At 37.5% G+C, this 237,136-nt stretch overlaps 5 protein-coding genes across 6 annotated transcripts; 3 read left to right on the plus strand and 2 right to left on the minus strand.

Moving 5' to 3' along the window:
- The first annotated feature begins 9,643 nt into the window (after positions 1-9,643).
- LOC108676699 (18S rRNA aminocarboxypropyltransferase) lies at positions 9,644-15,598 on the plus strand. The gene is made up of 6 exons (XM_018164826.2): positions 9,644-9,954; positions 10,522-10,556; positions 10,989-11,393; positions 11,772-11,985; positions 13,832-14,005; positions 15,406-15,598. The coding sequence occupies exons 1-6, from the start codon at positions 9,792-9,794 to the stop codon at positions 15,543-15,545; spliced, it is 1,131 nt and encodes a 376-aa protein (XP_018020315.1). The 5' UTR covers positions 9,644-9,791; the 3' UTR covers positions 15,546-15,598.
- Positions 15,599-22,475: 6,877 nt separating this feature from the next.
- Positions 22,476-26,913, plus strand: LOC108676704 (sodium/calcium exchanger regulatory protein 1). The gene is made up of 4 exons (XM_018164832.2): positions 22,476-22,629; positions 24,873-25,045; positions 26,518-26,622; positions 26,787-26,913. The coding sequence occupies exons 1-4, from the start codon at positions 22,557-22,559 to the stop codon at positions 26,835-26,837; spliced, it is 402 nt and encodes a 133-aa protein (XP_018020321.1). The 5' UTR covers positions 22,476-22,556; the 3' UTR covers positions 26,838-26,913.
- Positions 26,914-27,096: 183 nt separating this feature from the next.
- On the minus strand, positions 27,097-44,525 carry LOC108676703. Of its 2 annotated transcripts, none has more exons than XM_018164831.2 (16): positions 43,882-44,525; positions 39,622-39,676; positions 38,837-38,917; positions 38,146-38,268; positions 37,491-37,727; positions 36,601-37,161; positions 36,100-36,221; positions 35,346-35,506; positions 34,376-34,544; positions 33,805-33,925; positions 33,261-33,449; positions 31,587-31,711; positions 30,951-31,058; positions 29,537-29,721; positions 28,933-29,040; positions 27,097-27,971 (listed from the first exon to the last, which is right to left on the minus strand). In XM_018164831.2, the coding sequence occupies exons 1-16, from the start codon at positions 44,443-44,445 to the stop codon at positions 27,662-27,664; spliced, it is 3,219 nt and encodes a 1,072-aa protein (XP_018020320.1). In that variant the 5' UTR covers positions 44,446-44,525; the 3' UTR covers positions 27,097-27,661. The 2 variants fall into 2 exon arrangements, with proteins under 2 accessions (XP_018020320.1, XP_018020319.1); XM_018164830.2 differs by having other exon boundaries at positions 38,804-38,917.
- A 9,281-nt stretch (positions 44,526-53,806) lies between these two features.
- On the minus strand, positions 53,807-65,978 carry LOC108676675 (leucine-rich repeat-containing G-protein coupled receptor 4). Its single transcript, XM_018164793.2, has 6 exons — positions 65,786-65,978; positions 64,467-64,637; positions 63,346-63,547; positions 59,032-59,186; positions 56,406-56,516; positions 53,807-54,279 (listed from the first exon to the last, which is right to left on the minus strand). Exons 1-6 carry the CDS (start codon positions 65,789-65,791, stop codon positions 54,133-54,135), a joined length of 792 nt encoding a protein of 263 aa, XP_018020282.1. The 5' UTR covers positions 65,792-65,978; the 3' UTR covers positions 53,807-54,132.
- Positions 65,979-77,948: 11,970 nt separating this feature from the next.
- Positions 77,949-190,854, plus strand: LOC108676665. Its single transcript, XM_018164781.2, has 13 exons — positions 77,949-80,012; positions 142,185-142,368; positions 149,820-149,943; positions 157,979-158,122; positions 159,947-160,147; positions 170,456-170,524; positions 172,500-172,609; positions 175,747-175,882; positions 177,533-177,611; positions 180,646-180,784; positions 181,524-181,629; positions 186,271-186,420; positions 186,818-190,854. Exons 1-13 carry the CDS (start codon positions 78,140-78,142, stop codon positions 187,982-187,984), a joined length of 4,482 nt encoding a protein of 1,493 aa, XP_018020270.1. The 5' UTR covers positions 77,949-78,139; the 3' UTR covers positions 187,985-190,854.
- The last annotated feature ends 46,282 nt before the right edge of the window (positions 190,855-237,136 follow it).

A 237,136-nucleotide genomic window follows, 5' to 3' on the forward strand; every position in this document is an offset into this window, starting at 1 on the left:
TTGTATTGATGAAGTCCAGGACGAGAGAATATTTTGTTCAAAACAATTTGAGAAGAAGGAATTGCATCATTTATAAGTCATACTAATAATAAAAGAGTCTTGTTTTTCTAATTTTGCATAATTTTTTACGTCGTATTGTAGCTTCTTCCATATGCAACAACCTGACTCATTGAACATCGAAAACGAAGAAGCATAATAAAAGATAACTCGTGCTAATGAGTTTAAGGAATGATATGTCGGAAAATTTTGGTGCAAATAAATTATGGAAATGAATGAATAAAACACTAAAACTACTAAAATTGGCTACGCAATTAATTATGTTATAATAATATTGGAATACGAAGCATTGGCTATCTATTATTTTAGGTACAACTTTCTTACGAGAAGCTGTCCACATGAAAGATCCTGAAATAAAACCTGATTAAAATGTAACAAGGGAAGTTGAGTGATGGTTGAACCGTAGTTATATAAATCATCAGATCAACGTGCTACTTGTTGTAGAACTAAACAAATCATGCAATTCTATAGGACTTTTAATTGAAAAAGCTTGCAATATTTCAGAGCAAGTGAGGTTCATCTGTTATGAAAATTGCTCATCGATAGCTGTTGCGCGTAGGAACCTGAGCTATGCCGTCTTAATACTGAAATATGAAGTGAATGCGTTGTTGCGGGTCTATGATGAAGCTGAAGGTCGTAAAGCTAATGCAACTACTATGCATACTTATTAATTCTGCAGTGTGCCAGAGTATAATTTATTGCTTCATCATCCAAAAATTTTGTAAGAATATATAAGCGTGCTTTTCAAACAAGAAGCACGGTTGTTGATTTCACTGCGCTGGTAAATTTATCCAAGCTTAAATTTAGTTTTCGTTGAATTTTGAATTGACCGCGAAAATGTTGTAGACAATTTTTAATATTTCGCATACGAATTTTTTGGCTTGTAGCTTCATTTCTTAGCTAATTAGGCCATTTTATATTAGGACAAACACTTTTTAGATGCACTCAGATTAGGTTAATAAACACTTGTTTTCATTAAATTGTACTCGAGTATCGTCGTAAATGCCACAATATTAAATTCTATTGAATTTTCAGATCTTTTCATGGCCTGGCAGTCACGTAAATTTCAAAAATTAGCTCCGAGTGTCATATGACTGTAAATGAATTTTTAAGCAGGCATTCTTTTGCGGGATTCGACATCGTTGATATGAAGAATTTTCGAAGTATTCTTGACTCAAAAGAATTATTATTCTACAAAGCTCTTCCAATATTTGAAACATGACATTGAATATTTGTCAATCCCTAATACAAGGATTAAGTGCAAAGTGATAAAAAAAGCTTAATCAATAGTGATGAAATATACATGCTACTATTTATTGACTTGCCGTTGACTCGATGAGTTCGTCTACAGAACTCCGCCATACGAAGGTGGAAGTCGCGACTCACGTGTTGCAAAAAGGGGGCCGTTGCCCTTCGAGTTCTATCAGTACTCATAGAACTTCCAGTGCGCTTAAGGAATCTGATGGACTGGAACATTCAGGATCGTCGTTTAGAAGTGTTCGAAGTGCTTATTTTAGAGAAGTTGAACTGACTAGGAGTGTCTCAGACGAGGAAATCGACATGAAACAGAAAATAATTCCAGCTGACACTTTAGAGATGACGAAACGAGAAGAATCTTACGATAATCCGAACCTCGATCTAACTGATGAACAAACAAACCGGAAAGACAGCTCAACCAAGGAGTCGGTATCTTCCACAGCTAGTGCCGGCTTGGTGATGGAGGGCAGTCGTTCTCTTCGGCAAAACGCTAATGATAATTCGAATAATGAAAACTGTTTACGTGTGCCAGCCGAAGCAAAAAAATATGCTGTATCGGATACGAGTGACACTCTCTCTATACGTGTTAGAGAAGCTGACACTGCGTCTGTCGTCGGCGAATCTTTTTCCAAACCTGATATCTATATGCATAACTCAGTTTCAAATGATGAAAATGCTACCTCAGAAGCTAAAGACTGTGACAGGAGAATAAAAAACGAAGCTTCTGATTGTACACAACATCTCGATAATGAACAATTCAGAGAAAAACTACCAACATTAAAACGTTCAAAGACTCAAGAAACTAACGGTTCAGTTCCTTCTACGTCATATACTTATGATTCATCGCAGGTGCCTTCCACATCAAACAACGGTGACTCCATGAAAGACGAGACTTTGAGAATCGGCGGTGAAAGCAGTCATTATGGCAGCTCCACGATCAGCCAGAGCAGTTTGAAAAAGAATCGTCCAGCAAAAGATTTTGACGTCCCAGAAGGAATCTCAGAAACGTCTTTGAAGACTTACCGAAACATTAAAAAACAAGGGGTCAAATTGGGGCGATGCATCCTATTTGGTACAGTAGCTCTGACATTTTTATTCACCATGCTATTGGCGATCCTGTTGCTATTGATGCCCACTTCAGCCCCAAATAAAAGCCCAGGTGGTTCGGGCAGTTCGACGCGAGGTGTCACTCCGCTGCCACACTTACAATCGATGCAAGACGGTCGATCGTTTGTGAAGAACGTAGAACACCTGCATAAAGTGCCCACCCTGAACCTAACCTTGCCCCCGCACAACGCGCCACTATGATTATAGCCACATTCGCGTTATTAAAACTTGCTGTACATATTGATCTTCTGGTGGCTGCATTTGGGCAGCAAGGCAACTGACTCAAAATAAACAACGTTTTAATATAATTTGAGCTAGAAACTGGAACACATGTGTTTTAATTTATGTCTTGTAATTTATTGCTCCTGTTAATTTATGAATAATATCTTTTATACTGAAATAAATCGCACTGAGCATAATATTTTTCATTCCCCGAAGCGGACTTTTATTTGTGGGTTGCATAATGCAAGAAGATCGATCAAGGGACAAAACAGCTTACCGTCACATCTTTTATGTACCGAGTCATTCACGAGCCTCTTTATAATGAATGATATGGAAAGGTCTCATCGCCGAAAAAAGAAGAGTTTATGAATGATAATATTAGTTCTATTTAATTAGAATAGTGACTTTTTATGAGTAATGTGTTTCACACTTGTGTACCGTCGCGATGATTTTATAATGAAGCTGCCCATGCAGTAATCCAAACATCGTTAAGCAGTACGGAACAAATTACCTTGAAAGGTCAATGAGTGCACTTGTACTAAATAGCGCTGTTTCTTTGGATGACACCTAAATGCGACCATTTTGTTTGCCAACACCTGGTTTACTCGTAAATGGATTTTGTATTGAGCATTCCTGGAAAACTCTCTTCAATCGTGAATTCACCTGTGCATTTAGAATAATGCAATATTAATCAGTCAATCATTTTCTAAATTATTAAACGATCAAAACTGTTTAATTTTCGAAACAAATGCACACTAGTGCTTTTTCTGGACTAGGGCAAACATATATGATTTGCCAAGCTTGAGAGGAAATGAAAGAACTGCTTTGTATATACAGCTCCATGAACGGCTGCTCTGGCCCAGGTCAGTGACCGCTTCAGGTTATAAACGCTCCGGCAAGAAGCGCCACGAAGTATTGCTTGCACAATCAATGTCAAATTAACCAAAATGCTTATTATGAATTGTCAAACTTCTTTCTTTTTGATGGCTCAATCATATATATCGATGTCGGTTTCCTTTAACTTTAAATTGGTGCTAGTTTGCGCTCGGTGCATTAGAACATAATATTATCGATAATTTCTGTAAATGAGTTCTTTCTGTGGCGTAAAAATTCCTAGCCCGATGAAAAATAAATAAAATAATTTGCACATCAGAGGAAATGTCTAAAATTGTAGGTCGGAAAGATTTAAAAATTTATCAGTCTTTCACACGGTTAGTGCGTTTCAATTTTAGCATTCATTTTTCAATCGGTCAAGATATTCGACTCATTTAACTTTTTCATCCGATTGAAAATGAAATAAATAACATTTAATTAGTTTCTAAATATCCCTTTAACCTAACATCTAGATATTAAATGTTTGTTCATTTTCATTATTGCTTCAACATTACTTTTTGAGTCACCAATGCCAGGTGCCGGGGAGGGGCCGGTCGCGGCCACCTCGACCGATGCCGAGACGAATGCGCGGTGCGACATAGAGTCAGCCGCACCTTTTTTCCTGCGTACCTCGTACCTCTGCCTGCAGCTCGGCCGTTGAGTTACTTCAGCCGTTTTCTTCCCATTTGAAGCTAACAAAATATTTATTTAATCAAATGATGCCGATAATTGAATAATCGAATAATTTTAAACTTCAGAGTATTGCGACTTTAGGGAAGTGGATTCAACATTCATTCATATATACGTGAGACAACTAGGAATGCGGTTAAAGTGGGTTGTTACGAATTAGCCATAGTTTAATTAATTTTACGGGATATCTGCCATATTCGAAAAGATAATTTTATATTGTGTCATATTGCCAATAACGATTCTCCATGATGTTCATAGTTTATTTGCACAAATTTTATCTAAATCTCCAATACTCGTACATACTTGCACTTCAGTAAAAAGTTCGCTCAATTCTGCGCTCATCTTCTCCCATAGAAAAAATATTCATTATTAGTTCGCCGCTGAGGGTAATCTTGGAGTGGCCGAGTGATTAAAATCAGCGAAATTGGAGCAGCGAGTTGGGGGATCAAAACTCTTAACACGTGTAAACATTCTAGTCGAAATCGGCAATAAGGCCAGGTGGATAAATATTGGCATCTGCATGACCAACGCGGTGTGATCAAAGCTAACACTTCTATATTCTATTGCTAAAAACACTAACCCTTAGCAGTAATGGAGGGATTTTCTTCAAAATAAACAATGGTGCACTTCATAGACAAATGAATTGAATTGCACCACTGTATTTAAAATTACCAAGATGTACTCCGTAGAAATCAGTGTTCAGAACTATTTAATTAAAGCGCCTAAACAATGCGATCACGAGTGCTAGCCGAATATGCTAATAGAAATTCTCTTGTCTTTCACACGGTTATATAGTTATACTATGTTATATAGTTATAGTATGTTTTGATATTTTATGTGGCTTTTCAAATATTTACTCATAGGCTTATACCATTCTTTGACGCTTTGGAAAATTTAGCTACCCAAGAACTGTTGAATCTGCTTTCAAGTATGGGGAAGTTAAATTTCGAATCGGTTTGGGATATTTTCAGGGATTTTTACTTATGTGTCGGGATTCTATGAAAATCATAATTACGAGAGTAGTCAGAGCTGACCAAGATATAACTGCTTTTTGATGCCTTTAACCTTGAAGTAAAATCGGTTTGTTTTTGCGTATGAAAAATGTTGATACCAGCTCATCCATGTTGAAACATTATATAATTGTATGTCTAGATGTTTATTAAGTTAGAAATTCAATTCTTTTGTTAAATTCCATCGTTAAAAGGCACTTCCATTTAATGATCAAAATAGTTAATAAAAGGTTCATGATAAAAGGCACTTCCTTTTTTAACTGTACTAGAAAGAAGTTTACATTGCGAAACGGTATTTTAATATACTGTGGACTCCATTATGGTCAGTACAAACTGAACCAACTCAAAAGATTTTTCTCCGGCATAATCAGCGGCAGGTTGAGTGCACCACGAACACCTACTTGCTATGAGAAGAAAAATAACCTCGCCTATAAAATAGATCGTACGAAACTTCTTAAGGCCATCCTCGCCAGTAATAAGAATACTAATATTTAAGAAAGAAATAAATTAATATCAAACGATAAACCTCAATCTGGTCCGCATCTAATGATTTCCTGAAAATTCGTTGTACTTTTTGTCGTTCAGGGAACATAATCCTTTAATAATCAGTTCCCAGGTAAAATAATGTTTACTTTCTGGTCAGACAAAAAGGAGCTACACAAAATATTTACCCATTAGTAAATATCAACACACGATGAACAGCCGCACAGAGACTAAAATAATCGCATTACGCAGAACAAACATCATGATCTACAAACTGCGAGATAAAATGAAGACAAAATAGAACTCATTTTATTTAATGAGCCAAGTTTAGTTGGTGCCCGAAAAATCCAAATTACACTCATCGATGGAGGTATAGGGGTATTACAGGCAGCGTGCCTCGTTTTTTTACAGCAATTACAGGCTACATTATTTTGTTGACAGGAAGAATTTTTCTCATGAGCATAAGACGTACATCTCTACAGGACATATAGATAATATTGGACTGCATCAAGTTTTGGGTTAACTCTAGGTATGTCATGGTTGTGATAACATATAAATATATATTTCGTTATAATATGACAGCATTTTCCTAGAAAATAATATTTATGAATTGTGAAATAAATTCAAATACTTGACCAAAATTTGTAAGAAATAATAATTAAATGCACCGAAGATAAGACCGGCTTTAAATTTGAGGGGCCCAAAAAAGGTAAAAGAAAGTTTATGAGAAAGTCGTACAGCAAGTAAAAGGTTGAAGCAACTAAAACATTTGATTTCAGTTCAAAATTTAATTACTTAGTATGCAGCGAAAGAGCGAATTAATGATAGTCATATCGGATAGGGCATCTTATAACTAGCACATAATTACTTTCCTGATTATTATTACATAAAATTTTAGCTCAAAATAAGTTTTTTTATCATGCCCACAATAAAAATCGACTACTCTGTGACGAATAAACTAGCGACAGGAACAATAAATTTTCCCGTGTAATACCTTGATCGATTGGTTGACTCTGAGCAGCAAAGCAATCTGTTTCACGCAACTCTATAAAAAACTGTTCTCTTTTACACGTTTCCGCTGTCCTGATAATTCATTTATATCAAATAAAGTTTCGTAAAATTTTTGTTTCAATAGCCTCAAGGACATTTAATTTTATCTTCTGTACTGTACTTTAAGCGGATACCTAGATTAATTGGAACCTACTACAAATATAAACAAGCGTTCATTATGATTAATTTCTAAAATTATTTCATATTTTCGAGAAGTATCACAGCGAGCAGCTCATCTACCGGTAGACGTATCGCTTAAATGATATTTTTACTAATAATACGCACAATATAGAGATGTTTTTCAGCTAACAGAGGCAGTTCTATCTAAAGCAAAACTTACCTGGAGTGGCTGACGCAAATTATAATTTGGTGAACAAAATATACACCAACTTCCCTATGAAGATGATGAAAGACCAACGCTTGGCGGGTTCGTGATGCCGCGAGCAATAAACGCACGCAATGCACAACTAAATGATGACTGGATGAGTTTTCCCGCGCTTCTTGAAATTTACTATTCACGATCAATCATATCAAAACTGACCAACTGTTGGAACATTGATGTCTTTGAAAAATGATCTAACTCTTCGAAAAAATTTCGTTGAAGTCTATTGGAAATAATTTTTTAAACTCGAACAATTTTTTATTTAAGATTCAGCTGCTTATAAAATGTCCCAGCGGTTGGTTGAAAACTTCGGTAAGAGATAGCTTGTATCTAATATGAATTAAAACTACCCACCATGGGAGCGCAGCCGTGCACCACCAATTTTGTGCACCAATAAGCCCTGAATCGAACGCCTTGGATCTATCCGCACATCCACCAATCAGCCGCGAACCGCTCGGCTTTGTCCTCCTTCGGCCTTGCATAAAACCTGCCGTGCACCACCAGGCCGCGGACCGAATATAACTTCCGGGCATTGTTAAATTACGTAATTTTACGTTCGCTGCATCTGAGGTTAGGTTTCAGATAGCATAGTTCCGTTCCAAAATTTATCGTCCTTCGACGAGTGGCCGTTCGACCGAGGGCTGCTTCGACGCACGGCATAGATACGGTTGTCCAGAAGTGTTGAAGGCTACGTTCCGGAAGGCAGGAATCATGATGGTCCATTACATCCAGGGCAGTGGAGGTCTTCGGCAGGCAGCCCCGTATCATTAGGTAAGGCTGTGCAAGTTTTGAAAAGAAAGGAATGAAATATTTTGAGTATTTTTGAGTGATGCTGTTATAAATGTAGATGATCTTCCTGTTATGCATTTTTTTTATTTTGCAAACCACTGCCAAATAGAATTTAGCTTGGTTTACCTGAATTAATGTATTTGATTATTAAATATCACTCAAACCCGATTGTCATATGTTACGATTCCATCTTTCTTCCAGCTTAGGCTTCTTCAGTTCTTTTAATCTTGTTTACAGATAAAATCTGTATCCCAAGCAATCAGCTAAAAAAGTTTTAATTTCCTATTTTTAGCACTAATTTGTAGAGCTATAGATTAATTTTTTAATTTTCATCCGGCTCATGTGAATTTGCTTCAAAATTACGAAAAATTTATTAGAATAGGGTCCTCTTTTTCCGTAATTAAATTTTCTCGCCTTAATTAATAAACAAGAAAATCTCCACGGTAGCATGAGTAAAAATTACATTTTCCGAGACCTAAATTTGTCTGCAATTATAAAACCTGACAAAATGTTCCTAGGAAATTATTTCGTAAATCTGTTATTGACAATTTCAAGTTCATTTGACGCTTAAAATTTAAAATGATTGACACCTTTCATTTCTCAAGTTCATGGACATTTGGTGCACCGGATGGCGGGGGCGGACCCGGCCAGGCCCACAGGCCACAGGCCCTGACTCCTGAGTACGGACGGTACGGTTACTTTTTCTTCCACACAAAAACCCCTTTGTGAGAGCATGAGGAAAGATTCAAAGTAAAGAGGCAGTTGAGTTGGAGTTTTCAAGAAAAATAAAGTTGTGCTCAGGCTGGGAGGTGTGACTGTTTCACACCCGAAGTCTTAAAATTAAAAAAAAAAGGTACGGTTACTGAGTAAAAATGGGAGCGCAGCTGTGCACCGCCAATTTTGTGCACCAATAAGCCCTGAATCGAACGCCTTGGATCTCTCCGGACCTACACCAATCAGCCGAGCACCACTCGGCTGTGTCCTCTTCCGGCCTTGACAACCACCTGCCGTGCATCATCAGCAGTCCAGCACCACACCTGGGCCCTGCTTGGATTGAACTGGCATCTCTCTGTGATAATTGTGTGACTCTGAAGTTCTGAACCACTGACCAGTGACCACTGTGCCAGTGGTCGTGACTACTGACTATGAGCTTGCATAATTTTAGTTTGATTTGTAGCAGAGTTAAGCTCATCTAATTTTATGTGACATTCAAAACATGAAGACTCTAACAAATAATTAAAAAGAATGATTGGTATTAAATTTGGTATTAAATTTACTATTTGGTATAAAAGGGAAGATCTACAAACGTCACTCTGTCGTTTTTCCAATTTCGTTTTAGTTCGGATTTTATTTTGCAAAAAGTGGGGAGGGTGGGGGTAAAATAGAAAAATTTCAAAAAATATCTGAAAAAATGCTGCCACACCCACAAAATTTAGAAATCCAAAAAAAACCGCTAAGTGACGTTTTTAGATATGGTCTTTACGCATTGAATGATATGTGTCTCGATGTTGTACCTTGAAAATCCTAGGAGGAGATAGATTTCTACGGTACCCCCTTTTTTGGCCATTTTCTATGAATTTCACGTTTTCTTTCATTTTTTTGAAAAATTCACACGAACAAAAAAGTCTTGATTTCAGTTTTACATATGTGTAGTACCAAGTTTCAGAGTGATCCGTCTGTAAATAGCTGAGATAATTTTTAGGGTAGACTCTCCCCTTAATCTAGCAGTTGGCCAGTTGCCAAGTGAGGAGATATTTTTCACTGGTCATAGTTATAGAACATCATTACTTATATAATTTATGTTCAGTGTGTGTGTGGTCTGAATTTTTGTACAGGTTAGTGAAGTTCTCTTTAGGAATAATATAACCAAAATGGGGCGTAACCGTGGTGGTCGTGGTAGTGGACAAAGAGGTTCATCATCAACAGCTGCCAGAACACAGACTCGCCAAAGTAGAGGAAGACGTCAAACTACTAACCGAAGGGAACATGATGGTGATTTGGAGGAACGCTTCTACTCACAAATGAATTTGTCTGGTAATTTATTTGCTGGATAATCTATTACTTTTTCTTAATTGCATATGTATATATCTCTTTGATTCAGTTTGCAAAAATAAGTCATCTCAGTTTTTGAACTTACAGGGATCACTTGTGATGTAAAAATATAAATAAATAAATGAAATATAATGAATTAATGAGCAGTGTTTTTTCATAAGAAATATGTTTTATATTTTTATTGTAGTTCTACTGTAAACATGGGCTGATGCCTGATTGTAGGAATTGTATGTATATAATGAAAAACATCAAATTTAAGCAAGATTTAACAACTTTTTAATCATGTGCATATCAACTGCAGTTATTCTCTACTTGGCTGTGGTACTATTGAAAATAGTTTCTCTGATAATATTGTGTTGCATTACTGGAGTATTTTTTTAACATTTAAAATATTGCCTTTGTCATATCTAATTACATATAATCTATCATCCAACTTTTCACTTTACATCATGAATAAATATTGTGCCTCTACATAGATACTCAAATATAATAATAATAATCACAATTTTGTAATTGAGTTTTTTATTTTTGAAGTACATTTTTTTTCAGAGGAGAAGGCTGAGGGCTGTTTTGAAAAAACAAAGGTAATTTACTGTTATCTTAACTGTGCTTGATATACAGTGATACCATGTGTTAGAAATACATCGATATTCTCTCAATATATGAGTTGAAATGATTTATTGTCATTTCTAGACTTGAGGCATTACCATATCTATTCAATAAGAAGTAAAAAACACGTTTGTGTAATGATCACCAATTTTTGGCCATGTATATGTAGTATGTATATTATGTATAAATTAGTTTAATAAAATTATAAAACTAAAAGTGAAGAATTTAATGAATAATTCTGCTCTCTTCAATGTATTAGTTGGCTATTTCAAAATTTTACCATCTGTTTTTCACTAAATGCTACTCAACTGTTATGACCCTTTATTTAAATTTGTATAAGGTTGAGGCATTTTCTATCTTTCCATGCAACAAAAACAATTAACTATATTTCATGATGCCACTCACAGAAATCCAAAAAGAAACATGAGGTTGTATCCTCAGATACAGAAGCCACAGATACAGCCAGTGAGACTGAAGAAAACCGACTTGATGAAATTAGTGAGCACACTGAAAGAACAGCTTCTGCTAGTTACGTTCCTGAATCAACTGCTGTTACACAGTCTTGTAAGTCTGAACAGCGTGAAAGTGATCAATCTGAAGAGGAAAGTGACTCCAATGAGTCGGAAGGAGAAACTGACTCCAGTGAAGAAGAGGAAGAATTTAGCATATCATATAAAGTAGCTATGTGGGATCTAGGCCACTGTGATCCTAAGAAATGCTCCGGGAGGAAACTTACTAGAATGAATCTTGTTAAACTTTTAAAACTAGGGCAAATGTTTCCTGGGATTGTTTTAACCCCTGTTGGGTCCAGAGTGAGTAACTGAAAAGTGTGCTGAATGCATTTAATATTTTGCTATAGTTTAATTGTATAATTCAGAACTATCATTATGTGTCAGTTGCATGAAATGCTGTTCATCAAAAAAGAGATACTTGATATGCTTATACAGTACTTCAAGTATTTTCTTTAAATCAAAGTTGCCAATTCAATTTTCTGTCCAATCACAAGACATTTTTATTTTTACTTATTGATATTGACATGAACTAAATGCAGTAAATTACATTAATAGCATTGGTTTTCTGAATATTTGGGTAAAACAAAACATGTTTTGTAGTCAATTGGTTGAACCTTATTTCTAGCATGTTACTTCTTATTTCTTTCGTCATCCAAGTTAAATTGCACATTACTGCAGGTGGTGTCGCCTACTGACCGGAAGGAGCTCCTGCAACACGGTGCTGCCGTCGTGGACTGCTCCTGGGCACGTCTTGCAGACACACCCTTCAAGAGGATGAAGGCTGGGCACCCTCGTCTGTTGCCTTTTCTTGTGGCCGCCAACCCCATAAACTACGGACGGCCTTGCAAACTCTCCTGTGTTGAGGCACTTGCGGCTACCATGTACATTTGTGGTACGAGTTCAATTGTGTCAAAACTTATATGCTATTAGGTTCTTGCTGCTACCATCGTCAAACGGGGTAATAAGGGACGGGCGGGGTAGATCGGGACAGCCGTCCCACATTTCGTAGAAATGTTGTAGCAGCTATACTAATCGAAATATTGCAAAACTAAAAACAGTGGCGTAAAGTTCAACTTTTTTACTATCTGTAGCAAAAAGCAAGTTAGGAAATCATACGTTTACTACCTTTAAAAAATCCCTGAAAAAAGTGTGAAAAAGTGCGATTTTTGAAAAGTACCTCTGCTAAGGTCTGTAGCGAAAGAAAAATATTCGCCGTATCAAAACATCTTACTTACATAAAAGTTGCACACAGGAGTTGGCTTGAAAACGCGATTGACGGAATTTGCCTATGATGCAGCCTATCTCATTAAAAAAATGGCGGCCATTTCCGCACGACGCGGTAATAAGTGACACCCCCCCTACCCGATTTAATTAGGGACACCTCTAAAAATGTATTTACAGTAGAACATCAGCAAAGGCTCCAGTTAACCAAAAAATCAGTTAACAACAAAGAATTTTGATTAAATTTACCTTGCTCACCGAAAAAATTTCACTGGACGAAAAATTAATGCATCATGGTCATCACAAAATTGTGCATAGAATGTCATAGATAGAAGTGTGCACCGGGCAACATAGAAAGAAAATCAATTAACCTAAACTGTGATTTATTTCTTCAAAAAATATGATGGTTTTCACTAAAATATTCCTTTCCGTTTCAGGCACGTTTTTATGATCGTTTTAGCGCATTTTCTCATTTATGGAAAAATGCACTATTGTGCTCGCCATGTTCGTCTGTCCGTCCGTCTGTCCGTCAGTGACTTCACGTTTTCGTCGACGAGAAAATGCGCTCTCTGTCACTCACTGCAGTGAGTACTGAGTTATATTTTTTTGTTATAGTGAATTCACTTGACCCAATTAAAATGGTGTGAAATTACAAGCCGTCCTGTAAGCTTACAGGTACAGAAGAAATGCTATATGGCAGCTTATATGGAGCTTGCAGTGGACAGGGTCGTTTTAAATGTATGGAATGTCCATGGATACGGTAGTATAACATCAATAATACGATACCGTAATGTATGGATGTGGTAATATCATATCAATAAAGGAAAAACAGGTAAAAATCACAGAAATGTCATTTATTCTACATCTATATAGGAAGAGGAGGATTTCAGAGTACTGTTAGTAATGGATGAGTACACTTTGCATGCTTCAAACGTTTTAAAATTTAGTTTTTTTTCAAGTGTCCCGGATAACCCCGTTCCCAGAGCTAATTCAGGACGCTTTTCTTCTGTGTCTGGCGCCTTACGAATAGCATATGAATTTTTTTTGAGAGGCTATTCCACAGCCCTCGCAAACAGCTTTGAAATGAGTCCAAATTTATTTATGAAATGTTCATAGTAAGAAGTTATTAACGAAAAACGCTCAAAACCGTCCCTTGTTACCCCGTTTGACGGCATGTACATTTGTGGTACGAGATTATTTATGATGAAACAGTCTCTTCAGTTTTGCTCTATGCTATGCCTAACTATTTCCTAAGTTATTGAAAGATATTTTTAACCAAAAAATTATAGCACTGGTCAAAGGTGGTTACCACAGATTCACCACAAATTAAATTTATACTCTGCCAATTCATTCCAAAGTCTTTGAGATCTGACCGCCATAGAGGACCAGTATTTTTGTATATACCAGTACATTTTTGAGTATTTGACCATCATTGAGGACCATGTGTTTCTTCTTTATTTGACCAGCCGAATCAATTTCGGAGCAGAGCGACCAGAGCAGTTGTCATTCTGTTACAGGAGACCAGAGTGCAGCCGAGTATTACTTAGGAAAATTCAGCTGGGGCCACTCATTCATTTCGCTGAACAAGGAGCTGCTTGATCGCTACGCTGCGTGCAAAGACAGCGCTGAAGTCATAGCAGCTCAGAGCGCCTACCTCGAGCAAGCTGAGCATGAAGCCACAGCAAGACGTCGTAAGTAAACAAGCTTAACAGCAAGACGTCATAAGTAAACAAATCCAGTAGCAAGGCGTCATAAGTAAACAAATCCAGTAGCAAGGCGTCGTAAGTAAACAAATCCAACATCAAAGCGTCGTAAGTAAACAAATCCAACAGCAAGACGTAAGTAAACAATCTTAACAGCAAGACGTCATAAGTAAACAAATCCAGTAGCAAGGCGTCGTAAGTAAACAAATCCAACAGCAAGACGTCATAAGTAAACAAATCCAACAGCAAGACGTCGTAAGTAAACAAATCCAATAGCAAGGCGTCGTAAGTAAACAAATTTAACAGCAAGACGTCATAAGTAAACAAATCCAACAGCAAGACGTCGTAAGTAAATAAATCCAACAGCAAGACGTCGTAAGTAAACAAATCCAACAGCAAGACGTCGTAAGTAAACAAATCCAATAGCAAGGTGTCGTAAGTAAACACAGCAAGACATTGTAAGTAAACAAGCCCAACAGCAAGACATTGTAAGTAAACAAACCCAACAGCAAGACATTGTAAGTAAACAAACCCAACAGCAATACATTGTTAGTAGACAAACCCAACAGCAAGACATTGTAAGTAAACAAACTCAACCATGACGTTATAAGTAAACAAACCCAACAGCATGACGTTGTAAGTAAACAAACCCAACAGCAAGACGTCGTAAGTAAACAAACCCTACAGCAAGATGTCGTAAGTAAACAAATCCAACAGCAAGACGTCGTAAGTAAACAAACCCAACTGCAAGACGTTGTAAATTAAATAAACCCAACAGCAAGACGTCGTAAGCAAACAAACATAACAGGAAGACGTCTTGCGTTGATTAAGGCCAAAAGCCACCCATCGATATACGCGTCGTATGTTAAATATATACTACGTTAAAACGTCGCGAGTTGGATGTTAGACGTGGTGAGCTAAATACATGTGACGTCGTAAGTCGACAAATTTTACAGCCCGACATTGTATTGTGAGTTACACAATCCTTACTGCTGAACGCCACGAGTTTACAAACTGTATTGTGTCGTAAGTTGAATAAATTTGAAGTTAAAGAAAACTGACTGCTAGACGTCGTGTGCACCGAGATTGATGTACGCATGATTGTATTTATTATTTTTGAAATGCCAATTGCTTACACAAAAGACGAGTCGCTGATGTACGTATATTCTTTGATGCAAGTCAATTTTCAGTGGTATTTTGTTGAATTTATGGTTTCTATAAATTCTAAAAAGTAGCAATATATATCATTATTGTTGTCATTTTCATTCTTATTTTGTTGCTAATTTTTTTGTTTTTCTTCACTGCTGAATTTATTGTTACTTCACTGGTTCCAATTTCAATTCTTTCACGTACATGCATTTATAAATGAAACTCTAAAATATTTTCAGGTTGCGTCGACATGCCTCCAAAAATAGACTCTGAAGAAGAAGAAGACGAGCAAGAAGTTTCCAAAGAATCTTTAACCTCCATAAATAAATCTAATATTGACGAACGTTCAACCGCTGCGTGCGGATCATCGGCAGTTTGAGGGAGAAGTTCATAAGTAGCGAATCGTCCGTTTTGAAATAAACGTGTTTAAAGCATGTCCGTGTACTCCTAGCCTTCAAATCCGAGGAGGAAAACTTGTTTTGAGGAAGACAATTTGTGAGGGAGAATTTCTGCGAACGTCGTTCTGACTTCATGCCTGAAAGTCTATAAGTTTTTCAAAGAATCAAATTTGTTATTTTTTGAGATAGTTAACAAGAAAACTTACAACCGCTCAAAGGCTTAGAAATGTCGTAATATAGCTTTTGGTCCATTGAAACCGTAAGATAGATATGCGGAAAATTAAATGAAGTTCATATCAGAAGAACTTAGTCATTTTCACGCATCGAAAGTTAGTATGGAGATAAACTTTCGCTTTAGATACATGTGAATTTACAAAACTCGACATTGGTTATTGTTTCAACTGCTATATAATTATTACCTCATTGCTGGTTATAAAAACTTGGAGCAATCATCTAAATTGAGTTGATTCATACCTGCGATGTGACCCCATTCCCGGTTGTTTCAAATGTAAATCAGAAGGAAATTCCATCACTCTAAAAAAATCGAAAACTCTTGCTTTTGGAATCTATTGATGACAGGCTTGTTGAAATGAGTCTCCTAAATAATACCTATCCTAATGTGGACCTCGTTATCATTGAGCAGGGTTCCAAGTTAAATAAATATTACCTAACGTTTGCATTATCGTCTGTGAACACATGTTCACCGTTCTGCCAAGTTTAACTCATTGGTCGTGTAAATTGTACTCACTTCAGCTAGTGTGCCTTCAAAGTTCATTGCCCCTTAGGAGAGAGCTCGCCTAATGAACGCGTCCTATGGACCCTTGTCCGTTTTGTTATTGCTACGTAGATTATCGGATGACAGATCCAAGTCTGTCATCATCACAGTCGTTGACAGACCCGTCTCAGTTCCTAACGCGGCATAGCTACTCTTGAAGCAGCAAATAGAGCTGCAGGGGACTGCAGTCATATCAAAGAAAAAAAAATGTATACAAGTTTCATGGTTTCGATAATGACACTCTCTTATGATTATTTCGTCATTATGATTTGAGCAGGAGTTGGTGTGTTCTAGACGTACAGCTAAGAAGCAAGTACGAGTGATTTTTCAAACGCAATGGCCAATGTCCACCATAGGCATGAACCGGAAAACCCGTTGGGAGATTCGATAAAGAAATGATTAGATAAGAGCGTTGTCTAAGAGTAAGTAACTAATCGACAGAGTTGGGCAGCGCTACTTCGAAATGTAGCGGCCGCTACCGCTACATGCTCTAAATGTAGCGGGCGCTACCGCTGCCGCTACACCCACCAGATTGTAGCGAGCGCTACCGCTACAGTAAAATGTAGCGCCGCTACAATGGCAAAAATTATTGGAAATCTCTAAATATTTATTGTTCTGCTATTGGGATTTACTCATAAACATTTAATACTAATAAAACATTTTCGAAACATATCAATGCAACTTTAATGCAAATAACCTAACCGAACTAGTACGGGTTAGATACAGCAAATAAAAATAACTGTGTAAAAATAACTGTAAGAAAACTGAAACATGAAAAAATATCTGTAAGTGGTAACTGGTAACAACTTAACTAACAAGTAACAACTAACATGTTGACATTAGAAACAGGCTGAGGTTGACAACATTACACCGCAGCTTTTTGCACAGTTTAAACTGTAATTTATATTACGTATGTATCATGTGGTTTTTAAATAATATTTAATACTAATAAGTAAAATCTAAAGGCTTTATCTATAAATGTAGCGGTAGCGCTGTAGCGGTAAAACCTCGTATCGCCACTTAAATATGTAGCGGGCGCTACCGCTACCGCTATCGCTACATTGTCTTAAATGTAGCGCCGCTACCGCTACTGAAAATGTAGCGGCCGCGACATGTAGCGCGCTACTGCCCACCTCTGCTAAAATAATCGATTGTGACTTTTGAAATTAACATTCATATGCAAACATTACAAAGGAAGGTTTTCTGCAACTTCTTCGGATTTTTTTGTATTGTTTACTCCCTTATCCTTCTTGAATCTATTTTTGAAGTTTCACGTTGCATCATTGTCATGTCCAGCAAGGCTATGCCGACGCAGCTGAGTTGACCATAACGCCAATGAGTCGCTGAGAGAGGGCAAAGTACATTGCAATTAAAATTGATTCAGATGCAGTTGCTAAAGCTCTAGATTTTGATTGGATCTTTCAATCAGATAAGGATGTTTGAGCATGAGATTATGAAACATGTTCCCATGTCGAAGACCGAAAGTACGTAGACTTTTCAACGTTTATGAATTGGTCCAGCGACAGCAAACATCGCATTCGCCAAGCATTCTTTAAAACATGATTCTTTAAATCAATTCTGGTCTAATACCAAGAGCAATTGGAAGAATATGTGTTACAGTTTTAGCGCATTTTCTCATTTATGGAAAAAAGGCCCTTTTGTGCTCGTCATGTCCGTCCGGGACGGACGTAAGAAAATGCGCTCTATGTCACTCACTGCAGTGAGTAATGATCTAATTTTTTAACATAGTTGGCATATTGCTCATTAATATATGGTTCTATTCAAATCGTAAATCTTTTAATTCTAATTCCATCTGGAAAAATGAGAGTTGCTTCACATTGAATTGGTGTGTAAAAATATCATCCATTCTAAGTTCTAAGAGAAATTAATGTTAGCTAACATTGATCGATAATGATTTTAACGCGTACTGTTATTGTTAATTATTCACAATTTTTTCCAGTGACGCAAAATAAACTAATACAGTAAAAAATATAACTCAGTACTCACTGCAGTGAGTGAAAGAAAGCTCATTTTCTCGTCGACGAAGTCACGGACGGACAGACGGACATGGCGAGCACAATAGTGCATTTTTTTCATAAATGAGAAAATGCGCTAAAAAGCATAAGTGAATGAAAGAGTGACTTTTTAGCATGAATGTTTTTACTGATCACAGGTTTCGGTACCTGTCAGTTCGTCCAAAGTCCGTTCAGAAGATGATGCAATGCTTACGTTAAAAAGTCAACATGCATTGTAATCGATAGACGCGGCAACGTAAACCCGTATCCTGTGGACTCTGATAAAAAACAGTCAACCGAGTACGTTCAAGACGCTTGATGTTGTTTTTTAAAAAATACATTTGTTTGAAGTTTATTCCTAGAAGATCCATCTTCATTTATTAGAATTTTTCCATAAATGAATCGCTATTATTGAACCATGGGAACTAATATTCAAATCTATGTTAGTGTTCATGCCATATCAGACTCAGCTTATCTCTGGTTTAAGGACCTTAGATATAATTCGTGGGACCGACACTCATGAGATATATCACAGGGACTGACTCTCTTAGCTAAACAAATTTCCTTAGCAGCAATGTTGTGTACTCGCGACAGGAATGATAAGCACAATCTTATCACTGTAGATGAGTTTGGTGAACCGTGCTTACTGAGTACAACATATATCGGATGATGGAGTGGAATGACAGGTCGAGCGCTTTAAATTTGTTGGTTGCTGGCCTAATTTCAACGGGAAAACTCAATATGCAGTTACTTCAGCACCACGCGTCATTCACATAGTAGACATTTACCAAGCAATACTTTTATGCATCTTCTTAATAATTTACCACAAAATTCGGATCGTGCGGAACTTCCTCGAATAATTAACTACACTTGTTTCTATATTCTCCGCTGATAGGTGGGATTAAGTTATAAGGGTCATATATTAATTTCTTTTACATGAGTAATCGGGTTACAAAACAACCTTCTTCAGTGCTCAATTAAGCGTTTTAGTTAATATCGCAAGATTCAAGACGAGAGTGCTAAAACAATGAGTACGTATTTAAAGTTTAACGCGAGTTTCGTGCATGGGTTTTAAATAAGTTCCGGCTTTATTTGGTCTTCATAGCAAATTCAGAATCAGGCGACAACAAATCCCATTGCAATGCAATGAAAGCTAAATTGCGAGTTCTCGCTTCCAATTTTTCCAAAATAGAAAATTTTTTATTAACATCGAATTCGAATATTGATGAATGTCGTGACACTGCATGCAAATGCGTAAAAAAGTACCTATTTTCACAAAATCGCAATTTTTCTTTAACTCCAGCTCGAGTTACATATTACTCTGAAGAATAAGACGAACGACAATGCAATATTAAAATATAAACGCTTATTGATACTAGATTTTGTGGCGTTACTTCACGTGAAGGAAGGCAATTTATCGGCCGATTGGCGACTGCTGATAATCAGCTGATAGCGATTGGCGACTTATTAATAATTTTTAAATAATATTCACATTTGATCTTGGCAATAAATTATATATGCACAAAGAGTGCATAATTACGTTACTATGCAAGTTTCATTGAAGACCAGAGAGTATTTCTTATTGACAATTTTCTTATTGTTTTTCTCTATTCGGCGAATTAGGCTCTTGATAGGAACTGAAAAGTCATATATCAGGTTTCTAAGGGACATTTTATTAATTACGTTACTAATGAATGTTACGTGACTGTGGGAAACCTAGTAATATCTGTTAATTAAAAACTGCCTGGCATCGCTAATTGTTACTTGTATTTCCATGTGGACACGCAGCATACTGTAGTTGTTCGTTGTAGTTGAATGGTTCTTTCTGAAAAATTTTCACGGAGACTTGTCATGTATGTAATTTAAGAAAACACTCGAAGACAAACGTCTCGGACGTCAAATCCTGCTTGGCATAGGAATAATTAATCGGCACACAAACCATTTTGTTCTAAGCGTATTTTTTAATAGTTCTAAGAGAAATGGAGAATTTTTTCAGTTATTGATGTTACTTAAATGTACTGGTAAGATGTCTAAAATTTAAAAAAAAATTCAAGTACTACCAGTTGACATATATTTGTGTATATGCGATAACAGGAACTTTAAAACAGAATGACAATGATTTGTAAACAGACATCTGTAAAACGAAGAATGAAGCTGTGAAACCAATTATGAAGACTCCATTTCTTGCCTGAGGGTGTGAACAGAGGTGGGCAGTAGCGCGCTACATGTAGCGGCCGCTACTAGCGGTCGCTACATCTTCAGTAGCGGTAGCGGTAGCGGCGCTACATTTAAGCAATTCTAGCGGTAGCGGTAGCGCCCGCTACATATTCAAGTAGCGATACGAGGTTTTGCCGCTACAGCGCTTACATTCAGAGATAAAGCCTTTAGATTTTTCTCAATAGTATTAAATATTATTTGAAAACCAGCATGATACCTCCATAATATAAATTACAGAATAAAACTGTATGAAAGATTTCGGTGTAATGTTGTCAACCTCAGCCTGTTACTAGTGTCAACATGTTAGTTGTTACTTGTTAAGGGGAGCGTCTGGCCACTTTTTTCGGCTGTTTACAGATGGATTACTTTGAAACTTGGTACACCATTGTGCAACCGAAAATTAGACAGCTTTTAATCATGTCAATTTTCGAAAAAAATGAAAGAAAACGTGAAATTCGTAGAAAACGACCAAAAAGGGGGGTACTGCAGAAATCTATCTCCTCCTAGGATTTTCAAGCTACAACATTGAGACACATATCATTCGATGCGTAAAGACCATATCTATCGATTTATCTTTGCGTTTTTCGAAATTCGAATTTTGGTGGATGGGGGAGCATTTTTTGCAAAATTTTCGAAGTTTTTTAGATTTTCTCCCATTTCTCCCCCTTTTTTCAAAATATTTTCAAAACTATAACGAAATTGAAAAAATGCCAAGATAAATCGATGGATATTTTAATTGCGAATCGAATGGTATATATCTCATTGCTGTAGCTTCAAAACTGTAGGAGGAGATTGGTTTGCCGTAGCAATAACTGTGAATGTGCAGGAGAGCCCGACAAAGTCCCGCGCGCATTGCAATAGGCACTCAATGTAGCAAGGATACGAAACTAAACGTTACTGGAGCTCGATTCAACTCAAGGATGGTGGGAGCGACTGCATGCACACCTCAATACCCACTGCAGTGAGTGACAGAGAGCGCATTTTCTCGTCGACGAAAACTTGAGGTCACGGACAGACGGACGGACAGACAGACAGACGGACATGGCGAGCACTATAGTGCATTTTCTCTATAAATGAGAAAATGCGCTAAAAAGTGTACCGCTTCCGTGAACAACATGTTATTCATATTCTTATGGCTAACATTTTCCTTGGCGGTTTGTTACCTGTAGCGGAAGTAGAAAATACTTTTCTTGTTTTTGATACCATGTTTTGAATTTTCTTTTCTGTTTTTTTTTTCTAGAGTCACTTTGAATTCTTCTGCAAGAACTTACCATGATTATCTCTTTTGTTCGATGTCTTTGGGAAGCGTGGACTTTGAATATATGATGGGAAAGGTGCGCAAACGCATTGCGAATTTCAGCTCTCCATCACAATTGTCACTAGTACCATTACCATCACAATTAGACATTTTACATCAATCTTCTGCAAATAATGAGAATTACTTAGGGAAAAATTAATTATTCGAGCACTTAACTACCATTCTTCAATATACTCATAGCGTAGTGCGGCAATATAAAGTACTCTGACAGCGAAGTAGTACTTCAAAGTCTTTCTGCATACGAATCAGTAGTGCGACACTAAACATTGTAGAGCTACCTACTTCGAAGTGCTTAGTGTCTGTGACGTATTTAGGAGTGCATAGTGCTACTTCGTAGTGCTAGTGCCCTATTTAGCATACGGGCCCGAATCGTACGACTATCTTTCAGATGCAGCGGAATCACTCAAACAATGCATATTATACTGATCCATATTATACCCAGATTACTTCTAGAAACTTTCATGTGCGTGTTACTCACTGCTTGCATTGTTACAGTTAAACAACATTCTGGATGTCTGCAGTTTGATACCGGCTTCCAAACTAGCTGCGGCACACAACCTAGGCTATATAAACCTACGTGTGCTGCCGCTGCTCACTTTACCAGTGGCCGTGCTAGTGAGAGTAAGGTAGCTTTTCTTTCTTCTTGTGTCACCAAGTTTCTGCAAAAATGGCTTCGCTTATTATTGGAAGCTTTACTCTTGTGAAATCCGAAAATTTCGACGAGTTCATGAAGGCACTGGGTGAGTCTTAATTGAATTTTCCCTTTACAAAGTTGCAAGAGAAAAAATTTCATCGGTAGGTACACTGAACTCTCAACTCTGTACAGTCTCACAGATTGTTTCGTAGCGTCCGCTTGAAATACTCTATAACGAAGTAGGTATTCTTCACTTACATACTTAGTAAGGATGTTGTTGCTGTTGTTTCTTTGCTTTGACGATTCACAGTTGTCAGATGGCTACCATTGGTATTTATATATCTAGGTATTATAGTACAGAGTGTACGTTTGCATTCAGAATGCTATTTACCTACCGTCTCCCTGACCCTGGTCTTCTCTCATGTTATTCACCGAATTGGCTTTGCCCATATATGAACTAAGTGCTTAATAAGGGTTTCTCGTTAAAACTTTCACAAATAAAATGTGTAGAAGATTTCATCAAACTCGGTCAAAGCTTTGTTTATTACAAGTCGAGATTGTTACTGATTAGCCACGCTCGTCGATCTTCTTGTCCGCATTACAATTTTCATGTCCATTTACATCAGCCACAGCCAGGGATTTTCCTTTGAAAACAGGTAACGAAAAGTTTAGTTTAGTTAGAGTTAAATATCATTTTATTCATCTAGAGAGCTTGTAACATTCATGAGAACTAATCGTGAGCTACATCATCATTTTTTCTTCTAAGACATAATGAAGCATCAGCCGCGTGCTGTTCCGTTCCTTTCACCTGTGCTGTCACCTCTTACCTTACTGTCTGAAGTTCAATAAGAGACTTTGTTGGGGTCGATTCGATTCAGAAATGCGTTTAACGAGCTCTAATACCATTGTTTTTTGGCAGTTCTCACACATTGAGAATTTGACTTAGCATGAGAAGTTTTAGTTACACTGATATCTTAAGTTTCATTGAATCGTGGCCTCTGTTGAAGAAAACAATCGGGAGTGTCATTCATTTATACCTCGAAGTGTCAGATGAACCTATGCTTTTGTATCATGTATGACATAGGTACCTTCACTACCTTGTGTCGATATTATATTCACTTGGCAGTGAATACGGTATACGAGTTGTAGTAGCAAGATTCATGCTACTTTGTACGGTTTGGCATTCACAATTTGTATTATGAATAGGATGAGAATTTTTAAAAATATTTATCAAAAAAATTACTAAGAATTAACTAGCACCGTACCTCGCACAAGACAGGATGAGCGAAGGTTTTAAGACTCGTGATTGAAAGATGTGCTGTTAGTGTTATATCGACGAATTAGTGGCTGAAATTAAGATCGTCTGACATTAATGTATGATGATGTCAATAAAACGAAGAATTCAATTTTTTTCGGATGTCGTGTAGTCGCTGCAACACTTCATCGATTGAGTATTATCTAACAGTTGGACCTATTTAAAACTTGAATGAAGATCTATTTCCCACCGGTCGTTCATTTTTTTTTGTTTGATCCACCAAGAAACATGCCTTCCGAGAGCGGCAGAACGTAAGCAAAGCTTTGATTTGTGCCGTCTTGAAGCTGTATATAGCAAACTGCTCATGCTTTGTCTGGTATCAACAAACTGATGTGAGGTGTTGTAGTAGTATTATTTTAGACGCGCAGACTGCTCCTCAAAAGACATAAAACATAAGACTGTAAAGTTTTTTTTTTGTAGCAGCAGCAATTTTCCTTTGTAGACGTTCGTTTAGTTTTTTTTTCTAATTATTATTAATCGTTTATTAATATTGCTGTTCAAACATTTTAGTTAATTTGTTAGCGTAGTATGTATATAGGTATGTGATTTTAGTAGCATTACAGATTGATTCTTTTCCACTTAGAAACGTTTCACTGAGAATTAAACCCACTTACTTAAATATCTGTCATAGGAGTTTAGGGTGAACATGATGCTAGGAGCATTTCGTGAAATTATTGCGTTTGTAGAATTCTCAATTTTGTGTCTAATTTTAGAAGCATTTACATAAAAAATTTCAAAATAAATGAGAAATATGTATAGGTAGCATTTAAAACCCCGTTCATTATTTTTAGGAACATATGGGATAACTGCAGAATGAACTCACAATAATCGATTTCTATTTGCATTTTAACATATTATGAATTGCAAGTTATTCATATATAACATAGATTAGCGGTTACCTAGCTGGTCCCATACATAGAATTTCTAATGCACGTGGGCGTGTCAATTTCTCGAGTACTTTACTTTGTCTCTCGAGTTCACATTTTTTGTTGCCTGTAAACGTTTGAAAACCACTACCGGTATTTACCATCCAGGCGTTGGTATGGTGATGAGAAAGATGGGGAACTCGGCGACTCCAACCGTCACCTTCACTGAAGCAGCGGGCGAGTACACCATGAAGACGGTCACTACTTTCAAAACAAGCGAGGTCAAGTTTAAGCTCAACACCCCCTTCAAGGAGACCACCATGGACGGCCGTGAAGCTGAAGTGAGTTGCATTAACAATTTTTCAACAGTATTTCCATTTTACGAACTTGTCTTTCTTGTTTCAAATGAGGAATTAGTACCTGGTTACAATTTATTATTTACCAGTCACATCATATTTTATGTATGCTTGAATACTCATGTGAAGTAATGTACTTTGTTATCTTTATCTCTGTTATCGCGAGAGATAGGCGACAAGTGCCTATTTTATGGTCGAAGACAGACTTAATATACAGCGGGATGCAATTTTTCGCTGAAAAATGTTCATCTTATAATAACTGCTTACTACAAGTTTTGTTTTTCGAACTAAGTTTTTAGACTTTTACGAGAAAATTTTTGTTTTAAAGTTCAAGTTCTACTTGCCGAACACACCTAACTACGCGGTGCGCACGCGTTGAAACGAAGGCTGATGCATTGGTGTGTTACGACTGCGTTTATTAAAAAAAAAAAAACGCGCGCTTGTTATTAAGGGCGCAATGATGGACCTGATGCATTGCAGTATTTCGTAATCGCAATTTATAAATCAATTAGATTTATCTCCTCATTTCATTTTCATGAAACAAATCGGTGAGGTATCTTTATGAACAGAATGACCGAGAGCAAACGTAGCAGCGCTCAGTTCGTCTGCACAAAAACTACCAGAAGGCAGAAACCCAGTTTTTTACCGACCAGTGCGGTCACTGCTTCGGTTGATCAGACGAAAAAGAAGATTGCCTAACTCACATTCTTGCTTGACATTTGGGCCAAAGTTGTTTCGAGAAAATGTAGAGGTTATAGGTATGTATGTAGAGGTATAACTTGCGCTCTGAAATGTGGCATCAATTAATGTTATATTACTACTTCCTTGGTTTACGATGCATTCATTTTCAGAGAATAAAATTAGTGGAAAATGTAACAACTCCTGAGCATAATATACCGTTTCTACATTTCGCAATGCCTCAACAGTACATTAATTAAAGTTTGGGCTATTCATATGTTTTCACTTTTTAAAGGCAATGTTCTCGATTCTGTCATGGTAAATGTATTGATTGAGCGTGTTTTCCTTCTTCAGTAAGTAAAGTTTTTGCGTTTAGTCAGGTCATTGTGCACCGTTGTTTTCCTGAACAAGTTATACACCGAGTTTGCTTAGTTATTTCAATATTTTCTAGATTTTTTTATTTCTGACTTATGTATTTAGATCTGCTGAAAACTTGTAAGCTTGATAAGTCTTAGCTGAAATTGATTTATGTTATTTTAAGACACGATTGCCCAAAAATTGTTGCGTGAATTTAATTTCGGATTAACTTATCTAGCGTGTAGATTATTGAACTTACACAAGCTACAGCATGACGATGCGATGAGAAGACATGGTAATAAACGATTACCACAGCATGACCTGTAATATTTACTGCAGAGAACCACATGGAGCCAGACATTTGTGTATAGAATAGGGGTTATTAACATATACCTAACTACGCATAATTTTTTCGTTTGCAGTCCACCTTCACTCTGGACGGGTCCATCCTTACCCAAATCCAGAAGGCGAGCAAGGGCCCCGATGTGAAATACATCCGCGAATTTACAGCAAACGAACTGATCACAGTAAGTCAGGGCCATGAAAAAGAATGTGTGACAATAACAACCGTCAGTACTAGTAACTTATTGACATTGCAGGGTAAGCTGGCTAATTTTGATGAGATATTTCGCAAAAACAAGTCGAAAAATCTATTGCCTATTGGATGTTTTAATCTAGTTTTTTTTTTCAGACGTGTGAAGTGGGTGAAGTCAAGTCGATCCGAACCTACAAGAGAAACTGAGCCCCCTTCCCTACTCCCCACGTATTTTCAGCCGATCCGCTGATGAATTTTTTTGTGAGAAATCATCGATGTAATACACGCCTGCAGTTTCCTTAACATAATTGGTAGCGATAAGGAAAGAAGCTTGGAAGTGGCGGGATTAGTTGAATAATTACTGTACGCACCAGCCGCACGATGGCTTTCGGAAGATCTTATCGAGCGGCAGTGACTGTCCAAGCGTTGGTGTAGCATCAGGAGGGAAATGAGTAAGCGACCGCAATGGGAAATTTTCGCCAAATAATTTAATCAACTTGAACTTATTCTTACATCGCTTGCTTGATGCCAAAATCAAAGCAATGCGTTTTTACTTAACTTAATAATTGTACAAAAAATACGAAAACACTCAACATTTGCCACTCCAATTGGCGAGACAAAGATTATAATTGGTCACGTAATAGGATCGATATTCGAGAATTTTAAGAATGAAGGAAACTAGCAAGGACTTGTTTACACTTAGGGCGCGTGATGTACTCAGTTATGTACTTATTCTTTCATATTCGTCGGCCATATCTACGTTAAAAATGATACTCGAGATATCGATTGAAATATCTCTATCTTTCTCAAAACGTTGCATTGAAAACAATCTCGTTTATAAGTATGTCGCAATATGATTTTAATATGTACATGTATGATACAAAAATCTCCAGAATACACTTAAGTCAAAACGGCAACATAAATAACTGCCCTATAGTACTGTACAAATGACTGGACTGGACAATCATGCTGTCAACGATCCGCGTTCATTGACACGCTGCGAAGTGTCGCTTAATTTTTCTAGTATCTTATCAACCGTTAGGGAGCGTTTTGTCGCAGTTGGCTGACGAAAGAATCTCTGTATCATTTGACGGAACGGGAACCTGGTTAGGTAACAAAGTAGAAGCTTCCTGGGAACTGTAAAGCGCCGAGTTGAGATCAGATTTTGAGGAGCATGACTTTGGAGGAATAATTGAAGTTTTTAAGTAGGTACTATCAGGTACGGTTAGCCGTGAAGTGTCGTGTTCTCGCAGGCGTTGCAAAGATGCTCTGAATTCTTGTAAAAGTGAAGTAGGGTAGTCGACAGCGTCGGAGGTCTCATCGTTTAGCATCGCAGGAATTCTAGAAAAGTGTGATAGACAAAAATACGACGGTTAGTTGGATGGCGCATTGCGATTAATGATGAATCAAATGAAATATAAGGATGACAAACAATTCAGAACTGCAATGCTAAAAAATAGTTCTTACATTTTTTTTAAGCCAACATCACAAACGACACGAGTCTCGTGCCAAATACGGCGAGTCAACTCTTGAAATTCAAGTCGAAAGTTCTCACGAATCTAGAAATTTATTCACTTTAAAGCAATAAAAAGTGTGTTAAAATTTCCCGACTATCAGTTCTGCCGTTTCTAAAATAGAATTAGTATTCAGAACTCCTGAAAATCAACTCAACCCATTTGGAAAATAGTAACATCTTTTCACTAATTCGTGTCATAGTGTTTTTCTAAAGAGAACTATAATAAAAGGAAAAACTAGGTTAACAAGTATAATCCACAGCGGTGCATATGCGTACCATAAATGTATTTCTCCAGGACGTAGTGGTACATAATTGAGGGTTGCCAGAAAAAAAAACACGAAAAAAATCACCGACAACAGTCCGCAAACAAAAAAATGTAACTCAGTACTCACTGCAGTGAGTGACAGAGAGCGCATTTTCTCGTCGACGAAAACTTGAGGTCACGGACAGACGGACGGACGGACATGGCGAGCACAATACCGTAGTGCATTTTTTCCATAAATGAGAAAATGCGCTAAAAAGACTTATAATTCAACATATGCTAGTATATTTGTAGGTTCCGGTGTAAAAATTTCATTTCTTTTTCATCATTTCTTTTTTTTATGAGTTTTTAGAATTTAATTAGGAAGTAAATTTTATCGGGCCAACGCAATTTAAACAACTAAATCGCGGAATTATTCCGGAAAAAAATAGACCGTCTGGCAACCATGTTTCATAATAGTACAAGATGAAGCAATCGGAGTCAACGTGTTAATGGGTTATTCCTCAATAGCTAACGAGATTCACCCGAGCATCGCACGCGTGAGGAGCATGAGGTGGTCAGGCAGTCGGTAGCGCAGACCGTGCACCAGGCCACTTAGGGACTCGCCACCGTCACTGTCGTCGTCCTCGAAACTGAAAATTTGATTTGATATGAAAGACACAAGGTAAACCAAACTATCAGAAACTGAAATTATGAAGTGCGAAATTAGTAATTTAGGAATTACATAGTTTCGACTGAAATAAAGTGGGTAATATATCTATATCTAATAAAAGGAAAGACATCATTCAAGCACAGTATATATAGAAAAACCGTTTGAAACTGAACTAACTTATGAAAAATAACACTAACCTAAATCAGATTTTGAATCGGATCAGAGTACTAGCTCAACTTATTGGAATGATTATGATTCACCAAATGATGAAAGAACGCTTACGAAAAAAAGCTGCTCGCACATTATAACCGTATTATCCCGTGCGCATAACAAAAAATTCTAAAGCGATTATTTCAGCATGGTACCCTTTAATGCATACAACTTGAATTCATAAAAGATGTGGTACGACTAAAAGACCTTTGTGTTGAATTACTCTAGCGAAGTCAACGAAACTATACCAGAAGATTAACAATTACCTGGCAACAAATACTTTAGAGTAATCTGCCATTAGGGAAGGGTCGTGAAGTAGCAGCTGCAGTAAGTATGAAAACAACTGTGCGTCGAGAGGAGAAGCTGCATCCTGAAGAGTTGCATTTGTACTGTCACCTCTCTGAACAGCCTCCTGCCACAGCTCTGCACCTTTACTGCTCACTATCAATACCTGTCATGCAGTGAACTCGTTAATTTTCAAGTAGTAGATAACAATCACATGTAGCAATTATTTTCATGCGTAGACCAGAGTAAGCCAAGTTGAACATTTAGACAAAAGACACGCCATAATGTGATATCCATCATACAACAGTGATCTGAACTTGTGCATGTGGTGGTCAACATGTATAATATAAGCTCCTTGACAATGGCTTTTACGAGGGGAATCCGGAAAGTAGTACCCATTTGGAAATTGAAGAAAAGGAAGTAAATATTAACAAATGTAAACATGTTTATTGAAAAGAACATGTATTACACTACTTCTCTACATAATCTCCGGACAAATATGAGCAGTTTATACCAGTGTCATATGCCATATGCTCCGCCGCCAGTGTTTATGTGATCGGCAAGGTGTACTGCTCATCGATTTCAGTACCCGTGGAGACACAATCAAAGCCAATGCATATTGTGCAACATTAAAAAATTACGGCAGGCAATTCAAAATCGACGGCGAGGTCTGTTGTCTACTGGAGTCATTCTCCTGCACGATAATGCCAGGCCGCATGCGGCTCTTATAACACAACTTCTCCAAAAATTCAAGTGGGAAATTTTCGACCATCCACACCACAGTCTGGACTTGGCTCCTTCAAATTTTCATCTGTTTTCGAAACTCAGGGACTTCGTGGCAGGGACAAAGTTTCAAAATGACAAAGAACTGAAAGAACACGTGACTGCGTATCTCAATACACCGGCGACGGAGGAATATGACACTGGTATACAAAAACTCGTGACACGAAACGACAAATGCTTAAATTTGTCCGGAGATTATGTAGAGAAGTAGTTTAATATATTTTCTTTTCAATAAACATGTTTACATTTGTTAATATTTACTTCATTTTGCTCAATTCCCAAACGGGTACTACTTTCCGGATGCTCCTCGTACATCGAGTCCATGAACGACGATTAAACGCAATCCAACACAGAAATTTAAGATCAATCATACTTGTTGAAAAAGTTTTGAAAAAGTACAAATTTTGAAAAAATTACGTCCGTTATCATGAGAGAGATAACAGCCGACTAAGTCGAATGAATTATTATCCTCAATAACAGCAAAAAGTGACGCTCCAGCTCTGCGTAGCACCGAGCACCTTAATACTCGGGCTGTGCAGAAGTAAGTACTCGAGTCCTGTGTTAGAAGCAGTAGTACTTCAATGCAAGAACAAGCTGAGTACAAAAAATTACCTTGATATTTGGGTTGTGAACGGCGGTGTAGAGCCAGCCTGCAGGGTTCTCGAGGATTCCCTCTCTCTCTAAAGGTGGTAACGATAGCAGGTCTAAGTAGTCCCATACCTGGCGAGTGTGTCAAGGTATGGTGTGAAAAATGAAAAGCCTTTATGCATGTAGTACGAAATATGTAGTATGCCTTCCATTATGAGAAGCCTTCAAGGAGGCTGGCTAATTCCAATCTCGTTACACGCTGGGAAGAAATATGAATTTAATAATGTAATATTTCCGAAAAAAAATGAAATAAAATTGGGAAATTTGAAATTACGGCAATAGGATTCGACCACGCCCGTCATCATCCATTCATATCGAGTCAATAATGAATAAAAACAGTAAGGGGATTTTGAATGCGAATTGTTGAACGAATTCAGCCGGTTATTTGTTACGTCCTCGTGCACAACCAGCAAATATATCAAAATGGATAGTAATAAGAAAAAAAACACACGGATAACGACAAGCGCTAATAATTAAAGGTAGAAAATATTATATTATTTACGAATCCTTTCGAATATACATTATATTCTGTTCACTGTAGTTTTCAGAGTACTTTTGGTGTGATCTAAATCAGTACATTTGTTTGCACGGTAGACTTACAGCAAAGCGTGAGGAAAGGAGCCGTTTGAACGTCGCGACGGCCGCTCCATGCAGAGCTCTTGTGTCGCCGCGCCGCGTCCACACCAGCAGCACGCACGGCCGGTCTTCAGGCGGTGACAGAGACACTGAAATGTAATACTAATATTCAATTTTAGAAGCTGTGCCTTGAATTTCGCTATTAATATAAGAATATTTGCGGGGATATGTTTAGAATAGGTAAATAGATGTTGGTATCGTTCGGCAAAAGCCTGTCTTTTATGCAAGTTTGATTGAATAGGAGAGTATGACTTTTATTAATAATTTTCTCATTTGTCTGCTCAACGAGTCGAACGAGATTTTTTGCTGGCGTAATCAGATCGAAAAGGAGGTCACCACTCACCAAAAGACATTTTCAATAGAAAGCGACGTTTCTAATATTCAATATTTATTATCAAGCAGGTGTAGGGTTTTGCAACACATAAAATCGGAATTTAGAAATGACAGTAGTACAAATAAAGGGTACTGTGGTTTCAGTTCGAAATCAAAATGTAAAACTACTCTGTAAATTATTTCAGCGTCCGGATGAATCCTGTAGTTTGCAAATTGATAGCTAGAGACTCGCTCTTGATTGTGAGGGCCTCGACTATCGCCAGTTTTGCAGCGTCGGGGCACCGCATAACAATCGGTGCTGGCACAGGTTTCACAGAAGCATGTCGCAGCATAGTAAAATACCATTTACTTATAATACTGTCGTCTCTAAATACCTAATTCAAGTGATGCAAAACCCTTCATCTGCTTGATAATGAATATTGTTTATTCGAAATGTCACATTCTATTTAAAATGTCTTCTGGTAACCTGCTTTTCGATCTGACTACGCCAGTAAGAACTCTCGTTTGACTCGTTGAGAATTTTAAATAAGAAAATTTTTAATAAAAAACATTATCTGGTATTCAATCAAATTCGCGTGAATAGATGTGCAAATTACTGTCGTGTCGACAAAAAAGTTATGCTGAAACCTGTGCTGGTGTGAAAGTCAGGCGAGCGAGCATAGAATATTTTCCGGAAAGCTTTCAGTAAAATTAAGGGACTTGATAGGATCACGTGGGAGTCGTACAATGACTTTAGTCAACTATTACATGTTCCTGAAACTATTGGTTTGAAGCCTAGAACTTGAAATAAATAGAGGCTGATCGAGAGTGTATCCACAAATTTCCTGTGAATAATATTTATAACAAGCTGTTGAATCACTGAATAAATTCAGATACTGAATTAAATCAGTGAATTAATTAATTATGATTACTTTATTACTTCATTAATTATGATTAATTATGATTATGATTACTGAATTAATCATAAAATCACGAGACACTGAAAAATTAATTGGAGAGTGAAAATTAAAAAATTGATAAGTAACTTTTACTATGGCAAGTGCGAATTTTATTCAGAAACAGTTCACTTTTATTTGAATTTCAAATTTGGAATCGATCGGGAGTTGGGAGGGTTGAACGGGTCTTTCTTTAAGTGGGTTAAGTAGAGTTATTTCGTTTCAGAATTATTTACTGGATTGGGAATGGCGGGATAATCATTCCGAGCAACCTGCTAAACTGATATTAGTCTTCTATTACTAAGCGACAATTTTAATCCACTATATTGATGCCTAAGGCACTCGTTTGGCTTGAGTAATATAATCATACCCTTATGATAATGCCGCCCGCGTGAGGTTGGCATGTTCTTGAAGCGCAGCTTCGCCCTCATCACGACGGCAAAGACGATAAGCAACAGCAACAGGAGGATTGCAGCAACTGCAGCGAAGGCTGCAATTGAGGCAGGCATCGTAGTGTTGACATCAGAACCAGCGTTGGTCGACAACAGTGCTGAGGGAGCTATAAAAGAGGTACATTTCTTTTAAAAACATCACTTCAGACGTAGCGTAAACATTTAGAACTTGACTCCATGGCTTTCATTAGGAATACAACGAGAGTTGAGCCGAGCAGTGCATTACAGATGAGACAGCTTACAATATTCAACAGCTCGATAAAAAAAATTAATTTGCTTATTCTTTCCATACTCTTTATTCATATCTATACTTGACATAAAATAGGATTTTATGACATATACAAATCTGAAATTTGTCGCAAGTGAAGACAAATATTGTTGTAGGACTGCGGAGCAATCTTATGATTTTAGTACTCATGTGGCAGCCTGAAAGTGACAAGTTTACGATATATTTTGACTTGCCATCGAGATGGACGGCGTGCGAGGCCCTGACGGCACAACCGTCTCTGGGACAGCGCGCGTCCATAGGCGTGACGCGCGCGCAGTACCACCCTGGCAGGAGGTCCTGGAACACGCCTACTGGCTGAGGAGGGAAGATGTCAATGGGTATGTGTTGTCCAAGATGATGTGATGTCAACATGTAATTTACAATTTGTAATAATAAATTAGGGTTCTTTATTGTTTTCATTTGGTAGGAATTGAAAATTTGTTCGGGTATAAATTGAGTGGTTCATTTTACTAGTGAATAGCGCTGAAACATTGGATCAAGAGTCTACAAGCTTAAATCTTTCATACTACAGGCATTGAAAGGACAGAACGAAGCTAGCTACTAACATTGTGAACTGGGAAATAAAATCCTATGCAACTCTAATATACCACATGGATTGGATTTTTATTGAAAAATTCCTGCATAAAACTTTGTACTTGCTGGATCTTTTCCCAGCATAAACCACGTAAAGACCCCAGCAAGCTATGAATACTGAAGACAATAACAAAGTAGCAGCTCTCATGGATGAAGCAGAAAAGTGTTCACCTCGTCGAGAGGAAGGCTGGGCGTGGGATGGACCTGAAGTAAGTCGCCGGTGTCAGTGTGGTAGCCGCTGCAGTTGAGGGGGCGGTCGGCCTGGTACCATAATTGCAGCGAGTACCGTGAGAAGTTCTGAGGGTATCGCGGCTGTGTCCACCGTACTTCCACCTCACTTCTGTAATCATTTAGTGAATAATAGAATAATAAGTGCGATATATTTACATCTCTTCCTCCAACAGAAGTTGTTATATTGCTATGGCATCACTAAGCTTGTCACAGGCTTGCATCTTACACCACTGCATATTAGAGACGATACCAGAATTACTGAGGCTGGCTGTAATAAAAATATAGCTTATAAGAAAGACTGTGATGACTAATATTTTCAGAACCACCCCTACCGCATGTCTGGGGAACTTTAATACGAAACTCTCAGAACTCGTCTACTAGGATCTAGATTGGCAGAGCCAGCTAGGTATTTCCTGAGCGCTGCAGTGTGAGCACATTTATAGAATGAGAGCTAAAAAATTGTTACAAGCAAAGCTATGAGCGTCATCTAGTGCTGTAGGTGTGAATTTTGGTTACTTACGTTGAAATAAGTTAGTATTATGAGTGAGCGTACTTACCACACCTTCGAAACGACAATTCAGAGCTCAATGAAACTTTGAGCAATGAAAAATAGGATTCAAGAGGTGCCAGATCTCAAGATGTACAAAACACAAGCACAAGATGCAGTAAAACCTAATTTTCACTTTCGCGTTTTCACCTTCTTTGGATTGTGAAATAGGGTCAGCCTAATGCATAAGGATTGAATGAATACAACAGATAGATCATCCTCCGGAACATGGCCCAATCTGCATCTGACTAAACCTCCCGAATAAATCTTGCCCAGCCTTGAGGCACAAGCGCTGAATGATACTTATTCACTGCCAAAAATATTCTTCTGCAATGAGAGGAAGAAAAAGGTTTAGTTGCTCACAAGTGTGGTTTTGGCTGTAAAAAGAAGGTAGTATTCCAAGCATTGAGGTCAGGAGGCTCGGTGTCGGGCTGAAACCAGGAGAAGCCGAGCATGGCCTTCTCGCCAAGATCGAGCGTGGCGAGGTAGCAGCCCGTCGAGAGCTTCAGTGAGTACGGCGAGTCCTGTCCACAACAGAGAAATTGTTGAAGCTTTCTACAAAATAACTGACATTGCTGCAGTTATATGAAATTCAAAATCCTTACACGTGAAATTAACTCTGGTACAGTAATGTACTACAATGAATCTCGTTTAATTAACGAGTTAATTTTGATTGAACGAAATGAATGTAGGGTTCAGCAACGAATTAAAAATGAATGACGATCTTTGAATGATTCCGACTTGAAGGGATGATATGCTGTTTCAAACCGTATAAATCAGCAAAGTAAAGCGGAGATGACGTTTTTTGGAAGGAACGTTACAATTTTTCATTGAGATTACTCATTACTTACTATGGTTACTACAACATTCATGTTCACGAATCTCGCGTTCATTGATTTCAAAAACAAAAAGTAAGAATGGAAATTTTAATAAGGTCTCCAGGCAGAAAAATAAGATATTCGGTCGTTATAGCACAATGGAAACTGTGCTGCTAGATTTTCGTCGTGATATTCACACATAGACATTTGAATGAGGTATTACTTCGCACGCCTAGAGGCCAGAGTAGATACCGAGTCACTGAGCCAGCGTTGGGGGCAGGAGCGTCGGCAAGACTTACAGCGCTGATGTAGCCGGCATTCGCGACAGGGTAGAGGTTGCTGAGTGTCTGCATGTTGATGGCCAGCGCCTCACAGCTCTCAGCATCAATGCTCTCTTGGTAGAGCTGCATGATCACCGAGCCTGGTGACAGTAAGGCATGCTTGAGCAGCCAAGGTTGTCATACTTCTACACATAGACGAGTGCACAACAGCCGTATGTTAGTGGGGAAATCTGCATTTGATACTTGCAAACTGGGATAGTGTAAATGTTTTTACTTATTTTACTCATTTAGAGAGCGAAACATATTTAACGAGGTCCGAAATATTTTACGGGTCCTTTAATTATAGAAACCAATTCTAGCATATAAATTTTAAAGCAAAACAAATAAAGTTTGAAAATATCTTTTTGAAAAATATGGAGGAACGCAAATAGCAGTTTAAAATAAACATGCAGATACAGGACGCAAATTATTGGCCTAACAAATAAAATACAAGCGTATTTAAGTGTAATATTTGCCAACCCGAGCAACCGCGACAGCAGTTAGCAGAAGTGCAGTTGAAGCTCATCTTTAGGAGGAATATTGCGGTGCTGGTGTCATAGTCGTGATCCAGCTTCATATACCTCACGCATTCCCGACAGATGGTGGATCTTTTGGCCCGACTCAACTTTTTTTGGGGTTTTGTCCAGATTGATGATCCATTATTATTTTGGCCGGAAAACAGCAACCAACTTTCAGGTTTTGCAGACTGAATCGGATTTTTTGAAATCAAATTTTCTTGCTGGAAATTTTTTGCGTAACCAGATTGACTTTCTATTAGCGAGGCTATCCGAGGGGGTCTCATTACCGAAGAACTGGAGCTCAGCATACCGAAAGGAGTGAGTTTCGACACTCGTGGTCTCTCAACAACGGGCGGCTCCCAAGGATCCGAAGTCGTCGAGGCATCGCTATCTCCGTCGGGCCAGAAGTGGAAGAATTCAACTTTTCTATCACGCAAGTAGCTAGATTGTCTAACGCTATCGTCCAAACGCGGAAGATCAATTTCTTCATCGCTCAATAACCGTACCTCCATCGCCTTCTGTTCTGCAACAGAAGGTAAGACAAATATTTCAATAGGTTTTGATCAACTCCTTCAATTTATTATAAACGGACGTGGAATGCTCAACTTTTTTTAGAATACAACAGAATTACGGAGATCATAGCAGCAGAAATAGAAGGTTGTCGGACGCACCTGCCGCTCAGGTTAGATATTTGCTGACCAAATATTAGTCATGTCCAGCCATGTTGAGTACCAACAACTTACAAAGATCAATGGCAAAAAGACCTAAAAGTTACTCAACAAAATGACAGAATGTTTTTTTACATCTATTTCTGCATAGAAAACACATAATAATGCGAACTCAAACACTCACGCCCAGCCAGAGACACGACATCGACGGATTGTCGCGCGAGTACTGCCTTCTGGTCCATTGTGCTGGTGACGCTAGCCGTGTACCGGCCCTCGCATACGGGAAAACCTTGAACTCTGATCACAGACTCAGGCCATCCCGGGGTGGGATTAAAAAGAACTCGCCAGCACATAGAACTGTTCTGTGTAGGGTTCTCGGAGCGCGGCGTCAACGAGATCCAGAGGACAAGAGCAGCGTTTGCTGTTGAATTACCGTATATGAGCATTGATGCAAGGAACATAAGTGGAATAAGCTAAACATTGATAAATAAATAAACATTGAAAAATACGGCACGATTATTTCGAGGATGGTCGAAAAACCATAGTTGGAGGAAATTTGTGCGTCAATCTTATTCAATAATTCAAGTTAATGGCCTAGAACCATCAAGACAAAGTAATTGCCAACCGTCTGCCTTCATGACACAGAAACTGGAATCAAAAATGAAACTACGCAAAACTACTTGTATTAATTAAAAATAAAACTCAAATTTAAATCACATTCTGCTTGTTGTTTTTCCTAGCATAATATTACTCTACATACAAAAATTTACTGTCTTAATATTGTAGGGACAACCAGAGGCCTTCAACTCGTATGGCTATGTTTTAACTAGTTAACTTACTATTCCAAACCGAATGGAGAGTCAGAGCGCCACTCTGCGTTTGTCCAACTGAGTGGTTGTTACTCAGATCAAGCTCAGCCGGCTGATGAGTAACACCAGATTTCTCATTGAGTGATTCCGGATCTGAAACCCCGACAAGACGCACAACATAAATACTAAGTAACGTCAACAAAGGTTACGAGATAACGTAAAATATCCTACTCGAAGACTAATTATGGTGGCTAAAATACGTAAAATTTATTTCCTGAGAGTAAGCAAAAAATTAGATAACTTTAATTCTTCCTTCTCCTTATGACTAATACTTTAAATTTAAGTCTAATAAAATGTTACGAAGAGGCTATTATTTCCAAATAAAATAACTATGACCAAATGAGGATGACGAATGATAGTGAAGTTCCTTTCGTTTCGTGGTAGTCTATTGTTTTTTTTTTCAGATATTTGAGTTTCTGAAAACATACATATAATTCTTATACAATATTGCAACTATAACATATTTCGATTGCAGATATCATAGTCGCAGATAACGTTGAAAATACGAGTACGGTATATTATGGATTAAAAAAAATTATTTTTGGTTATTTTCTCCGAATTTTAAATATGAAACTCGAAGCCTAACTTTTAAAATTAAAAAGAATTTGCACCACAGTATAAGACTAACTGTCAACTAAAACGGGTGATAGAGGTTGGGGACTTTCAGGAGATGTGAAGCTGAAGTGCAGCGACCGCAGCCATGTAGCGCTGGAGACTCGGGCATCGTCAAACTGTCGGCACTCTGGGAAAGATACTTTAATTTATATCATATCACTGCAACCCCAATAAAATGCATTCGTATCTGGGTTAATCATTTCGTATTTAGGCCCACATGATCATCAGTCTGATTGTTAAACAAAATTAGATCAGTACCGGTACTCACTGCAGTGAGTGACAGAGAGCGCATTTTCTCACGTCCGTTCGTCCGTCACGGACGGACGGACATGACGAGCACAATAGCGCCTTTTTTCCATAAATGAAAAAATGCGCTAAAAACAGCCTCTGAGTCAGACGTGATGGGTGAAATAGCCGGATCTCGACTGCTTTAAATATTTTATTATAAACTAGTAAGCCATTATTAATTCTGATCTCAAAGTAAACTTTGGGAATTCTGAGGGTCACTTAGGAGTTTTTGAATCGAAATCAGAACCAGGCCACGATGGCCTTACAGCATCAGAATGGCGATATGTCGTTCCTATCACTCTCAAGCAACTTACCAGGTAATAAACTTGGCCCAATGAATGAGTCATCTGTCATGCACACCTCTTTAAAATTTGCATAAATCAATAGGTACGGAATATTTTGTCCTTAAATATTTTACACACTCAAGCTTAAATAATATGCGTTTAAAATTTAATTTTTAAGCACAACACTTCTAAGGAATACAGTGTCTCCAATGTTACACATCTACAATGAAAACCGTAGATTAATAAGTGGTAAGCTCACCATTTGACGTCGTAACAGAGCATGCAGCGCCATGTAGTATCACTCCCATCTCGCTCTGAAACACATGAATAATATTACAAATTTATTAATAATTAAAATAGCTACCGAATATCATTTTTCATTACTTAGTACTCTTCAACTCTAGCGTTGAAGAGTAGCAGAAATGAAACAAATAAGGAGCAGATGTTCTGACATTTTCTGTTCACCGAGATGCTTGGATGCGTCACCAAAACAGGAGCGACTACAGGAATAAAAATGTTTGGGATGGTGCACAGGGTTTAATTTGTCTAAATTATAATTAAGAATATCAGATTGTTTTTCGAGTTTTTGTTTGAAATCCCTTAAGTATTATGTTTATCATCGTCGTACTCCATCTGCAACTTTTAAGAGCTTAAATTTATACGGAACTAAGCGATATAAGAAATATTAACATTTTCAATTATTTTGCAATACCGTTCTAATAAACTTTCACTCATTCCTTGAAGATCTTTTACGCGATTGTAGTCAATTTTTCAATACATTCTAATTCGATATTCGAAGGATATGCGACCGATCTGATTAACTTTCTTGCATTTTTTTTTTGTAAATGGGGGCTCAGGTCTGTGGCGGCGCAGACGAGTTGCGTCTCTCCCAAATTAGCCCTCAAGCAGCTATGAGGGGTTGCGTGAAAAAAAGAAATTCGTGCGAGTGAAAGTGACGGAGTCAACAACATTAATGAGCGTATTGAAGAAATAGCTCAGTATGGTCACGCAACGCGTCGCAAGTTCATTGACTGAGTTATGAACTCCCATTAAGGATTAGCTTTTAAACAATAACTTCGGGAATTAAGTTTCTTAAACGGTCACTCATTGTTGTTGAAGGTTATAGCTTGACCGTCATGATATTAAATATCAACAATGCACAGAGCTATTATGACAAGTCTTCGTTGAGAAGTTAATGATCATGTCGTAGAATCTTTCATACAAATAGGAATGGCGGAGCATGAATAATTTGAAGATGTTTTAGGGCTTCGCATCACCAAGCTCGCAGTAATTTTTTAATTTTTAGCTCAAGCAAAAATAGTTCGACAGCGAGTTCTTTAAAGCAGACTGCATGTGCGCTTAGCCAACGCAATGACAATTAACACGGCTCAAGGTAGCAGGAATACACCTTGAAAGTCCCTCTTTTTCTCATTGATAACAAATAGACGTTTTTCTCATTGTCAACAACAGAGTCGTTGGCACTGGAATTATCTTTAATAATGGTACCAATAGGGACAACAAAAAAGTGTGCATGCATACAAATAATACGAATCGAATTTCTTAGGAATCAACAATATAAATATGCCAGTTTATTAAAAACCCTTTTAACTTCATTTTAAAGTGAATAGAAATACTGAACACCTTTTGGCGGTATAACTGACAATGCTATCAGTGAGATGCATGCAAGATGTAGGACCGTGAGACTAGAGGGTTCCTAGCATTAGTGTGTTTGCTTCTTAGGTAAAGTTTGTTTCTGCGGTGCATTAATCTCCTCAAGCATTTACCGTTCTTCGTAAAGATTTCATCTCTACGCAAAGTTGTGCTATAACTGAGGTGTAAGATTTCATTAAGTTCAGCATGAAACGTGCGTGAGTGGTAGATGATGAAGAGCAAAAGTAGGTGCAATCCAACGAGACCAATGAGAGAGTGAGGGAGTGAGATCAGATCATTGCAACTCATCTGATCAGGTTTGAGAATAAAGTTATTTTGCATAAGGTCATTACGTTACATCTGCGGCATGACACGCTTTTTGCGATCTGAGTACTTTTAATTGAAATTTATATTTTATCGGGTGTTGAGATTTTGGTACAATGATGCGCTTCCATTCAAAATTTATCCCGCTCTAGTGCTTTAAGTTATCGATGGGTCATCTAACTTTTAGAAAGCATACGGCAACGCCCGGTAACCATTCTCAACTGCCTCTCTCTTTCAACTACGCACATATAAGATGCTGATTGCTATGGTAACTGACAATTAACTCATGATCACCTAGCCCAAGCGACGCTTCTTCTTTACTTGATTTACACTTACTCTGCTCTTTAATAAAGCTCAAGGCCACGTATATCGCACGACGCCTTGTTACTCTGCTAGGTCTTACAGATTTTTTAGAACATCTCAATCAATGGGACGAAACCTGGCATACAGATAGTCAAGATACAGAATTCATTAATTTACTCGCATTTCAAATTTGGTCGACGTCAATATTTTCGAGTGGAACGATTCGCTCAAAAACATGCAAAAAAAACTTTGCGGTATTATACAGCTCCAGGAATAAATTTCTTCAGCATGCTTTTAAACTGACATTTTAGTCTTCAATAATTCTCAATCGTTTTCACAGGACAACGCAAAGAAATTTTATTTATCGAATGAATTCAGCAAGACATTTTAATGTGACATATAAATTACGGATTCGCGTTTTAACAAGAAAGTAGTAGATGCAAAGCAATACAGATATTGAACTTAAGACTGACAATGATACATCACAAATTTAATGCCAGATAAATATATGTGTGCGAAAATAAACATTTCAACGGAGGATGCGATACAATATTGCGGGGTAAAAATTATACGTGCATTCAAACATTAAAATAGAAGATAAAAATGAGGAATAAATATCATAGTTCTCGAAAGTACGAACAACATAAATTACGTCCTGCACAAGATTACGCAATATTTCATGCATCCAAACTAACGACAAGAAACAGGGGTCAGGAAGAAAATACCATGAAAATTTTTAAATAAGATTAAGCCGTTTTTCATTTATATTTCCAGGTGTGAAATAGCATCAAAGAACGCAGATTTTGAATAAATAGGCCGGAGAGCATGAGTTCCTGATTTCAATTATATATTCATAAGGTAAATTAATATCTAATTACACAATGAATAATTGGAAAGGTAATGAAATGAAATTAACACTGTCATTAAAAACATTAGTCACAGAGCTATGAGATTGATATTAATTAAATGGTCAAACATTACGTGAATAACAGGCTAATGTAGCAGCACGACAATACAGCTCTAGCTCTGCTGGAGTGCAGAGAAGCTATATCTTTGGAACACATAACAGGTGTGCGATTGATAGCTTTGAACATCACTCAACGCGATTATTCAACAAATTTTGTGGATCCGGCCAGACTTTGTACTCTTTTTGATTGTCTACTGAAGAAATAATAACGAGTGCAGGAAATATTCGACCAAGGAGTTTTAGAGGAATGATTCATTCAAATATGAAAATGACCATTCAAATAAAAATTAAAAATGTAAAAAACAACGTAACTATTCGTTCAAAATAAAAATAAGGCGTAATTCAACAACCCCTATGATGAAAACAACACCTCACTGTTGCTGAATTGCTAATGTCTCCTTGTCTGCACTTCTAATAAATTTTGTATGGAAAAGCCCAAAATTGCAGATGTGTTGCAGAAATATGTTTTTTATATCCACTGTTCAATACTTGAACCAAATTTCTATTGTAAGGATTATTCGGAAACCACAATTAAGAATCCATTCGCACGTCGCCGACGATAATCTTGCCAGACTTGGCAAGAAAATGATCTTAAATAAAAAGAAGACTGCACCATTACCGACTGGAGCGCTGACTTCTTCATGAGACACGAAGCGCAGTCAAGGACGGTGTTTTTTTTTTATGATTGCAAGTCGCATTACAGCCTTAAAAAGACCTCATTATTTGAAACCTAGGGTCTCTATAGTGATCTAAAAAATTAAATAAATTTATAATGGACAAAATGATTTGGAATCTAATTTAATCGGTAATTTCGAATCTAATTCGAGCACTTATAAGGTGACGCACATGCAGACAAAGTGGTTGTCATTCAACGAAGATGGCGGAAATTTGCACCACCTACAAATTACTCTTTCTGAAAGACACATTACAATTTATCAAAAAAGTACCAAAGATATACATGGCAAAACAAAAATGTACCTATTCTACTTAATTAGTTTGTCCCGTTTGTCCCGTCTTAACACGTATTTTGTTACCGGTTCCCACTCACGAGTCACGGCTGCAGAAAAATCAATGTAGAACATAATATTGCTTCGTAAAAATTTTGAAATAATTTTTTAAACGCCAAAAAAGAAGTACTGAATTTTTAAACCCCAAGAAAGAGAAGTACCTTGAAAAGAGACATCGAACTTATTGAGGCATGATTATATAAATAAAGAAATTTATAAAATACATTAAACGGATGTGTACAAAAAATTGGTATATGAACAGGCTCACCTCGATGGAACATTGCAGTTCAGTTGTTGCACCAGAGGCATCGTCCACCGCAGGCGCCGCTCGCAAGTCATCGACTTGCACGTGTCTTGCCGGCATGGTAATATGCGTTTCCTGTCGCGAAGATTCTTCCAACAATTTCTGTTTCTGACCAACATGCGATACGCTGTTCACGCTGCGGACTGGTTTTGGAGAAACGTGATCCCGAGGTCTTGTTTTTGATCTCGTCTCTTTTATGCTATTTTTGGGAGCTGACTCGTAAAAAATATCTCCTTTCTTCCCTTCAAGGTCCACAAACGTGCTATTTCCATCATCAGAACCAGAAAATGAGTTGCCACGCAATCGCACACCAGGGCCAGCATTAGCTTTATAATTGCTTCTTGATATCAAACTCATCTTTAATAAATGGGCATCTGTCTGTCGGCCGCCGCTAAAATTCCTGTGTTCTAATGCACGCAAGTTCGATTGAAGGTTGACGATGCGGATAGTGTTTTTTAGAGGACCAGCTGAAGCTTGGATACGGCAAATCGTTAGAAAAACAAGCAATGCTAGTATGTACTGTGCCATTGCGTGAATATTCAAACGTCATCTTCTAAGGCAGGCAATACCCTTGCTTATGGTCATTACTGAAGCAATGCGAATGTCATTTACTGCATGAACAATGATTCAAGAACGAAGAAAAAATTTAAATTGTAAGGAATAAAAATGTAATTACATTAAAAAATATATAAATATGTAGTATATTATTGGTCAATCCTAGTGAACACACACTAACAAAAAATTAATTTATGATCGACGAGGATACACGCATTAACTCGTGGAAATAGGAAGCTAACCAGTGTACCTATCAGTAATATTGGTAGGTGAGCAGCACTTCGTTTATAAACCGGATTTCTCCCATACTCCTATATTTGTGAAAAGGGAGCGGCGCGAGTCACAGCTCAAGTTCCAACCAAAAACACGAGGTCGGTTTTTGCGAGGGCTCGCCTTTGCCGAGCCATAGGCTGGTCTTCAATCCGCCCTCATTGGAGAACATAGAAAACTTAACTGCTTATATTTTTTAATGAATACTCAATGGACACAAATATCAAATCTTGGTTAGTCTGTGAGCATAGAATAAAACACCTAGCATTGGCTCGAGTCATCGATCACGTGCACGGTGGAGGGTTTATAAGGCATCGCCCCTAAAGTTAACATTAGAAAAATATAACTCAGTACTCACTGCAGTGAGTGACAGAGAGCGCATTTTCTCGTCGACGAAAACTTGAGGTCACGGACGGACGGACGGACGAACGGACGGACAGACAGACAGACCGACGGACATGGCGAGCACAATAGTGCATTTTTTCCATAAATGAGAAAATGCACTAAAAAAGGACATAACGATTCAGAAATATTTCGTGGAGTTAATAAGTTTGATGTTAGCTCAGTCCAAAATACCGGTGTGTAAACTAAAACGTAAAGTAGCGAGTATATGCAGCTGTGCCAGGCAAGAGTGACGACACTTGCGTTTCCCCGGCGCAACGATGCTCGAGAAAATATTCAATTAACTGTCGATATACTTCACTACTTCGGGGATCATCACATTAAAAACTGGAAGATCGAAATTTGGCTAACTCGCATCTAGATATGTATATGCCGTGCCGAAATAGCGGAATTAAATAAAATGGACAGCCAGTTTGCCGAATTTGTAGAATCAGAATTTCATTGCCGATTAAAAAATCGGACGTTAGAGTTAGAACGTAAATCGACAGTTAGAGTTAAAAAAGGTTAGTTCCGAAATTTATCCTATAAAATCGATCAAGTATATAAAACTTGTGTACTCAATTTCAAAACATTTATATTTTATAGGTACGGTACTACAGAAATCAAGCATATAAATGTTTCCGAATTATATTCAAGTCCTGGGGAGGAAACCATACATACTATATAAATACCATCGTTGTTGACGTTCCCTGACAAAGAAAACTTCAATTTTTTGGCAGCTGAATAAAATATGAAGTGGCGTAACAACTTGAAAACGATATTTGTACAGATGAATAACACAGCTGACGATTCACAGGTATCTAGAAATGTATTGATTTATTTCTAGGTGGAAGTTGGTAGTACTTGGAACAAAACTCATTCCATTTGCAGTTAGGTTCATTATGCATAAGTCATTTTCACTCAACATCTTCAAAAACCATAGGAGGCACAGGACTTACCAAGGCACAGGACTTACCAAGGCACAGGACTTACCAAGGCACAGGACAAGCGGTAGCGCTGTAGCGGCAAAACCTCGTATCGCTACTTAAATATGTAGCGGGCGCTACCGCTACAATTGCTTAAATGTAGCGCCGCTACCGCTACTGAAAATGTAGCGGCCGCTAGTAGAGCGCTACTGCCCACCTCTGCCAACAAAGTAACAAATCATTCTCGCACTCTTAATTATTACGGGAACGAAATTATACAGCTGATAAACGAACAAATCGATTGGCAATTTTGGAACACTTGCCAGCGATTCAGAAGGCTGACAAGACGCATAATTGAGAGGGAGCTGAGGGAGTGGGAGAATTGACCATCAAACGTCAAAATTATTTACTTTACTCGCTTGACTTTACTTGACTCCGCGAATATGATTTCAAATCATATTCGTATTATGGCTTTACGCGAATAAACGTTCCGAAACCTTGCAACATTCAGTATGAAGCACAGAAGTAGCACAACTAGCTATTGAAAGCGTACTAAATGAAGTTGTATACTTACAACACGCCACACAGGCAAAAAAGTGGCAGGCGAGATTATTCACCTTGAAGCTTCCAAGGCTCATCCTGTTCTATAAATACACTCGCAAACCAGATGTTGCATCATAGGAAAATTGGTGTAATTCGACACGAGCCTTCCTTTTATGCAAGTTTTATTGGAGACAAGAGCATGTTTTTATTAACAATTTTCTTATATGTTTTTTCAATGTGTCGAACAAAATATCTTGCTGGCGCCGGGAGATCAAAAAGTAGGTAACTAAGTGACATCTTAATGGAATGCGACGTTTCGAATATACAATTTTCATTATCAAGCAGTGAAGGGGTTTGCAACATCTGAGATTAAATAAACTTTGGAAATGACAGTACCTAGTACAAATCAAGGGAAGTGTGGATACATTTTGAAATCGAAGCTTGAAATTACTGCGAAAATAACAAATAAGATTGTTAATAAGTATCATGCTCTGGTGTTCAGTCAAACTTTCACAGGAAAATGTGCAATTCTACAGTTTAGCATGTACCGAAAAAAATGTTGGCTGACAGTCTCTTGACGCGAAAGACCCCGAAAACCAGCTTATGGAGAATCTTTGGCTACTTCAAGATGACCAAGTTCCTTTTTTTACAGAAAAAATAATGTCACAAATAATAATAGTTAATTTTTAGCGAATTTTCCCATTTATGGAAATAATATGCGTTTAAAAATTACTTTTTAAAGACAACAATTCTAAAGAATATATATACAGTGTCTCCGATGTTACACATCTACAATGAATTTCTAATTTTATTTCCATATATTAATAAAAACTAATTTTTACATTTTTTAATATAAATATATGAAATTTTTTTAAATTTTCAAAATTATTTATTCTGTCAATTGATTCATGCATTGTCTTCGAATTTGCGCAAGTGTGCAAAATTTCAGATTCATTGGACAGGTAGAAGTGTATTAAATATCAATAATAAGATATGTAGAAGAAAAATTATTCTTTAATTAAAATTTTTTCTATTTTAAAATTATATATTCTGTTAATTGATTCATGCATTGTCTCCAGCTTTGCGCAAGTATGCAAAATTTTAGATCAACTAAACTGGTAGAAGTGTGTTAAATATTGATTATAAGATTTGTAGCAGACAGACAAACAAACAAACAAACAAACAAACAAACAAGAAGTGACGTTAAAGAGAAGTGTTGTAATAATAATAATAATAATAATAATAATAACAATAGAAAGGCGCTATTGTGCTCGTCATGTCCATCCGTCCGTCTGTTTGTCCGTCCGTGACTTCACGTTTTCGTCGAGGAGAAATTCCGCAGTCACTCACTGCAGTGAGTGTACTGAGTTACATTTTTTTAGAATTTTTTCTTCTACCATATTTCACACTTCGACGTTATTTTCGAAAAAAAACAGACCCACATTGACGTAACCCCAGATTCATGAATAGCTGATTTGTTTGGTATTTTTCACGCCAAAAAACAGGAAGCCGAGTTTTTTAGGTGACTGCCAAACTGCAGAAGTATACCGGAAATGTTTCATTGCAATCGATGTCAACATGGATCGTAATTACAGCTAGGAATTTAAATGAGTTATCTACATCAGTTATCAAAAGGACATTTAGGTTATATTTTCGTGTTTCATAATTACTCTCTTTTAACAAGGGTCATAAGTTGTTATCATTATACGTACTACAGTGGCATCGGCATGAAATAGATCACTGCTTGCCCGTTGCGTTTAAATCTTATTCATATTATAATAAGCCTTAAAATATGCTAAGTGTTCAGGTGGAGTGTGCAGAGACCATTGTATTTCATTTGAAATGAAAAAATAGGTTATATTAGGTCCTATCACCTGGCGTGCATGGCACAGGCGCTCACGCCAGGTGTCCCCAAGACTCCTCATGCTCTTACCTGCATCTAAAGCAGGGGTCTCTAAACTTTTTTCTCACCAAGGGCCAAGAGCAAGCTTTCTCAAACCTTCGCGGGCCGGAGAAGTTCGTGGGCGGAGGGGGAAAGGGGAGTTGCACAAATTACGAAGCAAATGCGAGAGTCAAAATCAGCGCACGAATAACTATTTCATTCTGCACTTACGTCTTTTAGATCAGGGGTCTCCAAACTACGGCCCGCGGCTAGGTTCCATCCGGCCCGCCGAGGATATCTCGTAGTTCAACATAATGTGTACAAAAATCGAGCGTGGCATTTATTTCTGGTTACGCATGAACTAAAAACAGTGAATGGGCGTGACTGGTGTCTGTTGCACGGTGTTGTCACGATTCTTTGAACTCCGAGCAGATATTGAAGTTTTCCTGAATGAAAAGAATTGACCCCAGCCGCTACTCACACACGACGAATGGCTTTGAAAATTATATTTTCCTGTGGATCTGACCACAAAATGAGTTTAATATTTGATTGCAAGGCAAAACATCGCCCCTTTAGGCAAAACATCGCCCCTTTGCGACATGTATACCCAAGTGAATGCGTTTCGACACAAGCTATTTTTGTTTGAAACCCTGTTGATGAGAAACTGTTTCACGCACTTTCCATATTGTGAAAAGTTAGAGCGAGAAACTCAAGCTTCATTCCCAAGAAGATTTGCACAAGGCTGAATGCACAATTTGCATAATTATAGGCATAATTATTACGTCCCCTCTTTATATAAGAGCCACAATAAATGTTTAAGCTTTAAGATTAAGCAAAGACTAAGCGACGAAAGATGGTGTACAGTTGCTCTGTAAAATGAGCTATGCGATGCGAGCTAGGCTAAGTTTCGATTTTTGAAAATATTTAGTTGTTTAGTATGAATTCACGTTGCAAGTCCTTTTCGAGTAGCTTGTTCAACTAACTCTAGGTCTACGTATGCATTCACCGTCATTGTAATTCCTATATAAGGCCAGGTAAAAATAGGTATCGACGGTATCATAGATAAACAAAGAGTTGAACAGTGATGAACACATACCCTACATCCCCTCGCAATCGTCTTCAGGGCTGAAGTGCAACCTATTTTTTTTGGGAACTACAAACAATACAACTAAATCCGGCGATCCCTACCTTCCTAATAGTTTGATCTTTCTGTGACCGTATAAATATAGTAAAACTTGACATTCTTTCAGTTTTGTGCAGTTCATATCCTGCTAATAGATTAAATGTAAAATTTAAAAATGTAAATGATTAAATGTAAATGAGTGCCTTATTGTCATTTGTAAATACATGTAAATGAATATTTCGTCGCGGTAAAGATTCTATTCATTTACTGTCACCGTAATCTTTTGAACGTAACAAAACATGTCAATCAATAATGACAAAAAAATAAGTTGAAGGCTTTAATGATAAAAAGAAACATTTATTTTAATCCGAAAATTTGCACCCGCACGGGTCGCGCTCAAAGCATTCGAGAGTGGAAGCCAGTAGTTTAAACGCAGAAATACCATAAACATATAAATAAATCGTGCAAATAAATAAATAAAGCTGGAATTCTAAGCAGAAGGAGGCTCCTTTATTAGTTTAGTCGGAAGGCTATAGTTCCGCCGCTGCCAGAGGCACTACGTACTCTAAACTGTCTGTGACACAGTGACACCTGTGGCAATGCACGAGGAGAGGGTTGATTTTGGGGTTTTCAACATGCTAAATGACACATTTTCAATTAATTAATACTGATAATGCTACGCAAATAAACTTTATGATTCAAGCTTTCGAGTTTTTCATTCTTTTAAAAATCCTTCTCAAAAAGATGTACATTCTACAATTAACATGTTTGGATAAATTCTTTTGAAAATTAGATAAGAGGATAATTCTTGTACGTACGGTAGTCAGTATCTCCAGCTTCGTAAATGGCAGAAAAGCTCTCTGCTGACTGCTCTGGCATTGTCTCAAAATGTAGGTAGCCTAGATAGTTTACAGAAATGGTTGGGCGGCCGGGTAATTAAAAATTACAATCCTCTAAACCCAGCTTTTTAAATTTATTGCAGAATGTCACCATTGTCACAATAAAAAGATATATTTTCAAAGAATAGATGGTAATTTGACGCGTCAAAAAAGATTTGTAACTGTTGCAATTCAACTAAAAGCATTACGTACGCGTTTACGGTAACAATAGAATCTTTGCATTTGGGCTTCGTTATCTTGCCAGTTTTGATCTTAAACAAACCACAACTTAGCCGATAGCGCGCCATTCCCAAGGTTTGCTAGCAACTACGTATAGAGTTCAGTATGGAAACAGGTTGATGTTCGGCCACACTATTATTACATGGTAACAGTCACAGAAACGCGTATTCAAGAATCCAGCAATGCTGCGTGCAACATCACATGCGAACACCACTTGCACACTAGCAACAATATCCAAGTGAAGTCGGTACACACACAGTCTCACAGACAGATTTCTTTAACTGCCAACTAACGCCAGAACTAAACTTAACTCACGACCATATTATATTGAATTTATTCTGTTTTACCTGTATTTCACTATGCGAAACTGATTTTTTTATGAGTTATTATGACCAAAAAAAATTTTTTATCATTTTAATCATTCATCATTTTGAACAAGAGCCTTCATGACGCTAAGGTTCACGTTAACATTCACTTGGGAAATTCCTAAATTACATCAACTTATAGATATGAGAATAGGTAATTATATGACTACAGCCTAAACCGTATTTATAAAATATAAATGTATATGAAAATTAAACTATCATTGGTTATATTTGAAATTTCTTACGCGAGTTTCTCAAGTCTTTTGTCTACTACATTTGGGAAAAGAGAGAAATTTCAAGGTGAGGATCTCCACTCGTGTGTTTTTCGACTCGTATAAGTTAATTAATACGACATAATCGCCGGGATAAAAAGTGAAAAACAACTAATTATTGAATACAGATTTAACAATTCTACTGTTCATCGGCACGAAAAGAAGTGGGGAACATTTTGAGAGATTAGTACCTAACAGTGTCCATTGTCTTAAAATGTTGGAATCCTGCTAATTCGCAAGTTAGTCCAAAAAAGAATATATGAGAAAACGATTGTTGTTTATAGGGTATACTGCAATTCAATTTCCTAATTTTATCTTTACAACGGTAATTCCTTAAAATAAATCTTAAATTTAGAATATGGACCAATCAGTGTCGTTTATGTAACTGAAGACTAGAAATTGAAGTAAATTTTGGTAGTATTTTACCATACCAGTTCTATTTTTCAAAATTTACTTATATATATATACCTATCATCTCTGTCACTTTTTTTCTGCACTTCGAATTTATTAAGCATTACCCAGGAAGACATAGGTTTCAAAATAATTACTTGACTTACTCGCACGCTCAGTTTTTTCTTACAGTAGGTTTCAAAAATTTAAGCAATATTCAATACGAATATGTAGCCTGATATATGGATATTATTCTGTTCTTCACGACATCACGTATATATTTGACTTCCACCTTACGCCTGTGCTATATTGGGAAAATCTGTGTAATATTTTCTAGGGGTGAAAATGATTCAATTGTACTTGAGAAAAATTGTAACTGATTATTTAATTACCACAGGATAGTTATCGATCAAGAGCATAGACGGCGATTATAAAAAGCGTATCACTCATCACTAGCAGGCCAACCCCAAAATTACATCATAAAGAATTTAAGTGAATATTCCAGACTTTGGCCGGGTACGACATTTATTTATCACGAAACGTGCATATGAGTCTGATTCGGTCTACGATGATTGGTTGGCGGTGGTGTTTGCATCGTAGCCTTAGTAATTAGTAATGTGATAAGTTGATAACAATGCTGGTAATGTTGGAGGTTGAGGATCGACGGCGATGACATGTCTCGGCAGCTGATGTGCATCTTTTTCCTCCTCAGGCACACAACAATTTTCCAAATATCATATTCGTGGAATGTTTATTTATTTATTTCGAAGATTTCATGTCTCTTGCGATTATAAATAATTCGGTTTTAAATTCATGCAGATTTTAGCTTCTTTTGAAACGGGAACGAATAACAAAAAGACAACTCTGTATGGACCTGACTGGTTGACCAGACAATTTGGGATGCGGTATGTCAAGCACGTTTACGTTTTTTAATTCTCTTTATAACACGCAATGCCTCCAACTGCCCAGAGTCGTTCAGGAAACGATATAAATGAGACCAAAGATATCCCCAACAGAGGCAGACAACGCACATCAGTTTATGGGGAAAACATTGACGCCGTTCGTGATTTCATTGAAAAAGATAAGCGTATAACCACCAAATCAGTATAAGATACCCTCGATATCTCCGTGGGTTCCGCACACACAGTTCTGGTGGTCAGTTTGGTACTGAGCACGCTCTCCGCTCGATGGGTTCCAAGTCGTTGCTCCCAGATAAGCAGGAATCAAAGGCAGAGGCGATGTTCAAGTGAATTAAAAAAAATCCTATGGAAATTCTGAACAAGTGGGTTGAGAACCCTGAAATTTTCTTACGTGGAGTGTGACCGGGACTAAAACATAGCTCTATCAGTACAATTGCGAAGACAAAACCCAATCGAAGCAGGATTTGTTCTGGGGTGAAAGGTGGCCCGTCAACGAAAAAGCTGAGCGTTTAAGAGGGCAGGTTTACTGGGATGCAGAGGGGTTCTTGTTATTTGATTTGTTCGAAAACAAGAAAAATATCACAGCTGTTTATTATAAAGAGATTTAATAAAAAATTTCAATTTAATTGCTGAGAAACCCCTCGGGAAGCAGCATATGGGCACGCAGTCTTTCACAGCGACAATGCACTCGCGCATGGCACTCAGCAGGCAGGAGCTTGCTTCGCGAATTTCCATAGGAAATCATTGGGCATCTACCTCGTGGGACCGACTTAGCCTCCTCCGACTTTTTTATTAAAAAAACTTAAAAATAATTGAGAAGTGCCCACTACCCAGTTTCCATCAATCGTAGCAGCGTAAAGAGCTGTCAAAACCTAGTTCAAATTTTCAAATGGCATGACTCTCAATTTTACGCAAATGTACTTGATGGTTGGTTTCACCGTTCACGGAAGTGTAGCGACTTAGATAAAGCACATTTTTGAAAGTAAACCTTATGACTCTGATCGTTTTTAAAAACTGTTGTTTTACGACGAACTTCTTGAAGCCCCTCGTAAAATAGTTTCAACATAGACGCGCCGAATTCAGTGCAGTGACCACTCAGGTGTCAAGTCTGAAAAATTATTGTTTTTGAAAATAAAACGTTACCGATTCAAACTCTTTTTATTCTCTGTTGTTAATCTATGAATTCCAAATACAATAGCAAAAAAGGACTGAGTGAAAGACTGTGTGTGCATGTTGAACCAACTGTTGACCAAGACAAAAGAAGTATTTAGTATCATATTAATTCAAGTGCGCGTTTTATACAGAAAGTATGAAGAATAAATTGCAACATTGAAGCGTACGGATGAACGAACTATCAACTGTAATATTATTCGCATCAATGAGATTAGATTTCGATGTCACTAGAAATGCTTCATTCACGTTCCCCGACCATGAATAAGGGTTACAATGTTTGAGTTATTCAATAAACTTTCATCCATAACAAATGGTGAGGTCGCCAGGTAGCCCGTCCACGTCACACATGACAGTGCTGCCCGGCAAGTCGAAGTTGACTCGCCACGGCTTAGCGATGAAGGCATCTCGCTCTGTGACGTTGTGCGCCCAGAACATGAGTTGCGGCTACGGAGGAAAAAATTTTAGTTAATTGAAATGGAGATAACTGAGTTAAAAAAATATATGCAACTTTGAGTTGAAACAGAATGCCCTGAAATCGCACCCTATTGAAATTAATTAACGAATATATAAGAATTTTTAGTGTTGTATAATTTGTTTAGCAGTGAACATTCATATGTTAACAATCTTTTTACTTACATCAAATTGTAGGTCGTGATGCAAGCATTAAAGCGTGTGATGGATTGTTAGAAATAATATGAACTCATGAAAAATAATTTCAGTTCATCAATAATTTTAAATATTTTCGAATATTTTCCAATTATAATACTTATGCACAAATTTGACCAGTTTTGTTTGCAAATATCTAACATTTTAGAATCAACCGTAAATAGATTTTTCTCAAATCCGCATTCATCGTGAAAATTCAATTACGTTTTAAAATTTATTAACTAAAAAATTCAATTACGTTTTACTTTATTAGTAAAATTAACAATGTTGTCTAAAATAAATAGATCATAGAACCTGTTGAAATATCAGAAATGAGAATTTTGTTTCTTTAGCACAAAGACAGCTAATAAAACTTTAAAATTCAAAGCGAAATGTTTTTGGAATTTTTGTAAAACCTTAATCCGTCTCGAGCTCTGATCTTTTCTTAACTTCATACATGATTTCAAAGGCTTTGACAAAACTGGCGGCTGCTGAATAATTTTTCGTTCCTTTGGCCTACGGATTTTAATTTAAGGAACTTTCCGGTGTGTTTGTGACTAATTATTTATTTATTTTAGTTCAGAAACGAAATGTCAAGCGGCGCCCAAAGCTTTTGCTTAATCGAACAGTCACTATTTATTATTTGAACTTTTCACTACAGCGCGCGCTTGTAAGATTCAAAGCGACATGCATTCTGGATGAGCAATCGACGGCCCTTGAGTGGCAGTGTTAGAGTTAAGAATGTCGCCGTTGTTCAGCGCTTGAAAGAGTCTTGGGCTCATCTAATTTACCCTGAGATAAAAGTGAAGCTTTTGTGACACGTGCGAGACAACAATATTCTGACACGTGCACCATCAAGAATATTTTGATTTTCAGTTTCCAGCTTCACAAATTTAATTTTATGATGCGTTACGGTGGGGCGGTGCCATTTTCATTTGATTTTTGTTCAAGGAGTGTAGACATAAATTCCATCAAATTTTCAGTGTATTTTACTGCTTTTATCTTACCTTCATTTCTTTGTCGTTATTTTAGGCTGGCTAGAATATTCTTTCTGCAACGTAGTAAAGATTTTCAACTGGTGGTAACATTAATTTTTTTTCGTACCCGTTAGCTCGTTATATGAATGGTACCTCGAAGTAATGACGGCAAATATTTTTAAATTTTATGCAACGAGATTTGTCTTTTTTCTCAAAAAATACTGTCAATTATTTAACTACTAATCATTTGAAAAAAGGTACCTGATAAAATGGATTTTTTTTTTACTTTCGGTCTCGATTTCAACATTGATTGACGCAGTTAATGAGTCGCAGGTCTTTGTATCGAGCTTGGTCGGACGGCGCGAGATCATTTGCGCAAGTTAATAATCCTTATAACTAACGTCAAACATAAATGACAGACCGTATATTCGGGTGTATATGAGTTCGATCGCAATTTGACTGATTAAAGTTGGAATTTTTCACAGGATGACAGTGGTTCTTATTTCTTACGTGGTCCCACATGAAAGTATAGTCCAATAAATTGGGGAACTGGGAACTATGTAAAATTCCAGGCACTACGCTGTCAATTTTTGCAAAATATTGTGGCAAGTAAGATGCCGATGCAATGTTCATCTAACGATATTAAATTAATAAATTTTCCGATTGAATATGAACTTCCTTAAACTTTTAGGTAACATTGAAATTTGATGTAGACAAATTGAACATATGAACTCCTATTTGACAACTGAATTGTCATTATCTACTACTCTAGCTCGGAGAAAAAGAACATTGATACAGAAAAAAACGTAATGTTGAATTGACTAACCCGGAGCCCCCGTGTCCGAATGTTTGTTTTTATTTCCAAACTTGTCTCGGACTGACTTGACCTCATGCGATCGACGGCTGGAATTATAATAACAAATGTGCTCTGATGCGGGCAGACCTCACCTCAGTGTCAACGTAGAAGATTGTGTCGTCGGGCAAGCCGAGGAAGGAGTTTACCGCGGCATCAGGAATTTTGTTTCCTTGAATACTGACGTACATACTGGGGGCCGCTAGCTGCAAGGAAATATTTGATTATTATTCGAAATGTGGAAAATATTTGATTATTACGAACAATTATGTTACACAGGAAAAATTCGCGGTAGGAGCTTGCATTTCATTAAACCTCTGATCTTATATTCATATCAATGAGTAAAAATCACGAAGTAGTTTCTTTATTTTAACTGATTTATATATCTTCATGCTTTACATGAACATTAGGCTGCGTTCAGGGTAGATTTCCCTTGTTCAGTAACAGGGATGGAATTTTTCGTTTGAATGCATCGTTTTATGCATTCATTTTACATTCAAAGAAATATTGATCAATTAAAGACATCGGCATAGCGTTGGATTAACTGAATTTGACATCACGCAGCTGCTGTTCTATTAATCACGCAGCTGTTATTCTGTTTCCGTCTTTGCGCGATTGAAACATTAAAATTCTACGCGAAATTTGGGAAGAAATTGATATATTTGTGGAAGTGACTGCAAACAGCTAGTGACAGTGAACCATGGACAGTGGAACCATATACGCATAACTTTATTGAATACAATGTAAGTTCGCCTGTAAAATTTCGGTACACAAGTTGTTAATTTAGTACAAGACAATTCGGGAGAAATTTTGTTGTTCAAAGAGACATGCTTGTAAAAGTTCATTTTGCAGCTTTCAGTAATCTGAGTAAATTCAAGAATATTTGCATCAGTCATGATTCTGGAATCTCCCCCCCCCCAAAAAAAAAAGAGTCTGAAAGTAGTCAATCATTCTCGTTAAGTACAATTGTAATCATATAGGCAATAATAAATTGATTATAAATTGAGACCCATTAAAAATCAATCATCAATCAATCAATGCTAGTAGTCCATTAATCGTTTATCAGAGGCCAACACAAGTTACGAAGCAAACGCGCACAAGACAGACCTTAGCGATTCGTGAATACCAAATCCAAACAGTGTTCTTCACATACGATTTGACATTCAACCCCAAGCAATATCCCTTACATGCCATTTGATATTCAATTTCAAGCTACCTATGTCTCTTACACGATTTTCTTTAATCAATTTCAAGCTTCGTCTGGCACACGATATTTATTGTTTAAATCAAATCCAAGTCGCTAACACGATGTTAATTCTTCAATTGAAAGCTGTATTCGTAAGACGATATTCGTCATTCAATTTAAAGTTCGAGCCCTCAAAAGCAATGCGTTATTTAATCGTACATGGTTTCGCGAAGAATTAAAAAAGTTCTATATGATGTAATATAAGTATATTTTCAGACTGAATGAATGAGATTCAAGTTTGTTTATGTGTTTAGAACGCCATGAAAAAAAGCCTGTTGCTTCTGTGAGTTGTAGTTACGTGCTAATTACGTCTTTGTTATTAATGACTGAGTTGGGTAATGATTTATTGAGTGAATTCAAATAAGAGAAGAAATGCACAATTCCAGTCATGGTATATTCATTCACAGACACGATTTCATTCACAGACATATAAACGTATTTCAAGCATTCATTAGCGTAATTTCTTACCAACTCCGAGATCATTTGATTAATTATCTAAGTTTAGATTCATCAAAGTTTACATAATTTAAAAATGCTTTTATAATTAATCCGCACATACCTTTATGGTTCAATATGTGCGCAAATTTTAAGCTTACATACTGAAGTGCTACGTTTGTGTCATGAATAAATGATAAGCTCTGAGCTTGCCCTTTTGATGACTAAGATCGGATTCCAATCTCGTGATTTGCAACTATGTAGATGCAATGACTGTATGCATTCTGATACTGATGGATGTTATGCAATAACTCACGCATGATCATTTGCATTCAGCGGACTCGAGGCATGCGTGCAATGTATATTGCTTGTCAACGGAAAATCATTGAAGCTGCTGGAAACCAGTCGAAATATTCTTGCTGATGACTGAATTGACAGCTAATCCAGTAACTATTGGTACGAATTGTTAACATATATTATTATGACGTCACACTAAATAGAGTTTCAGTACTCATGAGGTAACAATGAAATAAAGTGGTACCTGCTATTTTCCGAGTTTTGCTGATAGGAAATTCGTGTGATCGTCGTACACTTTCTTAACTGAGTGCAATAAAGAGTGGCTGCAATGCGAATGTAAGAGAAATGTAAGCTAATTTAGTTACTTTTACTCCGATTCACAATAAAAAGCTCTACTTCATTCGAGTGCGAATAGGCACGGATTGAAGTAATGATTCTATAAATTAATAATTTTATCATTCAATCCATAGTTTGATGTTGTTATAACTGCCGAGCTTCACCCTAGATCAATAAACTTACAACAAGATTAGCTTTTATTCTATTTTTTAACTAACTTAGCTAAGTTCTGTCAAATTTGTTAATCAAAGATTTATTCAAGTATTTGTAGGCGTAATAAAGTTAAAATTTTCTACAAAATTACAATTGAATTATTTGAACAAGAAAAGCATCAGTAACGTGGGGTATAGACTTCTACCCAGTGTAGAACGCCTTTAAACGAATCCATGATTTGAACACAGTTGTACCTGGTCGTTGAACATATGCACGGGGAGCGTGACGAGGTTGCTGCTTCGCACGTCCAGTTTCTTGAGGTGGGCGAGGTTTGTGATGTCTGGCAGGTACCGTAGGTTTGTGCCTATAGTCGTCAGCTCCTCGAGGCTCACAAGGTAAGAGAATACAGCTGATGGAGGAATAAATATCTTTGTTATTTATTAATATTAACATTATTATAATAATATTTTTTGTTGCGCACAAGGAAAAGATAATTCGGGCTGTATGAGCTGTAGCACCATCCTGCTGGAACCACACGTCTCCCAATGCTTCATTTTCAACAATGCTCTCCATCCTGGGCTGCAAGAAATTTTGCAACATTGCAGCATAGCGTTCGGAATTCACTGTCACGGTTACTCCCTCCTCCTCAAAGAAGTATGGGCCTATTACACCAAATTGCGAGAGGGCACACCAGACCTCTAGTTTGGGAGAATGTAGTGGTCTTTGATGGATAATTTGTGGGTTATCTTCAGCCCAGTAACGAAAATTTTGCTTATTTACAGTCCCACAGAGGTGAAAATGCTCCTCGTCACTGCTGAAGAACGCTGCGTCGGGAGCAATCTGTTCAAGCATGTTTTCGCACAGATTTTGGCGGCTGGCAAAGTCTGCTTCGTTCAATTGTTGGGCCATCATCGTTTCGAAGATATGGAAATGAACGGAAATGAACGCCATGACGTTCGTGCAGAACGTCATGGCGAGTGGATGACTGCTGCTCTCACCCTCTCGACATTTTCTGGTGTTCTGATGGACATGCGTCGGCCATGTGTATCTCTTCTTAGTGTGCTAAGAGTTGCCTCCAACTGCTTAACCCAGGACCGAATTGTGTTCGCCTGAGGAAGAGCATCATCGAGTGGAATATTGAACCGCTGCCGAAAAGCGTTGCAATCACGGACTGATTGTTTTCGAAATATGCGCGAACAGCAAAACCACGCTGTTCTCTTGACCACACCATGTTTGCTACTGAAATGGGAATAAGAGAGGGGCTGGAAAAAAGCACCCGCACACACATCCCCTTCTTTCCCTGCGAGCACTGACTGCTCTAAACTGCTCAATTGGTTCTGCCCCACCCTGTATATTGAGATTTTTTATGTGAAATTTTGATATGTTTGTGCTTAAGTGAATCGTCTTTCAAAAATCAATTAATCCAAATGCCAAAAAATTAATTCAAATTTATAGGAATAATTGTTCGTATAACGACCCAAAATTTATCTACAAATAAAATGCTCCATCAGGACGATAACTCACACTAATTAACTTTTAATAAAACCAATCTCATGCATAAGTTTAGAAAAAAAAAGTCAAAATGAAGATACCGGACAATCGAAACTTTTCACGTTGATGACGATACAAAAGCAATTTATTCAAATTAAATGCAAGATTTCAGAGAAGATTAATTTCTGATAAACAAGGTTCATTGTTTTCGCAGTGGTAAAATCAAAATAACTTGATGCTATATTTTTTCAAATCCGGTGCAATCAGATGAAATTAAATGTAATGGTAAAAAGAGTTCCAATATGACACAGTAAAAACCAATTAGATTTTTTATGCCAACTGCGTAAAGATGTTCAGAGAGCATCCGTGTTCGTCGGCTAGTGATCACCTTTGTTTTTTTAAGTGCAGGATACCAACCCATGTCGTGTTGCGGGTTTGGCGCTCTTGAACGTTCGGCCTTTACGATCACGTAAAGGCTCACTTACAGAACACTACTAGCGTTAACGTTGGTTACAGTGTTTGCTGTAAAACGGCACACATGCAGTGTATACTGATAAAGCATACAGTGAATGATGTATAGAGCATACATGCAAACAGGGCTGTTCCGACTTGAATTTAACTTTCTTTTTATGGTAAAAAATCGACGAAAACTTTTTTTTATAAGCTCACATAGGAGAAATATCTTTAGTTGGACAGTGACCAAACAATTTAGTTTTTCTTCCGGAATATCTGCAGCATAGGAAGTCTGTTTCAGGACTTTGTTTTTTTAAGTGCAGGATACCAACCCATGTCGTGTTGCGGGTTTGGCGCTCATGAACGTTCGGCCTTTACGATCACGTAAAGGCTCACTTACAGAACACTACTAGCGTTAACGTTGGTTACAGTGTTTGCTGTAAAACGGCACACATGCAGTGTATACTGATAAAGCATACAGTGAATGATGTATAGAGCATACATGCAAACAGGGCTGTTCCGACTTGAATTTAACTTTCTTTTTATGGTAAAAAATCGACGAAAACTTTTTTTTATAAGCTCACATAGGAGAAATATCTTTAGTTGGACAGTGACCAAACAATTTAGTTTTTCTTCCGGAATATCTGCAGCATAGGAAGTCTGTTTCAGGAAATCTCTTGCTATTCTCGCATCAATTGTCGCCGAACGCAGACGAGAATAAGAAATTAACTGTAATTGGCGAGCAATAAGGCGATGTTTAACTTAGGAAGGCGCGAGCAAAGGAAGATTACAACAAATATTTTGTGCTGTAATTTGCTAAGAAACTAAATAATACCTAAAGATCTGCTGAATGGAAACTTGTTATTAATTCATAATACTGATAGACAGTATATACTGAACTTTTCATTATTTTCTGAAGATTTCCGTAGAAAAATTTAAGTTTTTTGTTTCGAAAGGTGTCGACACTATGAAAACGAGTATTCCTTAGTTCCAGTACAATATCTCTGTCCAAACATGAGCAAACGTATAAGAGAATAATATTGACGATACAGATGTCACAGTACAAAGCATTAAAATTTCAACGCCGAGGAGATGAGTGATAACAGATTAATTTCCTTTAAAACTACAAGATATATTAGCAGGAGGCTCAATGAATAATGCCGATTAGTAAGAGAAATCATTTTACAACAGAATCACTCATAACATAATGAACAGAAATGCAATACGAGATCAGAAAAATCGTCTTCGTCACTGAAAATTAAAAACACATAGCGTAAGTACGGGGGATAAAAATAGACGAATGGATTAAATTACAGCTCAAAATTCTGCCTTCATCATGTATCTAAGGCTCTAATTCGCTCTAGTGCGCCGCTAGCAGGCATATGCGATATATGTTGATGAAGAATCATTACGGATCGGAGAGACATAAAATAGTGATGGTTTTTATCCCGCCATTTTCTTGTGGATCAAGTGAGTGATTTAATGGAGATTTTAGATGGTCTTATCGTTGCAATGATTTATTGCTAATATTTATAAAAATCCATTACCATCTACCGTTAGATATTATGTGGATATTTAAAGCTAATTTTCCAAGAAGAAAATTTTTCTAAACAGCTAGTGTTTACATAAAGCGACTGAACCAGCATGAAAGTACTCAGAAATTCGATTTCTGGCACAATAAATTAGACGCTAATGAAAGATAGAAACAGAAGACATGTATGTAGATCTATCTTCTTATCTATCTATAGAGATAAAGATAGGTAGCTGATTCATCTAAATAAGATTCATCTAAATTGTGAACATGGAATGAGTAAATTGAAGGTGATGCATTTGCAAAACATGGTCATAACGCTCAGAAAACTTATTGTATAAAAATATTGTATTATATAAATTAAGTGTTGTATAAAATTTCAGGCTTATTTTAAAGGGAATAAATCTAGCTAAAAATGGCAAATATCATACACTGATATTGACTGAACAGATAATATGTTTTTTTAAAAAAGCGAGAATATCGTAAAATTTTGTGTCAGGTTCATAATATTTTCTTAAAATGCTCACGTATTAATTATTGTGCATGCCAGAGGGTTGGTGATAAGTCATTGAAATATGCTTGATAAAGAAGCCTCGAAAACAAAGTGGGATGTTTTTTGGGTCTATTTGGGCGGAGATATGGAGTTTTCATATATTATAACTATCACGTCTGAAGATAATGAAATAGTGGCAATCATTAGTACTCACCTCCATTATTGTGTTAAATTAATCAAACCTGAATTCCTACAAACCAAAGATTAATAAAGCCGCTTCCTAAAAGTGTTAAAAAAGAATAACGAAAGTGCTTGTCAAAAGTGTTAAAAGTACAATCTGAAAAGGTTATTATTTGTGGAACCAGGTATAGAAAAAATAAAAAATGTAATATAGATGTAACATTAATATATATGTAATATAGATGTAACATTTTAACATTAATGAGGAGAGGCACATATCCAAAAATCCTAAATAAGAGGCTCATTTAAAACAATTATCAGCCTTTCATACTTTGTTGTTTGATCTAATTGGACGGTTCTACGAAGTTATTATTATTATTATTGATGAATTAAAGACTCCATAAGTCAAGTTGCGCTCACCAGATTCCAGGGCCAGATTGAGATTGTGGTCCAGAGCGAGCACCTTAAGTTCGGTCATGAACTCAAACGCAGTCACGTCGATGAAAGAAAGTTGGTTGTTGTCCAGCCGCAGCTCACGCAGCTCAGTCAGCTCAGCCAGGGTGGTGGAGCGAATGTCAGTCAAGCCGTTGTGGCTCAACAACAGTTCCGAAATGTTCAAGCTCTATTCAAAATGTAAGAATTAATTTTGCTGTAACGCGCTTAGAAACTCCTGAAATGCGTTAGACTTCTCCTCATTTCAAACAACATGATTAATTGATTATTCATCATATATATTTGAAGTAAGATTTCTAACAATGCTCACAGAACAAGAAGTAAGGAAATAATATTTTACTAAATTACTATGTACTGAATAGCAGAAGGCAAAACTATTTTGTTAATAATACATTGAGAAACAAATCCTGATTGAAAGGCAAATACGATTTTTACGGGCTTGATTTGTTCTGAATCCGAAAATATTCCCGGAGAAAAGGGCACTAACCACGTTAATCAGCTTGATCAGACAATAACATAGGTGAAAATAAAGAATTCATCTTAGTGAATGCTAAGGTAGATTTTTAGCATGAGCGTAGCTCCTTAATCATCGGATTACATCCGAATATTGTGATATTTCGAATTATCCACAGTAATTTACATTTCGGCCGTTTAACAACCCTATTATGGCTATATCATGCAAGGTCTCTACAGCAGCAAAGGGAAACTCTACAACTTCTGAAAATTTAAGATTTTAACATAATTTAAACTATTACTGCCATGACCAATAGTCTTAGAAATGGTTATAAATTTCTTAGGAACATTGCTCCTATCGTCTTCAGGGGCAGGATTTCGACACCATAATGTTGGAAGCAGGCTTCTATTTTCCACCTGGTATACAGTCTGCAGCATTCATCGTCACTTAATCATATGGAGAGCAACATTAGCCTTATCATATTTAAATAGATCGTACAATTATATACATACGTTGGTCAAGCAGTCTGCCGGGAGTAGGTATACAGTCTGCGGCATTCATTGGTATTTGATCATATTAAGGGCAACATATTAGCCTTATCATATTTAAATAGATCGTACAACTACATACATACGTTGGTCAAGCAGTCTGCCGGGACCTGGACGAGTGACAAGAAGCTGCAGTCGATGCGCTGCATGCCAGGGTAAGCGACCGATGCGGAGACATCGCACAAGCAGTCACCCGCTACAGGCACGGCAACGTACGCTGCTAGCAGCAGCACTGCCATCGTCTGCCACGGCTCTACCTGCCACCATAGCAAAAACACACTGAAATAACAACTACAACCTGTGCAATTACTAATTAGCTTTTTTAAAATTATCATACAAAAGAAAATGCTTTATTCTTACATAAATTTATAGTTTTCCCGATATCGATATGTTAAAAATTTAATTTCATCATCTCAGTCAAATTGGAAAATATTCAGTCGTAAAATATTCTCAGTCAATAATGCACGACAAAAATATTCTGAAGAATCTCGAATAATTCAATGTATACATTGTTAAATGAAAAATTAATAATTTATGGTGACGATTCTCATTAATTATTCCATAAATAAGACGAATATATCGATTGAAATGCGTTCAGAAGTGAATGAAGATTATTAGAGGGAATCTAAACCAGTGTAGAATTTAAAATTCTACCAAGGCTATTCAGAGAACTTGGCCATGAATTTAACAAATTCAAACAGCGAGCTTTGACAGTAGTTTAACTTTTTCGGACAGCATTTTATTTTAGCCAACTATAAGTCACATGAAGGAGAGTTGTAAGATCAAAGACTTTGATCTGTCGAGTGTGAATACAACCAAAGGCGGGTGATGAAAGCGCAATTATAGAACGTCATGAGATACATGGCAAGCAGGCTCGACAGCTTGACTTCTCGCTTCAGCATTTGCGTAAAAATGCAAGCTACGTCGCTACATTATCTAAGCTGCCCAAGCAGACAAAAAGATATCGGGTTTGACCGACAACGCGTAATGTTTCAACTCTTTCTTTTATGTAACAAACAATCGTCGAAATTTTTTATGCGGATAATTTATATTTTCTTGTTCATTATGAACATACGTATACGTTTTCTTGTTCATTATGAACATATACGTATGCGTTTTCTTGTTCATTATGAACATACGTTTAAGTATTCTTGTTCATTGTAAACATAGGTTTACGTTTTCATGTTCATATTGAACATACTTTTACGTTTTCCTGTTCATATTGAACATACTTTAACGTTTTCTTGTTCATTATGAACATAGGTTTACGTTTTCTTGTTCTTAATGAACATACGTTTACGTTTTCTTGTTCTCTCAAATGAACGCAAAGACTGATGAGCAAAATTTTAAACTTTGCTTTCCATTAACCCTTAAAATTATCTGAGCATATTTTCCCGTTTAATACCTTCATTTTTGGAATGATTCTAATGGTCTTAATGAAGTTAAACCCTCCTTTGAGGTTGAATGACAAATTGATTTTGAATGTTCTTGATAGATTTCACACACAAGAAAATTTAATATTTATAGAGTTAAAGTGAAATCGTTCGATATGTTTTCACTGGCACGAGGAATTCTGTACACAAACTTCTGCTGTTCTGGGCCCAATACACGAGTAAGAATAAGTGTAGCTTTTTATCACTAGAATGATGACCAAATGTTCGGTTCTCAAGATTGGTGCGTGGAACCCTATCAGATAAGATACTTCTTATATGAGCTCATAGACAAGAATATAACGTTAGTTTTGAACAGCTTTTCGCAATTGTCTTTTACAATAGTTAATAAATCTGAGATCATATGACATTCAAGGGTTATTGACTACAAATTGTACATTGTGTTGATTAAAATACCTACCGTTAATTACACATTATATAGTTACCATTAAGCAGATACAGCACAAAGCTCGCCGTCTAAAAACAGCAACCGGTCGCGGTCAGAATAAAGTTTTGTAGGGTTTGAAAACAACGTGATTAGTACGAAGCTGTTTAATTGCGCTAGAAACAAATGTGTGGTTCAGTTTCATTTGTAAAATAGATCATTTCTATTGAAGGCCGGCAACTTAAGTGCTGCATGTGGCGGCGTTATCGGCATTGACGGTTCTTAAATCAGCGAAAAAAGTATCAACATATCGACGGCACTGTAATCACTGTAAACTTTTAAGACAACGTCTTAGATAGCAGAATAATACGTATATGTAGCATTTTGCCTTTTATTATATTCTGTTAATGCTGTATTCAAGCATCACCAGGCGATAATAGGTTGAGGCAAACTTTGGTTTATTGAATTGGCAAAAATGTACGATTTTTGCAAGCAAAAATGCAATAACAAAGAATATACCCATTCACAATAATAATAGCATGAATAACGTCACAAACGATTTTCGCAACAATGCTACGTAATAAATAGTCAAAATATATAAAAGAATACGCTTATGAGAATAAAATTGAGCGTGTGTAATGCATTTAAGACTCATGAATCACCAATGACTTTGTCCCAAATAGACAAACTTTGGTCAGCACAAGTTTCATGGTCATGAAATATCAACATTGCAGTCATGACACGCTTCCTCATTCGACAATACTGCTCGTGCGAAATCTAACTATAAATTATTATTCTGCATTATTATTATAAATTTAAATTATTATTTAGAATAACAGCATCAATAACAACCGTTATATGTTAGGCTCAAAATGAGTATAGGTGCGATAGTGGAAAAAAATATACATTAAACACTTCCCCTTCGCAGTAGTCTGTTAAAATTTGTTAATATATCATTTGTTAAAGCATCTCTAACATGCTCAGGAATTAAAGTCAGAGAACTGCAATGAAACTCATCAGATCTCTGTAGAAAACGCTCCCCAGCGATCAGCGTACGATGGAAATTTATGAATTCCTAAAATAAATTAGCACTTCAGCACACAGCTGAAATTAAAAATAAATTGAATTTTAACGCCTTAGCCACTAGAAATAATCATGATTAGACAAAACTATTTATTAACAATTTTTAAGAGATGAGAACTAAAACTGGCATTCAAACTTCTGCGTTAAAAATGCGCATGGATTCTAAAATGAGCAAGACGGGATCAGTGCAAGTGGAAGCTAAAATATTAAATCACTATAGGATATACTGTATAAGTTGCACTACTCGCCATGCAATTGCAAAGCGCAATTGCAAGATGATATTGACTGTTTAGTTAACTGGGCTGATACGTGGCAGCTGCGGTTTAATGCTGACAGGTGTAAAGTACTTCACCTCGGGAAGAACAATGAACAGCAAGATTACAGAGTGAGAAGACATGGTTGCAACGAGAGAATAATGAATGAAAAGTCTAGTGTGGAAAAACGTCTCGGAGTTTATGTCGACAAGGAGCTGAAATTTGTCTAAGCATGTTGAAACGCAAGCTAACACATCCAACAAACTTCTTGGACTAATCAGACGCTCATATACGAGTTCCTAGTTGCAGAAGCAATGAAGCAGTTGTTTGTTGCTGTCGTGCGCCCGAATCTAGAGTTTGGAAACGTTGTGTGGTCACCGAGATTTGAAAAGAACAAAAATTTAATAGAGAATGTTCAAAGACGTGCATCAATGATAATTCCAGGCTTGAAGGGCAAGTCCTTTGAAGAAAAATTAAAGATTATGAAGCTTCCAAGTCTCAGATATCGACGTCTGCGTGGGGACCTTATTGGAGTATACAAGTACATATACTCATGCTTTATTCAAGGTCCCAGAAGGATTACTAGAATCTGAAACAAGAACCAACCAACACCAGGGGTCACGGCTATAAACTAAAGAAACTGCTCTGCAACTTATCCACGCGACAACATTTCTTCTCGCTTCGTATCACCGACATGTGGAACAGCCTCCCTTCTTACATCGTTGGCGCTCCGAGTATGAACGCGTTCATGAACAGGCTAGAATAGATGAAGCTATGGATTATGTGGAGCTATATCTTCAGACTTGAAATGCCTATAGCCCCATATCGAACCCGGTGTAAGTCTAGTAGCTATTAAACACATCCAACAAACTTCTTGGACTAATCAGACGCTCTTACGAGTTCCTAGATGCAGAAGCGATGAAGCAGTTGTTTGTTGCTGTCGTGCGCCCGAATCTAGAGTTTGGAAACGTTGTGTGGTTACTAAGATTTGAAAAGAACAAAAATTTAATGGAAAATGTTCAATGACGTGCATCAATGATAATCAAAGGCTTGAAGGGCAAGTCCTATGAAGAAAGCTTAAAGATTATGAAGCTTCCAAGTCCCAGATATCGACGTCTGCGTGGGGACCTTATTGAAGTATACAAGTACATATACTCATGCTTTATTCAAGGTCCCAGAAGGATTACTAGAATCTGAAACAAGAACCAACCAACAACAGGGGCCACGGCTATAAGCTAAAGAAACTGCGCTGCAACTTATCCACGCGACAACATTTCTTCTCGCTTCGTATCACCGACTTGTGGAACAGCCTCCCTACTTACATCGTTGGCGCTCCGAGTATGAACGCGTTCATGAACAGGCTAGATGAAGCTATGGATTATGTGGAGCTATATCTTCAGACTTGAGATGACTATAGCACCATATCGAACCCGGTGAAAGTCTAGTAACTATTTCAAACTATCGTCAGTCTTGAGATGATCCGGTCAAATGATACGATTTTCGATTTTCTGTGAACAAGGCAAGAAAAGTTCAGGAATCGGCGACAGGCGACATCAGGCCTACTCTTCAGCTCCGAGATCACTATGTTATGTTATGTTATGAATGCGTAAAACTGAATGAGGAGAGTGCGTTAGTATATTTTCATTTTGATAAGTCCTCCATTTATGCCACGCCCGTCTAGTATACTATTTCGTGCTTCATGCCGACCACTCGTCAAAGTAATTATTCAATAACAATGCGTAAAAAGGGAACAATGCGTAAATGTTTTCATTCGGAAGATATTTAATAAACAAAACTTCCAATTCCTTTGACATAGTCTCAGATTTTGCGTATAGGGAGCTTAGCAGGAAAAAATATTCGTATAAACGCACTAGCAAACAATTTCATGATATAACTTTAACTAACTGAATTTATTGATTGGAGTAAATACCAGGTGGGGCGGAAACCCATTTAGCGAAAACGAATTCCGCGAAAATTCAAATTCAGAGTGCATTGCATGGGAAGACTTCTATTTACCAGTTTGAGCATGAGTTTTGCTTCAACGATCTGAATGAACAAACGTTTAAATTTAAATGAGATTGAAATATTAACCTACCACGGCTTTTGGATTTGTTCTAACATCCATGCAATTCATTTCAAATTTGAATTTTTGTCCAATATCTTCTCGCTCATTGAGTTATCGTCACATCTGGTGTTCACTGCAGAAACTCACGTCTCACAGATAACCTGAAGACTATCCCGAGCGTAATAATGAGAACCTCGTCCATTGTTCCTTTCCATACTTTGGTCCCTCACGGATATCTAGATGCCGATTTATTTCGTTGTCAATTCCTGTATCAAATGAATTGAAAGTTTTACTCACTAAATGCCCGCCTTCTTGCATATCTTCATGTCCTATTAATGAAGAATTTCAGAGATTGGTTCATACATCAGTTATACGTTTTTTACGTTATTTTTTTCATGTTGGGTATGGAATCACCCAACTTATTTTCCAGATTGGCTGAGCACAAGTGAGGAGTTATCGAAATTAATGTTAAATAACACAACCTTCTAATTATTTTATACGCATTCTCACCGAGCAGTGCCGCGACTCGGCTGCTATAGATAGGGACTTTAAAATGTTTGCTTCCACTTTCGGTGGCACTGCATATCAAACGAATTTAGACCCCCTGTATTTCCTTTAGCAGAAGCCTTGACTGAATGCCTCCTTCATATCTTATACTAATGGAATTTTGAATATCTAGGTTTATCTGCTTTCGATCTTTTTTCATTTATATTCTTTGTGATCATTTTCGGTTAATTTTAGTGTTTCTAAGTTACTCATGAAATAGATTTTCGACTTTACAATGGAGCGGAACTCCACTTGATGTTTCCGATGAAAGTAAAGTGAATTTTTGCGACAATTTCTTTATATTTCTAATGTCTTTATTTCTCTCTTTATATTTCTTTTGCGACAATTTCAGAATACTTTAATAACTTTGTATTTCGATTAATAGAAAAATTTTTATTTTTAATATGACAAGATTTAGAAAAAATCCTGCAGCCGAGCTCAGAATAATTGATGCAGAAAAATTCTAATTTTGCTTTGTCTTTTGAACTTTTCAGTTAGCATATGGTAATTAGAAATTATTATGATATGTCACTTATGTCGCAAAATTTACTGAATGAAAACCAAAAATTTAGTTGTAGTTAGTACTACAGGAAGAATATTTACATGTGAATCGTTATGAAAAGCCAAACGAACATTAAACTGAAATTTCTTCATAACCGTTCAACACAGCGCTCCTTGTATAGAATCCCTAAGCTATCTTGAAATATCCTGCAGGATCAAATGCATGACCAAATGAGCAGTTTAGAATATTAAAGCAGCGTTGCCATAAGCTTACTGAGAGTGCTAAACTATGAACGTTTATCAGAGGGTGCTTAGCTGAGGGCTATGATCCGTAGCTTAATTAGAGTGCTTCAGTAATGGATGAAGCGAAGGAATAAATTTGCTGGAACGCAGCTCTTAAAAGCCAACGATCTATATGCTTAATCCCAGTACATAATGTGATATGTGCATGATGACAGAAAAGAGTAGAGAAACTGACGTGCCAGTACAGTAATGTTATATTATAATGCAAATTATATTGATTCATTCACATGAATAAACGTTTGAGATCTGTCATCAACTTGGATAAAAAACGATAAATGTGAAAAGTACAAATAAATTCATAATAATAAACGATAAACGAAATAAATAAATTACGAAATAAATAAAAAATAATAAACGATAAATAGTTTAGATAGTGGTAACGTGATATATCCTTTCTCCTGCACACTTTAAATTTCCAAATAAATTTTTATTTCGCTAAAGCAAATAAATGCCGCATCTGAAATAAGTTTTATAGATGAATTTATTACAGTTGAAGATTATAATCGAAATGACATATAGATAATAGAATATGTAGATTGGAAAATTTTTCAATATTTAATTAATTCATTTGAATTCGTTTTTCGACGTGTTGATTTCAGGTTCTAGTTAGGGAGTAGGAATTACCCCTAACCAGACTTCATTTCTGCCTCGACGTCCTGACCCTCGCGAGCGTCTCGATCAGAAATCCCACTACATCACGTATAGCTTTTATAACGCCTGGATGACGTCTATCCATTCAGACGAAATTACAAAAGATTTTACTTGAACAGGAAGATTCCTACGTTTAATTGAACTGGAAGATTTCGTCAGTTAGTGTTCAAAAATTGATTTACATTCGGAAAATTTCTCTTTAAAAATATATTTTTTTGCCTTTTCTTAGTCATTTATGATTATATATCTGACGATTTAAATGACAAAGGCACGATTCGCTAGCGCAAAAATTGAGTAAGCAGGCAAAACAAACGACGAACCAAATTTGATCGGTCCGAATTTAAACATGCATATTTTTATTTCCAAGGTCCAATAGCCTGCTGGCAAACATGTCGACTGAGACATCTCCATGCAGATGAACTAGCATATTGGTCGTCAGCCACGGTCTCCACCACAACTGCTTCGGGAAAACTGTCAACTCGTCTGCCAGCGTTCAATGTGTTACAATTGGTAATGTCTCACGGAAATTACTTCTATCGCATAACGACATATTTCACAACTCTCTTGTTTTCACGCAGGTCTTGCTGAGTTTGATAGAACTTGTGCGATATCGTGCACTCATGGCATTCGATAATAACATTCTTGCCGTAACTTTGCCATACCTCTGTGTCTGTTGATGCCACATACCGGATCAGCGTACCGGCAGGAGTTGAGTATCAAGGTTAAAGCTCATGAGTAACACAATAAAACATTGTCGCCGCAATACCCGGTGTGGAAAAGCCAATATAATCTTCACATATCACACCAGAAGCACAGACATATACGATACCACTAACGTCAATCTCAACCATGGCTGGATTTACTTTTACTTGGCCCGACCTAATAGCACCAAATAAATAATTGCGCTCATCTACGCAATCTTAATCAACACAACCACATTGTAGAACGTCTTTCTTGACACCACTGGTTTTAAAACATGGCGACCAACTCTTCATGCGTTCACGTAATCAAAAGTTACCTCGCCGGTTAGTACGAGCGCCGGGTAGAGTGTAGACAATGCAAATGGCCTAAATTCGGTTTGAACATATCCGCACAACTGGGGAACTTTGTCTTGAAAATTTTAGGGCGTCATTTCATGTACGGTACTCTCAGAAATTTCAGTTAAATAGTTTACAAAGTTTGAAACATGCTGTCAGACTCGTGTATTTAATGATGCAGCGCGTGTTGCAAAGCAATTTCTCCTTTGTTGCTTTCCGTCCATGCTTCAAGTGACGGATGAGATAGGGACCATAGATTGGGAGTCCAAATTGGCCACGAAGCTTTGTCGCAGCTGATTTATCGTCCGGTTCAGCTGCGGTCGATCTCATAAACGATTTTTTCTTGCATTTCTAGAACAAGAACTCACAGATCCGACTTACTTCATGACTTATTTTCAAATTTACTTGACCGCTTCGAAAGTGCTGCGATAACATTGAGCTAAGATTTGAAAAGCCTGAAAATTTTTCAGCGAATTTTCTGCGAAATTTTGGTGTCTGCCTGATAGCAATTCGCAAAAGTGCCCTGCATGACTGACAGACTTCTCAGACTTTCTATTTACTCAAGCAACTTAGATTTTGATGTGGTAGATGTGATGGTGATTCGATCTGAATATTTAGCGCGGCTGCTGGCTTTAATCTTTGAGATATCCTCGATTTTTTTTTATATTTGGGTTATTTTCAGACGTTCTCATTTATTGGAACGTTCTTTAATGAATAAGTAAATTTCGACATGATTTTCATGAGGTATTGAAACGAGACACATATGGTTGTGTATTGCCTACGAGTGATCGAAAAACTATCTATCTTTCAATTGTCTATCAACTCGATACTAGATCAAGTTCCTGTTATCCAATTTGCACGAAATTTCAATTTTTCAATCAAACTGCATGAAACGAATTTTTTTTCTAATATGAATAAAGTTTGAATTGCCTATTAGTTGTATATTGATATTGGTATAACAGTGTATAAATAAATATAAATGAGTGAAAAGCGAAAAATTGATAAAATGAAAAAGAAGTGTAAAATGTTTTGAACGTGCAATAAAAATGGACGGAAAATTTCCGAAAACTGAAATGGAAATGTTTGAAAAATATTCAGAAAATTTTTGGAAGATATGTGGAAAATACTTCATGTATAAAATGAATTAGGTGAAATGTACCGAAAATGCATGAAAAATCCATTTAAAGGATGAGAATATTATAAAAGTTAGAATGATGCCTGATCATTTGTTTATAAATTTATTAGAAATTTATGGTTGATAAATTAACAAAGCAAAAAAAACTGATATAAATTGTTAGATGAATGAGTGGAGAATTTTTCAAATAATTTAGGAAAAATGTGTGTATCTAGTTCATGAGCTTAATATATATTTCAAATTTTTAAAGCCAGTAAAAAAATATTATTATTATTCACAAAGAGGAGTGAGGCTGCGAATAAAAAAAGGCACTCGTACACACTAGAGCCCGAGCCGGCATGCATCGAAATACTGGAAAAAGGATGAAGAATTTTTAGCATTGCCACTTAAATGGAATTTTCAGCAGTACGTATTACTGAACTTTGGCCTTTGTTGCAGCATTACATATGCATTAGGTATTTCTCTTGATTCTTCCTCTCGAAAGGTAACTTTTCGTGCATTACAACTCTAGTGGCAACACACGAGGGTTGTGGGCAGAGTAGAATACGAATGAAAGCACCTCGCCAGGCCGAATGGATTCACAGATTACACGGCACAATTTCCTTTAATGTGTATATCTAAACAATAGCGCGACGTGAGAGAACTTCAAGCACGTTACTTGGAAGGTTATCTGAGCTTATCGGTGTTTTAGTTTGCCAAGCGTTCACTTATATAGTACAGGCTCTCGAGAAGAAATGCTCATGAAGAATACATATTTTTGAATGAATGCAAATTGGACTGAATAATACTTATTTAAAACATTGCAAACAGAGAACATGCCCAGCATCATGCGCTTAATTTCAGCTTTTCCAAATCTCCTTATCGAAATTATCCCTCTCGTTCACGGCTCTGTGCAATTAACTACAGCGGGAAGTTGTAGGCATCTCATCAAATGAGAAACGCTCAATTCGAGCAATGGAACGTGTAATTGCAGCAGCTGCAGCACTTCAGAAGGAGCTTTCAAAGTTTGATTCTGCTATGTAGTTGCCCTGAGAGCTGGGCTGATCCTGTTGGTCGTGTTCACGTTCACCTTGGCCCGTTGCTTGCGTATCTGATTACGGATTTGACGGCCTGATGAACTGTACATGGACTTACGAGGAATATAGAGTTTCTGTTCTTGGATATTTTCCAAGATTTTATGATAAATATTTTATAAAAATATGTTACTACTGGCAATATTGATGCGATCTAATTAAAAATTAGCTACCATTTCATACATTTGCAATAAACGACAGATTATTTCGTCAAATTTTTAAACCAAAACAAAATTTTTGTCATATTTAAAAAAAAAATTTTGGTCTAAAAATTTATTTATTTCTCACAACACAAGATATTCGCTCTAAATCATCGAGCTCTTAGTTGTTCCTAAAGTTTCTTTCTGCTAATTCTTGACAATACAATCTTTAGACGCACAAAATACCGAACACAGAGTGGGAAATTTACTCAGGAATTAATGCAGTGAACAGAAATACACTCTGAATTTTCAATCATCTCTATTGTCATATAAGCAAGTAAGATGTCCATCGAATGACTTGATCATATATTTAAGCGATAAGTTAACCGATTTGGTTAATATATATTTTTCTAATTCTGCTTCTTATTGTACAGGGAGCGAATAATTTGTTCTGCCAATGTTTATATCTGACAGAGATAAGATTTATTCATTTATTGTTTCATTTATAGTTATCATGTACATTGCAAATATGCAGCAGCACATGCACCGATTTCATGTATATCAATTTCTTTTCAAATACAAAAAATAAATTATTATATTTGCTATTTACTTCTTTTTACATATATTCCACGTGAGTTTAGAGCCTGTTTAATTAAGGCTAAAGCAGGAACTGATAAATGTGTGGGGAATATATATCAGATGTTTATTTATGGAGTGCGTGCAGCAGCGTAGCTCTAATGTAATTATTCCCAAATATTAACCTGTACATTGATCTTCAGAATAGAAATTGAGTGAAATGCAATTGAATAAAAAATAATATCAACTACATTATAAAGCATATTTTAGGGTTATTAAAGAATAATTATATATGTTATCATAAGAATATAAATTTAGAACAATGCACTTGAGTGAACAAGTAGCATCTTCTACAGTACATTATTTAATATTAAACGTTTATTTTAATATCAGAAGTTGGTGCTCCTTGCACAAAGATTACCGCCTGACATCAGCGCCGGACGCGAATGAAATTATTTCCATCGCATTTTACTTGGAATCTTTTCCTCGTGATGCGTCAACGTATTACCTTGTACCGTTTCAAGAACGATTCATAGTTGCACAGTTGCATGTACATTTAAGAGCATCTTTGCTCAGTTTATATTATTAGATTTATTATCTTAGCTGGTCACTTCAAAATATTCCATAACGTGGAGGCAATTATCACTAAGATATATAATATAAATATCTCGTAGCACTCAGCGTCTGACAACTGATCTACTGATATCTGATAATTATAATTGGCTTCTTGGTATTCAAGCTTAAATTATTAAGCCATAAGCTAATCTCAGGATTCAAATTTCGGCAAAGAGATCCGCCATCTGTGAAAGACTGTGTCGGCAATGCCGGGTAGTAAATTAAACGTGGATGTCAGGCACCGTGGAGTTATGGCCGAGGTCCCGCGAATTTAACGTTAATTCCTTCGCAGAAATTTTATGATTCTAGTGGAGATAAAATAATATAATAAAATATTTAGATGATAATTCTGAATAAAAATTTCAGATTAAATTAATTGTATTTTGCACTCATTATTTTTATATGCCTGAATCGTTAAATGTTGTTAGCCACTTTAAATTTTAATAAAAAACTTTAATTATAGTTTGTATTGCATAGCTTTAATTATAGTTAGTCGAAGACAAAATTTGAAATTAAAAATTGCCTAATTTTTTATGCACGGTTGTTAAGGAAGAATAACATCCATTAAAAATTGTGAGCTTAAGCGAACATATCATGCCCGTTGTTGTACTTTGGCTTACCTGTACAGGACAACAACGTAGCGAGGCGTCTGGCAGTCGCTCTCATACAGACCTCAATGAGACAGAGCGCCCGCAGTCTGCGCTGCGCCACGAAGCTAGAAGCAGTTCGTGAGGCAGCCTCTGGTGGAGGCTGTCAGTGAGGCAGGAGTATCGGCGCACACTGATAGCGAGGCATGCAACGCTGATGGCATTTCTTCGTGAGAAGTTCCCGTTGCATTTTTCAGTGGCTTTTTGGTTCTAGTGTCGAATTTCGACAGAATTAAGAGTTCAGTTCAAGTGGTGAACATGTGAAGAAGTTGTCTCATGTAATTATGAACATGAAATTTGTCAATAGATCATTAGACATAAAACGGCACCGATTAAATATTTTTAATAGTGTACAATGGAAAGGCAAATTCTGTCGTCAGGGCAGAACGTCTCTGATAAGTAAGAAAAGTTATATGGTGCTGCATCGAAGATGGCTTCATGACTTCTAATGTTAATAAATATAACACGAGGGTATCCCGTGGTACAACCTGTAAAGATTAAATAAAAAATGAGTTGAATACATTTCTTCATATATAGAGAAGGCAAAAAGTCAACCCAGCACAGATTTTAATGTTTACCAATATACCGTCGAACAATATCCTTCAGTTACGACCTGCATTAGTAATTTTATATGCCAGCCGAGTGCTACATTATTTTGGATCTCCTTTATAAATTTCATTTGCCAGTAGAGTGCTGTATAATTCTGGACCTTTTTCCAGTAGATTCAGTAGATTGCTGTATAATTTGGGGACTCAACTATCAAGTTATATACTTTAGAGTTCTGTATAATTCTGAGTCTCTTTTATTAAGTTAATAAGACAGGCAGGAAACTTCCTAATTTCTGTCCAGCACCTTTACTTGTGTTAAAGATTGCATGCACGGTTATTTTTTAGTATATTTTTAATCAATTGTAAATAATTGGTTACAATGCGACCAAATTAATGATTAGCTCATAAAATTTATCAAAATTCTGTAGAAAATTACCTAATTGACGGCAGTTAAAATTATCACTAATTACATGCTGATTAATGATATAAGTTTAATATTACTGATAAATTTATCGATTGTTCACAGAAAGTTCGATGATGGTGAGGAGTAAATTTGTTATCCTCCATATTAGTCTTACTTACGTTTGAAATCGCAATTCTTTCATCACAGTGAACATATTAAAAAGATGTGTCAATCTGAATCTACATTTGAATTTCGGAAATTAAACTTTAATGCTGTCGTCTGTTCAAAGTTTGAAGTTAAGATACCTTGAGAGGAACGGTACGCCGTTATGAATGCCTATGGATAATATATTAATTTCGTTGACGCGATGCTCACTTGGTGGATCCTTTTTCTGCTCACAACCAAGCCACGTTGTTCTGCATGGAGGACACTGAGCCCCGACCTCCATCACCCTGTCCTGCCCAACACTGGGGACACGGGTGATTTTACTGAGAACCTAGAAATTGTGGAGTCAGGAAACCCGCGGGCAAGTGACATGATTCAATTCCAGGAAATTGGTCAACAAGAAAATCTTGAGTCAAGAGGCGCCACGGAGGTTACCTCAGATGTTAGGCTGCCTATACTTGAAAAATTGAATCCACTCTCTGCGAAAGGTCATGATAAGGTTCGCGACAACACACATGCGCCATGGCAAAATGCGAAAGAAATGTCAGTGGGACAGTGGCAGGTGAAGGCGAGGAGTAGTCCGGTAGAAGAGGTTCACCATACTGAAGAAAGACCTTTTTCAGATGAGCGAAATCGGAATGAAGTGAAAAAGTCGGCAGGCGAACGAGCAGGCAATGAAGCTTGGCAACATTTGTCATCGAAAACTCACAGCACGAAAATTAAAACAGTGAGAAGTGACCATAGAAATTCAAGAGAATTATCAGTCGAATATCTCCTTTCTTCTTTCAGAAAACAGCATAATTTAGCCAAGGAGTCACTCACATCCCTACCAAGCCCTAAAGAAGACAACCATCCTACGTTAGATTTACCAGCTCGAAAACTGTTCATGCCGCTGAAGAATACTCTTGAATCAGACAGAACATTGATTGGACGTGATGTAGAAATCAATGCACGACCTCCTATTAAAGCGCACTCAGTTCACAAAGAGACTATGGGCTTTACATTCAGTCAAAAATATCCAAACAGATCTACTTCTCTGTCAGTTTCTGGCGAACTGTTTGATGGCTCAACCGGGAAAATTCCTAAATGGATTGGTCGTCGGCAATCGAGACTTGAGGATGCACCCAAATCACTAGATTTTCCTAAGGTATCTTCTATTGATGAACTGGAGGAAGACAATAATATATTAGCAAATGAGGGGTCCAGGATGTCTTCCATCAGGCATCGAAAGTCTAGAAAAACTTTTGTGCGAACGAGGAAATCTCCTGTAACTCGACCGCATCCTCATGTTTATGGCGGCAATTTTTCTTCGTTAATGCATCCTGAGCATTCCGTCATGAAAGTTCTGTCTTCAACTTTTCAGGAGCATGATGACTTTGAGAGATTTTCTGCACCTAATCCATCATCTTTGGCAACGGCCGTCGACAACGGAATTTTGTTAATAACTCCTGAGAAACTTTTGCTTGAGGCGCAAAGTTGGGATCGTGAAAATGACACTGCCGGAGATTCTACGATCGGTCTTGCATCTCTCGAAGATGATGACTCTGAGAAAATGCTTTCCTTTGAAATTGAGAATCCAGACCTGGTGGATGATGACGAAAATGATTCCGTGGATGTCGTCACGAAGTTTCTGCGCATGATTGAATCCCAGTCAATGAATACGAATTGTTCAAAAGGAACCCAGGCAAAACTTGGTGAAGGAGTGGTCGACCGATACGCCCAAGAGCGCTTCCGACTCGAAGCTGAGGTGACAGTTAACCGAGCAAACCTGTATACTAGACTATGGAAGTATTCACGAGACCAAGTTTTGGCTTCAAAGTACTTGCTGCAAGCTGAAGTTCTGACTTTAACTGAGTTCGATGAGGATATTTTTGCCGCCGGTAACTGTTACGACCTTTACGAGTATCCAGGCTATGAATTGTACTGTCCTTTTGCCCATCGACTTCCAGACGGCCATATATTGGTTAAAGATTTAGCTGTGCAATATTTTTACCTAGCCAACGGCTCTGATTTCTTCTTGGACGCCAAGAGATCTGCCGAACGAGTCATCGAGAACTACTCGCAGATAACGAAGGGTGAGTGCTCCTATACTTATAGTGAAATCCTCTTCCATGCGTAATTTTTTATCACAAAGAAAATTTCTATTCAAATAATTTGTGATTGTGCCTTGCGACACGTTAACATTGCTTGTGAATTCTACTCGGTTATTTGGTAAGCTTAAAGCTCCATAGATTTGACTCAAGTGTTAACTCATAAAGTTTGACTCATAAAATTATCAAATTGGTTTTAATCCGCTGTCCCCATAATAGAAAAAAGTTAGCGTTTCTTCCTCAGAGAAATATTACCCACTTGAATTTAAATCTTAATCACTCTGCGTCTGCAAATAATCACATTTGGCGATAAATATTACCCCGAAATTGAACTAAATTCGCATGTTTCAACATTTATTTGATTGGTCACAGTGTAATTCGAATAGTGATGATGACGATGGTGCTAAAGACAGGCTTCTGAAATACAAATATTAGCTGAATAATTTTCACCTGAATTAAACCTTTTCTATTTTATAGAATAGTAAAAATCCGTATAGTTCACCACAAACTACCTAACAACGGAAATTTTGTCCTAAATAATGATTTTTTTCTTGTGAAAATCTTCTCACGAAAGCTTTTTGATTTGATGAAAAAATTAAGCTAGAATTTGTACAAAAAAAATCCCAAAATTAAATTTGGCTAACATTATAATACAAATAATTCTCTTTTGAAACTTTTGCAAAGCCACACCAAGTTTTCGTTCGTTGTGTGTTCAGGGAGTCCGGCGAGCCATGGTCCCGCAAATGTCTGAATCCCTTAACGCGCTGTCATGTCCCTCAGGACAAACAAGAAGCTCTCTCTCGTGCAAACAACCTTCACGTTTCTCTGTCCAAGTTGTTTCAGTCCCCACCGCGTTGCTAAGTGTTGTCATTCTCTGTACCTTGGCCATTGCGACAGTTTGCTCCGAGTTCATAAGTGGCTTCATGCTGGCCATTGTTGGATTTGTAGTATTTGAAGTTTACAGGGCTGCTCTACCCGGAAGTAGAGCTAAGAATAGTTTATATAAACTTTATTATGCTGCTTAATTATAATTTGATCTGTTGTAGTATTTTAAGTTATCACATTCAACTCACCTGTTCACGATAATACGCTAGCTGTAAGCATTAATAACTGTTCTCTCCAGCATCCATTTGATTACTGGAAAAATTAGATTTTAATAGTGCCTAACAATGTTCTTGGTTGGCTTGAGACTGCCTTAGATCAACAATTTTTTCAACAATAGATGTACTTTTATTTTACAACAATGATGCCGGATGATTTATATTGTATATGGCGATGAATGTTTTGCGATGAATGTTTAAATAATCTCAGCTTCAAACACCTAAGATGGTAAAAACCTTAAAAGCAAAATAATGGAAAAAAGTACAATACCGGGCACCATAAAACAAAGGCTCAATGGTTTTCTAACTTGAAACAGGGCCGCCATGTGACCGGAAATTCCCCCGCATATACCGCGACTCCTTAACATTGCCCATGCATTAAATTAATTTATCCCCTCGAGAAACATCATTTTGCCATTGGCCTTGGAAGAATCGTGCGCTTCTTATAGTTGTATTGCGATATTTTATTGCGATTTATGTCACTGATGACGGCGATATTTCAAGTTGGTAAATTTCAATAAAATTCTTTCGATCCATCTCAGAAAGTGTGGAGGTCGGCCATTAAAATTCTCTTTAAAAAACAACCTAAGAGGAGACAGAGAGTTTTTGGAAGCGTAACCAAGACTAAGTTAATTCAGAAAAAATCACAGAAGATATAAGTTGAAGGCTTGACGCGAACAATGAATGTAATCAGCAATTATTATCTGCACACTTGAACAATAGACTATTTCTCCAATCTCAGTCACGACGGCATCTCATAACTAAACTGAAATCATATATTTATTTACCTGTAAAAATTGTCAGTATTCGGAAAGTCCTGAAAATGTAGAGGGTAATTTATTTTCTATTCGAACTTTACTCAACTAAAAGTTGGAGTGCAAGTCCATTTGATAATTTGGCGAAAAGTGAGTAATTGAACCAAATTGCTGCGTTTCAAGGAATAATTGTTTATCAGGCACTAGAACTGTAGCGTGGCTACGTCCCCTACAAAGCCTGAACATATTCCGGCCTTGGCACCGCAGTTCAGGTTGCGCCCTCACATCCGTGCGGGGCGGCCCTCTGCCCTGCGCTACATCCGCTCCTCTTTGAAGTGCCGAGTGCGGCAAGCGACGCGCATTCTTGCGCCTCTATTGCTCGCCGCCCGATAATGAGAGGTCGCCGATTTCATGTTTTATTTTATTTAGAAATGTTGATGTTTGATGAAGATATAAATGACATTTTAGATGCAACTTGTTTCAGGACGGCAAGGTTTTGCAAATCAAACTGTCTTCGATTTTCTACTCTAACACTAACAACTCGCAGGTTTAGTGGAACATAGAAGTACGGTAATCTGCTGGTCCTCGGCGACTGTTACTCAACACACTTACTTTTTAAGGTGCATCCTTACCTTTACTTTTAGCCGTTTATGTTGTCATCAGGGACAAACCTAGCTGAGATGCCGTGGGTGGCATCTAACTTCCGTCATTAATTAAAGCGTTTCTATTAGGCAACAGAGCAGCGTTCTTATAATTCCAGAGCTACCGCCGTTATCTGACCTCAATTGGGTAATGTGGCTAATTGTCTCGATTTTACATTACGATTATACTACTTAGCACTATTAGGACATCCCTCTTTTCCCGTGTATTACCGCTCCATGCCCAAAAGGCTGCCTGCTTTCAGTGGCTCTCTGTAAAATCTGCAACGCTTGTGTTATTTATTGTGAATATTCGTGTAATGTGATCTTAGTGTTACGTGTTTCGTTAACAAAGTAGAGCTAAGAATAGTTTATATAAACTTTATTATGCTGCTTAATTATAATTTGATCTGTTGTAGTATTTTAAGTTATCACATTCAACTCACCTGTTCATGATAATACGCTAGCTATAAGCATTAATAACTGTTATCTCCAGCATCCATTTGATTACTGGAAAAATTAGATTTTAATAGTGCCCAACAATGTTTTTGGTTGGCTTGAGACTGCCTTAGATCAACAATTTTTTCAACAATAGATGTACTTTTATTTTACAACAATGATGCCGGATGATTTATGTTGTATATGGTGGTTTTGCGATGAATGTTTAAATAATCTCAGCTTCAAACACCTAAGATGGTAAAAACCTTAAAAGCAAAATAATGGAAAAAAGTACAATACCGGGCACCATAAAACAAAGGCTCAATGGTTTTCTAACTTGAAACAGGGCCGCCATGTGACCGGAAATTCCCCCGCATATACCGCGACTCCTTAACATTGCCCATGCATTAAATTAATTTATCCCCTCGAGAAACATCATTTTGCCATTGGCCTTGGAAGAATCGTGCGCTTCTTATAGTTGTATTGCGATATTTTATTGCGATTTATGTCACTGGTGACGACGATATTTCAAGTTTATAAATTTCAATAAAATTCTTTCGATCCATCTCAGAAAGTGTGGAGGTCGGCCATTAAAATTCTCTTTAAAAAACAACCTAAGAGGAGACAGAGAGTTTTTGGAAGCGTAACCAAGACTAAGTTAATTCAGAAAAAATCACAGAAGATATAAGTTGAAGGCTTGACGCGAACAATGAATGTAATCAGCAATTATTATCTGCACACTTGAACAATAGACTATTTCTCCAATCTCAGTCACGACGGCATCTCATAACTAAACTGAAATCATATATTTATTTACCTGTAAAAATTGTCAGTATTCGGAAAGTCCTGAAAATGTAGAGGGTAATTTATTTTCTATTCGAACTTTACTCAACTAAAAGTTGGAGTGCAAGTCCATTTGATAATTTGGCGAAAAGTGAGTAATTGAACCAAATTGCTGCGTTTCAAGGAATAATTGTTTATCAGGCACTAGAACTGTAGCGTGGCTACGTCCCCTATAAAGCCTGAATATATTCCGGCCTTGGCACCGCAGTTCAGGTTGCGCCCTCACATCCGTGCGGGGCGGCCCTCTGCCCTGCGCTACATCCGCTCCTCTTTGAAGTGCCGAGTGCGGCAAGCGACGCGCATTCTTGCGCCTCTATTGCTCGCCGCCCGATAATGAGAGGTCGCCGATTTCATGTTTTATTTTATTTAGAAATGTTGATGTTTGATGAAGATATAAATGACACCTTAGATGCAACTTGTTTCAGGACGGCAAGGTTTTGCAAATCAAACTGTCTTCGATTTTCTACTCTAACACTAACTCGCCGGTTTAGTGGAACATAGAACTACGGTAATCTGCTGGTCCTCGGCGACTGTTACTCAACACACTTACTTTTTAAGGTGCATCCTTACCTTTACTTTTAGCCGTTTATGTTGTCATCAGGGACAAACCTAGCTGAGATGCCGTGGGTGGCATCTAACTTCCGTCATTAATCGGAAGGTTTCTATTAGGCAACAGAGCAGCGTTCTTATAATTCCAGAGCTACCGCCGTTATCTGACCTCAATTGGGTAATGTGGCTAATTGTCTCGATTTTACATTACGATTATACTACTTAGCACTATTAGGACATCCCTCTTTTCCCGTGTATTACCGCTCCATGCCCAAAAGGCTGCCTGCTTTCAGTGGCTCTCTGTAAAATCTGCAACGCTTGTGTTATTTATTGTGAATATTCGTGTAATGTGATCTTAGTGTTACGTGTTTCGTTAACCTGGTCATGTTTACGCCTGCCTCATTTGACGTCTTTTTCTTGTCTGGTCTGCGCTAGGTGTGAGTAAAGATTTACTGCTCTTATCTTTGCATAACGCTAGGTCTATTAAGGTTTCTTTTTATATATTGTAATTATTATTTCGCGCTTTAATTGAAGATTTTTCTTAGAGAGACGCATTACCTTCGCTTATTGCTATATAAGAACAGGTATGGTATCCATCTCTCTCTCTTGCAAAATTTTGAAAAGATAAAAAATGATTGTGAAATAAATATTGTAGTTTAAATGAGTAAGCTTTGGTTTTGGCCCCATTTTTCCCAGTGTAAATCCCGACCTCTCAGTATAACAAAATTTGAACGAAAAATATTGCGAAGTGAATGATTATTAGCGGTATATTATAGAGCTGCTATGAATATATGCAATACAATACTCATATATTGCTCATCACATAAAATATATCTCTGGGCTTTTAAGTAACATATCACTCTGCAATATATTCATATCACCATTATAAATATAAGAAGATAAATGAACTTCCTACCAAAATGAAAACAAACCTCGTATCTGAAGTTTTTTTCTCATAATTAAGTTCCTTCAGCTCAGTACAGTGTATATACATTTGAATATTTGATTTTTGCTATAACTGCCATGATTAGCAGGCTACTATAACTAAATTATTCAAATTTTAATAATTATGCAAATTTCATAGAAGAACATGTGTACGGCTTTTTTATATTTGTTCCTTTAATTTAATTTCTCTGCTATGTCCTTGACGAACTAAAAGCAACTCGCACAAAAATATTGTCTCAGAAATTTTTCGGGGGCTCTTTTGCGCTCCATTCACACCAAGTTAAAATATTTGTTGACAGAACTTTTCTAGTCTTTGACATAAGTCGTTTGCGGACTTATTTGAAATTCAAACACCGGCTTTACTCTGCTATATTTGCCTTCTCTTACCATCCCAGTTTCTTCAATTAGGTGCTTTATAACGAGCTTCATTGTTAGGCTGTCGACTCGAAAACATTTTTTGTTCATTAAAATGTAGGAGCCATGATAATGAAAAAATATTATCTTGACAGGAAACTGATAGTTAAAAATGTAAGTAAGCATAAAAATATATGACATGCCCTAATAAATTACACACATAATTACACATCATCGACTCGAATATATACAGTATATGAGCGCTGTATTTTGTTTGACTAAAGATTATTTTATTTTTTAGCATTCAAGGCGTTGGCTCTAAAATCAATTGAATATTCATCAAAATTTATTCGGTTGCCCGTGCGTTTGTGCATAAAAAGCAACCGTAAAAATTGTCAATGATGTTGAAGTTGAACCATGTACAGTATAGGCTATTTTTGATCTCAGTGAAGACGCTATATGTAGGACTTCAACGTTGTACTATTTATATCGTAGCTGAAAAAGAGTTCATAACATTTCAAATTACGCACGGATGGAATTTTCCCTGTGAGCAGCTGAAGAAAATATATACCTTGGTTAAATATTTGTAATTATTGACTAAAGCTCAATCATGCCTTGCCTGTATAAATTTTTGTTACGTTTCTGCGGACTGTTTGAATTGACTAGCTCACTTTTCAGTTTGAAATATTGAATTAGACACATTAAGTCTTGAGACGTCGTTTGTTCTTGAAGTAAGATGGAACTAAAAAGTGACGTTTGAGAAGCTGGAGAAGCAGTTTGGTCTTGGCACGCAAATGACGTGTGGGGTGAAATTTAGAATCTTCAATCTTTCCCGCTGAAGTAAGATGTCAATATGTTCTACCTTTGAACTCAATTAAGAAAAAATTATTTAACATGAGCTTCCTTTATCAGACTTTTTTTCATGCAGCTAGACAGGGCGCTCGGTCATTGACTGCAAACATCATTCGAAATTCCAGAGTTTCAGCAAATATTTTACATTCTCTGACAAAAACTCACGTTTTATTGCTTATTTTCAGACACAAAGCGCTGAAAAATCCCGACCCTTAGTTGATGGTCAGGTTAACAAGCATTTATACAACTGTTCTGAATTTTTCAAATTCAGAATCGTATTTTACAAATGTAATTTGTAAAATACAGTTCAAAATTTGTTTACAAATGTAATGAGAGAAACTCTTCATCGAAAGTATCACCTGAAGAAGAGCAGCATGAAGACATGCCTAGNCGTGTAGAATGATAGTCGTTTGGAATGATAGCAGTCGCGTGGAATGATAGTCGTGTAGAATGATAGTCGCGTGGAATGATAGCAGTCGTGTGGAATGATAGCAGTCGCGTGGAATGATAGCAGTCGCGTGGAATGATAGTCGTGTAGAATGATAGTCGTTTGGAATGATTGCAGTCGTGTGGAATGATTGCAGTCGTGTGGAATGATAGCAGTCGTAAGGAATGATAGCAGTCGTGTGAAAGAAATTTATATTTAAGCAACTGGTGCAGCATTATTCTGTACATCAGAGTTATCGACTCTGTTTCATTAAAAGAGAAAACTGTCATCAAGAATAAGAGGTCAAGATATTTGGGCAAAATGTTACCCTTAGAATACACGAACGTGGCTTTTACTAAGTTCAATAAACACCGTTAAAATTAGAGGCATTTTTGCATATAAACTTCTTATATATTTTTGCATATATATACTTCTTAATCTTGATAAATTTATTTAGGCTAGCAGAATCAAGTGTCAGAATTAACTTTACATGACTGTTTGAAAAGTACCACTTCAGATCTAAAACTCTCGTTGGTATAAATAACTATTATAATTCTTGCTAAGTTCATTAAGCTTCTCCGAGTTTTTGATTCAGACTCAATGCATGTTCAATCAATCGACGACATTGCTGACACAAGTCCATACTCAATCAATACGTGCTATCGGCATAGCACTCAAAGTTCAAAATTTCGAGGGTCTCATAAAAAGGCTTGCTCCAAATTCTGACAAGTGCAATTCCTCGCTCCTATCTAACTCGAACGAAATGCTAGGCCTCACTTCGATGTGGAACCTGGGCCCGATTGAACAACCGCACCCGGCCACCAACCACTTTGGCTTGATGGAGATTTTGCAGCGGCAGCCAAAAATAAAATTCAAACTTGAAAGAATGCCGAAACGACATTTCAATGCAAAAATTTCTTCTTACCATACGAATTTATTTCTCGGGGTTGGACATTTTAATTTAATGTTCGTGCCGCCAGTAACCTTTATTGGAGAAATTATTTTTTTCCGATATTTTTCCAAGACGATATTGGAGATCCGAAATGTTAGCGAACAGTTTTCCTAATGCGGACAATTTCGGGAGCGAATTTTTAATTGTACAGATGAGAACTTTTCAGTGAACTTTCGGAGCTCATTCACTTTATGTGAATGATGTCTGACGAAAATCAAGGCAATTACCAGTTCATCTTGAATAAAATCCGTTAACATTAACCTCAAGAATCTTTGAAGACGAAGATATTCGTACGATCTCTGAATACTCGGTTACTGCGTGCGCTAATAAAAATTCAAATGGCTCAAGTACTTTTTTTAAATGATTTCAACAGAATTTGCGTTTTGCAACTGTTCTGTTCAGCAGTAATTACTGAATTACCTTCATTGCTTCCTTGCCGAGGATTGATGATGAAAAATCGCTATCTGCAGCTCAAGGCATCTCTGAAATCTGACATTTTTAGGTTTCTGTTGCTCTGGATTACTATCTATTCGTTGCAATTGACCCAATAGTCCCAAACTTTGCTGTTTCAATCCCGAAATTTTCCCGCTCCTAGGCATTTTAGATAGGCATTCCAGCCTCATGCCAGGAGCGCCCAGGCGACGGTTGCGATGCTATCAAATCTCACGGCCGGTTGAGGTCCATGCATGCCAAGCTCTCCAGCGCATTGCTTCTATAAAGACTTTGTTGCTGGATTTTATCGCCAACGCTGCGCCGTAGGCTTGCATGTATTGCTCGGCACCAGCCCACTCTATAGCGCTGACCGATCGAGCCTATCTTTGCTTATCAGTATTATTTGGAGAGTCAAACTCAGTTTGTCGAATGATCAGAGATGATTTGATGGCTGTAATAGCATGTATATAAGAGTTACCATATCTCAGTGAGTATAGCTCAGCAATTTTTTTTGTCGAGTTCCGACATGCTTCGAGTCACTGACATGTGGAACAGCCTCCCTGATAGCGTCGTTGACGCTCCTAGTATGAACGCCTTCAAGAACATACTAGGCGATGCTATGTAGGAGCGTATGTTCAGTCTTGAAATGCCTAGCACTTTACGGACCAGGCAATACGTCCAGCAGCTATCTCAATCAATCGTCAGTTATGGAAAGATCGGGTTCAAAAGGACGGATCCCTTGTGAATCAAGTCACAAAAAGCACCAGAATCGGCAACAGGCCATGGGCCTATTTCTTCAGTGTCGACACTTCTATTCTATTCTAATACCGTGGTTGCAACCTCCTTTAATCTTTCTCAGTCGTCGTCTGATGAATGGTAAACTCTAACATGGTAAATGATTAAAAACATTTTCGTAGGTACACAAATCTTTAATGAAGTTCAACCGATTGCACTGAGGTCACAAAACTGCATGAATTATGAATTTATCATCATTATTAATTCTTGTTTTGTTTCGCCGAGGAACCTAAAACTTCATTTTGGTTAAAAATACCGAATCTAACAGCTTTCCGAATGTGAGACGAAATCATGCTCTGTTACGCTGGCCTCTCTCCGTGGTCTCTAGACTTGTCTATTGCAAGTCTTCCTGAAGAGTTGTGATGACTCTAACTGCGAGCAAACTTTGTGCTTGAATGACGATAATTTTGCAGCAAGTGACATGCGGAAACACAAACATAAATCTGTCTCCTAAAACCCTTAGTTTGAGGCGAGCAAGCTCAGTGGTAGCATATCTTTCCTAATGCCCAACTTACTGTCAGATTGTACATCATTTGCAGACAGATGGTGAAAAGGCTTGCGTGTTGTGCTTTCAATTCAGAACTCCATGCATAAGCAGTCACATTTATGGCTGCAGTTGATATTTAAAAGTGGTCAAATCAAGGATATTTTTTTTTGCTGTTTTTTGAATACACAGCATTGTGAGATAAAATACTCACAATTATTTACCATGCACTCTATAAATGAAGGTAAATCCTATGCCCGAATCTGAATACAAAATATTTAATTATAAAAAGTTTCCTCCCGATATGCTTGCAAACAAATTTAGACTACATACAGGATTTTGTAGCGCAATCTTTTTTGATACACACAACTGACGTGAGTTCGATTTCCTTGCACTCGGTAATTAAAAAGCATTGGAAGTTCTTCCGAGTAGTAAAAAAGTCTCTGAAATTTGTTGAGCTGAGATTGCTAATAAAAAATTCCTGTAAATAGTGGATAGCTGAACGAAATTTGGAAAGTTTTATGAGGCAGGAACTCTGCGTTATTGATGAGAGGAGTGGTCGAAAGATCAATTTGGAGAAGTTTTTGTGAAGAAAGTTTATTCCGTTATAGAATTGCATGAGATGAGGTGATATTCGTGTTCTAAACAAAACTTATCTCAATTAAAAGAAAATGTTGGTCTAAGTTTTAAAGAATTTACATAAAATCCAAATAATTAATTACAGAATAAAAATAGATTGCTAATTTTCAGCATTTATGAAGCTGCAAAGAGTTATTTAGATATGAATATATATAATCTTATAAATCACCAAACAAGTTTTCCAATACAAATGTCACTTTTACGTATGAAAATACGAGTACTTTATTGTCCACAATGTACGCGCAGCCTTTCGATCAATCTCCACTACATTGTCATTTGAATATTTGTTTCTCGGTGATGAATAGAAACAATTTAAATACAGCTGTAAAAATACAATAAAGCCTTAAAACAATGATATCAGCAAAGTCAACAGCATTGCGTTCTACTTTTCTGATATCAAGTTTGATTCTTGTATAACTGCACCAGTATATCTATTCGTTCAATAAGTACGATTTTCCTTCTGCTAAGTTTGTGCCTCAATTTCAGAATTTGGTAAATTTTCCTAAACTTTCCAGATGTATGTAGACGAGCCGATGGATTTATGGAACATATTCTACTTTTACGTGCAAAAAAATAAAACGAAAATTTGTCTGCATCCAGCAGCTATTCATAAAAACCAGGAATTGTAGTGGAGAACTCCTCGCTAAACGGCATCATTGCCCGTCCATACTACCGAGTTAGTCCTTTGATGACGCGAGGGAAAGTCCACATTAAGCGCTTAATCTTTGATCTTGCAGGAGACCCTCTGTACCCTATCGAAAATTATAAGCAAATGACAAGAGGCCGCACAATTGTCGAAAATCGTCCGTCCCTGACACTGCTTCTATTTCCGACGTGCCAATCTGAACTTGTCTCCTCTATAAACGCTCGACAAGAGCCGCGCCGGCGCCTATAATGGCAGGCTGGAAGTGCCCAATAAACGATTTGGCGATGACGATAGGAGTGCGATTACACCAACTGCTTGCACGAGATGAAAAATAACCCAACACTAAGTCAATAGAAGTGTGGGAGTTGCGTCAAGTCAGGGAAAATAAGTATTTTCGTCGGTCGCTCATCCAACAATTTCCTGAAATTCTGGTCTGATGGACCGAATACAAGGAGACAACTTTTACAGTCGTAATCTATGACAAGCGAATGGTGCGACATTTTTCCTGCCAAAACCCGAACATTACATTAAATTATCTAAATTTTTGTTACATTACATTTATAAAAGAATCATAGAAATTTTTTCCTGCCGATTTATGTCCATGATCCATGTCACCCTCCTTGATTAAATCCAAGGAGTTCTGCGATTAATATCAATAACCCTGAAAGAATAACTTAAAGCTTCTTAAATATTGTACGGTGTTCAATAATACGGTGAAATTTAAGAATATTTATTAATATACAATAATATAATCTACAATTGCAAGATGATTGTTAAATTTGCGGATTAATGACTTAGTCCGTTCAGATAGAATACAAATGTCACTTTTACGTATGAAAATACGAGTACTTTATTGTCCACAATGTACGCGCAGCCTTTCGATCAATCTCCACTACATTGTCATTTGAATATTTGTTTCTCGGTGATGAATAGAAACAATTTAAATACAGCTGTAAAAATACAATACAGCCTTAAAACAATAATATCAGCAAAGTCAACAGCATTGCGTTCTACTTTTCTGATATCAAGTTTGATTCTTGTATAACTGCACCAGTATATCTATTCGTTCAATAAGTACGATTTTCCTTCTGCTAAGTTTGTGCCTCAATTTCAGAATTTGGTAAATTTTCCTAAACTTTCCAGATGTATGTAGACGAGCCGATGGATTTATGGAACATATTCTACTTTTACGTGCAAAAAAATAAAACGAAAATTTGTCTGCATCCAGCAGCTATTCATAAAGACCAGGAATTGTAGTGGAGAACTCCTCGCTAAACGGCATCATTGCCCGTCCATACTACCGAGTTAGTCCTTTGATGACGCGAGGGAAAGTCCACATTAAGCGCTTAATCTTTGATCTTGCAGGAGACCCTCTGTACCCTATCGAAAATTATAAGCAAATGATAAGAGGCCGCACAATTGCCGAAAATCGTCCGTCCCTGACACTGCTTCTATTTCCGACGTGCCAATCTGAACTTGTCTCCTCTATAAACGCTCGACAAGAGCCGCGCCGGCGCCTATAATGGCAGGCTGGAAGTGCCCAATAAACGATTTGGCGATGACGATAGGAGTGCGATTACACCAACTGCTTGCACGAGATGAAAAATAACCCAACACTAAGTCAATAGAAGTGTGGGAGTTGCGTCAAGTCAGGGAAAATAAGTATTTTCGTCGGTCGCTCATCCAACAATTTCCTGAAATTCTGGTCTGATAGACCGAATCCAAGGAGACAACTTTTATAGTCGTAATCTATGACAAGCGAATGGTGCGACATTTTTCCTGCCAAAACCCGAACATTACATTAAATTATCTAAATTTTTGTTACATTACATTTATAAAAGAATCATAGAAATTTTTTCCTGCCGATTTATGTCCATGATCCATGTCACCCTCCTTGATTAAATCCAAGGAGTTCTGCGATTAATATCAATAACCCTGAAAGAATAACTTAAAGCTTCTTAAATATTGTACGGTGTTCAATAATACGGTGAAATTTAAGAATATTCATTAATATACAATAATATAATCTACAATTGCAAGATGATTGTTAAATTTGCGGATTAATGACTTAGTCCGTTCAGATAGTGTTACGGTTTTGTTTGTAATAATAAGTATAACGTTAATGCAAAGATGCATAATATGAATAATTAAAATCCATAACCTAAATCGTGTTATCCAATTAAATTCCGGTAAATGACACAAATTATTAAAATACAATATCTTGTTGAAATTAATTGATCATCGAGGATCTCCTGTTGTTTTCCCCTTTTAATTTCGTACGTCAGGTTTTTCAATTAGTTGCATGTTCCGTACATTTTAAGGCACTCGTCGTAACTTCTAGTAAAATTATTTTTTCACCTACTGGTGATAAAAACGTTCACTTTACTGCATGCATTAGGAGCGCTAACTTACCTCGCCAACTTTTTTATTAAGGCAACCTGAGCTGCATCGCCAATTTCCGCCGTGGTGCATGGCAAGCCTTGTTGCAATTCGTGTATGTTTTATTATATTATTGTTGATTATTTTACAGCAATTATGGAATTAAAATTCATGTTTTATTGTTAGCGTTGCGAGTTATTCAATGCCATCGAAAGGATAATTCTTGTTTTGTTGTGCATATATTCTATTCATAAAGGAATATGAAGCTGGTCATGACAAAGTTGATCAACGTTTTCTCATCCTTAAGTAAATGCATAATTCCTTCTGATACCCAGAGGGTAACGTAAGCAAGTTGCTACTCGTCCCAGGCTAATTGGATTTTTTAATTGTGCGACTATTTACTTTATTGAGCACATTTTATTTATTTATGCGCTTTAGACTTGAACCAATAGGGCACATAATTCAAATTTTAATGCAACAAATTGCACCATTCGAAGTTCACTTACCCCTCACATCATTAGCTAAAATGTTTTGGACATATGGGTGAACTCAAAATTAGGGAACCAGAATATTCACTAGAATCTTCACTTTAAAAAATGAATACATATAAGTGGCGAAGTTTAAAAAGGTGCTTTTAAATTATTTTTTTGGAGCATTTTTTGTACGTACTCTCGCACATATCCTGACGACGCCTGGAGACCGGCGCTCGTTCGTCAAGGCCAGTCTTCCTGCACAGGCTCCACGTATTCGAAAAATGAAACCCCCCGAAAATCCCACAGCCCATCACCATGCAGGTTTTAAGCCTAAACAGCAAGTGAAGCGCAAGGCAGAAAATTTACGATTATCGTAGCAATTCGTAAGAAGGCAGCCTCTCGATAATTGAGACAGACGGGACTTTCCCGAAGCCGTTGTTGAAACCGTTGCACATTAGGTGATGAAACAGGCTCATATTATTCTTTTTAATGTACCAAGGACCATAACTTATTGCACTACGCAGGGAATGAACTTTGTAAAACTTAGTTATTTTTAACCTGTCAATTTTTCCACGTAACTGGGCCAGCCCCACCTGCTCAATAAACAGCTGGGTCTCACTAGCCTAACATTATGTTTACTCACTAACCCACCCTGTGTCTCAACAGCTCAATACTATTACGTCTCACTTGCCCATGCTGCGTCTCACCATCCCATCACTGTAACGTCTTATGCTCCGGCAGTAAATGCCCGCTCCTGATTGTAACAAACTGCCAGTTTAATTGGAGATAATAGAGGTTGTATCAAATGGTCGACTGAGGCTCAAGCATTGGTGACAAACGAGGCTTTCGTGACGTCGGCCTAAACCAGAATTAAGCGGGATTGCGTAGGCATCAGAGATGACAGGACTTGACGCAATATCCAAGGAATTTGAAATGTTATAAACTTCGTTGTATAAGTATAACTATGTTTAGATTGTTTAGGATTTGTTTAATTAATTATTTCAATTTTAATTTGAAGATGATACTTAATACTAATGAAAAGTATTGAGTCTTAATTCATTTCAGTGTAAATTGCAGCTCTTAAATTACATGTACGAGTAATTAGGAAGCCTTAATATTTTTCTTCCTTTTTGTCGTTTATAAGGCAGCTAGGTTGTATTGAACGTTTTCCTTGATTTTATGGTACCAAAAAATAAATGAATGCTTGTAATGACGTTAATTTTGAATGATGTTAGCAAACCAAGTTAATTCGATAATACAAGTACAGAGTAATCATTTTTAGAACCTTATTTTTAAATCAGGAATGACGCGTAGACAAAACATTCTGGTAACGATTTATCCTAAAACTGATTGATAACATAATAACTTACACCATAAACATTAAAACAACATATCGTATGATAATCAGCATCTAAAAAATTGCTCAGCTCTGACTAATTGCAAGTCATTGCAAGGCATCTTCTTGGTTTTCACGCTACTGTAAAAAAAAATCTTTATGACATTATCACGACACTTTGAAATCTAGCAGATTCGCCATCAATTGAAAGTGAAATAAATGAAAGTTGCGTCATTAATGCTAGATCAATTTAATCTATTTTCTACACTGACGCATAAGAAACACTGCGAAAGCTCTTGCTCTTTAAGAGAAAATGTATACGCATTCTATCGGTTACGAAAACCTATGGATGGCTCAATGACTGGCGGAAACGTACAGTATTTCGGAGGTTGAAGATCCGAAGCATGAAACTCGACTTCACAAATTTAGTTTAAAATAAAGCACTTGTTCAGTAATTACAATGACATACCAAAGAATGTATTATATTATGTGATTTGACTAGATCACGAATGTGTGAATTAGAAATGGTGCATTAGATGCATGATATTACCCAGTGATACAAAGACTTGTATACTTGGCTCATAGATGAAAAGTTGTGCTTTTTATTTTAATTTTTATCTTACAAAATTGCTCAGAGAAATAACATATATTTCATTGTGTGATTGATAGAACACTATAGGACGTTAACATGTTATCATTAGTTTATTTGTATTTCGTTGTGATTTATATGGTAAGCCGTAAGCACAAGCCGAAATAAACGAATGTTTCAAACGATTTGTAATTAATGGAATACATTACAAATGATATTCGGAGCATAAAATTTTTGTTCCCGGTTGCCACAAACATGCGATTAATGCCGGCCCTGGCACACCGTGTAGACGTCGATAAATCATGCGTAGCAGAGCTAATATTTACGAGTCCAGAGACGCGTCATTAGGGCGATCTGCTCTGCACTGAGGGAGACAGATGACCACGCCGACCTGAAATAAAGGCAAGTCTGTACCATGCAGTCTCTTTACGACACTTCAGTGACACTAATCACTCGAATGCTGCGCCATAATCACACGGTGGCACTACCTTTAAGTCAATCTTAGATTTATTGCTCACTGGGGCACATTCAATCTATTAGCTTAAGTGATGCCATCTCTGCATAGTGAATTAATCACTTGGATGCGCATACCAATGAACCTCGAAACATAAAAAGAATCCGTTTTATTCCTTCTGTGAGCTCGGAGATTCGTAAGGATATCAGTCAAGTAATTACGGTGAGCATTTGATTTATTGTTACTAAATATGATTAACTAAGTCAGAATCTATGTTATGTTTATGAGATCTGCGGCAGAGTTCCACTTTCTATGGATTTCAGGCTTTATTCTTGGAATTTCTTTCCTTTGTGGCGAGTTAAAGAAATAATTTTTGAATTGTTATTCTAGAAAAAGTTTAAATAATTACAAATTGGATCAAAAATTGAAACGAATTCGATGATTAGTAAATTAAAAACTAGTTGTTAGTTCTGATCCAGTGTTCTCTCTATGTAAGGCACAGAACTCAATCTCAACCCCGAATAGTTCTCGCTACGCAATCGTACACGATTTGTTACGCAACACCACAAGCATTGCTGCGGTCCGGGCGAGTGTTCAGTGACTGAAGCGACAATGACATATTCATGATGAAGCAACACCTTTCTTATCTCATGGCGTTGATTCGATAAATATACTGGTTTTAACCCAGACACAATTTACCATAGATCCTTAGGGAGATATTGCTTACAACAACAATAAAATATTGTTGGTTTATAATTTTCTCCTTTTAACGAAATTATTCACGGTTTCAATAAAACTGATAAAATAATTAACTGTTCGTTGATGGTATATAGTTTTTTACGTCGTCTTTAGAAATCGTAGACAGAAACTGCTCTAAAAATTTCAGATAAATGAGCTCCCAGTGTGCCAGTCGATCAAGAGCGAAATATTAAAAAATAATTAAATTTTAATATGATTAAGTGTGAATTCCATTGAAAAGAAAACTTGGTCAACGGTTACGGTTAGGGGTAAAAATTTATCGGCATGATGAGGACCACTGTTGATGATCAGTGAGAAGGTGATAAAAATAATGCAGAATTGGGTATTAGCTAACGACCCTGACGCCACTTCACATGTGAGAACTTATTTCCTGATCTTGTAGGTTTCTTGCCTTGACATGTCAAGGCAAGTTGTCAGCTACCGTTGTCAGCTACCGTTGTCAGCTTTGACCGGTGCAGCTGTCCTTAGCTATTTATCTGATACCCATATACCGTTCATCAACGGTTGAATATAGTTAGTCAACAACATACTGCCTCGACTCAGCAGTTGTTTGCATGACTCAGTAGCCACCATAATCGACTAGACAGCAACCTGCATCGACTGCTGAAGCTACCCATTGACAGTAGCTTGCTACATCTATTCAGCAGCTGCTGGCATCTATTAAGCAGCTACTGGCATCTATTCAGCAGCTGCCGGTCACTGCTGGATGTAGTTTTGTGTTGCAGCAACCACAATACAGGGACCACATTCCATCGGCACTGACGAGCATCACAGCCACGCCGCTAGCCCACAACACAATTCTTATAGTTCACCTTACCGCGCGCAACAAATTACATTGTATCTTCTATACAAGCCTTGAGCACCTTCAGGATATATCCTTGCAATAATAATTTGACATAAATTAATTAACAAAAGACGGTCACACGTAAATTGTTAACTATATGTAAATCAGATTACATTTAAGTATTGAAGTCGCTCTCTCTGAAATGAAAAAAGAACATTAATACAATTTTGATACAGTAAATAATTATTGGGATTAATTCAGCGCAAACTTGGCAACACAAACGTCATGGCGAACATCAAATTTACGCCGAGTTTCATTATCTGGCAATCCAATTTCATTTTCAACTCATCATTGCGAGCTTCATTAGGATTTCGATAGAAAATTAGTTATTAATTGCTAAGTTCGGCGTTAATTTCACCAGTCCGCTGATTGCTGACTTGCCTGCACGAGCGAAGCGATGTAGATTAATGAATATTGGACTGTGCCGCATTGATGCGTAAAAGTTAATGTGATGTGAAATTCTGGGGCGTCTAGTTTTAAAATATAAGTTGATAATATTCAGAATATTGTAGATTTTATTCAGTATTACTTAACTCAGGAGTCTGCGCTGCTTTAATCAAGTGTTTGAGTCTCATTTGCGGGGCCGCGTCTGAAACAATCTCTCGAGGCCTTTATTAGACCGGAGCTGGATTACCCTCTATTAGTGCACGGCGGTAAACCCCTTTGAAAGGAATAAACACAACGAACGATGAGTTCAAAATAAGCCGGGAGGGAGGGGAATTTTCTGTAGTACAAAAATTATCTTGTGTTAAGCAAATGGCAGGTTTGATATCCGCACAATATTATTGTTAGGGAGACTATGTTGTTTGCGATTTAGAGTATAGTCTAATTATATGGAATAGATTGTACGCCAAATCTTTGATGGCGATTGCGATATGTGCAAATATTATTATGGAGAGAATACGAGAATGTTGAGGAGAATTGAAGTGCTTGAGTCAAGAAATCTATAATAGTTTGACGGGAGCCATTGAACTTATATCTAAAATTATTTTCCCTGTAAAGATTAAATTACCTGTTAAGGGATTTCAAATGACGACGAAAATTCCCAGTTTAGCTTCCTTGTCAGGATTCATTCAGCAATAAAAATTCCAAATTATACGAGACATTAAGTGCTTTATAATTTCTAATTTGTTCTTCTGTAATATGAGAAGGATAACTGACTGCAGGAAAGTACTCACGACTAATTGATATTGATATTGGATGATGTGCACCTCCTCATCGTACGAGCAGGATGATTTGCACCATCTAAACGAATGAGCAGGAGGATTTGCACCACCTAAATGGATGAGAAGGATAATTTGCACCACCTGAATGGATGAGAAGGATAATTTGCACCACCTGAATGGATGAGCAGGATAATTTGCATCACCTGGGTGGATGAACAGGATGATTTGCATCACCTGAATGGATGAACAGGATGAATTTTACTACTTGAATGCATGAGCTTCGTAAACATGACTTTACTGAATCAAGCTTCGGTCGCAATTTCCGGCAGTTGTAGCATTAATATTTTATTACCGGACTGCAATTATTTTGTTATGGTGGCTGTTAGCCGGTAAATTGTGGCTTTATAGATGCAATAACCTCTGCCTAAAGTCCCTGCCATGCAGAGGGCCGTGTTTTGCATAAAGTTTGTGCGCCCCAATTTGTTATGAACTCCTCCGTGTAGTCAGAAAGGGTTAATTAATCCATCAAATTATAATCACTCATCATTACTCAAGCAGCAATAGTAAATCTCAATCGTTTCTGTAATTGAATTTTTTGCGCAACCGCATTTTTTCGTAACGGAATTTCATCAAAAGGCCGGCGGAATTGAATCAAAAAGGAATTCAGACTAAAATATAAGTTATTTGACATGAAGTTCCTGGAAAAATCATCAAATTACTTTAAAAATGTTGAAATTTTAATTCTGTTAAAGTATAAATAAAGTTTGATGTACACAAACTTTTTTATGGCAGTTTACAACCTTTCACAATGTCACTGCAAAACTTTTATCGCTTCTTTTCAATTCATTTTGACTAAATAGTCGCAAATTAAAAATGAATATAAAAGCTCATGAAATGATGAAATGGTAATAAATGTAAGCATATTTTAATTGGTAACCTTCTAAGTTCAAGCTAGAATCCAGATCCTAGGAAAACTAAATTAAACAAATTCCTCCGATTTGCTGCTACCTTGAATCCGCCAACGCAGTTCGACTGACACTTTGCTTTTCAATGGGAGCTTTCAGGCGCGATATTTACGCGCTCAATACGAGTTTGTTTTCAGCTTTGAGGCAGTTCGACTTCAGATACTTTTGTTCATCCATAGAATTAGAAAAAAATTCTGGGTCTCACATTCGGGTGAAACTTTTTGAACGTAGGATAGGGCGTCACGTTTGCAGAATTTAGCCCTTAGCCTAAATATTTTTCTGACAATCTTCAAGTCACAAGATATCACAAATAATTTATAATCCTAAAGGGCTTGGTGAAATTTAATTTCGCATAGATACCCTTTTAGCCAATAAAATTTGTCCAGAATATTTTCCGTATTAAGTCAAAGAAGACTTTAATTTATGTGTTGTAAAGGACTTTCTTGTTGGCTAGTCCTTTGGGAACGTTTACCGAACTATTCAAAGACGCGCCTTCATAGCATGATAAAAAACGAGTGTTCCATGATGTACGGTTTCTAGAAAGAAAATGACAAATATACATAAGATAAATAAACAAGAAAAAGGATACGCTAATTACATGAACTAATAATATATAAACCAAGATAAGACAACAATTAAACAGGATAATCAATAATACACGAAAATAAACGATAAATCGAAGGAACTGAATAGCCTGGTTCCTCTGGTAGTGCAGGCAACCGTATATCAAGGGCTAACAATGAATGCTGTGACGCTTGTGAAATCAACTGCGTCGAGTAGGCTAATTCTATTGCTACAAGTTTCAGAAAAAGGGAAAATGGCGGCTACATGTGCTACTAAAATGCTGATGAGTAAACTGTTCATAAGTAGCAGGTAAGAGTAAATTTGTTACTTTTTGGGTTAATTAAACTGTAAAGCATGGGTGAAAATAAGTGAAATGAAATCCAGGCTATGCGCTATACTACAACCTCATGATAGCTCAGCCGAAATTAAGTGGCTGACAGCAAATAAATTATTGTGTAAAACAAGCATGCGCTCTAAGAAAAACTACTAGGGAAAATTTACCTGCTGGAAGCAACTTGAATCTACTCAAATTAACTGGCCCGAATTAATTTTAATATGTGGGATTAGGGCAGTTATTTTAATAGTGAATGATAACTGCTACAGGAGCTGCGCTGCACCATTCTGGAAGGGACTTAAATTAGTTTCGTGCTGAGCTGTAAAGTTTAGCAGGGCATGATCTCTCTCTTATTGTGTGCTAAGTGTAGCGTCCGCTAGTGCATCACAAGTTTGTATAATTTGTTTGGGCAATACTGGGCAGAAACCGGCAGCGGAAATCTTGTAAGTTACGAGCTTCCACGAAACTCGAGTGAACTTTACGATGAAGGACAAGAGTGTCACGAGGGACCGATAAACTTTAGTAAACTCGTCTGAAATTGAGAGAAATTGCGACGCTGTTGCGTCGCGGACTTGGGGCATTGGCATGCAAATTGGAACTCCCGGCTGATAATAATTCGTCGAGGATGAGGTGTCATATAAGGGATTTGAGTTCCTGGCGGGCTCAAGTTGAGGGATGTTGAACGGAGACCGAAGTTAAATGTTCAATATATAATCTATCCCGAAGTGAGCGAGCTCACTGTCTAATGAGAGCCTTTAGATAAGCAGGAAATTATATGGAAGGAAATCATGCCTAACAAAAAATGGCAATCGTGCTGATTTTCTTTGCCGTTAATTGCGTAGGATTCTTGGTTGAATGAATAATTAGTATTGAATTCGATGGTGAACTTATAAATTCTAAAATAACAAAAAATATTCTTTCTCTGTGAATTCAAAAAGAAAGAAAGTTATTGTTATTGACAAAAATCAATGCTGATTGAAAAGTGAACTAGGGAGTGAAGCCCCGCCCTCTAAAAAGGGAATTTATAGTATTGGTGTTAGTGTTTGGTTACAGTGAATTGAGAATCTTCATTGTGGAGTTCGTCGTACGAAGTCGTACTGCGTTACGCACATCGCGACGAGTAGCAGCATTCGATCAAAGCTACAGAAGCATGGCCCAGAACAGACGTCCTTATCATTCTGGACTCGTTCCCGAATTGATACGCTTCGCAATTCTAGCAATTTTGGATTTGTATTCCTAGTTTAAAATATCCTTTCCTATCAGACATCTTTGATAATTATTTTAGAAAAGATTCTGAGATGGTCTTAAAAGTTTGTAGATTTTGTTGATATTATTAATATTAAGGGTTATACTCACCGCTGTGAGATACAGTAGGGCAATGTAAGTAATGAATTACCTGCATAAAATGGTAAAAGGAAGCGTTGAAACAGCGTAATATGAACCAGGAAAACGAACTGTTATCAAAGGAATACAGAACAAATTTAACGTTTAAAGAGCTTTAATAATATTTCAATTTTCTCGTGACCGAGGAGAATTTTCAATCATCACATAAAACATATTCCATTGGGAACCGCTTTCATTTTTTCGTCGTTTATTAACTTAAAAAAATGCTGTCGAAAAAGTATTGTTTAAAAAGCAGTCGAGGGGATAGTTATTGGGAAAATTCAAAGTCACAAAAATTAAATTCATAAATTAACCTCAACCTATCATATTAAGATAAATTTGTTAGCATTCACATAGAGAGCAAAATAATTAGCTCCGAGCTCTCCCATCCTAACAAATGAGAGAAACATCCATCACTTGATTAAAAATTTCCCAGAACAAAACAAAATGCAATCAATTGAATAATAAGAAGGAATTAAGATGGTATGCCGATTTGAATCTTGTAAGGAACATCTTATCCTTCTCTCGCCCTCTTTATTTACGCCTCTCGGCGTATCCTTATTCTAGGAGGACAAGGACCCAGGCATTTTTATGTGGCCGAGTTTTAACAAGAATGTAGAAATTTTTTCTTTATAGCCATAGAATTTCGAAGCGCTAGTTGGTCGCAATATATTGCAGTCATAAGGCTCATCACACTAATTTATTTGAATTTTTCATGCACTTTTCACCTCTGTTTACCAATGCAGGGTACAGGTTCGCTAACCGCGTTCTTCGACTTCGATGGTCGATTGGAGTTCAGCCTCCCAGTTCTACAGTTTAGCAATCAAGGCTGAAATTTGCGGTTGTGTCAAGAATTTTCTCAGCCTCGGTTCAGTCAAGAATTGCAAGTAGTATTATTTCTAGCGGCATATTTCGACCGCCTTCAGCGGTTTTGGTGAGGTTAAGTCTTATTCCTCAGGCCGGGATTCAGAGCATCTTCCTGAGCCTCAGCTCGTATTTCAATTCATCGGTAGTTCAAGTGATTATTTAACTGCACCGCAGGCTTGCCCATCTTGTCTACGAAAGACGCTGATTGCTCCAGCTGGTCTATGTAGGAATATTGTTGCGTCATGCCATGGCCGCACCGACTTGAAACACGTATTTTCTTTATCTATTCGCTGTCTTTACAATTATAATCCAGCTTCTCTGATTTTGAAAGGGCGTAAGTTGTGAAGAAATATTTTTAAGATCTTGTGGGCAAAGTAAGCGATTATTATGACCTCATCATTAATTTTGTTTTTGGCTTAACTCGGTCGATCACGGTATTGCATGCTATTTTGAATTAAGTTGGATTTATGTGATGTTTTATGTCCTCATTCATTTTTTTGTGCCGTGATTCCAAGTTTTTGATGTTCGAAATTCTACATAATTGCATACCTCTAAACAAAGTGACGTCATTTAGTCTAGGAACTCTTTTGATCAGAGACTCCTTGGAAAACTCGTTAGCTTCGAAAAAGCGTTCATTTCAAGGCAATTAGCAACCAGTTTATTAGAAGGAAGATTTGCGTAAAAAATTCTCGAGTTTAAAAAAAACAATCTTAATAACAGACATCTGCCTGAATCCGCTGAGAGAACTCTTTTCCTAGTGTAACTTCGAATCATTTCTTAACTACGCATTTTCCAAACTCCGAAGGAAATCCGGTCGGTTTTGCAGACCGGAAATGGTTGTTAGCTACTGAAACGAGGAACTTCCACAGACGCAGAGAGCAATAAATCGTCTACCTGAAAATTCTGCGTCCTTAGTTCCATATTTAAGCCGACTGGATAACCCGAAGCGTTTTGGGTCGAAATTAGCGCGGTAAAAATATTTAATTTTCCTGGCTGCAATCGCGGTGGAAGATACAGGCCGGTCTCTTGTCTGTGGATGATGTCATCCCCACTGTTTGCTTTGTCAAATCAACACTAGTTTTAATTGTTGAAATCATAGATATTTTGCTTCAACTGCTGAAGATACAATTTATCCAAATCAACATATGCTTACTGTCATTTGCTGCTCATATAAGGTTTCTGCATTCATTGTGAGGCTAATACTGATTAATCCACAAATTAACCTAGCGAGTTCGGTCAGAGTTCGGTAGCACACAGAACTTGGATGTCCTCAAACTTAAGACGGTATTTGAGTTAACTCAGGTAAACCTAAGAAGTTTTATCTCGTTCATTTGCCTCGTTTGTTTCCCGCCATGGGTCTCGATGGAGTCTCCGTGATGAGTCGATTGCAGTTCAGGCAAACGTTCTATGGCGACCAATATTGCTATGTCAGCGCCCAGCGTTCATTCTTGCAAAGGAATTTTCTTTTTAAATCTTCACCGATATTTTGCTGTCATTTCTCCAGTGCATATATGAATTTATTGTGATTAAAATGCACGCTTAAAGCTATGTCAAACAAGAACAATTGTTTACAATGCCCAGAAAAAATTCAATAACCGAAATCTCTACCACCTTTGATTTTAATTATTTAATTTACTATATTTTTTAATTTTAATTAATTTAATTTAATTCTCCTCAAATTATTGTTCTATTGATAGGCTCTTAACGCAGCAGGAGCGCATTAGTGAAAAGATAACGCAAATAATGTAGACCGCATATTTCTATCAGAATGCGCCATATAGGAAAGTGACCACCAAACGATTTATAACATTTCCGATGGCGCTCAAAACTGAGAAATAAATTGAATACAATTCGATGAAGTTAAATTATTTTAATTTTATTTTAACTCATTTTACTCGCGTCATTTAAAACACGAGAGGGTGTAATAATTCATTAAAACATTAACCGCATGCATAATTGATTGTCTCACATATTCACACCCTTGATGTTGTCTGACAATATCAGATTTTTCGATCTGTATAAAGAATACTTTATTAAATTTACAGATATTTATATTATACCTGGACGAATATATTTTTCACATTTTCTCATTTATGGAAAAAACGCTATTGTGCTCGTCATGTCCATCCGTCTGTCTGTCTGTCCGTCTGTCCGTCTGTCCGTCTATCCGTGACCACGTTTTCGTCGACGAGAAAATGCGCTCTCTGTCACTCGCTGCAGTATATAAGTACTGAATTATTTTTTTAATAACTTTTGTGAACGATAATATGAGTATAGTTTGTAAGCCTTGCCACACAAGGGTGCGGCAGCAATTAAGCTGCCAAGAGCGCACTTCTCTTCAACTCACGATAGCCATTAAAAAGGAATTGGATTGCACATTACAACCGGCGGAGCTTTCATGAGCTAAGAAAAGTCGTGACTAATTACGCCGTTTTAAAATTTTATCTCCATACTTATACGGCAACTTAATGTGATTTCATCTTCCATGGCGATTTTTAATCGAACGTAGCCATATTAATTTGCAATTAATCAATTTTATTCCCTTGACATAATTTTAATTCTTTATTGAATTTCAATTTCCTGAGATTTTTCGGTTGCGTGCATTTTTTAATTTGTGATATGATCAAAATTTGTTAGCCTGATATCCGCCACTGATGTAGAAGATTTGTGACCGTAATTCTCAGGGTCTCCAGCTACTAATTGTGATTTCAAACGTGAAAATCCTTCATCAAGTAAACGCAACTATCGATGCATTGCAGATAAGAGTACATTAGAAGGAGGCATCCGAACACGGAACAAAGATTTTTATTCTCATAGAATAAGGTCAGACTTTAAGATTTACAGTTGAATATTAATAATGAAAGAAACTCAATATAGTTTACTTCAATATAACGCATTTTCGGTTTGATTAAATGTAGCCTGTTCACGTTTTACCTCCTAGAATGCACAAAAATATTTACGAAGATGTTCACAGTAAAAAATCCACGGTTATAGCAACAAGGATTAAAGTATCTCGGTATACATGAATGAACAAATTTTGCGAATACCAGACGTTACGAGGAAATAGATAAGTAAGATTTTAGGCATGAATAATTATTTAAGAATGTATTGCTTCAATATCCAGACATGCTTCTGGCGAATGGGCAGGAGAGAAATGAACTGGGAATGCAGCCATTCATTTAATTTTTTTTTGTTTATATATAATGTACGTTTAGGAATGTATTTTTTATGTCAGTGAAAAAGAGGAAAACATGTGGTCAGAGAGGTTCCTGGATGGGCTCTAACTTCTATATAGAGCATTAAAAATATCAAGACTTTACTGCGCGTTGAAATATTTCAAAAAATGACGAAACTTCTAAAGCCATCATATTTCTCAGATAAATATAAGTAAACTTTAGAAACTGATGAAATCAAAAATTCCCAAGGGGATTATTTTTTACAAAAACTGATGGAAGAGACAAGGAAAATTAGTATTATCACTCTGTCTGTAGAGCTTAAAAAACAGAGGAGGAAGAGAGATTTAAATCAACCCCACGGGAACAACGGAGGCACTCTGGAGCTAAAAACTACTTAAGACAACTAATGGCTATAAAATTGAGATCGAACGAGATCGAGATGCATAAACTTTATGCTGAAAGCTCAGAGCTCGTCTAGAAATAGAAAGTAATTTAGTTCGCTTTTTTCGAATCTTCGTTAACTGAGATCAAGAGACTACGAGAAGATAAATGTGTAGTGGATAAATGATTCACCAAAAAGGACTAATAAATGAACCTGAAAATTGATGGTAAAATCACTGTAGTCAATTTATTCACAAATATAATTCAACCCAAAAAAATAAACAACTAATATGAATAACCAGACAGCAGAACAGCAGTTTGGCGTGGCCTTAAAACACCTAATAGTATACAATATCACGACGTATCTGGAAGCCATTGAGGGCCTGTGTGGAGATAATACGCCTAAGCAGCGACGCTCTCGACGGTTTCGAGGACCAAGCGGACGCCGCGGCAGCACGTCCGCGCCTCTCGAAAAAGCAGACGCTGAAGCTGGCGTGGGACGCCCCGGCTTTTAAGCCCTAATGCAACTTTGGACTTTTTCTGACGTTTGACCCCGCTTTTTTGTCTTATATTTAAAATAATGCGTGGGCAGGCTTTGAAGATTTAAAGGCTTCTTCTGGAGAAAGGAATTTTCTGTGCAAGCATAATTTATCATAATCTCCAAGTTAGCCGATCAGGGCTTTCTTTTAGGGAAGGTGGGAAAAATCAAAAGTCGTCTTTGTGTTTCTCTTTGTAATATTTTCCTATTAGACGTACAACTCGTTCAGCATTTATCATGTAATAATTTAACACGCGACAAATAATTCATTTGATTATCAGTTTAAATAGGAATTAATACAAAATAATGCGCTAGAAACAGTTTTAGTGCACATATTATTTAGCTGAGTAAATATTTTGATAAAAATCGAATTAAAGAACGAATGGCTGTAAAAAAATGCAGTCATGTGTGTGTTCTGCTCTTCGTTGTGATGCTTCGCAGATATCTTAACGACCAATTAAATTAACTCCTCTAAGCAGTATTTTCCACAAAATATCGACCACGAGAAGATGAATGTGAGTGCGCGGCCCTTCGCTATTGAGAAGCATGAACGCTTCCTCTGCCACGATCGATGCTGCACAGTAGCAGCTCTGAAGAATGTAAGCGCCAGGGACCACTTTTTGGATGTTGTGTTGGCAGATTATCGGAGGCCGCTTATAAATCATTCAGTGACCGCTGGTGTGTGCACCATGAATTTTATCCGAGATTAAAAGCGGTGGTCGAACACTGTGTCCGTACTCTGCTCGATCGCCGCGTCGGTTCTTGTGCATCAGAAAGCAAACTGATAAAAGAGTGTTTTTTTTCTGTGCATATTTTTCGACAATAACGAACTTTACTGAGTTCGAGGGCACCTCATTGACTCATATTTGGCTCAATATAAACAGAATAAATAAACACTGGAGTCCATCAAGCTTCTATACAACAAAAACTCATCGGAGTCATGGAATATATGCTCGAAGTCAAGCCTTGTCTCTACGTGGGAGCTTTAAAAGAGAGCATTTACGCTACAATTACTATTAATACCTTGCATGAAAAACCTTGAAACTATCAGAGCACAATCACACGATCAAATTAAAGGTCGTGACATTGACCAATAATAATTAGACTGCTATTAATCATTACACCGATATTAAACCCACATTAAAACCTCAAATTTATAACAACGTTCTAAACATTCTAATACTTCCATCATTGTCATTAGTTACCTGAAAAAGTTCACCTGATAACTCACTGCAACACATTGCACTTGTGAGATGACGCTGTGAGGAACTCTTCTCTGCCCGTTACTTTACTGTAAGTGATATGTATGTTATAATTGGTCAATCAATCTCATTCACGCTGGACAGGTGAGCCTGATGACACGCTATACGAGCGACTTGTATTATTACTTTCCACACTACTGTCATATGCTAACATATCCATATTAATTATTCGATGTTAAATTCTGGTTGTGTGTTTCACACATGCCAGACTGATATTAATGAAGATTAGTAGTCAAATCTTCATCGTCTCAGTTCCAGTACTACGGGCGTATATATCCTACCCTAGTGTCTCAGTTGTATATAATAAATGTTTTGATTTATCAAATATTGATTATATGTTAAAATCATGCTTGCTTTGAATACGTTTAATTACTCATTTAAGTTACTAATATGTAAGTAATAAAATGTTATGTTTACCGAATCGCTTACAGTGAAATTTTATATATAGGAGTATAATGGTTGGAATGGATGTTACTAAGCAAGTCTAGCGAGGGAACTAAATTGCGAAGACTTGTAATAATTTATAAAATATTCTAATTGTGATCTAGTTTATTTCTAGGAATTTAAGTTTGAGGAGCATCATTAAAATCAGAGTTTAATCTTATTTCATTTAGGGAATCGCTCCGTCCTTCCTGCTCCAATGCCTGAAATTATTCAGAAGTCGGACGGATAAATAAATGTGCATTAAAACAACGCAGGTGTAGCGAGGCTAATAACGCATCAAGAGTTTGTTTATGAGGGTTAAATTTAGGTAATTGTAAAATACAAACACATGGAATTACTAATTCGTCACTATTTTCGGAATTTTCTAATTCATCACTATTTTATTCAACATTAAAGTATTTTTTAACGAATGAGAGTTGAATTTGCTTTGACTGTTATCATCAGAAACGGAAGTTTAGTGGCATTATTTGTCACACGAATACATTATTAAGTGCAACAGAACACTGATATTCAGGGAAAAGAATTCGCTTCACGATTTATTCCATGAGTGAAGTTTACATTTCCATTTTTTAATTGAGGACCAAAAAATATTTTTTTATGCAGCTATAAAACTTTAACGGCATCCATCCTCTGCGATAAGAATTTCGAGTTCCTAAAAACTTGATTTTAGGGCCGTCAAATCCCACCCAACGGAACCATCAGCCACATTTTGGGAGCTAAGTACGAAAAATCTACTGATACGTTTTTTATTTAAAAAAATGTCCCCTGAAAGTCGGCAAGATTAGAAAGTCTTTCCGGTCGTCGGGTCTCTTTTTATCGCGAGTTTCTTGTGTCGCGTTGCATTCTTGTATTACAGACACAACTCCGGCCCAGAATTATGCACCAAGAAAAAGATGGCGCGATTTGACGCAACTGTTGACTCTTTCAGACCAAGCTGTGCTACTGACGCCAAGTTCTTTGTAAAGCCGGGGATATTTCTGTCTCGAGAATTTGGCATTTGTAGTGGAATTTACATGAGCAGTATTTTTTTCACTTTAATAAGAACTCGATCGCCTGTTCTTGCCTATAGTGATCAAAAGATATCACACTTTATTAATATAGTTGACTTCGATCAGGCGGGTTGACTTCGATATTTCTTCGATATATATAGTTGACTTCGATATTTCTTCAAGATATCATGAAAAAATAATAACTCACATTCTCGCAAAGAATATTTATCCAATAATTGTTGCGGTCTGTCCCGGTCTAGCGATTTAGTAATTAGAATTTTAAATCGAAGTATCAGGCTTGCAAAGAATTCTGAATCAATTTATCCCGGAAAATTATTACAATTCAATTATTTCGATTAAAAAGAGAATTCTCGTTCTGAAAATATTATAACCATTATAGATTAATTCACTAGATTTAAACAGAAGTATTAGGCTTGGATAAATCCGCTAGTTAATGGATTTAATGAGTAACATATGTTTCCTACTATTTAAGAAGTGTTGTTCGTTGCGAAAACAAATAATATGCTTGGTTTCATGTAACGAAATAGTATTATATTCGCTAACAATTCACGTGAAGGAAGCGTCCCTTAACAAACTCTAGGTGACCTTCAATCTCTGAATTTGCATGGGAACTCGCACTTTTTAAACAATTTTTTTGGCGATCTAGCGACCCAAGTTCCGGGTTCGGTGAGGTTGCCGTGACGGGTCGAGTGCTACAAGGGACCAGAGCCTTGCAAACTGCATGCGTTTGACTTCTCAATGTCATCTTTTTTACAAGAATAGCTAAATTTGCGTGAGGCAAGAACGTCAGCTCCAGATGGCATGCGAAAGAAGTCTTAATTCTTCACTATGAGTGCTTAGAATGAAAAGCGTGGGCTCTAAATTTTTATTGACAATATCTGAGACATATTCCTGGGATTCCCGAAATATCTAATCATATCATGCAGATTTTTACTCGTAGACCGCTGTTCTCCTTTGAAAAATTAGTATTTTTAAGTAATAATTATAGATTTTACGAATTTAATTGCATTTGAGCAGTGTGATGGAGTATGAGCGAGTATCTAGAATTTTATATTCTCCGTTATATATTAAACCAAACCAATATTTTATGATAGCATCGAAATAATGCTCTAAGCGACTAAATCTAGATTAAACGAGCTATAGTTTCAAACATCTCTATCATTTCCAGCGATGATTCTACAGCAAATTTAATTAAAAGAACCTAACAAGGTAAGAGTTAGGAACTGAACATCATTTAAAGTATAAAAGATTGTCGGTTCACAACGTCAGTTGGGCGGGCAGTCGTTCAAGTCTGATGTGGATGAAGTGCTGGGCTTGATTGCCATTGATTTCTCGTGGAGCGAGCTATTGTTTCCATTCTTTTTTAATGACTTCCTTGACCTGACAGAACAAAAAGCATTCAGGTTCGAGACGCGTCTACGTCGATCTGATTCGCAGAAATTCTAAAAAAATTAGATCAGAACCCACTGCAGTGAGTGACAGAAAGCGCATTTTCTTGCCCGTCCGTGACGTGAAGTGACGGACGGACGGACGGACATGACGAGCACAATAGCGCATTTTTTTCCATAAATGAGAGAATGCGCTAAAAAGGTCCACTCGCTCATACTCCGTGTGATAGAAAGATCATTAAGAATTATGGAGAAGAGAAATTATCGTGGCCATCATATCAATAGTGCGGAGTCGAAACTCATGACTTCGGTAAAATTTTAGCGACACAAGCCCACATTACAACTACGATGCAAAGTAAAGTTTGTTAACTATTTTCCAGGTTGATTATTATACAAATTTGAAATTCATTAAAAACTTTGAATTGGATCCTTATCATTACGTATTTGTGCACATTTTTTCCACACGATTTATTCATTTTATTTTGCTGGACAATAATAGTCACATTTGTGATGATATACATTCAAATTGAAGTGGAGGTAGAACAATAGGTATAACAGAAAATGTCTTAGTGTAAGTGATATGTATTACGATCATGTATCACTACTGATAGCATGACTCATTCCAAATGCACAGACTCAAGTACATCACTCAATTATTTACGACGCATTCATCAGTAACCTGATGAATTAGAGCTCTATCTCCAGAGACAAGAGGCTATTCATATTTAAGCTTAGCTGGCCTGCATAAATTAATGAGATGATGGTAAATAGCATGACTCATTCCAAATGCACAGACTCAAGTACATCACTCAATTATTTACGACGCATTTATCAGTAACCTGATGAATTAGAGCTCTATCTCCAGAGACAAGAGGCTATTAATATTTAAGCTTAGCTTGCCTGCATAAATTAATGAGATGATGGTACTGTGCTGGTGTGTCACGGCCATAAATTTGAACATTCTAGGCTAAATGATGCACGATTTGATCGCACACTGCGCGTTTTATTCACGATCCGAGAATATCCAAATAAATTAGCAGTGCAACAAATACTGAGTGAAGAAATTTCATATGCAAGCGGCATTTGACTCAACCAAGAAATTCAGACTTCTGATACTCAAGAAGAATAATTCGTGAATTTTATTGAAGTTTGCGAAAATGACAAGGTAGTTCATCATATTTTCCCAGGAAAATATTCAGAGACCAATTCACTGTTATAGAAAAAAACAATTAATACATCGATCAATTATTCGCCAGCTAGGCTGGAATGTCTATTCATTTTCGGCATAGATTGGCCTAGCATGAGGCGAATATATAATTTAGGAGATAATCGTGATGAAGATGACTGACCCTCAAGCTACAATGAACAGCCAGAAAAATGAGTGCGAGAACAATTTGGGATTTCCTATACACAAATTAAAATAAATTGGTAATGCTCTCTATACGACAAACTATTTTAATTGTATCTGAATTTTTCTCCACAGAGTATTACACGATTTTTAGCGTATTTTCTCATTTATGAAAAAAATGCACTATTGTGCTTGTCATTTCCGTCCGTCTGTCTGTCCGTCTGTCAGTCCGTCCGTCCGTGACTTCACGTTTTCGTCGACGAGAAAATGCGCTCTCTGTCACGCACTACAGTGAGTACTGAGTTATATTTTTTTATATATTACCTACTACTGGCACCAAGTTCATACTCCATTCCTCCAATATTTCTTCCCCAACTGGAAACAAACTTTCAATACGTTTAAAAAATTAACAAAATAATATAAGCTACAATTCTATCAAGCATTTGTCATTAAAAAGTTCTAAACTTTGTGAAAGTATCTCCATTGAGATAAAAACAAATTGAACCTGCTACTAATATGATAAAATATGCCATGTAGGAGACAATGCTTAAATGCATTTTGCCAATTTTTATTGAGATTAAATTTATAATACAAATTAAACTAATTTGTTCTTGTACATTAGATTTAGCTATAGGTTATTTGCCATTATTACGTATTAGTAGCATATTTTTCATCGTTTCCAGCAGTTCACAACACGGCACTCGAGCCTCATGTCAATCAAACTGATGAGGGCGCCATTTTCGGGATGAATGACTGGAAACCTCGTAAAAATTGTGTGCTCCATTTAGCCAATGCAATATATCTCCTCTCTACGGGCAGCGATGCGCGATCAATTAATTCAGAAATCGAGCAACCCATTATTTAGCTATCCGTAAATTTCGGATCATCGCATTTGCGATATACACTATAGCGTATCGGAAATATTTGAGTTTTTAGGTCTTTTTTGCTATTCGAAACAAAATTCCTCCAGCTTCAAATCAATAATTTTTTATTTACTGACTTTCAAGTTTAGTTCAGATAGTAATAACGTCTCCTTATTAATATTAATAAAACTTGTTCGGACTTTTAACTGAGGACTTGCGTTCTCGAGGTTCTACATAAATGGATCCCAATTACAAATCACACAAACAACATCGAGAGTTTTCTCTAGTAGCTCATGCAGTGCTCTGCTTTCTTGCCTGAATCTGTTTCCACCGTGTCTACAATGCTCTCAGAACAGCCGGGACGGGATTCTGTTATGGATGCTTTTGTAGTCCAGTCTCCAGGCTGTGGACTGGAGTCCTGAGGAGCTACAAAAGCTACATGTTTTTTAAGACAAACTGGGTCAGGATGACACACATAAACACATGAAGTTCATGCAGTTTTCGATGAAATGAAAGAACACCCGTATATTTATTGGTGCATGATTCACGCAACTCCTGAGCCACGATTGGGTCCTCGGCCATCATTTGCCAGGGGCATCAGCTCTCGCCTCTATACCGAAGCGTCGACACCCGCGCCATCTTCAGCCAAATTTTTTAAATAATTGTTTAGGAACTTGAATTTGTTTCATTGCACCATGCTCATAGTTAACGCTTTTCGTTAGCGTGTTAGAGTGTATTGGCCAGCAGGAATCAAATGCATATGCATAACTATTTTTCTTCCTAACGTCGGAAAGTTCGTAAAAAAAGTTCCCAGAGTCCCATATTTTCTATTCATTATATTATGAACGTGAGATAAATTTTGGTACTTCTTACAGTATTAATTAGGAATTTAGGCGTTCAAAATTCTTGAGCTGTCATGAACTTCTGAAATATGCTCCTCATAGGTCATTATGAAAAACGTTTTAATAGAAGGCTCATTCCTCGACCACTTGTATCTGACGTAAAAGGTTCAGTTCACGCAACTCATGGCCGTATTTTCGGTATTCGAAGTCCTATCCTGTAAACACGTCACGTTTCTCGCGCCTGTTTAGGGGAGCGAATGTTCCTCAGAACTCAGATTCCAGTGAGTCCGCATCCGAGTACAGGTGCAGGTTTTCAAAGACTCTTGACGCAAGACTCTAACACAACAAAATTTTTCAGGAGCTCCACAAATTGCTTTTTTTAAGTTCACAACGCAGTTTCAATGGTGGCTGACTCAGTCTTGTGGGCAACAATTTACTGCTTTTACACAGTCTGATCGCGCTGTTTGAGGCAAACATGAGACATAAGACTACATTGAAACACAGGAAATCCTCACACTTTGTTTCTGATTTTTTTTCTATGTATTCTACCGTGATTTGTCTCATTAGAAATTTGTTCGCACAGGCTCCATCCCGACTTCAATAAATGTATCACATTGAATCGACTGAACCGTGATAGGGTTTGAAAGGCGGGTATTTTTCAAATTGTTTGGTAAGTCACTGAGAGGTGACGTTTGAATTTGAATGCATGCTGTGGTACTTATGAAACTAAATATTGAATTAATCCGATTGTTTTTTTTTTCAGATATCTAGTGATTTCATGACACCTACTGCGATTGATTTATTTCGACCAGTAAATTTTGGATAAGGCAAACTTAAATAGAAAACTATCACGGTGAGAAATCTTGTGTTAATTATAGCTCTCTTAAATCCATTGAAACGCATTTAGTAGGTGCCATGATTGTGCTGCACCTGACAGCTGCAAGACAACGTGGCCGGGAATTAGACGAGGATGAATGGAACATTTCTACGACTTATTGGGTAACTCATTAGCCGACGTCTGCGGCAGAACCAATATTGTGTTAGCACCAAATTGCACGTCACGCTGTACAAGCCTACCCTGTTGAAAACGTGTGTCATCTTTACGGGGAGCACAGAATGGTTGGTACACTCAAAGAACCGGATGAAATTTGGTCCAAATAGAGATGCATTTTTGCTCAGGCATGGCTCATCCTGACCCAAATTGGCTAGGCCAAAGTGCTTGCCAGTGCTACATAAAGGAAATGCGTCACTATTTGGACAATATGACCGATTTTTTCTGAGTGTAGTAGGCCACCGATCACGCACTCATAATTTTCAACCAAAATTTGGCGCAAGATTTCTGCCATCTGCTACGGAAATAAATAATTGTTCACAGCTTGTGGTTCCATCACCGCGTTTGCGAGATTTTCAAAGTGCTTTTGCAGTTCTGTTAATTAGTACGTGATTATTACACCGCATTAACGAAATGTTTTACTGAACGCTTCAGTCCCGTAAATTATTGGCTTCACAACGCTAACAGTAAATCTTGTTTTGCTAAATGTCACCAAATAGTTATTCTAAAATGCTCCACGTTTGTCCAGATGATTTTATTATTACTATAAATTGCTCGTTTAATAGTTTTATGACCTTATATTCGGCGAGGGATATTTAAGATACGTTAATCCTGTAAATGATCAATTAATTATTACATTAATTTAAAGCTGAGTGCTGACCATCATTATTTTAACTTTATTCAAATAACTTCAATATGTATTTTTCTTTGGCCAGTTTCGTGCCGATGAATTTCTAGACTGATAGCTTTATCGATCAAGTTTCGCGATTATTTTTATTGCCTGCACGGTATGCCCCGGCACCGGCAATCACTGTTGAGCGGCATCAATGATTCAAGCGAGAGTGTCGCACACGCAGGCCAAATTCGATGTCAGGGTCGCCGGTGTCGCAGAAAAAAACCCAAACGCGGTCTTCATTGCGACTTAGATATTGCACATGAAATATTTCTTGCCATCGCCTCAAAAGATTTGGCTCGTTTTAAAAGTCAGACGGCCACCATTGACAACTCGGTTTAATAAAAAAGTTTCAGTCAACCACAGATGACGAAACGCCTTATGAAAATACTGTCGCTGGACTTCTCTATTACAATTTTTTTTCGAGATTCCAGTTCAGCTAAAATTTTATATCTGTTGCAAATCTCAGGTGACTCATTTTCACAAAAATCAGACAGTATCGCAGAAGTGAAAAATATTTGAGGAAAAATCTTGAACAATCAATACCGATGTGCCGACATGAGCGTGCGAGTTGTGGCTGGAGGCGTGTGTGCTTCATATGTCTCTGAATGCCTGAGGGTAAGGCTACTGGTGACTTTTACTTCAATGTGTTGGTTGTGATACATTTACTTGCGGCACTCATAAAAACAATTTAGAGGCACAAATGTTGCAACACCAGCTCGAGTTTATCATAAGGCAAATATACATAAAGTTAGCTCAGTTTCAGCAGCGGAATTTCCACGTGTTGCGGTCATTGAAACGTGCAAGCTGCCAACAACAAATCACTAAGACAAGGAGCAAGCAAATCACTGGCATGTTCGTCTAGATGAGAATATATATATAGTCACAAGAACAAGCTATATATTCACCAGCTCCAGTAATTTCGAGCAGATTGTCCAGGCTGGACGAAACATGCCACGGTGTTTGGTTCAATCGCCCAATGCCAACCTCGTGGAGAAGTGACGCAAAATGTTTATAATACAATCGAAAAAACAATGCGTGTTCAATTTAATTTATTATTCAATGAAATCAAGGTGTAGTCCAACATTTTCACTTTCAGCGACAATATTGGATTAATTTTTTTAGTCAACTCTGATTACAGTTTTTTTACTGGATTTTCTCGCCTTTATTCGCCGGCCCTTGTTGTGTTTTCTAGCTAAGAAAAAAAATATTTCATAATTTATACGAGGACTCCGTACATACTGTACAAGGACTTCGTCCCAAATTGGATCTTATTAGTGGTAAATTATGAAGGTTAAATTACTTTAGTTAATTCAGCTACAATTTATTTGTTTATTTTGTTGCTAAGCAATTCTTATTACAATTCAAAAGCAACATGAAAACAGCGCGGTTATTTTGTTCATTCATCGCTGCTGAGCATTTGGGAACGGTTAACAAATTCACCCAAGTTTATTTCAGTACACATTGCGCTGATGACACACATATATGGTGACCAATTTAATTCTCACTGAATTAGCTTGCTCTTCGTCGATGAAGTCTACCAGATCCATTTATTAATGTTAATTATTGTCTTTATAATTAATTTTGTACAGAAGCATCAAATTCCATTTAGGTGCAGCCGAGCTAAATTGAACCCGTTCAATTGATGCAATTAAATTTCAAAGTATCTCTGTAAGAAGGAACCATTTAACCGTCTAGTACAAGATGATTTTTCTTCCATTTCTGACATTTTTTGATTTAACTTGACAGGACTTGATGAGAGGATCCATAAAGTGGAAAAGTCCATTTCAGACTTTTTTTTATGATTTATATCACAGGATTTTATGAGAAAGTCCTCCAACTGGAAAAGCAATCACTTTGATAATCTCGTTGTCAAATTCAAGGACCGGGAAGACCGAGGTAAGTAAAAGTTACTTTCACTGCTTCGCTGAACAAACTCGAGAGATTCGGCAGCTTTGAGCCTCACAACCAATGTCAACAGCAAAAGCGGCAAATTTTGTAGGCGAAACTTTTTTCCGACAAATTTTTTTTAATGTGTCCAAAATTGCATCATTATTAAAGCCATGTTTCCAATTTTTGAGTTATGCTGACTAGCGATTTGAAAATAATGAGAAGTAAGCAGCTGTGCATATTTAAAGTAAATTTAACTTTTTATGATGAATAATAGCTTCTACGTTTAAAATTTATCGAATTATATTATAGGCTTTGTTTTTTGTGCTATATTTAATACTGAGTGTCTCAACTGATTAAAATGAAAAATTTCAAGCGGTTAGGTTTTAATTAAATATAATTTGAATTAAGTAAAAATTGTTTAGAACGACTAATCGTTAGAGAAATAGATTTCTTGTATAAGGAATGTGTATAAGAAACGAATTTGATATTTTGTTGGTAAAAATGCGTGTATATGAAGGAAGTGCAAATTTTCTACTTTTTTAAGAGTTTTTTTCGCATAACGATTGAATAAATGGGTGGCGTATAATGAAAAAATATACCTCCACATTTTCACTTGAACTGTGCGTGAAAATCTAGTGCTTTATTTAGTATTCGTGGTGATTGGCGATCGCTAACATGATCGGTGTGGCTCTTCTATATGTTGAGCGAGGCATGAGCCTCGATGTTTTTCTCTATTTCAATCTTTGTGAAAACATTAGTAGCTTTTACTTCAAAATAATAGTTTGATAAATCAAGTAAAATTTTCGAATCGTACTAAATTGGCATTTATTGACCAAAATTTATTTTAGTTCTCTTCTTCGCGTTAGTATTTCAGGATAATTTGGTATTAAAATCTGATCATTCTAATCATTTTTCCTGATTACACTTTACTTTATTATCTCTTTATGATAAGAGAGCAATCTAATTCAATGGAATACTGCGATGCAGTAAAACTTCATTTTACTGTTCCTAATTTAATTGTTTATGCCATATGGATAATGAGTGCTTTTAATTTTGTAATGAAAGTTGTGGAGTCTTTGTAGATTTTTTCAAAATAACGAGATAATATATGCATGGCGGGGCGCAAACGCATTATTTAATTAATGTATCCTACTTGAAGTAAAATTTCATTCCATTAATCTGAAATAAGAAATAACGGTAATATTAAGGTCAGCTTCCCTACTACAGAAACTAGGTGATTCACCTCAATTAAAAATTTTTACACCTGAACGTTGACTATAGTACTATTAACCGTCATACTTGATCCCTGTCGGATACCACTGACATATTATTAATCAACAGAAATTATGACAACGTTGAAACATTTTAGCTTTTATTAAACTAGTGAAAAACATTTTTAGTTTTATATAATTGTTGTGGTTTGTGTTTAATAGAAAACTCGAACTTTTCATCACGTGACGTCGAAGATCATCGAATAAACTTTAAATTCATCGAATTTCGATTTAATTAAGATCACGTTTCGAACCTGAGATTGTCAGCGACGGTTTAAAAGATGTTCGCTTTTAAATCTTTAATTTAATTAAAATCTATAATTTGAATCTATAATCTATATAAAAAATTTTTTTATCAAGAACACGCAAACCTGAACCTCGAGACAACTTTAGTCGCCATCAGGCAAACTTTCCAATGCTGAAGGTATGAAAAAAATATTATAAAGTGAACTTTCATAAAGCGATTTAGGTGGTCAGAAAGCTTGGAAAAATTTTCAATTTGCAGAACTCGAATAAATTACGATTCTTTTCAAGGTAGCTAATAAGCTTTAACTTTTTCCATTGAAACCGTAGAAATTGTTGTAATTGCCTTGAAGCCTCGAGGCCAAAATGTTTTGCATTGCTAATATGTCGCGCTAGCTAACTTATTTCTCTTATAGAATTATTGTTTAATTATTAATAATTGCTAAAATTATCCATTAAATATTAATGAATATAAAGTGAAATGATTCATTGCTGTTGAAAATTTTCTATTTGCTTTGAGTTCCGCATAATAATTCTTTTTTCTTATGAAAATTGTCAATGAGATGTTGAGTAAACTTTCTTAACTACAGCATTTTTTTTGGAACTGTACAGCATTGGAACGAACTGTAAACATTCCGTTACATTTTTACCAATTAAAATATTGTTCGATTATATTGACTCGAAGATCTCTTTATGCTCATAACTTTGTATGAAGACACAAGTTATAAAGATTCTTTTTTTGTTGTAATATACGAAAACGTTCGTTACTCAGCAAAACTTATATCAGCTTTCCCTCAAAAAAAAAAAAAAAACTCCGTTATCAGTAAATTTGTCAACCCCCTTCCCTGCCTCATGTATAAAGTTTCCATGGTTTATTATAACTTTTTCACTCTACCTCATCCACGATCGACCTCACAATATCTCCATAAGCTAAGTGCATATGCCGACCACACGCTAGCTCTTTTGTGGGATCGTCCCCGGGCGCCTTTTCTAGAGATTTAATACAGTATAGCCGAGCGGTTCCGGCAAGATAAGGTTTTCACTGCTTGATCTACGGCAGCTCTATTGTTCGGAAGCCTGCGAAGATCCTGGCTTCAGGGATCTGCTTTGAATCTGCATCTAATATCTGTCCCGGCGTTGGCTTAAATTGAAACTACGGCGCTCGTGTTTCACGTTCCGTGACAACGTTAAGTCTACGGAAGGTTTAAGATAATATGTTTTGGATGTGGTTATTTATCATGTTTTATATAAACTACAGAATTTTTTTAATTTCTTAATGAGAACTAGTTTTTAAGTTTTTTATACAAGTTATGAAAATGAATTAAGTTGATAAACTTATAAAGTTTATCTAATGACCTCTTTGACGGGCATCTTGCATATTAGCTCTTCTAAGATCTGCTGTTCACCAACCGAAGCTAGGGGACTCAAATTGCAGTGCATAACTGCAGCAAAAAATTGTGAACTTTGTTCGGGTGCACAGTTGACATGGAACGGGCAACTGGTGCTGGTTCCAGTGCACGCTTATTCAACAAGGGTCCTGAATTTAATGCACACAATCGCAATTGATAGAATTAACTCTGGTATTTTATATTTCATAAACCATATCTTCTAAACATTTTCTGGGATCAAATTACATTAAACAACTTTCACCGAGCTAATCGTTGTAATTTTCATTCCATTTTGTACATGTATGAATTTTATAGGAAGAAAAGTTGATTTCAAATGTTGATTATATATAATTATCGCATCACAGATGAAAGTTATAGGAATCACTATTGAGAAGGTCGAAAAATATTTAAATTTATGCTAAAATAAGTAATATTGCTAATCAATTCATATTGTTTGACGCATATTTTACACTTCCATATATATTAATTGTGTGGTGTGATTTAGGGTTGTACTTTAATTGCAAAAGCAATCAGCTTAGTTTCACGATCAACAACCCCAATAAAGGTCTTAAACTCGGCGGTGCTGCAATGCTTTGATCCCAGCACGGCGCATTAGCCACTAAATTTTGTCCGTTGCAGGCGCGGTGGCTTGTGCATCTAATCGCCCTAATGAAGGTAGCGCCGCTATAGTGAAGAGCTTCTGCTGAGCCCCGTAGTGTGGTCTGCAATTAAATGGACTGCACTGTACCGAATGAATAAATAACATATATTTCTTTTCCATAAATACACATAGCAGTTCTGGATTAAAATATATCTAGTTGATCAGAGAATATTGTATTGGAAATCAGTTGAAAGCGCATACTTTATCATTTTGTTATTAACATACAAAATTCACTGAGATTTTTGTGCTTATCCATTATTGTAAGTTACGCATTTGCAGCAAATGACCAAATGCAATTGATTAAGGTGACATTTTCTTATGGGGAAAAAATTATCTATAATTATTTAAAAAGTGCATTATCTGATTTTATTAGCGAAACCGACATGTGAAAACCATTTTTTATTTTGCCCTCGCGCGGTGGTGGGGGCAAAAAATACAGTGGGCAGAAGCGTAAAATTCAAAATGAAGGTACGTCAGGCAAAAAATTCAAAATGAAGGCACGTACCCAAAAAATTCATCAAAATCAGCGAACGAACTCAATTTAAGAGGTCCCGAAATTTTGTCGCCCCGTGGAAACATTTGGCTTTGCTACCAGCAATAGTTCACCATTCCTCCAAGTGAAGATCCAATATTGGAATTTTGAACAGGCAAAATCCACACAACGTATCGGCGATGCTCGGGGAAGCTCCCATACTCTTTTGGCGCTAAATTGCACTCAAACATTCCATGGGCTGAAGCCAGCAAATGCGACGGTAAGTGAACGAGAGTCTATAAACATAACGGATACCTTTAGTGAACAATTAATATTACATAATTACTGAAAAATATCATAAGTACTTTTATGTACTCATGATCGTGGCTCGTTATGCGAAAAAGTACACGACAAGCAAACAACAACGAAACTTCAATGACGGTAAATATTCGTTCATCAAACATAAAGAAAATTGTTTCACATAATCCAGACTTAAAATAGAGTGAAAGCTATTGAAGAAAAGTTGAGAAATAAATACCATTTGTCATCGAAGCGAAATTAGAAAAAAAAAACAGATTACTCCTATTTAAAGGATTTGATTTCGAGTAGAAATAGAATATGTTGCTCAAGTAGAATATGGTTTCCTTCCTCTACTTTAACAAATACTTCAACATTTAAAGTTAAACTTTTAATATGCTATCTAGCAGTCTAGAGAATTTTATACATTACTTTTTTCAATGCCTTCAATGGGAAGGACAATACAAAAATACATTGTATTCATTGCGAAATATTTACTGATAGAAGTTTATGCAACTTGAACGTTCATCACCTATGGGTGGTTTTACGGGAATTTAATCATAAAGTTAACACGCATAATTTCAAATCTCTACTTCCCTAATTACCTTCCATGTTCTAATTACTTATCACCTATGAGGCTGGAAAAGTTATCAATAGAAATGAAGTGCCTCCTTTGATTTCATTGTATGATGGAAAACGTTCAACAAAAGACTACCTCCGCCAGTCTACTCTCAGCCAAACCATTCAGCTCGGTTCAGGTGCAAACCATTCAATTCGGATTGGGAAATGAACATTCACTCTCAGTAATTAATTGGCATCGAAGCTGCTGACTTTTTTGGCTCTTCAAAAACTAGAACAAATTGAAGCTCAAGACTCTAGGAGGTCGTGGCTGGAAAATCGTCTGCTCAAGATTGATGAGCTTGCATCCAAATATTGAAAGTCCCTGGAATTAATTCACTAGGGAGCTTCGTTAGGACACAGCGGAAAAAAACATAGATTCGAATGGTACGGGGTTGCCATCAGAGAACGGCTAAACTGACAGGTCATCCTGTACTACTTTCCGATATTTGTTTTGGGAAATTTTTATTAGCTTCTGGTGTAAAAAAGTTTTCGTGGAATACTATACGTCTTTGCATTACGCCCAAAAATACTTGCAACAATAATGCCCTATTGTCTCTAACAATTTCCTGCAACTGATACTGTATATTAACGCCGCTAAGTCTATTCGTGCGGATTTGGCCGCTCATTTCAGTTTCTCAAAGCGACAAACTGTCTGGAAAATTTAACCCAGGGCCATCAAATTTAATTTTTTACACTTGGAGACACTACCATTTAATGAGCAAACTTTGCAGCACTGTTTACTATTCATATAAGATTCTTGTAGACAATAATCTCCCTAAATTAATTGAGATGAACTTGGGCGAGATATTCAGATATCTGGTCCAACTGCGGGGAAACAAAGGGTACGAAATTAAGTCACGGGAGCGATTGGACTGACAATGGAGACAAAATTGGACCCGGATGAAGCTTTAAAGAATTTGCTTGAGCTAACGGAAATGGACTCTCTCTATTGAGAGACTGATGTGTACGAACAGGAACAGTAATAGTTGTAAGCAAAATTTATGTTGGAAACAGATGTACTAGTGAGCGCTCTGTATTTTTGTGTGATATGCCGAAGCAACATGCTAAAGATAAATGCAATGAGTAATGTTGTTATTATTTAGATTATTAAATTAGTTGAAATTTCGAACTTCAAAGTTTTTTTTCACAATATTGTTTAACTTTCCCTTACGACAATTCTAATAAATATCCTCAGGGCAAGTGTATTATAAATGTTTGTATCCATTTACAAAGTGCAACCTGCTTCGTTAAAAAACTGTCTTTGCCGTACTCATATTCGTTGGCGAAAATTAACTATAATCAATATTTTTTAGTTCATTCTTCTCATATAAGTACCACATAAAAAACCATGCACCCGAGAGGTATATTTGGCTAGTAAAGAAAACTTCCATGTTGACCAACGGTTTTTTTTCAAGTCGGTCGCGTGCTATATACTTTAATGATTTACTCGTGCTTACACAAGCCAACTGCTTACTGGTGAGCTTGTTAAGAGAACAAAAACCTCAGGTCTGCGCTGATAATCGAGACTTCCATCATCGTAGTGTTTTTTTTTCGTCAGAAATTTTTCAAATATTAAGAAAATTTCCATCATTTCCGTTGTTTATTGCTCTCATCAGTCACATTTTAATATAATGCAAAAATTCCTACTGTTTTCCGTGTTTTTATTGCCTTTTTTTACTTTTTACAAACTTTTCAGTTCAGTTAATTACATCGAACTTTACCTGCGATTGCAACGCCGAATTCAGTTTGGTCACTATTCAATTTAATGAATAATCGGCTGTGTGAAAAATGCTTGGCATACCCACAGTTCCACATGAATCGGGAGAAAAATTTCTTTCTGTGTTCTATTTTGTTCATCGAATTTCAAACTTTTAGGCATATCTGATATTTTCCGGACAATATCCAACAATTCCGCTTTATTTAATGTTTATCTCTACAATATAAAGAGAAAGAGCTAGCTTCCTACTACTATTAAGCACATTTTACTACTTCTGTAGTATCGAAGTCAATCTAGAATGCAAGAGGGCAGGTCTCCCAAAGCCGCAGTTATTTTTCCAAATAACCGCAAAATGCGCCAACTTTGCCTTCCCTAGGAAGGAAATGACAAGATCTCATTTCGTTTAAAGAAGGCAATTAAAGAAAGTTTTAATGAAACACCAGATTTGATGACTTTAATTAAATACGAACGGGCCGGAGCTCGACCACGAAGTTGTGAGTGGTTTGGCGGCTGGCGAACTTAAGTCTGTGATTATTTTAATCTTATTTCCATAACCGATTTAGACACCCATCGTTAACTACACCATTCGATCGCTACCAATCCTGAACGACCAAAGCAGGCAATTCATATTCTCGCACAATTAATTGCCAGTGATGTATCCAAAATTCCCAATCTGGATGATAGAAACTATTAGTTACAACATTTGAGAAATTTATCATTATTTGTTCAGAATTTTCTTCGAGTCTAATTCTGTTTGGACATAAGAATAGAACGCTACACATGTGAGCTGCACCGTTAGCACGACACAGTTCGCTGCCATAGATACCAGATAACTTGCATACCACTATTAGCTGACGATTGCTAACTTCTCAATATTCTGCATTGATAACTTCAGCATTATGAATATTTTACTTGCTCCTTGTCGTGAATATTTCGTGTACTTGAGCATTCAAATTGGACAAGTTTAACTGGAATTATTGACAGCAACGGCCAAGTACGAGGCTCGCTGCAGTAACTGCGTGTTGTATGTCTGTGATAATTGGGACGTGAATTGCAGCTGTTCTTTACATGATTGTTGTTACTCAACTGCACTCAAGAAGGAAACTATGCTGTTTCGAATTCGCTGATCTTTTATGATTCATTTCCCAATTTACAGCATTATCGTCGGATTATCGTGTTGCACATTGCGTTTGGTCAGGGCCATACTTTCAAAACTCGCTACTTGAACGTAAGTACTTACGCTCTATTTTCTTGTCTATGATTGGTGGATTTTGCTCGAAAGGCCGTCAATGATTGGCAGATGAACTTACGATCTCTTAACTTTTTTCAGGCCCTGATATCGCCCTGATATTGACAGGCCCTGATATCGATGTGTAAATTCATCAATAAAGTGCTTCTAATTCGACTACTTATCGCAGGATTATAAGATTGATTACGTTACCAGTGCATATTGTAAAATTCAGTAAATAACGATAAATGTAAATCCAAGTTTCGAATTGACTCAGATTATTGTTTTGTTGTTTCATCAGTCGTTGCCGCTCTTTTTGAATACGAGTATCATTTTATTGCAGCATGCAGGCATTGGAACTAAATTAACGCTGCATGGCAAGAGCGTGGGCGCTATATAGAGACTGCGGCTTCTGTGTGCATGATTTTCAATCCATGCCAGCTTGTCCAGTCAGCCATTCCTCCATCCACGATTGAAGAATTCCGATGCAAAAATTTTTGTTTGCTGGCTGACTTTTTGAAGTTCAGTATTCTTTCTGGCTATTGAAGCGACGTCTGTTCTGTATTCGAACTGAGTCACAAGATCTTCAAAACATTCAGAGTTTTTATGATAATATCCTGAAGTTAAAGCAATATTATAGAGTTTCACTAAAATTTTAATTTTCATGCAGATGCGCCTCATCTCTCTTGATGCCGTGATGTACACTTTTGTCAGCTTTAAATCGTGATATAAAACACTAAATATTTATTCAATTAATATCAAAAAACTGAGCATCGCCTCACGGATATTATAACACAAATAGTTAATTTAAAATATTATTTGAGAAATATATAAATGCAAAATATATTAACATTTGTAAACAATTAAGACTGTGTTGCAGGAATATTTTGTTGTGCACTTCCCCCAGTGATATTGCATCGTTTTGTTCCTTTGATAGTGATATGGTTACGCTGATCCCCACTGTGAAGCCTGTCGCTGCTTCATGAAGCGATTGTCATCGCAAGCGCCAGTAAGGCCCCAAATGGGCCATTCCAGCTTCGCCTGAGAGCCTCGCTTGCCGTTCTGGATCGGAGCTCGAAAACCGATCCCTGTCACAGCAGCTAAATTTGAACTGAGTTCGGTAGCTATGATGATCCAAACTGTGGGAAACTCTCATATTCCAGCACTCATGTTTGCTCGATTTGGTTTGCCTTGTCGCAACAATTCAGCTTGTCTTATTGCAATTATATAGCTTGTATTGTTAGAATCGTCTGACTCGTCTTGTTGCAATCATTTAACTCTTCTTATTGCAATCATACAGCATGCCTCGTTACAATCATTTAGCATCTTGTCTTGCTATAATCACCTATCTTATCTGGTTGCAATCATTCAGCTTGTCATGCTGCCAACGTAAAGCTTGTTATATTGCACTCAAGCAATGCGATTTTCTGCATTCACACGGTTTTTTTTTCATTTATTCATACATTATACGTTTTTCGACGTTCACTCTGTCATCACTGCTCATGTCGCATTCATTCTGCGCATTTCGTTGCACTAACACATAACATTTTGTTACATTCACATCACGCGCTGTTCATTCATACAGCGAGTTTGCTGCATTCAGATAGAATGCTTCTTTTATTGCTTCCACACAACGCGTTTCACTGCATTCACTTTAGTCCGACGCAGAACCAAACAGGTCAGCTTCAATTAATTTTCATCGGGTGCGGCATCAGAGGTTGGGAGTGCGAATATTCGAGGCTGCGGTACTTCCTTATCAGCGCTACACCGCAGGGCAAGGATTGAAACACGGACAGTGTTTCTGGCTGCCTGTAGTATTAACTGAATCATTCTGTACACCTGCCCTCAGAATAGGAAATGGGGCAAGCCAAAATGTAACGCAAACAAATACAATAGAAGTACTATAATGGGTCGAGTTATCTGCTCTTTATTAGATTGATATTATTCTTTATTCAAAGTGAAAAAAGTAGCAAGATAGAAGTTTTTGATAAATGGAAGTTTTCAACAATAATGTATAACAATATATTGTTATTGAGAAAAGTTTGTCATACAAAGACGTGAATTAACCGAAGAAGGACCTTGAAGAGGTCGTCAAATTGACTGAAACGAAAACTTAGCCAATCAAGTTCACTGTTCTCTATTCCAAGGAAGCATTAAAAAAACAAGATCCATGGAAGTAAAGCAGACCATTATGGCTCTAACGCGCAAGGCAAAAACATCTGCTGCATGGAGCGACAATGATCTAATATGGGCCTTAGATACAATAGGGGGAAATTAGATTTACAAGGCCTCTTATGTCTAAAAAAAGCTAAATCATTGGTACGATGCGCATTTAAGAAGTTCTCCGTGGGCCATCGATTACTTAGTAGGAGCTTTTCATAAATAAGGGTGGCCCCGATGTGAAGGTAACCCCAGTGAGGGTGGCCCCGATGTGAAGGTAACCCCAGTGAGGGTGGCCCCGATGTGAGGATAACCCCAATAAGGGTGGCCCCGATATGAGGATAACCCCAATGAGGGTGGCCCCGATGTGAAGGTAACCCCAGTGAGGGTGGCCCCGATGTGAGGATAACCCCAATGAGGGTGGCCCCGATATGAGGGTAACCCCGATATGAGGGTAACCCGGATATGAGAGTAGCCCAGATATCAGGGTAACCCAGATATGAGGGTAACCCAGATATCAAATCAATGTCAATGGAGGAGGCCAGTTATCTGTGGACCAAGATAGTCATCCATGGCATCGGCTAGTTGAACGAGTTGCGTAGGTCAGACAAATGATGCCTCGTCGGTGCTACATCGCGAGCGTTTGCTCGTGCTTATATTATATATTATACAAAATATATATTACATACAAATATGTTATAAATATTAAACACAGTTTAAGACGCCTATAATATTCATCAATGGGCCAATATTCACTATCCCTCGTCTACTTGATTAAGCTAAAACGTTCGAACATGTAACACTTTAGTCATCAATAAATTCAATAATAAAATAATTCTCAGAGTTGTTTAATTAAATTGCCAGAGAATATTTCCAACTTCTTGCCTGTGATCGTGTAACAGAAAAAATAAGTTAATTTAATCAGAAATACACACTGTATCTCTTTTAAATGGCCTTATTCTGGAGGGTATCAGGCTGAAAAACTTTTAATTGAAATAAATTACTCCGGCTCATAAAAATGTCCCGATTCTCAATATCCTGCGCTCTGGATCGTAAAAATATAATTTATTGTAGAATTTTTTGTAAGTGATGAGGGTAAGAGAATGGGTTTGATGGTTTGTGTGTTGAGGGACAACATGATTTTCTATTCCACGTTTATTTTCAGAATTTATTTGCAGCTCGGCTTTGACTGAAAAAAATTTTTTTTGCGTGTCTTTGGTCTGAATCCACTTCCAACACGGTTATGATCTAATAAATTCACTATTGCCAAGGCTTTAAACTGAATAATTCACTTCTCAAGTGGCTTTGATCTGAATACTTGCCGAGTATTTGAAGCTGCATTATTGAAGCCTGGATGATCAGGAACTAACAAAGCATTATTCAGTAATTCGCATAAAAAAATTTTAGAGTACACCTCCAATATCAACACAATTAAACTTTTGTGAAAATATTACTGAATTTCCTCCAAAATTTACTCATAGAATGTATAATAATAAAATTTCTGTTAAAATGCATTTTCTCGGTTAATTTGTGAATACAGGGCAAATACTATCAACAGCTTGGCCCGATATGATAATCATCAAATAGGCCTATATAAAAACATGTCGTCCGAATCCGTTTATAATAAATCCCTTTATCTCGGATTTCGTCATCTCGTATCAGTTCACTCGTCCAATTAACTAACTAATCATCCTATCCGGTCATCCAATTAGCTAACTAATCACTCAGAATTTCGATAATGAATAGCAAACCAAATTACGCTAAAAAACATAGTGAGGCTAAATCAAGCCAACGATTAAAGTCGACTTATAATTAATTACCGTTATGAAATTTAGAGGTAACTTTCTTTTTTATTATAATAAATGGACTCCAACAATACCTGATCACTGAAATTTTAAAATGATCCTGAGACTTTCCTTAATGATCAATAATTTATGAGTTATTATTTTTAAAAGATCACCGCTCAACATATGACTTGTAGTCGACTCCTGTTTATAATTATTTTCTCTTATTTAAATTGAATTTACGTATACAACATGTTGATAATCAAGTTCCAATTTCAGATCCGTTTTGTTATTCCTCCTCTAGAAAGTTCAGTGTCTGGTAATATCTTGAACCGTAATATTTACAGTGCCTGGATTGAACGATTTCAAACACACTAACTTTCACAGGTGTATAATAAATTTCACATCTTCTTGATAATTGATAATAACTGATATAAAAGATTAAGAAGCCAACATGAAGAGCAATAGCCTGCCAGGCAAGCGTTGGCAGGCTAGTTTTGCCAACAACCGTTAGGATTTCTCCTTATTGTTATCAAGAATTCCATGTGGCACTTGCCTTGATATTTCCCGTTCTTCCTTCTCTTGGGCTGAAAAAAAGAGGCTATCATGTCTTTTGGGGGCAATAGAGGCAGCTGAACGCTACACTTGCGGCTTGATCAAAGCCACCCGCGGTCGAGATGTGACTCTCAATTTGCTTGTATCCTACACCTCATGCTGGCGACTACTTAATAAACCTACAAGAAGAATTAAATTATTTTCTTCGATTTAAGTCTACAAAGTAGAAATCTGATCAATTCATTCTAAGCGTTAATAGATTAGCCCAGCACACCTTTAGAGTTGTTTGTATCGCAACTCGACAGTATTTAACATGATTGTTCCACTATTTATTGATAATTGAGTATGCATTATCGGGCAACTTAAAGTGAAATCATTAAATTATGTTGGAAAATTACAAGATAAGTACAAGATAAGTTTTTGGCAAAAAAACTCTAACTTGAATCTAGAGCTCCTAAAAACATTCATTTGACGAAATCGTGTGCTGAATGAATTCCTTCCGTAGCTTCTTATTCTTTAAGAACTTATTTAATAAGCTTTGGACAAAATTAAGTGATCTTAGTCGAGGTCCGCCGTGGCCCCAAAAAACGACACAACTGCGCCCGCTCAATCTCGCGGTCAGAAGCGCTCGAGAATTTTTATGGCCTGCGACTAACGGCGACACGAGCCGCGAATTCCTGTGGCATTTTTGTGCCTAAAAAAAACTGATGACATTGCGGCCATTTTCAGAGGGGAATATTGCCATGAGAGCGTCATGTGAGGGGAGTCCTGCCATGAGACCGTCATGTGATGGGAGTCCTGCCATGAGAGCGTCATGTGAGGGAAGTCCTGCCATGAGAGCGTCATGTGAGGGGAGTCCTGCCATGAGAGCGTCATGTGAGGGAGAGGGGAGTCCTGCCATGAGAGCGTCATGTGAAGGGAGTCCTGCCATGAGAGCGTCATGTGAGGGAAGTCCTGCCATGAGAGCGTCATGTGAGGGAAGTCCTGTCATGAGAGCGTCATGTGAGGGGAGTCCTGCCATGAGACCGCCATGTGAGGGGAGTCCTGATATGAGTGTACCCATGAACAGAATGATACATACAGCATGATAATAATGTGTTCATGAAAGAACACCGAGAAAAGTCATTAGAAGAATCAAAACGCGAGAGTAAAGCTATTTCCTCAGCGAGAAGGGAGTTGTGTCTGACTAGAGACCTGAAATGTGACCAACGCGGCTATTCCGGAGCTGAGAAAAGAAATAAAAGACTTTTTTTTTCTTCTCACCAAACTTTTGTTATGATTCTTAAATCTTAAATACTGACAATATCTATTCTTACTTAATCTAAATAAATAAGAGATCAAATCAGCATTTATGCAACGAACTTCTATGTGAATAATAAATGTTGATATTTATGTGTCATAAACTATACCTTCGATGTTAGGGAAGAAAACTAGAAAGCACATTAAAAAAATTCTGATTTACTGGCAAAAAAAATTCAACAATGGTGAAAGAATTTCGAAGCGGCATATGAATATAACAGTCAGCCTTCGTATAGTAAAGTCTCCTTACTGGACGTGCAATCTCGATACAAGCATTCACAACTTACGGTGTATATGATGAAAAAAGTTTCACGATGAAGCATCAGTCGCCTTGACTCTACTTGAAATTGTGGAATAGTTTTTTTTACTTGTTTCTTTGTTACCTGGACGCAGCTAAAGAGGACGATGCTCTTCAACATATCTCTTGACATTCATGCTTGAGATTTTTGAGAGTGTTTCTGAAATTCAGTAGAAAAGCGACGAATTTTTATCATATTTCATAAATAATAATAAACTGCAATGTGAATGTTGCAATTTGTTCATGATTTTCATGAATGGGGATTTCTATAATTTTTGAGTGGTATATTTCTAGTGACCAAACTTAATGGAAGCACTTGAATGCACTTTCTTTGTTAAGAAGTTGAGTGATCAATTTTGTCAACGTCTCCACGTGGACCAACTAAAAGGCTGCATAAAAACAAAAAATTTTTTAATTTAAGTGTTGCATTCTCTTCCCAGCAAAGTTTCTTTGTTAAAAGCCAAACACTTGACCTAATGGAACTGCGATGAGCGGCTCAACAGGCCGACGTTCTCCGGCCACATTTTTTGTGTCTCAGCGATGAGGCTGAACTTGTACTCAATCTTTGGGTCAAGCATTTAAGGGTGAGAGACGTTAAAATAAGGCATTTAAATAATATATTTCGCTCAAAAATCTTTTAATTCTTTCAATATTTTATTAGGTTCGTGATAAAATCAACTGATGTTATGGCCACATTTTATGGACGTGTTTGTGAAGGCGGCGCATTAGCGTGACCGGGGACTAGGAAGTCCCGAACTCATCATAAGGTCAAGGTTGTGCGTATGATTGATGTCTTGATGGAAAGCATCAAGTTCATATTATGCATTTCCCTCCTAAGAAATTTGCACCTTCTGAAAAAACTGATTTCTTTGTACGTGATAAATATTTGCCTGCAGTAACGATTTGCGTCATATAGCTTGAAAATCAAAAAATAAATATGTGTTATATTTCTCACTTGAAGATTCGTTTGCATCCCGTAACCTTGCGTCCACGTTTGCTTTGAATAATTTCTCGCGTTGGTCGCCTGAAGGCCAATTTGAGGCGGTGTGCTGGCCATCAATATCAGCGACGGGAGCGCGACATGCCACAATAGTCGCAGCGATGTGGCTCCTCTGAATAAAAATGACTCCATAGAAGAGACGCTCCCTGGGCCGTCGTTGCAAAGCTGTTGGTCTTCCGTGCAACCGCCGCTGAAAAATGATGAAAAATCGCTCAAGGTAAACTGTGTTCCAACTGGGCTTAGGGGGGAAGTGATGGCCCCGGGCGGAAAGAAAATTCAAAGACGTGCCTTGCGAATAATAACGCATGATGAATGGAACATCAATACGTCAGGTGTAGGGATGAAAATATCAGAAATTCGTTCTCGGTTTATGCATGTGGAAAATTAATTACAATGATCAAATTTGATGAAGGGTCTTTTTATTGCTCATTGACATTATTTATTTTCCAATGGTATCGTTGTCCTGCGTTGGAACTATCACCTGCTGTCATTTATTCTATTGCCTGACTTTAATTAAGTGCAATTTAGCAGTGCAAATCGAAATGCAACTGAAAATGCGGTAAATTTCTGTTAAATTTTGAGTGGATAATAAATTCCTTCGAATATTCTCAAAAATGTCTTTGATATTTAAGTTGTAATAGTGGCATATTAAAAGAATATTATCATGAAGAAGTAATTTTATCTTTAAAATTGAAAAAAGTAACTAAATTATTTCTTACCAGATTTACAATATGGAACTTTAGGGGTACTTTCGTTACAAAGCTAAAAGGCGAATGCTTGCAGAGCTTCGTTACAATCATGCATCGCATTCTTCGTCCAGCATTAAAATCAAGTATCCATTAAAATCAAGTATCCATGATAATCAAGTATCCATGATAATCAAGTATCCATGATAGCCATGATAATTCAGGAAAAATTTCTTCCGCTTATGGAACTGCCAATAACAAATCTTTATTTTTTTTAGTTGTATTAACGTCATTTTCAAGCGTTCTTGAAGGCCCATTCGACAATTGACATAATCGCCGAATTTATACCTCAACATTTTGTGAAGCATCAAAATGAGATTCACTTCCTCTTTTACGCATCGAAAATGTCTTTAACTTTAGCTAATCTCCATTGTGGGAGAATTTTATATGAATTGTGTAATTCTCATCAGGACTGGAAGCACAATGCGTGATCTCTGTTGTCGGCTCTCGAGATTATGAGCCCATTATTCTTCACCAAGCTCAAAGGAAAATAAACGATGTGCTGTTGAGCTCCACATTTGACAGTGGCATAATTGGCGTGTTCATCAACAGGCCTCTCTTTCTTAACGTAAAATTTATGAATATGTTCCTCGCAACTGCGGCAATTTATCACGCCTTCGCTCTCAAAAACCGATGCGGGGGAGCAACGGTTTTGATTTGATTTTTGCACGCAGGTGGCTAAAAAACCAACTCAGTTATGTGCAAAAATTTATAATACAGAATAATTTATGATGATCAATGCCAAAACGTTTAACAATAAATCTATGTTTAGGCTTACATATTTTTTGAGTAAAAATGTAATATTATTATACCTTCATAAATTTCAGTATTCATCTTTTAAGAGTAAGGCTACAGCTTTTGGAGGCAACATTGAATGCAATTCTTCCTCTCATGAGGGTTTACCCTTTAATTTCAGACTCAAATTAAAGAGATCACCGCGCGAGGCCCACACGACGTGCTGCTTCTGCTGCACGACACTTAACTTGCACGCGACCTGCAGAGCTGGAGCAGCAAACCTCTTCTTACCTGTTACGAATTACATTAAGAATATACCCAGTAAGGCTACAGCTTTTGGAGGCAACATTGAATGCAATTCTTCCTCTCATGAGGGCTTACCCTTTAATTTCAGACTCAAATTAAAGAGATCACCGCACGAGGCCCACACGACGTGCTGCTTCTGCTGCACGACACTCAACCTACACGCGACCTGCAGAGCTGAAGCAGCAAACCTCTTCTTACCTGTTACGAATTACATTAAGAATATACCCATTAATTTGTCTTAGTGAAAATGTTAGTGTAAGTTTAATGTGAAATTGGATTCTGCTCAAAACACGAGAAAGTCATTCCCGTCAGAGTCGTAAAGTTTTGATGTTAATATGGATTCTATTTTCAGTTTGTTTTAAAAAAATTTGCTTAAAATGATTTGTCTCATGACTTCGAGTTTACTTTTCGGCATGGTCACTCCTCCTTGAGATTTCTTCGTCAGCAGATGCCTTTGGTCCACTGTTTTTTCCTAAAATCGTACCTTTAGATTATATAAATTTTGGTTAGATTATAATTTATAACTTTCTTACCATAATGTTTCCATAGAAATATTTTGCTCAATTTTTTCCGACTACTGTATACGTGCTCCCGACTCCTCTCTTGTTCAAGGCTGTCCTCATTTCTTGGAACCAGAAAAGTTCAACTCCTGAGCTTCTCAATAAACTCATTTCTCGGTGTCGACGAGTTAGCTTAACTTCCTCAGCCTCGCAACTCACCTGAAATTAATCAGCATTGTTTACAGAAGTGACCTCTTCTCACCTTCTGAGCTCCGCAGCACACAATCTCTTGGGATCAAATGGGATGATCCCTAAATTAAATTTTAGCGTCTCACTTCGCAAGCTCCGTTCTTCCAAAATTAGGAAAAGTGTGGGAAGTTTAGCTCCGCTTAAAGCCCATGCAGGAACTTCTGTAGCGCGTCATCAAAATTCTTAGACTGCAATTATTGCTCCGAGTTCTACTTAGAATACTTCTGCAAATAGTAGACAAGATTCGTTAAGATCTACTCATCGTTTACCAAATGCTATTTTACATCTATTCACAAGATAAAACATTCCAAATTTAATTCATATTTTTACTTTTTTCAATTTTAAAGCAATTCCAAGATCGCCATCTTTTTTTAAATTAAAAATAAGCAGGGTTTTCAATTCTGAATTTATTGAGAAATTTTCGTTTGTCGAATTAAATTTTGTCACATTTGAAACACGATTTTCGATATACAGGGTGAACCAGAATTAAGTAACCCTTTTAATTTGTTAATAAATAAAAAACTAAGAACGTTATGAAGTTGAAACTTGTTTTATTTAAAAGAAGAACAATTTTATGGTAATATTGTATCATAGTTACGTCATTATCCTGTATAGCTTGCTAAATTTGTGTTTAATTATCAAGCCTTAAATTTTCATCATGATTCGCTACAGCAAAGAAGAAAGAACGAAAATTCTGCAAACCTACATCAGGACGATGTCAATAACAGAAGTTCAACGAATTTAAAATATATTATATTTAAAAACTAGGATACAATATTACCATAAAAATGTTCATCTTTTAAATAAAACAAGTTTCAACTTCATAACGTTCTTAGTTTGTTATTTATTAACAAATTAAAAGGGTTACTTAATTCTGGTTCACCCTGTACTAGCCCAAATTTTTTCCTTTTCCAATTCGAACTATATACATCATCAAAAATTGTTTGTTATGATCCGAATCAGAAGGAGACCAACCGAGGGTAAGAATTTGCCGAATGAATTCACGTATTTGAACTATCGGCAAGCGTGAGACAGTTGCACACACACGTGTTTTCTGCTGTAATGCAGTAGTACCATTTAAATTTCTCTCAATCACCAGCAACTCTGCAGCAAGTATCACGTTTCAAGCATTAATAAGAGATATTAAAGGTATAATATTCATTTTTCCATCATCTCACTGATTCTCGTCATGGAACACGACACAAAAGCGTGCCGGCGGAGATGGTTTCCCTCATCAGCATCATTGAGTGACTGCAATGGAGCTAAAGGAACACCATCTGTCTGGGAACGATAAGATCTGTCGTTGCCATGCAGCCTCGCTGATCGAGCGCGGCGCTGCTTATATCTGGGCACCGTTAAGAGGCTCGTAAATGACACGAGCTCTCGACTGCTTCATATCTTTTTGTCACAAACAAATACTGCATGGGATCGTATTGTACCACATGCGGCTGACTTTCTATCACAAATGGATACTTGACATAAACATCGTTCTCAGTTCCGAGAATTTTGTCACTGTCGGAGTCACGTAGTGCTACTGGCGCCGTCTCTCTTTCTTACCAATCCCAATAACTGCCCGTGCAGTAAACATGGCGCTACGTTATTTCGTGACTCCGTTCCTCTGCTGCAATCAACATAAATTTTCACTCATCATCAAATCCAACACCCATTCACCCATTTTTTATAAATCTTGACAGTCATAAAGTAGCCACCACCATTGGTCATGGTAAATCTTCTGCCCATGCATCTCCTGTTTGGAATATCAAGGATAAGGTGGCGGGCAATGATGCAGCATCGCTCCTGCATTATTTCCTCTGATGGTATGATGATCAAATCTTGGCATCAGATACATATATGTACGTCATGGTGTTACCTCACCCGTAATAATCGTATGATGTCTATGGTGGTGAGAGAATGAACGGCGTTTTAAACTGCAAGATCAGACCAGGATAAGATTTTATTGCAAATGTAGGAATTCTTGTTGTTTCTTTTGCCCAAACAAAATATTTTTAAAGCGTTGCGCTCAAAAAAATGCGTATCCAGCTTTCACGCAAAAAAATATATATATCCTGCGCATTTTGTCTAATTTATCGGCTGATATAACGTGATATTTCTCTCGGAAAATTCATCGTAAATTTTTGGAGCATTCATAAAACATATGAAAACGAATTCTGTTTGAGCTTAAAAATTTCCAAATAAAAATGTTAAATTGCACCCCGGATTATTACTTTGGATGCCACAACATAAAGATACTATAAGGCGGTCCATCGAATCAGGGAGCCTCATAACACATGAATCATTCACATCATCGTGGTTGCGCCTATGAGATTGCTCATAAATAAACGAACCTGCACGAGGGCAATTGACATTCATTTCATGAAACTGGCTCCTGATCCTCATATGATCATAACTATCAATCGTAAGATTTAGCCATTCAAGCCCTCAATAGGCCAGCTTGATGATAGAATGGCCAAAAATTTGGCCTAGTTTAGCTCATGAAAACCGATGAGATTCGAGCCTAAAATTTAGAAATTTTCACAACTCTGCACATTCTTTGAACCTTCTCAACGCACATGGGATGCGAGGCTGGCAATTTGCATCCACCACGCCTCTCCAATCCTGAATCCGAATATCTCGAAGGACCTGTAACTCATGGCCGTTATTGATGATTGTAACGACCGCACCTTTGAGGGAGAACTACTCGCGTGCGCACAATGAATTTAAATGAGAAAACCGAGATCAACGATGGGACATTTATCATTCATGCGCTATGTTCCTTACTAACATTTTCAGCCGAACCAAAAGCATAAAAAATTAAAATACTGGTTTTAAACAAACTTATGACAAATTTCTTCACAACTACCTTCGTAGTAGCTATATCAAGAACACTCATGATTTTAACGTTAGATTTTCATTTTTTTTTGGCCTGAGCAAAAACTCATAATAATACATAGGAAAAATTTGCAGGGACGAATGAAACATTTGATTTCAGGCAGGATTTATGGACTCCAACAATTTTCTTGCTCAATCTGAGCGTTAGTGTATGTTCTGAATTAAGCGAATGGCAGAAATTTGCTTGGATTCAGACGAAAGAGTAAATTTTTGAACATTATATGCTTGTTAGTAAATAATGTTTATAACGCGAGCATTTCGTCCGATTGAATTCCTGCAAATTTCGGGCATTGCGCGACTTGAAGAAATTCATTCATGAAGAAATTATGATGAATTTTAGGTTGTTTGAATTTATACTCTAAGATGAATTATAAAGATCTACCAGTTCAGTTCTTTGAAGAGTGTCTCGTATTTTATACCTGTACCGATGCTATAAAATGTCACGAGAGGAGAGCAGCAACCGCTCTATCGGCCGACTCGCCCACCGTCGACAGGCCTAGGCTTGTAAAGGTCGGCGCTCAGGCGCTGCACGTTCGTCAAGTTTGCTCGTCATATTAACACTAAATATGTTTCGATTGCGCAAAGTCCACTTAAATGGTTTCCACAAATGCGGTGCGAAAATTTTTTTATAGAAAATAATAATAATGAAACGTTCGACAAATCACAGAACTTTATATGTTGGAGCATTACCTTTCCTCTCAAAATACTCAATATATTATTTGATTTGTTCTCCGGTGCCAGAAAATATCGAATCTATACATATAAAATTTCCTGAATGCTGTTATCTGCCACGGATCACTAAATACTACAATATCCAGACTCTATTGGTAATTATTGTCTCAGTAAAGTAACAATATTACAGAATAGCTTGATCAGTGAGTAGAAACTTGTTTTACAACTTCATTGGGAAACAGTTGCCAATATAGTACCCCGTCGTCGGATATTCGGCATTCGCGTGACTCGAGCTCATGAATCCTGCCTTACATTCGGTGAGTGTAATGCGTGCTTGCTTGCTCTCCAATCACGAGTGTGGATGAGAGGGCTATAAGACAATGACGTCACATAATTATGTGACGCAAGTCCTTCTAAGCTTTGTAATTTGGAATGCAATCTAATTCAACCCGAACAAGGATTCAGCGTTAGTTTAAAGCATACATGGGCATTTTATGGTATTCATGGAACTTTAACTTGATATCTTGATAATTTCGAAACAATATGGTCCTAGTTTTTTTCTATAGTCCTATAGTTGCTCTGAAGCTCTGGCTTATTAGTTCAAAAGCATATATGTACATTTTTACCAATAAAAACGAGGCCCAACTAATGCAGTTAAGCAAGCTCCAAGTAAGCCGTTATGTTCCCACTTAACAGCAATTCAACATTAAAGCCATGTTGCTTGCAGTCAATAGGCATTGAGATAAGATTACTTTGGTTAATGCAGTGCCTGTACGATGAGACTGGTTGATGCAGTGCATGTAGTCAGTTTTGTCTATGCAGAGCAGGTATGAGTAGCCTCCTTTTGATGTAAAGCATGTATGATTGGACAGATATGATGTTTTGCATGCATGAATGCATTGGTCAATGGTCAGGTTTTATGCACTGCATGTATGATTGTTTGGTTCGATTCATCGCATGCATGATTGTTTGGGTTCGATACATCGTATGAATGATTGGTCAGAATTGATGTATCGCATGTGTGATTGTCTGTTTCGATGCATAGCGTGTATGATAATCTGGATTGATGCAGTGCATGTATGATTGATTTGGATAGATGGACTGCATTTATGATTGATTGGGACTGACAATCATGCATCACAGGACTTTATTTCTATGTTCTCAATGTCCACATTTAACTTGAAGAACTGTTCCAATTTGTTGAGCTGCTGAACACTCTCAAGCAATGACGATGTTCCGGAATATTACGGTGCCCGTGAACGGCCAGATCAGATCAGAGCCTCAGGTAAGATTTAATCGGTCGATTAATCCTCTTGGCTTCTCCAGATTGATTAATCACTGCTATCCAACATATCATACGAAATATATTCAGTAAGCAATATTTTGCCATTGCATTCCTGATTCGATATGACTGGAAGTCCAACTCACAACGTGGCGCATCATTATATAGTAAAGAGCTTGTAATGTATTTTTCTTGACCACGTAATATTATTGATCAAAATGCATTTTCAACAATGTGCGCCACGAAAAATATTAAAATAAATAAGAAACCATAATATCCATTTTCTTTCAATATAAAATTAAAGGAGTTCGTCTACGCGTCAAATTAAGCACTACTGTTGATCTATTTCACGCTTGTCGATGAATGAATGTTACCTATGTATTTCACGCAAATATATCTTGGTTTTATGCAGCTTCTTAATCATTTGATGGCTGTGCACGTAACCGTGCATAAATTCCCCGTCAATAGGATACTTTCGGTCGACGAATGGTATTTGTTCAAGATCATGCTAGCTACATATACATATAGGCTTGTAACTCCTAATACGCTCGCTCTACACACGCATCAATCCACTCATCAATCCACGCATCAATCCGCGCATCAATCCACGCATCAATCCGCGCATCAATCCACGCATCAATCCACGCATCAATCCACGCATCAATCCACTGCAGCTTCTGAGTCTCTGCAGGCCAGCTTATCAAGTTAGGTCTCTCGCAGCTGTTGAAACGGCCGAGCATTCGTGTTCACGTCAGCGCTCCTCTAGTTGATTATCTTCCACATTCCGGGAATAGAGATCCTGAACAGAACCCGTGAAATTTGATCAAGGAGAATTGTACTGAAAAAAAAACACTGCATCGAATTTCCGTAAGAATCCAATAGGACCAAGCCACTTAATGAGTGTCTATTTCCAATGTTGTCGCGGTGACACTGCTGAGGCTCGGTCGGTCTCCGTTACGAACTTCAGAGTTACTTTCACTTCACGTCTCTGTGAAGCAGATGAGTGCTCATGATATCAAGGGAGAAAAATCACGTTATATATATGTTAACCTTGCTATCATCCAAGAGATACGAGGTCTATTTGTTAGAGGAAATGACTTCGTTCCTCGACATTTCGTACTCTGAAATTGCTTTTCCCGAAAACTTTTGCCCTCTATACATTTCTTTTCGCATCGCGCAACCGAAAACATTCTACTTCAGTGGGACAACTGTTTACTGTTTACATATGACGGTTTTGCACCTTCTGCGCCGTACTCTGTATTTTTACAAGCAATATATGTCTATATAAAATTGCAATAACACTGAAACCAAGGCATCAGAGGACATTTAATTGAGTTGTTGGTCTATACGAGTATTTGACGAGTATAAAATGCAACCTGACGTATTTTATATTGTTGTCGGGTCGTTCGNGGGAATCTTAGTAAGTACTAAGACCTATCTTAGTAAGTAGTAACCAATATTCAAAGGCGTCTAAACCTAAATGGAAGAATTATTGCACAGAAGAGGATTATATACAGTATATATATTAACAAATATTGATTCACAAAATTTTTCATTAATTAAGAAACTTTTTATTAAAAAATATTATTAATATTGAACTCAAAAAGCGATAATCAAAAGCTGAGATCGACCAAAGATTTTACTTAAATTGACGACGATATATGTGCGTGGATGTTTCGTGCACTTGGAGAATGCAAAGAGTGGAGTTGACTGAACGGAAGTCCGACGCTACATTTCAGCGTGCACTCGTGGATGCAATGCATAAAGTAGATGAAATACATTTTACATAAAAAATCTGCAAATTATTCTATTGTAATTCGAGTGTTACTGCTCATACGTTGCACAGAGAAACGTTCTCAATTTTGAATGAGTTCTCTTAGTAATGCCTCCTTGGTTTCATAGGTTTTAGATTGACCAAGTCCTAAGAAAATTACTCCAAATTTTTTGTTGCAGGTTACCTCAGCTTCTCGGGAAACCAAACCAGCCCAACGGATCAGATGGAGGACGAGATTCTGAGCGTTCGTTACGAGGACGGCATCTGGAGTGAGCCATACTTCGACTGCGGAGGAGGCAACATTTGGATGCTCACGTATACAGTTCCCTTCTTCGGCTACCACGCCGGCAAGTACCACTTCAAGTGAGTGGTACCAAGGGTCTATATGTTCAGTGATCGCTTGACAATTTATGGGAATTTTATTGTTCAAGTGTAATGACTAGAGTCATATGCCAATACAATCAACAAATAATAATTCAGGACATTGTCTATCAACCCCATTTTATAAAATGCCTATTTGGACGCTCATCTAATAATAATCTTATCTAATAATGATAAAATCTAATTAATAATAATAATAATAATCTTCGACCTCAATTCTTTTATATTAACGTTAAAATTTCCCATTGTTCACGCTTATTGCACAAAATTCGAGGAATGTGAGACTTCTGATAAATTTGGTTGACCAATTTATCTTCATAAAAAGCAAATTAATAAAACTTAATTTGTTATCGAGATATTCGTAATTCAGTCGAGAAAAATTATATGGACGCTGTAGCATGCTTTGAATGAGCGTTTTTTTTGTTTATTCTATTTGCAATTTGAAATTTTCTTGGATAGGTAAAATCTGCACCGATGCGCAGGCCAGAAAATGTAAAAGAATGCAAATAAAACACGAACTTTAATTAAATTAATCTCAAACCCTTATTGTTGTGCACACCAAAATATTTAGTATCAGTCTTAAAATATCATTCAGATGGACATTTACCAAATGAAATAATAAAAACCTTTTCAAATTTATTTTTGACTGGCATTAACATATTAATATTATTAATATTTAATATTAATTAATTTATAATTCGTCGGTTCAACATGAAGTAAAAATATTTCTGCAGGACTAAGGACGAAACACCAGATAAAGTTTTAACATCAAAACCATCTCGATTTACCTATTAACATATATCCGATATGAATTCGCCAATTAGTATTTTATGATCAAGTTTCACGTGAGTGAGCACCCTCTGAAGCGTAGCATTGTTCAAATCCTTACTTCAAAATACAATCTTACATTGAGATGACAACGAACAATGACCTTGTCATGCATTGTTATGTCTATTTTCGACGGAGACTTTCAATAAATTCGCGTTTTAAGACATCATTAATGCCTCAACTCCGAGCTCTGCCGGTTTGCTATATCACTTAACCAAAATACGACACTACATCACAAATCATACAAAGATTTTAATCACTAAAAATATAAAAATGTAAATCACATAAAATCACGCAAAATGAGATAAAATCTCTCAAAGTTTAACTATATAAGTCACAAACAAATTACTAAGGCAACGAAACGATGGAGTGCAAGAATTACACTTCGCACCTTAATGAACGACTAAATGAATATGATATGATATGCTTATGCTGCTGTTATGGGCAAAGTAATAACATTCAACTGCGATCTAAATTATTATTTTGGTCAAATTTATTCAGGCATTTATTTCAGGAGCTTCAAATCTGACGACATTTGCTATATTTTTTGGTTCTTGTGATTCCAGTTCATCAGTGCACGCGGCCTTGCAATTTTATAACTAAATCGGATGAAATATATTCTCAGTCTCATCTTATAATGAGCGAACCATGCAATATAATGATTTTTCTGTTGGCTCTTTGTAAATTCTGCTCATGGTAAATTCGTACAACAAAAATAACTTGCAAATCGATTGCAAGCTAATCATTTGACCAGATCCTATAATTACTCAGTAAATCAACGAGGTCTTCATAGTTCGATGATCCACAGTCGGATAATTATTGTTCCTCGATTGCATTTATGACGAACAACAAATTTGCAATGCCTTATTTCTAATTCATATTTTTATGGCGCATTAAATATTTTCCATGTTTTTAGTGGTTTCTCAGCCTGTAATTTCATATCTAATCTAAAATGATAAATGAAAACATGATTTTAGCAAAATAATCAGGATCAAATCAGTTTTTGACAAGTCTGATATCTAATCCATAATGCAAATAGTTGATCCGTTCATTGTGCTGGGTGTGCAATATTTTGAAAGTAATTTAATTCATAAATTTAGTTACTGCTGGATTTATTATCGATAGCGAGCAGCTTTCTTTTTTTTTGCTCGTGGACTTACTTCCTTAGGAAAGTTGCTGACGTGCACGGTGGTGTTATGTGCCGCAAGTTCCGCAAATTATTTGCTGTATCATGAAATTTAGTTAATTTTTTTAGTTGCTTTTGAAACTAGAACCTCCTCACATTCGCATTGGGAATCTCATCTTGTCTCATTCATTCATCACAAGAATGGATGGGATTAGAGGTCTCATTGAACACAATAGGCGATAACATGAAACCTTCGTTCCAAATTGCGTTTTTCTGAATTACCGATTCGCTTTCTATTTTTCAAATGTTCGGGTGTTTGTGGCTAGACTGTGGCACCGTAATTCCCGAGCCACTCTTTCTAGCACCTTAATAGCTACGTTATATTTTGTTTAACGTAAGTTACGTAACACATGCAACTGTGTTCCGTTGCCTTCAGAAAGAACGAACCAATGCATCACAGCGGAGTGCGTTATTCAACCAGAAAAATCGTTTGAGTTCCGCAAAAATTGCGGTCCGAGGTCAAAAATTCATTCCAGGTGAAAACTTCAGTTAAATTTTAATGGCATACAAAATAGCTTAATGAAACAACAGCGCCTGGTTTTGAGGTTATATTCATCGTGATGCTGATGATTTTGTTGTGTACTGCCAGCCTACATTGCTAACCAGCGCGGTATATCCGAAATCATAAGAATTTAACGTTAGAAAACCTCCCGCAATGAAGTATTGCAAGTAATAAAAATTGATGATTAAAATTGGTGAATATGCATACATTCTTGCCTAATGTTTCGGTTACAATTCGCTTACGGCTTTCTTTTCATCTTGGGAATCTTGTTACAATTTAATGCTCCTCTAAAACCAATCACAAAATAACGTTACTAATAAATGTAATTCATATTATATTTTGATACTCCTCGCGTCGTGAATTTCACAAACTAAGACTTGGCATCTTTCCGCATTAGCGAAATCATGTCAAGAACTCCACTCATTCATACTTTTCGTATTTTTGTTCAATATATGTGAACTAATTTATTCAAAACTCGCCATGAAACATGCAGAGCTTGAAATTAATAACAAAGGTATTTTTTTGGCATGAAAGATAGCGGAATAAAATATGGCATTAAACTATAGCTACCTCTGAAAATAATGAACATAAGCTTCACTGTTTAGATTTCACGCCAACATCGAGCTCGTGTTGGCGCTCACATTGAATATTCAAGCGCTTCACGAGCCGACCACAACTAAACTATCCGCTAGCTAAAATTTTCACGTCGTGTAAATTTTAAGCGAAACTGTTTTTAATTAAAATATTGGTGATATTTTAATGATATAATTTCTTGAGTATGTCATTATTCTGCTTCACTTGATTTCATTTTGGAATATTGCCTGCTGGTTAGTTACAACATTTATTGTATTTTTTATTATTGTTTGTGTACGAAAGATTTCTAGTTTGAAGATAAGGTCAAGATTTGCATACCAAGATTTTCAATCTCTGATTTCTTGCACAAATTAACATATACATTTTAAAAATTAGTATTATTGAGCCCAAATCTTCATTTTCGATATTTTCCCTCAGTCTGAAATATCTTATCATAAGCTAAAGTAAATGAAACAAAAAAAAATAAAATTTTTATAAAAAACATTTCCTAGAAAGGCTCCAATTTAGTTTGTCTTCACAATGTCGTCTCTGCGACAGTGAGGCTGCGGCAGCCAATACCAGACAGCATGTGGAATTTCTGCCCTGAGAAATAAGCTTTCCCTGACACTCTCCGCGTGTCTGAGAGATGAGATAATATCGTTTTCTAGTGCGTGGTAAAAAGGGATTTCTGATGCGTAATATAATATGAAATATTGTCATAAATCTGTAGTAGACTTGTCACGTAGGATAAGTTAATTGGCAGATTTATTAATACCAGTTTTCGACGTTGTTTTATTAAAACAGATATGATAGATGGATACATGAATCACATGATTTCATCTCGCCTCACGTCTCCCTGAATAACTGTTGCGTAAATTCATAGAAACTAATGAAAGAAAAAAATGTTTAATTAAAATTTCGCTTCAGAAACCAGAGGAGAGTATATATATATACTATAGTTATACCCTCGTTATCCTAATATATCGCATAAATTCCTCGTGTATTCTAACGAAGGCTGTTCATTTTTAGTATCTTCAACGATGTCTGAGTTTCTTTTTTACGGGTGCAAATTTTGGACAAATTCTCTAATGGGTTTTACCGTTTTTACATCAACCTATGCCCGAGATCGAGAGCGTCTCTGCCATTCATCAAAATGAAAGTAAGGTTCGCCAAAACTTGCATTCGAAGTAGGGCAGTCCAGCCATTTTTCACGGCCTGTCAAACGAATTGCAAAAAGCCAACTGGAAATGCCACAGTCACCCATGCCATCCATCACCGCCGATGTGAGGTGCAAGCCACAGCTATCGTGGCTAACGAGCTTCGAGTCTGCCTATTTTTTGCATTGCGTAATAAAGAGTGCTGCGCGATCTCTCGTAGTATTTCTATGTAAGCTGTTTTCAAGGAAATAAAGTGTATACATCGTTTATAACGTGTAAAATATTATTGTTCCTATCTTTATTAGTATCATATACTCGTATGACTGAGCGAATTTGACCATCACATCAGCAAGCAAAATTGTTGCTATATGAGGTTGTGCCAATCGACCTCCTGCAGGTATATGAATGTTTCTTTCACCTGACTGATTGTTTCTTTCACCTGCGTGATTCATTTAATTCACAAATGAAACACTCAGAACATGGCCCCAGCACAACAATAACATGTGATGTATGTATCAACAATCGTAGCACGATAAATGTTCCTGCAGTTTCCTGCGGAACTGACACATGAGCACAACACGGAGTCCAATTAAGTCCGCTAGCGGACAATGGAGTGTCCGCCAATCAGTGTCACGCGGTGACTGAACTTCAAAGCTTTCACGTAAATTGCTAGAAAAATCAGGTAGCCACTAGTTGAACTTATGACAAATATTACCTGCGATTATGACGATACATCACGAATTTGAAGTCTGGTAAATGTGTGTTTACATTTGAGAAATTTACCATAAAATCTTTTACAGTTTTACAAACATTGTTTACATTAAAGCATGTAGTTTTACATTAAAAAAACACTATTCGCAGCCTACACATGGCGCCTGCATTATGAAGCACTATATAAGCACATCTAATGTCTCAAATAGGGAGTCGAATTAAGATCAATGTTGCCACACATGGGGGTTACAATTTCGCTTTTCATCTTGTGTAAACCGATAAATGAACGTGGAATATTGCTTCTTAAAAGTTTGTTTAAAAGTGGAACTAGTCGCCTTTTAAATTTTTTCAACATGTGACGTTGAGCGTGAACAGGTCTTTGCCAGAATCTTCAGTAGATTTATATCGAAAGTCTAGTGCTAACCTGAATTCTGCCTAAGCGTATCTGCTGTTTCGAATTGGTTGTATACAAGCAATCAAGATTGACTGGCAGGTTACAGACAAGTTGAAAATTTTCGAGAATTCTTTTCCTATACATGGAGAGGCAGTCTTGTTACGCCAACGTTGTTCTCAGGCCTCGAGTTGTTCCGAAACTAATTCGAGGTTTGCAATTTCTTCCTTTGAGGAACTAGAACGAGTTTGAATCACAGCAGTTTGTTATTTTTCTGCGATTTATGAACTGCTGTTATTTAAATGGGAAAAATTCAACACAGTTTTTAGTAACAAGAGTTTTCATCCGATATTTGAATTGGAAATTCGTTCAAAGTCGTGGTTTTTGTTTAAAGAAAATCTACAAATAAATGTCGACCTAAATACAAAAAATTCAATAATTACTCGTTGCCATATAGGATATTTTGATTCTAAAGAAAATTCCTGTTCGGGAACATCGGCCAACACGGAAACTAGACTTGCTGTGACCATTCCTTAAACTGAGCCACAACATGACTATAATACTGGCATGTAGAAGGAAACGAATCCCTCCGTCAAGCGTGTAGGCATGGCTGTAATATCGACTAAAATGGCAACAACCAATAATAATTAATTTCTTGCAGCGAATGATAACAATAGCCGTTGTTCATGCGTGCGAAAATGTTATGAGAATACTGGCTTCTAGATCGCTGGGTGCGAGGTTGAAGTAATTGCATTTAAGGTCATTATGTAGCAAAGTCCTGTTGGGACCTTCATGTAAATCTTTCAAAAAGCGATGCTATTTCTCCCTGCGTCTAATAGTGCAACATGATGGTAGACATGCAACATCATTCCTATTTGATAGCTGAACATTATTATTGAATCAAAAGTTTAAAAATTATGTTTTTTAGACATCACTTTCTCATGCTACTTTTGAAAGAAAATGGTGTTGACAGTAAATTCGGATGATTTGTTGTGATGCACATTTAAAGTTCATAAAGGCAAAGGCAAAAGAAATTTAGCTTAAAATTAAAATATTCTTAATGAGCTGCCTTTTCACTGCTTCGATGAAATAATTTTATTGTAGTTCATATAAATCGGGGCCATCAAATTTAAAATCTCGCTATGGTAAAGCTAATACGAATAAGGCTGGAAAATGTTTGAAGTAATCAACAGAGCAGAAAGAAGGCCAAGTTTATATCATGGTGATGTATTCACGTTACAAATTTTTTTTTGCAAAATCTTCAACCACCAAAATTGGCAATCGATTTCCATTTGATTACTAAAGAGTTGTTTTCCGACGAGGGAAGGAGTTGTTAGGAATTACTGCCCAAAAGCTTTATTTCGATGGCTTCCCAACTTAATTTAGCATAGATTCAAAATTGGTACATTTCTTCATGACTAATTTTAACTACTCATTTTCTTCTGCTAGAGGTACGAGCAGTATAGATGCCGAGCTCAGTTATTCATTAATTAATTCTATGACAAACTCAAATGCCTTTTCGGGGTTTATTCGCCTGAAACCGACATTCGACATATTTTTGATGATGTGTGTTCAAACAAATGGAACACATATATTTTGATGTGTTCCATTTGTACAGCTGCGACGGCATCAATTCATCCCACAATTATTCCGTTTTGCTGAAAGACGACGAGGGTGAGACCTAAACGTTTCCAGGAGGAATTTTTATTTACTTTGGAGGATATTAAGTGTTCGTAATCCTGCATTGACGCAGGGAGGAGCGCTGCTAGCATTTGTTGTGCAAGCCTTTATATCTGACTTTATCTATTCTTACATCACATCTCTAGGTTTACAAAGGGATGAGTGGTGTAGTCATTTGTTCCACATTCCATTACTTATGACTTGATTGGCAGTTCACATCACATCTCTTATCTGACAGAAGGAGGAGTGGTATAGTCATTTGTTTCACCCTCCATTACTTATGACTTGATTGACAGTTCACATAACATCTCTTATTTGACAAAAGGAGGAGTGGTATAGTCATTTGTTCCACCCTCCATTACTCATGACTGATTGGTTGTTCACATCACATCTCTTATCTGACAGAGGCACGAGCGGCATAGACATCGATCTGCGGCGGGTGGACATCGACCAATGTCCTCTGCCCGCTGGCTCCACGGCCCTCAATATCTTCGCTGCCTCCGACAAATGCAAGAAAAGAACAACGCAAGTGAGTCCGCCGGAAATATGTGCCTGTGTTGATTTATTGGACGGAAATGAATTTAAATAGAGTGAAACAAGATGATAATTTTTGGCATGAGAGGGCTCTTGCTTTCACACAATTTTATTTTCAAGGAATTTCACGTCCAACGAACAAATTTATTATCAAAGTGAATTAATTTAATTCATAAACGTCCCTGCCGGTACTCAGTTTGTAATTGTTAACTTTGGAAGGAATAATGACGAATAATTGCGCATATTAAGCATTTAAAAACTATGAGGTATTAAAAGCTCCTGCTATTTTATCAGCAAGTGGTAGACGGTCGATTATTGATGATGCGCGTTGTTTTTTTAGCGTGACGAATATAACGAGATTTCTGTCGCTGTAGTTGAGTTTCATGCTAACAAGTTCACAATTAATTCCTGTCCCTAAAATTATGTCAGTAATCAAATGCCGTCTTCTGTTATTTGGAGATAAATTCGTGTTTAATTTTTTAAAATGACATCATGAACTTAATTGAAAAAAACTTTCCGAAACGTTTGTTTGAGGAAATTATTCACCACTTATATACCACTTATGTACACTACAGTCTACAGGTCAATTAATCAACGCTCTAGTGATTAATTTCTTGATGAGCTCATCATTTTCTAACAAACTTGCTTTTGTATCCGAAACTTGTTGACAACTGACTCGGTGCAAAGTAAAAACAAACAGTTAACTTCCTAAATTTTTTTGCCGTGCCCGAAGGCATTAGTAGAAAATATCGCAAATTTATTTCTTACTATTCAGCACTCATGACGTTCTCGACTAATGAGTTCCTTAGGGTAGTCTTTAATGAGCCGATAAATTGAGTTGACAGACCAAGCAGGGTATGATTATATCATTAAAATATCACATTACGAAGTCGTCAAATATTAAATAACATGATACTCGCTGTGGGGACGAAAAGGAAATTTAATTGGTTATGGGCTGATATTTGCAAATATTTAAGCTTTCAAATAAATTAGATGAATCGGTTTTAATCGGGGTGTTCAAGCGTTAAAAGAATAAGATTTAATTGATTCTGAAACTAAGAAAGATATTCGTTGTAAATTGTTAGATGCACTAATTTAGTTGGTTCCACTAAAATATTTTCAGTAAACTAACGGGTAGAACGTAAATATGAAAAACTTTAAAGCAATTTGTATAAAAATTTAATAATTATCCATTTTGCAGTCTTCAGTTCCCTGATTAGTCGGAAAAGTCGTTCATTAAAGATCGCTTCCTAGGACGTACGACCCATAAGCCTCCTCGTTTTCAAACTGAAGCAGCCTAAAGTATTCTCAGCTCCGGGCTTCAACTTGACGGTCTCTTGGAGTGCCCTCGAGACCTGAAGATCGAAAACGGCTCCTCGTCTAAACAAGCTTAGCAGGAACGAAGCGTGGTTTAGAATTCGATGGTAGCTAAGAAGCATCAACGGCTCCTTTCACTCGGGGACTTCCATCCTTGGCATCTGTCGCGACGAAAGATAAATTTCGCGCTCGAAGCGTCCAAGGATTTCTCGAATTCTTCTCTTTCTGTCCTCCAAGGAAGACAGTCCCATTTGGCCAAGTTCAAAGTCTTTGGCTGCTGCTTTCGATACTTCGAGGCTTCCTGGTGTTTGTTGCTCTTGGGAATTCGCAGGATGGATTTTGCTGCCTGTTCACGCTGCAATGCCCAATTATTCATGATATTCAATTATAATGCTCATAATTTAAAATGAATTTAGAATTTCAAAAGTAAATAACTTTTATAAAGTATAGAATAGCATTCATGGATTCTACAGCACACATTAAAGCCCAGAAGGATTCAGTATTTTGACAAAAAGTTATTATTATATTAATAAATTATTAAATTAGGTTTGAAAATCAATTTTTAAAATCTTTGAAGTTACTTCAACCTAAAATATTGTCAGGGTATTGAAAAGGCTGAACGGCATCAAATGAATCGACAGGGTAATAAAGGAAGGGTTAAACAGCAATTTTAATTGAAAATAAACAAATAGACAACATTACAGACGACTGACGGTAGAGTTACAAACGACTGACGGTTGAGTTACAGACGACTGACTGTAGAGTTACAGACGACTGACCGTAGAGTCACAGACGACTGACGGTAGATTAACAGACGACTGATGGTGGAGCTACAGACGACTGACGGTAGTGTCACAGACAACTGACAGAGTCACAGACGATTGGCGCTTGAATTACAGACGATTGGCGGATGAAGCACAGGCAACTTGATTGAAGGCAGGCAAAATAACTCTATAGATGATAACAAAATGCTGGGGTAGTCTTGCTGTTAACTCCGGTGTACCGGATTGTCTCCCCAACCGGAACTAGAATGGACACAAGAGAGATGAGCCAGGCTCCTTAAATGTTGCAATGGTTGTACGGAATATAATGAACAGGGTTATGACAAATGCAGATTTCCCATCAAGAGCACACATTAAACTACTGGCCTATTGCGCTGGCGGCCAGGGTGAGAGTGGCTGATGAACGGCTAATGGATTCAGATTATTACGTCGAATGTGAATATTACCCTAGGGTTAACTAGAAATGACTTGACCCTTACAATATATAGCTGAGTTTTTTTAACATTCGTTCGAATCAAGTTTCGCTTTCTTTTGGTATTATTGACTGTGATATTTCCATGCAGATCCTAACTTTTATAATATAGAAAAACTCTGGATGATATTTTTCGAAAAAGGAAATTCACCAACTAATGTGAAGATTTTAAATGTTTTGAAAATTGTTTTCCTTCGCCCCTATATAGACACGTTATCAAGGATAGCCAGTGTCTGGTAGAAATCATAAAACACAAAACATTGCATGATGAACGAGTCAAAAACAATCTCTATCAATACGCTGCTTTACACAATGCGTAATTATCGTTGCGAGAAAAAATGGTCCCAATCGCTTCCGAAAATTTTAAACAACCAATCAATTTCGAGTAATTATTACTCGTTAGAAAATGATATAATTGATTTTTAATGCATCATAATTATTCTTCCAGACTCATTAAGTAAAACTTATATTTGTATAGTCACGCATGCGCACGCTCGTGTCCTGCGTTGTTTGAAGGGACGTTCAAATGATCCGTAGAGAATATTGCCACATTAATGTAGCTGGCTAAGTCGTCACCGGGAGAACCTCGGCATATTACGAATTCGGCGTACGCAAGCTAACCTGATGAGCGCGATAATCGGCGTCCAATATTCAGGGAGCGGCTCGTCATTAAGGACAGAACGACGTGCCAAATTGTTTCTCTGAAATTAATTAGCTCGGGCAGGCGACGTCAAAAATTAAATCTCTGTAAGCCCGATTGCCCGTAATCTCCAAAATCGACGTCCATAATTTGACCGCAAGTCAAATTGTTATTATGTAACTGCAATTCAAATTCCAGTTTGTTTATTTCTCAAAAATTTACATCAGGTTTTTGCCTTCGAAAGAGCAAAATGAGTGAACTAGTAGCCGACGCAGACCTCGATATTCATTGTTCGCATCAGCTATACATTGCAGTCAGGAGGTAATTTACAAGTTTGAGATTTTTACGGTAAGATCTAAGTTAACAATGGCGAAGTAGCCAAAGTTTTGATAGCCTTGATCACAGTTGCCCAGCTCATTGCAGAATGTAGGAGCGTCTGCAGGCATCGGCTTTAGAGGCTTTATGGAAGCTGATCTGAATTTTATCTCCAACTGGAGTTACTGAACTGATTTAAAGAGCCAAACATCCGAATATCTTTTTCATAACTGAACTTACTTTGAAATGCCCTCACCCCAGCCAGAGGGCAACCAGACTGAGGAAGCTCTGCATTGAGTTATTTAATCGGCTTCGGTTGGCTGCTCCTGCATAGAGTTGTATTTTTCTTTATTTTTAAAATGTTAAACATGTTCTTGCGAAAGCTTATAATTGGAGTAGAGTGGTTAAACTAAAGCTAAATGTTATTAATTCTAAAACAGTTCATCCTATTTTTTTGAAGTTCTGTTGGCCGATAGTTCAAAGCAATAGATCAAATGATAATTGAAATTATTCGTCCAGACAGCATTTATTATTTAATAACTGCACTTCGGCATGGTTGATCAAAGTACCAGTTTTCTAATTATACAATTTGATACGATTTTAAATATAATCCCTGTCTGATGGATTTGATTAATATCGTGTATCGTGTGAGAAGGTAACAAAAATTGTTATTCCACGTTAGAAATTTGGTTACCTGATATTCTACTGCAGTTTGTGGTGCGCTTAAATTGACCACATCAATGATATTCGGCTTCAATGGCGCAAAATTTTATTTTATGAAAGGATAATTTTTGGTATCGTCTAATCCTGAATGAGTGTGCAATGTTAGCAAATAAATAATTACTACGTTTACGATTAAGCTAGATTAGATTGATATATTCTTTTATTTGATATATATGTGCAAGAGTATATAGCAGAAGAGCCCGAGGAATGAGCTATTATAGAAGACCGTTAATTGCGCAAAGAATTTAAAGCCCTTGGGATTCCCGTACAAAATTCCAACTGTACTCGCACAAAGAAATATGGAGGGAGCCGCTGCAACAGAGCGGCATTGCAATACACACATTAATATGTTTGAAACTGAAACTAATTCAGGACTTAAGATCATGACTGTGTCAGGGATCTAGGAGTAAACATTTAGGATTTAACTTTAATGGAGGAACATATGATTATCAATGTCTCCACGCCAAAATTAGCTCCTAGCGGTATTATAACCGTTATTAATTTATTTCTAGTCATTAATAATCGTATAGTAATTCGCATAAATCATAACAGGGGAAAATATAAAAGAATATTATTTAAAAGAATCGATTACTTTATTTTCTCATTGATAACAGTGATATTGGGATTCTCGAGTTGCGATGAGAAAATATTCAAATCCCGTCACCCGACCACCGTCTACAATATGAGCATCTTTAGAGTGGTTGATTTCTTAATCTCGACGGCAGATTAAAGTCGAATAAATTTGGGTCCTAAGGAACAGCCGTTAGATTCAAGCTGTTCCCCAGGGCCAATAATGAGACGGAAGGGAGCACAATACCTTCGGCGCTGGAATTATTCTTTGCTCTCAAGATCTTTTGTGACTTTCCCTTTGTGTTCGAATGATTAGTTTCCTGTGACATCTTCTGGGGCCAATCGGGAAACGATTTCGACTTCGATTTCTGGCTAATATTGGAGTTAAAAATTTAAGTCAGGGCCGAGTCTTTCTCCCCTACAGGAAGATATGACGCACTATCATTCTTTCAAATGAAAAAGAATTCTGAAAGAAGTTAGATCACCAGCACAAACTCTTACTGTGGTTGTGGTTCCTAAAATTCTGAAAGAAGTTAGATCACAAATACAAACTCTTACTGTGGTTGTGGTTCCTAATATATTGAATATTGAACTGGACTGTGACTGGCATAGACCTGGCTCGTGCTCGGCGGAATGTCGTGAACCCTGCGTAATGGTCCGCAGCTTACGTTTTTATAGTCCTTTAAGTCATCAATTCTATGAGTGCAGTTATTACATTCACAATATATTATTACGTTCAGTCAAAGTTTTATTATCGAATAATTACATGTGTATTACCAACATTGATGAATAAATTGCGGAGGATCTATTGATCAAAAAATAATGATATTTATGAAATAAGCAGATCAAAATTATTTTGCTGTAGTTATGTGGTTACGGAAATTCGCATCATTTGATTTTGAAGATGAGTAATTAAAAGAGTATTATGCAGATCACTAAGTACCAATCCATTGCTACTAGCAGTTAAAGCCTTTTCTTTGTTTATGCTTGGAGAGAAATGGATCCGAAATTACCTCTAATGTGAATTTCACCTGTTTATGTATTATTACGTTTAATGTAATTGCAGGTCAGGGTTTGGCCAGCAATTTATATATTTTCAAACGATATTCATTCATCAGTCTCCAATAAATTTCCTAGCAGTTCCTTAAATAAATTCACTTGAATTATAAATTAGATTGACTGAGAATCTGGCATAGAATCTGAAATTCGTGGTATATTTACGTTCTTCCTATGAAGAAGCCTCTCAAAGCAAGCTATTCTTTCTAACCTAGAAGTTTTATGTAGAAATGAATGTGTTTTAAAGCAAGACAAAACGTCTGTTAACACATCTAAGCTTTCAGAATACCATTAAACTTACCGTCCGTATCAGCATCGTATCAAGGCATCCTTGGTTGAGGAACATAAAACGCTGTTTATATTCGCCGTAAGTTTGATCGCGTCTACGTGTAGTTTGTATTACTCTTCTAACCACTGGAAGAAGTTAATAATAAATGAATTTCTGGAGAAAATTTTGATTTTCACAATTTTTCTAGTTTATGTTATATTTTTGAGCGATTTGAACATCTAACGAAATTTCATTGTAAGAACTCTGATATACATAGATAAGGGAGTCACCAGCAAACTGTTACGCAATCACAGGTGCGTTATTTGTAGAAAAAACGCAAACTATTCTAAAAAGAGGCATAAGACACCGGTTAAAAATTAGGTTTGGCACAAAGTTCACAATAAAATTTTCAAAATTACTTTACGACCAAGAAGAATTTGTCAATGGAAATAAACATGCATTCCCATAGTAGTTGAGGATGAATGTTACATGAATTCATACTGACGCAAATCGAGTTCACAAAAGTTCGTTATTTCCACGTGTAGATTCACCAGAAACTTGAATTTGCTGTTGTAAGCCTTTCAATTTCCCTTGCACTTTCACTTGACAAGAACGAAGCCCGGTCTTCAGAACTCAAATTCGAGAAGTTTGTGCTGGTCATCCCTGGAGCCGCTGGAGCCGCAATCTGCGACCTCGAACCTTCCGCGCGATTGCAACAAACTCTGCATTTTTATGAGACCGCGCATTTTCACGCACTATATATTGGATTGCTCGGCCATCAATAGTTCCATTCAGGCCAAGAGTTATTTTCCGTGTACGGTTGCGAAAAGACATGAAAGTTTTCCTTCGTTTCAAGGGATTATATTCTATCGGTATCACTTCCACTGTAGCTGCCCACGCATCTGCCGGGAAGCCGTCTATGATCCGCGCGTGTACGGTGTTCAGTTTAGAGGTGCAGTAACATCCAAGCGGATGAAGGACTTTTACTTTCGTTTCTTGCTTTGTGGATGAAATTTTGTGGGGATTCATTAATTTTCGGTGTTTAATCCATGTTTTTCCAAAAAATTAAATGAAAATAATTTCTGCTGCACCGGAATGAAGGAGAATAATATGAACAAAATCAATTTTTCTAAATAAAATGTTATGTACTTATAAATTTAAGGTTGAACGGAAAATTATTCATTTTGTGAACTTATTGTTCATTGATCAATCTCCTCGATCACTCACTCATCGAAGCTAAACTAAGCATCAGACACCTGCGTAGGAGCATTACTTAACATATAAATCCCGCTATTTATTGCTGTTAACACACTCGTATTTCGTTCGCTGCCGCCGTATATCGATTTCAATTATTGAAAACGAGTATTGATTGAGCATCTATCGCACAGAAATGAACTATCGCAGTGGTTTTAAATGAAAATTTTACCCGACGTCTATTTTATTCTACCGAAATGATAGCTTTCTAGTTAACTCTTCGCATGAAGCGAAGTTAGTGTCTGCCTCTGATAAAGAGGCGTTGTCATAGGCTTTTAATGATTGCATAACGTCAGTCAGGAGAACTACGCTTATATATTGAAAACACTACTACAAAATTATTCAAAAATAGTGGTATCATCCATTTTTCGAATTTTTTTGTCTGATATCTATAAATATACCTTACAATTTATTTATTGTGCAACATTAAATGTTTCTAATGTTTGTTTCTGATGTTTTTTACTAGTTAGTTGAGCTTAAGAAGGGAAAATAATAATTTGCCTGCCAACGAAATGAATCATAAAGGCTCTCGGGATTAGTATTATTCTTCCTCAATTGTCTGTAAAAAATTCTGTCATTTTATAACGAATTCCACTTTTATTTGCATTAATGCCAGCTAATTTATGCTCTCAGTGCGTGTCGCTGCCGGGGCTTGGGTTCCGTAGGGGGAGCTACAAGTGCGTGTGCAGGGACGGGTTCTACTTTCCCAACACCTCAACCGCCGAGAAATACTTCAACGGAACCATCATTGAAGAGGAATACGAGAAAAAACTGTCGGTGAGAATATGAGTTATTCATCTTTCTACATTACTATGGAGCGACACTCCAGGCCGAAGCGAGTTGAATATTATTTCTGGCTTCGTCGATGAGGTAATTTTAAAATTATATTTCAAATTTGTTATACGCATATACGAATCTCGTGCCTTAGTTCAGCTCCAAAGTTAGAAGTCTTCAATGACTATCAGCTTCTATATCAATGATTTGGTTCATAAAGGCTTCATTGAAGGGCAAACAACAGATGTTTGTGCTTCAGATCTGCTGACCAAACCTTGCTTCAGAGGACCTAGTGCAAAAATAAATCGTACCTCCTCTTCACTCGTCGGTTGAAAAAACTTCGACAAAGGAATATTTCTCGAATTTTATGGGACCTTTGCAGTCACAAATAATTTCCCTATTATAAGCTCTCAACGGCACAATTTATACGCCATCGAAAAAATTATTTTTTGGTGACATGCGGAAATTGTAGCGTAAGCAATAAAAGTTTCGCCTTCCCATGATAAATTTGAGTATTGAGGAAAAATTATCGTATAGGCAGTGACAATACTGATGATTTATCTTGTTGAGAACATACGAGCTGTTCAATATTGTCTACGTCTGACCTCAATTAATCAAGTCCTTATTGTCATTCAAATGAATGAATATATATTTGTGCACCACAAACTTTTGATGTGAGAGTAATTCAAGTTTATATTTTACATTCTTTTTATATTAGTTGGTCTAAAACCACAGAATGAATAAATTAAAATCTTTCTGAGTAAAAGTATAACTACTGAATAATATTAAACTTGAAGGTTATGCAAATTATTTAACTAACTTTAGATTCTCTGGGAATTCCTTCAATGTGACTATTGATTAATTTGATAAGGAGAATTCAAACTTCAAGTTTCTTTGTGCATTAATTATGACGAGCGTAGCGTGAAGATGTGTGAGCAGAATGCATTAGCGCAATCTCGCGCGTACAGTTTACTTTAATTTATTTCAACTTCTGGATTTCACTTTAATTTCGAAACCATAATAATTATAAAGTGAAGGATAAGGAGTTCTTCAGCAAAGCTTTTCATGCTGAATGTTAGACACGTGACAATTCATTCGTACTTTAGTTATAAACAGCACTTCTATTATTTTTATTCAAGCCATCTGGAGTTCTGTCTTACTAGCAGTTTGTTTTTGTTCTGGAAAAGGATGTCCTAACTTGTGAAAGCTGCGTTTATTTGGCGCACAAACGCTGCGGGTTCACGTGTTGGTTTAACGAATATAGTACACGTGAGTGTACAAGTTGCGAGGGACGCTCGATTAGGAAATGCCGATCTCGATCAATCGTAAAAATTCTCGCCATATAATGTCAACGAAAAGCTTGATTGAATTTGTATTTATCAAAAGTTGTATCTAATGCTAGACCGTTATAATTGCTTCTTCAAATACAGCCATTTTGACTTAGTTTAATATGAAGCCAGAGATAATTTCCATTCACTCTTCTACCAACTGACAATCTGTCGAAATAAATACCTGGATTTCACACTAAAGAACCAAATCAAGTTTTAACACTTGATTTTGGGCAAATGAATGATTGGCGAAATATTCTGAAGGATTATAAATGGTTAGATAAAAAAATCAGGAGTGTTTGATTTAATCAAAAGCAATTTAGGCAGAAATTTATCACAATACGATTTGTTAGAGCAATCTTTCAAACTTGTGTTCTACCTCAAGGTTAAAAATATAGAATGAACTCTTAACTGCTTCTCTAATGTTCAATTAGCAATCAATTAAGCGAGAACTTAGTTCAAACTCACACACATAAATGATACTGTGTACGGTGAGCAGAAGCAGGCGTCAGTGTACGACGACAGCGACGCGTTCGAGTGCCTGTCATGCGCGCCAGGCTGCGACACGTGCGACGACAGCCGCCCATGCGTCGTCACGCTCAACTGGCTCATGCGCACCGCCATCCTCGTCCTCGCTCTCGCCCTCATCGCCTGTCTGCCCGCCATCGCCTTCCTCACATGGAAGTACGGTAACGTCAAGGTAAGTGTTTACTTTTTTTATTTGTAAGTTACGTACGTAAACCCAATGTACTGTATATTGTGCACGCCTACGCCTTCGTTACATGGAAGTACGACAAAGTTAAGGTATGACGTCATTCATATAAACGACAAGCAGTGCTGCTCTCGATATCATTGATATCTTAAATCTATGAGACAAGTCATGCCTACGCACTACCGCCTTGATTGCATGGCTCTTCCATGAACTAATAAGTGTTTCGCTTGCTGCACGCGTCAGCCCTAAGTGGTCTTATTCGTCTTAAATTCCACCAGCTTTGTGGTACTTCCATGCGTAAATTAAATGTAGTCTCGTCGTTACCATCTGCTAATGGGAGGAAGTACGTTGACTAGGCATGTCATGGTAAACATATAGTGGGTTTATAATGTCTTCATTCAACTGTAATCACACTTTACTTCCCGATTACATTACAATAAATTGATTTAGAAGAATGGAAACCTGTCCGAAAAAAGTTATTATACTCGAAATAATGTTATGATGAACCCTTCTCAATCCGTTTACAATATTTTGAACACACTTCAATAGTACCATACGAGAGGTTAATTCAATTCACTTAAAGAATAAAAAGAAAAACTTTAGATCTAAGAACGTCTAAATTTAGAGGAACTGCACCTCATCGGCGGATCTCGCTCGTAATCAAGGCTTACTGCCGGTCATAACTGCAGCATTGTTTTAAATTTAATTAGTTACATTATTGTACAAGATAACTTCACTAATTAGATGTTTAATCGTGATGCTCTCAAGTGAAATAATGGCCTCATACCGCCACATTGTTAAGTTTTGATGCACCGGCATCACATTGTCCGGCGTGCCTCGTTGAGCGCCATTACGTGAGCAAGCAAGTGCCTTGTTGTTTGTTATTGCGAGCGTTTGGCCATGTCAATGAGGACGTAAGCCATTTTAACAACAGTTTTGTGTCATTAGTATGTTACATAATAATTCAGCCATTATCATGCCTGTATCATCACTTTGCAGCTCAAACAATCGAGCAGAGCGTCTCAGTGCCCGATGCATGAGAAAGGAAAAAGAGCTGATGTGTGATTTGCTAGCGAGCTCAGCTATTGAAAATATTAAACGGCATGAATGCCTAATTGCATATGCCTACAGTAATTTTATAGAATTCTTCAGTATCATAATATGAGAGTTGCACATCATTTATCACATTTTTATTTCGTCGGGACCACACAAGCTCACACAGCTGCATTTTTTGTTCATGCAGCATGCCGCAAAAGAAGTCGAGAGCAAAAATTGCAATAATCTATTGGTAAACTTGACCATATTTCATTATCAACACAATCAAATTTCCATCAGCAGCCAAGAAATGAATCACTTCAAGCACCGTCTTCACACACAGTTGTTTGAAGTACTCCTGTTATAGTTCCATAATATCACATAAGCTTCAGTAAGAGAAAGCATAAGCCTTATTATCTTCATAAGCTTTCATCGAGCGTGGATCTTCTTGGAGGTTCGATGAACGTTTGTCGATTTCCAACAACGCATGAAATGAGGCAAAGCACTGCGCTTCTGTAAACGCCCTTATGTGCTCAGTAAATGAAACTCATCACAAGTCATGGTCGGAATCTGCCTCAGTCCGCCGTCAAAACAAGCCTCAGGCGCTCACTCATATTCATATTTGGCCTTCTTAAGATGTTGTCTTAGGAAACCTCTTCAGTTCTTTTGGCTAATCGCGGTCAACTTAGCTTAGGCTTTTATATTGTGTACAGGCTGTTTTCAAAAACATGGAGGATTTTCATGGAATATGGGAGTCAAAATACGGATTTTAAAATAACCTGCATGTTACTTACATATCTTACTGAAATTTGTTTTGGTTCAACAACATTATTTATTTCACTATCTGCACAATTAACATTTGTGTTCTCTCCCTGAGCAATAAACGTAATTTCGCTGCTGGCGTTTTTCTAACGAGAAACCAAGAGAACTTTTCAACTTTTGAAATGTTGAAAAGCGAACTTTTCGACAAAAAATGCCGAACCATCACATAATGAATATTTCAATTAATTTATTAATACAGGTGATTTCAGCGCCAACAGCACGATTATTCAAAATAGTGTCATTCTACCTCCGCAATAACCCCGACTCGCAGCTCAGTTGTCTCCATGATTCTTAAATTTAACAAGAAATATTCTCACTATAGTTTGGTCGGACGTCCAGTTGCGCTATGCTAAGCTGTTTTCAAAAACATGGAGGATTTTCATTGAATATGGGAGTCAAAATACGGATTTTAAAAAAACTTGCATGTTATTTATCTCACTGACATTTGTTTTGGTTCAACCACATTATTTATTTTATTATCTTCTCATTTAGAATATGTATTCTCTCGATGATCAAAATACTAAATTTCACTGATGGCGTTCTTTGCAACGAAAAGCAAAGCGAACTTGTCGTTTTATTTGTTTCACAATTATAAATCGCTTGAGTAATTAATCATTTTTTAGGCATTGCCCAACCACCTATTTTAGGAATAATTCAATTAGTTTATTAATATAGGTGATTTCAGCACCAACAGCACGATTATTCAATACAATGTCATTCTACATCCGCAAAAACCCCGACTGGCAGCTCAGTTGTCTCCATGATTCTTATATTTAACAAGACATATTGTCACCATATAGTTAGGTCGGACGTCCAGTTGCGCTATGCTATTGGTAGAAGTTCTTAAATTTTTGACGATTCTAATTTGGGGTTCATTTACTTTCTGTTATCGTTAGCGATGACTTCATTACTGCCCGTCAAATATCAATAATCGATGATGAGGCTCGTAATCGCGTCCATTGCCCACCCAGGGAATGTTTGTATATTTTCCCAAGCTCTAATACAACTGCTCATAATTTCGCTGCAACTTTTGATAAATTTAACAAAATTTTATAATTTAGAGCTGCATCTCCCATTTGTCAAAAAAAGTAGCTTGTATCCCTGCAATTATATTTAAAATTAATTTTTTCTTCAAAATGAGCTCATTTCGATTATTTTTAAAGTTTTTTCGCGCTGAAAGTCATTAATAAAACAAAACATAACAGGCAAGCTTCTTAACAAGTTCTATAAGAGGCGATCATATATATCGCAAAAGTTAAGTGTGGTGTGCAGAAATTTGCTCTCAGGAAAATAAAACGAATTCATATTCAGCGTATGAAATATTATTATTCCCAGTATAACTTCAATGTCTTGCTTTGCATTAGCGTCCAAACTATTAGCTCAGTAGTTAATGGAAATTCATCCTATTAAGCATATTGTAGCTGCGCAGCTCAACAGTCTCTTGTCGACCAGAGTTCCGCTGTTTACTAGGGGAGTGTGCCGATTGTACTCTCTCTCATTCTTCCACGAAGATAGATGAATGGGGGCGCCAATACTTCAGTCGGTGACGCGCCTCATCTTAACCAAGTAACCAAGTAAGTATCATTCTTCTAGCTGCCAGCATCGGGAGTGGCCACCCGTTATGCACCTTGTGAAATCTCGGATGAAGCTGTCTGTGTTTTTCTAAGCGGACGATTATCGTCAGCCATCAGTGTTTTCCAAGCGGACGATTATCGTCAGCCATCAGTGTTTTCCAAGCGGACGATTAGCCTTCTACTAGGGTTGTTGGCGTCAATTTATTCCACTATCCCGTCGGGATAGTGGAATACACCGGCTATCCCGTCGTACAACATACACCGGCTATCCCGTCGGGATAGCCGGTGTATGTTGATCTCCCGCAACAATATCATAAATCAAGAAACCTTGCCACCGCAGGCTATAGCAGGGAAACTAAACATCACTAAGACACCTCTTGTCAGATTCTGACTGTGTCCGCCTGTACATTAACTAAGATTTCCATTCATATGTAAATACTACGTACAAATTAATATTATTTAAATTGTGCTTAGTAAAAAGTAGATCAGAATATATATTGTGGTAACCGCAAGCATCAACTGTTACGTTTCGTAACTAGAACAAGCCATGCATATATTCGAAAAAATTTACGGGCAAAAACTGTTTGAATGAGTAGTATATTGTCTCGTAAAACTCGGAGAATTCTTCAAAATTTACGTACCAATAGCATTCATGCAAATAATATGGAAAAGTTCGAATTAGATCTAGAAGCCCAATACAAATGGAAAATTTATTATTTTTATTACGTCATTAATACAATCTCATCCACGTCTCATCTCTCACGCTCTTAATTCATGCTCTTCTTAATTCACAAGGAATTCAGCAGTCGGCACTTTCAGCAAAGCATTTTTTTGTAAAAGAATTTCATTTTATTATTCAACACACCTGTTTTTAGCATAAGTTACAGCAACTGCAGGCGATCCCGCTCATGCAAATCCTTCTTTTTGATCCCGCGCATGCAAAACTTTTAAAATTGAACTATATATATTTTTTCATTAAAATTTAATATGTACCAAGCAATATAACATCAGAAATATTTATACGAGTAGAAATATATTCACATAGGTAGAAGAATCATCGAAGTGAACGGTTCTCTTTTGCCGGGCAATCACCCTAACTTTAAAACCTACCATTCGCGATGTCCAGCTTGTTAGTAACTTTAAAGTAAGTGCAAATGCTAGCTTTTTTTGTATACTTAACTCAATGCTGCCCTTTCTGTCAAATGCACGTTTTTATGTTGTTTCATTCGCTTGTTCGTAAAGCGAAAGAGTTCACTGCGTTCAAATTGTCGCTTTTTATATGAGCTTATTTGCGTGTTCGTAACTTGATGCTGGTGGCTCTGTGCAAATGTATGCCTTTTATGGGGAGTTTTCCGTCGCCAATTTGAAGCAGCACGGCGCCCGCTTAGCTAGGACAAAGGCAAAACAACCGTGGCGCGATCTAAATACGGTAAATAATATTTATTGTATAATATGAATAAAGATGCGTGATTGGCTTTAGAGGAATATTTCTATTCTAATCATGAAATGCATCGTTCAGTTTGAATTATCCGCAAATCTTTGAGTAAGAGATTGGGTATTCTCTCTATTCTCTCTATTCTATTCAAATAAAACTTTCATGACATAAATTTGACGCCATCACCATTTCAGCCGAAATATTTTATGATTTTAATCAATTTCAACCGCTCACATGAATGTGTCATGAATGAATATTGATATAATTTTGCAATTTAACGCATGATAGAAATTTTGGGAGTAGAAATGATCCGTTCAAGCAGAGATATGACAACTTATTTTCAATGCTCCACAGTTTTAATGTAACGTCTGTTTGCGAAGCTCTTCAACAAATTGGACACTAATGTCATGAGAATTTTCCAATTTAATTACATTAGGTTGAAAATGGCAATACGATCGTCATAGAAGCAAGAGTCTGGCCTTGAAAATTTTAGGGAAAAACTGTAACTTTCGCAGGATTTTTTGGCATCTGCGACGCCAATATTGCTTGCTAACTTCGCAGCATCAGTGACAGCCAACAGATCCTTCAGGGACTATAACATGAAGTCTAAACCTATTAAATTAGTGAAGCCTTCAAAATTTTTCGGGTTTTATTGCGCAGTGCTTCTTGTTTTCAAGATGCGCCTTCCAATTTTCAAGTCATAATTTTCCACGAGCGAGTTAAGATCGAATACTGATGGAAAGGCGATCAGTTTATACAACTTTTTGATAGAGATTTCTTTTACTTTTTTCCATTCAACCAAAAGTTTTAAAGTTGTATCGTCGGTCTAGTTTGTATGATCCAGCATTAGCACCAAACTTCGGCAAACTAATGCAGCGTCGTTTGCAAAATCCTAGCTCTAGTCGCTTAACCTCTTGTTCCAAGGTCAAAAGCTTTTATAGCGACCTTGCTTTTGTCTGGGTTGTTTTCGCAAATGCTTTTCGTACTGAATTAATTGCTTTAGATTTGAGTGAACTAAATTAACATCAAAAAGACGAATATTCTCGCATATCTTTTTGACCCTAGCTCAACGTTCTGCTTTTTTAAATCTCATGTTATGTAGAATATAAACTGATTTCCGTGCTGCGTTTTGAATTCTTAAATATTCCAGGAGCGTTAATTGACATACAGAGCGGTCAAATAGACTAACTTTCGATGTTTTTTTTCAAATTTAACAATAGCTCAATTGATTTTAGCTTAATTGTATAGCTTTTTGTCCGAGCAGCTAATATTCAATGGTGTTCATAGAAGAACAAATGTGCTCCGTTCTTCGACCCTTTTTTTTGTCAAAATAAATAACTGCAAGTTTTTTTTGTCAAAATAAATAACTGCAAAAAATATTTTTTGTCAAAATAAATAACTGCAAGCTTTTGTGTTTGTATATCTTTTGCCTCGCAAAAATAATTGGTGCTGAAAACTATCATTAAATTTTTTGTTTAATTTCATCCAAAATTCGAGTTTTATGCGCGAAGTGAAAATAACAAAATGGCGGATGGTCCTCGCTCGGGCCCCGGGCCATCCGGCTAATTACACCGCACGGAAATCCGGCCAACCTCCGGCACGACCCGGCCTCTGTCTCGGCAATTGGCATGAAGCAATCCAGCTTCATGCCTCCATGCTCCAACAGCAGCTCCAGCTCCACGTCTCCATGCTTCAGTAACTGCTACAGCTCCATGTCTCCATGCTTCAGTAGCTGCTCCAGCTCCATGCCTCCATGCTTCAGTAGCTGCTCCAGCTTCACGTCTCCATGCTCCAACAGGTGCTCCAGCTCCACGTGTCCATGCTTCAGTAGCTGCTCCAGCTCCACGTCTCCATGCTTCAGTAGCTGTTCCAGCTCCACGTCTCTCTGCTCCAACAGCTGCTCCAGCAGCTGCGCCAGTTCCACGTCTCTTTCCTCCAACAGCTGTTCCAGCTCCACGTCTCCATGCTCCGACATCTGCTCCAGCAGCTGCTCCAGTTCCACGTCTCCATGCTCCAGCAGCTGCTCCAGTTCCACGTCTCTGCTCCAGCAGCCTCTCCAGCTCCACGTCCATGCTCCAGCTCCACGTTTCTCTGCTCCTGCTCCAGTTCCACGTCTCTGCTCCAGCTCCACGTCCCTGCTCCAGCTCCACGTCTCTGCCCTAGCTGCTCAGACTCAATCGTTCGAATATTGTTCCACTTCTCATTCCTTTTAAATTTTCATACAGGAAAATTCTGCGTGACAAAGATTCTATGAAATACCATTAGTTTCAACAGGTTAATAAATGTCGTACGAATTTGTACGGATAATCAGGAATCAGGAGTGTACGACTCCTGACTTTGTACGGAAAATCGTAATATTCGCACACTTGTCGTCTCATTCCAGAGATATTTTGAGCTTTCGTAATTTAACAGAAGGAAATTCTAGGAAATTTAATGACATAAATGAATTTAACCTAATATAATGATTTGCCATAGGAACTGAGGAAATGTTCCAATAGAACTATTTTATCTAATAATATCTCCCACTCTGAACTTCCACACAGCAAGTTTATTTTTAACGAAACACAAGGCATTCTGAAGAGATTAATGGACGCAGAATACACTGTAAAATTTTCCAAGTCCAATGCCAGTGAGGTGAGGTAAAATATTTCCCACAAATATCATCAAACGGAAATTTTAATCTCGCAAAGGGTGTTCGTAATACGAAACATTTCAAAGCATTCCAGCACGGATCAATTTTTCCCGACAAGGAATGAACTCACTGCTGAATGCTTCACAGCATCCATGAGAAATAATTCAAAGTTTGCCTGATTGTTGGTGCCGGTCAATCCTTCATATGTGGGTTTGAAGTTATTACAATTGCAGGCCAATCCTGCAAATGGGGATGGAAGGCATTGGTCTTGTCGGTAAATCCTACAAATGGTGGCTGGAAGTTTCTTATCTATCAATGTCAGTAACATGGGTCATCTGTTGAACAGCATTCAGAAAAATATTTTATTTTACATAACTGCAACAAGATATACCGATTAAGCGAAAAGACGACGAACACATAAAAAAGTATACGAGTCAATAAACGTGGTGAAATAAACGGTTCCGGCTGCAGTATGAAACTCATTAGCAAATTATGTGTCAACAAAAACATCATAATCCTCTCATGTGCATGAAATAAGATCCTATTTTAATCGCAGTGCTCCAAAATTCTTCACGGCGCACTCACTCAAGGTATCGAATATCCGAAGATAGTTTCGCTCCTTCAGTCTTTCCCTTTTTCCAGAGAGTGCATAATAGATTCAAATCGCGCCATTCGCGAGCATCGCAAGCGCCTTTCAGCGACGCGATTCTTTGCTCAGACATGCGCTAAGGATCGAAATTGTTGCGCTATTTCACCCAACGTATCAAATGCAACGAACTTTTTGAAATAGCGCTATTTAACCTGATGCATCACACACAGTGCTTCAATTGTGTCAGGACGCTATTTCACCCACTACATCCCCCTCATCGAGCTTTCTGAACACTCAAAAGGCGCCTAAATTCTAATATTTCCAGCGAGGCGCATAAGTTATGGCTCTACTATATATAAGTTTTTCGCTGTGTTGCGGATAAAAAATATTTTCTCCAATAATCAGAGTTCTTACATTAGGAGCTTCAATTTTTTGTTGAGTAGTTACTTTTCAACGAGAACTGTTGGGTGATAAAATTTACACGAGAACTTTACTGCCGCTGTGGGTTCACTGGCAACTTAGATCAACCACATTGCAGACTTATTTAAAATTTGTTAGAACGCGAATTTCCAAATTTTACGGCAATCTTTGGATATAAATATTTACTAGTTAGAGTACAAGCCACTGTGATGAACACTGATGAAAATTTTGATCAAAATTCAGTAACTAGTAACTTTGCGCACTTGTGGATGAGTAGTTTTGACCTTCTGACGTCGAATAATTAGTAAAAAGCCTGTACAAAATTCAAAGAACATTACCTTCATTAGTTCATTTGCAACCTTATCTCATACATGCTACATCTACAATACCATCATTTGAATGCTCACGTTAGTATAATTACTGTTGCAGCAGCTCGTGACGTCTACGCATCTGTTCGTGAAGTCGTTGAAAACTTCGCGATAATTTAATTGAGCTCATACCAAGAAGGCCTCAAATTGAAACACGTTATACAATCCTACCGGTATGCATGACAATGCTCAACTCAATTCACCAATAAATCATTATTTAATCTTTCGAAAACTCGCGTTCATTCTCAGATTACAACATCAAAGATACCACATCGCGGAATGTTTTTCGCTTAATCGAGCTCTCGTTGATGGCGAAAGAAGAAATGAACGTTACAGTGATTGCAATGCTGTGCATATAAATTCCAGAGAATCGTTCGAGTTGAGGAAATTATTCATAAATCTCCGTTGAGGAAGCAGCAGCGAGCCGTGAAGTCATCGTCTACCAATTTATTGGCTATAAACAACGCGTCTCAAATGCAGCAGAGATCCAAGTCTCGAAACTAATGTTCACTGAAAGTTGAAGCTCGTAACTTGTGCATCGGGGCCGAATAAATAAGTGATCCGGATGTTGTAGAGATGCTCTTTCAACATTAAGAAGAATTATTATTTTCCAATTTATTGAAGTAATATCGCATTTTCCTAATTATGTACATTATTTTTGAATTTGAAATATCCCTTGTAATGACCGAATTAATGACCATAGAAGTCAGACGAATTAAATAGATTGTTGAACATTTAAATTCAGCGAATTAATTTAAGAGCACTACTATAAAAATCAATAATACGAACTTCAATAAGAAGTTTATCAATCAATAATACGAACTTCAATAAGAAATTATAACCATAAAAACTGGCAAAATTTTTAACAATGAAATTTTGATATGAAATAACCAAGAACTCCTACATATTTTTCCAAAAGGTCGCCTGAATTACGAGGTCTAAAATAAATTAAAACGAATCACAGCCAAATATTCGCAATGTCTGCTCAACTTCAAATTAAACAGAGTGGAACGTTTGCACTTCTGTAACACTTGAACGTTGGATCGAACCTACCGCGTCGAGCCGCTTTGCAATATGAATCATATTTTTTTGTGGTATTAATACATTTTAATACGACATGTTTCAAACGGGCAAATATATTTACAGAAGCGTTATATTTCTATTGACTTCTAGAATCCTTTACATGATTCAAGACACAAATAAACAGATAAACTGTTATATGCAGAGTAATCTGCAAAAGAAAATTAAATAGCTCTAAAAAGCAACCATTCATCCGATGCCATTTCTTAATCAAAAGCTAAGAAACTTTCCAAACACTCACGATAAATTTCAGTTTACGTTTCATCATTTTACTATTTAATTAATCTATAGGATGATAACGTAATGGCCTTATTATGACGTATGGATGTTTATGTCGCCAGGTGGTGCGTGCTGCGAGCCCCACGCTGCTGCGCTACATCATCCTCGGTGCACTCTTCATCTACAGCACCGTGAGTAATGCATACGTCTGCCATCTTTTACACACAGAAGCTTTACTTTATTCGTATTTTCTTCAACACAATTACCTATGAGACAGCTTCTACATGAACATTGTTCAAATAATTCACCCCATCTTCAGCACGTTTACCACCGAAGTTTCTACAACATTCACGAATGTATCGCAAATCCCCAGCCTTCACCTCCAGCAGCTCTAATTAAACTTGTCGACCGCCAACGTTGGAGCTTAAGTTTACGACGTTCACGATCTTAGAGCCACCGCGAGAAGCAATGAACACACAGCTTCTATAGCAAGAATGTCTGCATACACTTTATACAGTTTATCGGGAGCACATTGCATTGGTATTATGTTAGGGGTGCTATGTATAAAAAATTTCATTAGCGTATTTTTGCAAATTTTTTGAAATGAATTTTCTTTCAAGACAATATCGAGCATTTGTAATACGTTTGTTTTCTAGTACGTTATTTTTCTCACAGAAAAGTGAAAGGCCTGAACAATTGGGAGCACCTCTTAGGTTTTATTGTACATCAATGCACTTCTACCATTGCAAAGTTCTCTACGAACATTGTCTTGCTATTTGCCGGCGACTAATTTTCTGAGTATTATAAGTTTTAAACTCATGAGGCCACAAACATCGCTCATTTAAAAATCAGCAAAAGATTTTTGCAGCTACCCAACAGCCAATATATTAACTCTCATTTTCAAGCTATGGTTTATTATTTGCGTAACAAGCTCTGTATTTTCTCCCTAATATGAATTCTCTCCTATTGCATTGATGAAGCTCAACGAGTTGTGCAGTTAAGTAGAAATTGAATTCTTGTTAATGAGAGCCCCAAATTCATCGGTTATCCTTATCCTTATTATTAAGATCCCTTATTGAGCACTTTTCTTATCCTCAAAATCATTCACCATTGTTGTGACAAGAATTACGTCACCCTCAACAATGATATAGTCAAAGAAAATAGCTTTCAATTCTCCGTAAGTGACCTTATTCATACATGCGTCTGAAATCCAATTTAGCTCACTCTTCTATTATAGCCTCGTCTTATTCTATTATATTATTTATTATCGAATGCAATGCAATTCATTTGACTAGTCTGGTCTTAGCTGGTGCAAGTGCTCAGCATAAATGACAAAACGGCAAGAAAAATACTGCAACCGTCGCTCGTCTAATTACACTTATATCACAAATGTTCACCTTGAAGTGGATGAGGTTTGATTGATGACAGGGTATGGTCGGCGCCCCTCGTTGCCCTGTTAAAGCGATTAATTTCCCTCATTATCATTTGATTTACGATAAGAAGGCCTATGAAGCTTTGCAATAATTATAATTGATTAGAGTTGCGTTTGCGCTCGGGGATGACCCAAAATTTTGACTGTTATATAGTCACATGAGGGGCCTTGAAATGTTCTAATATCTGCCTAATTTTGTATAATTTGCATTAATAAGGCAGTATTTTGAATTAATTGTTTAAGTCGTACTGTCACGAACACTCAGAGCCCATTCCTACCATTAACAGTAATGCTCCAGTGCAATAAAACTACCCTTTGTATATTGCCACTAGACAGGATGGTTTTATAACTCAAACTGTGCGAATGTTTCGAGGAGTAGAAACAATGTTCTGTGCATGATAATTTGCTGACTGATTATTATTATTTTTGAGTAATATATTGCAATCGTATTTTATGTATTACAATCTCAGAGTTTAGTCAATAAGCATAAGAAAAATTACAGAAATTATTACAATGCATAATGTTCTCGGGTCACATCATTGAAAGATTATATAAAGTTTTTCAAGTTTAATGCGTCAGTTGTGACTATGTAACCGTGCGTTCAATATATTATATAAGCATAAGAAAAGTTACAGTAATGTAGCAGAAAAGTTACATAATGTTCTCGGGTCATGTTATTAAAAGATAATTATTTTAAGTTTTTTATGTGACTATGTAACCGTGCGTGCCCTCAGAGCGTAGTGCTCTACCCTCTCCCCACGGAGGTCACGTGCTCACTGAGGGTGTGGCTGAGGGAGATCGGCTTCTCCCTTACCTACGGCGCCCTCATGCTCAAAACTTGGAGGTGAGTTACCAATGAATTGATGTAATTCATTGCTATATATTATATTATATTATATTATATCTGTCTCTTATACACATCTAGATGTGTATAAGAGACAGTAACTGCAGCATTGTAAAATGTTATTAACATTCTAACACTTTGCACTAATTCGTAATTAATTTTTTCCTGGTAGCATGATTTTTTGTCATGAGATATAAAACCAGTCATATTGCATCTTTATATTATTATTTGGTTTCTCTGGGTCTATTATCAGTGATGGCTGTACATACAAAAGGCTAAATGATACCTTAGTAAGATATCTACTATATTCTATGAAGCCAGAGGACACAGTAATTGAGAACTTCAGTGAGATTTCTATAAAAAAAGTGTTGCCTCAATACAAATTGGTTCTGTGATTAGTTTCAGCTCCCACGTATGGAGATCTGGGATGCATCTTGGCACTGCATGCATTGAAAATTGCAGTTCAATAAATGTATTTGTGATAACTCAGACAGGTGAGGTATCTGGGATGTTTGTTTTACAGTTGATAAAGCAAGGTTGCATTGTGTACCATTCATGCATAAGNGGTGTTAGGAGGTGGGTGTTAGGCCCTAGCATGCAACTCCGGCATCTGAGCAGCTCCAGGCGGATCTGTCAACGCCAATACGAGATGGTGCGGGTAGCGCTAACTTCTATGAGTATTTCAAAACAGTGTAGAATTAAGGAAAACATTAGAACACTGTTTAAACATTAGAACACTAGAAAACATTAAAAAAATCTTCTAGCAAAATGAAAATCATGGATGGAGTAAATTCTAAAATGGTGAATTTTTTATTATCATTAAATTACGGAGACCAAAGACGTGTCTTTTGTCGATGCTTTTAATGTAAATTTTAGAGAAATTCTGAGGTAACTCAGTGATAAAAAATATGAATGTGATCAATTAATTGTAATTGATGCAGTAATTGATTAGAGAATCGCATTGTTGTTCAATGTTGCATAGGACATAATTAAAATGTTTAACTAAATTCAATATTATGCAACTCATCTGTTCATTAATATAACTAATTAAGTTTATGTTCTATAATATTTCAACACAAATTACTTAAACTCATGTATAAATGAAAATGGGAGCAAGCAAATAAACGGGATTTTACTGCTCCTAATTAGTCCCGACTGAAGATAAATCATCAGTAATTAGAGACCAAAGAGCGGTCCGCTGCTCATTAGGCACGCGTTATTCCCTGCTTAAGAAAACAGCGGGGCTTCACCACCTCTAATGTGGCTTTGCCAGCGAGCAACTCTGACACAAACTTCAGGAATAATCAGCGCTGCAAATGTGGCCTAAACTCCAGTTAGGAAGAAGGCCTGCAAACAGCAACCTGATATTTACGCACTTCCGCGTCAGATAACGCGGTGGACGTGGATTACATTTTGCGCACTCAAAGCAACGTCTGGGCAATGCTGGGTGAACCTGTTGAGATTTCTCAGCAGCAGCGCCAAACTGCGATCCTATGAACTTATTCGGTATGAGCCTCCAGAAGTTAGTATAAATTTACTCGAGATGATCACACACAGAGAATGTTGAATATTGAAATTTCAAATTGTATTTAGAGATATTTATCGTACACAGTTCGCGAAGGAAAGAAGATCCTTATCACTCAGCGAAAAGTGTGTGTTTCGTAGATTTTCACTTTGAAGACATAAAGAACTATCTAATTATATAATACTACAAATTTTACAATAACTGACATGACACAGTGCGACCATGGGCCATACTATATAAATCAGAACACCCTAAGGTAGACGCAGCGGCCGATTTATCGTCATCAATAGATGAGTTTAGGTTGAAATGGCGTCGGTGACTGGCTGGAGAAGTTAAGAACTCGAAACTATTTTCGATAGTGCGGCCCCTAGCTAGTAACTTGACGAAAAGAGCTGAAGAGTCAGTGAACTTTTATGTCCGAGCATTGCTAATTTTTAACTGAATTTCGTTCAATTCAGGAGCTTTAAATTGAGTGATATTCGTGATACGGTGAGAGATTGTGTTTCATGAAAGATCGCAGTGTGATGAGGGAATTAGAAGCGGTATCATACCTTGCAGTCACCCGAGCCAGGTTATAAGAGGAGCTAAATACAGTCTTCACTCATGATCACTTACTCGATAAAAATAGAGTTACAATTCAACCCGTAAATCTTAGAGTTGCTACTTATTCCAGTATCTTTGATCCTTAACGTATCTTAGCAAGATATATCTCCGCAAGAAACAATCAAAATTAAATGGAAATGGACCTCAGAATTCCTAATTTCTGAAGTCCGTGCATAATGTTTGATCTGTTCAAGATTGGAAGTTCGCCTCTCTCATCGAGGGAACTTTGACCTCGTTTATATTGCAGGGCTTCATTACAATAGAATGTTACTATGGCTGCGTCACTTCAATGTCTCTCTTGAATTGTCAGTGTGATGCTCTTCACTATACCTGAAGTATTCACTATCTAATTTCGACCTCATTTATACTTCAGCACCTCATTACCATAGAATGCTCCTGCAGCTGCAGGATATCAGTATCTTGCGATATAGTTTGTGTAATGTTGAACCCTCGACTTCATATTCATCGCAATATTTCAGTTCCATTGGATCATTCCCGCGAGAAAACCATCCGTGTCGTTTAATGTTCAGCATAAAAGCCTCGCATATAGCTATATATGAGTTTCAATAATGTGACTTCACTAGAAAACGTGAATTATTGAACCTCATTCCGATTCCATGATCCGCAAGTAGAGAATCCTAGTGACGTTCCGTAGTAATTGTACATGCGTGGAAAGTACTTTAGTTATCCCTTACATGATCCTCGGGTACAGGATCTTATATAGTGGTGTTCCTCCTGCACTGTATTTGTATGGTATATACAATGCGAGATCTTGGTCACATGATCCTCGGTAGTGGATCTCAATAATATTCCATCTGTACTGTTTTTCATGGTACATGTCTTACCAGAGCCTGATCATCTAGATAGTGGATTTCTATAGTATTCCATCTATACTGTTTTTATGGTAAATGCGTTATCAGATCGTGATCTCATGATCCTCGGTACAGGATCTCTGTAGTATTCCATCTATATGAATCTCCAGATCGTGATCTCATGATCTTCGGTACAGGATCTCTGTGGTGTTCCGGGTGCGCTCGGCGAAGGCGGTGAAGATCACGGACCTGGACCTGCTGAAGAGGCTGTGGCTCATCGTCGCCGCGTTCAGCGCCCTCGTCGCTGTCAGGACCATCGTCTCCCCGCCCCATGTACGTCGCAGGCAAATGTTGTGTTAATTTCGGATGTTGTTTTCACCGTCAACCATTTTGTGGGGAAATTAATAATTAGGAGATATTGCTCTTTTTATAGGAAGGAACATTAATCCTGACATGAAATATCATTATTGGAGTCAACTACACTATAGATAACTGATTAACACTTTTTAATTTTGGTCATATTCAAAATATGATGAATCATTAACTGTTTGTGTCACCAAATATTATTGTTTGCTTGAAAACATTAAGATCCATCAACTGCTATTCGATAAGCAGCTGTTATCGTGTCGTTGACCATTTTAAGCAGAATAAAATAATTGTTATCCAGACAATAAACCTTAATTGAACTCATTGATGAGTTTCCGGCTATTTAATCGCAATTCTTCGAATTCCTGATACACTGAATCACAGAGAAGTTATTCGATTCTTCCAACAAACGTTATATGAAAAAATTGTGCTGGCATGCCATTTGAACAAGAAACATCCACATGCATGTAAGCGGCAGTCACAGAAACCTGAATGAAACTCTTTCATTGATTAATCTATAACTTTCCATGAAATCTGTTCACATAGTCTGCATTTTCTATCATCAATGGATGCGTCGCGCAATCTCATAAGGAAGGTTTTCGGCGCACCCGTCAAAAATTTACGACATTGTCTCCTGCTTCCAATTTTCTTAAGTCGAGCTCCAGGCAACGGCTGCGACTTTATATGCTTTATTGTCACATATTGACCGCCTTGATGCCTGGTATCACTGATACACAACTGAATGGCAGATGAGAAGCGCAGCGTCCATTGAGCAACTAAAGTGAACGCTGCACTGACTTATATGGTTGCCGCTCTGTAAAGTTCTGCAGCCAACATCCGATTTATGTTCATTGAAATTCCTTTTACAATTTGTTAAAATGAAACTCGCTGGGACTCGGATTGAGCTTGAAATTTCATGATGTCTATCATTGTAATTCAGTTGTTATTGGTGATGACGCGCTTTTTTTTATTATAGGCATCAGTCTTGTGTAATTTTGATGGCGTAGATCCATCATGGCAATCATCCAAGAATGAAGAAACTATAGACCTACTTGTTCCAAAGGTCCAGCTTCAAATTAAAAGAATGCGGGGAATTTTTTTTATCACTTTTGACTAAAAAGACTTGCTGCCGTAAAACTTAAATTCAATTTGAAACGATTAACAGAAATTAAATTGAAATGTTTCTTGAGAGCATATCGGTATGCCCAAACTGCGGTCATATTTGCTGACATTAATTAAATCAAACTAGTTCAACTATTCCTTCAAACATGTTATTCCATTACTTCCGTTCATTTGCACTTTAAAAATCAAAGGAAATTTCCTTACTTGCACGCGCAGTTGATACTTTCTAGATTTTCATTTATCACTGGCCGCTTTTTATTGGCAGGTAAACAATGAAAGTGGAAGAAGAATTAACATGGACAGAACGTTAAACAATTTTTATCAATTACTTCATGTTTCATATGACTGTTGTTCCCGGTATTTATGCCGTTATTGCTTCCAATGACTTTTAGGGTAACTTCGAAATAATTTTTTCAAGCTTTAGGGTAGGAATCAGCTTAATTTAAATGATGTAAACATTAATGATTGATAATTGTGATGATGTGCTGGCTGCAGGTTGTGGTGAGCTACACCACTGAGGGCCTGAAAGCTTACCTCTGCTCCACGGACTGGTGGGACCACGTTTTCACCTGCAGTGAGTAAAATGTGGTTGTTAAAAAATCAAGGTACAAATAAGATATAATAAAATCACATACATCTAGACCATTACTGACGCAAGGTTAAGGCCGAAAATAATATTGAAGTGAGGATTCAATTGTACAATTCACGACGATCTTGAAATTATTATTGACGTGACGTCATACAAAAGTCGTGACTAGACCAGTGCTTAAATAAGCTGAGGTAGTACTATAGACGTCAGTGCTTAACTAAACTGAGGTAGTACTACGTCAGTGCTTAACTAAGCTGAGGTAGTACTACGTCAGTGCTTAACTAAGCTGAGGTAGTACTACGTCAGTGCTTAACTAAGCTGAGGTAATACTACGTCAGTGCTCAACGAACCAGAAATTGCACCAAGTTAGTGCTAAACTAAGCTGAAAATGCCATCAAAGCTGGCCGATCGTTTTTGCTTACTCGAGAGAAGAGAGTTCTATGTCGGATGTCCATTATATCACCCATGATGGGTGACATAATGTGTTGGTGGGTAGGATGTCTCTTTTTTTGCAACACAAGTCAATAAGAATATGATAATGAAGTTTGTTGTTGAAATACTTACTGATGATAGTAATGCGTGCATAGTACTATGCATGAATAATATAGCCTTAATTAAGGTCACCGACCTCAAAAACATAAGGAAACTTATGTCATTTAAGTAAGATGAAACATTGTACGTCCTTCATTATTCTTGAAACTTTCTAATGGCATCCTTAAAATAGGATCTTAAAATTTAATCGCATGTGATGGAAGAAGTCCAGGATGGCAATTAATGTGGTTAAAATAACCCCAAAATGATAAATCAGTTCAGGTTTGAAGCTCGCAACTTGCGGTTAAAATTCTGTGGTGTCTAACATGGCCTAATCTTCAACGCTGAAAGCAATATATATTTTCATTATAGTATTTAAGGATGTGTACGGATAGATGGTACAGCTTAGGACTTATGATTGGTATATATAGCACGCTGCCTCGTGAATTTGATGGAACCAAGATCACCTCATCCAATGACAGTGAATTGCCGAAAATGGCGCCTTCGATCCGAACTTCAAATTTAGCGAGAAATTTGCGACGTGATCTGCAAGAATGGGAGAAGGCTGATGGCTTCAAAAATTCCCCTTCAATTAGTGGTTTAAAACTTGGGACGGGAGCAAATAGGGAGAGGCTCTCGCTGCAACGTGAGAGCCATACTAATGATGCCGGCCTCTATCTCTACAAAAATGCAGGACCTCTGCTTTGAATACCATTGACGACCACTTAATGATATGATAAGAGGAAGGGAAGTAAACAGACAATTTCTGGTTCAGCGGAGGCCGCTTCCTTACAAGGGTCTCAGAAAGGAAGCACAAAACTCAGCAGCGTTCGAATAAGGCGCATGAAAATAGACATGCATTTTCTTTGGAGGCATCGCTTGAAGTAATTCTTTTTCTTGTTGATACGGCATAATTGATTACGGACCGCCGTACAGACAATTTATAATCTGGCATCAGATAAGGGATTATATACAGTAAACGCCGCCATTATTTATCATCATCAAATCGTATTAATTTATCATCTACCAAATTTAAGTAAATTCTTCAATAGACTTATGAAATTCAAAGCTAACAAATTCTATTTGATAATCTTGGTCTCATTTTTTACGATTTTTTAATGGGAGAAGCCAATTCACTAATCGTTGTGAAATTTTGACGAGCGTTTCATTACAAGAAATCACTGAAAATTACTGTATTTACGTTGAAAAAATTGCACATGCCATTGACATGACTTAGAATATATGTTACGATAGTAAAATTTTTCTCCCGGAATTTCATCAATCGCCTTCAATTCTCGCAATGACTCGTGTTTCGACTACAATATAAAATCATTCAAGCATTTAATACTGCCGATTCGATCATATATATTGAGCCATTCACTTAGCCATTTATGACGTTAACAACGAGGAACTTACACCGGCGCTCGGAGCTGCGGGCTTAGCTGCATGGCTTGGTGTGTTAAGTCTGCAGGTTTCGCTGGTGCGTTAAATCTGCAGGTTTCGCTGGTGTGTTAAATCTGCAGGTTTCGCTGGTGTGCGGCTGAGTGGCATTTAAAGATTCAAGCTTCGATGCCCCGAGCTTCAATGGTTTATTCTGGGTCGATGAAGTTGGCCAAATGATGAGATGCGGGCTCGCGGGATTTGGTTGGCTCTGTCTCAAAAGAATTGTAAAATATTCCGATATTAGAATAAATATATACATTAAAGAGAGAATATAATTTATGAGCACAGTGAAATCACGATTGAACTCAATTTTCTGAAAGAGAAAATGTGGATAACATTTAAACAAAACAATTGCATGAATTTTAATTAAACCGAAATAGAGTGTTATTTGGAAGTTAATCCTATTGATCGCTAGTGTCGTCAATTATTCGTCTTTCTATTGTGCGCAATTAAGCAATTGCGCACAAATATGCAAATTTTGTGCGCATATTTGCATTTTTGTGCGCATTGCATCTAGCAAGTGATAAATTGCATTTAAGCAATTTATCACTTGCTAGATATACAACCCTTTTTTCTTTCGATACTTTCTAATAACTGTAGCGTGTTCGATGTCCCATAATAATTGATTTGTTATGTACATTTTTTTGTGTGATTGGCCTCACGAATTGTCAATGCTTGGCTTCGTCAATTGTTTATTTTTTTATTGTTATTACATATATTTTACGTTATCGCGATTAGATCTCTTTTATCCATTACTCCACTCACCTATCGACATCGCTGCTAACTCCCCCACAGCAGAGCTCCCTTTTATCCGTTACTCCACTCACCTATTTTATCCATTACTTCACTCACTTATCGACCTCGCTGTATCCCCCACAGCAGAGCTCCCTTTTGTCCGTTGCTCCACTCACCTATTTTATCCATTGTTTCACTCGCTTATCGACCTCGCTGTATCCCCCACAGCAGAGCTCCCTTTTATCCATTACTCCACTCATCTATTTTATCCATTGCTTCACTCACTTATCGACCTCACTTCATCCCTCAGTGGAGATGCTGTTTCTGGTGTGGGGCATCAGGCTGTGCATCGTCGTGCGGAAGGCGCCGTCTGAGTTCAACGAGTCCAAGTTTATTTCCATGGCAATATATAATGAATTCCTGCTGACGCTCTTCCTCAACGTCTCTATGTAAGACACTCCTTCAGCTCAATACTTCGTTATGTTATTGATGATATCAATGTCATGGTATATAAAAGTTTCGATGATATTAATGTCATGGTATCTGAAATTATAGATGATGTTAATGCCAATCTGCTCAGCCAGAGGTTCTTTTCTGCATAGCAAATGCGTGGTAGACTGGATGCAGATTTACGTTGACCGTTCCTACTGTTCCCGTTCGTATCATTAATGCAATTTGTTTGTGACTTGGATTTGCCAAAAATATTCCAACAGTATAATGCTTCTCATACTTTTTCTGCTACAGTAGATGTTTTGCCCTGTTAAATGTCAATGTCTATCTGGCCTGACTGATCATTTGTTATTGTTAGTTACTCTGATTATAGAAATTTGTTTTATAAATCGGCGTATTTCAGGTTCACAAAACGTTTGCATGCACGCATGTTAAATTTTTTTCATATCCAATGTGCGTAACATCTTTCGCCATGTCATGTTCATGAATCTAAACATAGAAAACAAGGACGAGACAGATAAATACCGTAATTGTATTTTTCATCAATTTTTTCTCAGACTTTACCAATATTTTTTTTTCATGTGAGCTCTTTACTTGTACGTTGAGTGAGCTTTTTAGCCGTGTTATTCATCCCGGTTGTAATTCTGCAGAATTACTGAAATTTTCTTTGACATAACTGATGTCCAGTGCTGAAAATTGAGTTCTTTGAATGCTGAAACCACGTGGCCGTTTTCACAGGTTGTTCCTGCAAAGTCCTGCCAACCCTGACCTACTCTTCATCATTTATTTCTGCCACACGCAGCTCACCATCACTCTACTGCTAGCCCTCATCTTCGGCAGCAAGGTAAGACCGCATGAAAATGTTGCTAAGGCTTTTAAGGATGTGATTAACATTTCGCATATATGATAATTCTCCAGCACATTCTGCACTTTTCAACTATTTGTTTATCGTGGAACTACACCTGCCGCAAAATGTCAGGTCATTGAGCACAAAAATTGGCATTGTTCGCTGCTCTTTACGAAACAAATCTTCCATAAAAAACATGTTCTAGCAAATGCCATCGGCCACACGTATAACAAAGCCGTAGCCTCGGTGACCTTCTGTTGAAAATCATTTCGATGGTGACCATCGTTTTTTCAACGACAATTCAAACGAAAAAAAATTATAAGTCATCTTCAGAAGTGACTTTTATAAATAATGCTGGTCACGAATTTCGGAACTTGATAAAAAACGTGAATTCCTATGAGACAATATTGCAATATTTGAAAACGTTCAAGCCAGCTTGTAAGTTATGCATGCACTGTATAACCAAGAATGAGGTGGGTAACAGTTATTTTGATAAGTTATAACGGTAGTGAATTTCAGGGACATTAGTAATTTATTACATTATTATAGTTGTAGCCGAATTTTTTTAGACTAAAATTTCAACTTTTAAGAAAAGTGCGTAATTAGACAACTATATTGAGTACAATGTAAATGCATTTGAACTTAACTATTAGCGTCTTGGCAGTGTGTCTAATGGCTTGTCTACTTTGTTCAGACCAATTATGCAGCAAATTTCCCTATGTGGCTAACTACATTGGCCGACATGTCCATGACGGGGTAATTTGGTCGTCGACCAAACGACCCTAAATTTTTAACTTTTTGAACGCACTCTTTGAAAAAGAGTCTAATTTTTTAGTCCATCTTTATAATTTGGCAGTGATAGTGTATGTTAAGATATCTAAACAAATATGTTACCACCATAAAGTGTAAGTGTAAATTGAGATACGTTATCTCAAAAATATATGTACTAGGTTAAGATATCTGTCACAAAACTATTTATTATTCTGTTTTTTTTTTACACACGATTAAACCGCACGAGCAGGAGGTACCTGTCAAAACCTGTTGAAAATAGCACAGCGGATCGGCTTTGATTACCAAAATGGACAAAATACCTCAAACATAAAAACAACGACAGCACAATCAAAACTTCATGAAACTCCTCCCGTTACACAAACGCGACCGGACTCCGTTCATTCCCAGACGGCTTTAAAACTCGGAGAATTTCCCACCGTGACCTGACGATGCACTTTTTCCCACAGTGAAGTTTTCCAGAAGTCTTTTTAAGTGCCGCGCAAATTGCCCATAAGAAAGATGGTATCATCCGTTTTGAAAAAAACTGACTTCCTTATGCACCGATATTTTCACCTTTGTAATGTCCTTTGATCCTTCCTGTCTTAAGTTGTTCAAAGCGCTGAACTGACAGCTTGCAGCATCTGAGCGTAATTGTAGCCTCGACGGTTTTGGAATTACGAATGAGAGATTGGGATAAGATATACGTTCTAAAAGCTCGGCTGATTTACGGGAACTGGAAAAAATTGGCCAGGATGGTTATCGTTTTACATATGAACAGAATGACATGTCGATGCAGTGAGAATCAAGTAGCTTTGGCCTCTGCCGGTAATAATCCAGCTCGCTCATAGTCCTGACCCTCAACTTGAAGGTTCGCTGGGCCGCTTCAAATTATCGCATTGCACCTAATGTAATCGGGATCGACAGTTGGCATCCATCTCATCTGTCGCCTTCTTCTTGCAGTTATAGCTGCTATATACAGTAGGTGGTCACCAAGCGTGACCTCGGTACTTATCATCTCCCGATGATCATCTCCCCTACGCAAACCCATTGCTTATACTCAATTGCATCGCCATCTGTTGGAAGGTATAATGGTGTTCCATCCCGAGTTCTTAGCCAACTCTGCATTCCAATACTCCAATACTTGATCCTTTTGAATCTCATGGTCTTATGCCCGGTCTTGTATCTCGAACAGATCCAATAGCAGCCTGTCGCAATCTATACCTTGTCCATAATCGTCACAAACTCCTTAATGTCATTCGGGAATAACGATAACCATGGCTTACTTTTAATTCTGAGTCTGCAACGTTAGTTAGAAAGAGAATTAAACCAAAAACTGTTCCCGGGGGCACTCTGATTTTCAGACTCGACTCGCCTAATATTGAACCTCCAACAACGACTGATTGAAATCTGTCGGCTGAAAGGTGTGGATCCATGATATTAACTCTCTCCAGGCGCCCTGTGTTCTCAGTTTCCTGAAACGCATTTTGTGACCAAAGTCTTTCTCTCTAAATGCACAACGCCCACGCCTGCCCCCGTTCACCTACACGGTCAAAATTGTTGATGATGCTCACCCAGCTATGAAAAACAGGAGGTTTTCCACCTGAAAACCATTTTGTTCCTTATCGAAATTGTCAGCTACGGCACCAACCTCTTTGCCACGAGTCTCAAACACCTTGTTTACATGCGATGGTAATGTCACCGGACTTCAATTTCAGAGTTTGTCTCTTGCACCTCTTTGTGAATTTGAGTATCAGTCCCATCTTGAGGTGACTAGGAATGTTCTCTTAACGATGCTCTCCAGAGCAAACTTGGACCTTTAGCCCTCCGACACATTTTTTCAGCAATACAGAAGAGACTTAATGCGGCCACGGGTACTAAGGCGATAGTTCTGGCATACTTTTCTCGAGGTCCTCAGTTTCAAACTCAGTGTGGAAAAGTACCCTCTACTGTTCCTGAAGAACTGCAATGAAAATTTTCCGCTTTGAGTAACGAGGGTTGTTGAACATTTCTTCAAACTGTGCACTTGGCAGTTTGTCCTGTCACCTCTGAAGAGAACATCGTTTTTCCGCAAATGTCTTACATTGATGCCTATTTTACACCTATATCGAGTAATATTCAAGCAATATTTTAGTTTCCTTAATGTCACACACCGCTCACTCCTCTGCTTTATGCTCCCGAGACCAGCGATGACTCTTTGCCCTTGTGTGGGTCGTCCTGACCCAATTTTGCGGCACACATGAGCATATCAATACTCACCCGCTCTCTGTCCGTCCTAATGGCAAGAACGGGAATCATATTTAAGCAATATGACCAAATCATGTTTTCTGAGTGTGACATATTATTTCACGAAGCCCCCTGTACATTGTTTCGGCATTTGCGCAATGCATTCAGTTTTCAGCACGCGCAGGGCCATCTTCCTGCGTTCATAAATGAAATTACATGGACATGGACCCCTACACCACGTAAGTTAATTGCTGCCTGAAGAAGACTTGCGTACACGTCACTTCATTGGTTGAATTTCATCGCCTATTTTGGTTCATTTACTCCCCAAGAGGTTCCTTCTGCCTCAAGGAATGCCTTTACTAGCTATAATTACGTAGTGATCCAGAATATCGTTTATCCTTTTCACTTCATTACTTTAGATGTGAACTTTACTGAACTGTGAATGAGAACTTATAGAAATACCTAGAGTCTGATGTGATATCATTCTGGCTATTCATGAAGAAAACATCTCAATTCCAGATATTGCCGAAAACACTTTGCATTGTTCGCCGTGTAATAAGCTTGTATGACACAGATACAACGTTAGATGGAAAGCATATTTTCAGTCCCCTATAAATTAACAAAAATACAGGAGAAAAGATCTAAAAAATTACAGTTTTCGCCCATTTAAATCCTCTTTATTAAATGTCAGAGCTCTATGCACTCTCATCACAGAGCGTTACCTCAGTTGACGTCTGGGCCTGCAGCTGAACAAACTTGTCGATTGGACTGTTGGGTTCAATTTGTTACTGGGATGAACAATTGAACATAGGCTCAACGCCTATGGTTCTGACGGCAAAATCCTTGTGAGCCACTGACCAGGTTCACATGTTGCTATCAGAACTTGATTGGTAAAATTTAGATCCATGTGTTACATATTAACCATATTTTATAATAAAATAACTTTTTCGTTATCGATTATCTATTGCAACAAGAATAAGTTACTAGCTCATTATAGTTGCCAATGCCGCTACTGACACACAAACCGCGACGTGATTTGTTGAAGCCTATGAAGCCTATAGACTAAAATAAATATACTTGATTATTTCTCATGTCCAAATAAATTAAAATAGTTTAATATACATTGTGTTATACTACTTAGTAAGTTCTATATCATCAGTCAAATTAGTGACATATTCAAGTGTCCATGTCTGAAAACAGTCATAATTTAATTATATTAACATTTATTCAAGTCCGAATAATAATAAACCAGAAAATAAGCAGACATTAAAAATAGTTATCGGTTAGTGTGAAAAATAAAGTGAATCGGAGAATTTACTCGATTAAATTCATAATAAAAAGTAACCGTAAGGATAAGGGAGAGCTAATTTCGGTAATTAGTTTTCCTTACTTTCCCAATTAGTGAGTTAAGTTTTGCTGAAGTTAATTCGGCAATTTTAACATTCTTTTTATCGAGGTTAGGAGGTTCAGTGTCCTCTTATAAAAGTTTGGTCAAGCATTAAATCCGTCCATTTTTCTTCAATAAATTCACGCATGACAGGTAAAAGCGAGCATCCGTCCACGAATGACCGGTAAAAGCGAGCATAGTTTCGAAAAATTTCTGAAACTTGTAGCTCATAGAGATGTATATTTGTGTCTTAAAAGGCGTACCTGGTGGTGAAAGGCCAAGGGAAGGGCGAGGAGACTAGCATGACGAAGGGCAACACGGCCAAGCTGCACCACAAGAGCAAGAACAACGCAGCCTACCACGCATCCCTCAGCAGCGGCCACGCGACGGCCGAGACCGACGTGCAGGTTAGATACTTATTTCTTGCACGGCGCTGACCGCATGTCGTTAAACTGATTGACGAAAATGACGGAAAAACTGGAGGAATTTGTTCGGTAATCTGAAAACAGAAAAACAGATGTGTATGTCAGTAAATCGATTATTATCTTAACCACTTTTATACGAATGTTGAAGAGAGGTGATGAAAGTGGGCATTGCGTGAGCAGCTGCCTTTAATTTAATTTCCCCTATTATACTAAACATATGGCATGTTGCCTTGCTGCCCCTGGGAGTGACGCCGATTTCATTTCTTGGCTGTTGACTGCCAAAATTTTATGTTATCTTGAAAAATTATGTTGATGATAAAAGTTATTCCATTAATTTTTCAATCGTAATGCAATATCTCCCATTTTCTCCGTTCCCTAGGAGGAGTTCCAGCGCCTGTACCTGCAGCTGGAGGCGCTGAAGGAGCGCAACGTTCGCCTCAACAACCGGCACTTGGTGGCGTGCATTTCCGCGATGCAGGAGGCGGCTGCCTCGGCCGCCATCACGTCGACCATCGTCACCTCATCCAACCATGACACTAAAAACAACGTATCTACATCTGAGGACATCGCCATTCTCAACTACGAGATTAAGCACTGCGGTGGTGACGGTGGAGATTTTCATAAGCAGGAGAAGAAGGCGTTGACGGAAGGAGGAGTTGAAGCACTTAAAAATGAGACGAGCTTCGCAGACCGTCAGAAATTGAACAGCGATTGTGAGGATGGGTCCAATGGCCGTCCTAAGGCCGAGAGTGGCGAGGATAATCTTTTCAAGCATGGCTTCAGAGAGAAGTCCAGAAGTACGATAGTGAGCAGGAGTTATAAGAATTCTAGCTTCAAGTTGGCAAAAACGTCGTTGATTCGATGCAGGAGTAGTACAGAGGGCAGAATAAGTGAAGGCATCGTCATGAGGCCCATCATTAATAGTATCTGGCCCTGCAGTGTCATAAAAACCACTTCATTATCTAAGCCCCTCGAAAAGGTTACAAAGAATGCCATCAGCGATCCTGAGATAACAAGTCTGTCTTCAGTGTATCCCGTCACCTCATCACCAGTCAAAATGACCGTCGACTGCGATGCCAACATCCAGACCTCCAACCCAATACTTGGCAGGGAGATGAGCACTCAGACTTCCAATACTGACAGATTTTTATCGGGTTTTGCACCTCGAGATCACATGAGAACGCCCCGGAGATCGAGCCTCGTTGAACTTAAAAGAAGATCGTCGGATGCGAGTGAATTCGAGAAGCCTATTGACTTCAGCCATTCTGACTTCAGATTAAATCTCGAAATGCATTCACGCTCCTTCAAAAACCCAAAAAGTTTGAAATTCTCTAGACGAGGGCAAAGCTTGGATAACGTAAATGAGTTCCTTATTTTATTTAACTCTAAAGCACAAAACTTTCCTATGCATCGTTCAAGCGAGACGTCACTTCTGAATCAGAACTCCCATGTGGCGTGCGCAAGACCTTCAGATGAGGCGAGAGCTTTCGTTCTCTGTAATTTATCTGATAAGAGCAAAATATCTTCAGCAGAGGTGACAGTCTAGCATAAATCAGCCTTCTCTTCTCATAGATCTTCTCATTTATTTTCTTCAATCTCTGAAAGTTCTCTCTTGTCGCAGGGTCTTAATGCTCCTGAGGTGCTCATCTAAGCCTATGCTGGAAGCTCTTTGAAATGGTACCAGCGAGCTTAGGGAAATTAATGAAAATGAGAAATAAAAATATATTTAAATTTTATGAGTGAGAGAAGGCTGTTGAACGTATCGGCTTACAAAGATGTCTTGGTGTTGCTTTAGCCAATAAAGCGTTTTCAAAGGAACTAAAAAAGGAGTTTCCGACTTAAATTAATATTTAATATTTTAGGAGCTGCAATCCGAAATAATTTTCAACTAAATTCTCTGAGCTCCTACAAGATGGGAAAAATGCAGGAATCAAATTACATATTTTCAAAGCGACAACAGCGTATGGGCCCATTCATACGCCTAGCGCAGGTAATTGGAGGTAAATTTTCACGCTCATGCAACTAAATATAGAAGACGTGTTTACCTCCAGTCGCAGGTGACCCTTGAGCTCTAAATTGTTTGCAAGGCAACGTTGTTGGGAAGTCAGAAATGTTTCTTCAGTATTGCTGAGCTCATTAGCATGCAAGAAAACGTTTCCGGAATGACCGTTTTGGGGGCAAGCGTTGAACTTCTAATGGGTTCATTAGCCCGGACAGCGATGATGTTTATGCACAATTACTGCTCGGTTCTTGCATATTCATGTACGTTCTCTTCTCATTCATGAGAAACTGACAATACGTTACTAAGACTTACTGTAGCACCAGTAATTCAAGGCTGACGCCATGCTAGAAAACAAGAGATCCAAGTTACAAAACATCAAAATATAGCACAAATTTACTCAACATCTCGGTCTTCTCAAGGAGTTTTAATTTTATTTAGATGCGTTGATGATAGCCACTCCATTACAATTAGAGATTTACATGTGATATAAGTAAGTGTTTAACGATTGACGTTGAAATAAGGCAAACCTTGCATAGAATAAGTTAATTACATGTACATAGCTTAGATGAATTAGGAAATTATTGCACATTTCAATGTAAAAATTTGCAATATGTATTCTATTTATGATCCATCGTAATATTATAGAAGAATTAGCTGAATGTTTTACTTTACTGAATGTTTGATTGTGCATTCAATTTATGAGATCCTGGCCAGACGATGAAGAGTGAAGTTTATTCTTCTCAAACATAAACAGCATCAAAACGAACGAGTTGAATGTCATAGTAACGCGTTAAAAAGTTGCTAATAAATTAATGAAAAAACTTCCCGTCTTAATATTGAAATTAAAAAGGATACGTATATTTTTGTATCGAGATTCAAATCATTATTCAACAGCCAACAATTGCGAGCGGTTTCGCTTACTTATACTCAGCGAAATAATAATAACAAAATTTTTATGCTAAAGATCGTTTGTACATAATTTACTGTTGATTCTGGAGAAGATAATCTATTTAAATGGCAGCATTTTAGCCGCCGTATTTAGAATACTGATATGATCGTGCTGTAGTTAAGAGTTCATCTGTTCTCATACGATGAATTTTCGTTTCTTTAGAAAAGTTTAAAAATGAAAGGGTATTATTTATAGCAAAATTTTAGCCAATAAGAAATTGCCGATAGATTTACAGTTTGTATGGATATCGAATTACATTTTAAAATATAGCGCGTAAAATATCTGTTGATAGAAAATGCGGTTCTGATCATTCAGTAGCATATTGAACGTTTGAACGAATCTACGGAATATTTTCAGCGCTGCAACTCGTAACTCACTGAGGAATCTTTAACGCAATTCGTATCTCACTATTTACTGTGATGAGATAAGCGTTTCGTATTCGTAATAATGTAGTAACATTTTGTTTTCACGCCTTCATCATTTTCCAGCTTAGAACTAAATTGATCTAAAAGTTTGCATCTATACAAAATTTTCTATTGCGTCCGGTTCATTTAACTATATAATTTCTTTCTCCAGAATTTTTGTACAAATGTGAAGGAAATTTTGCACTCGCTGAATATTTTTGAACTGCACAAATACTCTGTATTGATGCGAAAACATTTGCTACAAGCTAAATATTTCCATTAGACTAATTATTGTACAGGAGGTAGGAGTCGACGATCAGGGTACTGGTGCGATGTCTCTGAGCCCGTCGTCTGCATCGGCATCCCTGGTCGTCGTTTCGTCTCCACTCGAGCATAAGAGATGCAGAATCCTAGGTCACTGTCAATTAAATTCAGTCAATTGAGTGTGCGATTAAAATGGTGAAGAAGCTTTATGTTAATAATTGATTTCAAGATAATTTAAACAAGTTAAATTGAGTTTTTAACATTCCAGACGTATAATGATTACCGTTAATATACGTCTTACCGTCATATGACTTAAGTCGACCAGTCTACTCAAGTCGCCACTCTCTGGGAGAATCCATATATCGTGTGAATAATATTCTGGAAATATTCTCTAGGAAGACTGTAAATGCTTTGAAATTATTGCGCACCTGTAAAACACGAGTGAATGCGTTACTGAAATATATTATCGTTATTATTGTAGGGCGGCAAGTTAGGTGCAGTACTCGGACGACTTTCCCGTCATTGACGGTGTAACGAAAATAGTCAATGTTGAATGCATTCATCACGACAACCCCACACTTTGTGCGTCGAGTCCACTGCTCTAATTATACTGATGTTATGTATTGTGAGTGTAAACATTTTCTATTACACTCAATTTCTGTGTGGTATCATTGTAAACAAACATTCATTTGAAAATAAAAAAATATCAGTTAAAACCGAACGTTTCAATACCGAAGCGCGTGATGACTAACTTCGACTTTCGCTAATTCTACCACTTTACTAGTGGCGAATTGTATCATAACAATATGAATAGATTATTTTACTGCCATTATTGTGTTATTTGACTTTTACATTCTAGCGTACAAATTATTTGTACATTGGAAGCAAGGTATTATTGAATGATTCAGCAAAGATCACTGCTTGTAAATATATTATCTCCATGACTCGTAAGTGTTGATGCAGACTTCGACAAGGCCACTTTCATTTCCACTCGAGTGCACCACCAGACCACTTTGCTATGCTTCCTATTTTCGTGAGCATTTGTGAGGTTTACTTTCAGCTTCTTCGATACTGTCAAGTCTGTTTGTCTGACAAGATCCACAAGGCGTTCCTTATGAAGCTAGCCTGATGCGGAAGTGTCCAAGTCCCGTGTAATGAATAGCTAAATATTTCAAGATTTTCGAACTAAGCAGTTTTTGAATGTACTTACTCATGTGAAATATAATATGATAATAAACATTTGAATTAACTTGAAGCCATAAGGAAATAGAAACTGCGGTGCTAACTTCAATATTGAACATTTTGTAGTGCAGACAGACGTTGAAAATTAAATACTGAGCTCATTGGCGCTATACACCAATGTATACACCAATTTATGAGCAACATTCACTTATAAGAGCATAAAGTCATTCTCACGTTTCATCCCTAGATAATTATGTTTTAACTTAAAAATTTAATTTCGTGCAGCGGAAAAAACATCAGTAAAATTGTACAAAGCCATCTATTTTCTAGCTCTACTAACGATCAACTTCTAATTGCAATTTTTGGGGAGAGTAAATAATTTAAGTTTACCATTTTTATTCCGCAAACTCCATTTTCTAGGTGGAAACAACTGCTCAAACTGTTATTTTTTCTTTATTGAGGAAAACCAATGCTCGATCGAAGAAAATGCTTCATAAGATTTAATTCCATTCAAATATTACGGCGAATTCTAAAAAATCTCACAATTTCTGTCGGAAATGCTGAGCGGTTAAATGTTTTCTTCGCTGTGTAGGAGGCAAAAGAATCATTCGAACAGCCACGTAAACTCGTATTTTGCTTTTTCGCTTTAGTACTTCACATTTCCAGTCTACACTTATATTTTGTTCAACAATTCGCTTGTTCTATAGCTTTCAATTGCAATTAATGGAAGTTTTTGGTAATGTTCACTTTCTCTTTTGCTTGTCCGGGTAATGTTATGGAAGAAACAATAGTGAATGAAGCGAGAAAGCTGCTTTAAACTTTATGATGTAAAACTTCAAGTTGCATAATACAGGATGATTAAACAATGAAATCAGTTCCCTTTAGATTACCGCATCTCTATTTCGATTAAGGTTAGATATATGGGGTATAAATTAGATTCTTCAGCTCGTATCGAAAAAGACATTAAATTTTTTCTTCTTATTCTTTCGCATGTCAAAATGTAACATTTTGTATTTAGTAAAAGAATTCAACTTCTTCTCGATTACGCACCTTCACACTACCAGATGAAGTTAAAAGGCAAGCATTATCATTACAATTCTATTTGAAATTTACACCCTATTCATTTTTTGATGTGCATTCGTGTAGTTGTCTTGTAAGGACAGTATAGATTCACAATTCCTTAGTAAAGAAAATACTCCTTGCGTCGCTTCATCGCTTGACCGCAAAAGGTCTCGTGGGGCCCAGGAAAATCTCTTCAGTAACTTGATGTTCGTACCCTGAGGCCGTTTAGAGCGGACTTTCCGCAACCTTTCAAATTGTCTAGAAAAATTTTAAATTCGAGCAGGAGGAAATTAACATTCTTCTTTTAAACTAACAGTGAAAATCTCAAAAATGTGTAATGCAGTTTCAAAACATGAAGCTGTTTATTTATTCAATTCTGATCAAACATTGAGTGCATTATTGTTCTTAAAATGACGAGACATATGGTATACGAATAAACATATAATGAGCTGGCTACTGAAACTTGAATTTTCTGAAATTTTAATTTCAAATTTAAGAAATAACTAAAATAAAATGATATATTATAATGACAAATTATAATTCCAATCACACTAAGTTATATAAAGTGAATTATGACAAACTCTGTAATAAGTAAAAAATTTGTATGAAACCATTATATGCTCAATTGTAGAACATTTTCGTTCAAATTAAACGATAAAGTTCTTTCATAATTTAAGGCTCATGCTCAGAATTTGATTAATGGAGTAAGAGGACTATTTTCGTCGAAAATTAGGCTCTTTTATTAGAATTCAATGCCATGAACAACTTATTGGCATGCTGATATCTTCGATGGGGTTGTGCAGTGGGGTCATTGGGGTCGAGACCGCTTATGTTGGTTGTTGGTATACTGTATATTGTCGTTGGGTTTGACACGGCTTATGTTGGTTGTTGGTATATTTGATTGTTGTTGTTGACACGGAGAATTCTGAACACCGTTTCGTAGAAATCCCCGAGAGGGAATTTGTTACGTTCGCTGGTCGTATAACTTCTGAGTCCCAGCTAAGGAGGAAGATGGGCAGAGACGAGACTAAAAATTTGGGGAAGGTATTCGGTGGAATCTGGTATACAACTGAAGGACAAAGGCTTGCTGGCCATACATTGACATACTATTGTTCTATTTGAATTTGATAGTAATACGTAAACACTTACGTAAACACTCTTGTAAACGTAGTCGACCTTGGTTTGATCTCAGTGTTATCAACCGATTCGAATCCGGCCGGGCCCATTTGCTGCTTTTGGGCAACCGCGGACCTGAGTCTACAATGAATAAGTCTGCAATGAATGAGTCTGCAATGAATGAGTCTGCAAAATGAGCCTGCAATGAATGTGACGCTGCCGATGTGTCGATACATGGATACTCCTACTGTATTATTTACCTATCACATAGTAATATCTAGAGAAGTTCAGACACCTTCTGCGCTTCAGAATTAGTTTCAACATAGATAGCTTTACAGGGCTCAGTCTGTTGTATCTGGAAATTCATAGGCAAGTGAATAAGTGCTGTATTGCATTCTCTCATCGCATTGCAAGTGAATGGCAGCAAACTAAGTGGATATCATTCACGGTGACCTGAAATAGAAATTCCTTGTGCGTGAAGCTGAAACTAAATTAAATACCGCAGATGACCAGCAACACACGACCCTTCCTAACGGGCACTAGTTGATGCAAAATAAAGAATGGGGATATCGTCTAGCTCAGACATTTTTATCCGTGCTCGTATACAGGAAACCACGATTTTTGCAGGTGTTGTTTTCCCTCTGATGTTGTTTTTTTCACGAATGTTTTCCACGAATGTTTTGCAACAGAGATATGCGTTTGCGGGGAGATTTTATGCATCGGTCGGAGCTGCGTGAACTCGTAGCATATTAAATGGTTGAATTGAAACTTGCTGCACAAAAGAACTCCAAGCGATAATGAATTATGAAAATAATTTGGGAAAAATTTTATAATTCAATAGAATTTATTAGGTGAATGCAATTTTGTGGAAGACGGCATTGCATTCAGCCCAGTGTTAGAAATTTTGTAGATTTAAAAAAAAAAGTTTTCGTTTAGCTAGTGTATGCTACCAAATTCAAAACTAACTTGTAGCCTGGTAACTGATTAGGGAGCCTGTTACCTACAGGATGCATTAAAACAGCAATCGCGTGTCCTGGCAGAGTGTCCCGTCTCATACAGCCAAGATGAAACACTTACTTCACAATATATGTGATATATATATGCCTATATGCCTATGAATGACTAAATATTCAAAATAAAGAATTAAATGCTACCTAAAAACATATTTGTTTTTTAGGTAGCTTAAATGCTACCTAAAACCATACCGAAAGCCTACATTTAAAGCATGTTCTTTTAAAGAAACGATGCACATTGCAAAATGCGAATTTGACAGCGTGTCTGCATTGAAGTCAAGGCCTGTAACTCTCTGCTAAGCTTAAGATGCATTCTTATTGACGCGGACATGAACAGAACTCATCTCATCAGCACCGAAATGAAGGAAAAAGAATACAATTTACACTAGAAATTTATTTGATTGGTAAAGAAGTTTTGTTAGCATTCATAGGCTTTGTCACTTCGGTCCGGACGTATTAATGGCCTTAGTATGAATGCATTCGAATTATCTAATTATCCAATAACCGAATTATTGTAGTTCTTATATGCCCAACCTGGACCGGGACCCGTTTCTATTAAGTTTTCATGATTCAAAATATATCAATGGCATTCAATAATGTGCGCCGCGCTCTCTACAGGATTTTTATCGCCATGTTTAAAATAAGTTTTTACAAATGATTGACAAACTAACAACATATTTTCATTTATGAGCTCGAATTTTGATTTTTTTATTCGTTGTACCGATGGTGTGCCTGGATCTGCAGCTCACCCGCCTCTAATGAACGTTTTTACACAACAATATCTGGCCCAGAAAACTTGACGCTAACTAAAACTTATGTTTCAGCAACTCTCCAAATGCAGTAATTGGGTAATAAATTGCGGCATCTGCTATCCCAAAAAAAAAAATAAAAACACGACAAAAGTTGCGTCTTCGTTCATCTTACTTTACCAAGTTGGCTGCAATTTGATGATACGAAATTTGCTTTGAACGGCTTTTTAAAAACTTTAGCTTTTAATAGTAGAAATTACTTCAGTCAAAACTGTATCAAGACGACTGAAAATGTTGAAGGAAACTTGCATGCATGTGTACTTTGTAGTACAAAAATAATTGAAGGAAAATCTGATGTCACGAAAAGTGAGCTTGCCAAGTAAACATAATGCTATCGTGGACTAATTATTCAGTATGTACATTAGTAAGTAGCAGCTTCTTCACTTGAATAATGAATCAAGTTTACAAACTTTCATGTTCCGGGAATTAGATCAATCATAGTTATTCAGAACATAAGTACTGAGCTCGGCATAGCAGAGAGAGATATGATTATCCATGCAGCTTTCACGTCCAGCATCTCATGAAAATAAATATTCATATATTTCTGCAGACCACGAAATAAATCAGCAAGTACGTGGCTTTGGCGAACCAAGCGATCCAATGAATCATTAACAATTATCGTGCTTTATAGGGGGTCGTGATCTATCATGACATACAATGGAGCACATATAATAGAAACATTTGAATAAGTATTAACATTATACGCATATATTGCGACGAACTAATATCTAAAATCTACGGACATTATAAGTAACATTTAAGTTACTGGGTCATGAAGCTAATAATGAACAGCTTACGCGTATAAAGTTGAACTGACCCCAGCGCAACATGGGACAAGAATACAAAACCTACCAATCTCTCTGTCCAAACTAAACTTTTGTCACGCATGGGATACGAATAAGTAAGTAGCTTCATTCATATCCATTCAGTTTCAGGATAAAATCGTCTCTGGGATCAGTCCATCTACGAAATAACATCGATGTTTTTAATCAAAGTCCTCTGCTGCCATCCACCAAATTGTCAGTCGTTCTCAATCGATGATCATTGTTTGATAAAAAAAATTTCCGAAATATGCCATATTTTCAGTGGCTGCTTTTAACGAAAGTCGGTGAGCTGTGATTTGGTCGCCATGCAGCGTATTAGGCGGCATTCAGGACGGCGCTTATCATGAGGGACGTGAGAAAAGTTTGATAGCAATTTGCATGAGTAAAGCTGACTGAAGCAGCGTTGCTTAACGCGAGTAGGCTTTAAACTAACTAAACTCAGTTCCACTTAACATTTTCACGAAACAACTCTAACATATAAGTCCAAACTTCCCAACAAAAGTGTAAATAATTTAGAAACCGAGAAAAAATATTCGCGATTTGTACATTTTTTCAGATTTCATGAAATTTTTATTTTATTATTCATTATTGAAACTTTACTTTTTCTTAAATAACTTTAATTATTTAAATATTTTATAATATTTAAGTTATTTTGATGTCTCCAAATTAAATGTTTTCCCCTATGTGAATATTTTAGATAAACTATTATAGTTAGATTTTCATGAAAATTGCGATGTATTACCGAACTTCTGGAGTAAAGTTTGCAGGTTTCTATGAATGTTCTATAAGATGTAAGTGAAGCGGATCTCAAACTGGCCACTGATGCCGTGCTCTCAATAATTAACATCTACTTCTCGCATTTAGTGAATGCAAAAGGGAATTGGGGTCGCCGAAACTCTTTGAAATAGCCATTAGTGAAGAACTTCCCTCATCTACCAAATGGAGCTGGTGGTGAAGACGGGCGCGTGAGGCCTGAGCAGTGAGCAGTTCAGAGGCGAGGGTGAAGGGGCATTTAGATGGATGGTGCAGCAATGAACGAAACATATTGATATAAACCTACAAAACATATTACTGGGCCATACATACTACTTTGACTATAATTTACGTTCGATATTTGCAACGATTTAAATGTGATCTTAAGCTGAATATTTTTAACTTAATAAGGAAACTAAGATTTTGCTAAGTGAAATTCCAGCGGGTCGAAATTGGTGAGCATGTTTCTCTTTGATTCGAATACCTACAAACCAGTGCAAATTTATCATGGTTACTGTTCATCGACTATGAAATAGTTTAATACGCCATTGACGTTGAGTGATGAACAAATAAAGAACTTTTAACAACATTATTAACAAATAATATTATGTATGTACATTTTGCCAGTTCACTCACATTTTATTCTCCTCCCCTTACATTTCTTTGTCAAAATTTGGAAGTCTGGGCTGGTTTTCGAGTCCCTGTTGTCAAGGAAAACAAAGAAGTTATTATTGAGCAGATGAGCAGTGACAAGGAAACAAATGACGGAAAACTCCGCCCTCAGAAGCACCCTTGAGACAATGGCTGCTTCTCTCATAAGGAAGTCTGCTAAGGACACAATTGTGGCTCTTGTGCGGCATGGGTACCGTGACAGTACCAGTAATACGGCGCACTGTTCTTGCGGTGACGTAGCGACTGCCGTAAGCAATATAGTCTGTCCATGAACCTGTCCATGAGCAATATAGAGCTTCTCCATCAACAATATTGGGTCTGTCAATGAGCAACATAGATTAGGCTCATGAGCAACATAGATTGTGTCCATGAATAATATAGAGTCTGCCCATGAGTAATATAGAATATCTATCTCTATGAGCAATATACTGTCGTGGCCAAAACTTTTATCGCAAGTGTTTTTTTTATTATTCAACTATGAGGTCTAAAATAAAATCAGGAAGCATCAATTATTTATTTTTTAGTTTATCACAAAGGAAAAAAATTTGACGAAAATCCGGCACAAAAAAAATTCGAAATAAGGCAAATTTTCCAAAGGTATCAATATTTGCAGGGCTGACCTCTATTACGAAGAACCTCTTCTAATCTCTTAGGCATTCTAGAAACCAAATTCTGAATTATGTTTATATCCGTCCAGTTCCATTCATACAAAATCAAGCCCCGTAAGTCCTGTGTAGAAGTTGGCTGATTTGTGTTTACCATCTTGTGTTTACCATCTTGTGTCTACCATTTGTTTCGGAATAGCCCATAAAATTTCGATATTGTTCATATATGGAGAATTTCCAGGTCACGATGTAAATTTTTCAATGCCAATATCTGATTGAAGCTTTTTGGTAGCACCGGCTCTGTGACAAGGGCTCCATAATGCTGGAAAATGCATTTTTGGTCAAGAAACTGATTGTCAATTAAGGGAAACAACTATTCGATCCGAACTTTTTCGTACCAAACTGCATTCATGGCCGTGTTTGTGGGAAGGATATGAAATGTTCCTGTTCCCTGAACTGAGAAGCAGGCCTAAACATGGATACTGCCTGGATGCTTCACCGTCGGTGCATGACGTTCAAGCGCTCACCTGTGCTCCTCCTGACAAAGACTTAGCCAGAAGTGCCAAACAACCTGAATGGTGCTTCATCTGAGAATATCACTCTGAGAATATTCTCTCAGAGCATTCTCATCTGAGAATATTGCCAGAATATTAAAAAGTAAATATTTGACGTATCTTAATTTTAATTAAGACCTCATAAGTGCATAATCCAGAAAATATCGACGGTGACAAAAGTTTTGGCCACGACTGTAATGTCTGCTCATGAGCAATAGAGTCTGTTCATGAACAACATAGACTATGACCATGAACATTATGGAACTGGTCCACGAGTAAAATACAAGTTTGTTCATTAGCAATATAGAGTCTGTTCAGTATCAGTATAGATTATTTCCATGAGCATTGGAGGGCCTTTAGCCGAACTGTTAAACTGTTAATTAGGTTAACTGTTGTTAACAATCGCCGAATGACATATGATCAAAAATTATTGATCACCGCTTTTTTTCAATCCAATGTCTGGGATGTCAGAGCATACCTTTCGGTAGTTGTTGGCACCCCTCTTTGATCCCGTGGATTTATGCGCATTGCCTTCCTTATGCAGATGAATATGCAAATACTGGTATTTCCCCTACCTTGCGCACTTAGATGAATCTTTCACTACGCAGAAGCACAATTTCTATGAAATTGAACGAATGAAAGACCGAGCGCACAAGAAAAACGAATGAATGTTGCTTTAGTTTCTTCCGTGGCCTCCTTGATCCCGCCGGATCGTATCAACAAATTAAGTTAGAGACACTGGAAGAGGGTGAGGCCAATCTTTGCACCGCGCCTCGATTGACTTAGAAGCCTGATACCAGCACTTCGGCAGCCACGTCCGCAGCAATCAACGAGTGATCTTGTCGCCGCAACGGCCAGGACGCAAGGGCTTCTGAGCTCGTATTTCTTTCAGAGATAATTTTTCCTTCAATTATCGAACTCGATTAACAAAATATATTGATACTATATAAATATGGCTATTCATGGTAATTGGGTAATCTGTTAGCAAAAAAATATGAAAATTGTGTTCCTTTAATGGCTCCGAATCAATTCTTCGATTGTTTATAGCGCCATTTGGATTCTTCCGACTCTCTAAAAAGCTGAATATTATAGAGACCTGCGAGTATTTTAAAGCTTTTTGGGCTCAGTAAACGTTATATATCAAGATTGTGAACAATCATACAATTTGTGCTATAAATATTTGTTTGACAGAGTACTATATCTTACATTATTTCATTTAAATTGATCGAAGCCGTTATTACGTCAAAAGTAGGTTAGGCTCGGTAGAATGAAAGCAGACGAGTTACCATTATGTGTGTTCTTAATTCCATCATAAAATTTAAAAACCATTTTGATGCTATTTGTCACGCCCTCTTTAACCACAACAATCGAACGTAGTAATGCTCTCTCTTAGGGTTCTTTGCAGAACTCGTGATGGGATAAGCAAAACACGAATGCCATTACAGGAGGAGATTTTTTCGTCCGGCATCTTGGCAAGCAAAAGTTTTCCGCTTTTTCTGATTCACGATCGCTGGGTATGGAAATTGCGTTAACTCCGGAGATTGCTTTCTTTTGAGTCGGTGGTCTGGATCTGCTTTATGTATTATTATTCGCGAAGTAATTGCTCGACAGTACCGAACACCATCGGTTTTATAAAGGTTAATGTTCACCGTGAATCTCAGTAAGTGGATTTTGCTGTGTGGGAACAATTTTGCTCCCACGGGTTATTGGAAGTGGTGTCGTGGGAGCTTTTTGGTTCCCACGGGTTATTGGAAACAGTGCGGTGGAAGCAACAGGGCTCCCACAAGTTATGTAAACTGTGATGTGGGAGCAGCTGAGCTTTCAAGGGTTATGGAAACACTGTGGTGATTATAAAAACACATCAGGGGGTAATAAATGCAGTTTTGTTGGAGCCGAAGTGCGTTCCTGGGTTAAGGATGCAGTGTTGGTGATTGGTTGATGCATTACAGAATTTTTAATTATTTGCCGAACCGTCGAAACGAAATTTTGTATGTTTTTGCTTTATTTTTTTAGGATTGCGTCCCAAAAATCTAAGCATTTCGATTTGAGGAAAATAATTCAAAACACACAGCTCGTATTCGATTTAGTTAAATAATCCTCTTATGAACAGAAGTGATGAAGTGTTTTTGAGCGATTGGGCGCTCCCGTAAATAACTGCAGGAGCGCCTAACCGCCACACTTGCCCATTTCATTGAAATCTTATTTTCAGCTCGAGCTAAGAAATATTCAAGGAAACACTCACACAATTAGTTAAGCTTATACTTATAATCGCGAGATTTTTGCGAAAAAAAAACTCCGAATGAAGAGCACAATAACGGTTGTATCGATCTTTCTTAGAGAAATTTGGTTGACAATATTGCAATTTAATGTCACTGTTGGATGAATTTTTGTTATTTTCCAAAACATATTTTTTTTTCATCACAAATAAACTGTTCTTGCCCAAACTTGGACAGACCAAATTTGTATGTATCGATGCATACATCATTTGCGATAATTCGCCGCAATTCTGTCATTTGTGATAACAATTTGACTTTCATACGTGGTGACCTCGATCATCTGTAGAAACGAGAAGAATAAAATCTTTCAAAGTAGCGCATAAGGTACGAATTGACCGAGCCTAATCAATTCCCAAACAATTTGAACTACGTAATGTTGTTGCAGGCATATAAATGAAAAAAAATATCAAATGCTGATATTGAGACTGAAAACACGTGCGGCTGTCGAGTAAATTTCTGCAGAAACACTTCTTTTTCTGGGTACGAGCGCGCAACGGAAGGCAGGGTCGAGATGAAAATATTGTCTAGTAATTTGCAGGTCAAATTGCGCCGGCCTACAGAACGCACCTCCAGCCACAAGGAAGTCAAAAGAACGTGTAAAGTTCCTCGGAAGTTGCGAACGATGTTTGCAGGATTTGCTACGTCAACCTTCCGAAGTTGCAAATTTTTCTTGGCTATTCGGAGGAATCTAGCGCTAGAAAATGTCATGGTTTTTGCCGTAGCATGAGAATAAATTGTAGCTCTCTTGAAACAGTGAGTGAGTTTCTATGAGAAAGTAATTGAGCGTTGGCTTGTGCCTATTTTCGCAGGTTTGTTAAGAGGATTAAGGAACTAAATATAATACGAGCAGCTGGTTTGGAAGTAAATTTCTTAAAACTTAAATGCTTGCACTTTTAGGGGAGAATTTGGATTTAAAGGTATGACTGCTTGGAAAATAATTATAAAAGATACAGCGAATAAATCGTCCTATGATTCAGATGACTTAATATTATTGAATATTTTTACTATAAAAACAACTATTTTGTCTACTTTAATTTTGTGATACGACTTAAAGTTTTTAATTTTTCTCGTCATTCTATCCTCAAATAATGTCGTTAAATTTCTGTTGCGGTATTCATTTGTAAATAATATTCGTACCGTAGTTTCTGCCAATACTTTACTTTGAACAAGAAGTCATGGTTAGTGTCAGAGCTGGCTCGGCTCTTGTTTGTATATGATGACCTACAACTTACAATTGTAAGTTTTCCGGAATTAATTTCTTTATGTGTAAGACCTTTCACATATGAACATTTTCCTTTATTGTCGTTATAGTTATGTTCCTATAAAAGTTTTATTTTATTTCAGAATGTTGCGTTCCTGTTGAATAAAACTATGTATGAGTAACCGTGGCTTTCGCTTACGACACATAATATTCTTGCATGACGGAATGAAACTATAATATTCAATTTAACTGAAACTTTTTAACTGAGCGTCACATCACAATCGCTTCATGCCTGCATACCAGTATTATTTGCCATTTGAAGTGTCAATAACCGTAATAAAAAGCGCTAAAATGACAACAAATTATCTAGAGTGCAATGTTGTACTGCTGACATCATCACATTTTCTCACTGGCACATTTGCATCATGTTTTACATGTATAGACTTGGATAATTTCTTAGCAAAACATGTAATGACTGCAACTTCCTCTTTGTACTCTGTACGATAATCGTCAAATTTATTGGAGCGAAGTTTGATTATAAATCTTTGCTAGAATTGTACTTTATTCTTTAAATCTTTTGACACAATTATTAAGATCAATAAAATAATATAGATTTCCGACAAAAATGAAGTGGAGTTTAAAATGCATTGGTTTTCCTTCATGCCTCACTTAGACGTGATGCAAATTTCAACTTGAGAAGCGTCTCGACGCCTCGAACTTGGGAACGAACTGGATAGAATTTGCCCGGAATTCTCCGGCAGCAACAGGTCCCTCATCCTGAATACAAATGTCCAAAAGTTCTCCAGGAAATTCTGACTCTAAGAGAACGAAAAATTCTCAGTTTTATTAAAATTGTGTACTTAGCCAGTGCTTGCGCCTTGATGTCTCTGAATTCTTTCAAAAATTATGCGCAGCGTTGAGGCATTAGATTCAAATTATTATGTTAGTCTGCAATTTTGTTTGTTTTCAAACTGAAAACGTTCCTCTCCGCAAGCAAAGAGTCTAAAATTGAATGAATGCATTATCCATTTAAAAAAATGGTTTACGAGCTTCAACTGATATGATAATATTCACTTATTTGGTTAGGTTTCGCGAATCACGCGAGATGTAATTAATACAATTTATAGGAAAGTATTTGTTTATGGCACCGCTGCTTCATAAGGACAAATCCTCAAGGTATGATCACGAGGCGTTCTGCAAGGAAACGTTCCCATTGACTTGAGAGCTTCTGCAAACGACAGCATTCCAACTACATTTTTCTCAGATCATCTGTAAATCTTCCGTATGTTTATAGAGCACCTCTCTGTGGGAATAATGTTCGAGCATAACGCTGTCTTGCCGCCTCTCTGTAGGAAGAAGACTCGAGAATAACGCTATCTTGCCGCCTCTCTGTAGGTATAAGACTCGAGTATAACGCTGTCTTGCCGCCTCTCTGTGGGAATAAGACTCGAGAATAACGCTGTCCTGCCGCCTCTCTGTATGAATAAGACTCGAGAATAACGCTGTCTTGTCGCCTCTCTGTAGGAATAACGCTCGCAAATAACGCTGTCTGCCTAACGCTTTGTAGGAATAACGCTCGAGAAAATCTCACAGGCATTGCCTTGACTTTTCCAAAGTTATTTTGTTTTCAGTTAACTTTGATATTTATTTGGCGTTGTTCATTTGTAATAGAGTTCTGCATTACTTAACATGCGAAGCATCCTAGGTGTGTTACTCTCAAATAACAGAAAACTAGATTTGCAAATAAAATCCTGCAAAACATTGTGCGTGTGGAATTTTTCAGATGAGCGCAATAGAGTTCATATTGAGAATCGAGATTGGATCGATCGTGTTGCTGTATCGCCACAGTACACCACATGTCCACAGTACACCACATTGTGGTGTATTTCCACAGTACACCACATTTGTACAGCCAACGAGAGAGACTCTCTCTTTTGTTCGCTCGGAGATCAAGGCATTTTAAGGTATTAGGAAGTGAGTAAAGCCACGCTGTGAACAAACATTGAAGAGCCTTCAGTTTATCTATCTATTTGAACTTCAGTCGTATCAATACCGTTCGTATCTGAAAGTTTTGTTACGATATATACCGTTAATCGTCAAGCGCAAACCACTCGTCTAGAAGAGCGAGATGTGCCAAATAAATTAATAGGTTATGGTTGTTCGATATAAAATTGAAAGCGCATTGAAAAAAACTTTTAAGTAAGTAAATAGTTTAATTATATTGTGTCCATCTTATGTACCCAGTGCAATACAACCCTTTTAATTGCAGAGCAAATAAATATAAATATGCGTAAGATAGGTTTCAGCTATCCCTTTTATAGCGCGAAAGAATTAAAATATGCATATATATGGTTTAGGTTGGAGCATGGCTTTTTACCATTATATATAAGTTGGTCCAGCAAAAATCCACCAAAATAACGCTAACAACTGCGATGAGCGGGTTAAAAAATATTCTACTGAACACCAGGAAACATTGGGAAAACCTTTGGGACGAAAATAAATTGTACGATGTTACGAGGACGTTTGTTCGCTGCTGCAAGCCCCGTACGCGCACGCAAGAAATACGGTCTGCATTCCTGCCACCGGCCTTCCAACTCTGCAAATCGTGAAAAATCACCGCAAGAAATTCGTACGCAGAATTTTTTGGCCGATCTAAACATATCCGGAAAAAGTTGGCAGTCTTAGAATAGAGAAGAGCTGAAAAATACTTTCAGGAACACGGTCGCTCTGAGAATTTTTTTGAAGGGAACCTTTGGTTTTGTCTAAAAGATATTTCATTATTGCTTTTTAAGTTTTAAATCTAATCCGAAAGTCAAAGTGATATGCATGCAGTATTTGCACCTATATATTGAAGTAAGAAATAAATCAAAACTACTTTTAAAAACCTAAACTTCCTCGTCAGTGAGCAATTGAAACTTTTGCTTTTTCTAGCCTTAATTTGCACACGCTAGAGAGCGAAATTAAGCCGCATAATTATTCATATAACTAGTCTTCATAATTGCGCACTTGCAAAAGTCAGGCCGTTAACAGAGCTTCATCTCATATCCCTTCTCTTCAATCTACTGCCACTCAGGGCAAGACTCGTGCCCATTTGCCTCGGTTCCTTTTTAATCCCCTAGCTCTTTGTCCTCCAAAATAAGGCGTTAAGAGTCTCTTTAAGAGTCCAAGTCATCAAGTCTTTCTAAATTGAGCTCATCGGGCTATGTTTCAGGCCTTGCTAACTGCGGTTTAATTATTAGCTTGCAGAACCGCAAGGAGAAGACGGCTTCATGAGGAAATTTTCTTCTAAATTCACATTATCTCTTTACTTGGATACCTTGTCTCCTAAATTATTATTATACTTTGTCTTTTTAATTCCTTTTATACCTCTTCTTCTTAATTCGTGTTATACGTTGCCTTCTTAATTCGTATTATATATTGTTTTTTTTTTTCATTTGTATTATACCTTGTCTTCTTATATATGTCTCTTTGTGTCTTGTAAAGGGCACTCCGATTAATTTCCCTATATCACTATTGTACTCATCTCCAGCTCTATTTACCACTCGTGTATTCTTCTCAAGCTTAAATCACTCTTAAACTTTTCTTAAGATATCAAATTTTATTCGTTGTCACTACACAAAATTGTACTAAAAATTTCCACCTAAATACAAAAAACTGGTGCTGCAAAAATTCTTGGTCGACTTTCAGAAATCAGAAAAAGAAACCTGTTAGTGATCAATTATTTTATTTCAACATCATCCATTCCGTGCCATTTTAAATTAATTCGATCTAATCCCCCATCTAATTGCATTTTCTTTAAAATTCCAAAATTTAATTCCTCAAACTAGCAAGATTCCTGAGGTCACTGAAGTGCTACACATTTAGAAGATTTGAATGCTTGCGCCTCCTGCCGTTAGGCTCTTTGAATCACTGTAATGGATTGCTTCAGCCCACGCGAGGTAGCATGGCTACCGCAAGTGTGCTTTTAGATTTACCGTGTAGGTTTACCCTAGAGTTAGCTGCTGCTCCACAATGGATCAAAGGCACCATTAAAAGGAACTTAACTTGTTAGAAAATTTTTTATTTTCTGGTTCGGTTTGAAATTAAAGTGAAACAACACTTTGAAAAAAAAATACGCAAAGAAGCAGCCAGCTTTCATTGTGAACAATTCTATAGAATCTTCTACACTCCCAATAAAATAAATTACAAATAAAAAGGGATTTTTCCTAAAGCGAAAGTGCACGGGTTTATGAAAATTTTAATTCTATCTAAACTGCACATTTAAATGAAATATTACAAATTAACAAAGCCTTGTACTGATATTGGGTGATAGGAAACTAGAAATTTCTCCAGCAGCACCCGACTCGTCGCAGGGTTCCTGTATGGGTAACTGAGGCAAAATTCATCTTCCAAGCGCTTCGCAAACTCCTCCAACGTCTCGTGCCGTCGCATGCTCATCGTCCTAAATGGTGTAAACTCCCGCGATCGGTCTCTTCGCCTTCGACGTCGAGAACTTCGATACCTGTCTTCACTCCGTTCCGAATCGGAGGAACCGCTATTTAACGCTTCATCGTCGGTGCCACTGGAAATTCGGTAGCAGAAAAAAGTGTCTTCATTTGAACTCTCCGTTCTCGGAATATCGACTTCGCCACCCCAGCACCCCAACCGTGGCTCGCTGAAAGAAGTCTCGCAGAGCCCGACGTCACAGCCAGAGTCCTCCAACTTGACAACTGACCCCGATGGTGACCCGCGTTGAACATCAATCTCAGAAGGGGTGGTCGGAGGAGTGCACTGTGGAGACGAATCGTCGAGTGGTTCAATAAACGTTATTGGTTGAAGAGGCAATGCACCTAAAACTGGCGATCTGGAATGTACCAGAGACGAAACGCAAGGGCCCGCTTCAAGCAGCCGCTCCCCGGACGAGACTGCAGAGGGAAAGAATTCCACGTCAAACTGAGCTAGTGAAGGAGTCAAAGCTGGAGGTGGTAAATAGTTACGGGTCCCGTCAACGGAGCGCAATTTTTCAGCCGTCGTCGACTCCTGAAGGTCGGGATAACCATCACGATATTGCACAGGCTCCTCTTCGAATACCATAGGAGTCACTAATTCTGGACATGCTTCCAGATTGTGACCGGGCTGGTGGCAAAGGAAGCACCCACCTGAAGCGCACTTCACAGAGACGTGACCTCTTTCTCCACATGTTTTACACCATTTACGATTTGAATTGGTGAAAACCAAGGGTTTTGAATGCCTTCTGCAGTCGCGAATGCCTTGCCGCGATTGTCCATGTTGCCGCACTGGCTCCGTCCGAATAGGCACGTCGAAAGTCCCGTTCCCGCGTCGCAACTCTTATGACGGCTTCTAGATTCAACAAACAGTTCATCAACCGTTCTAGCAATTCCGACGACATATTATAAAGATGAACGTGCGTTAATTAGCAGGTCTAAAATCCACCACTCAAATCAAGGTACACAACTATAACAGACGAGTTGAGCGAACACCAACTAAAGCAAGTATAACAGTGTCCACGACTCACTAAAGTTGTACATACCCGTTAATCATGAACTATATTGCACAACAAAAAGACAGAAAATCGAGCATGGTACTCCGGACTGCATCTCCCAAAACAATGTTATCCCCATACTGGCCACCAAAAATATATGTTGCAGGGGAGGGGGCAACACATATGGGCTACCCCAACGGGATAGTTAGAAAGAATGAACAAACTATATAAATGAAAGCATGAACTATATATTTAATGAACAATGTATAAAAATGAACAAGCGAATCCATGAGAAGTACATCAGTAATAATCTTAGGTAGCTATCAGACGGTAAACGAATGGTTAAACATTGAAGAACATTAAATTTGACTGGGTCCAACCGCAAGGCCATCGGTGCTGTCGCCGAGAGGAAGGCAGTTCCGTGAAGATAGACAAGTCAAATCAAAGTGTGGGAATCTAGCGGAGGAGCGCAGTGCTTGCTGAGATTACAACGGGGCTCTTGTCCAACATTGCCGACAAGTTGCAGCTTCCTTCTACGCTGTTCGACGAGTGGGAGAGAAATGTTCAAATCATCGACCAAGTCCTGGCGACGTAGAGTGCCGGAAGCGTTACCGTCTTGAGACTGGTACTGTAGCTCCGATTGCCTGCAGCCGCACCCGTCCATGGCCGACGAATGACGTAACCAAAATACAAGAACTCTGGTTCAAATGAATGCTTGACGGCAGCATCCGAGGTCCATCAAAGGTATATCCTTGCCGACCATAACTGTGTCCTGCCACGCCCGTCCAGGCAGGCGGCTCAATCGAGAGTGAGCCAACCTCGGCTCATGTCCAATTTCAGCTCCGAGTAATGCGTCGGAAAGAAAGAAGAAGAGCGCGAACGACAGAAAGTCGGACCGCTACAATATGGTACTGTCCATAACCTGTTTTATTTTAATTTCTTTTCCATATTAATACCAAATGTATAAGCGTATTTCCTTTTTCGGCAATTCAACGATCTCTAGTTTTTCTAGTAAATTTAATTTTGTTTAAACTGTAAAGCAAAATGCAAAACTAAATTTTCACTGAGCAGTAGAGGAAACTTTGAAGAACGAGCCTAGAATCGAGAGTGGAAAAGTCTCTTCCACTCTCGATAGGAGTCGCAAGAAAGAAGGAGTCGCAAGATTGCGACAAAGGAGTCGCAAGATAGAAGATATTGTCATCAAGTCCACGAAATTGCTCTGTGACGCCTAATTACTAGGAGCGACTCTTCCTCAACACGCGTAAAGGGGCAAAGGAGCCGCAACTCGCTCCCGCGTCTGTCAAACCCTTAAGTTTCTGATATACTAAAAAATACTTCGGTGAACCGTTGGTGAGGTACTGGTTCTTGGGAATTCAAAGCAGCGCTGCCCAGCTCTGGGGCCAGATATGACGATGGTGGCACGGAAGATTTCATAACTAGCACGTGCCCACGCATCACGCCACCAAAAGTCCTGACCGTGCTCAGGCTAAGCTTCCATAAATAAAAGTCTTTACTCCACGAGTCCAAAGGTAAACCGGGACCGAATATTATTCATAGGTTAATCGTACGATCTGCCTTGAAGTGTCGACAAATACGATGGAATGGAATCTGGCACGAAGCTTCATCAGCACCTGGGAGTTACTGCTGCGAGGTCAGGCAAAGAACTGGCGAAAAATTCTCCAGAGAAGAGTAGTAAAGTATGGGGCGAGATATTAGTTTCACGTTAAATGTGCACGCTGGAACTACTTCCATGCGTCATCCAATTCATACGAGGCACAGAGCAAGTGTGAAAGTGAAATTTATGCCCAAAATTGCTAAGAAATTACATCTAAATCATAGTTTTTTTGTTCAAGCATGGCAAATTTTTTTAGAATTAATTAACGGCTTTATAGAAAACTGTTCAACAAATTAACCATAATTATATGTGCTTATCAACTTTTCTGCAAGTTAGTGAACCCAGCTTTGTAAGTTTTTCTCGATTCTTCCTTACGTTTTTGCTCCGATGGTGCTGATTATAAAATACACATTAAATAAAGTGGTTCCTTAGCCTTTAACGTGCTGTTATTCTCCAGCAGCGGGCAACGCTTGTTTTGCCGCCCCGAGGGAGTGTTTTCTTGCTGCAGCTGACGACGCAGCAGTTAACAACAAACTCTAAATGCAGAATATAATGCCAAGGCTCCAGAGATGAAGTGCATCCAATTGTCTCGCATGACAAAATGCCACTTAGTACAAAAGTTTTCTACCGCAGAAGCACATAATGAATAGAGGATGAATGTCCTCAAAAATATTATCGAAATTCTCACTTGTTTTTTACGTGTGATGCATTTAATGAATAATCTTGTGTCGTCCAAGCAAGCTGAATGAATACCGAACACGCCGTGAACACTCATGCGTTTGACGCTTCGATATTCCTGACGTCCTCGGGCATCAGTTGTACTGACTGAAACATGACTACAGCTGGCTGGCTGACTGGCTGGCTGAGTGATTAGATGACTATATCTGACTTGCTAGTTGACTAATTCGCTGGCTGCGAGCTGGCTGACAGATTATATAGGAGCTGCATACTAAATAGCTGACAGGCAGACTAGCTCTATACCTGCTTGGCTGACTAACTGGTTGACTAGCTCAACTCTAATTCAATTCTAGATTAATTCTTTCCTAATTGGTTTTTAAAACGAAATGGCGTCAATTCCTGATCGGTGTTGATTTTTTTGGCCTCGTTTGCTTATTAATAAATAATTTTTTACATCATTATTAACCTTTGCTCGAATTTTACCATGAAAAATTAAAGAACGGAACTTATATCAGTTTGCAATTTTCCACTACTTTCCTACAGTCAGTCTATGAGTTTATCGAAACTTTATTCGATGTATGCGTGTTGAAATTGCAACTTTCATTTATGAAATGCAATCATTTTCCCTTAAGGCATTCGTACGATCCGTCATGCACTGGTGCTTCGTTCACCGTCACTCGAGTCTCGTTCTTTGACCGGCGTTCCTTGCCTGCATGGCAACGCTCCTGCTGCAAGCTTTCGTCTGCGGCATTCATGGAAACATTTCATTATTCAGCCTGAGCAGCTCGCCTCATGTTTGCCTCAACGCGCTGAGAAACTTGGATATTTAAAAAAATGAATGCTCCTAGCGACACTTTTTGAGAGGTTAACAGTGGTGCATTGCAGTGCTTCTCAGCAGTGGGTGTATTGTGTCTAATATTCCAATGTTGAGCGAAGAACAAATTGCTTTAGCGGTAAAATTTTCTTAGTTCGTATGTCTAGAGCAAAAATCTGAAACAATGAATCATCTCAGTTCTGCAATACAATGTACGCAGCACAAATAACGACAAACATTATTTTGTTGCACACCCCCGGAGCACAACAGTCGTTGTTCCGACAAGCTTTTCCTGGGTACCGAACAAATGCAGCACTCAGCGTTACCGGCAGCGACGTCATTTTTTGGCCTTGCTCGATCGTTAGATCGGATTACCATGAATGGAACTCATCACCGGTCCATTAGAAGGAACCAAGCGTAGGAAGAGTGCAATCGCGAGTCTTTGAAGAGGATACAAGCTGGACCAACATTGAAAACCGTGTAAAAATACGTCGACATGCGAGCAATTTCACTCTAGATACAGAGTAAACATGCGAAAAAGAGTGTCTGAAAATTTAGATCAACATTTTGAAGTGAATTGAAGAATCAAATGATTAAGGTTATTCCTGATAGTTGTTTGTTTTATAAACTTTCTATTTAGAGTTACTGCATCAATGTTCAACTTTCTAGATTAATTAGGAATAAATTATTTTCTCATTTGGCGTAAAGGAAATTCTTATAAATTTGTCTGTAAAAATTCAATTAGGAAATTTCAACTGTTTTTATTAAATGCACAAAGGTATAGCAATATCTTCTAATTTGATTTGTTATTGTCTTCTCCGAATCAGAGATATTGAAGACATTATTTAACAACGTTCTTCACTGCTGGAGTTATACAGATACATTCAAGTATTTTTGACCTTATTGTTTGAATAATAAAAGGCTAACAAAATTTTCAACATTTCATCTGAAAGCATTGCCATCAAAGACCATAATATATTTGTTCATTTTGAATGTAATTGCATGCATTGAAGGATCAACAAACAAACCGATGGCATTGTGCCGTGCAAGAGAAGCGAGTGTTAGAAAAGGCATTAAAACGTCCGTTCAAAAGGCAAGTACGGCTCTGCTCGGCTTCGTTCACAATCTCAACAGGATTGTGTTGCTGAATGAAGTCCTGGACGTGTGACAAACAAGAGCGGTGCGCAGCTGGGCTAAGATTTCATATTTTACATTTGCATCAAGAAGCGTTACGTTGTATTTAGGTGCTCAGTTACTTGAAAACTCTTTGTTCTTTCGCTTCTACTCCTCATCATGTCGCTGGTACCAGCGGTAAAATATTTATTTTCCCTAACATTGCCGCACTTACACGACTAATTAAGATAGCACCATTTGACCCAACATCACCTGTCCCAACACCACCTGACCCAACACCACCTAACCCAACACCACCTGTCCCAACACTACCTGACCCAACACCACCTAACCCAACACCACCTGTCCCAACACCACCTGACCCAACACCACCTGTCCCAACACCACCTGTCCCAACACCACCTGACCCAACACCACCTGACCCAACACCACCTGACCCAACACCACCTGTCCCAACACCACCTGTCCCAACACATGCCGAGTCGCAGGCGTTGATGGTATTAGAAGTTCACAAAGTTCGTGCGTGTTAGATTAGTGTACAGAAAAATACGTCGCTGGCCTGATACATTAGGTCCATAAATATGAGCGTTGCTCTCACTTCTAATCTCGCCAGTGAAAAAATAACCTCTATCATGAGTATTTTTTTTTGTATAAACACACGGATATTTAGATTTACAATGATAAAACTGTTGTAGTCGTTCGTATTTTTTTCTTGCACCAATGACTGAAAAAAATACAAGGCAGACTATGTAAGAAAAATAGCCTAAAATAGTTTTTAATCCAATTATGTAGCTATGAAGCGGCAAATAGGAAAGGGAACAATTGGTATCTATTTAGCTAGCTGCCGTTGCAGGATTAATGAGGTTTATAAATCAGTGATATTTTAATGCATCTGGTCATTTCATAATTAAGTCGAGCAGCATGCCGCTCATTGAATAAGTTGTCCGATTATTTGCTGAGGAAAGAAAGATTCTTCATGTCTTTTAAAAAGCTCTTACCTGTTGATTGTGTGCTTGTATGAGGAACATGTCATATACCTGTTCGATACTTATTTTATATTGGGTATATGTGTTTTTATTGCATGTTAAGTCTTATTGATAAAGTTGCTATTTACTTATTAGATAACGGCTTTAAATTCAATTAAGATTGTCAGCAGAAAAAAATGTTCAAATTACGGTTGATTGGCTTCGACCCATTTTCTATGAGTCAGATCCAAACTAATTCTATCATCTTAGAATGTTCTTCATTATAATAAATGTAACTGCTTTCTAACATTGAAATATTCAGTTGGATAAAAATTTATTTGGAGAGCTCAACTGAGCCTTCCATGAAATCAAACACGGAGAATTCAGTGACCGCTGCGCCATTGGTGAGGCAGGCAGAGCGCCGGCCGGCACTGGCAAAGACCGCCGCTCGCGTGTCAAATTCTCTTACTTGCGAGGGCCGCTTAAGGCGCGGGGACGCTCAAGTTACGTCGTATCCTCGACAACGGAGGAGGAGTTCTCAGGAGTTCTTATCTCGTAAAAATCAATCTTGGAACTTGAGACATAATTTATGGAAGGGATGAAAGGCGAGACGGTGGCTGCAGCATTCAACACGAAAAATCTCGCCATGTCAGGGAAGTTCTCGAAATGACCTAAGACGAAGACCGTTGTTCTGCCGCGTCAAGATTCAGATAATTGTTTGAGTTAGAGAGGAGGCAACCAGGATCCAATAAAACAACTTAGATAAAATTTTCATCAGCACTAGACAGATGATTTGATAAGTGAGTCGAATGAGTCACGTGAGTCAGATTAATGATTATGAATCATTCATTTTACAACCAAAAGAAATTCTTACTGCTAGCTTAAACGCCACTGAAAATATATATGGCCATCTTTCTTTTTCCAGCTTCAATATTTTTTATTGCTAGTTTTCATGCGCAGGAGACAGGACAATGAACGCGCAATAAATGACCTGAAGCTGAACTCTGGACGCACCATTAATTGCTTTAAAGCGGGAGTCTGGACGCACCATTAATTGCTTTGAAGCGGGAGTCTGGACGCACCATTAATTGCTGGAAGCGGGAGTCTGAACGCACCATTAATTGCTGGAAGCGGGAGTCTGGACGCACCATCAATTGCCTGAAGCGGGATTCTGAATGCACCATCAATTGCTGGAAGCGGGAGTCTGAACGCACCATCAATTGCTGGAAGCGGGAGTCTGGACGCACCCTTAATAGCCTGAGGCCTGTGGTACTTATCACTCACAATAAAGCTTTTCCCCGCGTCAACAGTTGTCGTCAAACAGCGTTTAATTACTTGCACGCGATTTACGGATCACTGAGTAATAGAAGATAAATATTACAGCGTATTACCATTACAAAATTACGGCGTATTGACACAAATGAATATGGATTTTCGGTAAACAGAAGTCACAAAGCGACCTTTAAACTTTGTTACTTCTCAAACAGAAAATGAGAAAGTATTGCGCGCTTTTGGTTACTAGATAAGATAAGCGAGTATAAGTCCACTTTCGAGTAGATAAGCGAAATGGAGTCCCTCGTGAAAGAGGTGCCTAATGATTAATTGGGTGGCATACGCTCATCTGTTGTACCGTATGGGCTTGAAATCAAGCGGACAACCGACTAGCTAGCAAAAGGCTTTGAAAAACACGAAAATATTCTTAAAAGTATGATCAAGCGGACGACCCATGTTCAAACTAACAACTTGTTGATAAAATTTTACGTCAAATGTGAAAAATTATTTCAAAGCAGAAATTTCGAGAAAAAATGTAAAACGTCTTCGGAAGACCAGTGCATAGATCATTGATATTACATACATATGCATTCATATTACATACAATACATTAACCAGATTACTCAAAGAGTTAACAACCGTCCTAGCTGGCCCTTTGACGTCATTTTTTTCGAAAAACTTTGAACGAAAGGGTCTTGTCGGCGGACTGTCAGTTTGACAAGTGTCGTTTGCAAGGTAATAGAATCTGTTGTGAGGGATCGATTGATCGATCATTTGACTGTTAATAATCTCCTCTCAGACTGGCAACATGGCTTCATTGCCGGTAGATCCTGCACCACTATAACCTCTTGTCTACTCTGAATGTAAGGACGGACCCGCCTGCTGGCCGAAAGTGAGCCAGTAGATGCAGTGTACCTCGATTTTGCCAAGGCAATTGACAGTGTCCCACACGAGCGGCTGTTGCGTTAATAGAGGTTTTTTGAAATTGGGAGTAATGTACTCAAATGGATCAGAGATTTTCTATTAGGGAGACGACAACGTGTCAGTATTTACGGGACCGTATCGGACTGGGCTTCAGTGCGCGGCGGCGTGCCGCAAGGAAGCGTTCTCGAGCCTATTTTATTCGTTGCGTTTATAAACGATCTGCTAGAAGCTGTGTCTAGCGTGTGATCGATGTATGCTGATGACACAAGAGTTTATAATACAGTGAGGAATACTTCGCAAAAAGTACAGTTGCAAGGTGATCATGACAGTTTGGTTGACTGGGCTGATAAATAGCAGCTGCGTTTTAACGCTGACAAATGTAAAGTAATCCACTTTGTCAAGAATAATGAACAGCATGATTACAGAATGAGAATACATGGTTGCAACGACAGAGTGATGATGTCAAAGTCGATAATGGAAAAAGATTTAGGAGTTCGAAAATGAGTTGAAATGAAATTTTCTAAGCATTTTCAAGCTCAAGTTAATAAAGCCAATCAACGACTTGTACTGATCAGACGCTCCTACGAGTACATAAATGCTGAAGCGATGAAGCTGTTTTTTGTCGCTGTCGTGCGTCCGAATTTAGAGTTTGGAAACGCGTATGGTCACCAAAACTAGAAAAGGATAAAAATTTAGTCGAGAGGGCTCAAAGACGTGCAACGAGGTTAATTCCGGGATTAAAAGGCAAACCTTATGAAGAAATGTTATATATTATGGAGCTTCCGAGCCTCAGTTATCGACGTCTGCGTGGAGACCTCATTGAAACATACAAGTATACTGGGCTTATACAAGGTCCCAGAAGGATTACTAGAACCTGAAACAAGAACCAACACCAGGGGCCACGGCTATAAACTAAAAAAACTGCGTAGTAACACATCCATGCGACCACATTTCTTCTCGCTTTCTCGAGTCACCGACATGTGGAACAGCCTCCCTGATAGCATCATTGCCGCTCCGAGTATAAATTTCTTCAAAAACAGACTAGACGAAGCTATGCATGCAGGAGCATATGTTCAGTCTTAAAATGCCTAGCAAATTACGGACCAGGCAATAAGTCCAGACGAAGCAATGCAGGAGCATATGTTCAGTCTTAAAATGCCTAGCACCTTACGAGCCTTGCAATAAGTCGAACAGCTATCTCAATCAATTCGACAGTTATGGAAAGATCGGGTTCATAAGGCCGGATCCCTGTGGAATCAAGTCACTACGAGTGCAAGAATCGGCAACAGGCCATGGACCTATTTCTTCTGTGCCGACATTTTTATTCTTTTCTATTCTGTATCTTAAGGCAAAGCACTAGAGCAAATTTCTATAGCTGTTGCAGAAGTAACATTTTTGTAAGAAATTTTTATGCATCAAATAAAGCCACAGTTAGGCGCTGAACATCGATAAACTTATTGAAGCGCACTATAATCTTCGGCAATGTTAAAACTCAGGGTATTTCAAGCAGCAAAAATTGAACAGAAATAGAATTTCCAAGCATAATCAGAAATATTATTTAGCCAAAGAGGTAAATTTATGAAATAACTTTTAAGAGAGGAGGTAAAAGAATCTCTTAGCTCACGAAGGAAGATGTTCAAATTGATCTTCACTCAACAAAATTTTTATATAGATCGGGTAAGTAATTTTGATAAATTTGTAGGAATCAAAGAAAAGTGCATGAAGACGCCTAGTGCTACGGTCACGTTCGACCAATGCCGAGCATCGGCAGTCTTACAAATAACCAAGTCTTTATTATTGGCCATGTCTTTCAATGGACGGAAGTCACGAGGGGGGAAGATGGTTGCAAAAATGTTATAGTATTTGAATGCGGAAAAATAAAGTATAGACCAAGCTTTGACGATTGGTAAGATACTTGGGACTGTTATGTTTGAAGATTGGCAAGAAACTAAGAACTGTTTCATAATTATGAAGATTGACAAGAAACTTCTGACTGTTATGTTTGAAGATTGACAAGAAATTTTGGACTGTTATGTTGAAAGATTGTCAAAAAACTTGGAATGCAATATGAACGGGGCTCATATTGCATGAAAACCACTTTATTAGAACCGCACTGCTTAATTTCGTTGTGGAGACCAAGGTTAGTCAGCTTCTCACGGCAGTCTTCTGATATTGTGTTACTTGGTTAAGATGAGGCGCGTCACCGACTGAAGTATTGGCGCCCAGAATATTGTGTTGAATTATACGTCTGCTTGGTCATTTTATCATCAAGTCTTATAAAAGAGTCCTTGCAACTCATATTTAAATCAAAGTAGCACTTGCTACGTGCAGAGCATCTTTGTTCCAGGCAGGTCATGTGCAGTATGTATAAATATCACCTAGAAATATGGTTTGGTCATATCGTTCAAATAGTGACACAATTTCTGAACGAAGTACTGATACGCCCATTTTCCAGGCCAAACTAGGTCAGAATGACCCACACAAGGCAAAAAGTGCATCGCCAACTGGTCGAAGTGTCATTCAATAAATGTAAAAACCACGAGTTTTATCATTTTATGACATCAATTAAGCCAACATCTTTTCACTGCACCGTATTCTCCAGGCGTTATTATAGCTTGCAGAGGTCCTATACTGCGAGAAAGATGTTGTAGCAATCAGAAACCCATCCAACATACATATTTTTTTCATCCGGCTGCAAAAGTTGAAGTTTGAATTATTTTTAGGACTTTTCGAATTTGAATTTCTGTGCGTTTTGAGTCGATTTTAGAACTGCGTACTATTCTCGTACGTCTCACGGTTGCTTTTTTGCTTTGTTTCAAGACAGAAACATACAGTTCCATAATGATAATACCATAAATAGGATACAATTGAATGTTTTCTTTAGTAACATTATTCATGTTTTAAGAGCCATATACCGTCGCTACTGGCTGCAATCATCCATTCAATGAAATTAAATAAATAATAAAGACCCACTATACGCACCATACTTCCCGCCTATCTAAAGTTTTTATATAAGTTGATTCATTCTGGATCTTGAATTACATTCGAAAGTATTTCTTACTTTTCCAATTATTAGAAATATTTCTTTTGGCCTCAACCATTTATTTCATTTTGAATCAAGCACGAACTTAATTCAATTCATATCCAGTTCGGGAAGATATAAAACAGCCGCATAACAGCCTTTTAACACGTACGTCGAATATCAACACAGCTATGACCTGACAGATTTATGGTTAGAGACGAACATGCTTTTATAGAGCATAGTTAGGCTTTAACACGGCCCTTGAGCCAGATGCTGTAACTATGCTTTACAAGGTCCCTGAGTGCAGCCAGACGCTATAACTATGCTCTCCACGGACCCTGAGTGCAGCCAGACGCTATAACTATGCTCTCCACGGACCCTGAGCGCAGCCAGACGGTATAACTATGCTCTCCACGGAACCTGAGTGCAGCCAGACGCTATAACTATGCTCTCCACGGACCCTGAGTGCAGCCAGACGGTATAACTATGCTCTGTACGGCCTCTGAGTGCAGCCAAAGACTATAACTATGCTCTGCACGGCCTCCTGAGCCCCGAATTGCTACCGAGCCCAACAGCGGGTTTGTCTGTAGTGTCGCCAGAAGATTGCTAAGCAATTAACAAGACTAACTGAAACACAGTGCCACTACAATTGCTGCCGCGACATATCCAGCAAGTGTGTTGCCACTTACGCCACGCCACTCGAGGTTGGGACGCCACAATGCAATCTAATTATGAAGGCTACATGCCAGACACGTGAAGCCTGTGCCACGACGCATCGCTTCCTTCCCGTAGCTGCAGAAGCGAGCGGCTCCCGCCAACCGTGGTGATGGCAAGCGATCGCATGCAAGTTAACTTAAAAAAAACAGAGGGCCTGGAGACTGAAACTTTTTCACAAATATCGTAGGTAATGCAGAAATTGAAATTTTAAGACAGTGCAATTCACACATTCCTGACGATATACCTGGGATTATGAGTGTGTGGAATAGTGCGTCGGCGGAGAAATGTGGTGTCATAAGTGGAATAAATCTTTCCTAGATTAACTCAAAACGGACTCGATTTACTCATTTTGAATGAAAATTCTGGGATAAAATTAGAACAGCTATGCTAATAAAACTCAAATCAATTTAAATAAAAAGTATTCAACTTCATATGCAACGGTTCCTGAACACATTTGTCATTAAGGTTTGGAAATGAACTTGCCTATCACGAACTTGAATCATAAATTTTCTCGGGTAGCAGAACTGACGAACTCCGCAAGTTCTTTTGAATTTCCGTAATACCAAATTTAATTAAGAATTTCTGCAAGCGCCTATATTTGGAGGGGGCACATATAGGCAAGGATTAGTACAGGAAGTGAGGGCACATGACAATCTGAGGTACAGGAAGTGAGGGCACATGGCAAACTGATGTACAGGAAGTGAGGGCATATGACAAATTGATGTACAGGAAGTGAGGGCACATGACAAACTGATGTACAGGAAGTGAGGGCACATGACAAACTGATGTACATGAAGTGAGGGCACATGACAAACTGATGTACAGGAAATGAGGGCACATGACAAACTGATGTACAGGAAGTGAGGGCACATGATAATCTGAGGTACAGGAAATGAGGGCTCAAGACAAACTTATGTACAAGAAGTGAGGGCACATGACAATCTGAGGTACAGGAAGTGAAGGCAGCAGACTGAGAGGAGAGTGGTCCTGATGGTGCAAGGCTTCACCCTCGAGATGACCGGCGCCGAAATGATGGCATTCCAAAGGCCGCTCGCGAGGGGAAATTGCTTTCGGTGAGAGCGACGTGCTCACAAAGAGCCTCCTCCGACTGGTGCTCGGCAGTCTTGCGTGCAGAGACTCCTCCATCAGATCGTGTGTCTACAGCAATATGAGGCTAGCGCTATGCTGGCCCTTTGTCTAGGAGTAGTGGGTGTCACGCGAGTGAATGGACGTTGTGTAACAACCTTATGAACATGTCATTACGAAGCTAGACAATTAGGATCAGATTCTGGGATGCCGCTAGAGGATTTTTCATGATTCAATCATAATTTCTAGCTATAAATAAATTAATTTTCACATTCGTGATTCGAAGAAGGAAAAAGAGAAATTTCAATTGCGAGAAAAAAATACTTACTGCATCAAATATTTCAAAACAAAATTAAAATTATTATAAAATCAGAATTAATTCTATGCTGAAAAGGCCGCTCGCGAGGGGAAATTGCTTTCGGTGAGAGCGACGTGCTCACAAAGAGCCTCCTCCGACTGGTGCTCGGCAGTCTTGCGTGCAGAGACGCCTCCATCAGATCGTGTGTCTTCAGCAATATGAGGCTAGCGCTATGTTGGCCCTTTGTCTAGGAGTAGTGGGTGTCACGCGAGTGAATGGACGTTGTGTAACAACGCAATGAATATGTCATTACGAAGCTAGGCAATTGGGATCAGAATCTGAACAACCTTATGGATATGTCATTACGAAGCTAGGCAATTGGGATCAGATTCTGGAATGCCGCTAGACGATTTTTCATGATTCAAACATAATTTATAGCAATAAATAAATTAATTTTCCCATTCGTTAGTCGAAGAAGGAAAACGAGAAATTTCAATTGCGAGAAAAAAATACTTACTGCATCAAATATTTCAAAACAAAATTAAAATTATTATAAAATCAGAATTAATTCTATGCTGATTGCTGTCGTTAATCACTAAATCTTGTCTAATGTTTACATATAGTTGGATAGAATTAAAATGCCTAGTTCGAAGGCATTGTTGAATAAACTGGAAACGCTTAGAGCTTATAATAAAATTGACAACTAATTATCGGGTGCTTCGAGGAACCTTGAATTCTATACAGATTTATTTTACATTTTCAACAAAACATTTGACCGCAAGTGAATGATATAATTTTAAAATACAATTTAGAATTCAAAATTTAGTAAACTAAATATTATCTCTTTTCTACTGATTGAGATACGCGGATCTACTTGGCCTAACCTAGTGATCACGTCAGGCTTAATAGTTTCTTATTTACTAATTTAGATTCATTGGGTGATTGTTTAACTGTTTTTAAAGGCCCTTTACCCTCAGGATCTTCGAGTCGTCGTGGGAACTGCATCATTACAAAAAACATGCGGTCTCGGCCTAACAGAAGAAGCTTTTTTCATTCTTTGCCCTAGAATTAGGGCAGAAAATCAGCCATTGCCACCGTTTTGTAGGTCCTGTTACAGAAATCAGTTTCATCGCCCAAATTGTTCATGTTCCCGAAGTCCCGTAGAGCAAAATCACAAAATCCTAATGAGGCCCCTACTTAGCCTCAACAATCCACCCAAATGAGCCGCACTATCTATCCCCCAATCCAACTTAATTGGGCCCTCTACTTACTGCGCATCAATTCTCCCTAATGAGGCCGCCTTCTTAACTCCCACCATTGCACCCTAATTTGAGGCCTCCTACTTATATCCCCATCAATCCACCCTAATTGGGCCTTCTACTTAGCTCCCACCAATCCACTTTGATTACACCCCTACTTATCCCCCAATCAACCCAAATGCCTCCTACTTATACCTCCCACCCATCCACCCTAATTAAGCCCCCTACTTAGCTCCCACCAATCCCCTCTAATTGACTTGCCTCCCAAGCCTCAAAGCCGACCCATTTGTTCCTGTTCCCAAACGCTGCGAAAATGATTTTTCCCGCGCACAACTTCCTTTGGAAAGACTGGTCTGAAGTTCGTCTGAAAACAGCTCGTTATCTTGAAACGAAAGTCGTGAAAGGTTTTCAACGAATCCATTGTTGTGATTCTCCAATGAGTCCGTTACTCTGTCGAACGAGCGCAATCTCTTATGGTTATATACATTATTTCAAGTCATAAGAACATGGTTTCCTGCCTACTTCGCTGAATGGAAGTACCTAAAGAGAATTGCAAGTAACAGACTTTATTTGAGTTCAACTCAAATTTTATTTGAATGGCACTGCAAGTGACTCGGGCACAGATCGATCTTCTCTTATGTATGGTGAGGGGTGAGGTGCTAAGCTTTACCAAGAGTGTGTCCAAATCTTCAAGTTCCTGCTAAGAAGAATATGTGTTTCAACAGGCAAAACTGAAAATGTTCAACAGACTACTTTATTTTTTTGTCTCTTTTTAAAATGTCTTATTTTTCACCTTCGAAATGCTAACTTATTAATAACTAATTAATACAATGTTAATAACTTATTAGTAACTAATTAACAACTTATTAATAACTTATTACTAGCCTAACTTATCAACTAAGTAATAATAACTTATTATTAACTTAACTTAGTAACAATTATTAATAACTTATTAATAACCTAACTAATTAATTAATTAACAATAACTTATTTAAGTTATTGTTATTTCTGCGTAATTGAATATTTTCCGTGAGGCTATTTCCTTTGCTGCAAGCTTGGGCCTGTTCTCGGAAATGTTTTCATTCAAATTTTTATCCATGGGTTCCTGTTTTGTTGTGTTTCTAGAGCAGAGGCCTCCTACCCAGACAGGCAAGTTAATTCGATTGCCGAGTGCCAATTTGAGCGGAAAATCATTTACTGCAAACGCATTATCCCGTTCAAGAGCCCCAGGGGGCTAGAGGCAAGCCCAGTTTTCTCCAACAACCTAAACAAGTCGCATAAATTAGCAGCTCCAGGGAAAACTGCTGACTGAGAGCTGCACTAAACTTCTGCAGTTCATCAGTTAGTAGCGAGCGCAGGACCTAAGCGGGTCTGCATTTCAAAGAGGGTTGGAGTTAAGCTTGCTTAGATAAAAACTAATTCTTAAAGGATGCAATAATAATATATAGTATTACTGACTTCAGTATCACAAACACGAAAACTGAGCTACGAAAAACTTGATACAAAAAATATAAATAGGAAAAATGTACTATACTTTACCATATTTGTTTAAAAACGAGTACTGTTCGTCGCTTATGATGACGATAAACCTTTATCTGATGCGTTGCTACGCTGTTTTGCATTTCGATCCATAAACACGAGAAGTTAATTGAACTAGAGCCTCCATTCCAAATTTGATGACAATAATTTTCAACATCTCTCTTACCTTAGAATATTTGCCTCGTAGATATTCCCTCTCCTTCCTTGCTAGACGCAAGCAAGCACCGCTGTAAACTTTTTTCTCCAAATACGACAACTATAAGTTTTGTGTTGCAAAGATCAGCTGCAAAGTTATCTTCGCCACATGTCAACTCATGGTTACCAGATGTCAATAAATCGTTATTTGATGGCAGATTAGCGTCGGCAGCTGCCGAGGCGGCATATTACACTGCACTAGTACTTCTGAGTCTTTAGCAATCGAGCGAGAATGCCAATTGTTTCATGTTGAAAATACTCTAGTGTTGCTTCCAGTTAAAAACATTAACTACCCGCTCCCCTCGGCGGATCCGATAAATCTTGCCAGTTACGGCAATTTGCTGAACAATTACGCAATTATCTGTTCGGAGCGCGAAGATCTGCATTGTGGTAAACAAACATATGAACAATTTATTCTGTTGCTGAGGTCCACTCATAAAAAATGGTTTTAATATTACAGTCAATGTTATACTCTACCATCCTAATCAGCAGACCAAAGATAGCCAAAGAAGCGATAGCTGCAAGAAGTGAAAGAAAACTATTTAATAACTTGATAACTTTCAAGCCACAAATTTAAAATCAGATATAGGCCTCATTTTTCAATTCTGGACTTTCTATCTTTTTAGCGCATTTTCTCATTTATGGAAAAAATGCACTATTGTGCTCGCCATGTCCGTCTGTCCGTGTCTATTCTAACCGGTTTATCCCTGAACAACTGTTGGAATTCGTTATCGAGTACAGATTTAGGCCAAGTTTTTACCAGACAAATATCGTATTTTTTTTTATTTATCAAAATTAACTTTAATGAAAATATTGAATATATAGAAATAAAGATTATATATAAATAATGAAAATACCTAAATAAACACAAAATAATTTCACGTGAAAAATGTCACGGTAGCTCAAGACAGTTAATGAATGATATTTTTCGTTCAAAGCACACTTGTGTAGAGGACATAAATTGGAAATGGATTAAAAATCAGTGAGTTGATTGGCAAGCGCTCGCCCAATCAGTTCCCCAGTTAGAAATTATGCACGTGCCCGATTTCGGTGCTACTAGGCAAATTTCCGCCTTTTTCCCGTTTTTCCCAGTCTCGGCCAAATTTGTTCGGAAGGGAAACTGTCATTTGCCTGCATGGGGGAACGGCTCAAAATTAAGCAACCTCCGATGCATCGGAAAATATTGATGTCGCCATACCTGTACTTAGGCTGAAATCGATTGAATTATGTGCCGTCCCTATTGACTGAGATGGCAACGGACGAGAAATAAATTTCGATTTTTTAATTCAAGAGCAATCGATGAGACTAAAAATGCATGATAAATTTGTATGAATCGATGGTAAAAATACTTGAAAGATTTACCAGAATCAAGACCTTGGATTAACAATCAAATTAAAAAAAATACAAGTTTGGTCGAGAACAGCGCAATAGAATGTGCGTAGCGCAATAGAATGTGCGTTGCAGTGATGAATCGCTTTTTTGGGGGTTGCTATTTCAAATTGAATATAATTTAAAGGAAGTCACAAACGTTATCGAGTAATCAGTCTCTTGGGTGTGGATCAATTCTAACGATAATAACAAAGAAATTGTATTAGTTTTTTTTACTTAAAATCATTGTATTATTAGTGTTTCTATTTGCTTGTTGTAGATCCATTAACAGAAATTGCTGTTACAACAGCTATAATTTTGTAATATATAATAATTGCAATATTGACAATAAAACGGCTATGATATGGCTGTTATAACGTCTATTAAATACTTATTAAGTTTTAATAACTGTTTAGTTTGGTTATTTGAATTTTATATTGCCTGTGGTAAATATTCAGATGGAATTAAGCTTTCTTATTAAAGGATTAGGCATATCACGCTTTACAATTTCTACAGGTTTTTTTAATTGTGATTGCCCATGAATTTAACACGTAAGCCATGACAACGGGGAATTTTTTCACTCTTATATCAATTCTCAATATCAGAGCAAATATTCCTAAATTTATATTTTTTATAGAAAATTGAATGGTCTCTGATAATTTCGCACGCCCCCATCCACGGCCACCAACTTGTGTGCGTAGCAATTTAATTATCGGCGGCCTTACGACCTCGTTCACGGCCGCCCTCAACTCATAGCACGTCAGCAATTATTAACGAAGCATAGAACTTTCGAATATTCGGCACTTCATTGCATAATGCGAACTGAATTATTTTCAAGGCTATCGACAGGACATTCGTCACTCCCGATACGACTTATTAAAATCGGACATATAACAGTAGTTTTCGTCTTTATTATCATAAAAATGGGTTTTAACTCTCACTAATTTTTAGATTAGGGTCAATAACAAATTATTCATCATTGTCACGCTTAACTGTAGCTAACTTATTAAAATCGGACATATAACAGTAGTTTTGGTCTTTATTATCATAAAAATGGGTTTTAACTCTCACTAATTTTTAGATTAGGGTCAATAACAAATTATTCATCATTGTCACGCTTAACTGTAGCTTAAAATTTTTGAGAAGTATAGAATTGATTTTCGCTGCATCATGTTAACCATTAATTAATACTGTCTATACTTTCATTCTGAACGAGGGACCTTAATTTTTTTCATCTAGCCGATTTTTCTACTCCGGTTTTCAGAAGTAAAAAACGTTGTTAGAAAAACTTGGTCAGTCCAACAAGGTGAAATCTCACGTGTTCATCCCCAGTTCTGTCTGAAAACACTAATATGGTAGAGCAGCAAGTTAAAATATACTTCAAACCTGATAAGTGATATCACGAACTGGCAGCTTACCTCTCAATACTTGTGAGGATATTATACCGCAAAAATACAGTATTTTACTGAGTAGCTTGAGAGCTCTGAAAACATTTCCAGTATCGTAAAGATTGTTTACTGCTTTTGACAGTGTTTTTCTCAGGCCAGAAGTCTTCAGCTACACGGATCACGTTCGGTAAGGCCACCTCTCTGCTGCAGCTGCTGTCGTGAGATTGGGCTTGTTTTTCTATGAACTTCTCTTCACTGTTCTTTCAGTTGTCGTTATTCTGAAGAGCGGCGCCGTTATTCCTAAGAGTCGTGTCGTGTAGGTAACTTTTTGTCCTCGAACTGAATCGGCAAAGACAATCTCTGATTTCACTTCGTCAAGAACTTCGACACAACAAAAATAGATTTTGTAGCAACATGTGAGAAAATTCTATCAACTAGAAGACTCAATTTGTTTCCTGTTGTATAGCTATTTATTTTATTTATACATCCAGAAACCATGCATCTATGATGTATGGTCTGATCCAAAAAGAAATGTATTTTTGCTGGTCTCCTGGTGCAGATGTGTTAAACGACATGGGCAGAGGGCATAAACCAAAAATTTAGTAATCCAACTCTGTTTACTGGTTGTACAATGAGTATTAAGTTTACAAATGAAGCTCAAATCAATTACGGTTACTGTTTCAAAGAAATTATTAACATTGTAAGTGAACTAAATATCATTCAATGTACTACACCACTGAAATGCTACGGTGCACTATACTGCCACTGATTCACTACACAGTAAAAAAGTACAGTTGGTTTTGTAACTTGAAAATTTATCAATAATAACTGATTTCTTGGACACAGGAAATTGATGGCGATGCCGTTCTACGACCTGAAGCAGGTACTGCTTTTGTTCCTCTTGGTTAGTCAACACGGAGTTGAAGTTCGTTATAAAAAAAATCCACATTCAGCAGCATCATTGACATTATCTGCTTTTGAACTTCTTGACAAACGATGCAGTACCGTTCAATGCTGGTCCAGGCGTCAGGCTCCCGCTGTAGGAAGTCAGTTTCAGTTTGCATTGCCTCAAGAAACTTGTGTGCGTTAGTTGAAACGAAGTTCGACAGAGTCAACTCAGATTCAACTCTGTCTGCAGAAGAATTTACACCAGTCCCACAAGAGTTTCACGGATGTACCATGAATGGCGAATCAATTTCTTTGTAGCTGCACTGGAAATTGACTTTTTTACTGTTCCAAAAGCAACAAGATCTTTGAGTTACTGTAGATTATTGCGTGGAGCAACTCTGCGTTTGGTGTCTACCAATATAGTCGTCTTTTTGTCCATACCATGAAGCACAATATCAATTCCACCCAAATTTCCGCGTCTTCCTTTCTCTTTTTATGCAAGCAAGAAATTTTGGTCTTCTGGAATCTTGATTAAATTTAATGTATCTGCATCCGCAACATCAAAAAGGTCATCAAGTTTTGAGCTAAATTGATTCTCTTTCAGCAGTTGAATTTTTGTTTGTCTACTGGCTGCTTTTTCAGACCCTGCCATTGTTGGTGCTGCTCTTTTATCTTGTTGTTGATATGATACATTTGACTGGTAGGAATTCTTGCTTTTGCGCAAAGATTTCTTAATTCTTGACCAGTGGTGGCCGCACTTTCTTGACTTTTGTGTACGTATAGGCAAAAAAAATCTGCTCAGAACCTGCCGGTTTGATGGTAGCTTGAATCCAGCGATACTTTCAGATGTGCCTCCATCAGCAAAGTGCCTCGAGTGCGTGTGATGGCACTAGTAGATGGAATTTAGTTCTGCATTATGCAGCTGTCCTTAGTCATCTGTGTGAAATATAGAAGGAACTATAGTTAATATTTGTTAAAACTAGCGCAAATACATCTATGGTCACCTATTTTCTTCTAAGTCAATGGTTAATATAATAATATTCTAAAACATATTTTACTGATATACAGTACTGGCTCTTGCATGGAAAAATGAATACTCTATTGTTTTATTTGTTACTATAATACAAATTATGCGCAAGAAATCAGCAAAGCATTGTAACCTCACCTGCGGTTTTGTGGGGGTATAGTTTCTGGTCAAACAAATAGTCTATGCAGGAAATAAACTTCAACAAAGCATTGCCTGCAAAGAATATGTAATTTACCTTTTATTCCCTGAAAATAAGTTAACATTTACACTTCTGCATCATTCGACATAAAATCAAATATTGTCTTAAAAAATATCAACTGGGCATTATGAATAGAAAAATTCGTTTCTTGTGCTATCAGTATATATTGAAATATCTCATTCAAACTTTTCTGACTTTATTTTTAAGTCGAAATGAACACTTATAGGGGGTGAGAGTACGGAAATGCTGATTGTATTTGTTACCATTAATTTGGTTGGCACCCTAATCGCAGACATTTAATAACGTTTGGGGATGTGCTAACGAGAACAATATTCTTAGCTTCTAAACTCTTTTGTTTGGGTGTCTGCGCTCACATGCTCGCTGCATAATAGTCGTGAAATTTTCCAATCTGAAATTCAGCGGCCGGTGTCCAGAACACATCGTGGAGTTTCATTTTGCAGCTGCATTCCTTGGAGTTCTGTTGACAGCGCCAGGAGATTACGTCTGACTTTGTCCGAGCGTCTTGCCGAATACTGAGAACTTGTAATCAGATTTACTTGGAAAGTCCAAAACTATTTAGAAAATACTTGGATTTTCTCTAAGTCAAGATGTAAGTTCAGTCAATATTTTTACCGATATTTATTTATTATTTTTTATATCAATTTTATCTCCAATTGCATAACCTCTTACCGTGTAACAACAATCAGTGAAATAACCTAATACGAACCTAACTCCTGAAGGAGACATACAGGTGCATACATTAAATGCCTTTATCCTTCAATTGTTTTCTGCATAGAGGTTCCTTATGTTTGATTCTCCAAGAAAGTTTCCATCCATACTGATTAGTTGACTTTGACCAGACGTTTGAAATTCATATGCAGTGACGCAGATACTCCAATAGCCAATCACTACTATTTTATTTTTTAACTAACCCAAAAGGCAAAAAAATGTTGATTTCGAGACCATTTCAACGAAACAACGTATAACAAGCGTTATTTCAACGTCATATGCCTGTTGGGAAGCGTGCATGCATGTCGCACACAGGGTCCGCCATATTTATGGCAGCGGATGTTTGCTATATAAAAATAAATTGGTTTCTGGGTGACTTTTCTTTTATAATGAAGCTTAATATCATATATTAATTCATCTATTTTATATTGCAGAAATCTAAGGTGTCTAAATTTACCATTACTTATGGCAGTAGATAGAAATGCAATTGTAGCCCTTCATGAAAAGGGCGAGAGTAATTCAGTCATTGCAAAAAAGCTCCAAATACGTCGTGAAACTGTGTGGAAGGTGGTAAAAAATTCAAGGAAACTGGTGAAACGTGCAATCGATCTGGTCAAGGAATGAAACGAACTGTCTGAACAAAACAATCGGTCAAAAACACGAGGGAGAAGTTGAGGAGAAACCCAATTCGCTCAGCTGCAAAATTGGCTGCAGAAGCAGGAGTCAGTCAGACATCAATGCGTAGAGTTCTCAAAGATGACCTCGAAACCTCTCCTTACAAGATGCAAACAACTCATGAGCTAACAGACCGTCATGAACGAATGAGGCTCGAAAGATGCCAGCACATTTTGGATCTCATTGAGGATGGCACGCTGCCCAACTTTGTGTTCAGTGATGAGAAAAAATTTGACATTGAACAAAGCGTTAACCGTCAAAATGACAGAGTTTGGAGTCGGGATGAATCTGTGGCATCCAGAACAGCAAAATGAAGTCAAAATCCCATGTCCGTGATGGTTTGGGCCGCAGTAACCGCCACTGGGAGGTCCCCACTCGTTTTTGTCCCTTTAGGAGTGAAATTGAACAGTCAGCGATACATTTCGGACATTTTGGAAGCTGTGTAGTTACCTTGGGCCCGTAAACACTTCAACGGCTAACCATGGAGTTTTCAACAAGACTCTGCCCCATCACATTGCTCAAACATGACTCAAAACTGGATGCAGGGTCACATCCCAGCGTTCATTAGCAAAAATGAATGGCCCACAAGAAGCCCTGATTTGAATCCTCTCGACTTTTCTGTGTGAGCTATTTTAGAGAGTAAGGTCTGCAGAACACCTCATGATTCTTTGGATAGTTTGAAGTGTAAATTCACATGAGAATGGAACTTTATCCCTCAAGAAATGCTGCGTGTCTCCTGTGAAGCTTTCCAACGTAGATTGGAGGCCGTCATTAAAAATAAGGGTGGTCATATTGAATAAATATGTCTGAGAATTGTTTAGGTAATTCTTGGCTACTAGCTCATCCAATAAAAAACAATGCCCCTGTTTGTTTCATCGAGAAATAACAAAAAACAAGAGCTGCCATAAATATGGCGGACCCTGTATTCGTATACAGCGTATCACAGAAAGTTTGCCTCAAACTGCACTCGACCTCAAGACTTAACCGCACTAGAATGTTGTTGTTGCGGCTCTGACGTTCTTGCGCCTTGCAAAAACACAGCGTTTCATTCGTGAAGCTCTCATACGAGATCATCGGATAAACAAGCGTCACTTTAAGCAACGTTCAGAATACTGCCTCCACCCGAGCGCAAGCGGCCATGTCTGATCCGGATCGGTATCGTGTTTTTGCGACGACCATTGCAATTCAAGATCATGGGCATCCGAGCCTCTCAAAAATACCCGCTTGAATGGAAATTGCTTCTTTAGACAACGAATTCATATTTTGCAGCGCATCGAGCTCTAACGTTCCTGTCAGTATCTCGGAATCTGTGAGGTGATTCGTAGTTTTACTGTTATCGTACCAGGCAGGTTTAATTGGGAATCAGAGCGATGATAAAAATCACAATTAAAAGTAGAATTATTGGAGGTTAAGTTCAATAGCGTGAATTTGAATTCAAAATCGTATAAAAAGCCGTCAAATCCTTGCGGAATATATTGCCAATTAATCATAACAACTGCTTTATATTTTGTAATTACAAAATTGGATCTCTACGCAAATAATCTCATATCTATAGCAATAATGAACACTAGTCCTCATACTTCTTCAATCTGGACGGATATACTGTCCTCGAGAGGGGGAAAACGAACTCAATTAGGTTTACAAGGCCGCACAGTGTGTGACTGGAGCTGTCATTGCGTATCGCATTTTGAAGTCGTCATTACTCATTACTGTCCTTGGAGAGGCCGGTCATAGGAAGTCAGGGAAGCTATTGTTCCAATAAAAGATGCTTCATTAGCTAACCAGAGAAACATTGACCGATGCAATTGAAGCAACAACGCTGCTTATGGACGTAATTAATTGCGTCCATAGCCGACGCATGTTGCCCGCTAACTCATACAGGGCATGGGTTGAATTGCGTTGATTGTGGAGCCATGATGAGGACGAAATTAGGTTTAGTGGATCGATGGAGGACAAAATTATGTGCAGTGAATCGATGGAGGGCCAAATTACGTGCATTGGATCGATGGAGGGCCAAATTACGTGCAGTGGATCGATGGAGGGCCAAATTACATGTAGGGGATCGATTGAGGGCCAAATTACGTACAGTTGATCGATGGAGGGCCTAATTACGTGCAGTGGATCGATGGAGAGCCAAATTACGTGCAGTGGATCGATGGAGGGCCAAATTACGTTCAGTGGATCGATGGAGAGCCAAATTACGTGCAGTGGATCGATGATGGACCAGATTACGTGTAGTGTATCGACGGAGTGTCATGTTACGTGCATTTGATAGATGGAGGACCACAAGAACTAAAAGACGAGAATCAATTATTTCTTTTCATGAACATTTATGAAACCGTACGTTGCTATTCTCATTCCAATTTTCATCTCTCTATGGGAAAATAACAAACTAAACAGACCATTCTAAGCTCTTTTTTTTTAAACCTAATTTATCATGTCAGCTTTTTCGGAAAAATGTAGGTTCGAGTTTAAAATTTCCAGGCCAACACTTATTGCCTACATCAGTAAAACATCGAGTAATTTCATGTGCAGTATCAGATCTTACTCTTCTCGAACGGTGAGTATATCTGCCTATGAAGACGATGCACTACTTCATTAGGTTTGAGACGGACACTTTCGAGGATGGAGACATCTTAGGGAGGCTGAGATTGTCTCATTTCAGGAGTTGATATGTGAACAAGAAGGCGCGTCGTGTTGGCGTATAATATACGCCTCGTGTCGCCTAAACGCTGGTAAAGCCAGTGAGCTCGTTTCGTGCAGCGAAGCTCTTCAGCTGCCGGTACTTGGTCTGTTTACTGCGAATCTCGGCCACGATATACTCTCAAATGCACCTCCTCTCTCGCCGGATATTGTCTTCGGCGGTCGTGAAATTTCCCTTCTCGCGCCATAAAAGCTCGTCGTGAAAAATCGCTCTAAATTTAAGGCGAGAATTTAAATATTAAATTTATTTACGTATGTACAGACTCGATTCTATTCATATTTTGGACTTCTTGAGGATTGATACAAAATTGTGTTACATAAGAATTCTTTAACCGATATTTTGGTAGGTTAATCATATTTTCATCATTCAATTATTTTCGTACTGTGTTAAGTTTCAGAAGTACATAGAATAATATGCTTTCAGAACTCGAAGTGACAGTTTCGCAACCTGTTGATGCATAGCAATGCAGTCGTGAATTTTGTGCGGACGATAATGCTACAAGATAATTAGAGCGAGAAAAGTTTTGTTACGTCCTATTAAGTTCTAATTTGATTGATAATTTTTAATGCAATATACAATAGTGCATACGCAACCATGTCACCACATGGCATTACCGGTCCAGAAGTAACGGTCAGTAACGTGGTCAGAATCAACGTGTTGCCAAAGTGGATTACCATAAGTTTTTCAAAGTTTGTTTTAAAAAGTCATCTAGGTTCATATACATCCAAGTCATTCTCTGGCAACGAAAGTGCAGCGTATTACCAGCGACGGTACAGTTCATTTATGCGTAATCCATTGTTCGATTATAAGTCGCTCCATGATATAAGTATTTGTTTGTTAATTATTTTTTGTATATTTAACAAGCGTTTAATTGCAGAACTTAACGGAACCATTATTTCACGCTTTCAGTAACAGTTATTTAAAATATAGGATGATTGCGGCAGGCTGGCCTCCCTACATGCATGTATTATACTTTTAAGTGCACTACTCATATTCAATTCCGCTAGAGGCTAATAAATTAAAAATGATATAAACATGCAAGTGTAAGTGAGTGCTTGAAAAGATGACCAAAAATGTCATTACAAACGCAAAATTTCGAATGCAAAAGAATGAAAATTTATTGATGATCATGATATCATAAACTAAACAGAAGAGTTCAACCTCTATTACACCACACAATTTGAACGTTCGTCTGAATAATGAGTGTTCGTTGAGTTGTGGACTGAACACCGAACAACATGAACATGATGACATGATGAAGCAGTTCACGTATAACCTTCCTGATGGATCAGGGGAGCCATCAACGTAACTGCCGCTCATCGAGCAGATAACGCGTCATTAGCGTGACACGGCTGTACGTGGCTGCAGGTCAGTAACTTGGCTGCAGGTCAGTAACTTGGCTGCAGGTCAGTAACGTGGCTGCAGGTCAGTAACGTGGCTGCAGGTCAGTAACGTGCCGCCATACCTAAATAATCGCTAGCAAACTACCGCCAATGGAATTCGTTTATATTCACCTTGCAAACTAGACTTCGATACAAAGAATGCAAGATCGCTGATGAATCAGCAGTTTTCTTCAGGTGGATGCATCAGCGCAACAGAGCGAAGAAGAGTCCCATTTTCATTTTACCTTGTCTTGGAAATAATGGTAAATGAAACTGTCCTTGCAATGAGTATGCATATTGTTCTGATTCTCTCGTAAATTTCTGCAAAATGTGACAATTAAGCTTGACGGACTTTCAGGTAGCAGGGCCTGAGCCATATTCCGAGGTTTATGAGAACATGTCTGACTAAAAGACGCTTTAAAGCAGTCTCGCACATTGCTGAATCGTACATACTGTAGCTGAAAGTAATCAAGGGGAAAATGGTCCCATTGACAACGTCCTTTAATTAACTGAGAGCCAACATGTCGTCAATTATCTTAATTATGTATGAATGTTGTAAACAAGATTCTCGTGAGTCTTACAATATAGCGCAGTTCGTCCTCGCGTAGTCCGTATATGTATAGTCACGTTCACTCATTGTATTGAAATAACTTGCAAGCATCTGCGAGCTTCAGTCAGCAACACATATAAGAAGAAGGGGAGATTTTATTTCTGATGTTTTAATTATAACGCCGCAGTATTGGTTTTAAAAAAATATTATTTTCTAAATAATGTATAATATTTTCATTTTAATATAATTTTTTATTTTTATAACATATTATAATTTTATTTTCAATGTGATATATTTTAAATATAATATAATGAAAAATGGCATATATTAATATAATGATATAATTATAACATAATATGTTATATATTATATATAATATAACAATATAGTTTAAGAAATATAATATTTTATAACAATATTTTATGAATTATATAAGAATAGCACAGTTGAATTGCAATATTAAAAAGACTTGTAAGTGAAGCTCATTTGAAATGCGTTGGAGAGTTTCAGAATATTATCCAATCAAACTAAACTATGAGAAAGATATTTTACCAACTCAAATGTACACGAACACTTCTCATTAGGCAGCAAGAAAATTACACTCTAACTTTACTTCACACTTATAGCTTTTTTTAGTATCTCTGCAGCAGCGACAAATATGTCCTCGTTGCTGAGAATTACCTCTCGTATACAGACACTTCGTTTAGATTCCTAATGATGAAAATTACTTGCCTCGCAAAATTAAATCGAGCGAACTGCTGAGCCAGCTTATACCATTCAACTGCGTAATGAGAAAGCAGCGAAGACCTAAATAGACTCGTGCACTCGCATATTCACAACTACCACACAAATGAAAGCATCAAACAAATCTACAGAGCTTGGATAGCCGGTAATTGGCTGCAGTTAATCCAGCTTCCCGTCCAATTAGTCAATACATCTCAGAACGAGTGGGGATATATTGTATTTGTTACTTCTCTTCATTCATATAACGTAACCTGATGAGGCACGTCGATATTATTTTTTCATGTTGGTATTTGCACGATGAATTTCAGGTAACCGAACAAATACTGTTCTTAAATTTATAGCAGTTTTAAGTCGAAAATTTAAGCAACAAAGCCTGAAAGTAGTCATGATTTTATTGCAAATTGCAAATTTTGTTCGTTTGTCATTGTTTGAGTATCGTTTCCATGGCATTTTTACTACTTTTGTTTTGGTGACCGTCACCTAATTTTTCCTGCATCTTCCATCACTACTGCTACCATGCCTGATTATAACCGAAACTTTACTTTTTTCTTTTAAATTTGTATACATTGTCAACAACCATAGGTTAAATCTCATTGTGGAAAAAGTAAAATATTCTTTTTATTTTTCCATGTTTTCATATTTATAACCTCGTAACATACATCTTTTCATCATTACCGATCAAAAGTTCTAATTACTTATTTCTAGCGCAGCGGGCGCTCATTTCTCGCCTGACAGCTTCAAGACGTTCTACATAATTAGGTCTCGAGAATATATATAATTAGGTCTCGGGAATGAATATAATTAGGTATAGGGAACGTATATAATTAGGTCTCGGGAATGAATATAATTAGGTATAAGAAATGAATATAATTAGGTCTCGGGAATGCATATAATTAGGTACAGGGAATGTATATAATTAGGTCTCGGGAATGCATATAATTAGGTATAGGGAATGCATATAATTAGGTCTCGGGAATGCATATAATTAGGTATAGGGAATGCATATAATTAGGTATAGGGAATGAGTATAATTATGTATAAGAAATGAATATAATTAGGTCTCGGAAATGAATTGAATTGTAGGCATTAATTGAAGTGCCTATATGTAAGGCAGCTAGCGCTGAACGGCATGTATGCAAAAGAACATCAGTTATTTTTTCATTGAACGCAGAAAAGTTCGCAGTAAATCAATACTTTTTTAGAATGACAAGCAATCATAAAATATTCAAGATTCACAAAAAAAAATATTCCATTCCTTTTTAGTCTCCGAGCTCCATATAGCATCTAATTTAAGCAATTGTGTACATTTTTACATTATAAAATGAACTCACTTTGGATAATAAAGTGAACTCACTCCGGGTAACGACATGAACTCATCCTAGTTAATAAAATGAGCTCACCCGAGATGTAAAATCTACTCACCTGAGATAGCATAAATAAATCACCCTTTAATTATGAACTCGCACCAGATAATGATATGAATAACCAACAAACGAGGCTCAAATACAGGGATTCCTATTTTCGCGACTTTTCTTAAGTCCTCTCATAAAATTACATACCAATTACATACCAATTGCATTCCAATTACATACCAATTACATACCAATTACATACCAATTACATACCAATTACATACCAATTACATACCAATTACATACCAATTACATACCAATTACATACCAATTGCATTCCAATTACATTCCAATTTCATACCAATTACATACCAATTGCAAACGATTGTAATAAGAAACAGTAAAAGCAACTCAGAGCCGCAGACTGCGCGCGCAGGATTGCCGTAATACAGACAATCACCGCAGGAAATTTGGACCCAACAACAGCAGCTAAAAATCACCTTATGAGTCTCCCTTCGGGTACCGCATAAATAAAAATCGCCGTGTGGGTCTTGCTCCGGGTACCGTGTAACTGACAATCGCCGTGTGGGTCTTGCCCCGGGTACCGTGTAACTGACAATCGCCGTGTGGGTTTTGCCCCAAATTTTCTGCCAAGCCAAGCGGCGGCCTCAGTCCCGCTCAGCCCCGGCACTGGGAATTCTTTCGACGTGTTCCCAGTAATTGGCTATCACGTCCATGCCTCGTCATGGCTTTTATTTTCTCGCAAGCTTTAGGATTATCCTCAATATAGCGGCTTGCAGCTCCATCAATATTTATACAAGGCACGTCCAGGGCTATTTGAGTTCTGTCCAATGGTATCCAGAAATCGCATTTTCGCGACTACTGTTCACTGAAGTAATTTCGGTTAGTAAAAATGAAAAGGCTTTGTAAGAGAAATGCCTTCATCACAATCCCTTTATATTGACGACCTGTGTTATACCTTATTTAACCTTACTTTGGTTTCCTT

Source organism: Hyalella azteca, unplaced genomic scaffold (assembly GCF_000764305.2).
Source record: "Hyalella azteca isolate HAZT.00-mixed unplaced genomic scaffold, Hazt_2.0.2 contig8774, whole genome shotgun sequence".
In the NCBI taxonomy this organism is placed as follows: Eukaryota; Metazoa; Arthropoda; class Malacostraca; order Amphipoda; family Hyalellidae; genus Hyalella; species Hyalella azteca.

Excerpts from the sequence above, each read along its gene's own strand:
- LOC108676699 (XM_018164826.2), top strand. The coding sequence starts at position 9,792 with ATGGGGCGTAACCGTGGTGGTCGTGGTAGTGGACAAAGAGGTTCATCA. Across the intron at positions 10,557-10,988 it reads GCTGTTTTGAAAAAACAAAG|AAATCCAAAAAGAAACATGA; the intron begins GTAATTTACTGT and ends TGCCACTCACAG. Across the intron at positions 11,394-11,771 it reads TAACCCCTGTTGGGTCCAGA|GTGGTGTCGCCTACTGACCG; the intron begins GTGAGTAACTGA and ends ACATTACTGCAG.
- LOC108676704 (XM_018164832.2), top strand. The coding sequence starts at position 22,557 with ATGGCTTCGCTTATTATTGGAAGCTTTACTCTTGTGAAATCCGAAAAT. Across the intron at positions 25,046-26,517 it reads TGGACGGCCGTGAAGCTGAA|TCCACCTTCACTCTGGACGG; the intron begins GTGAGTTGCATT and ends TTTCGTTTGCAG. Across the intron at positions 26,623-26,786 it reads CAGCAAACGAACTGATCACA|ACGTGTGAAGTGGGTGAAGT; the intron begins GTAAGTCAGGGC and ends TTTTTTTTTCAG.
- LOC108676703 (XM_018164830.2), bottom strand. The coding sequence starts at position 44,445 with ATGGCACAGTACATACTAGCATTGCTTGTTTTTCTAACGATTTGCCGT. Across the intron at positions 38,269-38,803 it reads ATCACCCGTTTTAGTTGACA|ATCCGGAATCACTCAATGAG; the intron begins GTTAGTCTTATA and ends TCGGGGTTTCAG. Across the intron at positions 27,972-28,932 it reads CTCACGCGTGCGATGCTCGG|AATTCCTGCGATGCTAAACG; the intron begins GTGAATCTCGTT and ends ACACTTTTCTAG.
- LOC108676675 (XM_018164793.2), bottom strand. Across the intron at positions 63,548-64,466 it reads CGGCAGACTGCTTGACCAAC|AGCTTGAACATTTCGGAACT; the intron begins GTATGTATGTAG and ends CATTTTGAATAG. Across the intron at positions 56,517-59,031 it reads TGCATATGTTCAACGACCAG|CTAGCGGCCCCCAGTATGTA; the intron begins GTACAACTGTGT and ends ATTTCCTTGCAG.
- LOC108676665 (XM_018164781.2), top strand. The coding sequence starts at position 78,140 with ATGCTCACTTGGTGGATCCTTTTTCTGCTCACAACCAAGCCACGTTGT. Across the intron at positions 149,944-157,978 it reads GCAAGAAAAGAACAACGCAA|TGCGTGTCGCTGCCGGGGCT; the intron begins GTGAGTCCGCCG and ends TTATGCTCTCAG. Across the intron at positions 158,123-159,946 it reads AATACGAGAAAAAACTGTCG|AAGCAGGCGTCAGTGTACGA; the intron begins GTGAGAATATGA and ends TACGGTGAGCAG.